The 288358-nt window shown below is 46.9% G+C and overlaps 1 protein-coding gene and 1 pseudogene across 3 annotated transcripts; one reads left to right on the forward strand and one right to left on the reverse strand.

Moving 5' to 3' along the window:
* Window positions 1-55306: 55306 nt before the first annotated feature.
* MTERF4 (mitochondrial transcription termination factor 4) lies at window positions 55307-233695 on the reverse strand. Of its 2 annotated transcripts, XM_085634138.1 has the most exons (5): window positions 233518-233695; window positions 150797-150880; window positions 85380-85893; window positions 56752-56936; window positions 55307-55863 (listed from the first exon to the last, which is right to left on the reverse strand). In XM_085634138.1, the coding sequence occupies exons 2-5, from the start codon at window positions 150797-150799 to the stop codon at window positions 55549-55551; spliced, it is 1017 nt and encodes a 338-aa protein (XP_085490264.1). In that variant the 5' UTR covers window positions 150800-150880; window positions 233518-233695; the 3' UTR covers window positions 55307-55548. The 2 variants fall into 2 exon arrangements, with proteins under 2 accessions (XP_085490264.1, XP_085490265.1); XM_085634139.1 differs by lacking the exon at window positions 150797-150880 and having other exon boundaries at window positions 233518-233637.
* A 51111-nt stretch (window positions 233696-284806) lies between these two features.
* On the forward strand, window positions 284807-285906 carry LOC146785224 (dnaJ homolog subfamily C member 8 pseudogene; annotated as a pseudogene). The gene has a single exon (XR_014970593.1). The product of XR_014970593.1 is annotated as a dnaJ homolog subfamily C member 8 pseudogene (transcript).
* The last annotated feature ends 2452 nt before the right edge of the window (window positions 285907-288358 follow it).

Consider the following 288358-nt stretch of genomic DNA (forward strand, 5'->3'; position numbering starts at 1 on the left):
CCCAAAAGTGATCGTCCATATACTAAAGTGAGAAATTGCTGAAAGATAGGCAATTGTGGACCTATTGTGTTGTTTTTATGACTCCATGAACTGAATAAACACTTTTTAAGGCTTCAGATCAACTAAATTGATCATTTCCAAAACAGGTTGACCTTTGACAGCAATATTTGACCCTAGACCTTTGGAAGTATTGTGTTGTTTTTATGACTTCCTGGAGAGAATAAACATATTTTTATGGCTTCAAATTGAGTAAATTAATAATTTCCAATCAGGTTGACCTTTGAACTTTGGAATTATTATGTGACCCTTCCCCTTTGGAAGTATTCATTTGTTTTAATGACTTCCTGAAGTCAATAAAACACTTTTTAAGGCTTCAGAGCCGCCAAATTGACAATTTCCTATAGTTTTTACCTGGAGTGAATAAACACTTTTATTGCTTTAAATCGAGTACATTTACAATTTCCAAGCAGGGTGACCTTTGAAAGCATTATTTGACCCTTGACCTTTGGAAGAATTGTTTTGATTTTTGACTTCGAGTGATTAAACACTTTTTATGGCTTCACATCCAGTAAATTGAGCATTTCCAAACATGTTGACCTTTAAAAGCATTATGTTGTTTTTATGACTTTCTAAAGTCAATAAACACTTTCTAGGGCTTCAGAGCCGCCAAATCGACCATCTCCCAAAGTTTTAACCCAAACTGCAAACTTTGTGTTTCCATCCCAGAAAATACGAAAAATCACTTTAAACATGCCAAAAAGTGATTGTCGACAGAGAGAGGAATAGCTGAAAGATAGGCCATTTTTGACCTTTGGAAGTATTGTGTTGTTTTTGTGACATCCTGGAGTGAATAAACAATTCTTAGGGCTTCAGATCGAGTAAATTAATAATTTCCAAACTGGTTGACCTTTGGAAGCATTATTTGACCCTTGACCTTTCGAAGTATTGTGTTGTTTTTATGACTTCCTGAAGAGAATAAACATATTTTTATGGTTTCAAATTGAGTAAATTGATAATTTCCAATCAGCTTGACCTTTGAACTTTGGAATTATTATGTGACCCTTGCCCTTTGGAAGTATTAATTTGTTTTAATGACTTCCTGAAGTCAATAAAACACTTTTTAAGGCTTCAGAGCCGCCAAATTGACAATTTCCTATAGTTTTTACCTATGCTGCAAACTTTGAATTTCAGCCCCAGAAAAACACAAAAATCACTTTGAACATGCCTAAAAGTGAACACTTTTTAAGCCTTCAGATTGAGTAAATTGACCATTTCCAAACAGGTTGACCCTTGACCTTTGAAGGTACTGTGTTGTTTTTACGACTTACTGGAGTAAACTCTTTTTATAGCTTCAGATCGAGCAAATAGATCATTTCTGTTAGACCTGGCACCATTGGCGTGGGTCTCCCTTCCATCTTTCGCTTTAGTCTACTCTGTGTTTGCTGGTGTTAGATGCTCTGGGCGCTGTGCCACTGCCATTCAGTGCCACAGCGCAAATGCTCCCTGTTGTAAATTGACTGTATGAATTGGTATTCCCAATAACCCTAGCTGACCCAAGGAACATCTTTGGAAAGTCAAATTCAGTATGTCTGAGCTCAGAATATTAGAGTACATCTTTCAGTGAGGATTATTTTGGTATTCGGTGTTTGAAAAGACCACTTCTAGAAAGTAGGTATTTTCTTGCCTAAGTCTTCCAGTGTGCTCTGCTGTTATGTGTATTGGCTGTCTGGTTTTGGAGGGACAGGGCAGGCCGAGCCCGACCTGGATTGAATAAAGTGATCTGCAGTTGGAGTATGGGTAGGGGTGAGCCTTTGATCTGAGCTGGGCTATGCCTGGCAAAGTGAATGATGGCTTCACCTCCCACTGTGCGTCTGATGGCAGACCCCCTCTTCCTAAAAGGCAGGATGCAGCCTTGTAAACAAAGTGCTCCAGGACCACACCAAAATGGTTCTGGCTGGGTTCAGTGACTTTTGAGAACAAAGACTTTTGGGGTATAAATATCTGTGCTAAAACACCTACACGGTGTGTTACTTCTGGATGTCAAGACGAACCTCTGTCCGTGTAACGAGAGGGAAAGGACTTTGAAACTTTCAACCATCTTGCTGAAGCAACTACCCAAGGGCCTGATTTGAGCTTGCCTTATGCTGAAGTCGCAGGGACATTAGACTTCACCCATCAGCCTTCTGAATTCCTATTGAGGGGATTCTACTCGCAGGTGAGGCTTCTGTCGAGAGTTCCAGAGCCTCTGGGTCTACTGCGGGAACGCGGGCTGAGAATCATCGCTATCACTATTGTGGGCCACTGCAGCTCAGGAGCTGTTGCCGCTGAGAGCCCACATTTGCCTGTTCTACGAGAATCATCACTATTGTGGGCCGCTGCAGCTGCGAAACTGTTGCCGCTGAGAGCCCGCATTTGTCCGTGCTACGAGAATCATCGCTATCACTATTGTGGGCCGCTGCAGCTGAGGAGCTGTTGCCGCCGAGAGCCCACATTTGTCCATGCTACAAGAATCATCGCTATCGCTATTGTGGGCCGCTGCAGCTGAGGAGATGTTGCCGCCGAGAGCCCGCATTTGTCAGTGCTACGAGAATCATCGCTATCGCTATTGTGGGCCGCTGCATCTGAGGAGCTGTTGCCGCTGCGAGCCCGCTTTGCCTGTGCTATGAGAATCATCGCTATCGCTATTGTGGGCCGCTGCAGCTGAGGAGCTGTGCCGCTGAGTGCCCGATTTGAATCACCATCTCAGGATCATCGTGCGGGCACGTCGCAGACCGCGGCAGCTGGGAGCTGTGGCAGCTGCGAGTCCGCCTGTCATCATCTCGGCTTCCTCACGAGGCTGCGTGCCGTGCCCCTTTAAACCTCAGGTACATTGTGCATCACCGGGTCGCGCAGACCCCAGCCTCAAACTAAGTTCATTTCACATGCTTTTGATAGCTTTTATTGCTTTTTAAGTGCATCTATATTCACGTACATTGTGGCTTCTTGATCGCTTGTGAGCCTTGTGTTAAGCCTATATAAAGATACTCATTTTTCTATAACTACTTGTGTGGTGTCCCTTTGTAGTGTTTTCACTGCGTTATTGTGTATGGTCATAAATGCTTCACACACTGCCTCTGAGATAGGCCTGTCTGCTCGTGCTATGTTACCACAGGGTTGAGCAGAGGTTATCAAAGGGTGTAGCCCCCTTACTCTGACTTAGGAAGAAGGGTCCCTATTTTGGACATTGGCGCCAGCCACTGCCAACTAGAGATCCTCATTTCTAACAATTTCCAAACATGTTGACCTTTGGACACATTATGTGTCCTTTGACCTTTGGAAGAATTGTGTTGTGTTTATGACATTCTGGAGTGAATAAACCACTTTAATGGCTTCAGATCAAGTACATTAATAATTTCCAAACATGTTGACCTTTGAAAGCATTTTTTGACCCTTGACCTTTGGAAGTATTGTGTTGTTTTTATGACTTCCTGGAGTGAATAAACCCTTGTTAAGGATTCAGATCAAGTAAACTGACCATTTTCAAACACCTTGACATTTGGAAGCATCATGTGACCCTTGAAAGCATTATGTTGGTTTTATGACTTCCTGAAGTCAATAAACACTTTATAGGGCTTCAGAGGTGCCAAATTTACAATTTCCCAAAGTTTTTACCCATTCTGCAATCTTTGTATTTCCACCCCAGAAAATACGAAAATCACTTCGAACATGCCCAAAAGTGAACACTTTTTAAGGCTTCAGAGCGAGTAAATTGACCATTTTCAAACATTTTGACCTTTGGAAGCATTATGTGTCCTTTAAAAGTATTGTGTTGTTTTTATGACTTCCTGGATTGAATAAGCAATTTTTATGGCTTCACATCGAGTAAATTGATCGTTTCCAAAGTCTTGTGTTGTTTTTATGACTTCCTGGAGTGAATAAGCAATTTTTATGGCTTCACATTGAGTAAATTGATCATCTCAAATCATGTTGACATTTGACCTTTGGAAGCATTATGTTCTTTTTATGACTTCCTGAAGTCAAAAAAACACTTTTTAGGGCTACCAAGCCACCAAGCTGACAATTTCCAAAATTTTTACCCATACTGCAAACTTTGGGTTTCCGCCATAGAAAACATGAAAATCAGTTTGAACATGCCCAAAAGTGATTGTCCACATACTAAAGTGAGAAATAGCTGAAAGATAGGCAGTTGTGGACCTTTGGAAGTATTTTGTTGTTATTATGACTCCCTGAACTGAGTAAACACTTTTTATGGCTTTAGATTGAGTAAATTGATCATTTCCAAACATGTTGACCTTTGGAACCATCATGTGACTTTTGAAAGCATTGTTGTTTAAGGGCTTCAGAGCCTGCAAATTGAAAATTCCCAATGTTTTGACCCATACTAGAAACTCTCTGTTTCTGCCCAGGAAAACACAAAAATCACTTTGAATATGCCCAAAAGTGAACACTTTTTAGGGCTTCAGAGCCACCAAATTGACCATTTCCCAAGGTTTTTACCCAAACTGCAAACTTTGTGTTTCCGCCCCAGAAAACACAAAAACCACTTTGAACATGCCCAAAAGTGAACACCTTTTAAGGCTTTAGATCAAGTAAATTGGCCATTTCCGAACAGGTTGACATTTGGAAGCATTATTTGACCTTTGGAAGTATTATGTTGTTTTTAGTAACTTCCTGGAGTGAATAAACACTTTCTATGGCTTCAGATCAAGTAAATTGATAATTTCCAAAATGTTGACCTTTGGAAGCAATATGTGACCTTTGATCTTTGGAAGTATTAAGTTTTTATGACTTCCTGAAGCCAAGAAACACTTTTAGGGCTACCAAGCCACCAAATTGACAATTTCCCAAAGTTCTTACCCATACTGCAAACTTTGTGTTTCCACCATAGAAAACATTAAAATCAGTTTGAATATGCCCAAAAGTGATCGTCCACATACTAAATTGAGAAATAACTGAAACATAGGCAATTGGGGACCTTTGGAAGTATTGTATTGTTTCTACGTCTCCCTGAACGGAATAAACACTTTAATGGCTTCAAATCGAGTACATTGATCATTTCCAAACAGGGTGACCTTTGAAAGCTTTATTTGACCCTTGACCTTTGGAAGTATTGTTTTTTTTTTTACTTCCTCAAGTGATTAAACACTTTTAAGGCTTCACTTCCAGTAAATTGAGCATTTACAAACATGTTGACCCTTGGAAGCAGTACGTTGTTTGTATGACTTCCTAAAAGCAATAAACACTTTTCAGGGGTTCAGAGCCGCCAAATTGACCATTTCCCAACATTTTGACCCATACTGGAACCTTTCTGTTTCTGCCCAAGAAAACAAGAAAATCACTTGCCCATAAATGAACACTTTTATAGGCTTCAAATAGAGTATATTGACCATTTTCAAACAGGCTGACCTTTGACCTTTGCAAGCATTATGTGACCCTTGACCGTTGGAATTCTTTAGTTGTTTTTATGACTTCATGGAGTGAATAAACACTTTTTATGGCTTCACATTGAGTAAATTGATAATTTCCAAACATGTTGACCGTTGACCTTCAGAAGCATTATGTGACACTTGCCCTTTGGCAGTATTATGTTGTTTTCATAACTTCCTGAAGTTAATAAACTTGAAGTTAATAAACATTTTTAGGGATTCTGAGCCGCCAAACTGACCATTTCCTAAAGTTTTTACGCATACTGGAAACTTTGTGTTTCCGCCCCAGAAAACACAAAAATCACTTTGAACATGACCAAAAGTGAACACTTTTTAAGGCTGCAGATAAAATAAACTGATATTTTCCAAATAGGTTGACCATGGAACTTTGGAAGTATTATTTGACCTTTGGAAGTATTGCGTTGTTTTTATGACTTCCTGGAGTAAATAAACACTTTTTATGGCTTCACTTCAAGTAAATTGATCATTTCCAAACACGTTGACCTTTAGAAGCATTATGTGACCTTTTAGTTTTGGAAGCATTATGTTGTTTTTAAGAATTCCTCAAGTCAATAAACACTTTTTAGGGCTTCAGAGCCTCCAAATTGACCATTTCCTAAAGTTTTTACTCATACTGCAAACTTTGTGTTTTAATCCCAGAAAACACGAAATCACTTTGAACATGACCAAAAGTGAACACTTTTTAAGGCTTTAGAGCAAATAAATTGATCATCTCTAAATCGGTTGACCTTGGAACTTTGGAAGCATTATTTGACCTTTGGAAGCATTGTGTTGTCTTTATGACTTCCTTGACCCATACTGGAAACTTTCTGTTCCCGCCCAAGAAAATCCCTTTGAACATGCCAAAAAGTGATTGTCGACATCCTAAGGTGAGGAATAGGTGAAAGATAGGCAATTTTTGACCTTTGGTAGTATTGTGTTGTTTTTGTGACCTCCTGGAGTGAATAAACTCTTTTTAAGGCTTCAGATTGAGTAAATTGACCTTTCTAAGCGTTATTTGACCCTTGACCTTTGGAAGTATTGTGTTGTTTTTCTGAGGTCCTGGAGTGAATAAACACTTTTTATTGCTTTAGATCGAATTATTCGATCATTTCCAAATATGTAGACTTTTGACAGCATTATTTGACCCATTGACCTTGGAAGTATTGTGTTGTTTTTATGACTTCCTGGAGTGAGTAAACATGTTTTATTGCTTCAGATCAAGTACATTCATTATTTCCAAACATGTTGACCTTTGGAAGCATTATGTGACCCTTGACCTTTGGAAGTATTATGTTGTTTTTATGGCTTCCTGAAGTCAACAAACACTTTTTAGGGCTTCAGAGCGGCCATTTCCTAAAGTTTTTACCCATACTGCAAACTTTGTGTTTCTGCCCCAGAAAACACGAAAATCACTTTCCTCTGTTACCCAAATTGAGTGCCAAAGTTTTGAAGGGCAAAGACGGTGCTGGTAATAATGTAATCTAAGCTTAGTTCTTCATGGACAATTTCATAAGGAACACTATGTGGATCTCCCAGAAGGCCCCTTAACAGTTTGTTTTCGGCTAATTGAATTGGGGCAACTAGGCCATTTCCCCATATTCCACTACCATAGATCACTAGTGGGATGCAATTAGCCCTGTAAATTTCCAGGACCAATTTTATATGAATGCGCCCGAGCCGGCGGGAAAAATCTCCTATACTGAACATAGATCCGTATGAATGGATCATGTATACTGACGGATCTGAATGCTCAGCAGCTTGCGAAATTGTGAAGGGCGCTGCATGACAGAAAGTTCTGACCTGATAAAAGGCACACGCAATCTCTAAGGGACTGTACCGCACAGCAGAACTAAAAGCCCTGATACTGGCATTACAAAATACGGATCGGGAATTCCCCACATTCATTGTGTGCGATTTGTTTTATTGTGTTCAGTCATACAATGAATATCTTTACTATTGGGTCCAGAATGAGTTAAGAGATTCCAAAGGTTGCGCAATAAAGCACAAGCTGCTTTGGGAGCAGGAGGTAAAGCTGAAAGAATGCTTGCCACAGGCTCATGTAATTCACACATTGAATTATCAGTGTAATGTTGTGCACATTTAAGGGAATTCATTAGCTGATGAAGCCGCCAAGGTGACAGTGCAAACTGCTGTTTTTGCTGCAATAACTCAAATAAATACTGATAGCTGTAAGCACCACATGCAACAGATCAGCTTTGCCAAAAAGGTTTAACACTCAAGTACTCCTACAAGTTAGATGCGTTAAACATTCTGTATGCTCAAATTCCAGGAGTGGGGGATAGAGTAATACCAAACATGGATCACATATTAGGATTAATTCTAGCTGCACATGAGATTCTGTGTTCAGCACACGCAGGTATCACTGCAACTGTTTCACTACTGAAGCAGCGTTATTGGTGTCTAGGTCTTGCTAAACAGACCAAGGGTTTTTGTCCTCAAGTGCGACATCTGTCAGCAGATGAAAGGTTCCACCATAGCACACCCACCTTAAACACCACTACTGATATCACAGACCCCTCACATGTGTCTATTTGGACCACTGCGGCCCCTTACTATCTGACAGGGCTTACAAGTACTTCTTGGTGGCAGTGGATTCATGCTCTAGATTCCTGTGGGTTTGGCCTCAGCGCTCGTCTGACGCCCGAACTGTTATAAAGGATTTGCGAGTCTTCACAGGGACATACAAAACTGGCACATTACTTTCAGACCGTGGCCCTGCGTTTAGCTCACGGGCTGACAAAGAAGCAATTGGAATTTTGGGTGTAGCATTGCGGTAATTCTACCCTGTTATGTTCCATATAGGTACCCTATATAGGCGCAGGTAACACTGCAACCTTTCACCCATATCCTTCCCTACGTTACATACATAACGGTTCATAGGGACTGACCTTTTACCTAGATATGACACTGCATTCAGAACACTGGTTTTTCCCTGGTTCAATATTCATACATTATGCATGAGGCCTCTTGGAAGCACAGCAGGATGAACATCTCCTGTATAATATCTAAGTTAAAGTTCAAGCCCGATGTCATCCTTTAGGCCGACACAGTAACACAGCAAGGTAGGACCCCTGAGGAGATCGTGATTTCCTGGCTGACACACTGACCAGAGACGCTGAGGTTCCTGCATGCAGATGCTCCACCTAGCGGTATTCTAACATCCCTCGCGGGGTGTCCAACTCGAGACCAGGACAGGTCCCACATTCTCTAACTCTCAGGTAATGGGGGTTGACAACACCTTAGAGGGATTCTTGGCATAACACCTACACAGATGCTAGGTACATTTAGGTACATCTACTTAGGGAAGCATCGTAGGAGTACGCACTTTCTTACCATGTGCTTTAAGTACCTGTATATATTCATGATTACTGAAAAATGGAAGAACTGTACCATCCATTTACTTTCGTAGTACTTCTAGCCATATATCTATGCTACTGTCTGATGGTTGTTACAGCACATCTATTTTACACTAGAATAACAACTGTTCAATAAATCCTTACTGAAACACCCAGACTGTTTATTCTGTGTATCTCTGAGACAAACTAAGTGAGCACGAGTAACTGAGCGAAAAGTAGTATATTGTTTCCACGATCCTGGGGGATTAGGGTTGTCATGTTCTGATGTTGCCAGAAACGATTCCCTCCCCGATAAGAGGAGATTCTAGTGGCACTGTGAGCTAGATAATGCAAACAGGCTAACGTATTCAGTGGGGCTGCACGGAACCAGTCTGCCACCCAACCCACAGTTTATGTTATCCGAAAGCACAGATCCTGTATTGGGTATATAGGAACTACACGACACCCCCTATCATCCAGAGGGAAATTCGATCATGGAGATTAAAAACTGGGACTTAAAGTAATCCTTAAAAACTATAGTATTAGGCTTGGGTGCCAGTCGGGTCAATCACCTATATGGGGTCCAGAGGGCACTTAACACCATGTCAAGAAAATCCCTGGGGGGGCCGCATTCCATATGAAGTCCTGTTCGGGATGAGAATGTGGTACCAGACCTCGATTGTGGCAGCACAGTGGTGAATGAAAAACAATTTGACATCAATGATCATTTGCCTGTTTGAAAGGAACTCAATGAATTCCAGGCATTACAAAGCAATGCCCGAGTAAAATGCACTGCCATTGGAGAAGTGAGAGCTGTTCCAAAGATTGGGGACCTGGTCAAAGAAAAGATAGTGGACACAGGAGAATTTGGCCCATCCTACGCCCGTCCTGGCTGTCGAAGGAACAAAAACAAGACTTCTTCTGCCCCCTGCCGGCTGCAAATACAAGAGATTCGTCTCAATTGATCTGATCAAACCACACTATGTGGCCCGATACTCAAAAGTAACCCGCTTGGGCTCCTGGGTAGCCACTGATCTCCTCTTGCTACGATACAGGCAGTTCAGATGGAAAGATTAATAACTTTTGAAGACTCCACTCCGCGAAGTGAAGGAGTTACCAACAATGGAATGCAAATTCTACATGTTGAAACTGAGTAATATCAAACTACAAATGACACACAGATCTCAATTCGGCCTAATACCGACATCTATGTAAATATGCCTCGAAAGGAGACATCTGCCAGTTCCACAAACCCTGCTGAGCTACCAAAGATAGATCGGACTGCGCCTGGATACTTCATTGATTTTGGCGATTTCTCATAGGATCCAATTGAACCCGAGTTACAGCCACCGTCTGTAACCCATAAAAAACAATTTCATGATTTCTACCTTTGGCTGAAAAAGACTTACTTTTCCCCCCTGGCTACAGCTCTGTATAGCAATTGATCTACTGTTCCTAGTCCTTTGGATTGGTATAGTGACGGTCTTTTTTTTGCTCCTGAATGGACATTATCTCCCAGAACGGTCTGCAGTAACACTTGTGAACTTAGCCCTGAAACCGCATGCATCATCACACCGGGAACAGAGGCACCTACCCTTAGGGAACATTACAGCAGTTCCAGTTCCTGAAGGAATAGTTTGAGACAGAGTTTCCTATGATGTGTATGGTCCTACTGGAGTTTTAAGAATACCTAATTTGTTCAACATTTCTCTTAGTGATATCATCGCCACTAGTACTATCACGGATGATTGGGATATCGAAACTATGCATACTATGCTGTATGATTTAGAACAATCTGTTGCATTTTCAAATGATGAATTGTATGATGGTACATCTAATTTTGGTGACATGTTCTGTTACCAAAACTATGGTCACCATTTTTTGCACAAAGCAAGTATCCCACATAATGTTTTCACTTATCATCCAAAGGAACATTGCCCAACACCGCCGAAAGGTAGTTCAACAACATTTACAAAAACGTTTGCTTATTTTTCTGGGTTTAACACTTCAGGTGACATCTTACAGTGAAGGGAAATTATGCCTAGAGTGGCTAAAGACCTTGACACTGTCCCAAGTGAAACAACACTCCTTCTCTCAAATAACATGGATCTTAAGGATTTTTTGTCAGCTCCCCAGGAAGCCACGCCATAAGCACTTCTTGTATGCTATTTACAACAAGCTTTGGTAAATATCCCAACACGAGGCTGCTGAGAGACTATGTGAAATAGATGGGGTTAACCTAAAAAAAAGGCCTTGGCTGTGGTCGACAATGGTATGACCACACTATCATCCAGAATTTACTTACTGGGCAACATTGCGTCTTCTGCAATAGATATAATGGAACAAGATTTGTCTACTTTACAACATGGACAATTGCAATTGTTGTCCGTTCTATTATTGAGCTGGACGCTACAATCATTGCGTTCTAGCCACGTATCTCGGTGTTACATCAACAGCACGACTCTGTTCTCTGTATACATACTAAAGGAAAGACAGATGGTTATGGCACACAGAGATGCAAAATATACCATGTTGCACACTGAAAAATTAGACCAATTACCTTTCACCGTGGCTGAGTCACCTTTCACAGGATGGTTAATCAATTGCTGTATTACACTGCCAGTCACGACATTCCAATTTTGATAATGGACCACATAACATCAAGTAGGCAGATATGAAGTGTGAGGAGAAGGGTACATACACAAGTACTGGAAATTACAGTACAGATTCAGATGTAGAAATGGGGGGACACTGAATTTTCCTCAGCAGTTCAAACTGTGAAAGTGCTTCAGGGGGGTCCTTAGTTTGCAAGGACATTTCACTTTACAGGGCCAGTAATGCTGTGGTTGCAAACTTGTCCTGTTACTTGAAGGGTTCCCCAGCTGCCATGATTCATCCGGTGTTCGAGCTGCTCTCGAACGGGAGCTATTTGAACCTGATCAAGGCTGTTGTGGGTTGGTACCGGGCATTGCATATCTGGTCACAGTAACTTCCAGGATTACTTGTATGCAAATTTTGTTTCCACCAGTTAGGTAGGAAATGCTATGGCCTTCATTTAATGTTTTCTTTGTACAGTTTTATTCTCTGAGCAGACTGAAAGCCATGCTTTTTCAGAAAGATGTGGCCTTAACCTCAGCCCGACAGATGTTTGATCTCCAGGATGCTGTGAGAAGGTGGCCTGATATATGCTGTCCACTAGTTCTAGTGGACACCTTGTATCAGTCCAAACAACCCATTATGGTGATACGTTAAAGACAACCTTTATTGAAAGCTACCCTAGTGGTAGCTATGGAGAGTAGCCTTCAGGCTAAGTCTTGAAGGAATGTAAAGCTGCTTGTTTTACCAGTCTATAATCTCTTGAATGATCAAATGAAAGGACAACCACACCAGGTATATATTTAAAATATATGTATTTAGGTTAACACACACCCCTCGAGTCTCTTTATGAGACTGGAGTTCGAAGTACTTAAGTTACAAGTGAGCAATCATCAGTAATAGCACAAATACACGTTTGGGCCCTAGGGGCGTACCAAACCATATACCAAAAAAATGGTATAAGAACCACGACTGAACTAGACACAAGGCCTAGAGCCTGTAGAATCGCTGGGACCCCAAGGAACCACCCAAAGTAGTGACACAGGGGACCCACGGGGACCGTATGCAGTGTGAGAACACAACCGCGGGTTCCAGTTATCTTCTATGGGCATTGTCGCGGTTGGAAATTTAAAGATTAGGGACACTTAGAATCGAGTCAGGACCAAACCCTTTCGGACTTAAGAAGTTCTAGGGCTAGCACCCACGGGAGCACCGGAGTACTAGAGTTACCTCACCCAGGGAAGCCGGGTGCCTAGGTGTCTTTTGGTGTCGGGTCGCGTAGTCTATTGCAATGGAAGCCTGCAAAGAACTGCTGCTGCCGTGAAGAGGAGAAGTGTCCGAAGAGATCCAAGCCTGGATCTGGGATGGAAGGAACCTGAAAGCAGAGGGGACAGAGTCTGGGTCACTAGCCAGTGACCGAGGGCAGGATGGACCAATGCCCACAGATGTGGGTGCTTCAGGTGAGTTGATGGGTGTCTTGACTCCTCAGCCACGAGGTCCAGGAGGCGTCGATGAAGTCCACAAGCTGGATTCGAGCTGTCCCACGAAGTCTGTCGAGTGCTGCAGTGTCGGCGACCAGAATGGACCCAACAAGCCTTAGCAACGGCAAGTCACTGGAATTCAGAGAAAGGACTGCGGTGCAGACCAGCAAGGTCTGAGGGATTCACACAGTGAGGGTAAGTCAGGGCACATCTGGAGCAACCAGGAAAGCCCAAGTAGAAGAGGAGTTGCCTTCGTGGGGACCTGCTAGGCAACGGGCTAGCGATCGCGAAGGAGCCTCAAGCGGTCGCACATGAAACTGGCCCACGGGTCACTCGTGGAGTGGAGGCCAGCAATCTTCGGTGCAGGAGGTGCTCAAGGCTGGGGCTACTCGGATCCCAAAGCACAACTTCGAGGAAGCCCAGGAAGATGCTGTTGCTGCAAAAGATCACTGTGTCCAGGGGTCACGGTTTCCCGTCACCCACGATAGCCATGGGCTTCAGCTTTGCTGTGGACTCAGGGTAGCCCCGTGGAAGTCAGGAAATGCACCTCTGGTGATGCAAAGACTTTGGCTTCCGGCTGGAGCTTCAGCAATGCAAACCGGTCAGTTGCTTCTTTGGTGCCTGCCAAGCAGGGGAGTCACTCCTTGACCCCAAGGGAGATTTCTTCAGTCTTCTAGTTAAAGTAGAACGTCGAAGGTCCAGGATATATGTTGCAGAGTTTCGTTCAGGGTAATCTAAAGTCCTAGGGACTGGATTCCTATACTTATACTAAGTTTAGGGGATGGACTAACTCTAAGGCCCCACCTATGGGTGGGTTTGGAAAGAGGGGTGGTTACACCCATTTCCTTTGTCCAGTTTCACGCCAGAGCAGGGGCAGGAAGCCCCTGCAACCGGTTTGAACTGGACTATGGACAGGGACACCAAGTGTGCCCCCAGTGCAGGACTTCAAAGCGCAAGAGAGTGCTCCCGCCCAGCCCCAATACACATCTGCCTGTCTGGGGAGGTGTTACACCTCCCTTCAACAGGAAACCTATTGTCCACCCTCTCACACAAAACCAAGCACTCTGCCTTCAGGATTGTCAAGGCATGCCATAGGAGTGACTTATAGGTTTATATGTGTCTGTATATATATGTGGATATAGGTAGCCTATACCACTGTAAGGGGTGTAAGCACACCCTTACCCGGGCTGCAGTAGCAGACCTGTGGTGCCATTTTGGAGTGCTTCCCATGGGTGGCATAATACATGCTTCAGCCCCTGGTAGGCCTCTGAGGTACATAGTATACCATATACTAGGGGCTTATAAGGCACTCCAGAATCCAATTAGATATGTACCTAATGTACATGGAAGCCATTTTAGAGAGGAAGCAGCTAGGCTGTGGTCCTGATTAGCAGGGCCACAGCCAGACTAAGGTCGAAAAACAGTGAAACACCAGCAAAAAGTGGGGGTACCCATGTGAAGCAGATCCTACTCTCCTACAGATGCAAGGTCTTCATCTGAGATACAGGCCCTAGTCTGTACGAAAATCTCGCTCCAAATGTGACATTATTAGAGTTCCACAATAACCAGTGTTCATTACTCTGAGCACCGTATATAAGAGTTGGTGGTAAATAATGAAACAAACAATATTAACAGGAACAACTGTAATCTGACCTACATCTAGTCAGACTACATGGTCAAGCACTCCTAAAAAATCTTCAGTGCTTTTTTAACCGGAGTGGGGTGATCACAGCCGGAGCATGAGGTCAGTACCAGGCTGTTCCTGCATAGGCCGTGGCACGTTGCAAGAGCCCATTCGCTGGCTAGGTCCATATTAGGCCACCCCTGTGCAGCTCATCTGCTAGTGTCACGTTATCAGCTTATTTTGTGTTTCTCAGTTCAGAGTTCAGTTAGTGGTAAATTACCTTCTGGAGCATGGTATCTAAGGGGGTCATTCATCTGTTTTAGCCTGTACCACTGATGGCAGTTGTCCCCATCGTTCAAGCCATGTAGTATCTCGTCTACCACCTTTTGTCCTCTTCAGGACCTCGATCTTGCTCTTATCCGTTTCTCCACAACGGTTAACGACTTTCCAACATCTAAAGATTGCAGGGCCTTCCACGCCATGGTTATGGCACATTCAGCTAGGACAAGCCCTAGGTCAGTGACCCTGCTTGTATATTAGTGTCTCATTGTGTGTGGTAGTAAGCCCAATAGGCAGGTCCTGGCGTCAAGAGCCTCCGACTACAAATGTGCTTAATAATATCTCAGTCTTTGACTATATCAAAAATATTGCGAGTAGCCTCATAAATAACTCAGCACTCTAGCCTCAGACTACAAATATGCTTTATAATAATCCCACACTCTAGCCTCTGACTACATAGAAACTTTGCGAGAAATTTCTAGGAGTCTCTCTATTTCAAAATAGAATTGTGATAACCACACCAAAAGAAAGAGGGTATTTTTTCATAACCACACCACTGTCTAACTCGGACAAATCGGTGTGCATAGCATTTTTTACTTAAATTCTAAAACCCAGCAATATTCCTCTTGGAAATGTAATAGGCGATTTCACATTTCTGATAACCATGAGCAAGTCCTGAACTGCTAATCAGGACCCCAGTCTCTGTGCTTTCTTCCCTAAATTGGTTTGGTGAGTACTTGGGTACATTTCAGATTGGACACTGGTGAACACTTATCAGTCCCTAGTATATGGTACTAAGGTACCCAAGGCATAGGTACACCAGGGGTCCCCCATGGGCTGAAGCATACATTATGCCACCCATGGGGGACCACTCAATTTGCAACTACAGGCCTGCCATTGTCGCCTGTGTAAACTGGTGCTAGCACCACTTACGAAAGATATAAGTTTACCTATATCTAGCGTCACTACACTTAAAACCTAAAAGTCACTCCGAAGGCAGGGCGTACAACCCTGAAAACAGGGTGCTTGGGTCTAAGTAGGAGGGTGCCCCTGCATGAGCAGGACACCCCTACAGCCCATGGAGTCCATTCTCCTGAGTTGTAAGTGAGACAGCCATTTGACATATGGGGGGCACCGCGTCATTACGCGATGACCATCTCAAAACTGGCTGTAATGAACCTGATCATGTTTGGTATCAAACATGTTGGAATCATACCCCCACACCATAAACGGTGTGGGGGGTATGATTTCATGCAGCCTAAAGCTCCTTTGGGAGGCCCTCGGTGCTCCCGGTACATGTCTTCCAGACCTGGACAGCAAGCTAGGGCTGCTGCCGGCTAGAGACATGTTTCTGCCCTCCTGCTGCTGAGTAGAGCTCGGGCAGAGGAAGGCAGAACAATAGGTATCCTATAACAGGGAGGTGTAACAACCTCCCAGACAGGATTTAGTGTATTGGGGCAGTGTGGGAGCGCGTGCCAGCGCCACATGGTCTGCAGGCAGGGCACACTTGGTGCCCTCAATGCATAATGCAGTTGAAACCAGTTCAGGGAGCCGTTAGCTCCAGCGAACCTGGACAAAGGACAGGGGAGTATCCCCCCCCTTGTTCAGCTCCTCCTTAGGGAGAGACCCCTGTATCATCCCAACCCTTTCCTTAGGGTACTAAAGGGCTTACATGAGGGTGGGTCCCTAGATTCGTCGTGGGACAAGATACAATTCTGACTCCACCTCTTCTTCAACCGTCTGGGCACTCTGGACTTTGCTCTGGGCATCAAGGCTGCAACCGGAGGACACCTGCTGCTCCTGATCTCATCACCCTGCTCCTCTGCTGCAACGTCCGTGCCTGTGCACCATACAGGAACTGTCCAAGGCCTGTGGGCATCCAAGACACCTGAAAGAATCTCCCTTGAAGTGAAGGAGTTACTTCCCTGCATCTGCAGGTACCGCAATTAAGCTGACCGGTCTGCTGATCCTGAGGTCCCACAGAGTCCAAAAGGCTCAGCAACACAGGTGGTGGTTCTTCACATCCCTCGAGGTCTGCCCTGTCCTCTCACCAAGTTTCAGGCCAGTCTCCCTTGTCGGAGCAGCAGGAACTGAACCCCTGTGCAATGCATTGACTTGCAGTTGCAAAGGCTTGTTGGTTTCCTTCCACCAAGACCTTCGGGCTCCAAGTATCTCCAACCACAAGCATCTCCAGTGACCAAGATCTTCCTCCTACCCACATCTTCCTGCATTGTGGGCTTGCATCTTTGGTGAGCTGCTTTGGTCCTCTTGCGACTCCAGTGCCTCCTGCCTGTGGGTCCTCTTGAGAGACATCTTTGTATTCTTTGGGCTCACCTGATTGCTCAGGGCTTGGCCTGACTCCCCTGCTTCTGGTGAGTCTCCTTGACCTTGCTTGTCCAGACATTGCACCTTCTTCAACTTCCATGCTTATTGCTGATGCCAAGGCTTGTTGGTGCTCCCGCTGGACACCGACCCCTCAATTCTCGACATCCGACCTGAAACAGCTTGTATCCGGCTCCTGGTCATCCTCCGTATCTATAACACAAAAAAAAAAAAAAATCCTGAGGTCTAATGGTAGAGAGAGAAAGGTGGTATGTATGGTGAGGAGGAGAAACCTAATGTACGTAGTGAGAAGGAGAAAGCTCCAAAACCAAGGTCATACAATCACCGTGGGTAACTAACCCCATCACATGGGATTTTCATCCCAAAGAAAAATCTCAAAATCTCAAGGGGCAATAGCGCCCTTATGTGAGACGTGAGAGCTTTGTGCTGTTGGTATTATGCACCAAGAAAGGGAATGAATCCACAAATGAGCCTGAAGTGAGTGGGGGTTGCAGTGCTAGTGTACAGATAGTGACAAAAAGGGAAGTGTATTAAAACTAGTGACGGGACGGCCAGAGGACTTCTGTTGAACAAAGCCGTACCGATGCTAGATTAAAAAGGAGTGGGGGCAACACTAATCCGGTTTGATCAATGAAGCAACAAAAGAGATTGTGGTCGACATGTTTCAGCCTAAGCGCCTAACTAGGCTCGGCTTTCATCAGGACCTTAAACTACTGCAAAAAAGAAGAAACAACGTAACAAAGGATATGATGGGTACCCTCAACTTGCTTGTAGGGTACGCCTCTCCTCAAAGATACATACATCACCTAGATAGCAAAAAAAGGGGAGACAGTGTAAAAACATGTGTGGAACTTATTTGCTCAGTCGTGACTAATATGGAAGTTGTAAACTTAAAGCAAGATCCACTCACCCGTACAAACTGGGTGGTAAAAGGACCTCCACCTGGCAACCGCTCAGGAAGGAACACCGCTCTGAAAGGAAAATGTAAGGCTGCTGATGGTGGCTTACATATCATGAGCAAGTGTAGAAACAGTGGGAAAGTCAACCAAAAACGAGGGAAGACTGCCGAAGGCAGAGTCTGCACACAAAGCTGAGCTCAGTGAGGTCATCGTGGGGAAAGAAACGTGGCCAAATACTGAGCGGATAGTCAGAGCAATAAGAAAATAAGAAGATGCACTTGTCCGTCAGGGCGAACCAAAGTGCAAGAAAACATTTAGAAGACACCGCTCGAGGGTAGGCGCCACCAAGATAATGTAAACGAGTGTTACCCAAAGAGCGAAAAGCCTACCTGTCCGTCGGGGAACCAGGCTGGAATGAGCCTGCAGCCGGAGGTCCCGTATGGTAGGACGGAGGCGAAAGAAATAAGAAACAGCCAGCGGCCGGGGAGCCAATCGCGCGACAGGTGATGCATGCGCGCGTGAGCAAGGGCCAATGAGGGACGCTGAATCAACCAACTGGCTGTAACCTAGGAGATGGGAATGCAAATGACAGGGCGAGGATGACGCTGTCAAAAGTTCACAGGCTAAGGCGTCATGATTAGTTAGGGAGATGACGCGGGAGCGCCAAGAATGCGGAAGCAGCCGTCAAGTGAGAAGGTTGGCTGTCGGGGCATGTGTTGCTCAGGGGAGCTCGAAACATTATGGAGAGTACGGGCAGATGTGAGAACACGTGCAGGAAGCCCCGGGAATCAATCCTGCGCGGTCTCTAAACTTGCTCCCTCTGACCCTCCGGTGTTCAACCGTTTTGTATTAGGTTTCATGTACAGCTTTTTGGCTGCGGGTCTATACGTGGCACATTTTTAGTGCCTCTAACTGTTTTGCAGAAAATAATACATTTTTGCTGGTTTATTGATTTTTTCTCCCGGTGTGCACAGTTTGCACACTCTTCTCCTTAACTTGCTGTGGGTTCTTTCTTCTGACTCCCTGGTTAAGACTTCCTTGACTTTGTCTGCACCTAATTTAGTCATTTGCACAATCATGGCAGAACGCCTTGGTTTAACGTTCGACGACACAATAGCTCAAGCCATTCTCGATACACCTAGTATCATGGATACCTTCCAAAGTCCCCCAATCAGTGCGGAGGTTGATTGGACTAAGGTTCTGACCCTAAAGAAATCACACTCTCGCATATATATTCATGGGGCCATCATGACCGAATATTTGAGAGCCAATTGTGCCCCTACGGGACTAATTGTGACAAATGCTCCCAGATTGTTTTTGGACGATAAAACCTTTCTCAATGATTGGTCCCTCATAGCGTGGAAATGCACCAGAGACTGGCTTATTCTTATTATAAATACTGCCAAACGTGTTGCTGATGCTGTGCTAATTGAGATCCAGGCTTTGGAATCACAAATAAAAGTGACACTAACTGGTGCGCTATTCAAAAAACAACAAGAGGAATCCAGTAAACATAATAAAGAATTCAAGGATTCAGTATTGATGACCAAGATTACAAAATTCAAAAAAGATCTGGCACGTTTTTCACTGGAGAAAGTGTACCCATACACGAGTGCTGACTACGCGCCTCCTCAATTCAATCGACAGGGCCGTAGGTATGGGTCCAACTACTCCACATCGGGCAGTGATGACTGGTCCAGTGGGTCAGACACGGCTTCTGGCGACGAGTCCTCACAAAGAGGGAATAAAAGGAGAGGTGGTGCCAACAGGAGAAACCAGAGAGGTACACCCAACCATATGTATCCTTCTCAATGGTGGCCACCTGCTACTTACAACTACCCCCCGTTTCCACCATTTGGACAACCTCCTCCCTTCGGACAACCCTGTCCCTATCCCCCGCCTCCACAGATGTACTCTAACCAGCCTTTTTTAGGGTTTGGCCGAGGACGATCAAGGGGAAGGAGACGCAACCAAGTCCAGTGGCTAGACCAACAACAAGGGACTCCATCATCGAGCTCGAGGAACATTCCAGTCGCTCCGAGCACGAGCACAACCTAGTTATTAACTTATCCAGCAGAATCCTCACAGCGGACGAAAACTCCCTTCTGAATAAAGGTCTAGGTTTTGTTCCTTCCTTCAAAGGAGACATGTTCTCCATCAATCATGAACTCGCCCAATTCTTTAGGAAAATTCGTTTGAATTTTTTCTTCCGTGCAGAATCTAACACATCTCCTGGCGACCATGACTTGAACACGGGCTTACGTGTTAAATCTTCCTTCAATCCCTTGCCCAGCCAAGTTCCACCTCAGGTTCTCACTTTCGAGAAAGCAGTGACCTCCCAGGTATCTTCCTTCAGTGGCTCAGCTAACCGCCAATATCAGAACCTCACCAGATCAGAGCGCCTGGCTTTGCACTCCCTTACCTCTGATGACTCCATAATGATCAAGCCAGCTGATAAGGGCGGCGCCACTGTCTTGATGGACACCACTGCTTATCGCTCTGAATGCTTGAGACAGTTGGGTAACACCAATTTCTATCAACCCCTTGCCGAAGATCCCACCACTCGTTTACTTCAGACCATCCGGATCTTAGTAAATGAAGCCATTTCTAACGGCTGGGTTACTTCCAATGAAGCACAATATTTGGTCAACTCCACTGCTACTATACCTTACTTCTACATTCTACCCAAGGTACACAAGAATATGCACCCTCCACCTGGCCGCCCCATAATTTCAGGCCTGGGGTCCTTATTGGAACCTTTGTCGGCATTCACTGACCATTTCCTCCGTCCCTTTGTGTCGAAGATGCCTACCTACCTCAAGGACACCAAGGATATCCTCATCCTCCTTGAGGATTTGTCTTTCGATTGTACCACTGATTTCCTTGTATCATTTGATGTGGAGTCGTTGTACACATGTATTCCGCAGGATGAAACCTTAGCTGTCATTGAAACTCTCCTGCTTGCAGATCCACCCGACTCCATTACTCCTGTCTCATTCATCATGTCATGTGCCAGGCTTGCAATGAAAGAGAACTTCTTTCAATTTGAGGACCAGTTATTCTTGCAAGTGTCAGGCACTTCAATGGGGAGCATTTTTGCTCCCAGTCTGGCGAACCTGTACGTTCATGTTTTTGAAGAACAACATGTCCTCAGCACCAATAATCCATATAGAGATCACATCATAATATGGAAGAGGTATATAGATGACGTGTTTGTACTATGGCAGGGATATCTGTCCTCTTTTTTTGCTTTCAAAGACTGGCTCAACAACTGCGATCCCTTTTTGAAATTTACCTGCGAGTACTCCAAAACTCATCTACCATTTCTTGACATTCTCATTACCCCCTCGGAAGGACGTTTGGGCACTGAGCTATACAAAAAACCCATGGCGGTGAACGCTCTTTTAAAATATGATAGCTTTCACCCACGAGCTCTGCGTGATAACCTGCCATTTGGCCAATTCCTGCGCCTAAAACGGAACTGTTCCTCTATTGATAAATACAAGGAACACGCCAACAATCTCTCCAGACAATTGAAGGCCAGAGACTATCCTAAACATCTCATTCGCAGAGCTTCCAAACGAGCGGCTAACAACAACCGAGAGGCTCTTCTAGAACCTAAGATTCCCAAGGCACCTGAAAACAGACTCACGTGTGTACACACCTATTGCCAATTTTCCAATAAATTCAAGAAAATCATTCTTACCAATTGGAAGATTCTCAATATAGGTGAGGGTGAACTGCCCAAACCCCTGTTTGCGTTTAAACGCAGCAGCAACATTAGGGACCAGCTGGTACATACCCGCCCACGCACCTACCAAAGATGCACCCAACCCACCCTGTGGGGTCTCCCTCCAGTTGTGGGCCACTACCCATGCGGTGCTTGCACAGCATGTAGTCTTACTTCTGTGACCAAGGAAATTGACATTGGCACTGGCCGACCATGGACTCTGAGGAGCCATACGAATTGCAATAGCTCTCATCTGATCTATTTGATCACCTGCCCTTGCGAGCTGAGGTACATTGGTATGACCACCCGCCGCATCAAAACTCGCATCTTGGAACACAAGAGCACGATACGGTGTGCCCGCTCCTCCACCAAACTTACCAACCACTTTCTGGAGGTGAATCATACTCCCAATGACCTACGTTGGACTGTCATTGATAAACCCTACATACCACCACATCTTACAGACAGCTCCGCCTTCCTTTTCAAACGTGAGCAGAGGTGGGTGTACAAACTACAAACACATGTTCGGGGTCTTAACGACGATATTCCTTGGCTATCTTTATAAACACTCTGGGCACGCTCTTTTGACCCATGCGTCACATTTATTAGACGGGCACTATTGTTCCAGCCTTTACTATATCCATTATCATGACTACCCGCTGTACACACCGGCTCACACAACTCCGGCCGCTGTATTTTTCCCAGCTTTTCGCCCTGCGGCGAACCCGGGGCTTCCTGCACGTGTTCTCACATCTGCCCGTACTCTCCATAACGTTTCGAGCTCCCCTGAGCAACACATGCCCCGACAGCCAACCTTCTCACTTGACGGCTGCTTCCGCATTCTTGGCGCTCCCGCGTCATCTCCCTAACTAATCATGACGCCTTAGCCTGTGAACTTTTGACAGCGTCATCCTCGCCCTGTCATTTGCATTCCCATCTCCTAGGTTACAGCCAGTTGGTTGATTCAGCGTCCCTCATTGGCCCTTGCTCACGCGCGCATGCATCACCTGTCGCGCGATTGGCTCCCCGGCCGCTGGCTGTTTCTTATTTCTTTCGCCTCCGTCCTACCATACGGGACCTCCGGCTGCAGGCTCATTCCAGCCTGGTTCCCCGACGGACAGGTAGGCTTTTCGCTCTTTGGGTAACACTCGTTTACATTATCTTGGTGGCGCCTACCCTCGAGCGGTGTCTTCTAAATGTTTTCTTGCACTTTGGTTCGCCCTGACGGACAAGTGCATCTTCTTATTTTCTTATTGCTCTGACTATCCGCTCAGTATTTGGCCACGTTTCTTTCCCCACGATGACCTCACTGAGCTCAGCTTTGTGTGCAGACTCTGCCTTCGGCAGTCTTCCCTCGTTTTTGGTTGACTTTCCCACTGTTTCTACACTTGCTCATGATATGTAAGCCACCATCAGCAGCCTTACATTTTCCTTTCAGAGCGGTGTTCCTTCCTGAGCGGTTGCCAGGTGGAGGTCCTTTTACCACCCAGTTTGTACGGGTGAGTGGATCTTGCTTTAAGTTTACAACTTCCATATTAGTCACGACTGAGCAAATAAGTTCCACACATGTTTTTACACTGTCTCCCCTTTTTTTGCTATCTAGGTGATGTATGTATCTTTGAGGAGAGGCGTACCCTACAAGCAAGTTGAGGGTACCCATCATATCCTTTGTTACGTTGTTTCTTCTTTTTTGCAGTAGTTTTAAGGTCCTGATGAAAGCCGAGCCTAGTTAGGCGCTTAGGCTGAAACATGTCGACCACAATCTCTTTTGTTGCTTCATTGATCAAACCGGATTAGTGTTGCCCCCACTCCTTTTTAATCTAGCATCGGTACGGCTTTGTTCAACAGAAGTCCTCTGGCCGTCCCGTCACTAGTTTTAATACACTTCCCTTTTTGTCACTATCTGTACACTAGCACTGCAACCCCCACTCACTTCAGGCTCATTTGTGGATTCATTCCCTTTCTTGGTGCATAATACCAACAGCACAAAGCTCTCACGTCTCACATAAGGGCGCTATTGCCCCTTGAGATTTTGAGATTTTTCTTTGGGATGAAAATCCCATGTGATGGGGTTAGTTACCCACGGTGATTGTATGACCTTGGTTTTGGAGCTTTCTCCTTCTCACTACGTACATTAGGTTTCTCCTCCTCACCATACATACCACCTTTCTCTCTCTACCATTAGACCTCAGGATTTTTTTTTGTGTTATATGTACTTCGATGGGGGAATCAATCCTGCGCGGTCTCTAAACTTGCTCCCTCTGACCCTCCGGTGTTCAACCGTTTTGTATTAGACATCCTCCGTATCGCCTGGTCTGCACAGCTGCAGTTTGAAGGGCACCGTCAGCTTCGCTGCAACGCATCGGTGGGCATTTGCCTTCCGTGCCTCCTGGTTACTTCTGAGTGGCATAGACTCTAGCCCCTCTGCTTGCAGGTTCTTCACATCTTGAATTCACCTTTGGGTTCCACCGGACACTTCTCCCTTCTCCAGCAGCGGCATCTTTCTGAAGTCCTCCATTGGGTTCAACAGCGGTTTCTGACGCCACTTCACACCTATGCACCTGGCTTCCCTGGGGCAGATATCCTAGTTTCTAACATATCCAGAAGTGGGGTGGCTCTCCAACTTTCTGTCTTCCACAGGGTTTCTTCAGCGTCCGCTGGAAAGGGTCCTTCTTTAAAATTGCAACCGCAACTTACCCATGGACTTGTATTGATCACACGGTCGTGTTCCCACTTAGTACATGACTTCAATGGGGCTCCTAGTTACTTACCTTGGGTTGTGACTCAAGTGGTGGTTTGCATTCCACTTATTTAGTATATGGTTTGGTCCCCCTCCTGGTGACCACTGTGTAATAAGTGATACTTACCTGTTTCCATCGTAAAGTATTGTGTGCATTGAGTATATTTCCCGGTAGGAGATATATCTGTATATGTTAGTGAGTTTCTTATAATAAATACATATTTTTATAAATACACTGTGTGGTTCTTTTTCACCTGATTAATACTTACAAGATTATGTTCTGGTAAAACAAGCTGCTTTACACTCCTTCTGGACTAAGCCTGAAGGCTGCTCTCCACAGCTACCACTTAGATTGCTTTCTAAGGTTGTCTAAGACCACTAAAATCACCATAAGGGTTGTCTGGATTGGTGCAAGATGCCCACTTACATAAGTATACACCACATACCAAGCCAGCTTCTCACAGTGTCTTCCATCACGGACACGCAGTATCCAAGGATTCTGCTTGGTGTGCAACGTAATGTGTGATACGCACCCGGGAGTACTGCACCGCTCTGCCTTCTATTATTGGGGGCAAGAAACAGACAGCACTCCAGAGGACCAAAGTGGCGATCACCCATGGCGAAGTAAGTGGGGGGTGTAGACAATCAGGCTACAATTTTAAAACTCTGTGAGACTGGGGAATGCCATAATTATTCTTATTATCCCAACAGTGTGTGACTACAGGGCCCCCCCCCCCTTGGAGCCTCCATGTTGTGAGGAAACAACAAGTATGTTTTTTAATCCTTAAAAAACGTATAAACGTGCGATAATCATCACGTTTTCTTCACATCACTTTTTGTAATAATGTGTGTATCGTCACTTTAAACCGATCACTATAAACCTGATTATGTTACGTGATGCATGTTTCGCATACATCATCGCACTATCAGTATATCACATAAATGCTGCGCATGCAAATTACATTGCGCTGCCAATACAACACGTATATTGACACTATGCAGGAAGACACCTGCATTCTGTACTAGTCAGCCATGGTAACCTTCTCCCGGCATGAATACCAATGTTAGCAGTATTTATTGTGAGTTCCTTTAGGTCTAATGGAGGTTCCATCATGCTTGGAACTCAATGCATGGCATAATCGCGTTGGGATCTATGCCTACGCTCCCTTGCCTGATCTGCTACCATATATCCAAGATCTCTTTCTCGTTTTATATTCAAAACAAACTCAAGAGGAGTAACACAATTTGGAAATCACGAGCTGTGAAATCTATATTGCATGCCTTAGCGAGCAAAGACACTGGTCCTGAAGAAAGCCATATTGACCTAAGGGGCACTGCAATATTATGGCTGAAACATGTCAGTCGATGATGTGAAAGGTCATTACTTTCTCGTACCACATCCACCACTGTTTTTAAACTTTCCCAAGTTCACCATTATTGAATACACCTTTATTGGTTGGTAACCCGGAAGTAATTTTGAATCACCCTTTACTCATTTGAGAATCACAAAAAAAGTTCCACCGTAATCAGGTGTCGCAGCACACTCATGCACTAAGTGTCTCAGGTGGGAACCCAATGATGAAGCATGCCACTAACTAGGTTGGTGGGTGAGGGTTCTTTTAAAAATATAAGGGTTTTTTCATGCGGACGTGTGAAGGACATCTCAAGTAGGTATCAGCTTGTTTGTCATCGTTTAGTGCGTCATGAGTTATCTGTCTGCCTGTGAGTTCCTGTACTGTTGTCGTGATTTGTACCCAGTATTGTGTTATTGCATCTGATGTTCATACCATGTGCATGAAATCTGCACTTGGCCACTGGCATTGCGAGCAAGCATCAGAGGAGCCGCCGTCCATTTTCAGCTCCTGTCGCGGAGTCAAGTAGTTTTGGTACAAGTAATTGAATTGGGTTTACTTACAGCGTGGGTTTCGTGTCGAGGTTTTAGTGTTTTGTAAAATCTTCTTCCAGTCACTATCACTAATCTCGCTATCAAGTGACTCTTCCCACTTTCTCTTGATTGGGTCAAGGCTCTAGTATAACGATGCTGAAATCGTCCCTTGGAGGATTATGACAGCTCGCCCTTCTATCGCGTGTGTAAGGATGTGTGCAGAGTGGTATCAGTTGGGGGCTTAATCTCACCTTCCGCTCACGTCATTGATCACTCCCAACAGTGCACTGTGTGTGAGAAACTGCCTCGGACCTTGTTTCCAGCTATCTGCTAGCGTTTCTGAAGGGTGGAGAGTGCCATCAGAGAAAAGAACCCCACAGTGAGCAGCCCCGACTCCATAATGTAGGTTTGCAATGCATTGCTTACTCTAATGATGCTGGAAATACAAACTACAAGGTGTCCATAAAGTTGAATGGAGTCCTGGGATTACTCCCCTCCCGCTCTCCATGCTTTTTCAAATCTTGCTACATAAGAGGGCTATATATTGGTTTTCTATTGGAATATCAACTACCAGGGCTTCTTTTTCTTTCTCAGTACTACTTTTACTGGTTTTATTCATCTCTTTTTCACAATCACTACCACTTCTAGCGCCTTCTTCCATCTGCTCGGGGAGTCTTCTCTTCAACAGACTTAGGCTTGGGGAGTAGGCCTCCTCGTTTGACTTGACCCTAAAGTAAGACCCGAGAGATGTAGTTATTTTGATAGTCTAAGCCCGTAATTTTGCAGACTTTCCTGACAGCGACTGCCCCACTGGTTGCCCCTTTACTATCTGTTCTTTTATGGTGGAGCTTTTAGAACACCTTGTTGCTAGGCCCTTGTCTCCTCGCTTTACTGTTTTTATGGCTGTTTTTGCTTGTAGGTTGTTTCCTAGGATGTTAGCTGATCTAAATGAGTATCTCTTCCCAGTCCACTCCCTTCTTTCCTTTACTGTCTCCACGTCTCCTTTACTAATGGCGTTTGTCAGGCCCACTGCCTTATGTTGACTTTTCACTGGCCATACAATGCTTAGCTATTTCTATGTGTTTCCATTTGTTTCCATTAATTACCCCAGTCCCGAAGCCCCTACTTTCCTTCTTTGTGTCCCAATCCACCTCTCTGTAACAATTTTCCTCAGCACACTGACCTCTCTGTGATGAGGTTGTGCTGTATGCTCCTTTTACTGCCGGCGTTCTCCCCTTGTTGCTGGAGGATCCTGAACTATGTTAGCTGGCAGTACAGAGCCTATGCGGAGCCTGCCTATCCGGCTCCAAAGGGTCGCGAGGCATCGTCAACTCAAGCCTTCAGCTGCGTGAGCCCAGCACAGCTGAAAGCGCAGATCCGCCTTATTGTTCGGGCTATGAAGTGTTTGAAGAGGCTTTTCCTGACCCTCATCCAGCAGCCCCCAGGATCTTGCCGGAAGATTTCCTTCGTGCATTTTGCAGGTGAATCTGATTGCGACCTCCTGGGCTCAGGAGCTCGGAGCCAGTTATTTCCGACTGGCCACTATGCTCAATATGCAGTTTGTATTCCTCAGTTCCCAATGCAGTTTTTATTCCCCTCTTGAAGGTTTAGAAAATAATTCTTGCAAAGACATTTATAACAAATAGAACGGAAAACCAGCAGACAGATTAGGAGATGGTAGTCACACTATTGACAGAGATTAAGGAATACTTGTCCATCTCAGAAATCAACCAGAGGGAAACTCAAGTAGCCTTAAAGTTGGAAGGGACAATTGATGGTTTAGCGAAATGTACAGTGGTATTGGGGAAGGCAGTACTCGAACACAGTATAGAAGAAAGCGCCAACACAAGATAGATCCAGGAACAGAAAGGGAAAGACCTCACTTACGATCTAGAGAGGTTAGGAAATGGTGCGAGTAAGAATAATATCAGAATTCTGAATATTGCAGAAGCGGCAGAGGAGAGTGACTTGAAGGCATTTGTGCTAAATCTTTTGAAAGAGGCGCTCCCATCGGCAACCGAAGCAGTTGACTTAAGGTTGGAATGCAGAGGGTACATACAGAACCTTTCAGACTAAACATGGGGAGGAGGAAACCTTGCAAAATCCTTGTCAATTTTTTTTCATCATTTGTGGTAAGAGAGGATTCTAATATCAGCTTTGAGCGTGAATAACCTTAATATTCAAGGTACCCCATTTACCATTGGATCAGATCTTTCTCGTTCTACCTTTGATAGGCATTGGGAGCTTGGTAAGTGGATGAAGGAAGTTAAGAAACTTGAAGCAAGAGTCCAACTTACATTACCAGCACTGCTGAAGGTCATGAGGGGAAACAAAACGTAGAGCTTAACTGATCCAGAAGTATTGGATGAATTCTTGCAGGGCATAAAAGCAGGTGGGGGTCGTGGCCAACCAAGAAGGCGAGGTGTATGTAATCCACGGGGGCTTCGTTGCAACATTTACCGAGAATCGAAAATCAGCAAGCAGTTTTGGAAACAAGATGATTTAAAAGCAGCAAAATACACATGAAGAGTTTGCAGAACCAAAGAGAGTGTCGTGGGGTCCGGCGGGATGCCAATATGCAGTGGGATTGCTGAGGCCTCCGGACCTGACGGCAGCAAGGAGCGGGCTCTCAGAGGGCAGCCTGGGTCTGAAAGATTGAAGGAGCAGCCGGGCCGTGATCAATGAGGTAACTTGGGATACTGGGGCCCCTGTAGTGCCTGGATGAGAGCCGGGGGCAGCGAGGCTAGTCGTGCATGCTGACTGCAGCAAAATCTCTCAGACAGGGATGATAGCCCCCACAATGGCACCTGGCCGCATCTTGAACTCCGCCCAAGTGACGGTGCCTTGTGGATGGTGGCCTGAAGACCTGCAACTATCAGGCAAGCGGGGGTCGAGAGCTTGATGAGGAGCTGGCAGCTGGTCGGGGAGAATGGAGCGCAGAAGCCCTAAAGCCATGCCATGCCTGACCTCAAGATGGCGGTGGAGAGAGGACTTCAGCGGCTGGGGGCTCGGCACCTGCAGCAGGAAGAGATCAATAAAGGAGCAGTTCTGGGGCCTGTGGTGTGGGGCTTTCATCAGGTGAAAAGACTGCCTGATTGATGGTCCATCTGGTGAGAGAGACTGCTAGTCCCCACCTTTCACATGTTGGTTATTTCTGGAGGGGACGAACCCTCCAGGCACTAAGATTATGCATCAAGAGCTGCAGCAACCTTGGAAGGCCCATTGACAAGACCCTGGTGATTGCACGGTCTTCATGGACCTTGCAACTAAACTTCAAGAGCTGGAGCAACGAACAGGCAGGGTTGAGGAATCGGAGACCCTTCTCAACACGCAACTGCAGGCGTAAATCCTGAAGTGCGAAGACCTGAAAAACAGGTCATGGAGGAACAATATAAAAATTCTAAATCTGGCAGAAGGAGCTGACGGGAGGCTCTGGAGGCCTTTGATGTAGGGTTATTCTCTGAACTACTGGGGGCATGCAAATGAAAATCAAGATCTATGTAGTCCATAGAGTGGGCCTTATGTTGACCAGAGTGAAGAGACGACCCAGAGACGTGCTTGTCAAGACAGACACGTGCTTGATAAGCTCCACTCCTTAAAGGTCAATGATGCAATCCTATAGGCGGCCCGCAAATCTGAAGAGGTCTCCTTTAAGGGGGCATCTTGATCCATATTTTAGGATATTGCCCTGGCAACCTTAGTGAGGCGCCAGCAATTCCGATAGGTGACTGATAAACTACAACACCCGCGGTGTGAAGAGCCCAAAGACAGTGGCTCCCCCAGAGTCACCCTAAAGCCCAGAAGAAACTCTGATATGGGAGAGGCCACCGTTGTTTGTTTTATGCTAGGGGCCAGGGGAGCTGCCTGACATGGGTTGAGGTGGCCCTCAACAAAGAATGGGGTGCTCCTGGCAGCGGTACAGATCTCATTGGGGCTCCCTTTAAGCGCCTATCAGAGGGTTGGCAAGTACATGGCACTGGAGAGTGGGCAGGGCTAGACATCGGCGAGCGAGGCATACTCGATGCTTTCTGGGTATGTCATGTTGATCCTTAATTAACTTCTGTTAGTTCTGTTTAGGTTTCCTTAGCAGATAATGACCATTATGCTGGTGATGAGGTAATACCTTGTTGGAATGTTATACTCGAGACAGTATATTAGTTGTGGATTTTGAATTATTTTCTATTGTGGTACATTGGACTCTTGTCTCTCAAATGGGAGTTACAGGGGGGGAAGGATGGGAGCGATGCAAAGGCGATACGGGGTGAGCACGGTATGGTGGGCAGGGAGAGAGGGAGTCCAAAGCAGAACTCACTGAGGGGGAGCGTCTCTGGTCGTGATCACTATCCTTACCTGGAATGTGAGGGGCTTGAATTACCCTATTAAAAGACAGAGCATGTGGAAATATACATTGGATCATAGGCACGATGTGGTTGTCCTACAAGAAATCCATATCAAACGCTCCGAGGAGCATAGATTGCGTCATAAGAATCATCCCCTAATGCATAAGTCCTCTGTGACTTCCTAACGGAATGGGGTAGCGCTCTTCTTTCATTCCACATTCATTGTGATTTAAACCTGGGGGCTGTAAAACAGATAGAGAGGGGAGAATAGTCTTAGTGAAGGGTATCCTACATGGACGCATGTGCACATTTTCTTTAGTGTATGCACATTCTTACCTATGCTGGGTTCATTTGCGGTAAGTGACGTTATTATCATGAGGGACTTTAACCTGACATGGGATTCGGGTATGGACTGCACACAACGTCACAGGTCCAGCACAGAGACGTTCCTAAAGACATCGAAACAGGCATTTGGGGAGTTACAGCTACAGAATGCATGGCCAAAGTTACACCCGACTGACCAGGATTACACTTTCTTTTCACACTCACACAGAAGTTATTCCTGATTGGACTACGTCTTTGTCCATAGTCTCCTGATTTAAGCCTTGCGGTCGGTTACTTTTCACCCCATAGAACTATCAGACCACGCCTCAGTGGTCTTGATACTTGACTGGGAGGACCCCCACCCAAATACCGTAGGTGGTTCTTTCCTAGCTCCCTTGTTCGGAATCGACTCTCAAGAGATGACATAAGGAAAGTAATTAGGGAATACTTCCAGACAAATGCCCCACAGGATACATCCCGCTCTAATAACTGGGACGCCTTTAAAGCAGTCCTTATTGACTAGCTTTGAACTCATCCATGAATAAACTAAGAGCGAAGGAGAGACAGGCACTAGAAGCAGAGGCTCGGTCCGCGGAGCTATCACAGAAGGAGAGTCCAACTCTCACGCTCCAGAGATGGGTGACAGCACTGAGAGGGAAACTTGACGCTATTTATAGCAATAGGGCAGAACTTATTATGGTAAGACTTCAATGTACAACATATGAACAAGGTAACAAAGTGGGCTCTCACTTAGCAAAGCAGCAGAGTATTAAGAGGGAGAAGGAATACATAGGAAGTAATTGTGAGGAGGGAGGGGTGCCGACTTCTGACGCTGAGAAGGCCCAGGCTTTTGGTCACTTTTAAAAAACCCTCTACTCCGAGCAGGAGTCGAGTAAGCAGGCTCAACTAAACTACCTGGAGGCGGTGACATTACCTCTGATAACAGTCACACAGAATGAAGTCTTGGGCTATCCCATTACGGCGGAGGAGGTACGGGCAGCAATTAAAAGCCTGAAACCTAATAATTTACTGGGGTCTGACGGCCCAGTTTTATAAGACTTTCTGTGCGGAACTTATTTCTCACCAGGTGATGCTTTTTAACTCTGTGGCGGTTGCCGGGGCAGTCACACCATCAATGGGTGAGGCTCTCATTTCCCTTACACCAAAACAGGGCACAGAGCCTATAGTCTGTGGCTCAAAATTAGATGCAAAATTATACCCAAAGATACTGGCTCTCAGGTTAGATGACCGGCTCCCTGACTTGATTCACCAAGATCAATCTGGATTCATCAAAGGCAGGCAAACACATGATAAAATCCAGAAAGTCATCCATCTGATCGAGAAAGCCACTAAGAAATCGATCCTGGCAGTTCTATTAGTGTTGAATGCTGAGAAGGCTTTCGACTTGGTGGATTGGTCCTTCCTGTTCCACACTCTCCGTAAATGTGGTTTCTGTGAACAATTTATCACCATGGTCAAGGCAAATTGTGCACTGACGAGCGCCAGAGTGTTGGTGAATGGAGTGAGCTTGGAACCTTTCAGATTGGCAAGGGGGATGAGACAAGGGTGTCCTTTGTCACCCTTGTTATTTGCTTTAAGCATCAAACCATTAGTGTCCATGATTCAGGCGACCCCAGAGATCAAAGGCATAAACTTTGACTCAATAGGGCATAAGGTCTCACTCTTTGCAGATGATGTCCTCTTATCTCGGACATCGCCCCAACAATCACTGGTGGCGCTCCTGGGGGAGCTGGATCGCTTTGAAGGGTTGGCAGGGTTTCGTGTTAATTTAACCAAATCCTTTTTACTTAACTTGACTTTGCCCTTATCCGAAGTGGATGTGATAAGGACAAACATGCTATTCCAATGGGCTAAGAGGGACATTACATATTATGGTATTATGATTACCCTTAGCATTCCAGAACTCTTATGACCTAACTATCCCCCATTATTATAACTGAAGACTGATCTTCACAGATGGGTCACTTTGTACCTGTCATGTCTGGGGAGAATCCATGCAGTTAAAATTATGGTATTACCTAAGTTACTCTATTTTTTCCCAAGGTCTTCCTATTGAGCGATAACATAGTTATCTCCCGGCACTGCGCTCTTTAATGATTCGGTTTGAGTGGCAAATTTGCAGGGCACGACTGCCTTACAAACTGCTGCGCTTGCCCAGGTCCGCCGGTGGTACGGCCCTGCCCTACTTCAGTCTTTACTATAAGGCAGCCCAGCTGAGGGTGATCCCTCAGTAGACTGCCTGGATGTCAGACAAACACTTGCTTCATATGGACAAGGCAGTTGTGGGGAAATACATCTGCAACCTACTATAGAAACCTAGGGCAGACAGGCCTCGGAATGCATATCTAAGCACTCCTACTAAGACTACACCTCAGGTATGGGACGAGGTGCTTAGACAGACTTCCTGGACTACCTTTCCCCCGCCTCTTACACCTATTCAATTCATCCCCGCCCTTGCTCCGGTGCTGTGTTTGGGCCCCTTTGATGCGTGGAGGGCGGGGTGGTTGTCTTACAATATCTGATTTATTCCATAACTGGGACATTTTGACCCTTGAAAATTGGTGGCAGGAATTCCACCTCCCACCTACGGAACACTTTCATTATACTCAACTAGCCCACTGGGTTCTTCTGCCAGGTGTGAGGGAGGGGTCAACTAGGAGCCTGACCACTATTGAAAACTTCACTCTGCAGGGGAGTGGCACCAAGGAATGTATCTCTTTCTGTACATTCATATATTAGATTCCCTGCTTACACCACGCCCGTGGCATATGAAACTACGGGACCAGACACTGGGAGGCACCATCTCGGAGGCTTGTTGGTCTAAGCTGTGGCAGGATATTGATCAATTTAATCACTCCATGGGCATGAGGGAGGCACATTATAAACTTTTGTTTGATTGGTACCTCTACCCTACTAAACTAAAAAAGATCTTTCCACATGTCTGACCTTTGCTGGAGAAGATGTGGCATGCTAGCTGATTTTTAAGCATATATTGTGGGACTGTCTGAGTATTTAACCCTTTTCATCTGAGATTCTTGCCCAGCTCAAGGACATTCTAGGGTACCCGGTCCCTTCAGATCCTGGATTTGTACTATTGGGGTTGAAAAGTGATCTATTGAATTATCGAACCATTGGGGATAAAACAGTAATGTGGCTCTGTCTGGGTGCTGCGAAAATTGCAGAAGTGGCTGCATGGAAATGTAAGGAGGCGCCCTCCATGATCCAATGGCATTGCAAGTTATAGAGCGAAGTTACTTTTGAGCGCATGACAGATCTATTATCAGATACTTATAAAAAAACTTCTAGTATATCTGGGGTCCTCTTGTTCATTATCTCTCTGTGGGTCTACTACTATGTGCCTGCCCTACCCGGATGAGAGCCTGCATCTTTTTCAGTTCTTATGTGGGTTGTGGCATGTTCGAGTGGAGATGGGGGCGCAGGATTATGCCGCCCTGGTGCTTGCTAGCTCTATCCCAGTTTGGAGACAATGGTTCCACTTGTATAATTACAAGAGATCTTGTATACCATAGTTAGTTTGAGGTTCGGTCTGGCGGGAGGGAGAGAGTGTTGGAGATTGAAGAATTGTTGTATTTTTGTGCTGGCTGATGCAGGCAATTTGGATACTACCTGAAATTAGCTAGTTCCCTATGTTATGAAACCCTGAATCTGCCATTAGTTGTGTACTCTAGCGAAGGAACTGTACTATATGATTTGTCCTGCAATTAATACTTGAAAAGATAATAAAGAAAGTTTTGACAACAACAACAAAAAATGCAGCTAGGGGAGAATCTTTAGAATCGAAGAGCGAAACAATGGTGCAGGGGCTCAAATAGACTGATTTGCATATGGCCATGTCTGAACTGGGATGGCAGAGTGGGCTAAAGAACGGTGATGGATCAAACCCAGATCTGTTGACTGGGTGTGAGTGTTTGATTGGTTCTGATGCTCCGTCCATCACCACCCCCTTTTGTACCGCCTTGTTCGCCATAAGTTGGCAGGGTATGCGCGACGTGAGTCCCTTGCTCACTTTGCCACTGGATTCAAGCAAGCCTGGCTGATGACGGCTGAAATGCCAGGAACCGGTCCTAGGAAGCTTGTTTCCGGTCCAGGGAAGGCATGGCTTGGCACTTTGGGCTGGACTGTTCCCATGAGGCAGAGGGTCAGACTGATTTGCATATGGCCATGTCTGAACTGGGGTGGCAGAGTGGGCTAAAGAACGGTGATGGATCAAACCCAGATCTGTTGACTGGGTGTGAGTGTTTGATTGGTTATGATGCTCTGTCCATCACCACACCCTTTTGTACCGCCTGGGCTCAAATAGAGGCATTCCTTATGCCAATAAATTTAGAGGGGAGGGTTCCCATGGGATGGGGGAGGGGAAGAGAGTGAGGTGCACAAGGTGGAGAGCCCAGGGGCAGAAATTCAACAACATTAAATCATTATTTAAGGCTCAAATGGAGAGTGAGATACCCAAGATTAGTTTTAAGTCTAGGCGGTCTAGATGGGAACAGGTGAAGGAATAGGAGGGCAACAGTTACAGATGGTGAGTTGGAATGTGAATGGTCTCTGGATCAAAAGGAAACAAAGACAGATCTTGAGCTACTTAAGGGACAAAGGTGCACATATGTTGCTGCAAGAAGCCCATCTACTAAGAGTAGAATGTAGAGACTTGATGCTGAGGCAGAGCTGGGTTGAGCAGGTGAATGCAACAGACCAGACACATTGTGTTAAGGGGAGTAGCAATTATAATTAAGGGTAACACAGATATTGAAGTGGTGAAAAGCAAGGCTGATGACGGGGGGCGTTGGATGAATGCAGAGATTATAGCAAAGTAGACCGATTTACTATAACCAACTACTATGGGCCCAATATTGATGATGAAATGCCAGTAACACAACTGCTTTCGGCCTGGTTAGATCTTCTATATTCATAGGGGGTGATTGTAATATAGTTTTAAGACAAGCAATGATCTAGATAGGTCATCAGCAGAATCTCAGGTTTACTTCCGTGGGAATACGGGGGTGAAAGATTTGATCCTATGTGACGATTGGCGAAAAAGGGAGGAAAAATGAAGGCAGTATACTTTTTAAATTAAGAAGTATGGTCACTACTCACAGCTGGACTATTGCCTTGTAAAGAGCGGTGAGATGAGTAAAATTCTGAAGTTAGAGCATCTCCCTATTCATCTCTCTGACCATCCCACTATACTTATGCACTTTGCTCTGTCAAGTCAGAAGGCACCAGCAAGATGGACATCGGACAGGAAGCTCCTCCTTCATTCGGATAAGGTATGGGAGATTCAGATGAGAACAGGCAAATTATTTGAATGAAATAAGGGAATGGCAAAGATTGAAGTAGTGTGGGACGCACATAAAGCCTATCGAATGGGGAAACTGAAGTTTAGTGGTGTCTAAAAATAAATAAAAAAAGAGAGAAATGAGATTACCCATTTAGAAAAAGGGGGCATCTAAGTTGGAAGGGAGGTTGAAATCACTGGTAATGGAGTAGAAGGATAGAAATAAAGTGGAACTAGAGTTATATAAGCATCAAGCAGAAATTAGGACAAGAATAGGAAGCAAGTAAAAACAGCAATGAGAAGTTAGTAGGGCGAGAAGCTTTTTATCAACAATGATGGCATTTCAGATGTGATTAGGGATGCTATAAATGTAGTCAGTGAATAAGTCATGAGCGGTTTAATATGCAAGGTGAGGGTGCAAGTTATAGTTACCTTTAAGGTACAAGTTACAGTTACTTGAAGTAACTATGACTGGTGAATTTCAGTGGTTTTGATAGTATCAAATGGTTCGTTTTAAGTGACATTTTCACCTAACTGTAACATCTCTTTACCTTTTGTTTTTCTGTGAATTTCAAAGCTTTTTTTAATGCAAAGTTAGATATTCTTACAATTCCGATCTATAACGTTACTTTAACCTTTATTTTTTCATTGAATTTCTGTTTTATTTTCATGAAAAGTAAGATGTGCATCATAATGTATGGTGGAGGGCTGGACGCAAGGTCTGTAGTGAAGCCCATGCCCTGTTCCCCTGCGCTTTCTTGTCAGTGACCAGCCCCTACCTCTCCCCGGTGTCCTTTGTGCATGGCCCTTCCCCTCCCTCTTGCCCACCATGGCTACTGTGCTGCCACTAACCTTCCCGCTTGCCATGCATGGTATTTTGTGCTGCTACTGCCCCTCCCATCTTCTCTGTGATCCGTTTGCTGCCTCTTACACCCTCCCACCTTTCCTCCAAGGTCTGTATGCAATTATAGTCTCCCAGCTGCCCTCCATGTTGTGTTGTGCTTCCAGTGTTCATCCCGCCTGCCCTGTATGGTTAGCTTGCTGCTCCTGCCCTCCGTTTTCCATGTGCAGGGTTCTATCCCCTCCCTACTGCTTTCCATGGTCCAGTGTGCTGCAACTGCCCCTCCTGTCTGTCCGATATGGTCAACTTGTTGTCCTTGCCTCTTCCCATCTGTTGTTCATGTGCATGGCCCTGTCCCCTCCCTATTGCTTCCCATGGTCCGTTGTGCTGCACTAACCTCTCGCTTGCCCTGTGTGGTGTACTGTGCTGCTGCATTCCTGGTGCCTGCCATTTAAGGTTAATTTGGTGCCCCTGGCCACCTCCCTCCATCCTTTTTTGCCCGAGTCCATGTCCCTACCCACTCCTCATTGGTCCAATGTACCACACAGGCCATCCTTTTTAACTTATTAGGAGGGAGATTTTGAAAAATGAAATCTGGGGAATAGATTTTCCTCATCGACTTACATTCAAAAAGAGGCAATTTTAGGCAGGAGATGGCTAAAATAAAGGCTATTTGGGCTTGACAACATCTGGAATCTCCTGTCTGTAGTAGGTCTGTTGGCATGAACATTGTACTGCCACTGCCTTCTACCTTCTGCCCTCAATGGTCTGTTGTATTGACAAAGCCTCTCTTGCCTGTCCTGTATGGTTGGTTTGTTTCCCCTAACCCCCTTTCCCCTGCCCTCCATGGTCCATTGTATTGCCAATGCCCACCCTCCCGCCTGCTCAGTGTGGTGAACTTGCTGTCTATGCCCCCTACTCCCTGCCCTCAATTGCGGTGTCAGTACCCCTGACCTCTGCGAACAGTATTCTAATGAACAGCTAGATTGCTTACATTCTATATTGATTACAAAAGATTGGTACGCCTGATGTCATCTTGATGTAATAAAAAATGTAACAACTAAAGCATTTCCTTTAGAAATCATAAAAATGAGGGGGACTTTGTCCCACAGAAATTATAGTTTGTGCTCTAAAAATAGGACACATGTTCTGAATTCTCAAATAGGGACAAACCAGTTCTAAATTATTCTCTATATTTATGTTTTTTATCCAGTTGATCACTTGATTATTTTCTGCACTTAGGAGAGAGGATGTGGCATTATTGCCAGAGCTGCCAACTTTGCAACTGGGGAACGGGGGAACAAAGCATATCACTTAATCTCCCCCATGCCTAAAACCAAAATGAGTGTGCCCTTGTGTAATGTAACTGATAATCATGTAAAGCACTCCAATAATTTCAGGTCAAGTCTGCACTATATAAAACTGCAAACAATAAATAAAATTAAGCGTTTTGCACATTTGCCATTGGACTATGTTTTTATGAAGCTCCCTAATTTCCTCTTTTACTACAGTATCCTCGGTAGAAAATGTTTCCAGTTTTCCACCTCAATACCATCAAGATGGCGGTCAGATGTGCCACACTTTTGTCATAAATTCAGAATTTTAGCACTCTAGTTGCACGTTACAACACTATGGTACAACTGCTGATCACCAGGGAGTTATCTGGCAGTCTGCTGCTGGTGTTGGAATTGCATGTTTCAGTCTGCATGTCAGGATGTTTTAATGAAACAGAAGAGAAAGATAATTGAACTCATTTAAAATGTGTTCTTATTTTGCTTTCTAGCGCACTAACCATAATTTATATGACAAAATGAATCCACTCATTTTGTTCCTTTCTAAATGAAACGTATTATGTTTTACCAGTTTGGTTCAAGCAAGGTGTGCCACCATTTTGTCATAAGTGAGACTGTTAGTGCTCTAGTTGTTCTTTAGAACACTCTGGGAGGCTGCAGTAGAACACAGGGGAACCAACTGACAGGCTGCTCTTGTTGGAAGTACATTATTTACTGAGAATGTCAGACTTCATTTTCATATGGCTGAGAAAGCTAGTGTGAATTTACAGATAATATACTCTCATTTTAGCTTCTGGAGCACCTTCCATAACCTCTATGAGAAAGTCATAAGAAAATAATTTTCTCTAAAACATGATTCATGAAATCCCAGCAGAAGGGCAGCATTTTTCACAGGGTAATATCACCTTGGAACATAAACCATTAGTATGGTACCACAAACAAATGATTTATATTGTAACTAAAGTCTTATTACCCTTTTCACGTGCTCCTTTTTGTGACTCTCAAAACCTGCCATTCCCTATCAATCAATCGGGTTGCTATAGAGCAACTACTCCCCTTTAAAATCAGTGCATACCTAAACACCAACCTTCCAGATATTTATATTATTTTCTCAAAAATACAAAATGGATGTACACCAAATTACAAAACGTACAATCTGCGTACCAAGAACTAGCTTCCTGCAAAATTTGATGTCATTCCGTCCAGCCGTTTTTGCTGTAGCCTTGCCTAAAGAACTCTAGGGAAAATCCATGAGAATGTTGTGTTTTAGGACCACCCTTTTTTCTCTGCCCTCACTTGAAGGATCCCTCTGAAACTTTCCATGCGCAAACTAGTCACAAAGTAGCACAATTTTGTAGAGTTTCGTGGAGATTTGCCAAATGGGGACAAAGTTATTAGCGACACAAATCACTTTTTTCCTATGGAACAGATGACCTAACTAGAACTACCCAGTGACGATGGGCAGTGGGTATGTGTATATTATATATATATATATATATTTTTTTTTTTTTTTTTTTTTTTACAGCAAATGACACTCGCACTCAGGAACCTTGCAAATGTTTATTCTATTAACAGAGTTCCCTTCTGTTACACCGACGCGTTTCAGCCATGTCGGCCTTGTTCACGGTAGGTGACACCATTTCCTGTTACAATTTAAAGCATTTCCTATGCAACGTATTACACCCCATAGAATTCTGGGAACTGAAGTTTTTTTCATTTTTAAGAAAAATAGTAATTTTGGGTAATCACCTCGTAACAGTAATAAGCAAATTAATTCAATTTCCCAAAACAACAATAAGGCATTTGGACAGTTGTCCACTATTACAACTGTGTTGAATAAATGAGGGTAGATTCCACGATGTATATTTTAAGTAAATGATACTACTCAAAGGATGGTATTTACACTGTATGCATGCTAAATGTTCCAATTCTATAGTAGCCTTGTTGTAGAACATTTACAATGGCAACATTTTAGCAATTTGACCATGGGTGTTTCAATAAGCCGGCATTAGTGGCCAGTTTAAGTTTCCAGAGTGTATCTAAGATTTTTAAGTCATCCAGAAATCTACTAACTTAATGGAAAAGTGTTTTCACAAAAATAGGGAAGGGAGTTTGCAAAGATGGGTACGTAAGCAACAAACCCTTATTTGATACAGTCCAACTAGAGGTGTACATAAAGTTCCTCGTCCAAGTTCATCCCTCTCGGATGTTTGGTCCGAAGTCGGATTATGTATTTCGATTCAAGTTGTCTCAGTTTTTTCTGGCGGTCGCCCAGCCTCTCATTGGTTTCAATAGAATCGATTGCAAAGAATGACATGTTCATCCAGTTACCCTCCTGGCATGCTAGCATGTGTTTTGCGGTAGCATAGGAGAGATCTTTGTTTTAGAGAGGCTGGGCGACCGCCAGAAAAAACTGAGACAACTTGAATCGAAATACATAATCCGACTTCGGACCAAACACCCGAGAGGGATGAACTTGGACGAGGAACTTTATGTACACCTCTAGTTGGACTGTATCAAATAAGGGTTTGTTGCTTACGTACCCATCTTTGCAAACTCCCTTCCCTATTTTTGTGAAAACACTTATCCATTAAGTTAGTAGATTTCTGGATGACTTAAAAATCTTAGATACACTCTGGAAACTTAAACTGACCACTAATGCCGGCTTATTGAAACACCCATGGTCAAATTGCTAAAATGTTGCCATTGTAAATGTTCTACAACAAGGCTACTATAGAATTGGAACATTTAGCATGCATACAGTGTAAATACCATCCTTTGAGTAGTATCATTTACTTAAAATATACATCGTGGAATCTACCCTCATTTATTCAACACAGTTGTAATAGTGGACAACTGTCCAAATGCCTTATTGTTGTTTTGGGAAATTGAATTAATTTGCTTATTACTGTTACGAGGTGATTACCCAAAATTACTATTTTTCTTAAAAATGAAAAAAACTTCAGTTCCCAGAATTCTATGGGGTGTAATACGTTGCATAGGAAATGCTTTAAATTGTAACAGGAAATGGTGTCACCTACCGTGAACAAGGCCGACATGGCTGAAACGCGTCGGTGTAACAGAAGGGAACTCTGTTAATAGAATAAACATTTGCAAGGTTCCTGAGTGCGAGTGTCATTTGCTGTAAAATTGATTCTTGGCCGCTGGCTTGGCCCAACACTCGCACCCGCTGCTGAGCGATCCGTACCTAAGCCGCATTGCAGTGCATATATATATATATATATATATAGATATATATATATATATATATATCTCCAGCTCCTTACTTTTTACAGTAAATTAGGGCCAGCACTCACGTTAGGTGTAATCCGTTGTAGATTTATTCACGAGATATAATCAATAACAAACGCGTTTTGGCGTTAGCCTTCGTCGGTGTCGACGGGCGCCGTTGTCGTAGCAACTTAAATTACAAATCAATTACATGCAACAAACAAAGGACTCATGCTCAACTTTGAGCGCCATCTTAGAGAATGTTACCATTCACATATCGTGCCTTGCAAAAGTAATTCAACAACTTATAATATAATGCATTCTTCTGGTCATGTATATATATCCAGTATGTTGATCATTGCCACAATTAATTAATGGGCTATTTCACAAACCTAATAGTGCTAGCGCATAACTGAAATTGCACTTGTAAAATGCGTTCTTGAGTAGCGTGATGTCGCCCTGGATGGGCTTTCGCTATATGGTTCTAAACTCCCACCATATCTTAGTGCTGCTCAGAATCCCCGTTCCAAAATAACTTGAATGATTCAATGTAATAAACAAGGGACTATTGTTCCAATAGAGCGCCATCTTTGAACATGTTTACATACATATTTCAATATTTGATAAATCTAACACGCAGCACATGGTATCAATCATGTTTCCTATTCCACTAATGTCTACATATCGCGCTGTATGGGCTTTCTATATTAGTGTATTCAGATATGTCCAAGGACTATTAGTTGACATTGAAAATCACTATATGGTGTGACCAAATCGTTTCCAGTTTGTTTACCGCATGCATAAAATATATCGAATGAGGGTTACCAATTGCTATTACTATTGTTCATCATAAATGGACTGCAAGTTCCTCCCCACTGTTCAGACCACCTGGATATTTTGTTTGGAGGTCAATAATGTAACGAGATTCCAATCTCCTCAGACTCCTCTCTCTATCACCTCCCCTGGTACTCTTCGGGACATGATCTAAACAGAAGAATTGTAACAGAGATCTATTACTGTTATGCTTACTCGCAAAGTGGCGTGCAACCGGATAATTCGTGTCTCTACTGGTTATTGCCCTTTGGTGTTCCAAAATTCGCATCTTCACAGGATTTATAGTACTCCCGATATATCGTAAACTGCATGGACATTCCAGGCAGTAAACCACATATGGGGTACTACATGTCATAAATTTGTTGATATGTCGCTGTCTCAATTCATTCCAAATTTTATATGTCGTGACTAGTTTGCTCGTGGCACATGCTCTACACTTGCCGAAACGCGTTTGTTATTGATTATATCTCGTGAATAAATCTACAATGGATTACACCTAACGTGAGTGCTGGCCCTAATTTACTGTAAAAAGTAAGGAGCTGGAAATATAGCGGTCTGCCACCGCTGGACCGGGCACCCGCTCATGAGTGCGGTAACAGGCAAGACAAACGGAGCAGCAATATATATATATATATATATATATATATTATCTACTGGCGGTCGCGAAATTTTCAAAATAGGTGCCATACTCATTTTAGGAATTGTGGTATGTTCTAAGGTGATTTCACCATGTGAAAAAGCCTTCTGCTGGGATATCATGATTGAGAGAAAAATATTTTCTCATGCTTTTCCCACAGAGGTTTGGAAGGTGATCTATAAGCTAAACTGAGAGCTTATTTTCTGTAAATTCACATTATCTTTCTCAGTCATGTGAGAATGAAGTCTGACATTCTCAGTAAAACATGTACATCCAACAAGGGCAGAGACTGTCAGTTGATTCCTTTGTGTTCTACTGCAGCTTCCCAGAGTGTTCCAAAGAACAACTAGAGCGCTAACAGTCCTACTTATGATAAACGTATGGCACACCTGAAGCCATCTTGCTTGGATTAAAGTGGTAACTCTTAAAACATTTAATTTAAAAAGGAACAAAATGAGGGGGTTCATTTTTCCATAAAAAGTATGATTAGTGCTGCAGAAAGAAAAATTAGGGCACATTTTGAGTGATTTATCAAATCCTCTTCTATTTCATTAAAAAATTCTGACATGCAGACTGAAACATGCACTTTCAATACCAGCAGCAGTTTTCCCTGGTGAGCAGTAGCTTTACTACAGTGATCTAATGAGCAAAAAGAGTGATAACATTCTGAATTTATGGCAAATGTGTGACACATCTGAATGCCTTTGGAATCAAAGTAAAAAACTGAAAGTATTTCCTACTGAGGAGACTGCAGTACATGAGGAAATTAGGAAACTTCATAACAAATAAATCTCCCAAGATGGCCACCGGAGACAAAAGAGCCCAAATGTAGCCCAAAATCACCCAGATGTAGCCCAAATATAGCCCAATGGCAGAAGTGTGCAAAACACTTATTATTTTGTGTTTTTGCAGTGTTATATAGTGCAGACTTGTCAGGTATTGGAGTGCTTTACATGAGCATTGGTTACATCACACAAGAACAAATTCATTTTGGTTGTAGACATGGGGAGACTAAGTGATTTGACCAGAATCACAGAATGTCGAGCTGAAGCAGAAACTCCAACCTGGTTCCCCAGTTGCAAAGTCTGCAGTTCTGGAAGTAACACCACATCCTCTCCCCTAAGTGCAACATTTAATCAAGTGGTCAACTGGATAAAAAAACATAAAGGTAACAAATAATTTAAAAGTGCTTTCTCGCTATTTGAAAACTCAGAAAATATGTCCTTATTTTAGTCTTTTAGAGCACTAACCATAATTTTGATGCAAATAAGACCCTTTCATATATGTAATTTCTAAAGGAAATGCTCTAGGTATTACAGGTTTGATTACATCAAGATGACGTCAGGCGTTCCACACTTTTTTAATAAATATAGAATGTTAGCAATCTAGTTGTTCATTAGGATACTGTTGAGAGGCAGAGGCCAGGGGCACGGACTCTGAAAATTGAAGGCAGGTAGGAGGGTGCAAAGGCAACAATTTAACCACACTGAGCAGGCAGGAAGGGCCGTGGCAGCACAACAGACTATGGAGGGCAGTGGAAAGGGGGGCAGGGGCAACAAACCAACAATACAGGACTTGCAAGAGAGGCTGTGGCAATGTAATAGACCATTGTGGGCAGAAGGAAGAGGCAATGGTAGTACAGCCATACATGCCAACAGACCCGATTCAGCCAGGAAACGTCCAATGTTTTTAAGCTCAAATGGGCTTTATTTTATCTGTCTCCTGTCTACAATCTCCTCTTTTTCAATGTAACTCAAAGGGGAAAATCAATACCCCAGTTTTTTTTTCAAAATCTCCCTCTTACCAAGTTCAAAATGTTCGCAAGTATGGTACATTGGATCATGGAAGGAAATGGGGTAGGGACATGGACTTGTATAACAGAGGACAGGAGGGACATGGAGAGGTGCACCAAACTGACCCTGCAGGGCAGGCATCAGGGTTTGCAGCAGCACAATACACCACACAGGGCATGCGGGACGGGAGTGCAGCACAACAATCCATAGAAAGCAAGAGGGAGGGGACAGGACCATGCACATGGACAACAGAGAACAGAGGGGCAAGAGGCAGGACCATAATGGACAGACAGGAGAGAAAGCTGCAGCATAACAGACCATAAAGGGCAGGAGGGATGGATCAGGTCATTACAATGGATCAGACAAGCCAGGAGGGAGGGAGTAGGGGTCTGCACATGTAAACAGAGGGCTGGGGGCAAGGGGGCAGGGCAGGAGCAGCAAGATAGCTATGGAGGTCAGGCAGGATGGGCACTAGAAGCAAGACACACCATGAATAGAAGCAAAGACACGCCATGAAGAGCAACAGTGAGACTGTGATGGCATACACACAGACCATGGAGGGAAGGTGGGAGGGGTTCAGGGGCAGCTAACTGACCACACAGGGAAGGTGGGAGGGGCCATGGCAGCACAGAAGACCATGCATGACAAGTGGGAGGGTTAGTGGTAGCACAATGGCTATGATGGGCATGAAAGAGGGTGCAGGGGCATGCACAAAGGACGATGGAGGATAGAAGGTAGGGTCAGGACCTGTGCACAGACAAGAAAGTTCAGGGGAAGGGGCCTCACAACAGACCGCACGGGGCAGGCAGGAGGAGCAGATAGGAGTGGCAGGTCCATGGAACATGGTGGGCAAAAAGGATGGAGCAGGGGCATGCACAAAGACATCGGAGGGCAGGGGGAAGGAGAATAGGGGCAGCAAGCTAAGCACAGAGTTTAAGCAGGAGGTCAATGATGGGGCATAGAATTGGGCAATGGACGGAAGGAGGAGTAAATGTAAATGTAAATTGATAAAATGTAAATTGATACTTGTATAGCGCACTACTCACCCGCAAGGGTCTCAAGGCGCTTGTACGAATACCGCTGTGGAACCCATCCTGGCTTTCCCTGTGAGGCGTCCACTCCTGGGCACCCCCAAGGTGGAGGCCAGGCATCCTTAGCGTTGTGGGGGCCGTTGTGGAGATTAAGCAAGCTATTGCCCAGAGTTGCAGAGTGGGACTCCATGATTGGAATGGCACTGAGGCGAGAACTGGTACATCATACTAAATTGAGGGCAGTGGCAGCACATCAGACCATGCATGGCAGGAGGGAGGAGGCTAGTCCATGGATTCAGACAACAGAGGATAGGGAGGAGGGGGATGGGGCAGCAAGCTAACTGTTCAGAGAAAGGCGGGTGTTAGGAACTTTATTGTTTTTAAAACGTGTGTCTGTGCGAACTACTTAAAATATGAACAAGTATGCAGCATAATCTCACTTTTATTCAGGAAGAAGAGGACGTTTGTGACTGTGACTCCGGGCTCACTTGGCAGAAACACCCCCGGACCCTCCACCCCCTATCGCAAAATGTAATGCCCGTGAAAAGGGTAGGTGAACACAGTGTTATATAGAACATAGTCCTGAGAGCACGATTGAAAATGAAAACTAGATATAGTGTATGGTATAAACTATGCACCAAAAAGTGTGATATAAGATGAACCGGGCGTGAAATATAATATGCAATACATTGTGCGCAATGACAGATTCATTGGAGAGCGCGAGATAGCACAGGCACTAGCGCGTGCCATGCGATATGCGCCTTGGAGTGTAATATGCACAGGGCAGTGTTGTGTAACCTAACTAGTCTCTAAAGTTGTAATATAAAATATGTGCTGGGGAGTGTAACGTTGCCTATGCACTGTGACAAAGATATGGATCCCAGATTGTAATATGTATGGCATAGCACTGTGCGTTATAACATAGGCATCGAGGAAGGCACGTTAGATGGGGCAATGACATATTCACGGGGTGGTGTTACAGTGCAAATGGGCTAGAGAGTGTCATCGCATATGCACTAGCTAGTGGAATACAACACAGAGGTGTGTGGCACTCAGCAGGCAATGGTGGGTGGAACACAGCATTGGGCTCTGCCAGGAGCGCGCTGTGACTCTCAAGTGATGTTCGTCCCCTTTCCAGAGAGTAAAAAAGTATTACACATCCGGCAGTGGATGTGTGTTTTATTAACCGTGAGGGGGATTTCTTGCATAGTTTTGGTCGAATTTTTGTCGAATCCCCTTTGAATGGCTTGGTGTGCATGTGTATTAAATGTGCCCGTCAATAGCTACCCCTGTTTGTATAAATAACCGACAAGGGTGTCTACCGGGATTAGGCACGGTAGGGCATCAGACATGTCAGAGCTTCACTAGTGGTGTAAATACATTCCACGTGGATTCATTGTATGCATAGTTACCTTTTAATGAATATCACGCAAATCGTCATGGTGATAGGTACATACGGTTTGTCCAGCATGTCATAGGTGTGTCTATAAATATATATTTTTTTAAAATAATAAAAAACAGTGGCCGGCCCTGGGGATTGGGGTCAAAAAAATATAATTAGGAGACAGGCTCTGGGGGATGGGGTCATCAGGGCCAATAAATTAGAATAAGAAGGGGAACCACACAGCCCCCCTTCTTAAAAAATTAAAATAAATAAAAGACTGGCATCGTGCCGGAGGCCACGCCCCCTCCTTGCAGCACTCTGCAAACGCGCCCCCTGGCGAGTTGTAAGTTGGGGAATTAATTCCTCTTCAATACTGAGGGTCCCTGAGGGCCAACTAGCCCAACAGGCATCTCCAGTATGCACCAGGGAGCTGCGCTGCAGACAGGTGTTCTGAGGCCAAGCCCCTTTTTACACCTCCCTGCAACGCAGCTCTGTGGCGCTTACTGGAGGTACCTAGTGGTCTAGTTTGACCCTAGGGACCCTTAGGATTCAAGGGGACTTAATCTCTCAACTTAGAACAGCCACAGGGCGCGTTTACACAGTGGGGAGGGGACGGGGCCTGAGGTGACGTGTGCAAACACGCACTATGGCACGTTTTAAATTGGGGATATAATTTTCCTTCAATACTGAGGGCCCCTGGGGGCTAACTAGCCCACCAAGTGCTTCCAGTAAGCGCCACTGAGCTGCATTGCAGAGAGGTGGTCCAGGCCGTGCCACTTTTTACACCTCTCTGCAACGCAGCTCTGTGGCACTTACTGGAGGTACCTAGTGGGCTAGTTGGACCCTAGGGACCCTCAGGATTCAAATGAACTTAATCTCCCAACTAAAAACGGACACAGGGCGTGTTTACACAGTGGTGAAGGGAGGGGACGGGGCCTGAGTTAACATGTGCAAAAACGCCCTGTGGCCTGTTTTAAGAGGTAGTTTTAATCCCCCTGCCCTATTATATACTAGGGGCTTACAGAGGAGGTCATGCTAATCACAGGGGGACCCCAACGCATAATGTTCCCTAGTGTATGTAGGTGTTTTCACTGTATTCCAAGTGTCTTTTAACATAGCACTGGCTCTAGGACTGGTTAGTCAGACTCAGTTACCACCAGTATCCGTCTGAAAAAGTTGAGGGTACAGGATGATTTTGCAACAAGGCTTCTTTCTGCTCTTCTTTTTGTTCTTTCTGCACGTTATCCTTATTCCTGCACTTTTCTTCGTCTTTGAGGACTTCTGTTGCTTCTTTCTGCACTTCTTTTTTTTCTTTCTGTGCATTTTTTCTTCTTTCTTCACATGTCCTATCTCTGTAGGCATAGTTAGAAATTAGCATTTAAAAACCTTTGAAATTCACAGAAAAAACCATAGGTTTCAGGCACGTTATAGTTAGGAATTAGCATTTAAAAAACCTCAGAAATTCACTGAAAAAACCATAGGTTTCAGGGGTGTTATAGTTCGCTGGACTTTTCACTTGTACAAAACCATTGAAATTCCCCCGTTATAGTTAGTTCAGCTAACTATAACTTGCGCGCTCGCAATGCACTGCTGATGACGTCACATATTACATCACTCATGACATGGTCAGTGACATCACTCATGACATCACTGATGACATCTCAAATGACATCACTGATGACATCATCCTTGTGATGGAGTGGCAGACCTCCTCTCACCCTAATATAACCTTTGATACACACATTCAAAAATAGAGACTAAACTTTCAAAACAATGGACACACCAATACCAGTTACAACAACCTCTTCAGTAATTCTAAGATCCACATACACATCCACTCATTCACCAACAGTCCTATACAGTCACTCATACATGTATTCACTCATCATATGTACTCATACACCTATACATCCTGTTACACAATGCCACTCATCCATAGTTACTCACACACATAGTCACTCATGCTAATAAAGAATCAAACATACATTTATTTGCATATACAGTTATACACACACCACCACACTTACTTCTACGGAAACTTACACATACTTAGTCTTTTAAACAATCACTTACAGAAACACATACTTATTCATACAGGAACTCTTTCAATCTCTCACTCTCACATATACTCACTTATATACACCAATAGTCACATATACTAGTTTAAAACATATGTAGTTACTCATAAAGACACTATTGAGACAGTCATTCACTCACTAACACACCTATACACACACTCATCCACCCATACAGTCCTGCACACATGCTGTCTTCAACACATACAAAGAGTGAGTCACTCATTCATGCACCTATGCACTACGTAATACCCCCCAACGAACCATGCAGACACTCAGACTGATACTCAAAAAACCAACTAATAACCTATATAGACACCCATGTAGCTACTCACCAACCCATGCAGCCACTTATACACAAAGTGAGAGACTGATACAGATATTTCAGGGGTGTGGAATTGTTTAAAAAATGTACTTGTCCAGTGGACAAAATTGTACAGATAACTACTTGTCCTGCAAAGAAATCTACTTGTCTTACCTATTCCCTAAATCAGTTAAACTGACCACCAAAAGTGTGCGTTTGGTCTTAGAGAGTGCATTTTAGACATCCTAGTGCTGAAACATTGGGAGAGCAATGTAAACAGAGAGGGAGTATACAGGAATCAGAAATTACACGTTACCCGGTGTATGCTATAATGGTAAATCAATATTACTTATTTACATGACTTATGTTTTTGCACAAGATATTTACAATGAATATAAAAGATTGTCACACATCAGCTAAAACCGGTATCTACAAAATATCTGAGACCAAGGCAGGAGTCAAAGGTGGATATTAATATGATCTGTGACAATATCTATATGTGAGTGCCCTGTACAGTAAACCATGACTTTTCTAGCTCTCCAGGGAAGGGCAGCAGACAACTTCCTTTTTTAGGGGTGGTTCTGCGGATTTCAGCCCACATAGATCAAAGAATCATCTGTCAAAACATATGCGCTTTTAACTTGTTTGAATTGGACACTGACTTTGTTACATAATGGCAAGATTGAAAACTCCTGCAGCCAATTTAGGGTGGAGGTACATTTAGGCCTGTGCTGTAGAAATGATCTCAACATTCCCAAAGGGAACACAGACATTTCTTGAAGTGTTATTGAGGTGTGCATAAGAGTCAATTGCGATACTGGTTGGCTGGTCAGTAATATCTTCAACAAGCTCAAGACCCAATTTATGTGAAAGAGGATTTTTAAAGAGTATCAAGCACTCTTGAAAGAGATTGCAGACTGACAATCCAAGAGGTCTTAAGTAGAGGCCAGGGGCAAACTGTCCTGCATCTGCTAGTTATATGGAACTGGCACAAGGAAAGTTCATGTTCTGAATTGCCCATCTAAAATAACTTATGTCAGTGGGTGATATTGAGACCAAGGACGTACAATTGCTTCTCTTATGGATAATGTTAGTTTCGACACCCTAAGGTATAAGCTGCAGAAATGTGTGCCTGTGAAAGTAAGTTGGTACATGTATACTGTGAAAGTGATTTACCTCATTGATTGAAAACGTAATGTTCCCTTTGGATGGTGGCATGCTTTGCAACAGACTTAGGACAGAGATGTAACCATGAGTAAAGCTGTGGTGGTAGGCTTTATGGACAACACAGAGCTGCTTTCAGTAGCCCAGGAACAGAAGTGGTTAGTACTTGCTGAAACAGTAATTTTCCAGTCAGGACAGTCTGTCCTGAAATAATGATTGTATGACAGAGTATTGTTGACAAAGATATAGAGTTCTAAAGATATTTTACAAAAATACTGCTCCATTGATTCCATAATATGCAGATCACTCTGTGTGGGGGCAGAGAGTAGAAGGTTGCTTACTTTTTTGCTTCTTTGAGGCAAGTCTTGGAATTCCTATTTCAGAGAAATGCCAGTTACGTTTGTCCATCGATAGTGGATTCTGGCTTGATCTACTAGTAAAGATCATGTATGCATTGTTATCAGACCCCAAGCATGTTGTTAATCTGGAACCCCAAAGACTTGCATTTTTTAATAATGTATACTGTGGTATAAGCAGACATCCAGGGAGAAACATGAATAAGGTGACTGGCAGGACAAATCTAGCAAAAAAGAACTCAGGGGCCTGATGACAAAAGCCAGAAAAATTAACTTGTTTAGTTTTCAAAACGTTCACCATCTTTTCAGATGGAGGCTTGAGATTACTCTCGCAAATTGTGGAGGCATTTTGTAAGGGCTTGGGTGCAGACACAGAGGATTTTGATCAGAAACAACAACTAATGAATAGTTTTTACTTTGTGCTATCCGGATGTGCTCAACCATAATTTTGTCCCAGAAAGCCATCTCACAAGTCTGCCGATAGACAGAAAGGAATGATAGGTTATAGAATAGGGTCAAAAATCAATGGCAACTTAAAGAAAGGGTGACATAGTTGGGTGTTTGAAAGACAACATAAAAAGTCAGAGAGAGATGAGAAGAGTGGAGATTTAAGGACATTTGCAAAAGAAGAAAGAGGGATGGAAAAATAGGATGAAAAGAATGAACTTACAGTAAACGTGACAGTCACCTTGGTCATGTAGTTAATTTGGAGGTGGCTGCGCCAGTATTCCGCCTCCAAAAATTGTTAACGTTCCCAGTATGTGATTAATACTTCACAAATCCGTAGGTGTCTCCCTCAGGACAGCAGCCAGAGAACAAGTCAATAGAGACCACTGAGGCAAGAGTTGCACCTACTGTACACAATAAGTTTAAAATGAAGCACCTGTCAGTGTCCTCCAGGTGTAACATGCTCTAGGCATGCCCTAGGCATGCCCTGACACCAGAACATGGGAAACCCTCCATCACATGTATGACAGAGGTAATAACATTTACAAACATTCACATCAGCATTACTTGGGCTTGCTCTAGAGATGAAAAATGTGTTACAGTGGGAGTCAGTGATGTATCGGGGGGGGGGTGCAGGGTGAGTTACAGAGCAATGCAGTGATGTCCTGAGGGAGGAGTTACACAGGGTGGCAGTGATGTAACGGGGTGGGCAGGAGGAAGGAGGAGTTGCAGAGGAATGCTGTGATGCCCTTAGGCGGGGGTTAAAGTGGGAGCCACTGATGGACCATTAGTTCACAGCTAAAGATGGGAGAGGTCTTAAAGAAGGAACCACTTATGGCTTCAGGGGAGGGAATACAATATTATGCTGATTTTTAAAGAAGAGAGATGGTTTGGCGTTTAACAGAAAAGGGAGACGAGAAACACAGGGAACTAGATGGTTGTTCGAGGGCAGAAAGCAGGAAGGACAGCAGGGCAGGGAAATGGAGGAATAGTGGTTTTACCCTGGTAGTTTGAAAGCAAAGGAAGGGAGCAAAACGTGGCTAGAGATGTACAAGGATTTATATAAAAAGCAAGAAAAGAAAGGGGACTTTGATTGAGTAAGAAATACAGCATGGGGGTTAGACTGGGTCACAATGGAAAACTGTACCAATAGCAGTGACTTTAGACACAGCAAGAGACAGGAGAGGAGTTGAGCAGGGAATTAGAAAATGACAGAGTTCTGAGACTGCAAACAGGAGAAGGAAAGGGTGGTAGACTTAGCTTGAGGTGGTTAGGGAGTTACGTAGCAATTAGAGGATGTTCTATAGTTGGTACTTTTGTAATTTATGCCGGCTGGCACACAGCATAAGTACACATCCAATTGCTTCTACTGCCTCTCCTGAGAGGTTTGCAAAGTTAGCTGTTTCTGCTTTATGCAGCTTTTAACTGGAACTTTTCCATGTAGTGTATTTACTTGTTTTGCATATGATTACTTTCCAGCAGAAAAAAACGTCCTTCCTGACTGCCTGGGAGTAAAAGCCTTGGATATGTGGTGGCATTTCATGTTCAGCTTGATTGCAAGATGTAGCTGTGAAAGAGAATCCCAGGCTCTAGAGGCAGATTTCTTTGGAAACACTTACATTACCTTCTCAACCCAGTTTACTTTCCTATCTATTTTTAAGAAGCACGTTTCTGTACACTGCATAAACACTGTCCTGCCCTACATACTGCTTTAACTATTTCCCCCTCCCAGTACATTTGAAGTACATTTCAGCCTTATGTAGGCACACAATACATCAGGCTCTCATGGAAATGTGGCTTTATTATCAGCTGCCATACGAGGGCGCGTAGCCTCCAATCACAACCACATTGTGTGATCCAAAATTGAAGAGATCACCCTTAGTTTAGCGCCCCAGTGCATCCCTAAAGTCCTGCTTACTGCTGCACAGAGAAAGCATGTAAAGTCCCTGACAATTTGAAGTGCAAGGTTTTGGTAACTTTATTTAATTGAAATTAAGGCTCAAAGGGCCAGATAAGCCACGAGGAGAGATAAAGGCATAGTGCAGGCACCGTGTGAAATGTGAAAGGCTCATGGAAAGGGAAGTACCGGCCGGAGCTTTAATGTACACCCTGGATGAAATATGAGAGGTCCAGGGGTGGGGAGCAGGGGCTGCAGGTGAGGCCAGTGGGGAGCACAGGCACCAGATTAGTGCAGAGGGAAAGCAATGTGCGAAGGGAGGGGCCCGTGAATTACTTCACTGCAGGACTCAAATACGAGTGAGTGGAGAGCGACTCGAGGGCTGTATCTGAAAAGGCCAAAGGGCAGCGCATCAGAGGGGTGAACAGAGAGCCCAGGTGAGAGCAGAGTCCACCAGGCTCTTACCCGCCAACGCTGTGGCTGTTCTCTGACTGCAGAAACTGCATCATGTTTCCCTCTTGCTCTAAGGAATGAATGGGCCAGAAGAGGAGCCTGGAAGAAAGCTTCGTAGAGAAAGACAAAAACCTCTTAGCTGACAGTGCTGTGCAATTTCTGTTTGAACCTGCCAATTTGAACTTAAATCATGCGCATATTCAATGGAGATGATGCGGCCTAACAGCCGGAGCGGCCGACTTTGGAGCTGGGGAACCAGGTTCGGTTATCAGGGTCTGTTCAACATTCTGCGAGTCTGGGCAAATCTTTTAATTTCCCCGTGCCTACAGCAATAAAATATGAATCCTCGTGCAATGTAACTGCCTCTCATATAAAGCACTTTGATTCCGTCAAGTGTCTCGATTTACTATAGTGCACAGTCTTCTTGTCCTTCGGACAAAACAGACATTAGAACTTCTTGTCCTTGCAAGAAATCTAGATGTCTCGGAAGTCGGGTGATACGAATTCCCCTCCCCTGGATATTTACATATTTAAACATTACTCACTAAGCCATGTATTCACTATGATACACTTAATCAGTCAGTTACACAATCAATTTTTCAAAAACAAATCATCCATTTAGACACTTATATACCCATTTATTCTTCCATCGACCTTGAGATATACATATATAAAACATATGTAATTTTCAGAAAAACACACATTCACTGGATGATGTCATAAGTGATGTTATTTGAGATGTCATCAGTGATGTCATGAGTGATGTCACTGACCATGTCATGAGTGATGTAATATGTGACGTCATCAGCAGTGCATTGCGGGCGCGCGAGTTATAGTTAGCTGAACTAACTATAACGGGGGAATTTCAATGGTTTTGTACAAGTGAAAAGTCCAGCTAACTATAACACCCCTGAAACCTATGTTTTTTTCAGTGAATTTCTGAGGTTTTTTAAATGCTAATTCCTAACTATAACGTGCCTGAAACCTATGTTTTTTTCTGTGAATATATATATATATATATGTAATCACATCAACACATTTTTATAATTGAAATATACAGGTATTAATCTGTTAGAATACATTACATATTTATAGTCATAAATTCCCTCCTTACTTCCTGAGTTCCCCTCCCCCTTTTCATATATATGCATCTTTAGTAAGATATAACACAATAATTGATGATTCTGTTGAAGCATAATAGTTTACTCTTAACAAATGTATGATCTTTTTCTGCTTACTTAATAGTTTATTTATTTTTTATTTTTATGCTTTGCAGACTAATTACCTTTATGTTAACTGTGTTTTTACTATTGTTCAATGAAGCTTTCAAACTTAAAAAAGCAAGATTCAAATAATATTAAGACTATCTAATCCGATCACAGCAATTTCCAAAAACTTTACTTTCCAGCTGACTGGACTCACCAGGAGTCTAGTTAAAACCCTAACCACCAGAGTCTGTTTTGCCCTTCAGTCCAGTCTTCCATTTTCTTCATCTTCCTCTTCCTGCATCTTCTCTTCTTCACGGTTCAGCAGCTTCTTGAAGACATGAAACTCTTCTGGAGTGGATAATGCAACCTTGGACAAAAACAGATCTTCTGATACACTGATCACCTCCTTTAACTTTGGGTTGCAAATCTGTGTTTGCCCCTTTTTGTCTGGGGTTTGATATCGTCCAAGGCGCTCCAAGAAAGCGTGCCGATATTTTAGCTCAGACAGACTGAAGTTGAAAAGTCTACACTTCACTACCTCTTGTTGCTGGACACCAAGCCGAAAGTGAGCATACTGAGAATGGAGATGAAAGAAGGAGACAGAAAAAAAAAAGCATGAATTGGTTGGTCAACAGTCAGTTGGATCCTTAGCATAACAGAATGGACCAGAAGACTCTAAACAGGAACAGGTTTTTAAAAAAAAATTTGATTAACAAAATAGCCCACATACTTGCCAATCTTCTCAGGGCCAAGGGCCTAAATATTTAAGAGAAAGGAACCCTTATATTTCTGATATGAACTTTTGTCACTGATGAATTACAGACATTTTCAATGCACATAGCACCTACCACAAACAAAATTCCTAGTGACAACGTCAAATACAGCAGTGACCCATCAAACTGTGGTGCAGAGAGGAAACATTAAGGTATCTAATGACAAGGGACGCAATATTGTTTTTAGGGGAAAAAGTATGCATGGACATTTAATCCCTCTCATCAAAGTGCTGGCATCACATGCTGGTCTTGGGTAGGAGACAAAAGGGAATGTTAAGCAGGATGGTTGTCTCAATATGAACAATAACAGCCTACTTAAATTAGCATCAACAGAGGATAAGGGCTAAGACTTTATAAATAGTTTCGTTACTAGATTTAAGATTAGTAAATTGCTCTAAAACTGTATTTTTCGTGGGGGGAAGAGTACAGCTGCGTCTACATGCAGGTACTTTAGACCATTTTCAATACAACATTTTAATGTTAAGTTGATTTTAAGTATGTATGTTTTACATTCTACATTGCGCTATTATTAGTGTTGACTGCCAACCTCATAAATGCATATCTATTAGCAATACAGCCATTGCATCAGAGGAAGCACACAGAACAACAGATCTATGGCCTCATGTCATGCTCTTTTTCATGTGCTTGGGACATGTGTATGATTATTTCAGAGCCAGTCTCCTCCTCACCTGAAACTTGTACTCCAGCTCGTCTGGCTGCTCTTTCAGGATCCCAGGACAGGTCTGCACAATCTCTGCTAACTGCTGTGTCGAAAAAAGGCAACGCTCTTTCAGGCAGCGCACCACAGCATCTGCATGCTTTCGAGAGACCATAAGAAGACTCGGGAAATGAGCGATAACTTGCTGAAGACTTCCTAGTAGGAGAACAGTGAAAAAGAATAGTACTAGGGTAATATCAAATAAGGAAGAATTGCCACCAACAGTACAGTCATGTAACACCAAAATGCAGACCTATCAGACAAGATAATCACCACAGTGAAATTAGCTCTCAAAATTATATACCTTACAGTGACGTTTACGTTAAAAAAAAAAAAATGTATAGTTCAGAGTTTCCACTGAAAATTTATATTTTGTTTTAATATTTTTGTTTTCTTCTTAGCGTGTTTCAATGAATTTACACAAAACTTTAAAAACAAGGTTCATCCACTGTGTTCACTATGTCAAGTTTTGCGCAGATCTGTCAAGTAGTGGTAAAAAAACAAGCACTGCTAAATGCAATAGGTTGCGCCTATGTGATTAACAATAATCTGGTTTTTGTTCCAGCAACAGAACTAAGCGTTTAGACTCTGGCCCTCCCATTGACAATCGCATACCTGCTCACCCTCTTAAGTTAATAGTGCAGCGCTACACAGAACAATACAACATGTGATCAGGGAGGCTGCCAACATAGAGACGCTGGAAGAGCAAGGTAAACAACTTCGTTTTCTGTCCCTCTTTAACTCATTCTCCACTGATCAGCACCTCGTAGACAATTGTCATGATGGCATGGCTGGTATTTAACCACTGCGTTACCCTTGCTAACTACTGTAACTACACAATGAGCAGTGTGCTAAATATTAACACTGCAAGCTTTCCTGGTATATCTACTGCTAACCACAACAAGGAGCTATAGAGGGTAATTCGTCAGGTCGCTCTCCACTCGCTAATCACAAAAACAACAAAAGGCCTGACAGACACCAGGGCTCACACCATCTTATTTCCTTTAGTACATTAACTCTATGTCCTTCAATCCTCTGTTAAATATACAGATAATGTTCATCCAGTATCTGTATATACACTGTATATAGTTGATACTGGATGAACATTATCTGTATATTTAACAGAGGATTGAAGGACATAGAGTTAATGTACTTCTCCTGTTTAGTATCACAAAAAAAGGAAATAAGATGGTGTGAGCCCCGGTGTCTGTCAGGCCTTTTATTGTTTTTGTGATATCTACTGCTAACACTGCCGACAATGAGCAGTGTGCAAAATATTAATACTGCATGTCTGGTGGGGTATATCTACTATTAGGCTTCCCAACAATGAGCAGTGTGCATATACTAATACTGCAAGTCTGGGGTATAGCTACTGCTAGCACTGCTGACAATAAGCAGTGTGCAAAGTATTAATACTGCAAACCCTCGAAGTATATCCACTGTTAGCACTGCAGACAATGCGCAGTGTGCTAAATGAAAGCACTGCAGGTTTTGAGCAGTATACCCACTGCTAACAATGAACAATATGCCTATTGTAAACACTGCAAGTCCTGAGCAGTACACCGAATGCTTATACTGTTACCCACTGTTGCTACTGCTAGCAAGAGTACTATAGCCGCTGCATACACCGTAATGCCTTGAAAACACCTGCCGACCATCACCCTGCACCTTAATGAAATATGTAGACACCCTCCTTCACAGAGTTTGAAAGCCTCCGTCTAACCATCCTCATATGCCCCAAATCACCTTCTTTTGTTAAGGAGTGATTCACGTTTGAAGATTTGTCTCACTGCAAGGGAGCGCTGGAGGCAGAGGGCGGAATTAATAAACAATGTCCTCAGTGTTTCCATGGCGATTTTAATGTTTGCTGGAACCAAAGCAATTATGCAAGTATCAACAGGACCCAACTGTGGTTGATAATGAACCAGCTCAGACCTCGCGGCTCAGCATTGTGCAGAAGCTTCCAGTAAGGCAAGTCTGCGGGCTCTGCAGAGCCTGCAACAGCTGCAAAAAAAAAACCAGCCTTCTGAGAAGAAAATGATGCGCATACCCTGAAGTGCGACACGTCGAATGGAAGGATGGATGGATTAACGCTTTTTATCAGAGCTAGTATATTTTCTCTTAAATTAATAAGTACTCCTTGTTGACTGGTGGATCTTGCCCACTGACTGAGAGGATAAAGTTTCCGCCCAGCGCTAGATGCAACAACTGGGCTTGAAGAGTGGAGAAAGAAAAGGTACCTCAATTGTGTCGGAGCAGCCATTCATTAGAAACCATTAGTGACAGAAAAAGAAAGGGGTGGAAGCATAAGAGGAGCCAGCGAAATTAAAACTCAGATTAGTAGTGACACCAGTGAGCCTATACTATAAATCAGAGCGGGGGTGGCCCAGCGAGCATGATGACATCACTCACAATGAAATGCAAATCACATCACCCTGGTTTGTTTTGGGATTTTCATCAACTCACACAAGCATTACATGAACTTTTTCAGTATGAACAAAATGCATTCAAAATGCAAACACATCAATATGACGCACTGGCAAGGGCTTCTTTCTGGAAATTTAAGGAATGTTGTTTCCTTAAATGATGATTAAAGAAACTGAAATGATTAAAGAAACACAGCGATATTCAGACTAAACTTGAGGTATCTGGAATGTGTGTGTGCTTGTATTCCGGAGGAAGCCTGGAGAAGGTAATGAACGTAATGAAAATAGAGAGAAGGGGCAGGATAGAGGATGTGGCGTAATAGCCAGAACTCGGAGCCGCACAGACGCTGTAACTATATTAGGGGCCATCAGTGCATCCCTCCAATCCGCATCATCGAATGGACCAATCCAACCCTCCCATTTATCCCGGAGAGAGGAAAGGGAATTGGGGGTGTTATTTTTGAGGGAACTGTAAATGCGGGCCCAGTAAGGCCTGCGCAAATTCCAGAAGCAGTGTCAGTGAAATTGCTCTCCCTCCCTCGCAGCTCCACCATTAAGTGAGGCCTTCCCCCAAGCCCCTGCACTCTCGAGTGTTGGTGTTCGAGGCCCTCCTCCACCCGCAGGTTTCACCTGTGCCTCATCCCTGGTGGTCCAGTGGACCTCTGTCTCCATTCTCTTGCTCCGCTTTTTCCCTCACTTTTATCTTCCCCTTCACTCTCCTTCTGGGTCTTTCCTCCATTTTCTGTAGTTTTCCCCTCATTTCAAGCTCCCCCCTTCACTCTCCTTCTGTGTCTTTCTTCCATTTTTCACTTGTTTCTTACCCTCATCTCAATCTCCCCCTTTCACTCTCCTGTGTCCTCTGCGTCATTCCTCCACTCTTTCTAGCACTTTTGCTGCCTTATTTGCACTTTTCTCTCTCTTTTTGCCTTTTTCAGCCTGTTTTTCCCCGCCACTGCTGCCTCCGCGGCCCCTACCCCCCAGCACGACCAGTGCGACCGGCCCAATCCAGCTCCCCTCCCCGCTCCCGCCTCCCAGCTGTCCAGCCCTCCCCGACCCCTACTTAATGGTGGCCACTGTGCGGCCGCGCCGCCGGGGCGCCAAAGGCAAACTCGTCTGCGCACGTTTGCGACCAGACTGCGACCAGCACCAGGAACCCTGGATCTCTGCACCGCCAATGCTACGACCCAGCGGCACTCCACACTCTCAACCCAGGCCGCAACAACAACTGCAAGCTAGCATCACCAGCCGATACCCACGGACCCTTCAGCTGTCACTGCTGCCGGCACACCTGCAGCACCGCCAAGACCACTGACCCAGCACAATCCGCCCGCACACAACCGAACCGAGGACCCTGCAATGCATCCTCCTCAACGTCCGATCCCTCCACAAACACACCACGGAAATATGGGACCTCCTCGACAGCAATAGCCAGGACGTAGCATTCTTTACCGAAACCTGGACCAACACCACCTCGGGACCGGACATCGCCATTGCCATTCCCCAATGATACAAGATCTCCAGGAAGGACCACCCCACCCGCCCGGGAGGAGGAATCGCCATCGTCCACAAATCCACCCTCCGCCTGAGCACACTCCCTGACGAGCCCACAGACATGATGGAACACCTTCACATCAAGATACTGGCTAGCTCTAACTCCACCCTCCGAGGAACCCTCATCTACCGAACCCCTGGAGCCGGTGGACTTTTTGCCAACTCCATCACGGACATCATCTCCTCGCATGCCATCGCGTCCACCAACTACACCCTACTGGGGGACCTCAACTTCCACCTCGACAACGTCATTGAGAAAGCCATCAACGGCCAACTCGCCACATTCATCGAAGAGCACAACATCCTCGACTCCTTCCAACCCGGCTTCAGAAAAAACCATAGTACGGAAACCACCCTCCTTGCCGCAACAGATGACATCCGTACCTTACTGGACAAAGGAGAAACAGCAGCCCTCATCCTCCTCGACCTCTCAGCGGCGTTCTCTCACTGCACCCTAATACACAGACTCCATGACGCAGGGATCCAAGACGGCCCTCGACTGGATCCGCTCCTCCCTCTCCGGCAGAACGCAGCAGGTCAGACTCCCCCTTTTCCTCTCGGACCCTACACCTACCACCTGCTGAGTCCCCCAGGGGTCCTCCCTCAGCCCTACGCTCTTCAACGTCTACATGGCTCCGCTCGCCCCCATCGTCAGAACCTACGGACTCAACATTGTGTCATATGCAGACGACACCCAACTGATCCTCTCCCTATCAAATGAACCCAACACCACCAGACACAACTTTCGAGAAGGCATGGAAGCCGTCGCCAAATGGATGAAAAACAACTGCCTACAACTAAACACCAACAAAACGGAAGTACTCATGGGCCCAAACCCAGACGCCTGGAACGACACCTGGTGGCCCCCTGCCCTCAGAAGCCCACCCACCCCCACAGACCATGCACACAACCTGGGAATCATCCTCGACTCAGAGCTCAAAATGGACCGCCAGATCAACTCTGTCTCGTCCTCCTGCTTCCAAACCCTCCGCCTCCTACGCAAGACCTTCAAATGGATCCCCCTCGAACACAGAAAGACCGTCACTCATGCCCTGGTCACCAGCAGGCTTGACTACGGCAACGCACTCTATGCCGGTATAAACAAAAATCTCACCCGCAACCCCAAGACACTGCCACATCTCCCATCACCTGCGCACACTCCACTGGCTCCGCATCGAAGCTAGAGTCACCTTCAAGATGGTAACCCACGCTCACAAGGCCCTCCACGACACCGGACCAGCATACCCGAATAGCTCAAATTCCACGCACCTCAAAGGACCCGACGATCAGCCCAGCTCTCCTACGCCGTGGTCCCCTGCACCAGAAAGACCAGATAGGGAAGCCGCTCCTTCTCCTTCCGCGTGGCCAGAGCCTGGAACGACCTTTCGCTCCACCTCAGACAGATAACATCGCTCCCCATCTTCACAAGAAACCTCAAAACCTGGCTCTTCGACAGCCCCCTCCTTGATGGACTGGAACCTGCGAACCCCCAACCCGCACACACCCCAGCGCCTTGAGACCCTTATGGGTGGGTAGTCGTGCTTAACAAACACCTGATTTGATTTTTGTCTCCTAACCTGACGTTCTATCAAACTGAGGACGGGGACGCAGAGAGTACAGCAGCCTTGCTGGGAAGGCAGGTGAAGAGGTCCTTGGGCCATCTTCACCCTTGAAGCCTCCTCTCTCCTGTGACTGGCCCAGCAGCATTGTCCATTGCTTCATTCCTCCCCTACTAGGCCATTGCACTTCAGGCTGTGATAGGCGGGAGAGGGGGCAAGTCTGAGAATGGTCTTAACTGCAGGCCAGGTGTTGCTCTGGCCCTTGGCCCATTCTCACCTCACCCCCTTGCTAGGCTGGCCTGGCCCAGAAGGAGTTTATTTCCATGTTCACCTGAGACCCCTTCCCCCTGTAGAGTCTTCCCCAGCCTGGGAGCATGCTAATGAACACTCCATACACAGAGCTCTATAACAGATGTCTTTAATCCTCAACATACGATCACACACTGCAAACATTGCTTAATAACTTTTATAACCAAATCTTAACACCTCCCAGCAGATTACTTAATTCTTGTTTAGAGGCTGCCGCAGGGTCCTAGGGCTCATAGTGTTAAGACACTACATCCCCCCTTTGTTAAATAAATAAAAAGTACAGACAGCATTAGCATCACAGTTTCTCAATGAGCCATCAAGGTGCTCTCACTGATCGGGTGGGATGAGGTAGTTGAGGTGCACCTTGCTTGTGCACCGATGACATGGGCTCCAGTGCTTTATCGAGACATTTAGACGGGGGTCACCTCATTCATGACATCAGGAGCTGACGAACATTAAGGTGGGTGTTTGAAGTGTGATAAGTCCCATGTGACAGATGATGCGCAGTCACCATGTGTCCTTTGCACGTTACAACCCTCACATGGTCAACAGCAAACAGAGTGTCTGTTTTCTGCCTCCTTTTCTGTTTGACCAGTACCCAGTCTCCATTGTTGAAGATGGTTTCCTGGGCGTGTCCGCGCTGATTGGCATATGTTTTCATCTTGCACTTTCGAGAAGTGTCTGTGATAAGAACCTATTTGGCATTCATTGAAAAGTCTGATGTCCATTGCAGTAGCTTGGTTCTGATGGCTCTCCCAAATAGCAATGTGGCAGGCCTCTCATCAGTTGTGGAGAGAGGAGTTGATCAATAGGCACGAAGAGCTTGACACAAAGCTTGGCGCAGATCGATTCCTTCCATCAATACTCATTGTATTGCCTTCATGAGAGTGCCCATGATTCATTCAACAACACCATTGGCTTGGGGCCAAAGAGGTGTACTCTTTTAATGCTGGACATGGAGTCGAACAAGAAACTCCATGAATTCTTTGCTATTGAAAGGCGGGACAGTGTCAGGTGCGAGAATAGTGGGGATGCCCAACGCTGCAAGGATGTCATCAAACGACCCGATGACTTTGTCCTGAGTTGTTGATGATAGATGTTCCACCAATGGAAAAGAGGCCCAAAGAAGTTAATAGCAACTCTCTCCCAGGCATGCACAACAAGGTCAGACATCGTCAATAGTGGTGTGTCACCTTGTGGATAAACAGTTACAAAAGAGGCACGCTTTCAGCTCTTTCTCAACTCGCTCATCTAGTCGAGGGAACCACACTTGGTCTCTTAGAGCTCTTTTGGTGGCTACAATGCCACGATGTCCTTCAAGGGCCAGCTCAATGACTTTCTGTCTCAAGCTCTCATGTATGATGATTCTCAAACCTCTCAATATGATACCTTCTTGGTGATGGATAGTTCATCCTGTAATTCTTTGAATTTTTTTTTATTTAACATGATCGTCAAAGGGTTAAATACTTTTCTTCCACGACTGCGTTCTAATGAGGTCTTTAAGGATGATTATGTTCTGATCTGGGTTAATAATCTGTTCAATTGATAGAGCTGGTGGCATACTGGACTTCAAATTTAAGCTGAGATACTCTTCAGCCCCTTTTGATGTCGAACTGAATTGATGTAGCCGCACTCGTGAAAAGTAATTTGCGCATTTTTGATCTTTACCCAGCTTGTGTACAATAGCATACTCATACTTTTGCAGTCGCAAACCCCACCTCTCGATGAAAAGGTGCATCTTAGCATTTGGGTTTCCAAAGATAGTGAACAACACCTGGTGGTTTGTGATGACAGTGAAACATTTTCCATATAGAAACACGTGAAAATGTTTGTAGGCCCACACTACAGCCAGACTCTCCTTTTCCAGCTGAGAATAGGCACATTCTGTTTCAGACAGACTTCTGCTGGCACAAGGCACAATGTGTATCTGAGTATTTGGATGGCCTTTGTGTTGAGCAAGAATTGCCCCGGCCCCACCATGCTCGCATCTACTATGATCTCAGAAAGTAACGTAGGGTTAAAATAGGCCATTTCAATTGCATTCTCAATCGCATGCTTCATTTCTTTGAAACTTTGGTTGCATTCAGGAGAACACTGGAATGGGACCATCTGCTTTGTTAAGTCTCTCATTGGGGCACTCACTGTAGGAAAGTCACAAATGTATCTTGAGCAATAACTGGCCATGTCTAACAAGGATTGTGGCATGGTTACATCTTGCAGATGACAATGCTTACACTTTATCTGGGTCAGTAGTCATTCCCCCATCAGAGAATATGTGCCTAAAGAATTTAAGTTTGGTTTTGTGAAACTAACACTTTGCTGCATTCAGAGTGAGACCTACATCAACAAGCAACTGGCACACTTGTGTAAGAGCCATGCCATGCTCCTTTTGTGTTGTCCCAAATACCAGTATTTCATCACTGTAATTGAAAGCATATGTAACAGGTTGAATTACTTGGCGAATAACATCTTGAAATATTTCTGCAGCCAAAGATATTCCAAAACTCAGTCTTTTGTATCTGAACAACTCAACATGAGCTGAAAAAGTAGAAATGTACATACAGTTATTTTCCAGCTCAAGTTGAAGGTATCCTTTGTTCATGGCAAGACAAAAAAAGTATTTCGCTCCATTCAGCTGCATGATCATGTCTGTTATATGGGAACCAGGAGGTCTTTCTCTCTTGATTGCTTTGCTGGCATGGCGCATATCAGCACAAATGTACACTGTACCTCCATTGTTCTGTTTCAGCACAACAACTATGGAAGAAACCCACGGGGTAGACCGGTGGCGCATTCAACGATGTCATGCTTCAACAGTTGCTTTAGTTCTTTCTTTATGGCTTCCTGCAAGTGAAAAGCGACTCTGAGGTGCCGCTGGGCAATCAGGCGAATGTTCACATTAATTTGAAATCGCAATTTCATTTTCTTGAGTCTTACTACGCCATGAAACAACGACGGGAACTGACTCACGATTTCAGACTGAGCACAGATGTTGTAGTTGAGAGATATCAGTCTCATGTCAACAGCAGTGGCAGAGCTATGTCGGCATGCACTCAATGAAATTCCCTGAAGAACACGAATTGGAGCATGCACGGATGTCATTTTGTGTATCATGGTTGCTGTAAATGACCATTGACTCTATAGTGGTTTGGAAACAGCAGCCCAAGCGTATACTTTTATGTTTGACATGGTAAGGCGTGGCACAGGAGATAAGCTTTTAAACTTTTCTACTGGTATTATATTAATCGATGCACCGTTGTTTATAATGAAGGATATTGGGCAACCGTTCACCTTTTATGTACTTTTGGGACAATGTCCAAATGAATTTTGTTGCTCCATTCGGTGATTCTTCTTTGACTTTGGATCTTTTCTAGAAGCAGCTAATCCTACATGTGCATGTCGTCCCTTAGTTGATATCATCAATGCACATCCGTCTTCTTTACTAGCTCTTGATGAACTGGACGACGATCAACTTTGCTTGGTTTCTATTTGTCATAACTGGTGTTGCCTTTTGGTCTTGTGGGCATGGCGAGAATTCTTCTGGAACCTTCTGACATCTACTTTCTCTTTTCACTGCGATGTATTCCGTTTCTTTTTCGTCGGCAGACCGTTATGAAGTGGTTTTATTTCCCGCAGCCTTTGCAGATCTGTCCTATGGCTGTACAAATAAAAACCCACATCAGAAGCATTCCTTTTTTTGCTTCGGAGACGTCAACTTGTGTGCATCTATTTTGTGCTTCTGCTTACTTTTCATGGTCAACGCTGATCACTGTGGACTGCTCCTGCTTCCATATCAGCAGCTTGTCGATCTGCTTGTTCTTCTAATATTGCAGCCATTAGCATCGTCTCTAAACTGAGTGTCTCTCTCAACATGCGTCCCCGAAAGGAATCTGAAAGACAACCATCAATGACTCTGAGGCGCTTGCCTTCTTCATCATTGAAGTCACAGTACTTGCAGTGTTTGAGAAGTGTCTCAAGTCTCTCAACAAACTCATTCATGGTTTCTCCAGCCTGTTGTCGTGCTATGTTGAAAATGTATCTTTCATAGTCGACATTCGACATCGGATTAAACTTGGCTTCCAATGCTTCTTTTAACTTTTGGTATGATATTGCGTAGGTTTGTGAGACTTTCTTTAGCACTTTTTTCACTCCATCACTGGCAAGGTTTTTCAAATATTTAATTATTTTCTAATTGTCTTCTCCTTCTAGCGCATCTATGAAGTCGAACGTTTTGATCTATGCAGTCCACATGGCACCGATGTTCTGTTTCTTCGCAGTGTCAAACGGAGGTGGTGGCTTCAGGAAAGTAGCCACATCCTTACTTTGTGCTTCCTTCTTTTGCCATTGAGAGCACGTGTTGTTCACACAGCGGTCCTCCCAAAAGCGGATTGCATGGCGAGCACGCGCACAACCACGTGCATCGTGCCGCCATGCAATCCGCTTTTGGCATTGTACTCGTACTTCAAAGGGTCCGCTCACCCTCCTCGAATGCGCTCCCCCGCCCCCGTCAAGTTCGCGCGCGCCACGCTTTGCCGGACTTGTTATTTTTCCTATCAACATGTGGCAGACATCTTCCTAATCAAATCTGTTGCCCTTTCCACAATGGTGCTAAATTCCAGATTGAAATGAAACACACACAGCCACACAAAGCTGCATTCCACTGAAGCACGCATGCACACACAAAGCAGCACTTGAGGACAAGAATTGTTAAAAAAAAAAAAAAAAAAAACCTTTCCAGTAAATGTCTGTAAACAAGAAGTTCCATTTGTATTTGATGATGGTTGCTTCAGGGAGGCAAACAAAAACACCCCCATGAGTCTTTCCTGTCTTAAAAAATGTAAGAATTTCTTAAGGATGGAAATTGTAAAAAAGAAGAATTACAAAACGATGCTCAATTTACAAACGCATCTGCTTCTCTGGGGCTGTAAAGAAAATATTGTGGTTTGAGCAACATCCCTTCATGCTTTCAGAAAATGCAGCGCACAATTAATGAATTGTAAATGGGGCCTGTTGTTTACTCAAATGGGGCGGGCGAGTATCTGATTACTATTTCCAGAGGGATCCTGTTCTCTGCCTTTGCTGTCGGGTAGGTTTGCCATTATTATCCATTGAACGTGATCGTTGTAAAAAACAGAGTTGGTAAGTAAACACATATTTTAAAGTGATATAGAGAAACACATTTACCAACCTTTTCTGGCAAGGATGTGACGTACTACAAATCCAGTAAACTCGACATCTGGGCATTTAATTCCTAGAAACGGATTTTTATCTTGTGGAGTTTTATATAGCGCGAACTAGACCCGAAGGTATCAGAGCGCTTTACATGAGCACCAGTTACGTTACAGGCTGACACATTCATTTTTGTTAGGTACGGGGACATTAACTGATTTGCCCAGAACGACATAACGTTGAGCGTCCCTGCCAAAACTAGAACCTGGTTCCCCAGCTCCACGACCCACCGCCCTACCCCTTAGGCCACATTCTTTCCTTAACAGGCAGCAGTTCTTAAGAAGGGTAGGGGATGTGGCCTAAAGGCCCGACTTGCAAACTTTGGAGCAGGAGAGCCAGGTGCAGTTCCCGGCCTCTTCTCAACATCCTGTGATTCTGGGCAATTAGACGAATTAGGCACATCTCCCTGTGGCTAACCTAAAAAAAAAAAACACAAGCATTGGCGAAGCCAATAGCTCTCTCCTATGAAAGCTACTGCTTTTGGGAATGTTTTTATTAGCCATGCTGGACAGCAGTGTGGATGCAAAGTATTGTGGCTAAAACAAAATTCAACAAGCATTGGCATAGCCAATAGGTCTCGCTTTTGGGACCTTATAAGTGTTTAGTTATGCAGCACAATATCCTTGGTGCAACAACATCAACTGTTGCATGGCTAAACACTTATAAGGTCCCAAAAGTGAAACCTATTGGCTATGCCAATGCTTGTTTTAATTTTATTAATCAATTTTCATCATACGTAACATTTCAGAACAGACTTTGATAGTCATAGTTACAGACATATATATGAGTTTTGCACATTAATCGTTCTTGTCTCCGAATGGGAAGAAGTAAAAAATGTACTGGATAAGTCTTTGATGACACACCAACACAGCAAGGCCTGACACTTCTATTTTAGTACAGCAGAATGAAAATCGACACAGCAGTAGTGAGTCTTGACGTGCAAACAATAATATACTGCTCACATGCCATATAACTCGTATAACATGAGGAGGTGAACATCAGTGGCAAAATGAGGGCCCACAGAGCATGCAACAGTTCCATCAAATGACAGTTCGCGTATCGTTGATATTAAAAAGGGGTTGTGAAGGACAAGGGAACGGAGAGACACTGCCACCCTTTAAGCATCTGTTCCTGGGGGGTGGGGGAGGGGGGGCGGTTTGAGCGGAGTGTCTCTGACCCGTATCAAAAGATAACTTTGGAGAGGACCCCATATATCCTTGGGCCTGGAGGCATGTGGGAGCATCTCAGCGTATGTTGTTAGCTGTTCCTGGCAGTAGATTAGGTCATCTAGCCAATCCTTAAATTTCGGGCCATGCCCCCTGCCCCATCTGCAAGCCACTCTACGCTTGGCCAATAGTAACAATGTGGTAATAAACCTGCGATATAGTTTAGGGATTTGTTTGGTGTAGCCCAAAAGCGCAAGAAAGGGATCACCCTCCAGAGGGAGATTTGTCATCTTCTCCAGGGCTTCGAAGACCTGAACCCAGTACTCCTGTATCTTTGGACATTCCCATGCTAAATGTAGGAATCCGGCCCCTGGCCTGTTACATCTCTCACAACAGTCAGTATCTGTCAGTTTGAACCAAAACTTTTTGGCGGGCATGTAATAGAGACGCTGCAGGAATTTATAGTGTATTACACGTAATCTACAGCCTGCAGAGATTTGTGAAGTTTGGAGACAGCAATATGTCCACTGGTCGTCAGTTACCTCCCGCCCCAGATCTGCATTCCAGTGTGTACGGGCTGTGCTAGTAGTCCCTGTTTGTTGTGTGCGTATGTTGTGATAGAGCCTGGATACCAAGTGTTTTGATGTAAAGGGGCAAGGCTTGTGGGTTCCAGCGGGAAGTCTGAGACAATAGAACGGATACCCTGCCTGAGTCGGAAATATATCGAGGGACGAGGGTTGAAGCTCATGAAAGAGTTTGTCTGAGTAGCGGAATATACCGTCTTGAAATAGATCACCCCATTTAGTAACGTTGGTACGTTCACATAGTTTGTGAGAACCACGTTCCTGAAGTAGGGGCATGCAGGGATGATAGGATAAGGGAAGCCGCGGTGAGTATAGTAGGGGGAACCAAGAAGATCTGTAATACGATGCCATGCGTCCACCGTGCCCGTGACCGTAGTGGGTGGTGTGCTGCGAGCACAAATAGGTGCGTGTATTATTCCATCTAAAGGGATGGGTTCAGCCAGCCAGTGCTCCACCGCCATCTGTGGCATGTATCTGGGGGGGGGATTAATCCAGTAATAAGCATAATGAGCTTGCACACACAAAAAATACACTTCAAAGTCTGGGATATCAAAACCTCCCTGCGTATAAGGTCTTGTGAGTGTCGACCATTTTATCCGCGGTTGTTTACCTCCCCAGAACAGTCTAATCAGTTTAGTGCAGAGAGTTTTAAAAAAGTAATGGCCAGGGTTATAAGGTATATTCATGAATAAATATTGGAACTGCGGAAGCACCACCATTTTTATCAAGGAAGCCCGGCCTGCAAGCGAGAGAGGAAGGGAGATCCAGCAAATAACATTACTGGTAAGGCGATCTATAGCTGTACCATAGTTGAGGCGTAGCAATTCTTCCCTGTCACTGGAAAGTTGTATCCCTAGATAGCGGAGGTCGGTATCACACCATTCCAGCGGGAAGTCTGGAGAGAATTTGGTAACTGCAGGCGTTAAGAGGAAATATTTGTGACTTCCCCCAGTTTATATGCATCCCGGAGAGCCTTCCAAAGACAATGAATCCTCTGCTGCGGGAATTCATTGTCTTTGGAAGGCTCATCAGTTCTGATGGGGATCGTTTACATACAAGGTAACATCATCTGCATAGAGAGAGATCAGGATTTGGCGTATAGAACATCGTAGTGCCTTGTCCTGGTGGCGCTGACGCAGCTTGGACGCCAATGGTTCTATCGCAATGGCAAATAACAGGGCTGCCTCTTGATATGGGAACTGCAGATGATAAATGACCATTTATTAATACCTTAGCCGTGGGACTTTGATATAATAATCCTATCCAGGATGTGAACGGGGTGGGGGGGGGGTGGAGCCCATTCGCTGCAGCACTCCGAGGAGATAGTCCCATTCCACTGAATCGTAGAGCCTTAAATTTTAGCAATCCAGTGGGGTGCTATTGGCTAACACATTTTACAAGGAGCTTTATACATGGTTCCTCAAGGAAAGAATCTACCCTCCCACCTTGGATTCCTTTTTTTCCTCCCCTCCGTCCTATATTTATTTTATTTTTCCTATACATCTATATCCTTAGGCCATCAAAATGACCAATGGGCAGTGAACCGATGTTGAATATAGCATGGCAGTCTCAGGCTCCTTAGAGAAACAGAAAGTCAAAGGCAAGAGAAAACAGAAAGTGATGAACAGGAAACACAGCGACCAAGATGGATTGCCATAGAGAAGTTTTCAATGCATTTGCTGGTTGTCATGCTGAATTGGGGAAAACTAAACCTTCCACGTCTTGTCACATGGTTAGTGAAAACATGACGAAGTTCTATTAAGTAAGGATGCAATTCAAACTCCTTGGCTCACGAAATTTGTACCTGAAATGTACGGGCAATAATTTAAGTCATAGCTGAGGGAACCACGAACACAACATCAGAGGTAGAGAAAAAGGATTCTGTTGGAACGTCCCGGTGACATGCTCAGTGTGCCAGCGAATCCTCAGCATTCTCCCTGCCAGGCTCGCAAGTCACCATCCAAGCCTCCCCTGTCTCACAAACACAGGGGTTCTTCTCTGCCAATCAGCTGGGAAGACAATAGAGGATGAATGCCTCATATATTAGAAGATGCTGGTAAGTCAGCTTGCACTACACCGAGGAATGCGGTCTCCTAAACAGCAACTAACACAGCTATCTGGCTATCTCTCCAGAGCACCAGGTTGACAGGGAAGGGGTGAAAAGTGTCACAAACTGGGGGGCGGAGCTTGCTCACGACCAAGATGACCGCTTGAGCGCGGAGCTCCAGCACATCGCCATAATATCCGATAGTTCCTTGAGGCACGAGCAGGGCGCCGCGACCACGGACCTGACAATCGGAGTGTGCGGTGACTCGAACGCAGCCGCTCTGACCTCTGTGTAACACGGGACTGCGGAGTACGTTGCAACTTACTGCGACGCTGCTGTCTGGGCTTCTATCCACGGGCTCCAGTGGCTGCTGCGTCCACACTATTGCACGCTCCACTGCGGCGGCCCTACGGCGGTCTGCAGCCGCTGTGGAAATGGGCCCCTCCCCCTCAGCCTATTTGGATTGGAGCCCCCGCCAGCCGTGTGCCGGTTGCGGATGCCGCTGTCGGCTGGAGACCCGCGCGGAGAGTGAACTAGTGGGCCCTGTGATCGCGGGGTGAATCTGATGGACCCGGATTGCTTCTACCGTACTGCCCCAAAACGCGTCTGAAGACGAACGTGGGCTGGGTGAAGCCCTGGTACTGGGACTGAGAGGACACGTGTCCGCCCTTCAGTGGGCCTATGCAGTACCTTGCCCACGCTGCTGCTTGTTTTGAGTGCTTAGTGCGCGAATCTGCCCCTGTGAGCTCCTTGCGCTGACATACGTGGAGTAGTGCAGAAGGAGCTCCCCCCTACTGTGGATGCTGGGCGGGTCGTCTGCTTCTACCCCGTGGGGCGTGCCGAGGACACGACCCGGTTTGAGCTGCACACCTGGCGGAAGCGTATCCGTGGCTCCGGTCCTGCATAGTGAAGCGGTACCCGCGCCACGCTGTGGAGAGTGAGAAGACGCTAACAATGGGCAGAGTTGACAAAACGCAGCCGAAGATAACTTTTGAACAGAAGAGAGCTAGGAGTCGTGAGGGGCTGTGGAGGATGATGCGACCATGCACGAATCGCTACAGGCGGAGTCGACGGGAGACATTCGCGCTATGCTTGCAGCTATGGAGAAGGGCCTGCAGAATAGCCTTTCGGCACTGGGCTCCATTATGGACTCTCTCTCCTATCATATGGATAAAATGTCCGAACGTCTGGACAAACATACGCAAAGATTAGATATGGTGGAGCGTCGCACCACAGAGGTTGAAGAAGCGCAAGGTGCACTCGATGTCAGCCACAAGCAGCTGGGGAAGGTCATGCAGGTCCTGCAGGACACGACGGAGGACTTGGAAGGGCGCTTGCGACGAAGCAACCTTAGAATCGTAGACCTTCCGGAGTCTACCCCTACTGGGAACATGGAGCTCTTCATTGAAAAGATGATGGTGTAGCTTCTTGGGCAGGAGACTTTTTCGTCCATGTTCGTTGTGGAGCGGGCGCACCGCTCGCTTGGCCCGCGCCCGGTGCGCCCCCAAGGCCCATCATCGCGAAACTCCTTAACTACCGTGACAGAGCCTCTGCACTGCGAGCGGCCAGAGACAAACAACCACTTCAGTTTGAGGGCTCTACCATCTCGCTATTCCCAGACTTCACCTTCAAAGTTCAAGAGGCCAATTCGCCCCCCTCAAGAAACAACTGCGGGACAACTACATCGACTACACTATGCTCTACCCCTCCAGGCTATGGGTCAACCGCCAGGGCCAGTCCCATATTTTCAAAGGCCCTACAGAAGGCTATGGCGGACTGGGCTAGGGACAAACGACAAAGCCCTCCTCGGCCAGATGAAGCATCGGGAGGAGTACAGGAGGAGTTGGACTGAAGAGATGGCTCTGTCCTGTGCAGATAAGATGATTTATTATTGGGCCTTAAGTGGGTAATGTTATGGCACCTGAACGGTTTAGGCACTGTTGTTTGAATGTGTCTTAAGTATATGGTGGGGTTCTGGCACAAGATAGAAGGGAGGGAGGGAGGGTGTGCGGGTACATAGGGAGCGCTCCAATTGAAGCAAAAACTTGTAGACATGATGGGCACTTGAGTTATTTGATGTGGGATGGGGAGGAGGGGGGTCCTATTATATAAGTCTTGCCTCAGAAGTCCAAAAAACCTAAGAGCGATGTGGGGGGCGGAGGCCAACTGAGCTTACTATCAGATTATGTTTGTGAAGCACGCTACCTCTGCCCACGAGTGTTATGCACTATGGGAACTCTTTTTTGGGTGGGGAGGTTGGGTCCTCCTTGTGTCCTATTGATGCTGAAGTATCTATTGTTATTCCTTAGAGTTACACGGGTGGAATGTTTGCTGGTTTATCGACTAGGCCGTGTTGGGGAAGGCCTGGCGTGGGAGGGGGTGGGGTGGGAAGGAGCCTACAACTAAGCTACACTACAAGAAGGCACACTATGCTCTGCACAGAGAAGATGCAAATATTGCGGTTATATGGCTGACACTAGCTATCTAGATACGGCGAATTCGAACAACACCACACACATGCCCCGCAGGGTTGTAACACATGGTTCCTTCCGTGCACTCACATGGAACGTGCGCGGTCTAAATGACCATAGTAAACTTCTAAATGTCTTAGCGTACCTGACCAGGCATGATATTGATATCGCACTCTTGCAGGAAACCCACCTTCCTCTCTCCAGTCTGCTCTATCGCAACAAAGGTTTGCAAGGGAACACACATGCTGCCGGTTTCACTACACACTCTAGGGGAGTATTCACATGGGTCCGTCCTGGGTCTTCCTTAACTCTGCTGCCCTTCCATACAGATGTGAATGGCCGGTTTACGATACCCAGTTGCAGGGGAAGGGGGCTGGATATGGTGGTTATTAATGTGTACGGACCCAACTATGACAATCCTGATTTTTATACAACCTTGTTTGGCAGAGTGCAGGAGCTAGAAAGCGAACTGCAACTATGGGGGAGAGACTTTAACCTGACGTTGAATCCGGAGCGTGACCGCTCGGGAGGACCGCCTAAACGTGCTTCAGCTTCGGCTCGTTCCCTCACTACAGCTATGATGCAGGCGGACTTGCATGATGTCTGGAGACAGCGCTTCACTGACAAAGGGAGGTTCACCCACTATTCGGCCTTCCACGGCCTGCACACACATATTGACTACTGGCTTGCTTCCAGGCAGTTGTACAATCAGATGCGTGCTTGCGAGGTACTCCCACGCACATATTCTGACCATTCCCCGGTTTTGGTTGTACTTGCCACTCTCACGAGAAGACCTCCCCCTCCCACCTGGAGGTTTCCCCCACTTTCGCTTCTAGACGAGGTATTCCGGGCTGAACTAGCAGACGCAATAGAGACATACTTTGACAAAAACGTGGGCTCCGTTTGAGAGTTTTCAAGTAGTGTGGGAGGCGTTCAAAGTAAACATTCGAGGGATTACGATATCCAAGCACTCGGGAGTTCTGAGCTCTGCGTAAAAGACTGACTGACTTGGAGGCCTCGCTGACTAACTTGGAGGCGCAACTGTAACTAGGCGCAGATGAAGAGATGAGGGCTGAATTTAAGGCCCAAATGGAAGAATTTCACGAGGCAGCCGATGCTGGAATTAAACATCTTGGCAAATACGCCACGGCCCGTATTTACGGGGAGGGCGAGCGACTGGGCACAGTGTTTGTGCAGTTTCTTTGCAGCCGTCGCAGCTACTCTGGGGTTACAGAGCTGAATTTGGTTGACGGCGAGGCGCTTACGGTTGAACATGCCATAGCAGAGGGGTTTTGGCAATTCTACTCAACATTGTATGCGTCGCGCGGCACTAGTACTGAGGTGGAAATATTTGATTATTTATCTTAAGCTTCCATGGCTGACGGACACACACCGTGAGTTTTTGATGCGGCCCATAGAACGCGATGAAATTCTACTAGCATTGTCAGCTATGAGAGCGGGTAATGACCCGGGAATGATGGTTTAACAGTGGCATTTTATAGGGCGTTCCTGGATCTCTTATTACCCCATCTGATTGCTCTATTTGACGACATGTGTGTGTCGGGTACGATGCCGCCCTCAATGAGAGAGGTGATAATGGTTGCTATATTAAAACTAGGAAAGCCCCCTGAGGAATGTTCGTCATTTCGCCCCCTGTCCCTGCTTAATGTGGACACAAAGATATTTGCAAAGATTTTGGCCAACCGCCTGGTGCCTCTGGTCCCTCTCATAGCGGCGCCGGAACAGGCGGGATTTGTCCCGGGCCGCAACATCACTTAGAACTTGCGTACGGTGTTTGGGGCCTTGCAGCAAACAATCCCGGAGTCACGCGCGGTAGCGGTGTTTCTTGACATGGAGAATGGCCCTTCATGCAGCAGGTGCTTGAGCGTATGAGCGTGGGGCAGGTCTTTCTGCAGTTGTTAGCAGTACTTTACAGCTCGCCTTCTGCTAGAAATAAAGTGGGTGACTTGGTAACGGAGCCGCAAAATATTTCCCGAGGCAGGGTTGCCCGCTCTCCCCAATTCTCTATGCACTGGTTGCGGAGCCTTTGGCTTGCGCGCTACGTGAATACCATGGATATAAAGGTATACGCATCCCGGGATATAATCTCATTATCTCAGCTTATGCTGATGATACGCTCCTCTATTTAAGGGACCCTGAAAGACATCTCTCCTCAGTGCTTCGTGAGGTAGTGCTTTTCGGGGGACTCTCGGAACTGCAGGTCAATTGGTCTAAATCACTAGTATTCCCCCTAACGCCGACTACGCCCCAATTTGACTTGGACTACCCACTGCAATGGACGACGGACTCAGTTAGATACCTAGGTATCCAAGTACATTCTGACTCGGTGACAGTTTTCAGAGACAACTACGGTGTGTTAGTGGGTAAACTGGAAGATGACGTAGATCGCTGGATTCGCCTACCATTGATGCTACTTGGCAGGATTTCAATAATGAACATGGTTATTCTCCCTCGTCTCATGAACCTCTTCACAAACATCCAGATGGTCCTCCCCGGCATATTTTTCAAGAAGCTTACCACCTTGATGATCAAGTTGGCTTGGGCGGGCAAACAGCCAAGAGTCCAGTGGAAGACCCTCACTTTGCCCTACCACATCGGGGGGTTGGGAGCGCCGGATTTTGACCTCTATTATAGGGCCGCGCAATGCACTCATGCACATCTCTGGATACATGGCTCCCCTGATATTCCCCACCTGCGTATAGAGCGAGAGGTGGCCGCCCGAGCCCATTGCCCACACTGCTCTTTGTGCCTGCTGACCACAGGACAGGCATATTGGACTTGATTAATGTTACTAATCATGCCTGACATCATCTCCTGAAGTTGCAAACTTGGGCTCTCCTATTAATCATGCCTGACATCATTTCCTGAAGTTGCAAACTGGGGCTCTCCTATACTCGCCTTTAGCGCCCATTGACTGGTGCCACTGGCTGCCACCCTGCCGTGATGGGGGTGTTATTCGTGCACTTAATTCCCTTGGGATACACACTGTGGGTGACTTGTTTGAGAATGGGCAATGATATGAAATACCACGCACTCCGTTTTGAATGAAGATAGATAAAATTTAAGAAATTGAAAGCGTGCTGAAGAGGAGTCGTCCTCTAAACCCAGGCGAAGAAATATAGACACTGGTTGCACCACTCAAAGGTGAGTGGTGTCCCTCTTATAGCACAGCTGAATTGATGCGACGAATCGCAGTTAATCAAAAAGTTCCACAAAGGTAATCTTGAAGTTTTATTATACTCAAATATCCATTGTCGTCATGGGTATTCAAACAATATTGTAGTTTAAGCAATTCCAATAGTTGTATTTAAGGAAACCAAAAGAATCCCCGATGCATTTCGGGTGCATATATTGGCAAAACGGAAAGGAAAATAAAAACACGTTTGAATGAACACAAAAGCAACATCAGGAACAAGAATTTGAAGTCCACAGTGGCTACACATTTTAATGAGCACAATCACAACATCAGCCAGTTACGTTTTCTCGTTTGTGAAATCGTTCCACACAAAGAAGGCAGAGACAACAGTACATTTTTGAATGGGGTCATGAAAGAGTGGTGCTCGGTTGCGGGGGGGAAGCTGAGCCCTCCCTCCTAACCAAGTTCCAATATTACAGAGTGCGCCAAACGCTGTTTCAGCAACTTGGTAATGACCTAGCTGAACTACCGGAGGTGCCGGAACTTACCCAGACTGGATGGTCTCTAAAATATATAAACAAGCTATGTCATACGGAGCAAATCACTACACTAAAGCCAGTCTAGCCTGGCAATCAGACTTGAACAAGGAAATTGATGATGACATGAAGATATGGTCTGTGTGTAAGCTCGCGCTGTGAGCGATGCAATGAGCCTGTTGCGGATTTTGCACATCTTACTTGGCTTTGCCCGGGAGTGGCTAAGTTTTGGAGACTAGTATTCTCGGAATTAACAGAGATAACTGGGAAGGTGCTTACGCCTGACCCTGCACTGGCGCTTTTGGGCTGCTCAAAACCTTTGCCTAAGGGACTGCGTAGGTTAGTAGACATGGGTTTACTCATGGCAAAGCGCAGGGTAGCTATCTGCTGGTCTAGAGGCCCTCTGCCTACATTGACCCAATAGGCTTCTGATATGTTATATTGCTCTACACAAACAGAGAACTTTAGTGCACTTATGCCCCCACGCAATAGGCCCAAGAACTTTTGAACACTATACAATACATACAAGACTACTAAAAGCAGGGAGAATGGGGACCCACCAAGTGATGTACAACAGTGATAATCTAGTCCAGATCTTTTTTATTACTAGCCGCAACCTGGAAGAGAGCAGTACGCGAACCACCCTGAGAGCGCACAAGGGGAAACTGAACTAAAAGTTGTTGTGTTGCTTATACTTTGTGGCCCTTGGACACGCAAACCTTCCTTTTGCCTAGGGTAATGTGATTATGTACCAACCGTGTTATGATTGCAGCCTAGTGTGTAATAATCCTGTTATACAACGCCTCTTCAGAATTTTTTTAAGGTCTTCGCCTTATTCTACCTACAGCGACTACTGTGAAACTATGCCAAATGTGCTGAATATGCTGTCTGTTTGGTCTGCTTAGCTTGGGTGCTCCTTTGTATTTTGTATACATGTAAACTTTTCAAAATAAAATAATAAATAAATAAATAAATAAAAAGTGTCACAAACTAACAGAAGAAGCTACCACCCAAGATAATTTTCCAGGGGGATACCCCTTCTATCTATTAGGAACTGAAGACATCCTCGAAAGAAATGGGGTTACACATTTCTTCTACCTCAAATCCCAGGTGATTTTGTACCATGATGGGTGGGGAAATATGAATTTCTCTATGAAATGACCAAGATCATAAGGTTTTAATTGGAAAAGGTTTTAATTGGAATACCAGAAAGACTGGGTAGATCTTCCACGTGCTAGGTAAAGGTACATAAAAATTCACTGGAATAATTGTCTGGAAATGCAAAAAGCATGGCAGGAGCAGGAAGCATAGGAATAAAATGTCACTGAAGGTATTCTTGACAGCAGCAGGTGGTAATGTAAATAATGGAGTATTGAAGAACAAGTTACTTACCTTCAGTAACAATATATCTGTAAGAGACATAGATTAGTTATAGATTCCTTACCTTAGAATTACCCCCAGGCGTCAGACTGGATCCGGAGAATTTTATGCCAGCAGTACCCCTGCGCGTCGAAATGTGGCATTGGTCGGCCAAGCGTTCGCCGTTGGCGTCGTGGTCGCCGGGATGCCCTCGCAGGCTGAAGTCAGTTCTTTTACACGACATGCCACACAAGAAACGCAGAGCCATGCAAGATACTGACCACTGTTGCACAAAACTAGGGCCCTGAAAGGGATTCCCTGACTTCAAAGTCAGTTTGCAGAACGGGGAGGATGGGTGGGACGGTAAGGAATCTATAACTAACCTATGTCTCTTCCAGATATATCGTTACCGAAGGTAAGTAACTTGTTCATCTGAAAAAGAGTCCTTACCTTAGTATAGATACCTCAGCAATACCAACCCCGGGGGTAGGTCTGCAAACCAAGTTCACACCAGAAAGTCCTGGAGAACAGAACGGCCAAAAAAGCCATCTCTCCGGACTTGGCTGTCCAGGTGAACATGTGCAGAGATGCCCAAGCAGCTGCCTGACAGATGTCATTAAGGGGGACTCCCCATCCCAAAGCAGAGATGCCCACGTAGCTGCCTAACAGATGTCATTAAGGGGGACTCCCCGTCCCAAAGCACTGGTATCTGTCGTCGCCCTGGTGGAATGGGCATGCAGTCCCACTGGAGGCTCCTTCTTTGCCAAAGAGCAGAAAGCTTTCATGCACAAAATGACCCACCAAGAGATGGTCCGTTTGTGCACAGCCCGACCTTTTTTGGCACCCACGTAGCCCACAAAGAGCTGGTCATCCACTCGGAATTGCTTAGTGCGATCCAAATAAAATGAAAGCGCACGTTTTGGATCCAGATGGCGGAGCCTCTCTTCCTACTTAGAAGGATGCGGAGGTGGAAAGAAGGTGGGCAAAGTGATGGTTTGACCAATGTGGAAAGAAGTAACCACCTTGCAAAGAAAGGAAGGCCTGGTTCTGAGGACGACCTTGTCTGGATGAACAGCTAGAAAAGGAGGTTTTCAAGAAGGGGCTTGTAGCTCACTCACCCAGCGAGCAGAGGTGATGGCAATCAGAAAAGCAGTCTTTAGAGTCAGAAGTCTGAGAGGACAGTTATGAAGCGGCTCAGAGGGAGCGCACATAAGGGAGGTAAGAACCAAGCTCATGTCCCGCTGAGGCATTACGAAGGGAACAGGAGGAAAAAGATGAGTAATGCCCTTAAGGAAGCGATTTACAAAAGGGGACTTGAAAAGAGAAGGCTGATCAGGAAGCCTAAGAAAGAGGGGCAGAAAAGAGATACACAGCCTTTGCGGTGCACCATGCCACAAATTTGTTCCATCTGCAGGCGTATACTGTCTTAGTGGAGGGATGCCTGGCTGCCAAGATAACATCACAGACTTCGGGAGGAAGGTCAAAAGCTGTCAACTGTTGCCGCTCAATCTCCACGTAAGGAGGTGCAGGCTGGACAGGTTCGGGTGAAGGACCGTTCCCTGCTGCTGCGACAGAAGATCCTCCCGAAGAGGAAGTCAGATTGGAGGATCGATGGCCATGTGGAATAGCTCGGGATACCAGACTCTTCTTGCCCAATCCAGAGACACATGGATGACTTGGGCCCAGTCGCGCTTATAGAAGACCGGAACTCCACCCGCGACAAAAAGCGTTGCCTAGCGAGTGCCGTCTTGGAAATTCCAACACGCAGAATTGCAGACACTGCGCGATCTCTTTGGTGGCGAATAGATCTAACCAAGGCTCTCCCCATTGCTGGAAGAGACCTTGCGCCACCTCCGAGTGAAGAAGCCATTCGTGATCTATCAAGCACCTGAGGCTGCGCTCATCCGCCCTGGCGTTCAGTGAACCTGCCAGGTGTTGAACCACCAGGGATATGCCTTGATGTTCCAGCCATGTCAGAGACAGAAGGCCTCCTGACATAGGGTCCACGACCCCACCCCGCCCTGTTTGTTGTAGTACCACATAGTGGTGGTGTTGTCCATGAACACCTGCACTACTCTTCACTAGACAGAGGGAAGGAATGCCTTGAGTGCAAGATGAATGGCCCGGAGCTCCAGCAGGTTGATATGCAGCACAGACTCCGCCGGAGACCAGAGGCCTCTCATATCCGCCTCTCCCATGTGGCCGTCCCACCCTAGGAGTGATGCATCCGTCACCACCGTGTACTCCAGTTGGGGAAGGGAGAGGATCTGCCGTTGACCCAGTCCTGGTTTGTTAGCCACCACTGCAGTTGACGTGCAGTGCCCTCCAAGATCTGAACGCAATCAGACAGATTCCCCTGATGCTATGCCCACTGGAACTTCAGGTCCCACTGCAGAGCCCGCATATGCCACCTGGCATGATCTACCAGCAGGATGCAGGAGGCCATGAGGCCAAGCAGCCTCAGGGTCATTTTGACTGAAAACTGAGATAACGGCAGAAAGATTGGCATCATAGCCTGAATATTCCGGATTTGCTGCATAGGAGGATAAACCCCAAACTGTGTTATGTCCGATGAAAAGGAGCTTCTGAGAGGGAATCAGGTCTGACTTTGGCACGTTGATGGTGAACCCCAGCGAATGCAGGTGGTCGGCCGGAGTCTGGAGGTGGGAGACGACTGCCTGGGGTGAGCCCACCTTCAACAGCCAATCGTCGAGATTGGGGAAGACTGGAACCCCTGATCTGCGCAGATGAGTTGTAACCACCGCCATCACATTCGTGAACACCTGAGGGGCGCTGGTTAGACCACAGGGGAGCACTTTAAACTGAAAGTGCTCGTGGCCTACCGTGAACAACAGGTAACACCGGTCGGCCGGCAGGATGGGGATGTGAAAATAAGCATCCTGCAAGTCCAACGCTACCATCCAGTCTCCAGGGTCAAGGGCAGACAGGACCTGAGCTAGCATCAACATTTTGAACTTCTCCTTGCGGAGAAAGCAGTTGATGTTCCTGAGATCCAAGATAGGTCGCAGGCCTTTGTCCTTCTTCTTGGGCACCAGAAAGTAATGGGAATAACAACCACAACCTACTTTTGGGGCAGGAACTCACTCGATGGCTCCCTTGGCCAAGAGAACCGAAACGTCCTGATGGAGAAGGGCCAGATGATCCTCCGACTTGCGATGGTGCTGAGGTGGCATGGATGGAGGGGCAGTCTTGAAGGGGAGGGAGTAGCCCCTTCGGACTATTTGCAAAACCCTACTATCAGACGAGATGGTGCGCCAGTGGGGGAGATGATGGCGAACCCTGCTTCCCACTGGCGATTGGTGGCCCTGAAAGGTCGGACTAGAAGGGTGTAGAGGCTGCTGCAGAGGGGGTGTGGTGGACTGGCCCGCTCGCCGGCCACCAGACCCACGGTGGTGGGTCTCACGTCCCCGGCCGAGCAGGGGCTGAACAGCTTACGCCAGTCTGTGGCTTTGGGCAGAACGTGGTGGGGCACCCCGTCCGTAGCCACTTAAGGGGCGAAAAGCAGGCTGCGCACGGTGGTGGAGAGGCCCAAGGACTTGGCCGTAGCCAGAGAGTGTTTGAAGCACTCTAGCACGTTGTCTGCCTTGTCGCCAACCAGGCAATGCCGTCAAAGGGCATGTCCCTAAGGGTAGCTTGGACATCCCCTGCAAGAACAGTCTACCTCAGCCAGGCATAGTATCGAAGGGCTACCGACGTTGAAATCGTCCTGCCTAGTAAGTCGGTGGTGTCCAGCCCACAGCAAATGGTAAACTTGGCTGCGTCTCTCCCCTCGCAAACTGCATGGGAGAGTATGGCCTGGGCCTCCTCCGGGCACTGGAGCAGCACCTGCGCAACCGTATCTCACACTGAGTGGGTGTAACGGCCATACAGACATGTGGTGTTTACCGACCGCAGTCCCAAGCTGGAGGAAGAAAACATCTTCTTCCAAAGATAGTCCAGCTTTTTGGATTCCCTATCAGGTGGAGCGGTAGGGAATGCACCTGTGGACGTCGAGGCTTGGACCACAAAGCTCTCAGGAGAAGGGTGTTGGCAGAGGAAAGAGGGGTCGCACGGGGGCATCGGGCGATTATCCTATCCGCAGAGGCCGTGTTGGGCCTGGACCAGGTGCCCAAACGGATGTTAGTGAGGGCTTCATTAACGGCAGCAGCAGGGGCTGCGAAGAGCTAGCTGCCGGTTGGAGCACCTCTGTCAGAAGGTTAGTCCTGACCGCCACTGTAGGTAGCTAGAGGTTGAGGGCCTCGGCTGTCCTACCCAACACACCTGTGAAAGAAGCTCACTCTTCCGTAGAAACGGTAGGAGGAGACAACATGCCAAGGTCTGGAGAAGTATCGCCAGCCGGATCATATTCCAACTGTCAGTCAAAGGGTCTCCAGACCCCTCCCAGTCCTCCTCACCATTCTCTGATTGCCGATCTGGCCAAAAAGAACCAGGGTGGAACAGGGAACAGGGGCATAAAAATACCCGTCGGCACCGGATCCAGCATCGGTCGGGCTCCATGTCCACGTCAGGGTGGAGGCCAGGATCGACGCCGGCTGGGGACACAACAGGCGTCGACTGCGGACGTGGTGCCGGTGGAATCGGCACCGGGGGAGGTGTTATCCGGTCGACCGGCGCCGATCCGAATCCAGGCCTGGATCCAAGGGGACCCTGCGGTGCCAGGGCCGAAGCGACCAGCGTCGAAAGCCCAGTGCCCCCAGCCGAGTCCGCGGGGCCTGAAGGCGCGCCAGCAGAGTCGGGCTGCTCAAAGATGGCATGCATCGCTTCGTAAAAGCTTCGAAGCTAGGCAGGGGTCGCGGGAAGGGGGGAAACTCGTAGTCAACCCGTCGGGCTCCGCATGCAGAGGTGCGGGAGAGGCACTACCCGCATCCCTCGTCGTGTCGGCCGACAGACGTGGAGAAGCCGAAGAGCGTGGATGCTTCTTCGACTTCTTCTTGTGCCTTGACTTACCTGAGGAGTGCGAAGACTTCGAAGATGAACGGTGGTGGTGGCGGCGGCTCCGCGACCGGTCCCTCGACCTCCTGCTCGACAGGGACCTCGAACGGTGTGGAGCCGACTGCCGGGGCTCGAGAAGCTTCCGGGACCGTTGCCGCAAAGACTTCTGATTCATGGTCCGGCAGTCGGAACACGACTTGTGGTTGTGGTCGTGTTCCGAACACCACAGGCACATGAGGGGCAGATCCGTCACCGACATCAGTTTTCGGCAGGAACCGCAAGCCTTGATACCGGGCATCTCTGACGTGCACCAGGAGTCGAGGACTCAAAAACGGCGTCGACAAAAATTAGCATAAGAGGCAATCACAAAAAGTGACTGGAGGTACCGCTCTCTCCGGAATTGCGCTGGCTGGCGAGGAAAAAGAAAGAACTGACGTCAGCGCACAAAGGCGGGGCCTAAGAAACTAACCACAACGTCATCCCAGCTACCCTGACACCAACGACGAACCCGGAGCTGACTGACGCCACCTTTCGACACGCAGTGGTACTGCTGACGAAAAATTAATGGATCCAGTCTGAAGCCTGGGGGTAATTCTAAGGTAAGGAATCTATAACTAATTGTCTCTTTCAAATTTACTTAGCTTTGAAAACTTTGTTTTCCCTCCCCAGAGCACCAGGTTGATAGGGAAGGTGTGCAAAGTGCCACAAATTAACAGAAGAAGCTACCACCAAGATAATTTGCCAGGGGGATACTCCTATCTATTAGGAATTGAAGACATCCTCGAAAGAAATGGGGGTCACACATTTCTTGTACCTCAAATTCCAGGTGACTTTGTACCATGATGAGTGGGGAAATATGAATTTCTCAATGAAATGACCGAGGTCATAAGGTTTTAATTAGAATACCAGAAAGACTGGGTGGATCTTCTACCTGCTAGGTAAAGTTAGAGGAAAATTCACTGGAATGATTGTCTGGAAATGCAAAAAGGATGGCAGGAGCAGGAAGCAAAGGAATAAAGTGTCACTGGAGGTATTCTTGACAGCAGCAGGTGGGAATGTAAATAATGGAGTATTGAATTACTTTGCTTTAATGCATGGCTGACAAAAGGATGTGCTTCCCCTGATAACAGCACGTTAGCTTGCCAGGAGTCGTTTCTGGGAAAACACCAACATTTGCCTTGCATGCTATTAATGTCAAAGATAAACATAAAATTAATATCCCACGTTTCACCACGCGCAAAATTTACAGTACCTTCCCCAAGTCCGAGCCTCCTTAGATACTCTGCCCGATCCTTCAGTTGCTTCCCAGTCACCCTCTGCACATTTGGGTAATTCTGCAGCAGTTTCAATACAGTACCAGGCTTCAGTCCCAACAGGAGTAGCTCAGAGACAATAGTCAGACTCTTCTCAAATCCAATACCACCAGCTTGATTCAGAACGAACAGCTGTGTGACCTGAGAATTACTAAATCCCAAGTCAAGGAATGATGCTGCTGCTTTGTCCAAAACGAGGTTCTGTGCACTTCTTGACAGGGAGTGACTGGCACATTCCTGGATAGTTTTTCTTTGCTTTTGATATGGTTTGCCTTCAGGAGAATCTACAGAGAATACAGAGTTAATACTGGACTGGTAGCCAGTGCACAGCGTTCGCCATTCATCCTGTTGAGAGCACATGTGTATGATCAGACTTGTGCGTGGAGCACATGGCTTTAAATACCCATTAGTAGCAAGACACACAGCCAAGAGAGGTCGTCTCCAATGATGAACCTGTGGAAATAAATACACACAAATAAACTTTATATTATTAAGTTGCTGCAGTTATTGTGTGCTTTAACTATACCGGATTCTAATTGTTGAAAACCCACCTAAATAATATCTTGTCATTAGCCCCATGTAGTGTGGGTGTCGAACCCCAATATTCAATCACACCCCATTATTCTGACCACCCAAAAATTTACCTAAGACAGTTGAACTCCTGCACAGACTTCATGTTGTGATAAGAGACACCACCCGCCTCAACATCAGGCCCAACAACTCTAGCAGAGTAAATAATAACTTGGTCCACTAGATTCTAGATTAGGGAAAGTTAAAGCATTGTATTACAAAATCTCAAAATAAGCAGTACAGAATAATTGTTAAATACCATGAAAACATAGTTACAGAAATACATAATCATTAATCATAATATTGAACGCACCAAGTAAACAGTAAAATTATATAGGACTGGACAAAATGATCGCTAATTTAAGACCCTAACAGTTAGGAAAATCTCCATCAAATCAGACAGAGTCCAAGGAGTTACAGGAAGAAAATCTTCTGGCTCTCACCCAAAACCAGGGTTTTTTAATACACATTTTCAACATAATTAATTAGCAAAAGCTGCAAACTCACAGTGGTCTGACTAATGATAACACATTCCAAACAAATCAGAAATTGCCACGTAAAAATAATGTTCATAGAACAGCGTCTACACTGTTGTTGTCCGGAGATGCACAATACATTATATTCCATTAATAAAACAATAACCCATTAACAATTTTTTCAACTAGGTCCATCAGTAAGTTACAGCAGAAGGACCTTCAAAAATGATACATGCGAGCACAAAGGAAAATAACCAGTTATGTCACAGTGTTCTGTGAAGACCACAGTGACTATAGGGAGAGAAGTCATGCATGGGGACATCGATTGGGGGGGGGATGAGCAGGAGCAGTTTGTACAATTCGCCAGAAAAACATCCATTTTAATTAAAATAGTGTCTTAATAGAATATGTGTCACAACTAAAACACATAACTAAATATACTTCTAAATGCTACAGCAACTATGTTTTAAATCTTCATCTTGCTATACTCTCCTTAAAACATTCCATTTCCAATTCCACAGAAACTTTTTTGGGTCTTCATCCCATTACCTTAACCTTTTTTAACTGTACAGTTAATAAAATGAATCAAAAGAAATAGAATTATTGCACAAATCATTACTACTGGTGTTAATATTAATGTGCTACCTCCCGCATCACTCAACAATTCACTAACACTTACAAAACCCTTTCTTAGATTACTAAACAAAAAAGCCTATACTTCCCCATAACCCAGTTCTATCACTGAATTAGTTACGTGAGAAATAATAGTTTGGTATCGACATAAGATTCTATGCTTTTTCTATTGCCAGACACATACGTGCAGCAATTCTTTGCCTGTGTTACCTTGCAGACTACTTCCTTCACTAGAATGTCTAATGCTATCTGTTTTGCATAACCACTGCTCTAATGGCAAGCATTTCTCAATTAACTATTCTAAAAGCTCCGGCTGTATCTGCTGCCATTCTATCAACCAAAGTTGAAAGGTGCCTAATCTTCATGTCACTCATGGCAACATCTACTGAAGGAATATTCGCTCCTAAAATATCTAAAACTACTGAACCAAAGCTCCTTTTAGTTCTTCTAAATCCCATTGCATCATCGATCTCTTTCACATGATAAATTCTAGGTAACTCTTATGACAATACAGGCACCATTGCACTTTCAAGACAAATTAAAATAAGAATTATTTCCTTGACACACTTCCTCCCAACTCTTCTACCTTATCTCTACCTGTACTCCTTCTAACCAAGCATAATTCGCTCTATCTAGTTCCATTCACAATTTTAGATGTAAATTTGACCTCTAAATTCTTCTTCCTTCAATTGTTCATCTACAGTCTCCCCTTCTTCTGCATGCTTCACAATTTTAATACCTCTCTCATTATAGACAATAATGAACACTATTTAATATTTACTAAGACTACACACACTCCCATTAATATGATTAACCTCATGCTTAGATTGTACGATAGCACTCATATACTTACCCACAGCTGTCAAGGTTTCAGATTCCTATGTGTGACACTTTCCCAATTTCCGTGTAATTATGAGTGACATTTCAACAACTATGAGTAATTGGGGGCAAGAGTGTTCTGTGCTGTCGCTACCTCTGGAGGGGCTGAGATTGTTGTTGCTGCCACCGCTGTGTTCAAGGAAGGTCTTCGCACGGGACTCAATCACCCAGGAGTCCGTGCGTGCTCACAGCTGCACCGAGGTCCGCCCTCCTGCCTACAAACACTTAAAAGACCTCGCGGAACCCGCTTCGCTATTGGGGGCAAGAGTGTTCTGTGCTGTCGCTACCTCTGGAGGGGCTGAGATTGTTGTTGCTGCCACCGCTGTGTTCAAGGAAGGTCTTCGCACAGGACTCAATCACCCAGGAGTCCGTGCGTGCTCACAGCTGCACCGAGGTCCGCCCTCCTGCCTACAAACACTTAAAAGACCTCGCGGAACCCGCTGGCGCGGGTCCCGCTTCGCTATTGGGGGCAAGAGTGTTCTGTGCTGTCGCTACCTCTGGAGGGGCTGAGATTGTTGTTGCTGCCACCGCTGTGTTCAAGGAAGGTCTTCGCACGGGACTCAATCACCCAGGAGTCCGTGCGTGCTCACAGCTGCACCGAGGTCCGCCCTCCCGCCTACAAACACTTAAAAGACCTCGCGGAACCCACTGGCGCGGGTCCCGCTTCGCTATTGGGGGCAAGAGTGTTCTGTGCTGTCGCTACCTCTGGAGGGGCTGAGATTGTTGTTGCTGCCACCGCTGTGTTCAAGGAAGGTCTTCGCACGGGACTCAATCACCCAGGAGTCCGTGCGTGCTCACAGCTGCACCGAGGTCCGCCATTCCGCCTATTGGTTCCCGCCCCTACTAATATTTCCAATCACCGCTGCGCGGGACGCCCAGGACAAAGCCCGGACAAAGGGCGGACAGTCTGTGACAGTCCGGGACAGGAGGGGGCTGGAGGAGGTTGGGCCGGACCCAGTAGTGTGGGTATAGCTGTAAGACTGTTGTGCCTCCCATTGTTGTATCATTAACTGTGATCTGTAGCGGGTAGCCACTAGTTTATTGGATCTAAACGGCTGTCTGTTTGTGTTTAACATGTCTAAAGTGAAAAACGCCATTGTGACGACCACCATGGATAACTATTTGGTGAAAATGGTGGATAAAATCAACCAAGATCGCAGAAAGTCTTTGGGGCGCGTGGACCCACTTATTATTACTTCCCCTCCATCCTTATCTACTTCCCCGACTAACTCTCCCATGGTTATCAATAATTCTAACAATCAGGATAGCCACATCCTGGTGGTGCTCCCAGACCAGGTCTGCTCAGATGGTCTAAAACCTGGGGCTGCTACTGATTTAGAATCAAGTTCGGTTGGTCATCCAGATCCGCCGTTACCCTGTCCCACGGTAACGAGATCGCAGAGAGTTCCACGGGCGTGTAGGAATATTAACAAGAATGTTCAATCAAAAAGGGGGACGAATCGCCTAATTAAGAGAGTGAACTCGCCTACAACCAGTGCCACGGGTGACTCTAATTTAGTAGCGGCCTCTACCCCGGCTACTTTAGATGGTGAGTTTTTCGATCTCTTAATCAGCACCTTAGAAGCTAAGTTTGATTTGATTGTCAAACCCCTACTGATTAAGCTGGACACGGTTAATGCAGAAGTAGTTAGACTGGGAGGTCTGTTGGAATCGTTTACTAACCCCAGTACAGGTGACCCAGTTAAGGATAAGGAAGTTGGAGGCCTTACTCTTAAGAACGTAAGTGAGATTCCCCCGATGGTTATGGCCAATACCTCTATGCCCCCCTCCGGGGGTTTGTGTGAGATGGTACCCATTATGTCTAACCCCCCATTGAGTACAGATCGTAATCCCTTGTCTAATTTAGCCGTAGGGAACCAGGTGAGACATAGTACTGGGAAAGCCAAAATTAATGCCAATTCACAGCCCGATTTACCACCGGACTGTGCGCCTTATGTGGCAGTTCTGACAAATGTCCCCCCAGATAGAGAGAGTGCACTTAATAATACATATAGCCAATCCCATGCCTCCCTGAAAAATAAGACCGTGGACTGGCTTCATCGGGAGTGTGAGAACGCGTAAGAACTGTGATGGCGATTGTATAGTCGTTAATTTTAGAAATCCACATCTCGCCTCCACTGTTCTGAGAAGAGGTACTTCCCTCCCCTACCGAGGCCAAGGGATTTTTCTTCGTCCCCTTGGTTATTTTTACAGGCACTTATATAACCAGCCTAATACTGACTATGGTAGGGCGGGGGTAAGAGATTTAAACCTGCACACTACTTTTAGTGTTGCCACATCCAATAGATTCCAGTCACTGAGTGGACTGGATTCTAATGATTGACTGGGTACTGATCAGAAGAATTCAAGGGATGTAGCTGCTTCCTTAGGAGGTGCGGGAGTTGACGCTTCATTGGGGGTTTCCGACCCCGCGGGACCAGGTGCTAACTCTAGCCCTACTGTTGATACCATTAACGATAATAGACGCTGTGAAGTAGTCAGGTTGGTTTCTGACTTTCAGGGTGGAGACTTTCCCCTTATTAGTGCTCCGCACAGTCAAAGTGGACCCATTGCTTTGAGCTTTATGCCCATTTCAAACTCTAACCCCCGGTTATGTTCAATTGTTAGTTGGAATGTAGCAGGTCTCCTTTCTAAGGACGCCTGCTTGGGTTGGAAGGAGTTTATCAATGTTTTTAACATTATTTGTTTTCAAGAGACCTGGTGTACAGATCTAATCAATTATAATGGGTTCGTTTCATATCAACTACCAGCTGTGGCATCCCCCTTGGGTAGAGCAAAGGGTGGGCTTCTGGTTTTGATTTCAGTAGATGTTCCCATTATTGTTAAAAAACATGTATTGGTTGGGGTCCATTCCCAGATTCTATGGCTTTATCAGGAGCATGGGAGAAATATTCTTTTAATAATTTTTTATAACAATATTGATAATACCAGGCACCAGGTAGTGTTAGCTCTTGAGACCGCTTTGGCTGACATTATAATGGAGTTTGATATTGATTTTGATTATATCTGGGTAGGATATTTTAATACTGCTGTTTGCCCCCTTTCCTCCCAAAGGGTCTGTGGATTTAAAGATAATCTAGGAGTTGATGTTCCCCATTTCCCACATAACAACTACGGAGATGCTTTGAAGAAAATCCTGACCACTTATGATCTGGAAATTTTGGTCAATGCGAAAAATGCATCTGGAGATATAATCCCTACTTTTAGGAGAAGGAATGCAAATACTGTAATAGATTTTATTTGCATATCCTCTAGTCTTAGTTCATAGAGTTTGACTCCAGTGGTTGTGGATAATGCGCTCAGCGATCACAATTGTATCACCATTGAGACATTTCTCTGGAAGGAGAAGCATGGTCCTAACAATCGTACGATTGTCAATATTGAGCCGCATCGACCAAATGGAACTAGAATCAGATGGAAAGGGGATAAAGCAGAGCTCATATCAAATTCCATTGTCTCAAGTTGTTTGGTAGAAATTTCTACCATTTTAGAAAGTATGGAGGTTACCGACCAAGTTGTGCATAATTTTATAAGTATTAACCGTATTATAGATAACAAATTTACTAAACATGGAAAGGCCAAGTCATTTACACAAAAGGGGTGGTTTGACCATGCTAGTACAATTGCACTTAAGGGGCTTAAAGCCGCTTTGGTTGTTAAGCCAAGAGATTATAGCATGGTTAGAGATCTTAGAGCCACCTATCAGGCTGCAGTCAAACGCAGGACGTCCGAATTAAGGCAAGAGGCCTGGGACAAACTTGATCAGGCAGCAGCTACCTCAGATTCTTATTTATTTTGGGATACGGTTAATTGCCCGTTCCTAAAGGATGATAAGATGCCCGAACTGACGGCTAACGTCAGTGAGGGAAGCTGGGTTTTCCCACTTTTCTGTAATCTTCGATTCTGAAAGACAGAGGGGTGTGTATGAAGATGACTGGCCTCTCATCCCTCTGAATATCTCTATAGCCGAAGTACAAGGAAGTATCATCTTAAGTAATGGTGGGAAGGCCCAGGGCCCCGATGGGGTGCCAATAGATCTGTATAAATTAGTCCCTGAGCTGTGGGGTCCATTGTTAACAAATGTTTTTAATGCGGCAGTATGCAATGGAGTCCCACCTACTTGGGAGGAATCTATTATCATTCCTATTCATAAGAAGGGAGACAAGGGTGATGTAAAGAACTATAGCCCAATCTCCCTTCTTGATTCTTCCGTGAAAATCATGAGTAGGGTGCTCCTGGTCAGGTTGGAAGAGTGGGCCGATTCTAACAACATTCTGGCCAATTGCCAATATGGTTTTAGGAAGGGTCGAGGGACCGTTGAACAATGTCTCAACCTCGACCTCCTAATTGGGAAATATACGAGGGCTAAGAAAGGCTCTCTTTATCTCTGCTTTGCAGATTTGAGCAGTGCCTTCGATATGGTGGACCATAGTATCTTATGGGTAAAACTACTTGACTTGGGGGCACCCGAGGGTATCATTTATTTCCTGGCATGACTCTATTCTAATCTTAGTACCAGTGTTCGCTATGGACCGGGCGGGGAGTGTACCCCTAAGTTTAAGATCAGGCGTGGTATTAGACAAGGGTGTGTTCATGCTCCCCTACTCTTTACCCTTTTTATCAATGAAGTCGATTCTGCCTTAAAAACTGTGGCGGCAAATGCCCCGAAAATCAACGATTTTAATGTCCCGGTATTACTTTATGCGGACGATGCCGTGATTCTATCCAGGACTCCCATAGGCCTACAACGTTTGATGGACAGGTTTTCCATGTTCATCAAGGATAGAAATCTACTGATCAACAAATCCAAAACCCACATCATGGAATGTGGTTTGGGACGTAAAAAACCCCACTCCTATTTCATTGATGGGCATAAGGTGCAAACGGTGAACTCCTTTAACTATCTTGGCATTAATTTTACTAAGAATGGTTGCTGGTCCAGCGAGATTATCTACGTTCGGGCCAAGATGGCTAAATGTTCACATGGGGTGTTCAAGATTGCTAGTAAAATCGGGGATAAACGGATTAAAGACATGCTAACAATTTATCAAATGAGATGTCTTTCGATTGCACTTTACGGTGCAGGAGTTTGGGGCCACTACTCGGCCCGGGGTCTCCAAGTGGAAGAAAATCTCTTTCTTAAGAGACTTCTGTGTCTGCCCATATCTGCCTCTAATGATCTAGCGCATAAAGAGCTTGGGATTCAACATCTTTCAGACCAAATCACCTTAAGACCATTAATGTTATGGCGTGCCATCTGGTCTAAGGAAGAGACTTCCTTAAACAGAGCTATTATCAGAGACTGCTTTTTAATCGATGACCACATGAAGATTCCCTGGATTAAATTTGTTGTCAATAGTTTTTTAGAGATCTTTGGATTTGATATCAGTAAGGATATGAATGCTGCTTCCAGCCTGTCTAAGGGTGAGATTAAGTTTATTTTTATGAGCCATAATTCTGAGAGGCGGGAGAGGATTGGTGGCCATTCTTCCACAAGTATGTTCTATGGACGATATAGTGAGACTGTTGGCTACCAACCGTATTTGAGTTACGTCACTAGAGTTTCCCCACCAGTTTGTCTTAACCAGATTAAGGCTGGGGATCGTGCACAATTTGGTGGCATTCCCTCGTATTAAAAAATATCTGATTGGTCCATGTCCATGTGATCATTCATCTGCTCAAAGCACTATGCACTTTTTACTGTTTTGTAAATTTTATGGTAATTTTTTTTAATTTTTTTTTTAAAGTTTTATTGAGATTAAAAAAATCAAACAAGACAAAGGTGGCGGCTGTGCGTTCAACAGAAAGCAAGTAAGGAGCAACATTGTGACATTTCCGGTTCTTAGATAAACAATACCACATCATCAATGCATCAGACATCAAGACCCCATTTACCAATCCATCATCAACATCTGTCCGACCTGAAACAGGGGGATTTCTGACCGAGAGTCTATCCCTAGGGTCCCAAAGCCACCCCCCTCCCCTAAGCATATCTCGGTCATTGGAAAAAGCCATGTAGTCAACCTCACCCGACCCCAGGCACCGAATACCCCCGTGTCTTAACCATCACATGACCACTCCCTCTGCGTAACATTGGTGCAGCACCACCTACCCCACTCCCGTGGGAACTATTCCGGGATTCGAGGATGGCGGGGTTGAGCCAGGTAAGCCTGCAATATATGTTCTATAAGGGCCCCAGATGTCCCTAGGACGCGCCACTGTGGGGAGGAGACTAGAGTAGATCTCGCTATTCGTGCTACAGAAAGCCATGGCAGTAAGCCATGTCCTGGACGTGGGAGCCGTTTTACCCCCCCAGTGCCTGGCAATCTCCCTCTTGGCAAGTAGAAGCCCCAGAGAGGCCAGTTTACGGACATTCTTAGGGAAATTTACGGTATAACCCAACAATGCGACCTCAGGAGTGGGAACCAGTGTAAGCTCTAGCATCTCTTCTAGGATCTTGTAAACCTGTGTCCAGAATGACTGCAGTCTCGGACACGTCCAGGACATGTGTGCAAAATCAGCATGTGGTGCAGAGCATTTCCAGCATGTGTGTGGTCGCGCGGGATCAATGGAATGGAGTCTATCAGGGGTCATATACCAACGGCGCAGGAATTTATAGTGTAGGAGTTTGTGACGACTGTTCAGTGATACCGTGTCGGTGACTTTGCAGCATGCCGTCCATTGTTCGTCCGTGATAGGCCTACCCAAGTCTGTCCCCCACTCCTCCCGCGCCCGATCATCCGCACATGGGACCCGAGCTGCACACGCCCTGTACAGCTTAGAAACAATATGGGCCCCCGTATCGTTATCAAGCAGGGTGGTGAGGGGTTCCAAGGAAGCCGGCTCAAGGGGAAATCCCTTAATTTCCGCTCTCGCGGCGCAATAGAGCCGGCGAAGAACGAACCGGTCCATGAACGTAGCCTCACTGAATCGCGCGTCCTCCGACGCCGAGAAAATGTGCCCACCCGGGTATAAATCCCCAATCCTGGTGAGGTTAAATTTGGTTAACGTTCGCTGCACCAGTGCCTCATCCGTGCCCGGTAATAACCCAGGGTTGGGTATCGGGAGAGAAGAGGAATACAGCAGAGGGTGAGCTAAGTAGCGCGAGAGTCTGCTCCAAGCCCAGCTGGTAGTGGATACCGTTTGAATATCCACCGGGTCTCTGGGGACACCTTTGGGCAACACCGCCGACAAGCGACCCGGGAGGACAAAGTCCGCCTCTGGGCGAAGGAATGGGATCCGAGCGTCAGGGTGATACCAGGCATAGGCATGTGCACATTGAGCGACAAGGTAGTATAAATATAGATCAGGCACTCCAAGGCCTCCTCGATCCTGTGGGAGTGTGAGAGTCGTCCAGCGGATCCGGGGGTGCTTCCCGCCCCAGACCAGTCTAATCAGGAGGGACCGCAGGGTGGAAAAGAAGGCCCGGGTAAGAGGAACAGGGATGTTATTGAAAAGATACAAAAATTTGGGGAGCACTACCATTTTGAGAATGGCTATCCTAGCTGACATAGAGAGCGGGAGCCGCAGCCACCCATCCACCTGCGTCTCCAGCCGCGCAATCGCGTGGCCATAATTGAGGCGGATAATTTCGTCCGTGCTCAAATGTATTTGTATGCCCAAGTACCGTACCGAGTCCGAGCACCATTCCAACGGGAACGCACACGGCCATGGGGAGGTGCCGCTAGTCAACGGGAAGATGATGGACTTATGCCAGTTTATGCCCAGTTCTGAGTGGCTACTGAAGCGAAGGATCTCATGTATCAAGGGGGCAAGGTTGGCCTGCGGTTCTCTGACGTACAGGATTGTGTCATCTGCATAGAGAGAGGCAAGCAAGGGGCCCGTCCGAAACTGGAGACCCCTGTGAAGGTGCCGCTCCTGGAAATGCCGGATCAGGGGGTCCATAGCCAAAATGAACAAGAGCGGTGAAAGCGGACAACCCTGCCGTGTACCGCGCGTGAGCGAGAATGGGCGAGATAGCGTGCCGTTGATACGCAAACGGGCCGTAGGGCGACTATAGAGGAGTCTAGTAGTAGCTAGGAAGTTAGCCGGCATGCCCATGCGCTCCATGACGGAAAGAAAGAAAGGCCATTCTAAGGAGTCAAACGCTTTTTCGGTGTCGAGGAGGATCGCCGCAGCAGGTGTGGTCGGGTTAATTCTGTGCAGAACCGTGAAGAGCGTTCGCAAATTCAGTGACGTCGAGCGACGGGGGACAAATCCAGACTGTGTGGGCGATATAATGAATTCCATCAGTTGGGAAAGCCTGTTGGCCACTATTTTGGCCAAGATCTTATAGTCGGTGTTTAAGAGGGAGAGGGGCCTGTACGACCCACACAACGACGGGTCCTTATTCGGTTTCGGGAGCAGCACTATGACTGCCTCACCAAGAGTAGACGGGAGGGAGCCGCGCTCCAAAGCCTCCGCATAAACCTCTATTAGCTTGGGCGCCAGCAGATCAGAAAAGGCCTTGTGGAAATCACCGGAGAAGCCATCGAGGCCTGGGGCTGAAGAGCCCCGAAGCACTTTGATCGCCCCCCGCACTTCCGCCACCGTTATGGGTTCCGCCATGAACTCCTGCATGCCCCTATCCAGGAACACAAGAGCGATTTCCGATAGATAGGCCTCACGAGCGGCTGCGGAGTCCCCCAACCTGGAGGTATATAGATCAGTGTAGTAGGCCAGGAATTCGTCCCGGATCTCAGCGGGTGTCGTGCGGAGCGCTCCATCCGTGCCCCGGACCTCGGCGATCAGGGACTTGCTGTATGGTGGTCTCAGAGCCTGCGCTAGCGTGCGTCCCGGCCGATCCCCCTCTCCGTACCTACGAGCAACATGGTATTTCCCCAGATAGAGGATCTCCCTGTCCGCGGCTTCCCGGAAGTCGGACAGCAGGCGTAAGCGCCTGGTAAACACCTCGTCAGAGGGCGCCCGCTGTGCCTCAGTGTCTATCGCGTCTAGCTGTGTCTCCAGTTGTGCGATTGTTGTGCGCAATACCTTCAGGACCCCCGCATGTTTAGCTATGCAGACCCCTCTGATATAGGCCTTGGACCCTTCCCAGAGTACCGCCCACGAGTCCACCGAGCCAGTGTTAATGGTGAAGTAGTCCTCTATCGCCTCGGAGACCTCATGTACAAAGAGGTCGTCTAAAAGCGCCCTCCCGGGGAAATGCCACTGCCGCTCAAAACCCTCAGGCCAAGGAACGTCTAAGGCCAGTAAGTCCGGCGAATGGTCCGAGTACGTTCTCGGGAACGTCCTCGACACGCGGAACCAAGGGGACAGGCCCGGCGAGAGGAGCCAGTAGTCAATTCTGGTCCAAGTGTTGTGTTGCCCTGAGAAGTGTGTGTATTCAGTAGTGCTAGGATTGCGCCTGCGCCATATATCAGTCAGCGAGAACCGACGGCAGAGATCCAGGAACGCGCGCCTTGCTCTAGGCTTAGAATCTGCGGCCCCAGAAGTGCTATCCAGCCCCACATCCTGCAACATGTTCAAGTCGCCGCCAAGCAGGATACCAGCCGGCGCAAGGGTTACCAGTTGGGCCGCAAGCGCATGGAAAAAGTCCGGGGAATCAGTGTTAGGAGCATACACACAGACAAGAGTGACCACATGACCCATCAGCACCCCTTTCACAATGCAGTAGCGTCCCTCCCTGTCTCCCAGAAACGTCTGGCACTGAAACGGGACTCTCTTATGGATCAGCACCGCGGTGCCTCTAGCGTAATTACTGAAATTGGCAAAGTATCGGTGAGCGCCCCAGGAAGCTGCAAAGCGGGCGGTCATCGGGGCGTGCAGGTGAGTCTCTTGAAGAAAAGCGATGTCAACCCGGTGCCGATTTAAGTAGTGCAGTATCTGTTTGCATTTACTCCGGTTGTTTAGGCCCCGGACATTCCAAGTCATCAACGATAGATTGAGAGGAGCTTCATTCAAACCTATATGGGCCATTGATGCCAGTCTGCAGGTGATGGGAGCCAGAAAGACGGAATGCCTCCGTGTATCAATAAAGTTCGTTCACACACAGCCATATCAGAAGGATCAAAATTGCTTACCCCTACCCCCCTCCCCCCACCCAGCCAAACCACGCAATCGTGAGGCCGTCCCAAACCTAGAAGAAAAAAACATAGCTCTAAACAGTAATACCAAGTGTAACCAAACAGGAAGAGGCAGAGCATCGCAACCAAAAAAGATCCCAACGGTTTCAACCAAAGGGGGGTGACAACGATCCGCAATCAACCCAGCGCTGCAGTACAAGTATACCCCAAATGTTAATACGTCCCCGGATAGCCAGAGTCAAATAGAACAAAGTTAGGTTACGGGCGCCGTCTCAGCCGACACCGGAGGTCAAAAACAGGTCCTGGCTGCCCGCTGACCCACTTCCAGGGGGAGACCGTCCGCCCTCATCCCCCCCGACGGGCCTCTGCGCGGCTTGTAGTTACGGCAGAAGTCCTGTACCTCAGTGGGATTGTCAAAGAGCCGAGCTCGGCCATCTATCTCGACCCGCAGCCGGGCCGGGTAGAGCATGCCATATTTGAGGCCCAGGTTCCGGAGCGCCGCCTTCACCCCCGCATACTTACGCCTGGCCTCCTGGACCATGGCAGTGAAATCTGGGTAGAGTGAGAGTCTCGAGCCCTGCCAGGTAATCTCACCCTTCTCTCTGGCCAGCCGCAAGGCAGTGTCGCGGTCTCGGAAGTTCATAATACGGGCAATAAGCGGGCGAGGCGGAAGCCCCGGGTTAGGTCTCGGCCCCAGGGAGCGGCGAGCTCGTTCCACCACGAAGCCCGGAGTGAAGGATTCTCTCCCAAAGATGTCAGCCAACAGTTGTTCCACAAAAACGTCAAGCCTGCCCGTGGCCGTGGATTCCGGAACCCCAATAATTCGCACGTTGTTGCGCCGACTGCGCGATTCCAAGTCCTCGTTTTTGCTGGCCACTTCTTTCAATATGCGCTCCAGTCTTTCCACCCTTTTGGTCTCCTGCACCGATCTATCCTCCACTGCAGAGATCCGGGCCTCAGCCTCCCCTAAACGCTTGTCGTGAGCCTGGATTTTGGCCCCCATAGTCTCCAGAGTCTTATCCAGGGCATCAAAGCGACCATCCAGGGCCCTGAAGCCGGCACGCATCTCCTGTAGCCAGTCCGGGGATGGGGCACGGGCCGTCGAGCCACCGGTCGCGCCACCAGCAGGGTCCGGCATGTCAGGGCGGCTCTCCGCGGGCTGCTCAGATAGTTTCTCAAACTGCAACGTTTTCTGCTTTGGATCTTTGCGACCCATGCCCCCAACCGTCAGACGGCCACCAGCCAGTTGTGTGTAGAGCAAGGGTGGCACAGTTACAAAGGAGCGTCAGTCCAGCAGCGCAGGCCAATCCTCAGCCAAGCAGTTCTGGTCCACGGGCGTTGCTGTGCCCACCAGGTACCGGACAGGTCTCGACTTCGCTGTGTAGCAGGCAAGGGCCACCACTATATGTAGTCAGCAGGGTCCCGATGTAGCATCGGGGGCACCAGCGCGATGCCCTCAGCAGCCGCGACTCGGCGCTGCCGGAAGGGGCAAGGGAGGACCGCGCAAACCGGCCGCAGAACACATGGCACACCCAGAGAGGGCCCAAGGACCGATGCAGAGACAACCCGGGTGCCAGGCCCAGCGCCGAGCCCCAACCGCCCCCCCCACCGCTAGCAGGCCGTCCCGCCACCCCTCCCAGGTTCCCCGATCGAATTAGCCCGGGGCCCCAGGGAGGAGACGACGAGCGAGGCCGCACCCGGAGCGCAGGGCAAGAGCCGAGCGCCCGGTCGTCCTCTGGCCCGCAACGGCACAGGGAGAGAAGCAGGCCCCCGCCAGACAGCACCACGGTGCTCAATGCCCCCCCTCTGACCCCCCCGGGTACCTGTCTCTCGGCCGGCCGCCTTCCACGCACTCGCGTCCCCAATCCCCGGATCAGCCCGCCATCTTGGGCCTCAGGGCGATGCGGTCTTCGCCGGACGTCCCAGTGCCACGAGAGGTCCGGTCAGCATCCTGGCGCGCTCCGGGGCCGTAGGAGGATCAGCGGCGGTGTCGGGCGTCCCGCGCCCGCATCAGGAGGGCGAGGAAATCAGGGTTTGCGCCGGGTCGATGGCGGAGCTTCAACGCCGCGCGGCCATCTCAGCTCGCGGCTTGGCCACGCCCCAATTTTATGGTAACCTTCGTTCAGCTTTCTTAAAACCTATTTTTTTGAAGTATGGAACCCGAAATGTCCATGATTCTATGAAGCTGTTTTTTTAATCTTAACCCTGATGTCTGTTTTCATACTGCAACTTTTCTCCTGCAAGCTGTTAAAGTTAGGAACAGCATGATATTTTAATTGTTTTTTTAATCTTGTATTCTGTACTGTATATTTAACCTATGGTTATTATGATTCTGTTTTTGATGTTTGTATGCATGTGCTTTTATGGACTTTGTGTTTAAGCTCCGAATAAAGCCTTATGAAATGAAATGAAATGAGTAATGTTTTCTCTCAAGCAAAGTCAAGTAATGAAGACGAGTGAAACATATAAATATCAGAAATTACACCGATCTCAGCAACAAGAAACTCTTAAGAAGATCTTAAAACTACTGCTAATCAGTAGAAATGGAAGGGTACTAACCTAGTGCCCAGCAAGCCGGCAGAAAAACAATTGACAGACCCTGCCTTATCCAGCCTTTTGCCGAATGGGTCCCTTGGCTCCTCCCTGGCAGTAAATTATCAAGCGTCAGTCTGGACTCCAGGTCCGGCCACTCACTTTACCCCACGTGGGACCCTGCCAGAGTCTGAGGGTCCCAACACAAATCTTCTCAGCTGCCTAAATATCATGAATTAAAAGACACAGCAGTTAGCTGACTCACGAGCCGCCGCAGACAGCATGGGCATTGGCAAGCCTCAGGTGAGTGAGGTGACAACATTACAGCCAACCAGGACACTGTTTTTCAAAGACTTGACTACTAGTACAGCTCAATCCTAATAAAAATGATTACAGACTATTTGTAATTTTTATGTTAAATTGCTCGTCGTACTTGTTCACAGTTTAACTATTCTTCTAGGCTTCCGATAATATACCTCTTTATCGGATGAATGTGCGAGTTGCCAGTTGAAGGAATGCGCTTGAGCACCTCGTCGCTTAATAAACTGTTTGCTTGAAATTAAGGAAAGTGACATTCTTTACTACATGAGGCCTCTTGCAGGACAGTGTTCGTCAGCGCTGACAGTGAACCTTTTCTGGCCCCACGTGGAGGCAGCCTATTGGCAGCACCATCTCTTCCTGTGTTGCTTGCTGCAGGATGGGCATGTGTCAGTTTAGCTGAGGAAAAAAAAAATCTCATATTCTTAATAAAAACAATGAGGGTCTAACACTTAGCAAGAAAGATTGATAGAACAATTCTGTAAATTGTTTACACAAACTGTTGGCATTACGAGGTTCAGGGGTATGATATAGACCAAAAAATTTAATAAAATAAAAAAGTAACGTAAAGGGGCTCGTAGCACACGTTCACATTCCGAGCAGGTGAGCAGTGTCCGCCCCAGTCGGTGTGCCGCTTCCTGCTGAGCCCGGCAGCACCAGATGAGATCACACCAGCAGGCTGTCACAGAGCGCTACTACACCAGACTCTGCTTAAGTGACGCGTTTGACCGCACTGAAAGTTGGACCAGCAGGCGTCATTGGTCCTCGCATGCTAGTGCTATAAATTTAAAGCAAGTGTCTCAAGCAGAGTGACAGCTTAATTGATCTGAGGCAAGCAGCACTTCCTACGGGCTGGCTCATTGTGCCATAACAACTACAACTCCTGTGGCAAACGCAGGCCAGGCAAGATTCGGGGGGGGGGGGGCTTAGCAGCTGCTTGTGGACTGGTGTGCTCCATACTGCTGAACCACTCCAGCGGCAACTGCAGAGGTTTACTCAGCTGCCCGCATGCCCCCGGTGGGGTGGGTTGGCTTCCTCCAGATCACTGGATAGTTTTTAGATAATTTATTTACTGCAGTACAAGCAGCGCTGCCATGGCTTTGCCACTGCTCTAGCCTGCTTTAATCATGAACTGGCCGCTTGCACCGCTGCGGGTGGCAACAGGACATGACGCCAGCCTCCTATAAACTGTGTGATACGGGGCGTGGCCAAGATGACGGCGAGGTAGGATGTGTTCTCCGGAGCTCCTGCTCGCCGCCCGCCGAAATTAGCGTCTAAGAGCTTCTGCGGGACCCAAAGAAGGCTGCTGGCACTGGTGGGAGGCTGCCCCGGTGATTCTCTGTCCTCGACTGCCGCGGAGGTCGGCGGCGGTCAGCGAATGCCGGCGGCTCGATGCGGGCAGACGGGGAAGCGGCCCGGCCTCCATCTGCAGGCTCTCTGCTGAGGCTTCAACAAGGCGGAGGCCCTAGACGAGGACTGCCGATGCCAGCTACTCTTACACCGGCCTCTGCCTAGTGACCTGGACGATACGCGGGTCGCCTGCCGCTCCGCCCACAGGCCGACCCTAATTGCTCCGGAGGTCGTGGAGGCCTGGACTTTGGAGGTGGGGCGGACCCGGCCGGCTGCACGGCCCCTGGAGCCTGCCGAGCATCCCGGAGCGGCCTGAGTCCCGGGCCTGGTCGGTGCCGAGGCGCTGCCTATCCCTCTCCCGTGCTGGCGGCAGCTGATCCGATGCTGGAGGCTGCTCCCGCACCCAGGGAGTGACACGGCTGGATCCCCTGGCGTCAACCCTAGAGGAGGTGATTTGCGGCGATGTCGGAGCGGACCCTAGGACGGGCGACCGCGTGGAATGCCTCACTGTGAGGGCCCAGACCCGGCGACCTGCCCCCGCCTTTGTGCCCCCGCGGACAGTCCCGTGGAGCCGGGGCTGCTTCCCTCCTGCTCCCACGGTGGTCCGGTGTTTATCAGCGGGAACAGCAAGGCCCTCATCTCCTCCTCCGATCTGGGCAGTGAGGTGAGTGGGAGGCGCGACGCTGGCGCATTGTGACTCTGCCATTTTCTCCGGGGTCCAACATCACGCAGGGACGCGGCCTCGCCGGATCCCCGGCCTGGATTTGAGGGAGCGGCTTACCGCCTTGGCCGGCTGGGCCTGGAGAGGGCGGGACTACGGCACACCAGTGGCAAAACAGAGCGTGGAGACCGGGGACCCGGTGGAGGGCACTGACGCTTGCCGAGAGACTCGGAGGCCCTGGCCCTCCCGCGAACCAGCTGGGGGGGAACTGGATGGCCCCCTCTGGCCCCGCATAGCAGACGGTCACCTCCCTGGGGGGCGATTGGGCCTACACCTACCTGGACTGGACGGCGGGGGCTGAAGGTGGAGCCAGTGGGCGAGCCTGTGGGACAGAAGGTATGCCGCAGCGCGACATCGGCCCTTTGGTGCACATAGATCCCTCCGTTCTGTAGCCCGGACGAGTGGACCCCGGATTGAGAGCAAGACCACTTAATCTGCACCCCCACTTGGCATTAACCTCTGATCTGCCTGGCTGCAGTGGGTGATCGACTACGCACTGTTTACGAGCCCGACTCTGCACTAATAGAGTTAATATCCTGGCATCCCTCAATACCGGGTAGCGGAGCTGACACGCGCCTCCCGGTGCTGGTCATTTATCGGAGATCTCAAGAATATGCCCTCATCCAGGACGAGAAAACAGAAACCTCTGAAGGACATCTTTGGACGCGCTCACTCTATTCCCAACCTTGCAGTCGCGACCCCCAAAATGGCGGCTCTGCAGCAATCTCCCAGCACCGGGGATGAACCGATCACCAAAGCGTTCTTGGAATCCCTCTTCCACACTCTCAGAGCTGACCTGCAAACGGTGAAGGCAGATCTCACAGCTGAGATAAAGGAGATCCGTAGAGATGTTGACGAAGTGGGGGAACGCGTAGCGACTTTGGAAGACAAGAGCGACGCTACAGCGACGGACATGAATACGCTCCAACAGGAGATTCTCCGCTTGCAGGATCAGCACCTGGATGTCCAAACCCACCTGGAGCACTTGGAAAACAGGTCACGCAGGCATAACATTCATATCCGGGGAGTGAAGACATCGGACAACACCAAAGACCTCTTTGCATTCTCAACGGGCCTGTTCCGCCATATCCTAGCGGCTCCGGATGGCGCTGAGATCCTCTTGGACAGGGCGCACAGAGTTGGCCCGCCTCGGGCGCCAAACGCCCCTCCAGCAGACATTCTTGTGTGCGTCCAAGATTTCAAAACCAAAGAGGTGATCCTCACAAAAGCGAGAGCCCTCCATCCTATCTCTTACCAGGGGCACTCTCCGGTACTCTACCAAGACCTGGTCCTGATTACCCTGCCACGCCGCCAATTCTGCCAGTGACTGAACATCTCCGGCAGCAGGGTATACCGTATTCGTGGGGTCACCCATTCCACCTCATCTTTCGACTCAATGGTTAGCTCCATCAGTTACGCTCACTCTCTGACTCCTGTCGCTACTGGGCCTGGCGCTGCCGAGTGGGGAAGACGACTGCCAGGTCCAAGCCCTCTCCATCAGGGTGGCGGCGCCGAGGTGGGCGCCGACGTGTCTGGAAGCCCAAAAAAACAGAAATAGCAAAGAGCCAGCGGGACGCATTGGCCTCCGCGACAGACGCCTTGGCAGGGGCGAGCCCCGGTGCCAAGTTAGCAGCTGAAACCTGTATCCTTTCGCAACTGGTCCAAGGATTCCCGGTGGGCGGCGGGGGGGCCGAGACTACCCCCTTGGTCACACTATGGTCCCCACCCTGACATTCTCCTGGTTATGCCAGGGAGACGGACAATCTTTTTGGATATTGACTTTCTTATCTGTTTTTGCCAGTGTTTTTTTTGCTGGAACATTTGTTTTGAAGGGGGTTTTTGGGGTTTCTTTTGGGTATGGGTTCCTTCGTCCACTTCCTTCTGTTGCTCCCCGGAAGCTACCAGACACTAGATTTGATGGTCTGTGTTGTCACTCCCCTTTGTTTAATATAGTCAGCAGCCTACATCGCAACCTGCATTACCCCTGGACTTCTGATGCCACACACCTCTCAAAGTCCTCACGCTAAATGTGCGGGGGTTGAATAATCCCATCAAACGAATAGCAGTCCTTAACTACTTAGAACACTCGAAGGCAGACATATGCCTCCTACAAGAGACCCACCTTCTTGCTAAGGACCACCATAGATTGAAATCCCGGGCCTTCCCTACACAGATGTTCTCCTCTACCGCCTCCAAATCAGCTGGGCTAGCTATACTGGTCTCCCGATCCTTTACTGGCAGGGTCTTACAAAAAGGGGCAGAGATTACGGGCCGATTGCTCACCTATCAGTGCCTATTGGGAGGGGTGAGCTTTGTGGTTGGTTCCATATACGCACCTAATGAAGGGCAGTTTAAATTCCTCCTCCTGTTGCTAGGCGGTGACCTCAATATTGTCTTTGATAACACTTTAGATCGTTCCTGCCAGAGAACCAGTCAAGCGGGTGTTCTCACGGCTACAGGGCGGGCTCACCTCCGTGATTTGGGGTTGTCGGATCTTTGGCGCCACTTTCATCCAAACAGTCGCAGTTACACCTTCTATTCGGGGGAACACAAAACATACGCACGCTTGGATTATTTTCTTAGCCCCTCATCACTTCAGGCCCACGCATTGAGCACCGAAATTCTAACGGCCTCCCTCTCAGACCACTCCCCGGTCCTAGCCACCTTCCAGCTCCCACCATCTTTGCAGCCTCTCAGACACTGGCGCTTGCGTGACACACTGCTACATCACCCCTCTGTCATCGAATAGCTACAGAAAGCCATCACGAACTTCCTTACTCTCAATGCTAACCCGGACACGTCTCTAGCGACGCAGTGGATGGCACTGAAGGCAGTCATGAGGGGGGAATTTATAGCTATATCCTCTGCCCACAACCGAGAGCGAAGCCGCAAACGGGCGGAACTTTCCCAGCGAGTCTCGGAGCTCGAACAGCTGCATCAGAGAACCGGCGCTTCCCGTGCCTGGCGTCAGCTTTGCATAGAAAGAAAGCAACTCGCAGCCTTAGACCAGGACAGGGCCAAGTTTGCGGCCCTCAGGCTCCGTCACTCATACTATACGGGAGGGGACAGATGCGGCCGCCTTCTGGCGAACAAACTGCGAGAGACTAGACAGCAGGGGGTTCACACAATCCGGACCCCAGGGGGCGAGTCAGTCTCTGACGACGCAGCTATAGCGGAAGCATTCCGAGACTTCTATGCAGACCTCTACACGGGAACCCCTGGAAATCCAAAATAGTGCTGATTACATAGCTACAGCTCATATGCCTTCTTTAACCCAAGCGCAAGCGGACCATCTGGATAGGGCTATTCAGACAGAGGAAGTTATTTCTGCAATCTCACGCCTTAAGCTGGGTAAATCGCCTGGCCAAGACGGCTGCCTTTTATAAGACATTTTGCAACCAAGTGGCCCCACTCCTGACAGGTTTGTTCAATACCTTTGATCAAGTAGGAACTATCCCGGGGGAAATGCTGGAGGCCACGATAGTTGTTATCCCAAAACCCGGGAAGGACAAGACAGCCTGCAGTGCATACAGGCCCATATCCCTGTTGAACATAGACATTAAATTATACACTAGCATTATAGCGACTCGATTAGCGCTGTATATGGCCCAACTGGTTGAACCAAATCAAGCAGGCTTTATCCCACAGAGGCAAACAAGTGACAATACTAAGCGCATTTTACACCTGATTGAAAAGGCGTCCCGTACACAAGGGGAATACATACTCCTGGCCATTGACGCAGAGAAGGCCTTCGACAGAGTGCACTGGCCTTATCTTGAAATGGTCCTGGAGGGGCACTAGGCAGGGGTGCCCCCTGTCCCCCCTCCTACTTGTGCTCTACATGGAGCCTTTGGCTCTCCGAGTCCGACGACATCCCCTCATCACCGGGATTAAATTTGGGGGAGACGTTCACACCATTAGTGTCTACGCGGATGATATATTGCTCTCCCTATCTACGCGCTCTCTTCATCGAACTGTACGGCTTTGCGCAAGGGTCGGGCTTTAAAATCAATATGGACAAATCCATAGCGCTTAACATTTCACTCTCCCCGCACACACTTGCCCACATCCAGGAGGAGCACTCTGAGTTGGGCATCTGCCTCGATCCCCTACTTAGGAATTCACATAGCCCCAACTATCCAGGCCACTGCTGACATTAATTACTCTAATCTCTGCTCCCACATACGTAAAGAATTAAATAGATGGGAAAACTGCACAATCTCCTGGCTAGGTAGGATTGCGGCCACCAAAATGACTGTCCTCCCGCAGATCTTGTACCTCTTTCAGACCCTTCCCCTTCGTCCCCCGTCGGGTTGGATCCAACAGACTCAGACGGACCTAGCGCGCTTTATTTGGCACGGTCGCACACCCAGATTCCGACATGCGGTGGCAGTTCTCCCGCCAGAGAGGGGCGGGGTAGGGGTGCCTGACCTTCAACTTTACTTCCACGCTTCTCAGCTTAGATACTTAGTGGAATGGCATCAACTGGAATCGGAGAAACACTGGCTGTTTCAGGACCAAGCGGTGGCAGCCAGACCGCTACAAGGCATTCCCTTTCTCCGTAAACAGCATAGACCACCCACTCTTTATGCTTCATACATCACAAGCACTGTTATGGAATCCTGGGATCGCACTAACATTACCCACCGACTGACTACCTTCCCATTACCTCTCACACCAATATTTGATAACCCAGAGTTTCACCCCGGTGCGGACGCCCGGACCTTTCGCGTCTGGCGCTCCTCCTCCTGCAGGTCCTTGGGTCACCTTTTTGATTTAGATGGCATAATTACTTTTTCGCAGCTCAAGGAATACTATGGCCTTCCAGAATCAGAGCGCTTGCCTTATTTGCAAGTCAGACATTGGGCACTTCACCCGCATGTTAGACCTCAGGCACAGCGCCTTCTGACCCCTTATGAAAAATGGCTGTTAACGCGCACGTCTGATAAGAAAATTATCTCTGACCTCTACAAAATGCTTTTAGCTACTACTACACACACATACAACGCAGGCCGGCATCGCTGGGAAAGGGACTTAGGCAGATCTCTAAGCCACAAAGAATGGGAAGGCATTTACCATAGAGCGCGGCATTCGGCATAACACATGTGACTTACGGAGACCTTGACCAAGATTGCCACTTATTGGTACTACACGCCGGAGCGCTTGCATCGATTTGACTCTCGCCGGAGCGCGCTGTGCTGGAGGGAGTGCGGAGAGGTGGGCACTCTAGAACACGTTCTCTGGAGTTGTACTTTTATACAACCGTATTAGTCCCAAATCCTTGACGAAATAGACCTTCACTTTGAGACGCAACTCCCGCGATTTCCCACTAACGTCCTCCTGGGCTTACCCAACCCATTGACATATCCACTTAAATCTCGGAGGGGCCGGCTGATTGCTATTGCCTTAGGCGCAGCGACACAAAACATTCTGATACACTGGCGCTCTGCCCAGCTTCCAACACACTCCGGATGGCTTCAGAGACTCTGGCTGGTGCTAGGCATGGAGAAACTCACTCTCACATTAGCCGGTAGAGGGTCTGAATTCCCAGAGTTATGGAGGCCCTTCCTAACCTTGCTAGTGTCCGAATTCCGTGAGTTGACCTGCCCCCGTTATCTTCGACTACTTCGCCTTCCAGACACACAGATTCCAAATAGCATTCCCCAGAAGTGCCGCAAACGAAGGCGCTGACCCCTAGACGATATCTTCTTTTTCCGTTAAAGTGGACAAGGGGAAGGGGGGGGAGGAGGGAGGGGGTACTGTTGGGTGTTCGTATGTTTTTCTTATGAATTTCCTTTCCTTTTAACTTCGTGGGCCCGCTCCACGCTTATTGCCTTTGGTAATGATATGATTGGCAACCTAGTTGCCCCATTTGTACTGTTCTTAAGGAGCTGAGGGTCTTGTCTCCTATGTTTGTTTGAAATCAATTAACAGATTTAAACCATAAACTGTGTGACACAAAACCTCTCCAGCGGCAACCACGGGGGTTCACTCAGCTGCCCCCGGTGGGGTGGGACGTCTACCTCCAGATCACTAGATAGTTTTTAGATAATTTAATTACTGTAGTACAAGCAGCACTGCCATGGCATTGCCACTGCTATAGCCTACTTTAATCATGAACTGGCCGCTTGCACTGCTGCGGTTGGCAACAGGACATGATGCCAGCCTCCTATAAACTGTGTGATTCAAAACCTCACCCCAGGCACATGTCCCTCTGTAGTAGCCACGCAGTCCGGAATGTATCGAAATATGCCACAGCGGTGTCAGGGGCGTAAATCCTAGTATTGTTCCATTGTAACCAGAGCAGCAGCTAAAGCTGCAGACTCGAAGCCTGCCTGCCCCCCCTCCCCCCGGACGCAGCATGCACAACTAGCTGCGGAACAACTTGGCTGAGGTTTAGTTTCAGTGCTTATGGTGCATTACTTCACAGCCTTATGTAATTTTTCAATAGTACCATATAATTTAATAGTACCTAACAGGAAAACATGCAAAAACCACTTCATGTATACTGAATTCAATCAGAATATTTATTTTAACTAGATTTTTAGATTTCTCAGGCTGTCGACAATAAAACAGTGACGTGTGAAATATGTGCTCAGTGATTGTGATAAAGTGAATGCAATATATACAAGTGCAAGTAAAATATGTAAAAGTATTCACAATAGATAGTACAATTTGATCATAGAAGGGGTCAGTACAAGTCTTAATCAATGTCTCCAATAGCGGGCAAAAATACACTATGTTCAGAGCCAGGAGACTCGATAATACTGAGCCAGCAAGTTACGCCGACGTTTCGACCCTGAAAACAGCTTATTTCATAGGTGTCATGGCGGGTCTTCCTCAAGGCTATGGAATGGATGTGGACAGCCTAAAAGTAAGAGAATTGTGTCAGGGCATGTGTTCCAAATATGGTGTGAAATATTTTGTGTCACCATTCAGGTGAACCACTCACCAGAGTCTGAGGTCTGACTTTATCAGATGGACTCTTCTTCTTGAGTCTAAAATGAACAGCAAAGAATTAATCTACCCATTCATCAAGCGTCCTTTGGTAATTACTGTGGGATACACAAATAGGTCTTAGCTGATGAGAATCAGGGACCGGAATAATCCTTGTACGATTTATGATGGAAGACTGGGAACTCAATTATTCTGTTCTTTTCTTTGATTGTTTCAAAGGCGTGCTAATTCTGAAATTAAGCGAAGTGGACAGCCACTCATCTGTGTGAGCAAAGTGCGATGGAATGAATGTACACACTGGTGGTCTAAAATCTAATCAAGGCGCGTCCCTTTATAATGGCCGTCTTGAACACAAGACCATTCGCGCTTGATCGGTAACAGTAATTGCTGATACTAGTGATGCCTGCGTCTCGCATGAGGTTAATAGTGCCTAATTCATAAGCAAGATCAAGGATGACACTTGACTCAGAGAAACCGCAAGGTTTTCTGAAAGGTATCAATTACATGCAGTGCTCATTCTTATTAAACATCAAAAAGTCTTTCGATCCTTTTCCAGGACGTTTTAAACAGAAAGTCAAATATCCGATTCTATTTAGTGGTTCAATTACATTTAACCGGAGCGCTCATCCTAGTTGCAATTATCTCTGCATGAAAATCGAAAGGAGGTCTTTCGATTCTGTTTGCAAGGGCGATTAAAAAGTCAATCTTTCAATTGTGTTTACAAAGGCGCTAACCTAGGCCTGCCGTGTTGTATCATGCATGGCCAAACCGCACAATCATTGCATGTGAAACTTGAGCTGCAAAGGTTTTTCCGCAAAATCAGATTGAAATATTTTTTCTCCAAAAAGGAAAATACCACTAACTCAAGTGCTACCACATTCAAACCTCCCTCAACATTCACCCCTGCTGCTTACTTAATGAGCCAGAAAATTTTGGCATGCGAACAGATAGTGCTCCAAGAAACGATGGATCTTTTGAACAATCGTAGATTTATCAAGTATAATGTCAGTAAAGATTCTTGGGCACTAACCAGAGGATTGTAAGCAAGGCAGCTGATAAGGGTGGAGCAGTGGTTGTACAGAACACGCTAGACTACATTGAGGAGATAAAAAAACAACCAAGTGTCTGTGAAAGCTATGTCCCCATACCCAAAGATCCAACTCTAGATGTGTTGAAACTGATTAAGGAGCTCACCAAAGAGGGCTTAGCCCAAGGGTTCCTAAGCCAATCGGAACATGACTTTTTAAATAAAAAGGAACCCAGAATGCCAACAATATATACGCTCCCAAAGGTGCATAGGAGCATGGAAAAGCCACCAGGGAGACCCATTATTTCGGGTTGTGGGTCAATACTGGAACCTCTCAATCAATATCTAGACAGCTTCCTTCAACCATGGGTGATTGACACAAGGTCCTATGTCAGGGATACTATGCACATATTTCAACTATTGGAGGGAAAACCATTCAACACAGAGACACAACTTATGGTTACCCTGGACGTGTCATCCCTTTACACCAGCATCCCACAGGAACAGGCGGTGTTGGTTGTAAAAGATACGCTGGAGAAATGACCCAGGCCCCATTGGATACCTACTGATTTTCTGATTCCTCTATTGAACATCGCAATGAAGAGGAATTTTTTCATCTTTCTGAACCAACACTATTATCAGTGTAAAGGTGTTGCAATGGGGGCCGGATTCGCCCCGAGTCTAGCGAATTTGTTCATGGACTCTTATGAGGACCAACACCTGTACAGCCAAGAGAATCCTTACATAAATCAGATCACCATCTGGAAGCGTTATATAGATGAAGTGATTATGATTTGGACAGGATCAGAATCGACCCTCAGAGACTTCGAACAGTGGATCAATAATAGATCCACTGACATCCAATTCACGATGACTTATCACAATACGAAGATCAACTTCTTGGATGTAACCTTCAGGGTAGAAGATGGAATACTCTTTACGGAATTGTATAGCAAACCAACTGAGAGGAATACCTTGTTGAAATACGATTCAAACCATCCAAGAAGTTTGAGAGACAATCTGCCCTTCGGGCAATTTCTAAGGTTGTGGAGGAATTGTGCCAGGAGATCTGACTTCTTCAAGGAGACGAAGATTCTAACTGATCGCCTGAAGGAAAGAGGCTACCCATTGGGACGTCTCAAAAGGGCCAAAAAGCGGGCATGGTATTGCCCCCGTGAAACTTTGCTGCAAGTAAAACATAAGACCACAACACAGGAGAACATCGTGTGTGTCACCCCCTTTAATCCAAGAAGCAACGAAATCAAGAAGACAGTCAAAAGGTATTGGAATTTGGTCGCGAGCGAATCGGGCACCACAGATGCCCCAATTTTTGCCTTTAAGAGAGGAAAGAATATTAAAGCCTCTGTTGTTAAGGCATTTCTTGAACCACCGAAACCACTGGGCATCAGAGGTCAGCTCAACCTACCACCATTAATTGGCCATCACAGAAGGTGAAAGCTAGGGTGCTGCAGCATACGAGTAGAATCAGATGCATAGTACAGGGTGCTCCGCTAGTGGAGCATTGTAATGAAATGGGTCACCAACCAGACAGCCTCAGATGGTGGGTAATAGAAAAAATACAAGCACATCCAAGGGGGGGCTCAGTGGCCATGTCCTTAAATCTAAAAGAGTGTAGATAGACGCATGTTCTGAATACCATTGAAAATAGGCTCAATGACCAGGAAGAATACTTTAGACAAGTTGGACTGCTGCCAGTCTAAGACTCCTGTCACGGTGGTTTCCGATTGCACTCACACATGATATTTGTGATTTGATGCTCATTCTACATCATTTTGTACTCATTATAAATATGTATGCATTATATGTCACTGAATAATGGTTATAGTAAAGCAAGACAGTTCTTTGTTTGGAGATTCCAGATTAGTGTAAAAAAGTTTAAAGCTCTGACAGCACAATTCAATGAATGCACAATATGTTCATTAACTGGTTATGCTCCTCGTCACATTTGTAACACATGCAACTTGTAACTCTAAACCGTTTGTTATATGAAGAAGTATTACCTTTGTAATTCATTACCATAATTCAATGTCTGCACCATATGTTTATTCTGACAATGGATACGTGTACCACATTTGTAAAATATGTAACCGTTTGCTCTATGAAGCATTTTCACCTTTGCAACCAATCCCAATGACCCACTACGTAGCACCATGGCTTCCCACTGAAGCACAATAAGCTTTGCTACACCCAGTGGCGGCTCCGTCATACACGTGAGCAAGCCCTGTGTTTACCCACGTCATTCTGCTTTAAATAACCCGCGAACGACAGTCCGACTCAAGACTGTCTCCACGGAGGACGTGAAATTAGGTGAGTCGGTTTGGCCATGCATGATACACCACGGCAGGCCTAGGTTAGCGCCTTTGTAAATACAATTGAAAGGTTTTTAACCCCCCTGCAAACAGAATCGAAAGACCTCCTTTCGATTTTCATGCAGAGATAATTGCAACTAGGATGAGCGCTCCGGTTAAATGTAATTGAACCACTAAATAGAATCGGATATTTGACTTTCTGTTTAAAACGTCCTGGAAAAGGTTGGAAAGACTTTTTGATGTTTAATAAGAATGAGCGCTGCATGTAATTGATACCTTTCAGAAAACCTTGCGGTTTCTCTGAGTCAAGTGTCATCCTTGGCCTTGCTTATGAATTAGGCACTATTAACCTCACGCAAGATGCAGGCATCACTAGTATCGGCAATTACTGTTACCGATCAAGCACGAATGGTCTTGTGTTCAAGACGGCCATTGTAAAGGGACGCGCCGTGATTAGATTTTAGACCACCAGTGTGTACATTCATTCCATCGCACTTTGCTCACACAGATGAGTGACTGTCCACTTCGCTTAATTTCAGAATTAGCACGCCTTTGAAACAATCAAAGAAAAGAACAGAATAATTGAGTTCCCAGTCTGCCATCATAAATCGTACAAGGATTATTCCGGTCCCTGATTCTCATCAGCTAAGACCTAATTGTGTATCCCACAGTAATTACCAAAGGACGCTTGATGAATGGGTAGATTAATTCTTCGCTGTTCATTTTAGACTCGAGAAGAAGAGTCCATCTGATAAAGTCAGACCTCAGACTCTGGTGAGTGGTTCACCTTAATGGTGACACAAAATATTTCACACCATATTTGGAACACCTGCCCTGACACAATTCTCTTACTTTTAGGCTGTCCACATCCATTCCATAGCCTTGAGGAAGACCCGCCATGACACCTATGAAATAAGCTGTCTTCAGGGTCAAAAGGTCGGCGTAACTTGCTGGCTCAGTATTATCGAGTTTCCTGGCTCTGAACATAGTGTATTTTTGCCCGCTATTGGAGACATTGATTAAGACTTGTACTGACCCCTTCTATGATCAAATTGTACTATCTATTGTGAATACTTGTACATATTTTACTTGTACTTGTATATATTGCATTCACTTTATCACAGTCACTGAGCACATATTTCACATGTAACTGTTTTATTGTCGACAGCCTGAGAAATCTAAAAATCTAGTTAAAATAAATATTCTGATTGAATTCAGTTTACATGAAGTGGTTTTTGCATGTGTTCCTGTTAGGTATGATTAAATTATATGGTACTATTGAAAAATTACATAATGCTGTGAAGTAATTATTCTCATACCCGACAGAACCATTGTAGCTTGGTTGTTTGATACCCAGGTTCTGAGGGACACAGGGTTTCCCCATTGTTTTTGTGAAATATGGTGCATTACTAGACACTCCTGCTTGACAGCTCAGGAGGTGCTTTTTTGTGTGACTTTTCAGTGCGGTGATGTGGATTACTACACTGAAATGTGTTAGTCTAACGGGCTGATGCATGGTACTTGGCAGAGCTGCCTACCATACACTACATTAGGTCTACATAAATCAGTGGTCTTCAAAAGTTTTAAGGCTGTGCCCCCCTGTGGAAAAAGACAAATCACCAGGCCCACCCTCAAATGTATTCACAATTATTCTATTAAACTGCCAATGTTTAAATATGTCTAGACGTTTTAAAACATTGCGGGTAAGTTCTGTTACAGTTTTTAAATTGCAATCAAATACATGATTGTTAAACATAGTATTCCGGTTAGGTAGGCCTTACTAACGTGAAAAAGTATCCACAGTGTGATTATTACAAATGAGTGTGGGGGTTTTGAAGAATATTTGGAGTCCCTACCCTTTTGAATCTTCTCCCAGCCAGGATCTAAAAGATGTTGGTGATGGCCCATTACATCACAAATTACTGCCTTTCATTTTTTTCCCTCTGTAAACAAAGCACTATTATCAGCATAATGCTTCTTTTAGCTAGAGGCTGGTCCTCCAGCGATCACTTGAGGCCCACAAAGCCCCCCTATTTTGAAGACCCCTGACATAAGCTAATTGGGATAATATAGCAAATATAGCATGTACCAATTATAGTTATTGTTATAAACTCTTTTACCATGCTAATGTAACTGTTCTCAAGAAAACCACCTCTACTAAATTCTCTATGTTCACACCTATTCTTTAAAAGAATATTTGCTTCTTTTTTCTTTTCTTCTTATTTTGATAAAACAATAATTAACAAAATCAAAATATTCTAAACCGTTAATGTGTAATTTTCAATTTTTTTTTTTTTATAAATTCAACAGATCGGTCTCTACTTAATAATTTTCTTCAACTTGCTCAAAGTTGAAAAAAATTCTCAAAAATTCTTAAGTCTCTGTTTCATAGGTCTCTCAAGTTGTTCAAAGTGTTTTCTTTTGCCAAGTCTCCTACTCATCAATTTTCAGTATCCAGCTTCACACAACATCCTGGTCTTATTCAAGGTGGTTCTTCTGTTTCTATTTCACTCTCAGATTAAGTTTCATATTTGTACAGGCGATAATTCACAACTGGGTTAAAATCTTCTTTTAAGTCAGACACAGGAGATAGATACACCCATTTCTATTTGGTCTCTTCTTCTCGTTGATCTTTTGTCCACTGGCAATTCACTGGCACTAGTGTCAGTCTCTATCTCTTAAATTTTTCAACTGGATAACAGTGCTTTCTCTTGCCGGTTCTTTTTCTCAGAATATCTTCTTCAGCTTGTTTCTTTGGCAACAGTCTATGTCACAGTCTCTTTATTTTCACAGATACTCGAGTTCAAACTTAATTGCACTTGAAATTGAGCTTTGATCGACGTTGTCTTGGTCTGTTCTGTTCACATAAAAATTATTTCTACTGTTAGGGTTTTGTGACTCAATTTTTAAACTGTAACCTTTCATTTATCAAGCCTCTGACTTTTGCACTGCAACGGCTCTTCGCTCTGCTCTGAAACTAGATTTCTGAATTTTCAGATTCTTCATCAAAATATTTGCTCACCTGAAATTCAAACTTTCTCACTTCATTGTCTTAAATGCTTATATCTTCACCAGTTTCAAGATTTTCACCCCTCTCGGAATCCATGCTATGAGGATTTTGACCTGGTGCTTCTCCCTGTGCACTTGACTAATTCACATCATCTTAAACTGCTCTCACGTTCTTTGTGTGAGCAGTGTGGATCCACTGGGAATTTTGATACAGTTCACCTCAGTGTTCATTATCATCACTTGGTAGAGTCCATGCCACTTTTCTATCAGGAAGCTCTGCCTTGTGTGCTTGTGAATCATGACCCAATCACCAGGCTTCAAGCTGACAGACAATATCTCATGTCTTCTGTTCTACATTCACCTGAGACCGATTTCACCATGTCAGACCTTTGCAGTTATCTAGCATGATGCCATTACTTATTGAAACTAGTGCAATAGATGGAAAATATGCAAGCCTCTTTGCTCTTCCAACAATGATTTAATTGGGCAACAAAACATTCTTTTTTTTATCAGAAGTATTTCTCATGCACATCAAAACATCATCTTTTTGATATTATAGTGGGACGTGCGACGTGTATTGCTTTATTTTCCTCTCTCTTCTGATCGTCCTTCCCTCTGAGTTTTTTGATGAACCCTGAAAGGAACTAAAGGAACGCGTATCAGTATCCTGATACCTATCAGGTTTTTTTTATGTTCTCACGGTTTCTACGGTTATACCTCCTGTCTGAGGGCTGTTGAGGAGACCCACCCCGTGATTGTGATGTATTCTGTTTATTTTTTTGCTGTTTATTATCCCATTTCTTTTTAGAAAGATTGGGTGCTTGCTTGGTGTTATCCTTTTCAGGATTAACTACTACTTGTGGTTTCATAGGTTTAGCTCCCAAATAATCTTAGGAATGGAGGACTACCTATTTGGAGAATCGACTCCTGAATTGTGACATGTTCATGCTCATATCCTACGCTCTCTCTGACTAGCACTTTAATGCCCTTGAAGAAGTTACAAATGTAACCAAACACGTGTTGGCTGTCATGTCTCTATTTCACCGTGCTATTCTGTTTTTCCAGCAACAAGAACTGCACCTTGAAAAAATAACTGTATAAACATGAAATGTTTTTGAAAAAATCTTTTTCTTGTATGAATATATGTACAGTATGTATTGACTAAATGTCATACTGATTATTATTTTTGAGAGAACCCATTCCAAATACGGTCATATCTTGTGATTTGAGCGATCGATAGAATTGAATATGCTACTTACCAGTATGCATCTGTTCTTGGCATGTAGGGCTGCTGACATTCATATCTGTGCATAGATCGCCGCCTAGTGTTGGGTCCGGATGTTTGCACGTTGTTGTCCTGGAAGAGTCTTCGAAGTATCCTGAGATAGGTGACTCCTCCCCTGGACCACAGTGCGCATGGGCATCCTCTCCATCCTCAGATTGTTTTTCGCCATTGTGGCAGTGACGGAGTAGATACAGAAAGTGATGACCATGCTTACAGTAATTCTGAGAGCTGCAGCTGCTACAGGCGGCGGGGAGGAGGGTGGGCGATATGAATGTCAGCAGCCCTACATGCCAAGAACAGATGCATACTGGTAAGTAGCATATTCAGTTCGAGGCATGTGGGCTGCTGAATTCATATCTGTGCATAGAATATATAGCAGTACCCTCTATTAGCGGCGGCTACCAGTGCCAGCTGCAGCGGTCTGAAAAAGAGTTTTGAGAACAGCCTGTCCTACAGCTGCCTGCTGTTTTGATTGCACATCTACACAATAGTGTTTGGTAAATGTATGTGTAGTGGACCAGGTGGCTGCTCTACATATATCATGCAAAGGAATGTTTCCCAGGAAAGCCATGGAGGCCCCTAACTTGCGTGTTGAGTGGGCTCGTGGGGGAATCGTTAATGTGCGTTTAGCTTTTTGATAGCAAATTTGAATACATTTAACGATCCATCTGGCTATACCTGCTTTGGAGATGGCGTTACCTTTGTGGTGTGGGGCAAAGGCAACTAAAAGTTGTTTTGTTTTCCTAAAGACTTTAGTCCTGTCTATGTAGTACATGAGGGCTCTCTTTACATCCAGTGTATGGAGTGCTCTTTCTGCGACAGTTTGTGGGTTTTGAAAGAAAACAGGCAGTTCAATAGTTTGGTTCATGTGGAACTGCGATATCACTTTGCGCATGAATTTGGGGTTGGTACGTAGTACGACCCTGTTGGCGTGGACCTGTATGAATGGCTCTTGAACGGTTAGTGCCTGGAGTTCACTAACTGTCCTCAAAGAAGTGATCGCTACTAGGAAAGCTACTTTCCAGGTGAGGAATTGAATCTCGCATGAGTGTAGAGGTTCGAAGGGCGGACCCATCAGGCGTGTGAGGACCAAGTTGAGGTTCCACATTGGAGCTGGTGGGTGGCTTGGAGGAATTACTCGTTTGAGTCCTTCCAAGAATGCTTTGATGGCAGGCACTCTGAATAAATAAGAGGTGCTGCCTGTTCTGGAGATAGGCTGATATTGCAGTCAAATGGACACGTATTGAGGTGTATGCCAGGTTGCATCGGTATAGGTGTAAGAGGTAACAAATTATGTTTTGGATGGATGCGTCTAGCGGGTTAATGTCATTGTTATTGCAATAAATTACGAACCTTTTCCATTTGGCTGCATAGCAAGCTCTGGTAGTGGGTCTCCTAGCCTCCTTAATGATGTCCATACAGTCAGGTGGCAGGTTTAGGTAGCCAAACTCTAGGACTTCAGGAGCCAGATTGCCAGGTTCAGCTGTTGCGGATCTGGGTGCTGAATCTCTCCATGGTTCTGCGTCAAATGCGCGGGTTTGATCCGCAGCCTTTGATGCGGCACCACGGAAAGTTCGAGAAAGGTGGTGTACCATGGTTGGCGTGCCCATGTTGGAGCAACCAGGACGAGTGTTAGTGAGTGTTGTCTGAGTTTGCGTGCCACCAGCGGTATCAATGGTGCTGGGGGAAAAGCGTACGCAAATCTGCCGGACCAGTTCATCCATATCGCATTGCCCTGCGACTGCGGATGTGGGAACCTGGCGGCAAAGCTTTGGCATTTTGCGTTTTCGCTTGTGGCGAATAGGTCTATCTCTGGATGACCCCACTGCTGGAAGTACGGTTGGAGTACTGATGGGTGTAACTCCCACTCGTGCATCTGGTGGCTGTGTCTGCTGAGCAGATCCGCTATCTGGTTGTCCTTGCCGGGGAGGTGTTCCGCCATGAGGAACATGTTCCTCTGAATGGCCCACTTCCACATGCTCTGAGCCAGATGAGACAACTGTGGAGAGTGTGTTCCTCCCTGCTTCTGTATGTAGTACATGGCAGTCATGTTGTCCGTCCGAATCAACACGACTTTGTTGCACAAGTGTACTTTGAATGCTTTCATTGCCAGGAAGATTGCCATCAGTTCTAGAAGGTTGATGTGCATCTTCTTTTGTTGTATTGTCCATAGTCCCTGCACTGTGTAGTTGAGTACATGAGCTCCCCATCCCTGGAGAGATGCGTCCGCTGTCAGTATTATTTGTGGAACAGGCTCTTGGAACGGTCGGCCCTTGCAAAGGTTTTGTGGATTCCACCAATGCAGAGAGTTGTATGCCCGACCGCTCACCAACACTAGGTCTTTTAGTTGCCCGTGAGCCTGATTCCATTGACGTGCTAAGCACTCCTGAAGCGGGCGCATATGTAGTCTCGCGTGTGGGACTATGAAAATGCAGGAGGCCATCATGCCTATCAACTGCATGAACACTCGCGCAGGAAGGGAGTGTTGGGGTTTGAACTTGGAAATCAGCATTTGCATGCTGTTGATCCTCACTAAATTTGGCTGAGCTGTGGCTGCCAGAGTGTCTATGGTCGCACCTAGGTACTGTTGTACGTGTGCGGGTTGGAGATGTGATTTTGGGTAATTTAGTGAGAATCCCAGATTGTGAAGAAGGTGAATGGTGCGGGACATGTGGCTGGCACATTGCTGGGCTGACTTTGCCTGAACAAGCCAGTCGTCCAGGTAAGGGTAGACGTGAATGTGTTGCCTCCGTTGATGTGCAGCCACAGTAGCTAGGCACTTCGTGAAAACTCTGGGTGCTGTTGTCACGCCGAAGGGAAGAACCTTGAATTGGTAGTGCTGCCCTTGAATAGTGAACCTGAGATATTTTCTGTGTGAGGGGTGAATGGGTATGTGGAAATACGCATCTTTGAGGTCTAGCGTGGCCAGGAAGTCTCCCTGTTTGAGCAGCGGGAGGACTTGTTGTAGGGTGAGCATGTGGAAATGCTCTGAGAGAATGTAACGGTTGAGGGGTCTGAGGTCTAGTATAGGTCTGAGTGACCCGTCCTTTTTTGGTATTAAGAAGTACAGGGAGTACACCCCCGTACCTTGCTCGTGGACGGGTACGACCTCTATTGCGCCTTTTTCCAGCATACTTAGCCCTTCCTGCTGTAATAGCGCTAAGTGCTCTGAGGACATAGGACGGTGTTTTGGCGGTATTGTGGGTGGAGTGGAGGTTAATTCTAGGCAGTAACCGTGTTTGATAATATCTTTGACCCACCTTTCCGTGGTGATGGTGTTCCACGTGGACAGGAACCTTTGTAGCCTTCCCCCGGCAGGTGTTATGTGGTCGGGAGGAAGGGAGAGGGCGTCACTGTTTGTTCTTGGGGGAGGACCTGGTATTGCCGTATCCGCGTCCTCTGCCCTTTGTGCTGGAGCCACGATATCCACCCCTGGTGTTTTTATCGTAGGTACCTTGTGTGTTGCCCTTGTTGTAGGTTTGCTGTGACCCCTGTCCTCTACCTGCTCCTCTATTTCCGGGGCGACGAAAGGAGCCACTCCGAAAGGTCTGCGTTTGGAGAGCCCCCATGGACTTTGCAGTGTCTGTGTCCTTTTTTATTTTTTCTAGGGTGGTGTCAACCTCTGGTCCGAATAAGTAGTCGGGGTTGACCGGCTGATTGAGGATGTTATTTTGAACCTCAGGTTTGAATCCGGAGATTCGTAACCAGGCGTGTCGTTGTAGCATGACGCTGGTGTTTATTGCTCTGGCAGCTGTATCTGCGGCATCCAGTGCACACTTAATGGATGCGTTCGTGAGGAGTTGTCCCTCCCTGATGAGGATCTCTGCTCCCTCTTTGTATTGGTCAGGGAGATGTTGGAGTAGGGTTTCTAATGTGTCATAGTGTGCGCGATCGTAGCGAGCTAGGAGCGCCTGGGTATTGGCAATACGCCATATGTTAGCTGCCTGGGCTGCAACCCGTTTGCCGGAGGTCTCTAGCACCTTGGACTCTTTGTCCGGGGGAGGAGCATCTCCAGTTGTCAGCGAGTGCACCCGTTTGCGAGCATTAGCGACTACGATGGAATCTAGAGGCAACTGGCCTCTAATGTACGTAGGGTCCCCAGGCGCCGACCTATATTTCTTGTCGATCCTGGGGTTTATTACTCTTGCCCTGGTGGGTTCCTTGAAAATGTCCTTTGCTGGTTTGAGGACACCTTTCAACATGGGTAGAGTTTTGATATTCCTTTCTGAGGATGCGAAAGTATCCATTAGAAAATCGTCCTCGATTGTGTCGGAGTGGAGTTGCACACCATGATTGGCCGCAGCACGTTCAATGAGGGCGTTGAATGCGGCAGTGTCCTCTGTGGGAGACGTTTTCGCGCCATATAGCTGCGTGTCCTGTGGATCCATAGGTGCACCGGGGTCTACAGGGTCATCCCAAGCCTGGTCAGGGTCCTGTTGGCCTTCAGGGTCCATCTCCCTGGGGTAGGGGACGTCCTCACCCATGTAGTCCTCCAAAACGTCGGTTTCGGAGGGTGCGGAGAGAAGGGCTGTGGCTCTAGGTAAGAGGTATGGAGACGTTCGTAAAGAACTGGTTCCGAATCCGCTGGCAGCTTTTTCTTTAGCGGGATCCGGTAGGAGTCCAAAGCTTGCTCGGAAGATATTCTCCGCTTGTGGAGCATAAGTCTGCCGGTGTCGGCATCGATGATGTGGGATGGTGACGTCTCCGTAGGGGAGCGTTCGGCAGGTGTGATCCTAGTTTGGGTGACACGTGTTCTGATTTCAAACATTTTGGGCGCCGTGGATGGCGGCAGGCCAAAAGTGATGTTGGGTGTAGCTGGAGAAGCTTTTTGAGCTTTTTTCGGCTCGGAGCCCGACGTGTCCTGGAGGGCTGCCTTTTCTTTGATGCGTTGCAAGGACGCTGCAACTTGTCGCACCTGGAAGGCCGACGGTTCTTTGGCGCCGAGCGGTTCTGTAGAGGCAGGCGTGGACTTCTTTGGGGCCACGGGGTCATCGAGTCGAGGAGAGGTAGTAGCTGTCGACGGCGTCGATGATTGGGCCTTAGGTGCTGCTTTCGAAGTGGTGTGCGATGCAGCGGCCATTTTGACCTTTGTGGCCGGAGCCGATTGTTTCGGTGCCGGGTGCCGAGGCGGTTTGGCGGTACCGATGGCCTTTTTCCGTGTGTCGGCGCCGACGTCGGCTGCTGCGAGTTCGGCACCGAAGTCCCGTTTGGTGCGGTCGGTGCCGACGGGTTTGGCTGGCGTCGAAGGTGTAGTGGGCTTCGATCCGACCAGTGTCAGTTTCAGTTTCGGTTTCTGTGGAACCGATACGACTATTGGTTTCGGTTTCGAGGAAGGGAAACCAGTCGTTTTGGGCACTAATGGCTTTCGCTGAATGTCCGAGGCCGGGCCCGAGGGCGCGGCCGAAGAACTGCGGGATAGGTCTTGGGTAAGGCCCGAAGGCGATACCTCGACCGGAGCCATAGACTGACGTGCTGGGATATCCTCCGTCTGTACGGGTAGGCCTTGCTCGTCACCGGAGCTACTTTCTTCGGCTCCTAAGGCCTCATCGTAGTCTCCTACCTCGGTGTCGGCTTCTTCCCTGTGAAAGAGTTGTTCTTCGATGTCTTCCGATCCGGATTCGTGTTCGGAAGCGGGGCTGGAGGGTAGGTTCTCCACGCCTTCCACATCTTCGTCCTCGGCGCTGAGGATGTTGGTCGGGGCCGGTGCCGCTTGCTGCGCTTCAAGTCTCGCTGCTCGTCGATTCCGGAGAGTCTTTTTGGATCGGAACCGGGCACAGGCCATACATGTGGATTCGTTGTGATCCGGTGAAAGGCATTTGTTGCACACCGGGTGGACGTCGACATGGGGGTTTTTCGCATTGCAAACAGGACACCGCTTGAATGGTGTCCTCGATGAAAAAGTTGGTAAACTAACAAGTAACTGTCGCTACCGATCGGGAACAGTACCGACGCGAACTAAAGGCCTTTTGGCCTGTAAAAAAGTTTTCCTTAACTTGAGTCAAGATAAGCACATCCGAACCCAATGGCGGAAAAAAACAATCTGAGGATGGAGAGGATGCCCATGCGCACTGTGGTCCAGGGGAGGAGTCACCTATCTCAGGATACTTCGAAGACTCTTCCAGGACAACAACGTGCAAACATCCGGACCCAACACTAGGCGGCGATCTATGCACAGATATGAATTTAGCAGCCCACATGCCTCGAACACATAGATCTTGTGTTTTAATTTTAAAAAAATCAATGTTGTAGTAATATTGTTGAGTGCCAGGGTACATCTATCTGTCTAAACTACTGGACGCAATACTGCTGACAGGTAGGCCACTGGGCGCACGAGATTTCCATGCGTTTGAGTAAGAATTTAAATTGCACACGCACCTCTCATGACAAAATAAGAAGAATGCCAAATTGTAACTGGGCATCTAAATGCGAGTGCACAACACAAACTCTTTCATATGTTCAAATGCATTACTGCATTCTTTGCAAAGTCAGTCAATCAGTCAAAATAGTTTATTAGTTAATAAAAACCATAAACATGAAAACATACATAAAGGTACAAGAACAGTAAAAAGAATTTAAGAAGACCCCAATAGGGGCACAGGCTAAAACTGCAAGTCAGACTGTATCACAGTAAATAGGCAAGCCCATCTAAGTTGTGTCAACAGAGGGGAGGGGGGGCGGACTGATTTTTAAAGATGGTACTTTGCCCCAACTATTACAACAAATTACCAATTGTACACAATAATGCAAGCAGAATGTGAAGCAATGAAAAGTGCAGTTAACGTTCGACCATCAGGCCTTAGCTGCAAGTATTAGGCAGGCCCATTGTGGCTTATATCGAGATATTTAAAACCTAATTTTTAAAAAGAGAACCATACCACCGACTGATTTCAAAAAGCAACACTAACAGGATATTGAGTGATAAAGTGCACAGTGCAGTACATCAGCACTAGTACCCGCAAAAGGTACAGAGTACTGCCCGATCTCCAATCTAAACAGGAAACGCTTGCTCCTTTAGATTTCTTAATCGGACATAAAGGGCATAGAACATGTTAAAAGATTAGCAAAAAGGTGCAAAGTGCAGTAGAACAGAGTTAGAACCCACAGTACAAAAATCCCAGATCTTGAGACAGATTTTAAATAGTGTATCACAATACTAACAGAGTATTGAATGATAAAGTGCACAGTGCAGTACATCGTTATTAGTACCTGCAAAAAATACAAAGTACTACCCGGTCTCCAATCTGAACAGGAAATTATTGGTACTTTAGATTTCTTAATCAGACATAGTATCTAGCATACACGATGCCATATGTTCATTGGAGCACCATTTGGTTATTCTTTTAAACAGTGTGTAGCCAGAACACTTTGCATATTACTGCATTTAGATGACACAGTTAACGCATACTCGGGGTCTCATCTAGACCCTGTCTGTCACTCATCCTTGGACATGGGCTCCATTGAGTATTTATGTTATACCGATGTGTCTCGTGTGCCTGTTGATCCTCTTTTTATGTAACTGATGTACACACAATTGTGGTACACCGTGTGGCATCAAGTTGTTACTGATGCTCACTTCTGTGATTTATTATGTTTTCTCTTCCTAGGCATCGACCAGGAGTGGTATACATCATGCAGCTGCAGCCAGATTATAGGTACACAGGCTCACTGCCCGCCCTGACTGATCTAGAGGGTATTTTAATTGGATTTATTTCACGTGCACTTTAATTTTATAGTTTTGGTCCTGAGGAAGCGCCAACGACCATTAAGGCGACGCAGGCGCGAAACATGTCGACCTATGACCTTTCTGACACCCAGGCATAGTGTGCCGCAGGGGCAAGATTTCACACAGCAGTTTAGTCTGTGAAGGGTATACAATCTAAAACATTTGCTGCATGTTTACCCTTTATGAACTGATTCATCACTATGCATGCACTATTTTTGCCCTCATCGGACCCCCACCCCACACACCCGCATGCACCATCCGGTAGTCCAAAAAAGATCTCCGACAAAGAGACCCTTCGGGGGACCCGTGCGGAATTGCAGCACCGGCCCCACGAGGAGCAAACGCCCGATGATGAAACATGACACTCCTTGGGGTGTGTGAGGGCAACAGACGACTACATGTGTTCCTTCACTTCACTGGTGGGTCCCTATCCCCTAGGATCTTTCTTTTTTCTTCCTTTGTTTTTCCTTTCTAATAAATGGGTGACTTTTTGAACCTCTATGCAATGGTGACTGTTTGCACCATGCAATAGGAACAGTGTCCTTTTGTGGTTTTGATATTGGCATATGGAGCATGGATACTGGACCTTTATTAGCTCCTGGGTCCCCCCTCTTTGTTTGTGATAAACACGCCGCATACCACCTGATAGAATAGTTTCAGGGCATTCTGCTCCTGCCCACCAAGAAAGGAATTATGTCCTTCTTGGGGATAATGAACTACTGCCACCAATGGGTGCATGAATGCAGATGCTATGACTTATGAACTTGCAGACTGTTTCAAGAAATTGAAAGAGACATTGTGTACTGCGCCATCATGGGGACTGCCCGACTACAAACTGCCTTTCCATCTCTGTTTCAGAGCAAAATAACATTGCAAATGAAGTGGTGCTGCCAATGGTGTGCTGACACAGCTGGAAAAGAAAGGCCTGTGGGACACAACTATGTGACTTTGCTTTCTGAAGTGATTAGGGGTCAGCAGATGTGATGGTGGAGAGGATAACTCTCATTGTGTTGGACTATACTTGTATTGTTTAGGTGCCACATTTGGTGCAGATGTATTTGGTATGGTTGTTGTTATCTGGATCGACACAACATTTTCTGCTGGCAGGCACACAGGTTATAATGGCACCATGTTGTCTAATTGTAATGTCATAATAAGATGCCCACCTGTTAATTTGGCAAAAGTATTACCTGCAATATGTTATCCTGATGCGATCCATTCTCTTAGAAACAAATGAGACCCCTAAGTAAATTGGTGTTGAGATTGTAGAAATCAGCACCAGGTCAAGATTAGACACCATTAGAAAAGGCAGATTATAGGAGTGGTACAATGATGGTTCCTCCAGCAGACCGATAGACACTGATTACAGAGCAGGGTATGCTATAGCAATAGCTTAAGTGCAGCTCTGCCACTCGAAACATCTACCCAGTAAGATAAGCTGTATGCTGTAACAAAAGCATGAATACTAGTCAAGGGTAAAACTGTTAACATTTACACTAACTCACATTATGCTTTGCAGTTCTGATTTGTGGCCAGCTGTGGAAGTATCACAAATTCATAAAAGAAACAGGGCGCCTTATTAAAAATGGTCCTTCAGTAAGGATCTTGTTAAAAGCAATACTATTATACACCAGGATAGTGGTAATAAAATGTGAAGCCTACACAGGAGCTAATACTAAGTTAGCCAAAGGTGAAACCATCGCTGACACAGCATTAAACGAAAGCATGTTACAGCCAGTGCAGATGGGACTAATGAACAAAACATTCCAAAACTACAGCTCATTCAGAGACAATTGTTGCAAGCTAATGTAAAGGAAGCACAATGGTCTGCAACACCAGATGAACGTAGAGGGAGGACTGATGATGGATGTGAGCCGAATAATGAAGAGAGTATGGGCCTACCAGGATGAGATGCCTGTGTTCCCACGCAGTATGTTCCTTTCCCTTACAAGACAGGAGCAGGGACCCTCTGATATTGCACAAGGGAGGATGAATGCGCAGATGCATGTTGCTTCCCAGTGAATGGATTTAAATATTTACTGGTGTGGGTGGATAGGTCTTCAAAATGAATGGATGTGTGTCCAACAGGGAAGAATGATGCAGCAACTGGGGCGCAGTGCTTCAGGAAAGCCAGCTCTCCAAGGTTAGGGTCCACCAGGGCATAAATAGCGATAGAAGGAGATCACTTAGTGACTACATTTATGCTAAAGATGTTGTTTTGGGGAATAAAGGATAACATGCATACCCCATACCACCCTCCAGCTTGAGGCCAGGAGGAGTCAATAAACGCCAAAATAAAAAAAATAAAAAAATAGATTATTAGTAAAGGCAACTGATGGAACAGGCCTGAAATGGCCTGATGATCAGACTTTAGTACTGCCTGCAATGTGGCAAAGACTTCTAAAGCGATTATGGAGACATGGTCATAGTGAGAAAAATAAAAGCGGTTTCTTATAGTTCTAGGTGGACTGGACCACAGACCGTGAACCAACGCCATGAATGGATTGAGGGGAGAAGATGCAAGGCAGCGCCCAAACTCCTGAGCGGACGGTACCAGAAATTGATGACCATCTGTCACCAGAGGACCTGCGTAACACAGCAGTCAAGAAGAGGACAGACCAGACCATTTCTATGATCCATGAGGGCCCATCATAAAGTGTCAGAGGGACGCGTCATAAACTGTTGCTGTTGAGTGAAGTACACGACGAAGTCTCGAAGAAAGGTGATGGTCTGCACCTGCAGAAAAATAGACTGAAGAGGACAACGCAGGGCAGGTCCGTGAAACTGCCCCTGAACAAGATGACTGCGGACCAGGAGGATAAGCAGATGACCGCTTACTGCGTGCCTTTAAATTACTGACACTTGCAGAAAGTGCCCGGGAACTGAGTGACTAAGTGACAATGTAGCCTGATGCATTGCATAGATCAAACAATATTTGTTGGACACCTAATTAGGAGTATGCTGCCAGTATCACAACAGCCTGCTGATCTAATAACGATCTCATCAGGATGTATCAATGTGACAATATATGCATTTTATGCAAACACTGTGTAATGGCATCCAAAGATATGCAACTAATGTTTCCTTCATATATACATATATATATATTTTGGTTTTACACTAATGTTGGATAGGTCTATCCAAAAGGGTGGATTGTTGCAAAATATATATGTATATCCATTTAAATTCATATGTATGCACTCCCACTAACATGAGGCCCAGAGCGCCAAAGGACTTCCTATCTGACCGTGCCTGGACAAGCTTCCAGCAGCTATCCTGAATCAGCCTTAAAGGTCACTTTCCTTGTCCTGACGTCATCATAAGGTTCCTTATCTGGTTGTGCAAGTTGCTTACACAGTGCCGAACCAGCCTTTCTGGTATGCCCATATCTGGCTGTTTATAATTTACATGGTGCAGACCTTGCACATCCATGTTAGCCATATTTGGCTTGGTGTCTTATTCTAGTTCCGCTGACATGGCATTACTGAACTATTTAGCACCCAGAAACCAGCCACTCTGGGAAGAAGCAGTCTGAGAGCCCCTAAGCCCCTAAGGTGGCAGATCTGACTTCTTCCTTGCTAATTAGCAATGATGCATGCGTTTGGTACCAATAAATACATTTCCCTCTGGTGAGTTTCATTAATTTGCTCCTGGGAGGGTGCCAGTATTTCCCCATCACTGGGGGTAGACTCAGGGGTCCCCCAGGGTCAAGGATGCATTCTAGTTACACCCTCAGCGGCACTAGGGCAGCCGGGTGCAGAGTACTTAGGACAAATGTTATCCAATGGGGGATAGGGGGCATCCGGATGGTGGCTGCTGGCAAGCAGGCCACTTGGTTGTAGGAGCAAAGCTCCTGGACCTTAGCTCAGGGCAAATGGGGAAACAAAGTAGCACCAAAAGGTGCATCCTCAGCGGCACTAGGGTGGCCGAGTGCGGTTTTGACGTCGGGCGCTCTGTTTTCAACGAGGAACCTTCGGTTTACAAAGGCACTGCAGACTTGAGGACAAAGGTCTCCTGGGTGCGACCACCACTTTGAAAGGTGAGTTGGGAAGTTAAGGGCTGGTTAGGCACCGTCGGTTTGGGCACACGAGGCTGTGGAGCGTCAGGTGGATGGATGCCTTTTGGGGTCGGATCTTCTTCCCAGCTCCTGGTCGCGGTTGGGGGGACCTTCTGGATTTAGGCTGGAGGCTTGAGGCAGGTCAGGGGTAGCCGGATCTTGAGTCAGGATCGCCAGGGGTGACCTCCTCGTGGTGTTTGCCCACTCGAGCTTGGGCCTTGGACGGCGGGTGCAGAGTGGAGCGGATTCACAGTGTCTGGTCAGAGCCAGTGGTTGCAGATGAACAAATCGGGTGTTCAGTGGAGACAAAGTCTTTGTGCTTGAAGGCAGACAGGTCCTCTGGGGTTTTCGAGGTTACTGGCTGCAGGCCACACCTGGATTTAGCAGGAGCATGTTCAAGGAGGAGTTAGGCCGGTAGGGCTGGGGCCAAGTCAGTGGGCGTCTTCCTCTTGTTAAAAGAACTATTGATGGACAGAATGCAGAACAATGTCATACATTCACCCCAATGATGGATTTAACCCAGATCTCTTGACTGGGGGTGAATGTTTTGATTTGTTCTGCATTCCGTCCATCAATTGTGTGTCTTTTGCTTCCTCTTGTTAGCTGCTGTCCGGCTGTTTGGTCCTTCTTGTAGTTTCTTCTGGTCTGAGGAAGCAAGGTTCAGGGGTGCCCCTAAATACTAGATTTAGGGGCATTACAGGTAGGTAAAAGGCAGTGACCAATGGGTCCCTTCCCTGGGGTGGATACACCCCCTATTATGATACCCTCCAGTGGGAGGGGGGCATGAGCCTGTCCCTGGTTGGCTCAGTCCCCCCATCTTCAAGATGGGGTGGACTGAGAGTTGTGCTTCACCTTGCCTCCCCCACCTGAGGGGTGGAGTTGGCAGAGGTGGGCACACCTCTCTTCCTCACTTGTTTTTCCCGCCAGTTCTACCGCCCGAAGTGGGGTTCAGAACCAGTGGGGACGAGTTGTTGAGAGCATCAAGTGGCCTGAGGAAGCTCAAAAAAGCGGCAAGCCTTTGAAGCTTCCCTTACGTGAACCCTGCCCATCCTAGGGGAGGAGGCTTGGCACCGCGTCCCAGGATGTGCATTGTTTCAGGGCCCAGAGAGCAGCAGGCTCTCTACCCAGGGGACCAGAAACATGTCTGGTGGTGGCAGCTGAAAGCAGTCACTCAGCCTGGACACTAGTGGTGGGTTAGTTTTCAGGGGGGCATTTCAAAGATGCCCTCTGTGTGCATTTTTCATTAAATCCCACACTGGCATCAGTGTGGGTTTAATGTGCTGAGAAGTTTGATACCAACCTTCTCAGTTTTAAGTGTAGCCATTATGGGGCTGTGGAGTTTCATAATGACAAACTCCCAGCACCATATACTCTTAATGGCAGCACTGCACTTACAATGTCTAAGAGTGGACTTAGACACTGTAGGGGTACAGGGCTCATGCACCTGTACCCTCACCAATGGTATAGTGCACCCAGCTAGGGGGGTGACTAACCTATGCCAGGGCAGTGTGTTGCAGGCATGGCACATAGAGATGTGTGCCATGTCGACTTTTCACTTTGTTCTGCACCAAAACATGCAGCTTGCAAAAGCAGTGTGTGAGTGTAATGGTACAGGACCTCTATGGGTGGCACAATACGTGTTGCAGCCCTTAGAGTCCTTCTTTGGTCACAGTACCCTGGGTACCTGTGGTAACATTTACCAGGGGCTGACCTGTGGCCAGAGGTGCCAATTGGGTTTAGGCTTCAATACAGTTTTAGGGAAAGAACATAGGCCCTGGGTACCTGATTAGCAGGAGCCCAGGGCACACTCAGTCAAAGTACATCAGCAATTCAGCAAAAGGTGGGAGCAACCATGCAGAAAGAGGGCACTTTCTCGCAATAGTCCTCCGTCCTTCTTTGGAACCAGAGAGTAGAGTAACTGTCCATCCCAAATTTGATGCCAGCACCCTCTCTAAAGCTCTTCCCCAAGAGAGCGTAAAATTCTTGTCAGGGATTGGAGTAGTGGTCCTCTGGAAACCATTGTGGTGCAGGTGGCATGTCTGGAGGGGCTGAGAGGAAGGGCAGGGCATAACTGAATTGGACAATTTAGAGCACCCATCTGGTTCATGTGATGCTTTGCCACCTGTGGAGGTGAAAACGTTTCTGCCTCCAATCAGGTGACAGTGCACCACTGGGGGTAAGCTAAAGTGGTATGGAAGCGGCCGGATGACTATGTAGATTGTTTCAGACTTGAAGCGGCCGGAGGACTGTGTAGTTTGTTTCAGACTTGTGGCACGGACGCAGAAAGATGGCGGGTGCGTGAGCGAGAAGCTCTGCTCCGGCCCAAAATTAATCATGCATGATTTGCCTGTTGGTGTGACAAAGGTGGCTCAAAAATAACCCTCGTAGGAGCGGAGGGACAGAGAAGCGATTAAATGCAGGCGGAACGGCCAGAAGGAAGGAGGAGATGTAGACAGCGGTGAGCCTGAGAAAGTGCGGAGCTGCAACCGCCAGGCCAATCCTGACCTGGGTGGACCACGTCTACAGGAGCACACAGCGGCCTGAATGTGCACAACCTAGTGAATACAAGCGGCCAGAGTGGGATCCGGCAAAACTGGGCGGTGTCAGGCCTCCACCAGCAAGCGGAAAGGTGACGGAGAACGGAGCCCGCAAGGATGTCTGAAAGGCGGTGGCTCCTACATCTGAATGCAGCCTAGGCAAGGGTCTAGAAATCAGACCCAGAGAGGAGAGGCAAGAGCAAGCAGCACTGTGAGATACGGGGGAAGACTGTGGTGGGCTTTGTAAGTGGAGCAGCAGGCCCTGACCCCGCCCCGCATTGTGAGAAGTGGGAGCAGCCACAGGCCTTGACACAAGATACTTGTACCCGGGAGAGCCGGCAAGTACGGAGAGGCGGACGGGCTGAATACTGAGGACTGCTGACGGCGCAGGAACCGAAGCGCAGCTGCAGGAGATACCTGTGAACAGCTCTGTGAGTACACGCAGTTTAGAGGAAGGCAGTGAGGCGGTGCAGATAGCCCAGACCCCTGACCCACAACCAGAACCGAGTGAGAGGGTGCGGTGAACATCACGAGGCACGACGAGGGGGAGCCAGGCGGCCGCTGTGACTGTCCTGGTGCAGTACAGAACACAATTAAGGGCAAACTACGGCTGAAACAAGGAGGGGTGCCTCCAGAGGGGGGAGAAACCCCCTCAAATCTAGCGAAGCAGGAGCGGAAGGGCCTGAGCCAGCAGAACAATTGCTGCACATACACCTCGACAATGTATTGCCGCCACTGCAGATATGAAGACGACGCTCCAACAAGACTGTGGCTGTGAGCCTGGGCCTGCTGCAGTCAGAGCACCATAAACTGGTGGATAGAATGAAAACCGTTGAACATACGATAGAGGATTTGCATGGCTGCCATCGCCCGGGTGGAATGGGCACGCAACCCCACTGGAGGCTCCTTTTTCGCTAAGGAATAGCAGATTTCGATGCAAAGAACGACCTATCGAGAGATGGTCCGTTTCTGCACGGCCCAACCTTTCTTGGCGCCCACATAGCCAACAAAGAGTTGGTAGTCCAACCGGAATTGCTTTGTGCGATCCAGATAGAATGAAAGCGCAAGGGCGGAAGGAAGGTAGGCAAAGTGATGGGCTGTCCTATGTGGAAAGAGGTAACCACTTTGGAAGGAAAGAAGGCCTAGTTCAAAGAACAACTTTGTCTGGATGAACAGCCAGGAAAGGAGGTTTGGAAGAAAGAGCCTGAAGATCACTCACCCTGTGAACAGAGGTGATGGCAACCAAAACGGCAGTTTTAAGTGTCAGACGTCTGACAGGACAGTTATGTAGCACCTCGAAAGGAGCACACATAAGGTAGGTCAGAACCAGGTTCAAGTCCCACTGGGGCATTAGGAAAGGAATTGGAGGATACAAGTGAGTAATGCCCTTAAGAAGCGATTTACAATAGGGGACTTGAAAAGAGAAGGTCGAAAGATAGCCTTTTAGAGTGTTCAGAGCAGAGCCCTGCTGGGACAAAGTAAGAATGAGGAAGAGAGCCGCTGAAAGGGAGGCAGAAAGGGGATCCAAAGCTTTTGCTGTGCACTGTGCCACAAACTTGTTCCATCTACAGGCGTTTACCGTTTTGGGGGAGGGACGCCTGGCAGCCAAGATAACGTAAACACAAAGTCAGTTCCTAAAGAGAGAAAAAGTATGAGCTATGGCAGTCCAGGTGGGTACTGTGACTAGGGATAGGTATCTCCGAAGACAGGGTGTTGAGTGTGTGTAGAACGGGGGAGCGGTACTCCTGTGCGGGTGGTAGTTGTGCCCTCACACACCCTTGCGGGTACAAAGCATCTTCATTGGGCACTGCTCCTCGTGGGGTGGCGCTGCAGTCCCTCACGGGCCCTACTCGAGGGCACTCTGTTGGAGATCTTTTAGGAGTAGGCGCAGTTGTGCATGTGGGTGTGTGGGAAGTGGTGTCCTATACTTGGAACCTGATGGAGACAAGGAGGGGGGGGGGGGAGGGCGAGGGAGAAAAAAACATGGTATGAGTCATGTCAATGGGGGTAACATCATCAGCACTACATGTATCACTCCGTGTGTTAAGGATATGAACATGCAGTGGAGAGAGACTGGAGGTTGGGATCATGGTTAGAGTCACATTACCAGGTAGGTGAGCACGCAGATTCTCGTGTGATCGATCAGGAGTGCTTCACTGAATCCATAAAAACCAGGGAGAGAGGTAGGGCATTAAAACAAGTGCAGCTATAATGTCCCAGAGACGAACTGGATCACAGTGATTCTTACATTAGTAGCTGAAGAGTGCTGGTACAGTTCGTTGCTGTGTGGGGTGAGGTTGGAACATTAAAAAAGGGATGTAAGCTGGTGTAGCAGCGTATGTGATCCTCGCTAGAGATCTAAAAATGCCAAGCGATCGACGTAAGAGGTGGAGATACCTTAAGCTCATAAGAAAAGGGCTGTTTTCCGTGAAGGAAGAGCGGCAGAGAAATATATATCTGGCGTTTACATAGTAGCATCGTACATATTGCATACGGAGTAGTGTTATATCCAAAAGATAAGTTATAAGGAAAAACACAGGGAGATATAACCTAAAATGTAACAGAATTGTCAAACCATTTCAAAACAACTCCCCGTAATGCAGTTAAATATCGGGTGAAAATGCAATCTGTAATGAGTCAGGGAATGAGAAACAAAAAACAAAACACAAAGTCATACCCTCCCTGTTATGGAGAAGGGCTTCTCTGGCGGTAACCGTCTGGTGAGAAGGGCAAACTGCAAAAAGAAGCAGACGCGCACAACGAAGGGAAAAAAAAAGGAACAAACTGCAATTAGTGCAGGCGGAGTGAGAGCCAAGCGTATCGTGTGTTACCTTAAATCTGAGGAAGCTGGCAGCAGCAGGAAGAAGAACTTACATCTCGCACCTCTAGTACAACCTGGAAACCTGTTCTTCCTCCAGGGATGCCGGTGACTTGCAGGCGGGAGGATGGTGGCATATATTGTGTTTCGTCATTGGTAAGAGACACGATGAGGTGGACGTAGGGGGGCGAGGATCATGGTAGATGGTATGGTGGCTGCCCGTGCATAGTGGCGACCATCTTGAAATGGGTATGTGAAGGCAAAAAAAGACATGATGGAAGGAAAAGTCTGTGGTTGTGTACTACAGGATTACTGCAAATCCCAGACATATTAAGAATATCCACCTCCTCATGGGTACTGGGTGAAGTAGGGGTACTGTTGCCAAATTGGAAAGTGGTTATACTGGCCGCAAAATAACATGCGCGTGGATAGTGGCCATCTGTGGAGATACTGAGAGGTGGTGATGCGTTGAGGCCACTAACTGGGACGGTGGTATCGCAGAGTGTGCAGAGTAGAGGCACAATCTAACTTAGTAATGGCGAATAATAGTGAGGTAAGTTAGTCCATATTTGGATCTTAAACGCGTCTGTGTAAGATTGCTGAGTTAGAGCACCTAATGTGGGTGTATAGTGTAGTCCACATACGTGGATATCTTGGAGATATCACAGGTGTGCGTGCTCTGTACTATCACAGCGCATGGGTTATAGTGAAGGTGCATACGTGACTGCCCATGTGTAATGAAGTTTCGCTGTACAATATTAATACACAGGTCGGGATACGGTTGGCATCAAGAATACCTCAATCTAGGTTGTGCATGAACCATGAAGAACTAAAGGAGATGTCTAGAGTGTGGGTATACAGATAGATGTTGTTTTTGAGAATAAGTACACGTGGTGTCTCAGATGATAAGTCATTCCACGGTATATCATCATTCAGATCGTTAACGCTACTCTTTAGTCTAAACACCCAACGTTGTTCAGTCCTGAACAGGGCTGTTGGTGTCCATAGTGGATTCTGTTCTATGACAGTCCATTGAAGACTCTCTGGAGGGTGGTTGTTTTCCAGAAAGTGGTTTTGTAAGCGGGTTGCAGCTTTCTTTGCTACGGATTGTGCTTTTGTGCTCACCAATGCGGATTTTCACTGGTCTCGCTGTCATGCCTATATACTTATATCCACAGGGGCATGTGATTAAGTATACACAATTTTTTGAGTTACAGTTAGTGTGGCGTCTCTGCTGCCATGGTCTCATGAGTCCCAAATCTAGCTCCTTAGAGGTTTTAGTTTATGGACAGACTGTACAGGAGCCACATGGGAAATGACCCATTACTGGAGGTAGTGTCCATAATGTCGGTTGGGGTCGGATGGTCTTATTGGGGAGAGTGTGTACCAAAATATCCTTGAAATTCTGTTTGCGTTTAAATGCAAACAGTGGAGGAGGACCTGGGTCAAAAGAGCCCGTCTCCAGTATCTTCCAGTGGTTTTTTTTTTACAATTTTCTGAAGTTAGTTTGAATTGGGAGTGAAAGAAGTCACACATGTAAGAGTGTTGGTTGTGGTTTTTGTTTTGATTTCCAGAAGTGCATCTCTGTGATTGTTCCTAGCCCTTTCCGAGCGAGTTTCATGATCTTGTTGGGGTACAGCCTCGCAAAGGTTCTTTGTGAGGGCACCCGCTTGAATTTCGTATTCGCTGAGTGTGTTGCAGTTCCTACGCAAGCGTAAGAATTGTCCGACAGGAAGATTATCCCTCAGTGCTTTAGGATGGTGACTCTGATATAGGAGGAGACTGTTCCTATCCATTGGTTTTTTGTAGTTAGTTGTCATCAAGGAACCCTCTCTAAGGGAGATCAGGAGGTCCTTTTTCCAAACTGCTCCATGTCCCCCATCTTATATTGTGATTATAGCCAAGATAACGTTCCAGACTTCGGGAGGAAGGTCCAAAGCTGTCAACTGTCGTCGCTCAATTTCCATGCAAGGAGTTGGAGGCTGGACAGTTTTGGGTGGAGGACTGTCCCCTGTTGCTGAGACAGAAGATCTACCCGAAGGGGCAGTCTGATTGGAGGATCGATGGCCATGTGTAAGAAGTCAGGATACCAGACTCTGCGTGCCCAGTCCGGGGCCACAAGAATGACTTGGGCCCGGTCGCGCGTGATCTTCTTCAGTACTCTGGGTAGAAGTGGTATAGGCGGAAAGGTGTATAGAAGACCGCAACTCCACTGGCGTCGAAAAGATTCGTCTAGCGAGTGCCGCCTTGGAAATTCCAACGTGCAGAACTGCTAACATTGCGCGTTCTCTTCGGTGGCGACTAGATCTAACCTAGGCTCTCCCCACCACTGAAGGAAACCTTGCACCCCCTCCAAGTGAATATGCCATTCATGATCCATCATGCACCGGCGGCTGAGTTTGTCCGCACTGGCGTTCAGAGAACCTGAGGACATGCCCTGATGTTCCAACGACTTCCTGAGACGAAGTGCAGCCCTGTTTGTTGCAGTACCACATGGCGGTGGTGTTTTCCGTGAACACCTGCACTAATTTCCTATTGAGCCTGGACTCTGCCAGAGGCTTCTGATCTCCACTCCTCCCATGTGGCCGCCCAACCCCAGAAGTGATGCATCTGTCACCACTGTGAACTCTAGAAGGGAGAGGGACCTTCTGTTGACCCAATCCTGGTTCGTCAGCCACCACTGCAATTGATGTGCAGTGCCCTCCGAGATCTGGACGCAATCGGTAAGATTCCCCTGATGCTGTACCCACTGGAACTTCAGGTCCCACTGCAGAGCCCGCATATGCCACCTGGCATAGTCCACCAGCAGGATGCAGGAGTCCATGAGGCCCAGTAGCCTCAGGGTCATACTGACCGAAACTCGGGATAGAGGCTGAAAGATCGGAATCATAGCAAGAATATCCCAGACTTGCTGCTCGGGAGGATAAGCCTGAAACTGCACGGTGTCCAGAACCGCTCCGATGAAAAGGAGCTTCTGAGAGGGAATCTGGTGTGACTTCTGCACGTTGATGGTGAAACCCAGCGCATGCAGGAGGCTGGCCGTAGTCTTGAGGTGGGAGACGACCGCCTGTGGCGAGCCCGCCTTCAACAGCCAGTTGTCGAGAGGGGAAGACTGGAGCCCCTGATCTGCACAGATGAGCTGCGACCACGACCATCACTTTCGTGAACACCCGAGGGGCGCTGGTAAGGCCAAATTGGAGCAAGGTAAATTGAAAGTGTCCGTGGCCTACCGTGAACCGTAGGGAACGCACATGGACCGGCAGGACAGGAATGTGAAAATACGCGTCCTGCAAGTCCAGCGCTACCATCCAGTCTCCAGAGTCGAGGGCAGACAGGACCTGAGTCAGTATCAACATTTTGAACTTCTCCTTCCAGAGGAAGTGATAGGCATTCTTGAGATCCAAGATAGGACACAGGCTTTTGTCCTTCTTGGGCACTAGAAAGTAGTGGGAATAACAACCACAACCTACTTCTGGGGCAGGAGCTCACTCAATGGCTCCCTTGGCCAAGAGAGCCGTAAATTCCTGTTGGAATGGGCCAAGTGATCATCCGACCTGCGATGGAATTGAGGTGGCATGGATGGAGGGGTAGTCTCGAAGGGGAGGGAGTAGCCCCTTCGGACTATTTGGAAAACCCACCTGTCTGACATGATGGTGAGCCAGTGGGGGAGGTGATGGTGAATTCTGCCACCAACTGGTGAATGGTGGCTCTGAAAGGTTGGACTAGGAGGCTGCTGCAGAGGGGGCGCTGGTGGACTGGCCCGCCCGCTGGCCCCCAGACCCACAACTGTGGGTCCCATGACCCCAGCCGCGCAGAGGCACGAATGAATATGCTACTTACCAGTATGCATCTGTTCTTGGCATGTAGGGCTGCTGACATTCATATCTGTGCATAGATCGCCGCCTAGTGTTGGGTCCGGATGTTTGCACGTTGTTGTCCTGGAAGAGTCTTCGAAGTATCCTGAGATAGGTGACTCCTCCCCTGGACCACAGTGCGCATGGGCATCCTCTCCATCCTCAGATTGTTTTTCGCCATTGTGGCAGTGATGGAGTAGATACAGAAAGTGATGACCATGCTATACAGTAATTCTGAGAGCTGCAGCTGCTACAGGCGCCGGGGAGGAGGGTGGGCGATATGAATGTCAGCAGCCCTACATGCCAAGAACAGATGCATACTGGTAAGTAGCATATTCAGTTCGAGGCATGTGGGCTGCTGAATTCATATCTGTGCATAGAATATATAGCAGTACCTCCTATTAGCGGCGGCCACCAGTGCCAGCTGCAGCGGTCTGAAAAAGAGTTTTGAGAACAGCCTGTCCTACAGCTGCCTGCTGTTTTGAGTGTACATCTACACAATAGTGTTTTGTAAATGTATGTATAGTGGACCATGTGGCTGCTCTACATATATCCTGTAAAGGAATGTTGCCCAGGAAAGCCATGGATGCCCCTAACTTACGTGTTGAGTGGGCTCGTGGGGGAATCGTTAATGTGCGTTTAGCCTTTTGATAGCAAATTTGAATACATTTAACGATCCATCTGGCTATACCTGCTTTGGAGATGGCGTTGCCTTTGTGTTGTGGAGAAAAGGCAACGAAAAGTTGTTTTGTCTTCCTAAAGTCTTTAGTTCTGTCTATATAGTACATGAGGGCTCTTTTGACATCTAGTGTATGGAGCATTCTTTCAGCGACATTTTGTGGATTCTGAAAGAAAACAGGCAGTTCAATAGTTTGATTCATGTGGAACTGCGATATAACTTTAGGCATGAATTTGGGGTTGGTACGTAGTACGACCCTGTTTGCGTGAACCTGTATGAATGGCTCCAGAATGGTTAGTGCCTGGAGTTCACTAACTCTTCTTAACGAAGTGATTGCCACTAGGAAAGCTACTTTCCAGGTGAGGAATTGAATCGCACATGAGTGTAGAGGTTCGAAGGGTGGGCCCATCAGTCGGGTGAGGACCAAGTTGAGGTTCCACACCGGTGCTGGTAGGTGTCTTGGGGGAATTACTCGTTTAAGTCCCTCCAAGAAAGCTTTGATGGCAGGCACTCTGAATAAAGAGAGGTGCTGCCGTTCTGGAGATAGGCTGCTATTGCGGTCAAATGGATACGTATTGAGGTGTATGCCAGATTGCATCGGTAGAGGTGTAAGAGGTAACAGATTATATTTTGAATGGATGCGTCTAGCGGGTTAATGTCATTGTTGTTGCAGTAAATGACAAACCTCTTCCATTTAGCTGCATAGCAAGCTCTGGTAGTGGGTCTCCTGGCTTCCTTAATGATTTCCATACAGTCAGGTGGCAGGTTTAGGTAGCCAAACTCTAAGACTTCAGGAGCCAGATTGCCAGGTTCAGCTGTTGCGGATCTGGGTGCTGAATTTCGCCATGGCTCTGCGTTAAGAGTGCAGGTTTTTGGGGGAGGAGCCAAGATGGCGACCGGGACGGCAGCGTAGGCTCCCGGCTCCCTGAACCTCCACATCCCGCACAGATATCCTGCATTTGATCCTCAGCCTGCGCTACATGCCCGTGTTGGTGATTGAGAGCGGCAACCGATCGTGTGATCCTGAAGTTTCTGGCGGCGGTACCGCCTGAGAAATGTTCATTTGAAGTTTGCGGCCTGTGCAGCCCTGGGGCCGGGACCTCGGGTGGGCAACATGGCCGGGCGGCAGTTCAACAACAGCGGCCATTGGTGACCGGGTGGAGTCGGAATACCGAAGCGGAGCGAATATTGGCCTAAATCTCGCTGTGGTCGCTCCTACCATCGAGCGTGGCGTAGTGGGTGCATACCCGGGGTGACGATTCCAGGGTCTTTCGGCGATTGCCTGGGCCCTCGCCAGTGAACTGATCGGACGCGGCCTGTGGCTCGTCCCGATTTGCGCGGGCTGCTCCCGGTTTTCGCGGGCACCGGCCCAGAAGGAGAACGACTGTTACCTGTGACCACACACTGGATGCATATTTTGCCTGCCTCCGGAACCCTGTTTGCAGTGCCATGGAACTTGATGCGCTTGTGCCTGAGTCCCGGTTCCCATCTGGGGTGGCCCTGCCCTGCGGCCATCTTGATGGGATGGACTCTATCATCCTGTACATTGGGTCACAGCAAGATTGGGAGTGTGTGGCGCAGAGGAGCGTAGCGGAGCGAGCGCAGGGGGCTGTGCTGGGGTACGGTGACCTTCTCGACGCTCTCGGAGCCCTTCATTCCACCCTGGTTCACGGCGCCCGGGTATTGGGGAGGAAGCTGGATGGTATTGCGTCAGCGTCGGAACAGTTGCGGTCTGCCTGTCCCCAGGTACACAAGGATCTGCTCCACCCTACACAGGAGGAAAGTAACGTGACCGCCTCTGTGAATAAGGGACAGCTGGAAATTTCGGACACTGTGGCAGCGGGTGGTCGGCTGGCTGTGGGGTCGGCCTGTTCCGGAGATTTTGGACTTGAGCAGAAGGTGGTGACTTTGTCCCATGCGCGGCCTCCGGCGACCCGGGCGATCTTCCCGCAGCGGTCGCTTGCTCTGGCTGATTCCTCCTTCCTGGACCTTGTGTGCGGCGTAGGCCCTGGGGCAGTACTGGGAAAGGTGATCTTCCATGACGATGACTGTGTTGGTGTTCAGAGACATCCTCCCTACATGTGTGTGTCCCTTCCTGGTCTTCTTTGGACGCTCCTCTTCCTTGTAACTTTGGACATGATAATGGGTCGCTGGGTATGCATTGGTGGATTCGCAAAGCGTGGCCAAGGATAGGGCTGATCCTTCAGAGGTTGTCATTTAATAGGCGGTCGGGCTTGGGGGTTGTGTGCTCTCACGGCATAACTAATAGTGTAGTCTGTGAATAATGCTCCCCATTTCTCTTAGACATGGTCGAATTTTGGTTGTTTACTGTTTGTTTTGGGGAGGAATATATTGTGCGGGAGGGAGAAGCCAGGGGCATGATTGAAGGCCCTCCTCCAGTTTATTACTACTCTCTCCCCTTCTCTGTTAGGGGGGGTTTCCTCTCTTTCCCCTTTTTCTCTGTTTCTTCTATATTTCGGGTCTGGTTCTGGGGCGACAGGCACACTGCGGGGGGGGGGCCGTAGTCATCTGCAGAGGTGCAGGGTGGGGGGTTGGGGGAGGGGCTTCTTTAGTCCTTTACTTTGTTCCTATGGCCTCCTTTTTCTTCTCTTATTCTTCTTTGTCTTTCTTTTCTGGGGTCAGTACGGTAGGTTTCCTTCGTTGCCAATCATTGTTTTTTATTTGTGCATCAATTTCCGTGATGTCTTCTGGGTCCTAGGGCAGGGGACTGCAGGCGCAAACGGCTCGTGACATTCCTCCACATCCTGAACCTCCTGTTTCAGCGCCAGTGACTTGATAGATTGCTGTTCATTGTTGACGTTCACTACTCTGCCTGCCTTTTTTCGCTGCTGAGAACTTGATTGGCACCTGATCCTTCTATCCCTTATTGTAAAATGAAAACCTTTTATATCCTGGTTTCCCCTTTAGGCTGTTCACTGGACTAGAGTATACTAGCATGGAGAATCTGCTTCCCGAGGTGCTGCGTGTGATTAAGATTTGCTTGCTGTTACTTGAACTGCTTAGCGGCCGGCCCCGAGGGTTGTAGGCCCATACTTGTCTTTGGTTGCAATGTCAATAAAGGTTTTTCAAAAAAAAAAAAAAAGAGTGCAGGTTTGATCCGTAGCCTTTGATGCGGCACCACGGAAAGTTCTAGAAAGGTGGTGTACCATGGCTGGGGCGCCCATGTGGGAGCAACTAGGATGAGCGTCAGTGAGTGCTGTCGCAGTTTGCGTGCCACCAGCGGTATTAATGGCGCTGGGGGAAAAGCGTACGCAAATCTGCCGGACCAGTTCATCCATATCGCATTGCCCTGCGACTGTGGATGTGGGAACCTGGCGGCAAAGCTTTGGCATTTTGCGTTTTCGTTTGTGGCGAATAGGTCTATCTCTGGATGACCCCACTGTTGGAAGTACGGTTGGAGTACTGACGTAGCTCCCACTCGTGCATCTGGTGGCTGTGTCTGCTGAGCAGATCCGCCATCTGGTTGTCCTTGCCCGGGAGGTGTTCCGCCATGAGGAATATGTTCCTCTGAATGGCCCACTTCCACATGCTCTGAGCCAGATGAGACAACTGTGGAGAGTGTGTTCCTCCCTGCTTCTGTATGTAGTACATGGCCGTCATGTTGTCCGTCCGGATCAACACGACTTTGTTGCACAAGTGTACCTTGAATGCTTTCATTGCCAGGAAGATTACCATCAGTTCTAGAAGGTTGATGTGCATCTTCTTTTGCTGTATTGTCCATAGTCCCTGCACTATGTAATTGAGTACATGAGCTCCCCATCCCTGGAGAGACGCGTCCGCCGTCAGTATTATTTGTGGAACAGGCTCTTGGAACGGTCGGCTCTTGCAAAGGTTTTGTGGATTCCACCAATGCAGAGAGTTGTATGCCCGACCGCTCACCAACACTAGGTCTTTTAGTTGCCCGTGAGCCTGATTCCATTGACGTGCTAAGCACTCCTGAAGCGGGCGCATATGTAGTCTCGCGTGCGGGGCTATGAAAATGCAGGAGGCCATCATGCCTATCAACTGCATGAACACTCGCGCAGGAAGGGAGTGTTGAGGTTTGAACTTTGAGATCAGCAATTGCATGCTGTTGATCCTCACTAAATATGGCTGAGCTGTGGCTGCCAGAGTGTCTATGGTCGCACCTAGGTACTGTTGTAGGTGTGCGGGTTGGAGATGTGATTTTTGGAAATTTAGTGAGAATCCCAGACTGTGAAGAAGGTGGATGGTGAGGGACATGTGGCTGGCACATTGTTGGGCTGACTTTGCTTGAACAAGCCAGTCGTCCAGGTAAGGGTAGACGTGAATGTGTTGTCTCCGTAGATGTGCAGCTACTGTAGCTAGGCACTTGGTGAAAACTCTGGGTGCTGTTGTCACACCGAAGGGGAGGACTTTGAATTGGTAGTGCTGCCCCTGAATAGTGAACCTGAGATATTTTCGGTGTGACGGGTGTATGGGTATGTGGAAATACGCATCTTTGAGGTCTAGTGTGGCCAGGAAGTCTCCCTGTCTGAGCAGCGGGAGAACCTGTTGTAGGGTGAGCATATGGAAATGCTCTGAGAGAATGTAGTGGTTGAGGGGTCTCAGGTCTAGAATAGGTCTGAGTGACCCGTCCTTTTTTGGTATTAAGAAGTACAGAGAGTATACCCCTGTCCCTTGTTGGTGGACGGGCACGACCTCTATTGCGCCTTTTTGCAGCATACTTAGCACTTCCTGCTGCAATAATGCTAAGTGCTCTGAGGACATAGGACGGTGCTTTGGCGGTATCGTGGGTGGAGTGGAGGTTAATTCGAGGCAGTAACCGTGTTGGATAACATCTCTGACCCACCTGTCCGTGGTGATGGTATTCCACGTGGACAGGAACCGCTGGAGTCTTCCCCCGACAGGTGTTATGTGTTCGGGGGGAAGGGAGAGGGCGTCACTGTTTGTTCTTGGGCGAGGACCTGGTGTTGCCGTAACCGCGTCCTCTGCCTTTGGTGCTGGAGCCACGATATCCACCTCGGGTGTTTTTATCGTAGGTACCCTGTGTGCCCCCTTTATTGTTGGTTTGCTGTGACCCCTGTCCTCTAGCCGCTCCCCTATTTCCGGGGCGACGAAAGGAGCCACTACGAAATGTCTGCGTTTGCAGAGCCCCCATTGACTTTGCAGTGTCTGTGTCTTTTTTGATCTTTTCTAGGGTGGTGTCAACTTCTGGTCCGAATAAGTAGTCGGGGTTGACAGGCTGATTGAGGATGTTATTTTGAACCTCAGGTTTGAATTCGGAGATTCGTAACCAGGCGTGTCGTCGTAGCATGACGCTGGTGTTTATTGCCCTCGCAGCTGTATCGGCGGCATCCAGTGCACACTTAATGGATGCGTTTGTGAGAAGTTGTCCCTCCCTGATGAGGAGCTCCGCTGCCTCTTTGTACTCGTCTGGTAGATGTTGGAGTAGGGACTCTAACGTGTCATAGTGTGAGCGATCGTAGCGAGCTAGGAGCGCCTGTGTATTGGCAATGCGCCATATGTTTGCCGCCTGGGCTGCAATCCTTTTGCCGGAGGTCTCCAGCACCTTGGACTCCTTGTCCGGGGGAGGAGCATCACCAGTTGTTTGCGAGTGTGCTCGTTTGCGAGCGTTAGCAACTACGATGGAGTCCAGAGGTAACTGGCCTCTAATGTACATAGGGTCCCCGGGCGCAGGCTTGTATTTTTTCTCGATCCTGGGGTTTATCACCCGTGCCCTGGTTGTCTCTTTGAAAATGTCCTTTGCTGGCTTGAGGACACCTTTTAACATGGGCAGAGTCTTTACAGTCCTCTCCGAGGAGGCGAAAGTGTCCACTAAGAAATCGTCCTCGATTGTGTCCGAGTGGAGTTGCACTCCATGATTGGCTGCGGCACGTTCAATGAGGGCGTTGAATGCAGCAGTGTCCTCTGTGGGAGATGTTTTTGCGCCATAAAGCTGCGTGTCCTTGGTGTCTGTAGCGGCACCCGGGTCTACAGGGTCATCCCAAGCTTGATCTGGGTCCTGCTGCTCCTCATGATCCATATCCCTGGGGTAGGTGGTGTCATCACCCATGTAATCCTCCATTGCGTCCGTGTCGGAGTGCGTCGGAGAGAAGGACTGTGGATCTGGATAGGGGGAGTGGAGGCGTTCATAAAGAACCGGTTCCGATTCTGCTGGCAGTTTTTGCTTTAGTGGGATTCTGTAAGAGTCCAGGGCGTGCTCGGAAGTGACCTTCCGCTTTCGGAGCATGAGCCTGCCGGTATCGGCGTCGATGAATTGGGGCGGTGATGGCCCAGTAGGAGAGTGTCCAGTAGATGGGGACCTTGTCTGGGTGACACGTGTTCGGATCTCGAATAGTTTTGGCGCTGTGGACGGCGGCAAACCAAAAGTGATGTTGGTTGGTGCCGAAGGTGCCTTTGGAGCCTTTTTCGGCTCGGAGCTCGATGTGGGCTGGAGGGCTGCCTTTTCTCTGATACGTTGCAAGGACGCTGCAACTTGTCGCACCGAGAACGCCGAAGGTTCTTTGGTGCCGAGTGGTTCTGTAGAGGTAGGTGTGGACTTCTTCGGAGCCACAGGGTCATCGAGTCGAGGAGAGGTAGTAGCTGTCGACGGCGTCGATGACTGGACCGTAGTCGCTGCCTTCGAGGTGGATTCCGATGGAGCGGCCATTTTAACTTTGGTGGTCGGTGCCGATTGCTTCGGTGCCGGGGGCCGAGCGCTTTGGTGGTACCGATGGCCTTTCTCTTTGGATCGGTGCCGACATCCGCTGCAGCGAGTTCGGCGCCGAAATCCCTTTTGGTGCGTTCGGAGCCGATGGTTTTGGCTGGCGTCGAAGGAGTGGAGGTCTTCGAGCCGACCAATGCCAGTTTCACTTTCGGTTTCTGTTGAACCGGTGCGACGATTGGTTTCGGTTTCGTTGAAGGGAAACCAGTCTTTTTGGGTAACAATGGTTCTCGCTGGATGTTCGAGGCCGGGCCAGAGGGCGGGGCCGAAGAACTGCGGGATTGATCTCGGGTAAGGCCCGAAGGCGATCCCTCGACCGGAGCCGTAGACTGACGCACTTTGATAGCCTCCGTTTGGACGGGTAGGCCCTGCTCTTCACCAGAGCTATCTTCTTCGGCCCCGAAGGCCTCATCGTAGTCCCCTACCTCATCGTCGGCTTCTTCCCTGTGAAAAAGCTCTTCATCTGCGTCTTCCGATCGGGAATCGTGTTCGGAAGCGGGGCTGGAGTGTATGTTTTCCACGCTTTCAACATCTTCGTCCTCGGTGCTGAAGATGTTGGTCGGGGCCGGTGCCGATTGCTGCGCTTCTAGTCTCGCGGCTCGTCGATTCCGGAGGGTCTTCTTGGATCTGAATCGGGCACAGGCCATACATTTCGATTCGTCGTGATCCGGAGAGAGGCATTTGTTGCACACCGGGCGGACGTCGATATGTGGATATTTTGCGTGGCAAACAGGACACCGTTTGAATGGGGTCCTCGATTCCATCGTCGATTTAAGGTCGATGGTCGGGTGAAACGGATCCGGAAAAAGTTGGTAAGGTCGCTAAACTAGCAAGTAAGCTGTCGATACCGATCGGGAACAGTACCGACGAAAACTAAAGGCCTTTTGGCCTGAAACTAAATTTTCCTAACTTGAGTCAAGATAAGCACATCCGAACCCTATGGCGGAAAAAAACAATCTGAGGATGGAGAGGATGCCCATGCGCACTGTGGTCCAGGGGAGGAGTCACCTATCTCAGGATACTTCGAAGACTCTTCCAGGACAACAACGTGCAAACATCCGGACCCAACACTAGGCGGCGATCTATGCACAGATATGAATTCAGCAGCCCACATGCCTCGAACAGGGGCGAAAAGCAGACTGCACGGGCGAGAGGTGGAAGCGAGGCCCGAAAATCTGGCTGTAGCCCTGGAGTCCTTAAAGCACTCAAGCCAAACAAGCGACGGCCATCAAAGTTCATGTCCAAAAGTGTAGCTTGGACATCACCCGAAAAGCCAGTGGACCTCAGCCAGACGTAGCGTCTCAGTCCTACTGACATTGAAATCATCCTGCCTAGCAAGTCTGTGGTGTCCAGTCCACATCTTATGACGAACTTCGTTGCTTCTCTACCTTCGGCAACTGCAAGGGAGAGCACGACCCGGGCCTCCTCCGGGCACTGTGAAAGCACCTGTGCAACCGAGTCCCACACAGAGTGAGAGTAACAGCCTTAGAGACATGTGGTGTTCACCGACCTCAGTCCTAAGCTGGAGGAAGAAAACATCCAAGAATCCAAGAAGCTCCAGGAATCCAAGAAGCTGGACCAAGGTGGTTCGCCTACTTGGATTTCCTATCTGGTGGTGCGGTAGGGAATGCGCCCTTGGAGGTCGAGGCTTGGACCACCAAGCTCTATGGGGTGGGGTGTTGGGAGAGGAAAATTGGTTCGCCTGGGGTAGTGGCATCGGGCAATCATCCTATCCACAGGAGCCCCTGTGTTGGGCTTGGAACAAGCGCCCAAAAGGATGTCCGTGAGGGCCTCATCGAATGGCAGCAGGGGCTCCGAAGAGGCCGCTGCCGGTTGAAGTACCTGGGTCAGAAGGTTAGTCCTGACCGCCACCATAGGAAGCTCAAGGTTTAAGGCCTCAGCCGCCCTATGCAACACCACTGCATATGATGCACCCTCCTCCGAAGCCACGGTAGGGGAAATAGCATGCCACGGTCTGGAGATCTGTCCAGACCACTGGCCCCACCAAACTCCTCTCTCCGGTCCGGTTCCACTAACTAGTCTGCCAAGGGGTCCACAAACCCCTCCCAGCCCTCCTCACCCTCCTCTGGTAGCCACACAGGGCGACAGGGAACACCAGGGGAGAACAGTGGAAAGGGAGGCCGCAGTTGATGTCGGCTGGGGACACAACCGGCATTGGAGCAAGCGGAGGTGTCACCACTGGATTTGGCGTCGGAGGTGTCACGAGGTCGACCGGCGCCGAACCTGGATCCAGGCCTGGATCCCTGCGGGGCCGAAGCCGCAGGCATCGAAGGCCTAGACCCCCTTCCCTAGTCCACGGGGCCGGAAGGTGCGACGGTGGAGTCAGTCTGCTCAAAGGTCGAGTGGAGGGCTTCGTAAAAACTACGAAGTTTGACAGGGGTCGTCCCGGCCCCCGGCAAGGGAGGGAGGCTGAGGCTCGACCCAACACGCTTCTTCTTTTTTTTTTGCTTTGATTTACCCGATGCCGAAGACTTCAATGAGTGGAGCGTGGAATTGATGGCTCCGCGACCGGTCCCGCTAACTCCCTCTCAACCTGGACCTCGAACGGTGCCGAGCGGACTGCCGGGCCTCGAGTAGCTTTTGAGACGTTTACCACAAAGACTTCGGGTTCATGGCCCGGCAGTCGGAGCACAACTTCAGGTCGCAGTTGCGCTCCAAACACCAAAGGCACACGAGGTGCGGGTCCATAACTGACCAACTTGCGACAAGAGTCGCAAGCCTTGAAGCCGGTTTGAGGACAAGACATCCCTACGTGCAGCAGGAGTCGAACGACTCGAAAAGATGTCGACAAAAAGTCACAAAAAGAGAGTCAAAAAGTGACTTGAGGTACAGCTCTCTCCGGATCTGCGCTGGCTGGTGTGGAAAAAGAAAGAACTGACGTCTGCGCGCGAGGGCAGCGTCTAAGTAGATACCACAACGTCATTCCGGTGACCACGACGAACGCGAAGTCGGCCGACGTCAACAACCGACACACAGGGGTACCACTGAAGAAAAATTCTCCAGATCCAGTCTGATGCCTGGGGGTAATTCTAAGGTGAGGAATCCATAATTAATTGTCTCTTTCAGATGGACCTGAATATTAATCCACATCACCACTCACCATATCGAAAAATCAGACTAACCCTCCTTACTAGAGAAAGGGTTCATGTGATCCCTTTTTTCTGTTTTTAACTATACCGAACGGACCCCAGAATAAACTCTACCTAGGGTACCGTCACTGTATTTTTAACCCACTTGCACCTTCCCCACATACTCACACTCACCACTGCGGCATTCCTATAAAAAGATCGCAGTCAAAGAGCCCTCTCGCGGTGCCCATGGGGGATTACAGCGCCATCCCTGCGAGGAGAATAACGCCCAATGATGAAGCATGACACATTAACCGGTGTGTGAGGGCAAATCTGAGGATTTCCCCTGTATTCAACCGTCATCCAGTGATTGAGACAGGCTGATTCCAACCACTTCTGCACTCTATCTACACGTTACGCTGCCGACTTGGCTAGCATTCAATCATAGGTACAGTTACCCTCCAGTGATTCAGACGTATTACTTGGGACTACGGATACTGGACCGCTTTTTCTAAACTCCCCGTCCCTCTCTTTGTGTATTGAATTGAAGTACGGAAAACATTTAACAACATAAGTGAGTCTGCAGATGAGGCTGGTGTGACTATGTACTGGGCAAACAAAATGTTATTGCTGACTTCCTTTCTAGAGTACCTTTAGAAGCGAGTAATTGAACACATGGAGAGGAGGACATGAATCCTATACTTGAGGTGACAACAATGAATAAAAAAGACTGGGATTATTGCATGCTACATGAAGAAATTCTGACTTCACTCAAAAGTTACATGAGAGAGGGTTGGCCGAGGCATAAACATGAATTGCCTATTAACTTACACAACTTTAGGGAGGTAAGGTTGGAGTAGAGTCTTTTTGGTGAGTCAGTTTACAGGGGGGAGAAAATTGTACCTCCAGAAGAGATGAGACGCAAAATAGTGGAATTGGCACATGTTGGGCACGTAGGTCGCAGCCTCATGAAGAACTATGTGTGGGAGGAATATCGGTTGCCAGGTATGGATGCCAAGATGGATGGTATTGTCAAAGAGTGCAGGAAATGATTCAATAGTGATAAATGCATCAGGTTAGGAAAGCTCCTTTGTCTCCAGTTCAAGTAGCTTTTGTCCCATGTTCCAAACTGGCCCTTGACATTATTGGACCGCTCAACCTCAAAAGTTTAAGTTAACGTTTTGTGTTAGTTCTCATCGATTAGCACTCATGATGGGTTGTCATGAAGTGTGTACACCAAATAGACACTAAGAAAGGTTCTAACTTTTCTATAATTACCTAAGCAGTGCAAAAAACAAACATGTTGCCATAAATATCTCCTTTCTGCTTGTCACTATACAGCAAGAAAAACAATGCAGAAGAAAGAAAAGCAACATTTAGTTATGTTCCCTAAACAGTTGCTTAAATTATGCATGCTTCATGACCTGACCTGCCTTTCCCTTTGGTTACTGGAAGCAGGCATTGTCACGTCAGAACTCAACTTCAATACATTAATTACAGCTGAGTTATGAATGCATTTTTTTTTTTATAACAGACAGGGTGCATCATCTGTTGCCTATTATAAAGAAATTAGAGGCAGATTTTATACAAGGATTGCGGAATACCATGTATTACATAGAATTACAATAATACTGCATCAACAACACGGTCGTGCAACTACACTGAAAGGAAAGTATAGTAGGTGAAAACAATAGTTGGGTTAAGTAGATGATGTCATGGTAAAACAAGAGTAAAATACTTACCATGGCAATGTTGTGGCAGATGATGTACTGTATTCAGTAAAACTGTAGGTCAATATCACTGACCTCGAAAGAGTGTCATGCAACCTGTCACAGAAAAATAAAATGTAATGGTATAAAAGTGTGGAGGGAACATACCCTGACTCCACGCAAACAGAGAAACTCTAGAGGGATTGTTAAAGAAAAAAACAATCTGAAAATATACAGGTAGGATCTGCAGATACATACGGGGAAGGGGGCACTAAAGTGTTAAAAACGCACACATGCTGGACTTCAAATTCCATTCAATAAATCCAGATTAAAAAAAAAAAAAGGAAGACCAAACTGATAAAAAGGGTCAGAGGGCTAAATCCTAGACCCTTCACCCGGGAACACTGGGTTTGGTCAAATTCTATCGACCGTCACCTGTAGGCGTAAGGGGGTTAACCTAAGCCATGGCTAAAGGCTAGGCCCTGAGCGAACAATGGAGCTTGGGCAAAGTGTAGGGCCTGTTTGAAAACTGACTACCCCCAAATTTATCCAAGGTGCCACAGGTACACTCATTCATTCCTACAGTACAGAATAGCATATTGTACAGTGAGGGGTTTAATATAGTACTTGATTTGGGGTTAAAAAGTTGCGGGTAGGTCTCTGATATCCTCCCCCATTTGGCTAATACTTTTTTTAATGAAAATACTTTGTATTACTTTTTGCACCATTGAAGATATGAAACAGCATGATAAACAAAGGAACAGCGTCTGCATAAACATTGAGTCAATATTACAATCAAAGTCGAATAAGCATGGAGAGATCAGGAAAAGAGGAAAGAAGAGAAAATAAGAAGAGAAAGAAAATAAGTAGTAAGGAAAAGTAAAATGAAAACGTAGAGGCAGAATCGGCTTCAGCCAAATCATATACCCTTCATCTTTGAATGGGTACATCTGAATATAACAGAGTACAGCTAACTTCTCAAGTGAATGAACGTGAGTAAGCTAAACACCGGTCACCTTTAGGTTGTATTATTCAGCGAGTATTTAATCAATTAGGATGGAGTGAGCATCACAGTATTGTTGTAGTGTGAATACGTGGGAGAATTGCTACTCTAGGGTAGTTTAGTGTAGAGAAAAGTACTATCGAGAGAGCCCCACATAGGTCTATTGGGAGAACGCCAAGGTGCGAGTTGTAAGATGTCTGCTCCTCTAAGGAACGAAAGCCATTCTCGCCATATATGGAAGGATACAACACTAGTATTCTTCCAATTAGAGAGAATAACTGTGAGAAGTTGGCCTGATATATGATGTCACTAGTTCTAGTGTACACCTTGTATCAGTCCAAACAACCCTTATGGTAATTGGTTGTAAAGTCAACCTTATAGACCAGCTATCCTAGTGGTAGCATGGACAAGAGCAGTCTTAGGCTAAACTCTGTATGGCATGTGAAGCCAGCTGTTATACCATTTGCAACCCCTTGAAGACCAAATGAAAGGACACCACAACAGATATATTATAAAAATAGAATGTATTTATTCTAGTCAAAATACCCTCAGCACTCGTTATGAGATTCGAGGTAAGTACAACACAGTCTTATTTAAGCATACATAAGTCACACAGGTAAGTAATACAGTTAGGCCCTAGGGGCCACGCAAACCATATACTAAGTAAGTGGTATAAGAACCACTGTCACGAACACAGGATAGGCCTAGGCCTAGGGAATCGCTGGGGCTACACTATCCTATCAGGTGCTAGGCAGTGGGAGGCTCACGGGATTCAGGTGCAGAGTGGAAACACTCACGCGTAATGCGTTAAAGTCGATAGAAAAGTAGTATTTAGAAATTAAGAGTTTTAGGACACTTCGGAAGGAACTAGGAGTTAGAGACTTGGAAACTAGACACTTGGATAGTCAATACCCTTGTGAGCACCGGAGTACTCAAGTTACCTAGCCCACGGGCTGCGGATGCATAGGTGTGAACTTGCGTCGGGTTTCATCGTCGACTCCTATGGGTGCCTGAAGAAAAGATGCTGACAGGCAGTCAATGAAGAGTGTCCGGTGGATTCCAAGGATGGAATCAAGAAGGAGGATACCTGCAAGCAGAGGGGACAGAGTCTAGGTCACCAGCCAGGAGCCAGGAAGGAACCAGGTGATGTCGTGAAGATGCAGGTGAAGAGGTGAAGCTTGTCGCAGCAGCCACGGGTACCAGGAGACGTCGAGGACGACCAGAACCAGGAGGCGAGCTGTCCCACGAGGGCTCTTCCTGTCGGCGGCATCGATGTCGAGTTGGGACACAACAAGCCTTGGCAAGCGCAACCCACGCAGGATGAAGGATTCACTTCTGTTGCAGGCCAGGAAGGCCTGAGGTGCTTCTCTTTCACAGGGAAGCAAGGGCCAGTCTGGAGGAGCCAAACCAGCGGTGGAAAGTCAAGGGTTCGTCGTCACTGGGGTTACTAGCCAACGGGCAAGCAAACGGACAGACGCGTCGAGCAGGAAAATGCAGAAGGGCCCCACGCAGAACTCGTGGAGTGTGGAGGGCTGATCTTCGGTGCAGATGGTGCTCGGGGTTGGGGCTTCTCAATTCCCAGAGCACAACTTCGAGGATGCCTCAGCAAGTAGCCAATTTTCCCAGGTAGCCGGTCCCACGTCTCTCGTCGCCTCCACGGATCTCAGCTTTGCTGTGGATGTGGATCAGGGTCGGTGAAGTCTGGAAGTCAAGGCGCTGGTCCGGCTCTGCAGTCGGTTCCTCGTTGAACTTTGGGCAAAGCAAACGGCAGGTCGCTTGATGGTGCCTGTTTGCCACTCCTTGGCCACAAGGGAGATTCTTCAGTCTTCCTCCGTAGTCGAATGTCGAAGGTCCAGAGTTTCTGTTCAAGTTTCAGTTATCAGGATAATCCAAAGTCCTAGGGACTCAGCTCCCACTCTTATACTAATCTGGGGGGCTGGGTTACCTGCTAGGTCCCTCCTATGGGTGGGACCAGGGAGGGGGGTGGTTACACCCCCTTCCCTTTGTCCAGTTTCGCGCCAGGACTGGGGCTGGAGTGCCCCAGCACCGGCTTGAACTGGACTATGCATGGGACACCTTGTGTGCCCCAGGCAATGTCTTGTTTCATTCATCCCTCCCTGCCCCAATACACTAAGGCCTGTCTAGGGTGGTGCTAGCACCTCCCAAGGCAGGAAACCTATTGTCCAAGCCTCCCTCGCTGGAAGGACTCCCAGCAGCAGGAGGTCAGACTTGTGTCTGTGGCAGCAGCATCCATTTTGTGATGCTGGGGCTCTGGTTAACTTTAACCGGGTAGTAGGTCTTCAACATGTCTCCTCCCTCTAGAAGGGAGGAATACTATCCTCATCGCCAGAAATGGTGTGGGGGTAGTATTCCAAAGTGTTAGACACCTTACACAACATGTTTTGATAAAGCCAAACCATAGTTACCATAACCGCGAGGATTATAAGGCACTTTAAGAGTATATGGTAGGCGATATCATAGAACAGCTATAAGGACATGGATCCGAAAGCTGCAGACAGGCTCAGCTCATGCTAGAGCACCATCTCACATGTTACCAAGCACTCTGCCTTCAGGATTGTTAAGGCCTGCCATAGGAGTGGCTGATAGGTTACCCATGTGTCTATATATAAGGTAGGTATAGGAATACTACACCTAAGCAAGGGGTGGTTACACGACCTTGCCCCAGCTGAGTGATCAGCCAGTTGTGTCATAATGGAAGGCAAGCCAGGGGTGGCATAATACATACTGCAGCCCCTGGTAGGCCTAGGGTACACCTATGCCCTGGGTACCTAGGGTACACTGTACAGGGCCCTAGAAGGTGATCCTTACCAATTGGGTTATGTACCTAAAGTACATAGTATGAATTTAGAGAGAGAACAGCTGGGCTGTGGGTCTGATTAGCAGGCCCACAGCCACATCTAAGTCGAAAACCAGTGAAGCAAAAGCAAAAAGTGGGGGTGAACATAGAAAGCAGACTCTACTCTCCTACAATAACCTTACAGGCTAATGATGGCATTAGGTCTAAGAGGTTTTTATCTGTGTACCTAGATAGCCGTGGACCAGGCTGTCCAAGAATTGCATAAGAAATGTCAGGTGTGGGGGTAATACCCAGTGTATTTTTAATGAAGTCAAAGATATTCTTCCAGAACGTTTGTAGTGTAGCGCAATGGAAGAGCATGTGTGCTAGGTCTCCGTTATCTTCCTCGCAGTTCCAACACTTAGGGTCTTGTCTTAGTTTGAGTTTGTATAGTTTTTCAGGGATCCAAAAGGTTCTATGGATGAGCATGAATTTAGTCTGGGATAACATTGGTGTTATTTTATCCATAAATGTGGATTTGTAAATGTTATTCCATTCAAAACTAAAGTAACGTTTGTGTTTTTTTGTCACCCATTTGGTGTGCTTTGCTGTGGTCCTGGTCTGCTCTGGTCGCTGCTGTCGGGACTCTCTGTCCCAGAACCCATGACTGCTAAACTATACCACAGGATACCAACAGCCAGACGAGGAAAGACTCTGATGCGGTCTCAAATCTCATTGACACGGAGTTCATCTGTGTGGTTTGTATGGCCTGCCAGCTGGGGGATCCCCGTGCAGTAACCACTCAGAGGAGTTGGCGCGCCAGTAGCATAGCTGGTTTGGGCTTTTCAGACCTCAGAGGTCCCCATGCCAACAGGCGGAGCCGTGGCACGCCTCTGCTAGAAGTGCCATTGGGATGTGGATGTGATGGTCATAGCCATACAGATGACTTAGCGCGCGAACCCTGCTCTCCGGGTGATTAGGTCTCTCGAGCCCCCAGTTTGCCGTCTGGAGTGATGTGTTTCTAAGCTGCTGAGTGGTTGTTATGTAATGAGATTCGGAGACTTCTTTAAGCTGAGAACTTGACGTTTATTCCAATTTCTTCAAGCACCCACAACCAGACGCTCCCGCTGCGCACCAGGACTCCAGACTACTGACTTAACGTTGTCAGAACCCTGGAACGCATCGAGTAGCGTCCGATCACGGAACATCATTCAAACAATACATCAACCTCGTGACACATCCTCGCGCCAGAGTGCAGCGTGAGGATGAAGCACAACATACTATAACTTCTCCCTCTTCACAAGGAAGAAAAGCAACAACTTAAGGAGATAAGGACAAATAAAAATGTAACAAGAAATAATGCAGGAAGTAAAACAAGAAAAATGCAATAACATGAAATGACGTATCAAATCATGAGAACACGTAATCATTCAATTTGGCAGGTAATTTTCTATTGCGAATGCCTAATTCTGGTGGTAAAGAATAGGTGTCAGCATTAACCACATCAGTGTCAGAAGTGGATGGACCAGACAAGTTGGAACGTGTACCTAAAGTACATGATGTGGAATGTGTAATTGGGATGCAGGATGTGGAAGAACTTGCAAATTCAGATGTTGGGGTTTTTAACCAAAAAGACCAGTCACAATTTTCAAACTCCTTTTTGGTTAAATTAAGTAAGGAGCGAGCCTGTGAGACAGAAAGATGTACTAAAGATCTTTTGTTCCACCATCCTTTGAAACCAAGTAAGGCTGAACCTCTGCTGAAACCGATGACCTGTACTGGAGGGGAAAATTTCGACAAACCCTTGGTTACTTTTTTAGGATTTTTGATGAGAACCCAATCGCCAATTTTTAATTCAAGTAAATACATTTTTTTTTTTTAGAATCAAACACCGACTTCATCAGATCTTGTTTTTTTAAAACTTTGGAAGCCAATTCATGATTTCCAACACTCCTCTTGTTGTTCTTACTAAGTAACCAATTGGGACATAAACTGGTGTGAGCAGTCCTGTTCCTTAATAGTGAAAACGGAGAAACACCTGTGGTGCAATGTGGAGAAATGTTATAAGACCCCAATTTAGCCTCAAGAAAATCTTGTACATCTCGATGAGAAGAAATGGCCGCTTGAATGGCATCTTTAACTAATCTCTTTGCTCTTTCTACTAAACCATCCGAAGTCGGTGAATATAGAGCAACTTTAAAATGTTTAACATCTCGTTCAGCCAAAAATGAACAAAATTTCTCAGAAATGAAATGAGTGCCATTGTCTGTAACCATGACGGAAGGTGAACCTTCTACTAAAAATATTTTTAACAGCATTAGTGGAATTGGCTGAATCACAGAACATATGGTAAACCCACTTGGAATGATAGTCAATCAGCAAAATGAGATATCTTAGGTCATGGGGAAGAACATCATAAGGACCAGAGAAGTCTAGCCCGACTTTCTCCCAAGGTTTATCGGGAAAAGGAACAGGATGTAAGGGCGTGTTCATGACTTTCCACTTTTTGTCAGATAACAGACACTCAGGGCACAAGTCAATGTGAAACTTGACCTGAGATTCAAGAGATGGCCACCAATAGTGAGACTTAATAAGTTGTGAAGTCTTTGAAATTCCAAGATGACCATGGTGTGCAAATTGAATAATATCATTTCTGAGACTGGAGGGAGGTACAAAGGAATCATGTCTCATTACTAAACCATTAACCAAAGATAATTCTGATGCAACCATGGCAAATGCTCTCAACTCATTAGAAAGTTTCCTATTTGACGGCAAACCATTGACAATATATTCAGTTACTAATTTCAAATTTTCATCCTGATTATGAGCTTCAAACCACGACTGTTCAGAAATGCAGGGGCATAATTTGGTTGCATCAAGAGCAGCAACAACACATTCAATGTCCTCAATAGCCTCAACTTCAGAAGGATCCTGAAACGCCATGCGCGAAAGGCAATCCGCCCTGAAATGTGTTTAATAGAAAAATGAAATTCATGTAACTTGGACAGAAGTCTGACCAATCTGGCTGAGGCTTTTCCAAGCCCATCACCATTGAGCAATTGCGTGAGTGGTTTATGATCCGTGAATAGATCAAACTCTCGTCCCCAAATGCAATTTTTGAATTTATCGATAGCCCAAACGCATGCGAGTGACTCGCGTTCAATGGTGCTATAATGTGTTGAGCATTCTGGACGAAAAAGCTATGGTGTGCTCCTTTCCTGATACCCATTGACCCAAGACAGCCCCCAAACCTGTGAGACTGGCATCAACCATTATGAAACATCTAGAGGAGTCATGAAAGGGATGTAGAGCCGGCGCTTCAATTATGAGTTTTTTGACTTGATCAAATGGAGACGCAATTTCTTCAGACCAGTCAAACTTGGAGCCTTTTCGTAAAAGGGCACGTAATGGCTCAACTGTTTGAGCATATCCTTTGACAAAACGGGCATAGTATTCTGCTACGCCCAAGAAGGATCGAAGTGAATCTTTGTCTTTTGGAGGGGTAGCATGACTGATGGCTTTGATAAGAGATACTTTGGGTTTAATACCTTCCGGGGACAAGGTATGACCCAAATAATCCAACGATTGTGTGCCAAATTTACACTTGTCAGCTCTGATAGTCATACCCGCCTCATCTAATTTGGATAAGACTGAAGATAACTTTGACAAATGTGATTCCCATCTATCTGAAAAGACCAAAATGTCATCTTGGTAGGCCTGGACTCCGGGCATGTTCTGAAAACTGTTGTCCATGATCTTTTGAAAAACACTGGCCGCGGAGGCCAGGCCAAAAGGAAGTTTGAGGTACTTGAAAACCCCAAAATGTGTGATAAACGTGGTGAATTCTTGTGAATCCTTCGTTACTGGTACCTGATGGTAGGCTGAGCGCAAGTCAATGATTGAAAATTTTTTTGTTCCCCCAACTTGGCAAGAAGTTCATGAATTTTGGGGAGAGGGTGGCGGTCAATCAAAATGTTCTTATTTAATGTGCGCAAGTCCGCACATAACCTGACCTCTCCAGATTTTTTCCGGACGATAACAATGGGAGAAACCCACTCCGACGAGTCAGAAGGGGCAATAACGCCATCATTACAAAGGGAATTAAGAATTGACTTGAGTTCATCCTTCGCACTAAGGGGGACAGGACGCACCTTGTGAACGACAGGTTGAACTTGTGGCTTGAGTCTGATTTGGTGTTGAAAACCTTTAACAGTTCCCAACTTATCTGAAAATAGATTGGGAAATTTATCCAAAATTTTTCTAATGTCAGAAGTGTGGGTAGTGAGACTTAAACAGTCAGTTGTGGGATGTGGAGCATTTCTAAGACCAGCGGGCGAATAACTTTGTGGGGGTTCACCAAGGGCGATTGGGTTTTCGGAACCTGGAATTAAATAAAGACCCATTTTTGCGAGATCTTGCCACCCAATGAGGTTGCGTCCTTTGACTGCAATATATACTTTTGTGAAAATGGACCTTCCTAAACATTCTAACCTAGAATTAAAGTAGCCCAGCATGTCAATGTCAAACTCTCCAAATGCTTTTGGATTGACGTCCGTTTGAAATAAGGATACTGATCCTTGCCATTTTTCTAAAAATATAACATCTGACAATATAGTAATTGGGGACCCAGAATCAGCCATGATAGAAATCTCTATGTCACCAAAGAATGACGTACCTAAAGGACCTTTTACAAAATGTGGGGTAGAAATAGAGTTACACTCAATTGAAACATCCATATCCTGGAAATTATCTATACAATCATTAACAGTTCCTGAGTATTCAATGCTATTGATACCAGTAGGTCTTTTAGCAGATCTACATGAAGTCTGAAAATGACCTATTTTCTTACATAATACACATCTCTTTCCAATGGCGGGACACATGGGATTATTTCCCAGGTGTGATTTAGATCCACATCTATAACAAACAGTATTAGTTTTCCTAAACACTTGTTTAACCCGTTCCCTGCTCATGACGGAACCACTCCGTCATGAGCCACGGGCGCCGTGTGCTCATGACGGAGTGGTTCCGTCATGCTGCGGCCGTTGGTGGCCGCTCCGCCCACGTGGCACTGATTCCCCGCCTGTGCGGGCGATCAATGCAAGTAGGCGGAGTCATGACGGAACCACGCCGTCATGAGCACAGCTCGCCCGTGACTCATGACGGCGTGGTTCCGTCATGAGCATGGCGGCGCCGCGCTGACCCCAAACCCCCCCAGCGCCGTGGCGGAATTCGTGCCACGGCGAAGGGGTTAAAAGGTTTGTTAGCGCTAACAGCATTAATTGAATTGGTAACATCTTGAATTGGCGTTTTAAAAGAGCTGGAAGATTGATCATTTTGAAGAACTTTGGAAGTAGTAATAGACCTCTCAATACTCTTGGCGATGTCTATAGTTTCTTGAAGTGTAGGTTTCCTACAACTCAATAAGCGTTCTTGAATTTTCCTTGAGTGGCAAGCAAAGACAAATTGATCACGTATGTAAATGTCTGGATTTGCTTCAAATTCGCAAGTTGAAGCTAACACTCTCAATTGTGCAATATATTCTTCAACTGTCTCATCTTCACGTTGTTTTCTCCTAAAGAAATTGTGTCTTTCTAGCATTATGTTTGGCTGTTCATCATAATGATTTGCGAGACGAGATAATGCCTCATTATAAGAATTCCAATGATCTGCATCACCAGCCTCTCCAGACGGAGTTGGAAATTTGGGTAAATTCTCAAATACATGTTGTGCTGCAACACCTAGGCAACCATACAAAATTGCAACTTTGCGTACAGGAGAAAACTTGACAGCATCGACAGCAACAATATGGTTTTCAAATGCCTTTACCCACTGACGCCATGGAATGCCTGGTTTTCCAGGATTCTGTAAAATGGGAGGAGGTTGCGCAAACTGTTGTGAAGACGCCATGGAAGAAAGACAAAGTATTGTATATCTTTAACCTTAAAAAGTTAACACCGCATTAAAATTCGAAAATAACACTTTTTATGAATGCCAACGCAGTAAAATGTGAGACTAAACAAATAAATAAGTGTAAATTGTTGATGAATATTGATCCAGAAATATGAAAGGTGCAGGCTTAAAAATAAAATTAAGGTGAAAGGTGTGCCTGTCACCGTTAGATTGTACAAACTGAATAGTGTGTCCTGGTAAGAATTCCTTTAAAATCTAATGTTTAAGGTGTGCCTGTCACCGCAGAAGAATGCAGGCTAGATCCTACCTTCATAGAGGTGCGAAGGAACGAAGTCGCGCATAAATGCGTGTCTTCCTGCTCCGGTGGAAATGTGTACCCATGTTGCTAAGTGACTGGGAGTATTCAAAATGGCCGCTCGACGCTTGCGTGGTGATGTTCCCTCGACGCTCCAATCCGTGTAGCGATGTGTGGTCCCGTGGTTATGACAACCAGCAAAGGGCAGCTGACGTCATCGTGAGATCCGCGAAAGGCCAAATCAGCACAGATCGGCGAAGGGGAGGAGTCGAACCCAAATTCAAGTCGAGGGTAGGAACTCGAGGAAGCGGGATGAGGCCAGCAAGGCAGGAGCGAGAGTAAATCAGGAGGTGGCGAAGTGAGTACAGCTTGGCTGGTGGGTGCTAGGGTGGATTCTTCGTCCGCTCGTTTCCAATGTTATGTAATGAGATTCGGAGACTTCTTTAAGCTGAGAACTTGACGTTTATTCCAATTTCTTCAAGCTCCCACAACCAGACGCTCCCGCTGCGCACCTGGACTCCAGACAACTGACTTAACGTTGTCAGAACCCTGGAGCGCATCGAGTAGCGTCCGATCACGGAACATCATTCAAACAATACATCAACCTCGTGAGACATCCTCGCGCCAGAGTGCAACGCGAGGATGAAGCACAACACACTATAGTGGTCTTTACTGGTCTTAATTGTACGTCCGTGCCTTGGAGGGGCGCTCTGAGTGCCGCGTTTCTCTTTCAGGTTACAGATGTTTAGGCTTGTGGCTCCCTGGGCTGGGGGTCCACATCCTAGAGACTGCTCCTCTATTATACTCATTACACTAAGATTGCACCCAAAGCTTTTCCTTTTGCCTCTTCCAGCTTTTGCCCACAAGGGGGTCGTTGTAATCGGCAAATGCAAAGCAACGGACACCTTACCTGGGAAAAAGTATAAAATTCCAGGTATACCCCAACTGCTACTTCCACCAGGCCTCAAACCACAACACTTGAGTAAATAAACATACTAACTGAAGAAGTTGAATCACTCCTGGGAAGGGACAAAGCCAATGGTCCTACCTTAAGCAAAGCACCTGACAAAGTCGCCCCCATATTCTCCAGGAAAAAGAAGCTCCCCAGTTTTAAATCAAATTCAAACTACCCATTTCGCCCCAATTTCTGCTGCACTGTTGGTTGCCCCCACTATTCCTGATACTGCCATCTCTGGAAAGGCCCTGTGTCATTGTCTTCTTTGTTTTTGTGCTCCAAAAGATATTCGACTTTTGTGACATCTTTATCAAGCACCAACTTAGATAAGGGCCATGCGAAGAAGCGAGGTGCCCCTGATACAACTACCAAGTCTGCTGCAGCTCCAGAAGTGGCATCAATCGATGAGGAGGTGGACATTGTTAGTATTGTTACTCTGGTTAAGAGGCTACAAGCTGAGATTTTTTATGTGAGATCACGATTGGCTATAGTCCGAAAAAAGGGAATTGAAATCCCCTCCAAATCCATCCAGAAGCAAACTGTCCCGACGTACATTACATCCCACATACTCGGCATTAATTAGACGAGTGAATGATAGTGTCACACATTGCCCTGAGACATGGCCTACCTACCACCCCATACCCGACCCACACATTGCCAGATAAATGCTCAAGTTCTCTTCTTTTGTCCCAGACAAGCCACGGGTGGTCGTGGGTGATTCTAAATACCTAGCCATGACTGCGGGTGAGCCGATAAAAGATGGCTTTCGCTCACAGGGACACACTAATGTGGTAGTGGGGGGCTCAGGCTGGAAACCCTACATGACAAAGGTCCCCAAATTGGCTCCGGGGGGTGCAAGAGGATGAAGAGTCCTTAATTAATAAGTGCATATACCAAATTTGATCTGTGTCTAACTGTTACTTTACAATTCGACTAAACATCCTGCACACTCGGGGCGTGGCCGGCCAGCACCCAAGATGGCTGCCATGGAGTAGAGCTCCGATAGCCACCCGTCTACATTCCCCCACATCCATTTAAATATCCGATTTAGCCCGGAAAACTTATTGGTCCCTAACTCCCTGCTGACCACCAGTGCGACAAGGTTTGGATGGCCTGAGCCGAGATATCGCTGCCTGCACTGTGCTGCGCTGAGAGGTGGAGGAAGCCCCGGCGGCGACCGCGCTGGGCGTCACCTAGCTCCACCTCGATCAGTGGAAGGAAGGCCTGCTGCCTCGGAGCGCGCTCTCTTCGTGCGGCTCCGCTCATCTTCATCGGAATTACTGCTGTTCCTCCTGCTGGGTCACTGTGAGAGTCCTGAGGCGGTCCCAGGAGGATCCTTTCTGCCAGCCGGTAAGCCTATGCAACTGGTGCTCTCCTGATTACGCTGCAGGCCGCTGCAGACGCGACTGGGAAAAGCAGCATCTCCCTCCCCCCACCTTATCCTTCCTAGCAAAGCATCTGCTCTTTGGGACTCACAGCCCGTTTCTACCCTCCGAGGGCCTGAACCTGAATCACTGACTGGTTTCCCTCCCCCACAGTCAGCATCACGCATTGGGGCAGCCCGGTCGGCGCAGGAGCGCTGGCTTACAGTTCGAAAGTAATGTTCAACGCAAGGGCCCCTTTTGTCAAGATCTGGGGCATCAACAACGTTGGTTTTATCTGTGCGGCGCGAAAGGTTGATGATTGTCATGGGCACTGAGGTTTCTGCTGGCGGCCTATTATAAATAGACTTGCGGTCTACATTGCAAAGTGTTGGCACGATCTAAGGCGCAGTAAGGGACCCCACCAATAAGAATTGGCCTTGCTTCTGGTGTCATCAGCTGTGGTGTTCTACCGCAAGTGCAAGCAAGCGGGGCACTGGCTATTCATACTTTCTCCTGTTTTTTTTTTAACGCGCTTCCATGCCTGCAGCCTATATAGCCCAAGTGCCGTGAAAGCTGTTTGCAGGCGACGACTCTGCCACCATGTCCACCGCAAAAGGGTCCAAGCAGACAAACCTGCTAAAATTGGCAAATTTTGCTCACTCCAAGACTGACGCCACGGAGGAGAAAATTGAAGTGCATGAAACACAGCAACAGGTGGAAGACGGGGCCCCAACCCTTGTGGATGTCATGAAAGCCATACAGGGGGTCCGCTCAGCGTTGGAACACAAAATCAACACGGTGACAACCGAGGTCACCCTCATGCATGCCGACCTCCGCAATTTGTGAGAAAGGGTCAAAGCAACCGAAGACTCAGTGTCATCGCTCCAAAAATCCATGAAAACATTAGAGACGATGGTCAGACGGCACCAGGCGCAAACTTCGGACCTGGAGGCAAAATTTGAAGACTACGAGGGGCGCGCACGCAGAAATAATGTGCGCATTTTGGGGCTTCCCGAAAGAGCCTAAGGACAAACGACGGGCCTCTTTATCGAGGACTTGATACAGAACCATTTGAAACCTCAGACCCTGTCACAATATTTCTCAGTTGAACGCGCCTATAGAGTGCCTGGCGGTTCCCCGAAACCGGGTGCCCCCCAACGTCCCATCTTAGCAAGAATATTCAACTTCTGTGACAGAGAGATTATCCTTCAAACGGCGTGGGCTGCCCCCCCCTCTCAAGTTTTTGAATTTGACGATCATTTTCTTTCCAGACTTCACACTGAAGGTGCAAAGGCTTCGTAGATCCTTTCTGGAAGTGAAGCGGGCACTCCGTGATAAGAACTTGAAATATGCTATGCTTTTTCCAGACAAGCTACAAGTGCCAGCAGAGGGGCGGTCCTGATTTTTTCAGACCCCGGAGGATACCTGGGACTGGCTTGAGAGATGGAGATCCCCTGGCGCTCAGAAACATGACTCTCCTAGCCGTTTGCAGAGGCAAGATAGTCACCAAGAACGAACCGATCGTGACGATGACGTTTAACCACCTATAACAGCCGCGCTAAGTGGCTGACTTGCTGACCCTTAATGAACAGCGGAGTGGCATCATGTGCCGGAGGGGCGATGAGTGCCGACTGGCCCGTATGAAGTCTGGGTGAATACACCATATGAAAGTCTGAACTTATGTTTGCGTTACTAAAAATGTATAACTTGTGGTGACGGGCCAGAAGAGACTAGGTCACAGGGCCTAGTTTACGTTGCTGTGGTGAGAGCTGGGATTATTCATAGATACTTTATATATTATACAACAGAATTTTTTTATTGTTTGCAACGTGTTATATTACAGGCTCGTATAGTTGAGATTATGGGGGAAACCGGGCTCTCTAGTTGGGGGAGCTCCGGCTGTGTAGCGTTCCCCTTTACACAGTATACTAGTTCAGGGTACACAGGCGCTCTTCAGAATTTGGGGGGTGGGCAGTTCTACGTCCACGTTGCAGGGAGGCAGGGTGGGGGGCATTCGGGGTGTTTTAAGGGGTATAGTTGGAGATTCAGTTTGTTTTTCTGGTGCAGCCATGCATGCAGTGCTTTTCCTGACATATTGAGGACGGACAATGATGCAGTGGATAGTTCACCACAGATCCAGTTCAGAGTGTCTCAAATGTGGCTGTTGGGTGGGGATGGCGCCATGGTCACTCAACTTTGCTTCCCTAAGGCCCTCTGTGGAGGACGATCTACTATACACTGTTTAAATGGGTGAGGATATCGAAGAGACTCCTTCACTGAGCTGCTTTAAGCTACTATCTTGGAATGTGAATGGCTTAGTATATTGAGTTAACTGTGGGATAGTCTTGCAATATCTGAAAAGGCAGACCCCAGATATTGTATTGTACCAGGAAACTCATATACAAGGATCCTCTTACTGTGCACTCAATAGACGGGGGTATAAATTGGTGGCTCATTTGGGCTATGCGAGAGGGTCCAGAGGGGTAGGTATTCTCATGCGTAACTCCTTTCCCTTCCAGGTCCAGACGATCCCACATGATCCACTTGGAAGATTTGTCACGGTTTCGGAACCGTGGGAGGGTAGGCCCCTGAATGTAACATCCCTATATGTGCCCCCCAGACTTCACTCTATGACATTGACCGATCTCGGTTCCCATATATTAAATCTTCCTGGTGCCCTACTGTTGGGGGGTTATTGTAATGCAGCCCTTAACGGAGACCTAGACGACAGCCAACCCGCCAGGGGGGAAACACCCGGGAAGCTGCTGGCAGATTTCCTTGGGGCTTTTGGCCTGAAAGATGTCTGGAGACTACGCAACCCAGCGGCCAGACAATAAACCTTCCTCTCTGGAGTCCATGGTAGCATGTCCCGGATTGACTATATCTTCTGCAAAGCCACACAGCTTCCCAAGTTTGGAGAGATCTCCTTTCTTCCCAGGGGCATATTGGATGATTCCCCACTAGTACTGCTCTATGGCGGCACCCCTCACTCCACCACACACGCCATGAAATGGTTCTTAACCCTTGGTACCTCAAGGTGCCGGCCATCAGAGATAAACTTACCAACAATTATTTCACCAAGAATAATGGTTCGGTTGATTCGGATGTAGTACTATGGGAGGCATACAAAATGGTGGTTCGAGGTGGCGGGGTTGCAGCAATAGCGGGTCATAGGAAGGAAAAGCGGAAACAGTTAGCGGAGATAGAAGGTGAGATTGCCCGTCTCGAACATCGGACACTCCTGACACCACCCATAAACTGCTTATGAAACAAACCGAATATAGGAACATCGCTGAGTATGCAGCGAAGGCCCGATATCGGGCCACTCAGCACCGTGTATATGATATTGGCGATAACGCTAGCAAATTGTTAGCCTGGTTAGACAAACGGGAAATAACCAGGAGATGGGTGGCGGAGACTGTAGGCAATGACTGCATGAGAAGGCAGTACAGATCGGGGATCGCGGTGGCATTCGCGAACCACTTTCAGCAAGTCTATACTTCCACTCAGCCCTCCACCCATACAGAGGCGACAGAATTACTAGCTACCCTGGAACTACCCGTTTTAGAGCCCCAGGATGTGGAGGACCTAGACTCCGACTTGTAGTGCGAGGAGGTGTACAAGGCGATTGGCGCCTTGCAATCCGGAAAGGACTTGGGCCCTAGCAGCCTTCCAATTGAACTATACAAATCTAACGCTTCCACAATAGCCCCATACATCATACGGATGTACGAGGAGAGTGTCCACAACAGTGTTTTGCCCAAAACGCAGAGATTAGCCAATATTGTTGTTATACATAAAAAGGGTAAACCCCCAAAGCAGTGCGGCTCATATAGGCCTATCTCCCTCAAGACCCAGAAGTCAAAATACTAGCCAAAATCCTGGCACGACGTCTCTCGCCTTTGCTTCATTACCCGGACCAATCCGGCTTTATGCCCGCTAGAAATACTGCTCTGAACCTTCGACGCCTTTACGGAGTCCTGGGCAGAGCTGCCACTATTCAGGAAGAAGCGGTGATTATGTCTTTGGACACCAAAGATGGCATTTGAAATGATCAAACGCCCTTCTTATTTGCCGCATTTGGAAGGTACGGATTCAGGAAAAGGTTTCTATCCTGGGTGCAACTTCTTTACTCGAAGTCACTGTCCTGAATCACAGTTAATGGTGGGCGGTCAACAACATTTGCACTACGGAAGGGAACGAGGCAGGAATGTCCCCTCTCCCCCTTGCTTTTTGCCCCGGCTCTAGAGCCCCTTGCGACTTGTATCAGGGGGGACCCCCTCATTAGAGGCCTCAATTGGTCGGCAGATTGGATGGATAAAATCTCCCTTTATGCCGGTGATGTTTTGTTTTATCTAACCAGGCCCCGTTTTTCCATTCATCATGTCCTTCATATATTTTCCCTTATTCCAAAAATACTCTGGCTATACCATCAACTGGGATAAATCCCTGGTTTACATTCTGAGTGGGATACGCCCATCCCTGCCTAGGGGCTGCGAGGCCAAGATAGTTACGGACGGCTTTCTGTATTTGGGAATATTCGTTACAGTTAATCCTACTGTATTTTACGATCATAATCTTTCTCCTCCTCTGCGCCGCTTTGAGGCTGATGTCCAACATTGGAAGACTTTGCCCCTCACTTTATAGGGCAGGGCTGCCCTCTATAAGATGATGGCGCTTCCCCGATTCCTTTATGCCATACAAAACTCACCTTATTTGGTCCCACCACATTATTTTAATGCCACTGAATCAGAAGTACGAGCCCACCTATGGAATATCGTACCTCTCGAATAGCAATGGCTAAATTGACCAAAATCTGGTACGATGGCGCTATCGCCCTACCTGCTATTAGGAGCTATTATTGGGCCTCTCAACTAATGGTCCTTAATCGTTGGGTGCACCGACCAGGGACTGATCCTGCCTATTGAATGGATAGACACAATATGCTGCCCGGTAACTATCCCAGGGCAATCTAGGAGGGAAGAAACACGCACCACAGTATACTCCAACTTCCACCACAATTGCTTTATGGCACACTGCGACGGCCGCCTTGGGGTGGAAAGCTGAAATCACACAAGTCACCCCACTGCTCGAGTCACGCCAGTTGGGAGTGTTATCAAAACAACTAGGATTCGATAAGTGGGACTTGATAGGTCTCTCGAAAGTTGGCAACCTATGGACGGGAGGCAAGGTGGTCCCGTTTAGTTATCTTCAACAGGATTATCAACTACATAGTAGGTAAACCTTTAGATACCTTCAAGCTCGCAGTGCACTACAAAGAACGATACCTATGGGTACAGACCTGCCAGTCTCCTCGCCCCTAGAGGACAGACTGCTTGACGATTACCTCCACGAAAAAGCCATTTCATTGACACATCGCAAAATACTAAACAATACACCAGACACACTGGGGAGGATTCGGGCAAAATGGATTGATGATGTTGGGGAAATTAGCGATGAAGATTGGCTGGAGGCCCTGGCTTTCCCCCGCAGGTTGGCTATTCGATCCCGTTTTAAACCTACCCAACTTAAACTACTACACAGTGCCTACTATACTTGCTCGGTGCTTGTCAAAATGGGTGTTTAAGCTCCTTAGCCTGACCCAGAGGATGTCATCAGACCGGCACCTACCTATACCAGTGGTGGGAGTGTCAGATTCTGCAGACATACTGGTGAAGGGTCACATCAGCGTTGTCACTAATTTGTCACAAAGATTTTGATGTCACTCCCCGTTTGTGTCTTCTTAACATCTGGGAAGCCACCGACTTGTCGAGAACTGAGAGAACGTGGGTCTCCATGGGTTGCATGGTTGCGAAACGTAATCTAGCCAGGACATGGAAAGGGGTAGCTAAGCCACGATTTAGGGACTGGGAATCTGATATGGACTGGTGCATGCAGGCGGAGAGGGTCATCTATGAAGGCAGGGGATGCCCACATAAATGGACTAAAACCTGGGGTCCATGGAACATAAGCAGAGGGTCGATATGTACACCTTTTAATGACGCTTCCCCACTATCAGTTGATCAGGAAACTGATTGATGTTTCTAAAATGTCGTGATGTATAAGACAAGCAACTGCATTGTTCGTCCTGTGAATTACGATGATGATTTTTGTACTATTGTAATGAGATAGTGAAACGATGGAGATTGCACTTCACTTTCTTATTTTTTGTTTGTATTATTTTGTTTTTGTTTATGCAATAAAAAGATTAATTTAAAAAAAAATCTCCTGCACAATAAATGATTCCATGATCCAACAGACCAAGTAGGGTCCTTTGACTACATCAAGATGAATTTGAAGTCCACCATCTTGGAAGAAGGATTGGTGGGTCCAAAATTGGGAAAGGATCCCCCTTCCGGAACTATGATCCAGTTTAAATTCAATCCGCCCTTCATCAGCAACTTGTAATCCACCCATTGCCTGGCACACTCTATCCCATCTAAGGACCTGGACACATCCATGGTGAATTGACTGGAAAGTGTGGGTCATCCCGGATGCATCAGGAAAGGGGAGCTTCCTACTAATGCGTTACTTCAGCCTGAAATTGATGGACTGTGGCCAGCCCCAACGTGTGCTGATTAGCCCCCACTCCATTCAAATCTTAACCCCGATTACATAATCAATAACCATAACAAAATTGACAGTCTGTCTTGGAATGGGGAAGGTGTTGGATCAAAGCTTGGAACCTCGTTTGTGGAGCCTTCATAGACAAGTTTGAAATTTGCCTCTTCCAAGAGATCTGGAGCCTCAATCCTGTCCACAAGCCGGGTTATGTTTTATTCCCTCTTGTCACGTTGGGAAGGGTCATCCATCTGGTGGCTTCCTTGTTTGGGTACGACCTTCCCTTAACGTTAAATCCTGTCCATGTACCATGGCCTCTTACAACATTTTAGGCTTAACCATTACAGAGGAAGATTCTCGCACATTATACCTATAGAACATCTACAACCGTAGGGTTACAGGGAGGGGTGAGACAATGACACTACAACAACTTATCGCACACAGGGATCTCCTTGACACACACAAATACCTAATTATTGCAGGCGATTTTAACACCACGTACGAGCCTTTTGGCTTCAATAGCCTCTCTCCCTCTGACGTGGGAGACAAGAAATGGGGCATTCCCCCATCAACATCGCTCCAGTGAAGCGATGGACAGACGACACTTTCCAATTACTGGCCTTTACGCTATCCTATGGACTGAGGGCATACAATGGTCATATGCCATCTGATTTACAAGAATCTCATACCTTTAAATGACCCGGCCATTAAAGTAGGATCGATTGCATCCCGATTACCCTTCCCTCTGGAGTAGTGCTGTCAAAAAGACGGTACTTACCAGGTCCGATAGTGACCACAATGCCACCCACTGCTCACTAAATGGTATATTGAATCATTTGATAAATATCCCACTATCACTTACTACAAATTTGATCCCTTTTAATAATAGGCCCAGGGTTAAATGTTCCAGAATAGCCATCCAACCAGAGTGAAGGACCAAAATAAATTGAATGGTATAACTAACCTTGATAGCCTAACTCCTTCGCAAGAAAGAAATTCTGTAATTCTATCAACATATGGAAAGTTGTTTAACATCCTAGGTGAATGTTTTATGAGGCACCACGCTTCTAGTCGTAGGGTCGCTAAAGAACAAGTTACTTACCTTCGGTAACGATGTATCTGTAAGAAACATTAGTTAGTTAGATTCCTCACCTTAGAATATCCCCAGGCGTCAGGCTGGATCCGGAAAGATTTTTGTAGCAATACCCCTTGCGCATCGGTAGGCGTCGTCTGCGGCTCCGCGTCCGTCGTCGGCATCGTGCGCCGGAATGACGTCGGAGTACTTAGACGCCGCCCTCGCGAGCTTACGTCAGTTCTTGAACATAGCTTTCCGCGCCATGGACGCTGAGCCATGCAAGAGACCGACACTGGTGCCAAAAAATCTAGGGCCCTGAAAAGGAGAACCTTAACCCTAGATGTCGGTTCGCAGAACGGGGAGGCTAGGTGGGTCGGTGAGGAATCTAACTAACTAATGTTTCTTACAGATACATCGTTACCGAAGGTAAGTAACTTGTTCATCTGAAAGAAACACGTTAGTTAGATTCCTCACCTTAGAATAGATACCCCAGCAATAACAACCCCGGAGGTGGGTCTGCGAACCAAGATCACACCAGAAAGCCCTGGAGAACAGAACGGCCAAAGCGGCCATCTCTCCGGACTTGGCTGTCCAGGCAATAGTGATTGGCGAACGTGTGCAGTGAAGCCCACGTTGCCGCCTGACAGATGTCCTGCAAGGGGACTCCCCGTCCCAGGGCAGTTGTCGCCGCTGTGGCCCGGGTAGAATGGGCTCTCAGCCCAACAGGAGGGACCATTTTCGCCAAGGAATAGCAGAGTTTAATACACAACACGACCCATCGCGAGATGGTCCGCTTGTGCACAGCTTTACCCTTCTTAGCACCTACATATCCAACAAAAAGTTGGTCGTCCACCCGGAACTGTTTTGTGCGGTCCAAATAAAAGGACAGCGCACGTTTTGGGTCCAGACGGTGGAGCCTCTCTTCATCTTTTGAAGGATGCGGAGGCAGAAAGAAGGTGGGCAGCGTGACAGATTGCCCGATGTGAAAGGGAGTCACGACTTTAGGAAGAAGAGAAGGACGTGTCCGGAGGACAACCTTATCCGGATGAACCGAAATGAAGGGAGGCTTAGCTGACAGAGCCTGGAGCTCACTCACCCGCCTAGCGGAGGTGATAGCCACCAGGAAGGCAGTTTTCAGAGTTAGTAGACAAATGGGACAGTTGTGAAGGGGCTCAAAGGGAGTGCACATCAGAAAAGTGAGAACAAGGTTCAAGTCCCACTGAGGCATTACGAATGGAACAGGAGGGAACATATGAGTAATGCCCTTGAGAAAACGTGAAACAACAGGGGACTTGAAAAGAGAAGGCTGATCAGTAAGCCTTAAGAAAGCAGAGATTGCAGCAAGATAACCCTTCAAGGTGCCCAGAGCAGAGCCCTGCTGGGCCAAAGAAAGAAGAAAGAGGAGAACCTCAGAAAGAGGGGCAGAAAGGGGATCCACAGCCTTTGCTGTGCACCATGCCACAAATTTGTTCCACCGGCAGGCGTATACCGTCTTTGTGGAGGGACGCCTGTCTGCCAGAATGACATCACAGACTTCAGGAGGCAAGTCAAATGGCATCAACTGTCACCGCTCAATCTCCACGCATGGAGGTGGAGGCTGGACAGGTTCGGGTGGAGGACCGTCCCCTGTTGCTGCAACAGACGGTCCTCCTGAAGAGGCAGTCGTATCGGGGGATCGAGGGACATACTGAGTAGCTCGGGATACCAGTACCTTCGTGCCCAATCCGGAGCCACCAAGATGACTTGGGCCCGGTCGCGCCTGATCTTCTTCAGCACTCTGGGCAGAAGTGGTATAGGCGGAATGGCATACAACAGACCGCAACGCCACTCGCGACGAAAAGCGTCTCCGAGTGAGTGCTGCCTTGGAAATTCCAACGCGCAGAACTGCTGACATTGCGCGTTCTCTTCGGTGGCGAATAGATCTAACCAAGGCTCTCCCCACTGCAGAAAGAGACCTTGCGCCACGTCCGAGTTCAGACGCCATTCGTGATCCATCATGCACCGGCGGCTGAGTTCGTCTGCTCTGGCGATCAGAGAGTCCGCCAGATGTTGAACCACCAGGGTGATGCCCCGATGTTCCAGCCATGTCCAGAGGCGCAGAGCAAAGGGTCCACGACCCCACCCCGCCCTGTTTGTTGCAACACCACATGGCGGTGGTGTTGTCCGTGAACTCCCGCACGACACTTCCCCGGACAGAGGGAAGGAAGGCTTTACGTGCAAGTCGGATCGCCCTCAGCTCCAATAGGTTGATATGGAGCCGAGTCTCCGCCGGAGACCAGAGTCCTCTGATCTCCGCCTCTCCCATATGGCCCCCCCATCCCAGGAGGGACGCATCCGTCCCTACGACATGCTCCGGTTGGGGTAGGGAGAGGGATCTGCCGCTGACCCAATCGCGATTTGTGAGCCACCACTGCAGCTGGTTCGCAGTGCCCTCCGAGATCAAGACATGGTCGGACAGGTTGCCTCGATGCTGGGCCCACTGAAACTTCAGGTCCCACTGCAGAGCCCGCATCCGCCACCTGGCGTGAGGTACCAACAGGATGCAGGAGGCCATCAGCCCCAGAAGCCGCAGCACCAACCTGACCGAAACCCAGGACAGAGGCCGGAAGATGGAAATCAGGGCCTGAATGTCCCGGACCCGCTGTTCCGGCGGATAGACCCGGAACTGCACCGAATCGAGAACCGCCCCAATGAAAAGGAGCTTCTGGGAGGGACTCAGGTGCGACTTCGGCACATTGATGGAGAACCCCAGCGAGTGCAGGAGGTCGGCCGTAGTCTGGAGGTGGGAGACGACTTGCTGGGGCGAGCCCGCCTTCAACAGCCAGTCGTCGAGATAGGGGAAGACTGGAACCTCTGATCGGCGCAGATGAGCTGCGACCACCGCCATCACTTTCGTGAACACCCGAGGGGCACTGGTGAGGCCGAAGGGGAGCACGGTGAACTGAAAGTGCTCCTGACCCACTGTGAACCGCAGGTAACGCCGGTGGGCCGGCAGGACGGGGATGTGGAAATAAGCGTCCTGCAAGTCCAACGCTACCATCCAGTCTCCAGGGTCTAGGGCAGCCAGAACCTGAGCTAAAGTGAGCATCTTGAACCGGTCCTTCCGGAGGAAGGAGTTCACGCTCCGGAGGTCCAAGATCGGGCGTAAGCCCCTTTTGCCCTTCTTGGGAACCAGAAAGTAGTGAGAACAACAACCACGGCCTACTTCTGGACCAGGAACGCGCTCGACGGCCTCTTTGGCCAAGAGGGCCGAAACTTCCTCTCGTAGAAGATGCAAATGATCCCCGACATACGGTGGTTCAGCGGTGGCATGGCTGGAGGGGTCATCTCGAAGGGGAGGGAGTACCCCTTCGGACAATTTGCAGCACCCACCTGTCCGACGTGATGGAGCGCCAGTGAAGCAGGTGATGGCGAACTCTGCCGCCCACTGGCGTTGAATGGGCCTGAAAGCTCGGACTAGGAGGGCTTTGAGGCGGATGCTGCCGGGGTGGATGTGGACTGACTGGCACGTTGACCTCCAGTACCGCCTCGGTGGAATCCACGTCCGCGTGCAGGTTGGTTCTGCGGCCGGTGGCAGGGCGGACGTGAGGAGGCGCCCCTTCCTTGGCCACGAAAGGCGGAAGTTTGCGGCTGCCGGCCGAAAGACCCAAGGACTTGGCTGTGGCCCGGGAGTCCTTGAACCGAGCCAGCGCACTGTCCGCCTTCTCACCAAAAAGGCGAGTGCCATCAAAGGGCATGTCCATGAGGGAACTCTGGACATCCCCCGAAAATGACGTGGACCTCAGCCAGGCGTGACGCCGAAGCGCCACCGTGGTGGAAATCGCCCGACCCGGCGAGTCCGTGGTGTCAAGTCCACACTGTATGGCGTGCCGTTCTGCATCTCGACCATCAGCAAGTGCTTGAGCGAGTCGTGCCCGGGCCTCCACCGGGCACAAGGGCAGCACGTCCTCCGCCGTACCCCACAGAGAGTGGGAATAACGGTCCAAAAGGCAAGAGGTATTTAAAGACCGCAGCCCCAAACTCAGGGACGAGAACAGAACAGTTTCTTACCAAACAGGATTCGGAGGTTGAGGCCTGGATAACCAGACTCTCGGGGTTGGGGTGTTGGGAGAGGAAACTGGGGTGGCCCGGAGCAGGGCGGTGGCACCGGGCAACGTTCCGGTCCACAGGAGGAACTGTGGAGGGCTTGGACCAAGTGCCCTGCAGAACGTCTATGAGGGCCTCATTGAACTGCAGCAGAGGCTCAGTGGAGCTTGCTGTCGGTTGAAGGACCTCTGTGAGGACGTTAGTCCTCACGGCCACAGCAGGCAACACCAGCCCTAGGGCTTCGGCCGCCTTGCGCAGCACCACTGAAAAGGCTGCACCCTCCTCCGAGGCCACAGTCGGAGGAGAGATGAAACCAGCGTCCTGGGAGGTATCCAGACCGCTGGCATCCCCCAGTTCGTCTGCCCAGTCCTGTGAAAGTTGACCCTGGAGGGCCATAGGGTCCTCAGACCCCTCCCAGTCGCCCCCGTCATCCGATTCCTGATAAACAGGAGGAACGATCGGAGCCGGACGGTAGATGAAACGGTCATTCATCGGCGTCGGGTGTGGCGCCGGACGCTGTGTCGGTATCGGGTCCGGATAGGGGCTAAACCGGGGAACGGCGTCGTCCAGGCCTGGATCCCTCGGGGACCTGCGCGTCGGGGCCGGAGCCGTCGACGGCGCCGGACCCTCCGGCACGCGAGGTCGCCCAGTCGAACCTACGGGGCCCGAAGGCACGCCTACAGGTGTCGACGGTGGAGCCAGGCCCCTCATGGCCGAGAGGAAGGCACTGACCTCCGCCGGAGTCGCGTCAGTCCCAAGGACCAACGGGTATGGGGACGGACACGGCTCCTGCGGCTCCGACGGAGCCGCGGGGGTGGGACCACCCTGACCCTCAGCCGAGTCGCGCGACCGGCGAGGGGAGTCCGAAGAGTGATGTCGTCTCTTGGACTTCTTGGAGTGCTTCGACTTACCTGAAGACCCCGACGAGCGATGACGATGGCTGCGGCTCCGCGATCGGTCCTTGGACCTCCTCCTGGACCGGGACCGAGAGCGGCGCGGAGCCGAGTGCCGAAGCTCGAGAAGCTTACGGGACCGCTCCCGCCTAGCTTTCGACGTCAAGGCCTGGCAATCGAGGCACGACTCCGCGTCATGGTCGGCCCCCAGGCAATAAAGGCACCGGCGATGGTGATCCGTCACCGACATCAGGCGATGACAGGCGTCACAGGCCTTAAAACCAGGCATCCTACCGGCACCAGAGTCGAGTCGATAGACCAAAAGAAGTCAAAAAAGTTAGTCAAAAAATGACTAGGGGTAAGCTCTTCCCGGATTGGCGCGGAAAAAAGAAGAACTGACGTCAGCGCGCGAGGGCGGCGTCTAAGTACTCCGACGACGTCATTCCGGCGCACGACGCCGATGACGGACGCGGAGCAGCAGACGACGCCTACCAACGCGCAAAGGGTATTGCTACAAAAATCTTTCCGGATCCAGCCTGACGCCTGGGGATATTCTAAGGTGAGGAATCTAACTAACGTGTTTCTTTCAGATCCTGGTCGCACTGGATTTAATAAAGATTGCAGTCGTTCAAAAGCTGAACTACGCCAAGCCTTACAAAGGGGCGACATTGGTCCAGACAAAAGAACACCATGAATGGGACACACAGATCTGGGAAGACATTTATGATGCACCTATTTCCAAAGACACAAGGAAGTTCGGCGGTTGGTAGCCAACAGGGGGGACAAAGTGCCTCTAATCAACTAGCAGACTCTATTCAACCGTAGTCCTGGCGTAAACACGGTTCTAACCTCTTCGGCTCTCCCTTGACGCAGGTCGTGATGTCTCGGCCTCCCGAAGTCGTGTGAGACAAGTGCCTTTTCCTCCACTAATGATTTAGGTAAATAAGACTGTGTGGCCAATAAAAGCTATCACTGTAGGTAAAGCTGCCGGGTCTGATGGTGACACCGGGGATCTTTTTCTCTCAGACATAGAGAATGGGGCCCTATAAACAAGTTATTCAATGCTATACTTGGGTGGGGGTGGACATTACGTGCAGCTGGAAAGCATCCAAAATTGTCCCAGTGTACAAAAAAGATTCAAGGGACTCTCCACAAAACTACAGGCCAATATGTCTTATTAATGTAGCCCAAACGTTTGTTTGCGGGCAGACTCCGAACTAATTAGACCTCTGGATAGAGGAACACCAATTCTAGTCATACCTGCAAGTGGGGTTTAGGAGACAGGTAAGAACAATCGATCAGGTCTTCAGGTTTCTAACCATCTACTACAAGACTGTTGACCTCCATAAGACACACCTATATTTGGTGTTTGTGGACCTGAAGTCTGATTTTGAACTGGTACCCCACTGTGAACTATGCAAGGTCATGAGGAAAAATGACATCCCGCCTGACCTTGTGGATATTCTTGTGCGCCTGCTTCATGATACTTCTGCCCAAGTCCGATGGGGTACCAGTGGCGAACGAAAAAAGCGCAAAGGAGTGCACAAAGTTGTATGTCAGGGTTATGTGCTTGCCCAGTCATCGTTTTCTTTGTACATCAACAACGTGGTTTCCTATTTGGAGGACAGTGAGAGCGATGCCCCCAGGGTGGCGGGCAGGAAGAGCCCTCTGCTTCTTTTTGCAGACTCTGTTGGTGTCCAAAACCCCACTGGGCCTACAAACTCTGCGGGATAGATTTGTGGCATTCTGTGCCAAATGAGTGATGGTGATCAACCATTCTAAAATGAAGTTCATGACCATCAAACCCCAGAGATCATTCAGAGACTCGATAATGCTTGAAGGGAAGCCCGGAGTTTGATTACCTAGGAATCAAATTAACTAGGGGTATTGCTTGGTCTTTCCGGTCACCAAAAGTAGCCTCCACCAAACCCACCAAGCTTCAGCTATTTTAAGAATATACAAGTCCTCAAAAACTAGACTTATCTGCCCAGCCCTAAAAGTATACAGGATCAAGGAAGATGGAAGTGCGCTATACGAAGCTAAACTGTGGGGTTCTACAAGTCTAACCCCAATTGGTGTCACTGAAAATAAAAACAACTGGTCGACAAGGCCCAGCTGAGACCCTTACTATACTGGCATGGGCTAAATTACACCCCGGCCCTAGAAGACTATTATAAGCCCTTTAAAGAAATAATGGTACTCGATAAATCTTGCAAAATCAAGTTGGTAGGATATGCAAATAACTCTCTAACCGAGACTGGCATTGGGGAGTTTTGGTCTGATCATACCTGTGCGACACCACCGTCCAAGGAAGCTTTTAAGGGCATAGGTGGGACTTGAAAGCAGGGAATGAGCACCTACATTACTTAACCAACGACTGCCTTGACTTCAAGCAGCACACTGAGTTTGAACCCTTTTTAGATTACATTCTTTCACCAGTAGCCAGACAATTGTAACTTAAATTCCAGTATGGCGCGCTACCACTCTTACCTCTCTGCTCCAAATGGAAACCTAAAGTTGATCTGTGCACCGTGTGCCCAGTATGCCTACAAGCAGAAGAAACCATGTCCCACTTTGTATTCTTCTGCTCAGGATACAAACGGCCATGGAGAAGCTGGATTATCCCGATTTATAGACAGCTGGGGTGCAGGCAGTGTTCTGTAGCACTCAGGCTCCTGCACAATGAGACCCGACAACCAGTTGTTTGTGCAGCTACTAAGTATCTCCATTGAAGCTGGAGCATTTGAACCAAAATGCTGGGGTAATATGCCTGGTCACTGTGGTGATGTCCCTGAAAAATCCTTTTAAGTGGAACCTCACATTTCATTCATAGCTCATCGCACTCAAATACCCACATTCGCACTTATTGCCTACATCAATTAATTATCATACACTTAGGAAATTTTAAGTTAATTTCTGTAATTGGGATATGTGACGCTCATTTTCTGACAAGCACCCCAAACATTGATATCTACTTTGCAACTGGTTCGTAGGCCTTTTGTCACCAGGTGTACCCACATAGATTCTAGCACTCCACTTTGGCAACTATTACGTGAGCTATTATGGCTGCTTTTTTATCTATTGTGATTTTTAAACACTACCTTGACTGTTTTAGATGTTTTTATAATTTATTTTATTATGGCACAGCCATATATGATTATCTGATTATTTTCTAACCTGTGATTGATTATCTCAATGTATTTACATTTGCCTGTACCGTATGGTCTTATGGGTCATGTACTTTTACAGTTCTCAAAAAGCGAATAAAGTATTGAAAAGTAAAAGTAAAGAAGTCCAGGATATTTAATAAATATCGGTTTTGGAAGCTAGAGGAGGGGAGTGGGTTGGTGTCTATGTACAGATGTTTAACCACATTAATTCAATTTCTTGACCAGTCATCCCATTGAATTGTTTCTCTGTCAAGTTTAATTTTCAGATTGTGCCACATGGAGGCCAAACTGGCGTTCCGAATTCTTATTTTGCAATAGTAGTCCACACATGTAAGGCATTTTTTGTGTTTTTCATGATTTAATTAGAGAGAGGAGGAAACAAGTTTTTCATCATTAAATATGTATAATAGGTCTATCTTTCAGTAACGATTTATCCAAATCAATCCATACTGGCGTGTAATCTTCCCCAGTACTGAACCATTTGATGCTTTGTTTGAAAAGGAAATCCGTTTGGTAAAATGTAAAAATTAGGCAGGCCAATCACACCCATGTTTTTAGGTAGTCCAAGGTTTTTGGAGTACAATTCTTGAGTTTTTGTTCTGCCATAGCAATTGTTAAATATGATGTCAATTTTATGTAGGAAGTCTTCAGAAATTGTTAGTGGGAGCATACTAACTTGATTATTAATTGTTCGGACGATCATTTTCAGAGTTTTAGCCCTACCCCACCATGAAAGGAATTTGGGTGACCGATCTTCTAGTAAGGTAGTAATCTTCTTGAGGGCAATCAATTCATTGTGTTTAATGGTGTCAATGAGATTTTTTGTAAATTCTTCCCTAAATATCTGATATAATCAGAATGCCATGCAAGACCGGAGTATCCTACTATTCCTTTGGATCCATGGCTATTTAAAAGTTTTACTTCAGATTAATCTATATTGAGCAAATAGCCAGAAACCAAGGAAAATTGTCTGATTGATTACATTAATTCAGTAATAGAGGAGGGAGCGCCTTCAGTGACAATTAAAATGTCATCTGCGTAGGTAGCCTTTTTAATAGTGGTAATTCCCAATTTAACACCAGCTATCTCTGTGTTTATCATCAGATTACGGAGGAATGGTTCTCATGTGGAGAGAAAGAGGGAGGGTGAAAAATGGCCACCTAGCCCAGTCCCTTTGTTCTAGCAAGAACGGGTAGGAAAGTGCCCCCAGCTCTAACCGTAGCAATTAGATTATAGTAGGATGCCATTATCATTCTTATAAATTGTTCACCTAAATTGAATTTTTTGAGGACCGAGTTTAGATAATACCAACCAATTTACTTTATCAAACACATTTTCAGTGTCTAATGTAACAGCTACTATGGGAAGTGTAGAGAGTTTTGCCTTTATTAATGACGTGACAAAGTATTATTCTGTAATCATTGAATAGTCTATTTTTTGAGGAATTTGACTTGGGGCGAGTGTATATATCATTGCATAAAGTTTGCAATCTAGGGGCCACATATACAACGAAAATATTTTGCGTGTTCCTAATTGTGACTTTTTGCAACTCGCTCTTAGGATCAAGCAAAATGAGATGTACAATGCCTCAGACACTGTTTGCGATTCCCAATGGGGTCGCAATTGACTTGACCTATCAATATTCATGAGACAAGCCAAAATTTGCGACCCAATGGGAATGGCCTGAATCACAGGCATGGTGGCCTGCTGGGGTCAGCAGACAACCATGTCTGTGATTGCTTTTTAAACCAAGCAATTTTTTCTTTTTATTGAAATGCAGTATGTTTCCCTAGAAGGAAAACAGGATGTTTTTCAAAAATAAAAATGAAAAGCTACCTTTTCATTTTTTAAGAGTAAGCAGTGGCCCCCTGCTCTTTAACAAAGTTGCTGCCCATATTCACAAAGGGGAAGCGGTCCCCTGGGGACACCCTTCCTGTTTGCGAATGGGTTACCACCTCCTTCACTGAATCCGTGACATATGAATGTTTTGCAACGGCATTATGGTCGTAAAACATTCATACATGCCCCTGCGACTCACTATTAGGAAGGGATGCTCTTGAAACGCCCTTGCCTAATACCAACTTGTTAACCCTATTTTGCGAGTCGGTACTAGCAAAATAGGGTTAGTACATGCCAAACGACTGTTTAGCAGTTGCAAATGGCCCGATTCTCCGTTAGCGACGCTAAAACATGTTGTACATGTGGCCGTAGGTTTATTAATGAAATTGGTCTGTCATTTTTTGGCAACATTGTATCCTTCCCTTCTTTCAGAAGGAATAGTTTCTTACCTGTCAGTGTAGTTTAGCAGCTTGAAGAATATTCTGGATTCACTATGCTGTACATTATTCCGCCATCTAGTGGTTGGGTCCGTAATTGTAGTATTTTCCCTTCTTAGGTCTCGGCTAGCGTTGCTGCGCACATGCGCAGCTCGCTCCGTGAGATTTAATGATTTTGAGGAGTTTTAGTAAAGGGCTTTAAGCCCCGCCCCTCTTTTCAATTGGCTGGTGTCACCGTTTATGCTAAACGGTGGCCAGCCATTGGAAAAGAGCTTTGGATGTTGCCTCCCTTTGGCTTTTTCAGACAGCCCACTTGGACGGGCTCGCCTGCTTTCCGCGCGTCGCAAAAGGCTTCTTATCTTTATGGGGCCATGTGTTTAAACACATCGTCCCATAAAGACAAGCTCCGGCGCGATCCTCTTTTGTTTTCGGGACGCGCTTGTTTATTTTACTGGGAAGGCCCCCGTACCCCAGCTCCCCTTCCCACCTTGTCCCTGGCATTACGCCACCTTCAACTCAGGCGGTGGAATGTTGGTCGACAAGAATGAAGCGTAACAAAGTCCGCATGCCCATTTTTTTGGTTTGTATGAATTGTAATGTAAGTGTAAACGGTTCTCCGTTTTTATATGACAATTTACAAACAGAAGCTGGAAGCAAAACAAAAGGCCAGTGCTCTAACAAGAAAGGTTTGCTCCTGTTTTTCCTCATAAGCAATAATATATGTGGTAAAAGACCAGAGCAAACTGACATTATGCCACATGCTAAATGACAGCTAAAAACAGAAAGGGAATGTCAAATATACATTATAGTCGATCATGGTAACCTTGAGGCTGCCAACATCCCAGCACATGATTTTAATATATAAAGTGGGCTATTTCATGGCGCTGCTTACACAGTGCAGTCGGCTAAAGTGTCAGGACAGTTGACAGTGCTACTCTCTCTTAGCGTGGAGCTCCTTGGCAGCTTCGCGTACATAACTCAGTCTAATTCAGATCATAGTTCATGGATACTAATCAATAGAAGTATTTGACTGGGGATGGGTTTGCGAACCGGCTACTGATTGGCTCAAAGTAAAAACGGAAACCTCAAACTCTCCGCCTATCCCTTACAAAAAATACCTAATTTTATTGGCTCCGGGAGAGCTGACTCAGATCAATAAGCTCCGAGCACCTGACAACCAAAACAATTCAGAGTCCATTGAAATGAGAGTAGACAGCTGAAGCAGAGTGAGTAAGACGGACAACACACCTAGCCAATAGAAAAGCTTTGCGTGTGTGCCTGTATCCTATCGGCATTGTTGGGCGGGCGCGGCTTTGACATGAGCGAGGAAGGGGTTGAGAGCTTTACCAAGATGGCGGGGCCACGGCTCCTGCTGGTTCTTTTGGGATTATGTGCATCTGCTCGGGGCTTCCTGAACCTGGGAGAGCTGACCCACATGAAGTACGGCATCGAGATAGCTGCCGAGCCTGTGCTGAGAGGCCAGGTGAGCATTAGGGAGAGTGGGGTCTTGGAAGGAAGGTGTGTGAGAGGATGGACTTGAGACTGTGTGTGGGAAATGTAGGACCTCTTGTTAAATAAGGAACATAACTGCGTGCGGGTGGTTGGGGCATTCAAGGGAGGAAGAGACCGCCGTGGATAAGGGTTATAGGTCAACAGAGAGGACAGGTGAGTAGGCGTGAGGGAGCACGTGAGTTCAGAAGAGTTACCAGATGGTGAAAGAATGGGCTGATAAGAGGTCTGGGGAAGGTGGGGAGGGAGAGAGGGGCAAGTTGGCGGGTAAAGGTAAGGCGTCCACATATGGGAGCACGTTTCGCTTGGGTTTCATTTATCAAATCTGGCTTCCTGGGTTTGCAGATATATTAAGTTAAATGAGACCACATAAAGTCACACCGTGCATTCCGACGATTTGTAGAAGTTCCTGAGATGAAATAACGGTCTTATTGTGACATGAAGTTCTCTGGTCAATGTAAGGGAAGATTAAGGGACAAGACAGGTGACATCAAGAGAGGGCAACCTAGAGAATGAGGAATGTTATGGCGATGCTAGAAACATCATAACCTAAAAGGTTGAAATCACATTCGTCAACATTGGTAGAGTAATATAGCAACATCTGGATGATCTCTGCGTGATGGGTATGGACATGTTCCTGATTAACAACACCAAAACCCAAAACATGCAGTAAAGCCATAAAATAGTCTTACTCACAAAGCAGAAGTGATACAGTGGTAATCTGTGAGAGATAAATCTAAGCCCCTAGGAACCACAACTAAGGATAAACCGCTCATAGCCTAAGTCTTTAAAAATCTGAACATCATAATGAACCACAATAACTCTATATTGATATACCACCCACATTTGAGCTCAGTAACTGAGGAGCAAGTGACAAGCAGCAGCCAAAACTGGGGATGGCGAAGCCTGACCTTGAGCTGTAGCTAAGTGCTGGACGGGAGATATTGAATTATACCACCTGTAGCCACCGGTGGAAAGATTGATCCTGAATAGGAGGTAACTGAGCAAGCATCTATATATAACAACCTGAAACCGGTTTATGTGAACATCTTTTCATGGAACATCGCTGGGATTGGGGCAAAAATTAAAGATAGAGAATGGGTGCTGTTTGTTAGTAATTACACAATTTGAGTTCTCAAGAAACGTGGTCATTGACCAAAAATGAACTTGTGAGCTATCATTAGTATCACACCCTCGGCTGTTCGGCAAAAAAGGGGTTGGCAATTTATGTTGTATATATTCTGAATTGTGAGGTGGTTCATGCTCTACGATGACAGCTGGTTCAAATATATTGCATGTTAGGCTGGTAAAACCAAGTGAGTAAGTTGTTTCTATGGACATAATTAGCGTATATATTCCACCATCTGAGTGGAGGATGTACAGGTGATATGACGTAATACCTCGACATATCTACGTCAATAAAAAGTCAAAGTTTTATCAATTTGGGGGGGCCATGGGTGTGATGGGTAAACATCTGTATTTGTGGGGATTTTAACGTCCGCCCAGTGGACGAAATGGTTAACAGTGGGCCCACAGGTGCAGTAGGAATTTCTGTCAATAACTGGGATGAGCAGAAGATTAAAGTCACCTGCATGGATAATAATAATATTGTCATGGATTAGGCTCAGTTCAATGGATAAATCCCTTCAGATAGCAGAGTCATCAATTGTGGATTTGTAGACATTAACAACAAAGAAGTTGTCTGATTTAAAGGAGCTGCAGGACATGCCCATCTTCGGAGTCCCGAGGACGGGATAACATGGGGAGGTATGTGGCGAAGTTGAGGGATGGGAAGGGCCTCCGGTCTGCAACTGCATGCACCAAGGACCTTTGCAGATGATCCATCTCGTAAAATCCTTCAGGGCCCGACACGGGGGTGGGGGCGGTTGTGCTTCGTGTTCATTGGGTATGGCTGCAGGCCACTGATCCTTATCTCACAGAACGTTTATTAATTGTAACAATCACAGGTGATATCCTACGGCACTGTGCATATTCTACAGTAAATTGCCGATATGTTGCTGCCCAATTAATTCTGCTCGATTTTAATTAAAAACAAATCAGCATTGTGTCTGTTAAGCTTTGATATGATCTATCTGCTCTGGTTGTCAGTTAGATTGGAAACCAAATGTATACCCGATTGCCTCGATATTAAGAGTCAGAACACAATTCTACTTATCAACCGCTGGAGAGCAGGCTACAAAGCTAACTTGTTTGTTTCCAAGTAAAGATATAGGTTTGGTAGGAACTACAAAATTTGGGGCAATCCTTGGGGAATTTTAAAGTTATTTTAAAATTCAATTTGTGTTGTGGGTGGGGGCAGGGGCCGTTTTTAGGTCGTGCCTAGAGCAGCGCATGCACTTCTCTAGGAGATGACCTTTAGGAATCAGTCGGCTGTTTTCAAGCACTCGTGCTTGTGGTGGCATCCACCTTGCGGTAGCGAGCAGCGGCGCGCTGGGGCCATTTGTTTCCAATTAGCATGGCTGCGCGCGCTTGCTCTACTCTTGCTCCCCTGCCTGTCTCACCCTCGTCCTTCCTTGTTTTAGAGTTGTTCTCGGGTCTGTAAATGGTACTTGCGAGCAGTACGAGATCAACAGCGCTGCACAAGGCAGGAGCCGAATCCAGCTTTCAGCTTACTCTCAAACTCACCAGAGGCCAGAGGGGACTATGGATCGGCTGAAGCAGGGGGGCTGATCGGGGCAGGTCCCCGAGTCTGTGGAATCCGCACAGAGCGAGTCAAACGACGGGCTGCGAACTGGAGTGAAAATCCCCCGTGGAGAACCTCGGCATCATCAGGTATTGTAATAACGAAACCAACTGCAATGGTGTTAGTTATCACTCGTGCGTATGCCACCATGCTCCAGACGTCCCACAATGTCCAAATATCCATAAACCCCTTCCTCCACCGACTTCCAAGGGCACTCACACCCACTTCCTGAAGTAAAGTTGTTAGTTACCTCTGTGCAGCACGCCCAGCTCAGAGGCGGCAGCTAGGTGTTTTGTACCTGTAAAAAGCATGCGATTCGGGGCAAACGCGGCTCCAAGCCACTTCCTGAAAGAAGCTTTTTATAACTGCGCATGACACTTCACATAGTAGCCGGCAGCTGCCAAGTTATCATATCAAAACCCGCTAAAACCCATGCCACCTTCCCTTCTGTGAGGGCCGCTGCTTCTAGTTCAGAGTTAGGCTAATGATCAAGCAATCTTATTTTTCTCTCACTTGCGCCTCAAATGGTTAATATGAACGATGTTCAAAGAAAACCGCACCGTGCGCAATTACTGACCCAGGTACGTTTCCAACTTCTTCTCCATCACGTCCGGTTTTGTTTACTTTTATCTGGTTTAAAGCGTTCCCTTGCACGCAGGCTGTTTTACATTCACAAGCTCAGGACTGAGGGGCTCCACTGCTCGGTGGGGCTGGGTTCGAGGTGATAAATTAAATATCTGAATAATATGACTCGGAATTTAATACTTGAGGAGTGAAAATGAATACAATAGTAATGTATAAACTTATAGCAAGGGAATATTTAGAGTTCAAATGGCAAATACTGTGGAAAAAGAATAAACATTTTTGGGTCAAACTGGTGTAACGAAAGGCTTGCATGACCTAATAACTTCAACTGCACTGCAATTACTATTTGATCTGAACCCTCTACTTTCAGAGTAGCTTGAAGTTTACACTCATTATGTATGTGTTTGTACTGAAGAGGACACGTAGAAATAGTATTAAACGTATATGTATTGCCTCCCTGGTAAACACGCTTGGTCTCTTCAGCTGCTCCAGCTCTAATGACAAGTCACCCCTCTAGAACATGTATATGTGACATCATGGCTAGGCAAAAGGTAGAAATACTACCAAAGCTGCAGTGGTCAATAAGAGAGGGTCTCATGCATATTGGTATCCAAAGTGGATTCTGCAAAATTTAAAAAATCATGGCGACCTCCGTCTCTATCGTGGTGCATGTTATGTTAAGTGTATTTGTAGTATATTCCCACCAAATACATGGTCTTACGTGATTCGCAGTTCTGGGGTTTCTCACTGGCTGGTGTCAATGTTCTCTGTTGGCATTTATTGTTGCTTAGAGGTGAGGGATATTGGAAGTTTTGGCAAAGTTGGGGAAAACTAATGTATAGCTCATTGATGAACAAGGATAATAATAACAGCTGGCTAGATCCTGTAATGGACTTGTGTGCCTACGTACACTCCTGTCAGTTTCATTCTACTTGGGCTTCCAGCTGCCCTTGCTCAGCATCAGGATGTTAGGTTTCGAGACATCTGTGTCTAATATGTGGCTTTGATGTCATTTTATGCATAGGTGATGTGCATGTCTGCATTTCAATGTACCACAGATGGCAAACGCTTAGCCAACTATATAGGTTGGAGTTATGTTACATCCTGTGTGCATGATGGGGCCAGGAGTTCTTGGAAAAATATACATTTTTGTTCAGACACAGGTATTCTGTCCACGAAGATCTACGAGATGTAAGGCTGCCATGTCCTAGCGAAGCACAGGTAGCAAGAAATGTCATCTCTACAGTTACAAGATGCAGAGCCCTAGCTCTCATACTCCAGCACACAAGAAAACTAATGTACACAAGCAGACACTCATAGGTTTGAACTTTGAATGCAGCTGCTCTCCAACTGTCGGCAAACTTACCATGCGCCAAGACCGACTGCCGTACTTAATAGGGGCGTTAAAATCTTAATGTCCCTGAGGACTCTGCAAACAGAGCGGATGATTCTCCCATGAAAACACAGGCAGTATATATGCAATCTCCATAGTCAAAGGTCATTTGGTTCCCCGTAAAAAAAGGCCTTTACAAACCATGTTTTCCGACTTAGCAGGACTGCAACAGAATTTAAGTAAGGCTTCCTGCAGTTTGAAACGGTCCCAGCTTCCAAAGACACAATAGCAAGTAAAATGCTTAAAGTTCAGCCTTGTACGGTTATATATGGTAAGCAACGTGTGGGGATAGCAAATGTCTCAAAGCAGAAACTGCTTTTTGCATTCTTCCAGGTCACACGGGATAACAAGCATTGGCATAGCCAATAGGTCTCGCCTTTGGGACCTTATAAGTGTTTAGCCATGCAACAGTTGCATAACTAAATACTTATAAAGTCCCAAAAGCGACACCTATTGGCTATGCAGCGCGGCCGCGAAAGTGAAAATGATCACGATTAAACATCAAAGCGGCCCTGCAGCCGCGAAAGTGAAAGTAACGTGGTAAAGCGCGGCGTGCGGGCCCGCGCACATGCACTGTAGCTCTAGGCTGGCCTGGTAGCACTTTTTGGAGCCCTCTCAATAAGTCTCGCCAGACCAGCGCATGCGCTGGGTCAGGCGAGACCTAAAAAGTGGCCTGCACTGCACATTGCTGCCACAATTGCAATTGCCAGCTAAACCACTAGGGGTGCTATTTTGACTTGAACCCAGTAGAACAGTAGAACTGGTTTCTAGACCACTCATTCCCCTACTAAATCACCAGAGTCCATCAAATATGTTCAGGTGAAGGGCAGAGAACCTAAGGGTGTCATCCTGTTATGTCTTCCCTCTTTGAGTCTGAATCCTAGTTGTACCATAAGTGTGGTTATCCCCAGGATATTTGGTCACTATCTTGCTTCAAGGCAGACAATTTCCCTCTGCTAACCTCAGCCTCTTGTTGGGTCACACCTTCTTTTGCTCTTGGGGCCCTCTGAGGATTCCAGAGTGCACTGCATACATACACACACTGTACTCGAGGCCTTCATTTCTAAGGCGGTGCTTTTACCTGGTCACGTCAGAAGGTTTCTGCTTGTTGTACGTCCATTTTTTGGTGGTGAAAGCTTTGGATATTTGAATAATTCAACTGTGATTGTATAATAAACACCCTGGCAGTAGATGGAAACATTAACTGAGGGTGAGGATTATTAATATGGAGATAAAATATGTCATTGTGAGTAGTGAAATTGAGCACACTTGTATGCATGTGCCCATCGTTGTGTTTATTTGTTGCATAGCTCAAAAATTCCTGGTGGCACACCACCCAGGATAATATCCTGCATAGCCAAACACTTATAAGGTCCCAAAGGCGAGACCTATTGGCTATGCCAATGCTTGTTACTCTGTGTGTACTGTTGACTGTGTTCAGTGGCCGTGTCAAGAGCCACTTCCTACTTGCCACTATTTTGATTAGAGCCGCTATTTTGGAAGCTGCAGTCTAGTCGTTAGAGCTGTTCAGTCTGGACCCACTACTTAAGGCACTCTGAGGCACAGACGTGCAGCGGGCATGCCATCAACACGCGAAGGCAAGTCCGTCTGTGACCGACCGAGGCTAGAGACCCTGCCCGTTTTCCACCATTTACCGTGTACTCCACTGACAAGCGGAGACAATACAGTAAGGAACCTAGAAAAAACTGTAGGCATACCTTAGCAACACATATGCTCCCCTGTATCTGCAAAGAATGCAACATCAGTTTGAGATACCGCACGCCCCACTTCATAAACAAGGAATCCTTAAAAAGTTAACACACCATGCCCACAGGGCCCACATGTAGCTACTTAACTGCAGATCACTGTCCAAACATTGCTCAGAACTATTTATCTTCTTCCAAGATAAGAAACCTGATGCCTTTTCTTACCGAAACATGGCTCAGAGAGGAGTCAACACCTGACATAGCGATCTCCCTCCCACAAGGTTATTCCATAGTCAGATGTGATAGAAAGGATAGAAGGAGAGGTGGCATAGCCATTATCTTTAAAGAAGAACTGAAGGGAACTTCTGCACCGATCGAGATCAACGATAGTGAGAGCCTTCAATTATCGCTTGAGCTCTACCCTACACTTACTTTTTCAGGCACCCCAGTTATCATCCCCATGCTCTGCCACACAATTTGTCCTAGCACTTCTGGAAATAGCTGGGGAAGAAAGCTAATTTTACTCTGCTAGGAGATTTTAACCTACTTTTTTAGGAAAGCAGTGATGAAATGGCCACAATGCTAACAAAGGATCTGGCGGCACTACATTTAAAACAAATCATTAAGACACCTACTTACTGTTGGAGTCACCTCTTTGACCCTATTTTCACTAATATCGCAAGCATAACCACAGAAGAGGTCATCCTAATTCTGTGGTTGGACCTTTACAGAGTCCCTTTCTGGCTAGATATCCCTAGCACTGTTCACAAACAGACCCTTCCCCAGCGATCCAGACAGTCATGAGCTAGAGATAGGCAAATGCACAAGCATTCTTAATGACTCTGTCCCTGCCGTGAAAGGATACAGCAAGGAAATGTTCGGAAACTTTGAGAGCTTTCTAAAAGATTCTGTGAATCTTCTAGTTCCGTGTAAACTTCAAAAGTCTAAGTGGACTAATGGCGGGGCCCTGTGGTATTCACCCGAGTTGGTGGAGCTAAAAAACAAAACACACAACAACAAAAAAGCGACCAAAAAAAAAGGAACTTGAGGAAAACGTATGACAATTTTAATAAAGAAATCTACAGGAAAGCCACGAAAAAGTACCAACATACCATAAGGCAGGCTAAAATCTCCTACTTCAACGCAAAAATAGAAAATGCCAACAATTCTTTCAAGGAATTGTTTAAGGTGGCAAATAGCCTTATGAAGATATCCACCTGCACCTCAGGAACCCCACCTTCTGTGGACCACTGTAACATGATTCTAATCGCCTTTATTTATTTTTTTTTTAAACTTTATTGCGCAAAACAACATCATTACAAATATGGGCCTACAACCGCAAGGGCCGGCCGCTAGTATATGCAAATCAATTGTCTGTCGTCACAAAGCAGCGACCGATCCCCAGAGGCCCAACAGAATTACAGGATATATTCTCAGCAACTCAGAAGATAGGCAGGATACCAATATTTTACATTTTTAGAAAAAAGAACCAACAAAAAAAACAATAAAACAAAACTCAAGGCGAGAAACATTCTAAACGGTGTCGAGCTCCGATGGGGGGGGGACCTGCCATACCAGGTAGAGAATCAGGAGGACAATAGAGATGACCAGGGGGGCGAGGCAGTGGGGAAGTCAGGACAATCAGCAAAAGGAGTACAGTAGTCTAGGAACCTCAGGATCAGGGGGACAGAGAAATGTCCGGAGTGTCCTCAAAGGGGGGCGTACAGATGTTACCTCTGTAGGTGTTCCACTGGCCCCAAATTTTACTCCACGCCCCAGGCTTGCCCCTAGCCAGATATACCGTCTTCTCTCTAAACATGCACCAGTCCATGTTCTCCTTCCATACTGACACGGTGGGAGGCCGTCGGGAACCCCAAAGCTGCGCAATATCCCTCTTTGCAATCATGTTCCCAAGTGCCGCCCACCGGGCCCGGGCAACATCGTAATCATTCGGCTCCCACACATTCAACAAACATCTACGAGCCTCAGGCAACAGAGCGACCCACTCCATTACAGCATGCACACGGTGCCAATACGCCGCGACCTCACGGCACTCCCAAAGGATATGAAGGAAGGTGGCGCTCATTCCACATCCGCGCTTACACAACCCATCCGAAGAAAAACCCATAGCAACCAAACGAGGACCCGTCACATAAACACGGTGAAGAATTTTGAGCTGGACGAGACGGAGACGGGCAGGAATGGCGACCTCTTTCGGGGAAGACAGTGCGGACTGCCAGTCTTCGTCATCCAGCTCCAACCCGTCTCCAGTCCAGGCCTCCCTAAGACGCACAAGGAGATCCGCCTGAATATTGATTAATTTCTTATAAATCAAAGAAATCGTACTATCGGGCAGATGACCATCAAGTATACGGTCCTCGAGTGGGGAAGATACAGGGACAGTGGTACCGGCCGTGAAGACCGACAGCAAAGCGTGGCGAACCTGTGCATATCTGAAGAACTCCCTCTCACTCAACTCATACTCACTCTGAAGCACCGCAAAGGATTTGACCGCACCTTTTACCCAGAGATCACCCACTCTGCTGATGCCAATCGTATCCCAGTTTTCAAAACCTTTCGTTGTCCAGAGGCATCCCAACCGTTCCGAAGCAAACAAAGGGGTCGCTCGCGTCAATCGATCATTCCATCCCATGGCCACATTGGCATCCTTCCACACACGTACTGCAATCTTAGTGGGTCCCGTTAGATTCCTCCCCGCTGTCCGAGAGTAGAGCACTCTGTTGAAGTTGCCACCAGGCAACTGATATTTGTCCATCTCGAAAGCCGGATTTGGACCGGGTGCATACGTAGCATGGTTGATGGCGGACAACTAAGAGGCCCAATAATACCTCCTGATGTCCGGGAGCGCGATGCCCCCGTCATACCAGGGGAGGGTCAGTTTTGCGAGAGCGATGCGTGCGCGACCGTCCCAAACAAGTCACCTCTGTAAACCCTCCACCTCCCGAAAGTAGGCCACCGGAATGATATCAAAGGAGTTCTGGAGTGCGTAGAGAAATCGGGGCAGGGACATCATTTTAAAGAGTGCCGCTCGACTGAGGGGCGACAACGGCAATCTACGCCACCGGGCCACGTCCAACTTCAATCGCCGGAGAGGAGGAAGGAGATTATGCTCGTGGCGGACCGCCGGGTCCAACGATGCATAGACCCCCAGATATTTCAAACCGGATTGCGAAATTTGAAAGGGAAACCTATTCGGTAAGGGGGGAAGGCCACCGGAGATGACATACACACACGATTTAGACCAATTAATGATCAAACCGGAGTTTTTACCGAAAGAGGTGAGGACGTCAAATAGAACGTTAAGGGATTCACGAGGGGAGGTGAGGTACAAGAGAATATTGTCAGCGTACAACGAGACCCGGTCTTCAAAATCGGGGGCCCACTGAATGCCCCTTATCGACGGTTCCCATCGGAGCCAGGCTGCAAGCGGTTCTAGGGCAAGAGCAAAGAGCAGGGGGGACAACGGGCACCCCTGCCTAGTACCCCTCCCGAGAGCGAAGGACTGGGACACCCTACCATTGACAACAACCTGAGCCAGCGGATCCGTATATAAAAGTCTCACCCAACTGATAAATCCCGCACCGAAACCGAATTTTGCCAGAGTGGCCCAAAGGTATGGCCATTCTATCGTGTCAAAGGCCATCGTGGCGTCCAAGGAGGCCAAGATGGCCGGCTCGGACAGAAACTCCGCCCTGGCGAGAACGCCATGTAAGCGCCGCAAGTTGAGTGCAGTGTTCCGGTGCGGAATGAAACCAGATTGACATGACAGTGAGTAGGCGATTAGCGAGGACCTTGGCGAGAATCTTCGGTTCAGCATTCAGTAGGGAAATAGGCCTGTATGAGGCACAACGATCACGAGGCTTGCCCTCCTTAGGAATCACAACTATAGTAGCCAGACGCTGGTCACAAGGGAGGGAGCCAAGATCACGCGACTCCATAAACATATCACGGAGAAACGGTGCGACTTTATCCGGGCGCAATTTGTACAATTCAATCGGCAATCCATTTGGGCCCAACGCTTTGCCAGAACGGAGGGAACGGATCGCGGTCGCAATCTCGTCGACCGACAACGACGCCTCCATGCACCCTCGATCCTCTGCAGACAGGCAGGGCAGCGCAATGTCCCTCAACAATAAACGAGAGTCATCCTCATCCCTATCGGACACCGGGGAGTAGACCACACGAAAGTAGTCAGTAAAACACTCCACAATCTTGCCAGGGTCAGTCACATTCACGCCGTCAGAATTCTGAATCACAGGGACCACACGATTCGCTCTCTCCTTCTTATCAAGCCAGGCAATCAATTTACCCGCCTTGTCCCCAACATCATACAGTCTACCTTGCTGTTCCCTGTACATTGTCTTGGCAGCATCCGTAACAAGGGATTTATAGTCAAACTGTTTCAAGCGAAGGGCGTGGAGTCTATCCTGGGTGACGCCTAAGTCTAGATCACCCTCCAACTCCAGTATTTCGGCCTCCAGCCTCATGACCTCCCCATTCCTAGCTTTCTTGGTCTCGACTATGAAGGATAGGGCCTGTCCACGAATAACAGTTTTGAAGGCTTCCCACAGGGATATTGAGGACAAAACAGACCCCTCGTTCTCCAGGAAGTAGTGGTCGAGCGACTTTATGAGGTTGTTGCGGGTCTTGGGGTTGCGCAGATGCCACGGATTGATAGGGGCGATCCGCCCCGCTGCGTGCATCCCCTTGTCGAAAAAAAGCCACACAGGGGAGTGATCTGAAATGCCCCGGGCCAAGTGTCTGATCTCCCCAACGCAGAAGGACTGGGCAGCGGGCATGAGGAAGTAATCAAGCCTGGAGAGACTCCAATGAGCCCCGGAGTGGAAGGTGTAGTGACATTGCGTCGGATGCATTAACCTCCAGCAATCCACCAGACCAAAGGTTTCCAAGAACCCACCAAGCCATGATTGGGAAACGGGAAGGGCCCTGGGGGGGTGGCGGTCCAGGTCGCCTAATCGCCTTTATTAATAAAGTAAAAAACATCTTAAGCTCCCTGCCAACAAAGACGGCCCTAAGTCCCACCTATCATCTAGAGTCAGTAACCACAGCTAAATTAAACTAATTTCCTACCCTACAAAAGGAAGACACAGAAGGGATGCTAGCTTCCATAATGTCAGGCTCACTTTTAGCTCCAGCTCCCCAAGATATTTTGACACCAGCCTGTCAACTCTAATGGACATCCTTAATAACTTCTTGGTCTGTGGTAATGTACCTCCCACATGGAAACATGCCATAGTCAGTTCCAGTAGACCACCACCAGCCGCACCAGCATTGGGGACTTCAATCCCCAGGGGGCCCGGCGCCTACGCTAAAGACCGCGCCCGGAGCGCGCATAAAAGTGCACGGGGACTCCCGCAGCGCGGGTGTTCGTTCCAGTACACCGCTACCAGACGCACCAGCATCAGGGACTTCAATTCCAAGGGGGCACAGTGCTAGGAGGCGCCTACGCCAAAGACCGCGCCAGGAGGCTCATAAAAGTGCACGGGGGCTACCGCAGCGCGGAAGTCCCTTCCAGTATACCGCCACCAGCTGCACCAGCATCGGGGACTTCAATCCCCAGGGGGCACAGCACCAGGAGGCGCCTATGCTAAAGATCGAGCCCGGAAGTGCATAAAAGTGCACACGGGCTCCCGCAGCGCCAAGGCGGGCCCGTCTGCACCCGTCAGAGCCCAGAGGAGGTTGGGTCACCCCCCTGACTTCGCAATTACTGCTGCACACATTTGAACATCTCCTGGCTGCTCTTCTGAGGACTAAGGTACTGTTTCCCCCCTGTATTTTTTGTTATACCATCTGCCCGGGGCCTCTCACAAGAAATATACCCATGTGCCCTGTATTAGTTCCACAATAGGAAAACAATAGGCCCAGGAGGCGGGCTAGATAGCTATAAAACAAAAGTTGGCGAAGAAGAGTAAAACGGACACGATCACCATTGAGGGTCAGAAAGATGTGGGTGGGGGGGTACTCGACTGCATTTTAAAAGTCTTCTGTTTGATTGTGAGGGCCTGTTTGAATCTAGCACACCTTACACTCCAGCACATAGCACACAGCCTATATATAGTATTTTCAATGGCCGTAACTTACAATCTCTTAACAGTGGGAAAGATAGGAAACCTCACACTGTAGTTCCAAGTCCTAGACTGAGCGAGTCAGAAAATATAGCTATAGAGGGGGCAGTGCCTACAGATGACCTCTCTATTTTTAAGTGCAGTAATAGCTATGCACTCAAAGAAATCAAAGCACTCAAGGTAGCAGTGGGTCATCTCTCTGAATCCTTTATTAGGGTGCATAATGATGTCCAATTATTAGAAGATAAATTAGAATCCAAGCCTACTTCTTTGGAACACAACTCGGTGGGTTGGACAACCATCAACCACTGACAGGGGGTTCTTTAGGTCTCTACTAGAGGAGCTAGTGGCAGCATAAACCAAGGAAGGGCCAATGATGTCCAGTGTGTCTTAAACAGGACGTGGGGTGACAAACCAAACAGGGTGGTGCATTATAATCCTCCAGTTTTAAAACAGGCGATGGTCCCCCCAAAAAGCTTTCCATCCCCTCAGGTTAACAGGTACTCCTCACTTCATGGCAGTGGCACTATTCCAGCGCTAAAGCGGACAATATACCCGACTAATGTACCTAAGCCCGCACTTAGATAACTGTTAGAGTATGAGGGGTCCCTTATTAATAAATCTATTCATTGGATATGGAAAGTTCAGGGATACCAATCCATATTAAGGGACAATATTATCAGGGCTAGAAGGCACTCCACCCCGGGGGCTGACACAGACGCTATTGCTCTTATTCTAACACATCAAGACCTGGTTGAGAATCTGGTATGCTTATCACTTATGGACACAACATATTTTTTTAAACAACTATTCGCTTTAAATATAGTCCCCCTCATGGAACCAATGAACCTATCCCCAAAAGTCCTGCTGCTTTCCACCAAACTGCGTCCACACTCAGCGAGATAGATTGACGGCTCCCTTTGCCCTTTGGGCATAGTAGGCTGCCACTTTGATAGAATGTACCAGCAACAACCTCACTCCAATCTCCAAAGGGAATCCTTTAATTGAGATAGGATATCCCCGCAGTGTTAGGAGACAGTCTAACCATGAAGCACAAGTTACTACTTGTGTAATGATATATCTGTAAGAGACATTAGTTAGTGAGAGATTCCTTACCTTAGAATATCCCGAGGCGTCAGACTGGATCCAGTAAGTTTTTTGTAGCAGTACCCCTGCGCGTCAGTAGCTGGCGTTGTGCTGCTCCGCGTCCGTCACTGGTGTCGTAAGTGCCGAGATGACGTCACGGAGACTACTTAGGCGCCATCCATGCGCGCTGACGTCAGTTCTGTACACGACTTTCCGCGCCAGGAACGCAGAGCCATGCAAGAAACTGACCACTGGTGCCATGAAACTAGGGCCCTGAAAGGGGGATGACCTTAACCCTAGTAATCAGTTTGCAGAACGGGGAGGATGGGTGGGGCGGTAAGGAATCTATCACTAACTAATGTCGCTTACAGATATATCGTTACACATGTAGTAACTTGTGCATCTGAAAGAGACACATTAGTGATAGATTCCTTACCTTAGAATAGATACCCCAGCAATACCAGGCCCGGTGGTGGGTCAGCGAATAGATTACACCAGAAAGTCACGGAGAACAGAACGGACAAAGAAGCCGTCTCTCCGGACCTGACTGTCAAGGCAGTAATGCTTGGTAAATGTTTACAGCGAGGCCCACGTAGCTGCCTGACAAATGTCCTGCAAGGGGACGCCACGTCCCAAGGCAGTAGTGGCTGCAGTTGCCCTGGTAGAATGGGCATGCAGCCCCACAGGAGGCTGCTCCTTAGCCAAGGAGTAACATGCTTTGATGCACAGAACGACCCACCGAGAGATGGTCTGTTTGTGCACAGCCCGACCTTTTTTGGCGCCCACGTAGCCAACAAAGAACTGGTCATCCACCCGGAACTGCTGTGTACGCTTTAGATAGTCTGAGGCACAGGGTCAAGACTGATTTGCATATGGCCATGTCTAAACTGGGGTGGCATAGTGGGCAAAAGAACGATGGATTTAACCCAGATCTCTTGACTGGGGGAGAATGTCTGCATTGTCAGCATTCCGTCCATCATTTGTTTGTTGTAACGCTTTTCGCCCTAAGTGGGATGGGTATGCCCAGACGTGGGTCTCGTGCTCACTACGCCACTGGAGTCAAGCTATCCTGGCTGATGACGGCTGATAGCCAGAAACCGGTCCTAGGATGCTTGATTCCGGTCCAGGGAAGACATGGCTTGGCAGTTCGGGCTGGACTGTTCCCATGAGGCACAGGGTCAAGACTGATTTGCATATGGCCATGTCTAAACTGGGGTGGCATAGTGGGCAAAAGAACGATGGATTTAACCCAGATCTCTTGACTGGGGGAGAATGTCTGCATTGTCAGCATTCCGTCCATCATTTGTTTGTTGTAACGCTTTTCGCCCTAAGTGGGATGGGTATGCCCAGACGTGGGTCCCGTGCTCACTACGCCACTGGAGTCAAGCTATCCTGGCTGATGACGGCTGATAGCCAGAAACCGGTCCTAGGATGCTTGATTCCGGTCCAGGGAAGACATGGCTTGGCAGTTCGGGCTGGACTGTTCCCATGAGGCACAGGGTCAAGACTGATTTGCATATGGCCATGTCTAAACTGGGGTGGCATAGTGGGCAAAAGAACGATGGATTTAACCCAGATCTCTTGACTGGGGGAGAATGTCTGCATTGTCAGCATTCCGTCCATCATTTGTTTGTTGTAACGCTTTTCGCCCTAAGTGGGATGGGTATGCCCAGACGTGGGTCCCGTGCTCACTACGCCACTGGAGTCAAGCTATCCTGGCTGATGACGGCTGATAGCCAGAAACCGGTCCTAGGATGCTTGATTCCGGTCCAGGGAAGACATGGCTTGGCAGTTCGGGCTGGACTGTTCCCATGAGGCACAGGGTCAAGACTGATTTGCATATGGCCATGTCTAAACTGGGGTGGCATAGTGGGCAAAAGAACGATGGATTTAACCCAGATCTCTTGACTGGGGGAGAATGTCTGCATTGTCAGCATTCCGTCCATCATTTGTTTGTTGTAACGCTTTTCGCCCTAAGTGGGATGGGTATGCCCAGACGTGGGTCCCGTGCTCACTACGCCACTGGAGTCAAGCTATCCTGGCTGATGACGGCTGATAGCCAGAAACCGGTCCTAGGATGCTTGATTCCGGTCCAGGGAAGACATGGCTTGGCAGTTCGGGCTGGACTGTTCCCATGAGGCACAGGGTCAAGACTGATTTGCATATGGCCATGTCTAAACTGGGGTGGCATAGTGGGCAAAAGAACGATGGATTTAACCCAGATCTCTTGACTGGGGGAGAATGTCTGCATTGTCAGCATTCCGTCCATCATTTGTTTGTTGTAACGCTTTTCGCCCTAAGTGGGATGGGTATGCCCAGACGTGGGTCCCGTGCTCACTACGCCACTGGAGTCAAGCTATCCTGGCTGATGACGGCTGATAGCCAGAAACCGGTCCTAGGATGCTTGATTCCGGTCCAGGGAAGACATGGCTTGGCAGTTCGGGCTGGACTGTTCCCATGAGGCACAGGGTCAAGACTGATTTGCATATGGCCATGTCTAAACTGGGGTGGCATAGTGGGCAAAAGAACGATGGATTTAACCCAGATCTCTTGACTGGGGGAGAATGTCTGCATTGTCAGCATTCCGTCCATCATTTGTTTGTTGTAACGCTTTTCGCCCTAAGTGGGATGGGTATGCCCAGACGTGGGTCCCGTGCTCACTACGCCACTGGAGTCAAGCTATCCTGGCTGATGACGGCTGATAGCCAGAAACCGGTCCTAGGATGCTTGATTCCGGTCCAGGGAAGACATGGCTTGGCAGTTCGGGCTGGACTGTTCCCATGAGGCACAGGGTCAAGACTGATTTGCATATGGCCATGTCTAAACTGGGGTGGCATAGTGGGCAAAAGAACGATGGATTTAACCCAGATCTCTTGACTGGGGGAGAATGTCTGCATTGTCAGCATTCCGTCCATCATTTGTTTGTTGTAACGCTTTTCGCCCTAAGTGGGATGGGTATGCCCAGACGTGGGTCCCGTGCTCACTACGCCACTGGAGTCAAGCTATCCTGGCTGATGACGGCTGATAGCCAGAAACCGGTCCTAGGATGCTTGATTCCGGTCCAGGGAAGACATGGCTTGGCAGTTCGGGCTGGACTGTTCCCATGAGGCACAGGGTCAAGACTGATTTGCATATGGCCATGTCTAAACTGGGGTGGCATAGTGGGCAAAAGAACGATGGATTTAACCCAGATCTCTTGACTGGGGGAGAATGTCTGCATTGTCAGCATTCCGTCCATCATTTGTTTGTTGTAACGCTTTTCGCCCTAAGTGGGATGGGTATGCCCAGACGTGGGTCCCGTGCTCACTACGCCACTGGAGTCAAGCTATCCTGGCTGATGACGGCTGATAGCCAGAAACCGGTCCTAGGATGCTTGATTCCGGTCCAGGGAAGACATGGCTTGGCAGTTCGGGCTGGACTGTTCCCATGAGGCACAGGGTCAAGACTGATTTGCATATGGCCATGTCTAAACTGGGGTGGCATAGTGGGCAAAAGAACGATGGATTTAACCCAGATCTCTTGACTGGGGGAGAATGTCTGCATTGTCAGCATTCCGTCCATCATTTGTTTGTTGTAACGCTTTTCGCCCTAAGTGGGATGGGTATGCCCAGACGTGGGTCCCGTGCTCACTACGCCACTGGAGTCAAGCTATCCTGGCTGATGACGGCTGATAGCCAGAAACCGGTCCTAGGATGCTTGATTCCGGTCCAGGGAAGACATGGCTTGGCAGTTCGGGCTGGACTGTTCCCATGAGGCACAGGGTCAAGACTGATTTGCATATGGCCATGTCTAAACTGGGGTGGCATAGTGGGCAAAAGAACGATGGATTTAACCCAGATCTCTTGACTGGGGGAGAATGTCTGCATTGTCAGCATTCCGTCCATCATTTGTTTGTTGTAACGCTTTTCGCCCTAAGTGGGATGGGTATGCCCAGACGTGGGTCCCGTGCTCACTACGCCACTGGAGTCAAGCTATCCTGGCTGATGACGGCTGATAGCCAGAAACCGGTCCTAGGATGCTTGATTCCGGTCCAGGGAAGACATGGCTTGGCAGTTCGGGCTGGACTGTTCCCATGAGGCACAGGGTCAAGACTGATTTGCATATGGCCATGTCTAAACTGGGGTGGCATAGTGGGCAAAAGAACGATGGATTTAACCCAGATCTCTTGACTGGGGGAGAATGTCTGCATTGTCAGCATTCCGTCCATCATTTGTTTGTTGTAACGCTTTTCGCCCTAAGTGGGATGGGTATGCCCAGACGTGGGTCCCGTGCTCACTACGCCACTGGAGTCAAGCTATCCTGGCTGATGACGGCTGATAGCCAGAAACCGGTCCTAGGATGCTTGATTCCGGTCCAGGGAAGACATGGCTTGGCAGTTCGGGCTGGACTGTTCCCATGAGGCACAGGGTCAAGACTGATTTGCATATGGCCATGTCTAAACTGGGGTGGCATAGTGGGCAAAAGAACGATGGATTTAACCCAGATCTCTTGACTGGGGGAGAATGTCTGCATTGTCAGCATTCCGTCCATCATTTGTTTGTTGTAACGCTTTTCGCCCTAAGTGGGATGGGTATGCCCAGACGTGGGTCCCGTGCTCACTACGCCACTGGAGTCAAGCTATCCTGGCTGATGACGGCTGATAGCCAGAAACCGGTCCTAGGATGCTTGATTCCGGTCCAGGGAAGACATGGCTTGGCAGTTCGGGCTGGACTGTTCCCATGAGGCACAGGGTCAAGACTGATTTGCATATGGCCATGTCTAAACTGGGGTGGCATAGTGGGCAAAAGAACGATGGATTTAACCCAGATCTCTTGACTGGGGGAGAATGTCTGCATTGTCAGCATTCCGTCCATCATTTGTTTGTTGTAACGCTTTTCGCCCTAAGTGGGATGGGTATGCCCAGACGTGGGTCCCGTGCTCACTACGCCACTGGAGTCAAGCTATCCTGGCTGATGACGGCTGATAGCCAGAAACCGGTCCTAGGATGCTTGATTCCGGTCCAGGGAAGACATGGCTTGGCAGTTCGGGCTGGACTGTTCCCATGAGGCACAGGGTCAAGACTGATTTGCATATGGCCATGTCTAAACTGGGGTGGCATAGTGGGCAAAAGAACGATGGATTTAACCCAGATCTCTTGACTGGGGGAGAATGTCTGCATTGTCAGCATTCCGTCCATCATTTGTTTGTTGTAACGCTTAGATAGAAAGCAAGCGCACGTTTTGGGTCAAGAAGGTGGAGCCTCTCCTCTTCAATCGAAGGATGCGGAAAGAAGGTGGGCAAAGTGGTGGTCTGCCCGATGTGAAAGGGCGTGACAACCTTTGGCAAGAAAGAAGGACGGGTCCTTAAAACCACCTTGTCCAGATGAACAGAAAGGAAAGGAGGTTTGGAAGAAAGCGCCTGGAGCTCACTTACTCTTCTAGCAAAGGTGATAACTACCAGGAAAGGCGTCTTGAGAGTGAGAAGACGCAAAGGACAGGTATGAAGGGGCTCGAAGGGAGCGCACATCAGATATGTCAAGACAAGGTTTAAGTCCCATTGAGGCATAATGAACGGCACGGGAGGAAACGTGTCCGTAATACCTTTCAGGAAACGGGTAACAACCGGGAACTTAAAAAGAGAAGGCTGATCTGGAAGCCGTAAAAAGGCGGAGATGGACGAAAGAGAACCTTTGATAGTGCCCAGAGCAGAGCCCTGCTGGGCCAAAGAAAGAAGGAACAGAAGGACTTCAGAAAGGGGATCCACAGCCTTCGCTGTGCACCATGCCACAAACTTGTTCCACCTGCAGGCGTACATCGTTTTAGTGGAGGGACGCCTGGCTGCCAGAATGATATTACAGACTTCGGGAGGAAGATCAAAAGCGGTCAACTGTCGCCGCTCAATCTCCATGCATGGAGGCGGAGGCTGGGCAGGTTCGGGTGGAGGACCGTTCCCTGCTGCTGCGACAGAAGATCCTCCCGAAGAGGCAGACAAATCGGGGGATCGATCGCCATGATACCAGTATCTTCGTGCCCAATCCAGAGCCACAAGGATGACCTGGGCCCGGTCGCACCGAATTTTCTTCAGCACTCTGGGCAGAAGTGGCATAGGCAGAAAGGCGTACAACAGACCGCAACTCCACTCGCGATGAAAAGCGTCGCCGAGCGAGTGCCGTCTTGGAAATTCCAACGCGCAGAACTGATGACATTGCGCGTTCTCTTCGGTGGCGAATAGATCTAACCAAGGCTCTCCCCACTGCTGAAAGAGACCTTGCGCCACGTCCGAATACTGGAATGACTGGACAGATTGCCTTGATGCTGCGCCCATTGGAACTTCAGGTCCCATTGCAGAGCCCAAATATGCCATCTGGCATGCTGCACTAGCAGGAGGCCATCAGGCTCAGGAGCGGGAGGGTCATCCTGACTGAAACCCTGGACAGAGGCTGAAAGATGGGAATCAGAGACTGAATATCTCGGACTCGCTGCTCGGGTGGATAAACCCGAAACAGCGTCTAATCCAGAACCGCTCCAATGAAGGGGAGCTTCTGAGAGGGACTCAGGTGCGACTTCGGCACGTTGATGGAGAACCCCAGCAAATGCAGGTCGGCCGTATTCTGGAGGTGGCTGACAACCGCCTGGGGCGAGCCCGCCTTCAACAACCAGTCGTCGAGGTAGGGGAAGACTGACACCCCCGACCAGCATAGGTGAGCTGTGATCACCGCCATCACCTTCGTAAACACCAGAGGGGCATTGGTAAGGCCGAAGGGGAGAACGGCAAACTGAAAATGCTCCTGGCCACCACGAAACGCAGGTAACGCCGGCGGGCCGGCAGGACGGGGGTGTAAAAATATGCATCCTACAAGTCTAACGCTACCATCTAGTCTCCAGGGTAGAGGGCAGCCAGGACCGGAGCCAGAGTCAGCATTTTGAACTTCGGCTTCTGGAGGAAGCCATTCACGTTCCGGAGGTCCAAGATGGGGCGCAGGCCCCCTTTGTCCTTCTTGGGGACCAGAAAGTAGTGGGAATAACAACCACGTCCTACTTCTGGCCCAGGAACGCGCTCGATGGCCCCCTTGGCCATGAGGGCCGTAACTTCCTGCTGGAGAAGCAACAAGTGATCCTCCGACATGCGGTGGCACTGAGGTGGCGTGGCTGGAGGGGAAGACTGAAAGGGAAGAGAATAACCCTTGCGGATGATCTGCAACACCCACTCGTCCAATGTGATATTGCGCCAGTGGTGGAGGTGGTGGAGGACCCTGCCACCCACCGGCGTGGGGTGCTCCACAAAGCTCGGATTAGGAAGGTTTGGAGTTAGAAGCAGCAGGGCGGAGGTGTACTGCTCCCCACGCTGATTCCCAGAGCTGCCCCTGCGGAAGCCGCGTCCGCGCTGAGGCTGGTTCTGTACAGGCTTGTTGAAGGAACGTGCCTGGGGGCCCTTGCCTTGACCACGAAAGGAGCATAACCCAGGAGTGGCTGGGCTCTTTGTGGAAAGGCCCAAGGACTTGGCCGTGGCCCGCGAGTCCTTAAAGCGCTCCAGCGCACTGTCAGCCTTATCGCCAAACAGGCGAGTGCCATCAAAGGGCAAGTCCATGAGCGAGCTCTGGACGTCAGGCGAGAACCCAGTGGATCGCAACCAAGCGTGGCGACGCAGCGCCAGACGTAGAAATCGCCCTGCACAACGAGTCAGCTGTGTCCGAACCACACCGAATGGCAAACTTAGCCGCATCCTTACCCTCAGCAACTGCCTGGGAAAGCACAGCATGGACCTCCTCAGGACACTGAGGTAATACCTGAGCAACCGTGTCCCACACCGCGTGGGAATAGCGGCCCAACAAACAGGCGGTGTTCACCGACTGCAGCCCCAAGCTGACCGGCGAGAACAACCGCTTACCAAACTGCTCTAGCTTCTTGGAGTCCTTATCCGGTGGAACCGTGGGAAAGGCACTCTGCGACGTCGAGGCCTGGATGACCAGACTCTCAGGCGTGGGATGAGTGGTCAGAAATGCGGGGTCACCAGGCGCCGGGCAGTGACGCCTGGCGACACTTTTATCCACGGGGCCCCTGTGGCCGTCCGCGACCAAGTGCCCAACAGGACGTCGGTGAGGGCGTCGTTGAAGCGAAGCAGTGGCTCAGACGAAGTCTAAGCCATCTGGAGCACCTCAGTAAGGAGGTTAGTTTTGAGGGCTACCGTAGGAAGATCAAGATTGAGGACCTCAGCAGCCCGACGGAGCACCATCGTATAGGAAGCGCCCTTCTCCATCGTAGGCGGAGGAGAGGCAAACCCTGGGTCAGAAGAGACATCGAGGTCGCCGGTGTCCTCCAGATAGTCCACCCAGCCCTGCTCGGAGTTACATTGACGGGCAAGAGGGTGCTCGGTCCCCTCCCAGTCATCCTCCACCTCTGTTGCAGGAGAAACCGGTCACGGCGGCAGAGCCGGAGAGGGGACAATCAGCGTCAGAAACAGCGCCGTGGACAGTGCCAGCCGGGGTCGGGCCGGCTCCGTCTCCCAATGCGGACCACAGGCAGGAACGAAATGGTCCTGGAATCGGGGCAAGGGGGGAACAAAGGGCACCCACTGCGGCACCTGAGGTGGAGCCGAGGGCGGCGCTGGGGTCGGAGCCGGCAGCGCCGGACCTTGTGGTGCCGGGGCTGGAGCCAACGGCGTAGGATCCTGTGGCGCCGAGTCTGGATCCACCGGCGGTGGGCCAACAGGATCCCAACACGGGACCGTGGGGCCCGAAGGCGAGTCAGCGGGAGCACGAGGCCTAAAACGGCGGTCCATGGTGGCAAGAAACTCTTGCATGCACCTGTTCGGGAGTCGCCGACGGAGCCGGGTAAGGCGGGTAGGCCGCGGGACTCCCAGGCTCCAAAGGAGCCGCAGGGTCAGAGCCCCTGTCCCCCTCACCTGCATCTGAGGACCGACAGGGGGGGACGTCGGAGAGCGAACACGCTTCTTCGACTTCTTTTTATGTCGTCGCTTACCGGAATCCGAGGGCAAATACTTGGAGCCCGAGGAGCGACGACTGCGGCCCCGCGAGCTGTCCCGGGAACAGTCCCTGGACCTGGTGTGGCGTTGGGACGAATGCCGGACCTCCAGCAGCTTCCGGCGCCGCTCCCTCAAGGCCTTCGGGGCCATGGCTCAACAGTCCCGGCAAGACAGGGAGTCATGGTCGGTCTCCAGGCAGTAGAGGCAAACATCATGAGGGTCTGCCACTGACATGTTGCGACGGCTGGCCCCACAAGACTTAAAGCCAGGCATCCCTACGTGCACCAGTAGAAAAAAACGGGAGACAAAAAGTCTCAAATGTGTAGTCAAAAAGTAACTAAGGTATGTGCTCTATTCAGATCTGTGCTTGCTGGCGCGGAAAAAGAAAGAACTGACATCAGCGCGCATGGGTGGCACCTAAGTAGTGTCCATGACGTCATCTCGGAGCTTACGATGTCAGTGAGGGACGCGGAGCCGCACGACGCCACCTACTGACGCGCTGGGGTACTGCTACAAAAAAACTTTCCGGATCCAGTCCGACGCCTGGGGATATTCTAAGGTAAGGAATCTATCACTAACGTGTCTCTTTCAGATCCAGATCTCATATTCTCCAATGTTGCCCTGATTACTAACACGCGTCAAACACTGCACACCATTTCTTTATTGTCATGGAACATCGCTGGGTTGAGGAATAGGAGTGAAGTCCCAGGTTGGAACAATTTAATAGAAAAATATGATATATGTGTTCTCCAGGAAACCTGGTCCACAGAGCCGCTTTCACACCCTGGATACCTAAATTATTATATCTCAGCCATCCAGGGTGCCAGGGGCCGCCCATAGGGCGGCCTCACAATTTGGGTTAGACAAGTTATGGGACTCAAGATCCGGGTTTTACCCTTTTTATGTAATGACATTCTTGCAATCATGGTGGAGCTTGGGCCACATGAAACTTGTGCCATAATGAATGTTTTCATATTCCACCAGTGGGAGCATTGCCCTACACCACCAAAAGGTAGTTCAAAAATTTTTTCACAACAAGTCTAATATTTTTCAGGGTTTAACACTTCTGACCCAAACTCGTACTATTATAAGTATTGTGGGGATTCTGCACCTACACAGAACTATGCGCAGGAAGACAGGACCTCGGTGTATAGGGGTGTACCAACCTACCACCTTAGTGCCCAAAATCCCAAAACCGACTAACTATAGTGTCTCATTCGTTCTCCTCCTACAATCACAGAGCTACAAATGATTAGACAGCCCAGAACACAACACTGCCGACTCTCTCAGGAATTGCTGTAGCAAGACATACCCTTTCGCTCGCCCACTCGCACTTGTCCACAATAAGAATTCGGCAGAGTCACTGTAATAGTTCAAAATGTTCATTTTAACTATCGTGCTCTACAATACAGTATACGAGCCACTACCAGCAGCAAAATGCATAAGCTCAGAATGATTAGCATTGTTACAATTCCATAGAAAACAAAAGGGGAAATCATTTTATAAGACAGTGGAATGAGGACTTTAAGGCCTAACCACCCTCCCCTTGGCTGGAAGAAGTTTCTTTATATAAAGGAAGATCTCTGGGCTTTGACAGCAGACCCCATACCTTAAAGCCTGGATGTAAGGTTCACATAATAGGAACAGCGTAGCTCTTCTCCATGGAATGGCTTTCTCCAAGTGTGTGTTAAAACAAAATGCATCCCCGTAATATCAAAGCACGAGCCTCCAGCATTGCAGCTGTGTTTAGCATGTTATGTCTAAGTGCTAGGGACTGACCAGAACAGAATAACAAGGGGCATTGTTTATCGGCCTTGTACAATTTGTTCAGACTAAACACCAAGAACGCAGCAGAAAACATGAAAAGCAGACGGTTCTCATGTGAAAGGCATAAACAGAGTCTTACAAAAACAAAGTCATGTAGTAACGTGCGCAAAAGCAGCATCATGGCAGCAAAGTTCATGCTAACTTAGTAATGTCGACAATGCCCCTCTATGGCCATATAACACCCTCCACCTGTTAAGGACATAGAAAAAGGGCTAAAATAGAGTTCAAAAGGCAAGCAGAGTTCAGGGTGCTGTTAAAAAAAACAAATTGGGAAAAAGAAAATATATATTTTTTTTAAATGAAATGTTCGTTTAGACTATTAGTAAAACGTGGTCTCACGGATAGTCTAAATATAGAGGTGGTGGCTAATCCATCAAAGTAAGGTAACCCAAGAATGCAATTCCCTCCAAAAGATCATCCTTGTCGTTAGTAGAAAAAAGGGATGTCATCCAATCAAGGAGGTCGAAGATGCAAACGTGCTCCTCATAATCTGATGCTTCCAAAAGAATAACCGGACAACTTGCGTGATATTCGATGAAATTCCGATGCAGGAAGTTCTGTGCAGCTGCACAGATATCCTATTCAGTCAATACTCCAAGTGCAGCCGCACGCCCCATATGGCCATCCCCAAAACAAGCCTGGTCATGAGCCTCAATGAGACCCATCAACTGGTTAAAATCCGAGACTGGATATGACGTATTGGAGAGGCATAAATCCATAGCCCAATAGAAGGGGCATCGGCGACAGTAGAACACTGGTTCCACGCACGTAAAGTAGGCAAAGCAAAAAGTTAATCCATAACTCACGCTACGCGTTGCTAATGGCATGCATCCAAAAACTTGTTGCATTCGATTACGGTAGAGTTACAATTGGCCTGGTCTGTGCAGTACTACAAGATGAGCAGCCATTGCGCAGCAGGAACAGTAAAAGCAGGATTCAACCAGCCAAGGCCAGTATTAAAGTGAATCCGCCGAAGAAAGCTAGAAAAAATAGAATGACTAAAATCCGGTATTACTCCAAATATCGTCTGAAAGGAAGTCACAAGGCCGGATCCCACACATTAAAAAAAATGTGCAAGGCCTTTAGTATCAGACGCATTGCATATTTGCTGTATAAGCTCCCCAAAGTGAAGTGGTAAGTTAGTGTTCAAAAGGGACTGTATCTCGCTAGATGCCCTAGCCACCTGTAACTCGAAGGTCTTTCGAGCTGAAGTGTGAGCAACCTCTTGTTGGAATAGTAGCGCTTTGAGCCTGCTTAATTTGTTGAAATCTGTTTTCAAAGTCGAAATGGAAGGCAAAATAGAACTATCTACACATCCATGCGGGGTGGAAAAAGCACATTACTACAACAAGAAACTCGTCGTGAGACTGTGACTAAATAGGGAATTTCTGCCCGTAAACCACAGCAGTCTTGGTTGTTCAAAATAAGATAACTGCAGTTGGTAAGCAAAGTAAAAGCAGAAATTATTGACGGCACTGGCGTTCCTTTAAAAAAACAAGCCAGATTAGGTGCCGAAACGTTACACACGCCGTGCAACTTTACGTGTTTACAAACTAGGTAATGTCCTACTGTGGAATCGCAGTCCTCCCCTGTTAGGAAAACCTCCTTATTCTCATGTTGACATCTGTAAGCGAAAAGGTAGGGACCATAATTCATGTAGAAATGCACTACCCAGGAGTTCAAAGCGGCCAGTTGGAAAATGTTGCATACATGATTTAAATTGTAACAGTGAGAATGGGAGAGATCTAACACCACAAACTAACCAAACAGTAGAGCCCGTTTCCGCTACAGAGAACGGTAAAGGCTCCTGTTCAATATGCAACAGTGTATAAGTAGCATCTTTCATGGACATAAATCTCTGTTTATCAGTTACATAAAACAGTAGAAACAAAGCAGAAGCATTCAAATAATCCCTAGGGACTTTTCCCATCTTGAGAGTCTGCAACGTCCATGCAAACTGCATAACAGATCAGAATTGATTTTGCCCATGATACAACACAGATACATCACTCTGAACAATATCAATAACAGAAGAATCAATATTATGCAATATATAAATGCGTGATGAGTGTATTGATGCTATTGCCGATCACTGCAAGGACTTTTTCTAAATTGGCTTGATCAATTTGGCGCAGACGAAGAGCTGCTTCAATCTGCGAAAGTTTCAAAATTTCATTGTAAGCAGCATAAATAAATCTCTTAGATCTAGAAATCCTAGGTCCTAAGAGAAAATCAGCCAAATAGATGTCATTTGATAAGAGTGAGAGGTGTTGTTTCACTGATGCTAATGTATAATGTTCCAACCAGATATTGAAATGGTATTATCATTTTGAACAATGCATGCGACTAGCAAGAAACTGGTTAGGGTGTAAATCCTCGCAACTTATGAGGCAAGAAATGACGTAATGATCCTTGTTTAAAGATGACAGATATGTTTCAGTGCATGAAGACCGTTATGCCGTTACATAAGCCATGTAAATGCTGTTGAGCTTCAGGTGATCCAATTAATTTAGTGCATCCTGGTAAAAGTTAAGTGTGCCTTATGAGTAATGACACCCTTCAGACCATGCCACTTAGCACTGATATATCGACTTGGCGGTAAGGTGAAATATTCGAGCATTATTAAATTCAAATTTTGCTGTCTCTGCTTGTTGTCAGGCAATGATCGCAAGGTTGCCAGTGAAAGTATCTAGGGAGGCTTTCAACGAGCGAATATGAGGCAGAAAGCAACTGTGTTTAGTCCATCGTATACGCAATAATCTCCATACATTCACTGCAGAAAGTATTTACAATGATGATTGGGTGGATGTTAATTAAATAGATCGCATAAGTAAATAAGGAACAATAAAATAACTTTGGGAGCCCAAACTTTGATAAAGATGAGAATGCCCGTTAGATTGGGATCAGGGCAGTCAGTTCAAGTTTTGGCACCAATCTATTTCAGATTCGAGCGGCAATAAGGAACTCCTCATAATATTCAGAGCAATCAGCAGTTCAGATATGGATTCACAATCTGCATGGCGTATAAAGTAGCAGTAATATTTTTCTGGGTTTACTTGCATATTTAAAGATGTTGAATGTGAGCCGATTATTAGGCTGGCGTCTGAGTGATCTGCTGCTACAGTGGCTCCATTATGTCTCCGATCTGGGGCGGCAGGCATGCAGAGACCGCCATAGAGAACGCTGTAGGGATTTCTCAGCAATCGGTTGATTTGAAGCTGATTCTCACAGACCTTGATGTGCACTGCGTTATAACGCATCCATTGTTGTCACTTGCAGGATCAATTTGAGGCTGTATTACCGATAAGTTTCCTTCGGTATGGAGCTGCAGGCTCACGCCAACATCTTCCTCCTCGTCCAAACCACGCTCATTTGGCTTAGACTTTAAATTCAGTCTCTATATCGCTGAGCGGACATGTATATCTATATAAAACAGTATTATAGATTATTTTTTCTACACATCCACACACTATGGAATATTGTAAAGTAGGCAAACCTTATCCTCATTAACAAAGACTAATATGCAGTCAAGAAATGTCCTGAAAAAGTATATCTAGAGCCCTTTCAGAACATTCACCAATCGTCCGTTCAATGCAACTTTTCATTCAACTAAAGTCTATTAGACATTGGAGGTTTAAATTGAGTCATTTTGGAACCCTGAATTTTGAAGCTCAATCTGATTAGTTGCCGAAACTAAAGTCAGCTATGTTGGGAATACTGGTTTGTTCTGGGGGACAATCAAAGTTTATATGTGGGATATGCATTTTTTTTTTTAAACAGCAATCTGAAGAGCAATTGGGGCAATCTTTCATAGACATGATTACTCTTGCCAAGCTAGGAAAAAGTGTAACATTTTCTGGGTATTATACAATGCTGGCCAAGTTTAGATGAAAGGAAATTTATAACAATTTAATTGATAAAACTTTTTTTTAAATATTTTTATTTTTCCATATTAAAACCATAATAAAACGGCACATGAATAAATCCTACAGACAGTCAGGCATTCCTTCTTACATTTAGCGTGTTTGTTACATCCACCGGTTGGATTGTAAACTTCAGTCATCTGTGTATCGTCGCATATACATATGTAATACCTCACATGCAAATCACAATATTATATTACGGAGATCTCCTTCATAATATTTCTTCTGGGTCTTGTGGTATAAGTGGTTAGGTGCATATCTCCCCCCGTATCTGTTCCACCCTTTCCACAGTCGTATCCACTTTTTCGGGCACCCCCTGCATACATATACAGTCTTTTCAGCTCCCATAGCTATATCCATGTCTTTACACCATTCTGTGAGTGTGGGGGCAGCCGCTGCACCCCAGTGTCTATTAATATTCTTTTTTGCCAACATCATTCCTAAGGTTGCCCATGTCTGTCTTTTGGTGTTAAGGTCTGTGGGCCCCCATATGTTTAGAAGGCAGCGTTTGGGTTCAGGCTGGACTGGGCTGCCAAGGAATCGTGTGATTTTTCCATTACCAATTTCCAATATTTCACTATTGCAGGGCACTCCCAGATAGTGTGGATAAAAGTGCCGGGTGCCCCATACCCCCTCAAACAAAGTGGAGTGTCCATTCTCCCTATTTTGTGGAGTGTCGGTCGTGTATAGTACACTCTATGTAGGATCTTAAGTTGTATCAGACGAAGTCTAGACGGGATTGCCACTTCCCTGGGTGAGGCTAATGCGTCCTGCCAGTCCGAATCGTCAAGGTCTCCCAGTTCCGCGACCCATTTATCACAGAGCTTTTGCTTGGGGTCAGCTCCATTGTTAACGATTTTCCTATACGTCATGGAGATTGCCTTTTTGTCCATATGTTCCGTAAGTTAATTGATTCATTTTACTGTAAACTAAATGCTAGACAGTGGGAGGGGGTTGTACGAGACAGCAAAAGGTGATCACGATAGTGAAAAATGAAACTCTGGTGCGGTTCTAAATGCAGAAAAACAAGCACAATGATCTTTCTAGAGCACACAAACTCAATAAGTCAGACTATAAAATTAAATAGTTTCTCAACCAGTCTTGTGCTACCAATCAAGGCTGGCCAATATATCCATGGCACTGAGTTCTATAAAGAATATCCTCATCTTCCTCTCGCATTATTTGATCAGTTTAAATACTGTAAATTACGTAATTTACCTTTTCCAATTAGAGCATTATCCTTGCAATGCGTTGTCACCCCTGATGTTAAACACAAGCCACATACAGGGTCTCCCCCATCCATGTACAACAAATCAACCAACATGAAAACAGTATGATGAGCTCTTAAACCACCTAAGTACTATAGCTGGATAGATTTCTACCACTTTCAACACAATAATTTGGACTATGTGGTCACCCCCCCTCCCCCCCCAACCCAGATGTACAGAATAAGCTGCTTACGAAATATTAGTATAAAAACAGCCTTATGAATCTACTCACCACCTAAGTGATATCTTAGCACAGAACACCGCCTTATAACACATAATTATCCGAAACCTGGAGAAGGTCTTGCACCCATCTGAGAACAATCAAGATCCTATTGAGAATCGTGGTCCCTCTCATCACAAATGATGCACGCCTCATGACCACTGGCCCAGCAAGTTTTGAGATTCTTATGTCTACCTAGTAAGAGATGATGGACTACAGACCTTCCATTCATTCATCCTCCACTATTCATCTCACACCCCATCAGTGACACCTAGAGGATAAAAGCCACAGAACCTGCAGATTTTTAATTAGAACTTTGTGAAGTCAGAAGCTATTCAGATTAACTCCCCCTTATCTGAGATCGGACATTGTGCACACACACCAGCTAACACTAGCATTCGATTCCCATCCCAAAGCTCCCTTTGCCTTCATTCTGGCATTCACCAATTCAACTCTCTCACCTACACTCACTTCCCTTGAAGACTCATCACCACTGTGACCCACTAGTATGGGTGCCCTCATAAACACAAGATCTGCTGACAAAATGCCTACAACATTTATGCCCTCATCATTCAACATGGATTTCCCTTCCTGGCCATCAGAGACGTGGCTCAAATGCTCCACTATCGTAGATATAGCTAACCTCCTTCCACCAAACCATAAAATCCTGTTTAAAAATTATTGAAACCAGGGACTAGGTGGAGGGGTAGCATTGGCACATCATTCACTCCCATTCAAGACGACTGACTATCTACTATACACCTTATTTGAGGGCATTTTAACCAAGGCCATCACCACATCTACCTAATCTATGATCTGTGTGGTCATGTATCACCCACCCAAGATTTGCCAAATCACCTTCCAGTCAGACCTTTTAAATAATGACCAACATTCTCTGATGCCTTCTAACCATCTAATCATCTTAGGTGATAGGAATAACAGAGTAGAGGATCACTCAAAAACCTTCTGCCAAACCAAAACCAAGAGCATAAATACTCTTAGTTTCACACAGCTGATCAGTAAGCCAGGACAGACACTACAGCTTTGATCTCTTGTTTTCCATGTCTCCAGACCTCAAACTCCTCAGCACCAATGAGCTATCAGGGTCAGATAACTTCCTAATCAAATTCTCCACAGACCTCCTGCCTGACAAAGGCCCAATCAGTTAAAACATTAGTCCACCAACTTCACGGCGTAATCTGAACAATCTACAAGCAGCCGAAAGCCTTCATACAGATGCTAAATGATATTCCTGACACTCCACTTAATAATTCAGAAAACATTCTGAAAAATCTAAACTCTTTCATTTCAAATGCTCCCAATTTCCTGGCTCCATCCAAAGTCAGAAAGTGTGGCATTACAAAATTAAATATTTGGTATATAGTCAGTTTCCAACCAATGAAATCGCATTACAGAGAGCCTTAAAACACACTGGATTAAAACCAAGCTCCCCTCGGATTGCGGAGCCTGCTGTGTATTTCCAAGAGGGCATAAAACTGCATGTGCAAAGGCAAACAGAAAACAACCAGTCCTGCAGTGCTGTATTTTCCAACTCCACCAAGGATCTTTTCTAAATCTTCCAGAAGATGGTCTCAGTCCGTGTCCCCAATAATTCACTTACCTCTCTCCTGAGCTCCATGATAATATATTGTCAATCCTTACCAACATAATTGACTTCCTCATGGCACAAATTACTGTTTCCATTGAGAATCTTCAGTACCTGAACCTCACCACCCCCCACAACAAAGCAACCACCAGCACATGAATCTCCATCTTCCTCCCTATCTTGTGACATCACTCTGCAGGAGCTTGTGTCAAATCTGATCCGAAGGTAGTATAACACCCTCTTCCTTCAAGACGTCCTCTCCATAATGGTACATGACCAATACCAAAGTTATCAATTTGGGCCTCCCTGCACTCATACTGATGATCATCAACCATGCTCGAGAGCGTGATGGCGGCGAAATAGAGTAGCTCCCGGACCTTTGCCGCCACACCAACAATCCGGCTACTTCACCCGCACCCCGAGAAAGGACAGAGCTGCCAAAAGTCGGCGGAAAACAGCCGATCCCGAAACCAGGCTCACCTGAATTGAATTGGCGGAGTAGTGAGCTACATCACCTGCGACCTCCACAGAGCTAGAAGCCGGGACCTGTCGTGACGGCCAGAGCCGAAGAAGACGTGCAGACGGGCAGACGGCGCGCCACGCAAGACTGCGGCCTGAGTCTGCGTCCCACGTCGGGGGTGAAATATCGGCACCGGGACAGTGCCCACCCCACACCGGCAGCAATAACCGGAAAGAGGAGTCAAGCCCCCTGGGGACCCGGCAGCGGTGAGTCACTTAATTAGCTGGGATCGGAAGGAGGTAAGTGGGCGAGTCCCATCGGCAGTGTGTCCCGGACTCCAGAAACGAAGACCACGACTGGCGGAGTCGGACAGGGTGCTGATTAATGGAGGCATCCCAGTAACACCAAAGGACTTTACCTGTCCCCGTAAGTGTGCGCTTAACGGCAGAGAAGCCCCAACCACCACGGAGCGGTGTGAGGTCTCTACATAGCCCGAATCCCGTGAGGCCAAGACAGTGAAGGCGGGCCCAGAGCGTGGAGAACCCCGGGGACAGAGGTGTACCCCAGATGTGCGAGTACTAGGGTGAGGCGTAGCACAACACACGCCGGGTGTGTAAAATAGGGAGCATCCCCCGGGGAGCAAAATGAGGGCAGTTCGGCATCCAGCGACAGAAAGAGGTAGCATCCGTGCACGCAGTCTGCTCTTTGCGCGTCCTGGAGCAGCGTAGCAGGGGGGGTGGGGGGGGCGGGGGGGGGGGGGGGGGGGACACACCAGTATTATCTCCCGGGTCCTCCAGACGGGGTTCCAGCTGCGTGTCAGCGGGACACCACTCCCCGCCACATGCATCATAGCGGAAGAGACCAAGGACCACGCCAGCGTGAACAAAGAAGTGAGGGAAGAAGAGGAGCATACCCCAGGATGGAACACGATGTCGGGTGGGAGGGGCCCAAAGATCACGCAGCAGAATAAGCTGGACCGCTATCCCTGACCAGCACACCCGGGACAGGACTACTGGTGGGCAGAGGGAGACCTCCCGGAGCTCACCCTTAAAGATGTCATGTAAGCGATCGCTGAGGTTAGAATGCCAATGGAGCAGAGGACAGACGCGATCGCGGTGGAGATGACACTCGTTAGAGCAGACCTCACCAAAATGAGCGAAAAGGTCAAACAACTCGAGGTGACCACAGCTAGTCTAGTCAATGATACCTTCCAGAACAAAATCCACGAACTGAAAACCTTCAGGAAATTCGCTGAGGACAAACTGGATGACTATGAGGGGCGCACAAGATGAAACAACGTTCGTATTATTGGGGTGCCGGAGAAAGCGGAGGGGCAAGCAGCGGATCTCTTCGTAGAAGATCTCATACTCAACCACCTACAACCCAAGGGCCTGTCACAATTCTTTGTGGTTGAAAGAGCCCACAAGGTCCCGGGGGGAGGGTCCGAAACCTGGCACCCTTCCGCACCCTATACTGGCCAGACTGCTTAACTTCCGTGACGTGATATTACAGCAAGCCAGGGTGACCCCACCGATCAAATATGAAAATGTCGTTGTATCCTTCTTCCCCGATTTCACCTAGGCGGTTAAAAAACAAACGCGCTCCTTTCTTGTCGTCAAGAAGAAACTCAGAGACAAAGTCCTAAAGTATGGGATACTCTTCCCGGCTCGCCTCCGGGTGGAGACAGATGGAAAAACCTGTTTTTTTGACCATCCGGAAGCAGTGGCAGACTGGCTGGAGAGACGCAAAGGAACATAATGCTCGCTGATTTTTACGGAACTCAGACTGCTACATATTCCCAGCCCGAAGGGCCACAGATTTCGCTTCGCCCTTTAGCCAGACCTGATCCACCAAGTGGTTGGGGGTAACCAAGGCGCCCAAGCGGACTTGGGCTGGTTGGATTGGTACACGTCTCCTGTCACTATTGACACTGGTGCCTGCCCCATCCGGGTAAAAATTTTGATCCAAGAAATGTGTGGTCGGGCTGGAGGACGGAGCATCTTCCCCCATATTTAGCTACTGTTACTTTACAAGTTGGGCGACAGGCACTCTGCATTGTTGATTTCATGGGCAGTTCTATGCCCAGAGTGCCCTCTCCAGGGCAGTTATCCATTTGTGGATGTCATCCCCACTTTGGTAGGGAGGGACAATCTTGTTCAGGTTCCTATGGTCATGAGTATGTTCTCTCTAGCCCCAACTGTCTAGAAGCTTTCTGAAGCTCCAGGGATTCCCTGTCTAAGGCTAATTGCTCTTTCTTGATTCTGAGCTTAGCTCTCTCAAAGTCAAGCAGTTGGCACTTCATCTCATAAGAGGACTCCCTTTTTTTGAGAAACAGAAGTCCTATGAGAAACAGAGGTTCCTCCAGATGTACCAGAATGATTAGATTCCTGGGAAGGAGCTCTGGATCTTCTAGGTAAACTGGTAACCCTTCCAGGTGGGATAGAGAGAGGACCCCTTGGGTCTTCTCCCCCACCCTCAGGAAAGATTGGATTGTCCAGGTTAGAATCATCTTGATCCTCCTGGTCAGCATCCGATTCTACTTCCTGGCCTGTCCTCTTCTGCTGCCCCACCCAACTTGCCTGCCTCATCAGACCCTGGGGTCTTTCTGAGGTCATCTAAAAGCAAAGCCTCTATGAGACGTTGAGTTCTAGGGTTTTTCCCTGTCTTCAATTTTCTTGATGCACACATATTTCTCAATTACTGGAATGAGAGATGGTCATACTTATTCAGCAAGGAGCCACTGGCTTCTGTTCTTGAAGACATACTAGTGTTGTGAGGTGCTGCACCTACCTAACCTAGTGGGAACTACTAAACTCTCCTGAGTTGGAAAAAGGGTGTGCTAGGCCCTTGACACCCAACTCTAAGTTCAGTAGAACTTACTTTATTCTAGACTTGATTGTATGTACCTATAGTGGATTCGGTTAGTCACTAAATGAGATTATCAGTTAAAGCAATAGCAAGCTTGAATCCCAACTGCTGCACAATACTGAGAAGTTGGCCTGGTATATGCTGTCCACTAGATATAGTGGCCAACTTGCACCAGTCCAAACGACCCTTATTGATGATTAGGTTATAGACAATCTTTATTGAAAGCTATCCTAGTAGTAGCTATGGAGAGCAGCCTTCAGGCTAAGTCTCGAAGGAATGTAAAGCAGCTTGGTTTACAAGATTATAACCTCTTGAATGACCAAATGAAAGGAGAACCACACAAGGTATATATAAAAAATATATGTATGTATTACTAAACACTCTCTACTAACCTCTTTATGAGATTTGAAGACAAAGTACACAATATTAAAGCACTAGAACGACAGCAAATAGCACAATATACAATGGGCCCCAGGGGGAGACCAAACCATATATTAAGAAAGTGGTATAAGACCCACGACTTGACTAGACACAGTGCCTAGAGCACGTAGAATTGCTGGGACCCCAAGGTAGTGGCACAGGGGACCCACGGGGGACGCGTGCAGTGTAAGAACACAGCCGCAGGCTCCGTACAATCCTATGGGAAAGTCGCAGTTGGAATTTTAAAGATTAAGGACACTTAGGAGAGGACTTTGAGCAAACCCTTTCAAACTTAGAAGGTTCTAAGGCCAGCACCCATGTGGGCACCGGAGTGCTCATGTTACCTAACCCAGGGAAGCCGGGTGCATAGGTGTCATATGGTGTCGGGAATCTTCGTCGTTTTCTATGGCAAGATGCTGCAAAGTGCTGCTGCCGTGAAGAGAAGTGTCCAGTGTGATCCAAGCCTGGATCGGACATGTGGAGAACCTGAAAGCAGAGGGGACAGAGTCTGGGTCACTTCAGGGTGACCAGGGGCACGGTAGACCAATGCCCACCTATGTCAGATGTTTCAGGTGCGAAGAGGTGAAGCTTGACTCCACTTTTACGGGGACCAGGAGACATCGACGACAACCACAGTCTGCATGCGAGCTGTCCCACGAAGGATGTCACGTGCTGGGGGGTCGGTGTCCGGACTGGAGACCAACAAGCCTTGGCAACGGCAACCCACGCGGTGGGAGTAAAAAGGGTTCGGTGAGGACCAGCAAGGTCCTGTGGACTCCCCAAGCGATGGAGAGTCAGGGCACGTCTGGAGCAACCAGGAAAACCCACTGAAAGTTAAAGTACCCTTCTCAGGAACCCACAAGTCGACAGACAAGGGATCGCAAAGGGACTTCGAGAGGAATCACTAAATACCAGGCCACGGGACACTCGTGGAGTGTAGGCCAGCAATCTTCAGTGGAATCACTGCTCGGGGTCTGGACTACAAGTAGCCCAAAGCACAGCCTCAGGGATCGCCAAAAAGCATATGCTGCTACAAATGTGCACGGTGTCCAGCGGTTCGCATTGCAGAGTCCCCACGAGGGCTTTGGATTTCAGGGTTGCCAAGAGCACGGATCGGCCTTGGGGAAGCTTGGAAACTCACCTTCTGTGTTGCAAACTCTTCTGAGTCCTTCAGGAGCTGCGTGGTTGCAAACTGGACAGATACATCTTTGGTACCTGCCTTGCAGGGGAGTAATTCCTTTACTCCAAGGGAGATTTTTCTGTCCTCCAACGTCGTGTAGATAGTTAAAGTTCTGGGATTCTGTAGCAGAGTTTCGTCCAGGTAAATTTAAAGTCCTGTAGACAGGGTTTCCTACTTTATACCCAAGGATGGGTTGGGACAAACTCTGGGGACCCACCTATGGGAGGGTCAGGACATAGGGGTGGCTACACCCATGTCCTTTGTCCAGTTTTGCGCCAGAGATGGTGCTGGTAGGCTTGCAACCGGTTTGAGCTGGACTATGCACAGGGACACCAAATGTGACACCAGTGCAGACATCAAAGCACTCTCGGAGTGCACCCACCCAGCCCCAATACACTAAAATCTGTCTTGAAGGTGGTCACACCTCCCTGTGACAGGAAACCTATTGTCCAGCTTCCCCTGCCGGAGTTTCGTCCAGAAGCAGGAGGGCAGACGCGTGTCTGTGGCTGGTAGCATCCATTTTGTGATGCCAGGGTTTTGCAAAGCTGGTACCGGGTATAACGGTGCTGTCATATTTCTCCCTCTAGTAGGGTGGAATCATACCTACCACACCAGTTACTGGTGTGGCGGTATGATCCCAAGGTGTTTGACACCAAACACAACATGTTTCCCTGCAGCCATTCCAAAGTTAGCATTTACCACGAGAATATAATGCACTTAAGAGTATATGGTCTGGCTGCATCACAAACAACCCCGGAATAGAGGTTCCGAAGGGTGCAGAGGAGCTCTGCTCATGCATGGGCACTCTCTCACATAAAAACCAGCACCCTGCCTTCAGTATTGATAAGGCCTGTCATAGGGGTGACTGATAGGTTTACATGTGCAGTGATATGGATATATATAGGTAACCTATATCTAAGTAAGGGGTGCATACACCCACTTGCACAGGCTGCTGTAGCAGACCTGTTGTGTCATTTTGAATGGTCTCCCAGGGGTGGCATAAAACATGCTGCAGCCCCTGAGAGGCCTCTGGGGTACCTATGCCCTGGGTATATAGTATACCATATACTAAGGACTTATAAGGGTGTCCCAGAATCCAATCTGTGGTGTACCTAAAGTACATGCAATCAATTTAGAGAGAAAGCAGCTAGGCTGGGGTCCTGGATATCAGGATCCCAGCCAGACTAAGTTGAAAAACAGTGAAGCATCAGCAAAAAGTGGGGGTAACTATAAGAAGCAGATCCTACTCTTCTACACCGATAGGCTGGCTCCTGCCGATCTGAGAAGACCCACTAGTTGACCACTAACAATTGTGATGCCAGTAAGTAGTACGCCCTAATATTTGGTACCACCAGCCCACCATAGTACACTCCTCTACAATTTGCCCAGTGCAATGCGTGAGACATCACCATTCAATAGCAGCAAACAAAGCTCACGGCCTATTTTGAAGGAGAAATCCACTAGGATCAGAGAAGGTGTATTTTGAAGCATGTATATAAAACGTGGGAGTGCCATCACTTTGCAGAGCGCACCCCTGCCCATTAGGGACAACGGCAGGATGCACCAATGTGTCAGATCACTGTGTAGTCTCTCCAGCAGGGGGAACAATGTCCTTCGAAAGAAGGTGTGCGGGCCTCTGGTAACATACATCTAGGAATATCAGAAGCCCCCAGTCTCCACCCGGGCCGTGCAGTCCGCAGGGAGCTGTGGCATCGGTCCAGACAAGAGGAAGATGGTGGACTTGGACCAGACAGATAGATGGGGATTAATCACAGACGGCTACAGAAGTCTGCTCAGTGTGTGGCCATCTTGGTCGGCAGGAAGCCACGCCCCTTATAAAAAGTATTTTTAAACAAGTACTCTACTGCACGCCTAGCCCATCAACACTGCTTCTAATTAATGTTTGAACTACGGCAGATTAGAACAGATGCATTCTTGCTCTACTAAAAAAACATATATATTAACCATCAAATAAGTGATATAATATGTTTTCTTGTACTGTTCACAATGTGAATGATATCACATGCATGTGCTTGACAGGCTAGATTCAAGGGATTTAGGACTAAGCATTACAAGTGATCAGGTGAACTGGCTGAGTAATGGAAGGTAATGGGGGGTTGTGTTTTAGGAGGGAAGCAACTAGAACAAGAGATTGTAGAAGCTCTCACAACATTGAAGTTAGACTGTGGAAAGTGTTGTTACTTTTCAAACAATAATAATCTTAACATACAGATAGAAACATACAAGGCCAACCCAACTGAGCTTTGAGCCAACTGACCTAAACTTTAACAATTAGTCTAATTAATAATATAATAATAATACTAAAGAGCATTTATAAAGCACATGGCTACCTCGGGCAAGGAGTCCCGGCGCTAGCGCGGCAGACAGCAGAGAAGTAGAACCCAAGCAGCTATTCCCTTTGGTTAAAGAGCAAGGTTTTCAGTGCCTTTTTGAAATCCTATTCCGAGTTCAACATGCGTAAGTGAAGAAGCAAGTCATTCCACAGTTTGGCAATCCCCACCGAGAAAGACCTACCCCCCTGCCTGGCTTTGGAGAAGCAGGGGACAGTAAGATAGCATAGGAGGCTGGATCGTAGGGTCCGCACAGGTAGCCGGGGCCCCTGCCTTGGTAGGCACGGAACGCAATAGTTAGGGCCTTATATTCAATCCTTTTGGCTACTGGGAGCCAGTGAAGTTGTTTGAGGTGCAGGGAGATGTGCTGGCGCAGCGGGAACTTGGGGATTAACTTCACTGCTGCATTCTGCACAATATGCAGCCTTTTGATCAAGAATCTATGTAATCTCAGATATAGGCCGTTTGCATAGTCGAAATGAGAGGTCACCAGGGCATGAACAGTGGTCCTTCGGCTTTCTTCCGGCAGGAAGCCCAGTAATTTTCTGATGGTTCTCATCTTTCCGAAGCAGGCTGCCGAAACTTGCTGGACTTGTGCCGACAGGGCTAAGTCCTTGTCCCACCTTACTCCAAGGTCTTTGACCGAGTCCTTAGGTACTGGTGGGGAGCAGAGTTCTCTGGGCCACCAAAGGCCTGAAAGAGGGTGGGGGGGGCTTGATTAACAAATAAGACCTCAGTCTTATCGGCATACAGTTTTAAGCTGTTTCCGTTCATCCAGCATGCTATGTATTGTAGACAGTCTTTAAAAGAATCAATAGCTGCAGCAGAGAGATCTTTGAAGGAAAACACCAGCTGGGTGTCATCCGCGTAGGAGATCACCTTGACTCCTCTCCTAGCAATGAGAGCTGCAAGTGGAGTCATGTAGATGTTAAACAGCAGCGGGCATAAGGCTGAGCCCTGAGGCACTCCGCATCTGAGCGGTTTTACTGAGGAGCTGAACGGGCGGAGAGGAACTTGCTGGCCACAGCCATTGAGATAGGAGGCAATCCACTCAAGTGCCGTCCCCTGAACACCTATCCGCTTAAGTCTTTCCAGCAAGATCACGTGCAACACAGTATTTAACGCCGCTGAAAGGTCCAGTAGCACCAGCAAGGCCTATGAGCCGCCGTCCACCGACAGACGTATAGAGTCTGCTACTTCAAGCAGTGCAGTTTCCTTGCTGTACCCTGTGAGCAAGCCAGATTGCGAGTCATGTAACAACTCATTGGCTTCTACATAGTTGGCTAGTTGTAAATGGGCCAGCTTCTCTAGCACCTTGGCTGGTGCAGACAGTAAGGAAAAAGGCATGAAGTTGCTTGGAATTTCTGGGTAGGCGTTGGCCTTCTTCAGGATAGGTAATAGGTAAGCATGTTTCCACACAGCAGGGTAGATTCCAGACGTAAGTGATATATTGCAGATATGATTAAGGACTGGGTTAAGCCACTCGGCCAGCAGCTTTAACTGCCAAGTCGGGCAGGGATCCCCAGTCGACCCAGATTTGCATTTCCGCAGTTCAGCCAGAGGCACCTCAGTGGGAATCGGGAGAAATTATGTAAATACAGGCTGGTTATTGGGGGTGGGGTGTCTACTGTTGCTCTGGGTTCAGAAGCCGGGGGGGCAAGAGGAATAGAGCTGCATTATCTTTTCTTCGAAGTAATTCGAAAGGCTACTGGGATGGTCGGAGGCTGTGCTCTAATGCTGCTGGATTAGTGAAGGATTTCACTATCCTAAAAACTTCCCTGGAGAAGCTTTTAGCGCTGGCAATAAGGTCAGCTAGGAATTCCCTTCTCTTGAAGTTGAGTAATTTATGGTAATCTTTCAAGAAGTTTTTATAGATGTTTTTGGCGTCTCACGAGTAGTACTTTCGTCATTCGCGTTACAGCCTTTTACACTTGCTCTTTTCACGTCTGACTTCCTCTGAGAACCATGGGGCAGATCTGGAAAGGCTAACAAATTTCAGAGGGGCAAGTTTGTCAAGCGCAGCCGTCAGCCATGCGTTAAAATGCATGGCGTTGTGGTCGGGATTGTCCATGAGGTGAGGCCTTGAGCCATCCAGCACCGGACCTAGGATCTTAGCGATGATCCTACCCCAGTTCCTTTTGACTTCAATGGATTGAGTAGTGGCCGTTGGTCTGGTCTTCAGGTAAAGCTGGAAAGGGGCCAGACAGTGGCCCAACCAGATAATATGCAGCGGTTTATCGACCCTCAGCTCCTGCATGTTCGTGCAGATGAGGTCCAGTGGGTGGCCATCCTTATGGGTGGGGAATGAGACCAGCTGGACAAGATTGAAACCCGCAAGAGTTGTTATGAAATTTGCACTATGGGTGCATTGGGGGTTGTCGACATGCAGGTTGAGATCCCCTAGGACAGTAAAGTTCGCGTAGAGTGGATATCTTGGCAATGTAATCTGCCAGCATCAGCGTGACACTATGGCAGCAGTCTGGCAGCCAGTAAATAGAAGCACCAAGCCTAAGGTCTAATCCCAGGATGGCCCATCTACTGTAGTCAGAACATTAATGATATGCCCGTAAAGTATGTCTTCGTATTTTATTTCTCACCATGGCAGAGTGGTCTCCTGTGGCAGAATGGTGTCCTGTGTTTGATTATGATGTAGATGCTCATACTTACAGAGTATTTCAAAAGGAAATAAAGTTGGATATGGAAAATCATGTTTGCTTACTTCTGTGTCTGTGGCGACAGGCCTTTTTACACATCTATTTATTGATTACCCCTCTGTTAGACCTGGCACTATTGGCGTGGGTCTCCTTTCCATTCTGTTGCCTCCTGTGTGTTTGCTGGTCTAGATGCTTTGGGCACTTTGCCACTGCTGTTCAGTGCCAAAGTGCAAGTGCTCCCTTTTGTAAATTGTTGTTATGGATTAGTGATTCCATGATTGGCTATTTGATTTACTTGTCAGACCCTAGTACAGTGCACCATGTGTGTCCAGGGCCAGTAAATCAAGTGCTGCTGGTGGACTTGCAGCACTGATTGTGCCACCCACAAAAGCAGCTTGTAAAATGTGGCTCAGGCCTCCCATTGCAGAGCCTGTGTGCAGTCTGGGACTGCCATGTCGACTTGGCAGGTGCACCCACCTGCCAGTCCCAAAACCTTCCCTTTTCTACATGTTAGTCACCCCTATGGGTAAGGTGCATTGTATGTGAAAGGTAGGACATGCCCTGATGAGTGTGGCATGTCCTGATAGTGAAATACTGCCAATTTTGTTTTTCACTATTGCAAGGACATCTGTTCCCATAGGCCAGAATGGAGAGTTAGTTTATAACATCTTATAAACATAACTGACCCCAGAAACAAGATGAGAAAATAAAGTTTAGTATGCCTGAACTCAGAATGTTAAGAGGCATCTTTTAGTTAGGGTGATTTTTACATTCTGTGTTTGAAAATACCACTTTTAGAAAGTGGGTATATTCTTGCCTAACCATCCAGTGCGCCTCTGCTAGGTTTGTGTATTGCATGGCTGGCTTTTGGATGACAGGGGGCTGTGGCTTCAGAAGTCTGATGAATCAGGGCTGGGCTGAATAGACCTGGGTTGCATATGGAGTAGGGGGGAGGAGATTTCCTTTTCACCTGAATTGGTCTGGTCTGCCTTCAACAATGCTGTCTCCACCTCCTGCCAGGAAGCTGCACCACTGAAGACAGAACTGGTTTTGGCTGGGTACAGACACTCTCTGCCTTCAGAGAACAAAGGATTTTGTGGTATAAATATTGGGGCCTAGACACCAGAACTTTAGGTCACTTCTGGGAAATCAAGAGGAAACCTTTGCCAAGAAGAGCCGGATAAGCTGAGGAGGAATACTGCCCCTGTGCCTGTTTACTGCCTGGGGTTGGCCTGCAGTGGCTGCTTGCTGCCAAGGAAAGGATAGGAAGGACTTTGCCTTTTTGCTTTGTCACCAGCTTGAAGAAAATATCTCCAAGGGCTTGAAACAGAGCTTGCCTCCTGTTCTGAAGTCGCAGGAACACAAAGACTTCACCCCTTCTGTTTGCCTGCATCTAGAACTGATGTTTTAGCTGCTACAGAAGGAAATTGCAACACCAACGCGCAACGCCGTAATCTGCACCTAAGCCGTGAGCGCTGCTCAGACTTGCGAAGTAGACCCAACACCGGCCGCCGTGCTGCATTGACTCCGAAGCTGACTTCATCATCTCAAAGCCGATACAAGACGTGGGTGACCCCCCAAATATATCGACATAGCGACATCGTAAAGAACAGTGGTTTCGGCACCATCGTGACATCACCTACCCGACGCAGTAAGGAACCGTCGTCTCACCTCCCCTGCGCTGCAGTAAGAAACAGAGTCTACACCTCCGCTGGGGTCGTAAGGAATCGACGCAGCACCAACGAAGCCGCACTTCCCCGACGCAGTCTTTGTTTTTCATCGCTTTTCCAAGGTACTGTTCTTTGTGGGTCTGTTTGACTTTGGGGCTGACGCCACGCACCTCCTGGTCAGCGCCGTACTTCGGGATTTCTTCTGTCATGGCGTCGTAATAACTCCAAGTGGAATTATTTGTTACTAGAGACTGCACTTAAGTGAATAACTTATTTTTAAGGATATTTTGATTACTGTATTGTGGACTTTTGTCGTTTGGGCTTGTTTTAAGTTTAGATAAAGATTACAAATTTTTCTAAACTGGTGTGGTGTCCATTTGTAGTGTTTTCACTGTGTTACTGTGTGTGTTCACAAATGCTTTACACACTGCTTCCGAGATAAGTTGGTCTGCTCGTGCCAAGCTACCAAGGGAGTAAACAGGGGTTATTTTAGGAGTGTATCCACCTTACCCTGACTAGAAGCAAGGACCCTACTTGGACATAGACACCTACCTCTGCCAACTAGAGACCCCCATTTCTAACACCCTCTATTACAACATTTCTTTCCCACTGCTTGCAGCAATATGATATTGTCACCAGTCTTTAATGGGGCAGTTGATGCATCAGTTTCTATTCAGTCAAATATATGGACTATAACAGGAATTCTTTAAAATCAAACAACAATTGAGTTTCTGTTTTGCTAATTCCAGCTTTCCATTACATTTACTGCAGAATTTGGTTAAGAGTTAAGAACGGTTATGCTTATTCTCAGAAAACTACACAACAAACAAATGAATTACAGTGGTAATTATTGTGCATTATCAAACTTTACGTTCTGAGGTGACCAAGCCGTTATTTACATTTCAATTACATTTGTAATTAAAATCAATTGAAAAATCTTTCATGAGAAAAGCATCGCATTTGTCAGAGAAGCGTACATTACTAATAAGAGATGTTACAAAATGGTTAGAAACTTGCACCTGCCTAGTACAAAAGACAAAAATGTCCCCTGCCAGGTATATGGGTGTGTTCCTCTGCCTCGTGTACTCCACTGCGTATGTATCTGATGTTCTGACCTATTTTGGTCCTGGTGTCAAGTTAATCTAACCACAGAAGCCCAAGCCTGTCCCCGACTATGCAATGTTCTGGACCTCTCGTATATCCTGGAGCGGTGCACGAACCGTACCCTCATAATAGACTGAGAACTACTACACCTGTGCTGGGTGCCGCACATTAAGCAGTTGTGACACCATTGCACGTTTCTTACATTGCCAGTGTGACCAGAGATTTGTATCTATGTTACTAAGAGTACAGCCTACATGTTCCTCTTGTGTAAAGTTCCAATGTTATATGATTGCCCAGACCTTTGCACTGACATTCTGTGTGTATGTCAAGTTCATATGTAGAATGTGTGTAGCACATCAAACCCTGTGTGAGTGAGTCTAAGTAGTGAAGTCAGTGGGCTGCATTTTGAAAACCTCTGTTCTGGCACGGCACATGATAAAGGAAAATAAATACTACCCACCCCCTAGAAAGTAGAAGTGTACTGCTTGCATTCTTCCAGTAGCTGGAGAGTGGATATCAAGACACTTAAGTGAGGAAGATAGAGGCAGGGCTACATTTAAAAATTCCATGATGCCTTTTGTTTTTTCTTGAGTACTGCCATTTGGTTAATGGTACTGGTGTGTGCTGTGGGACAGCAGTTTCGGTTGTGCAAGGTGAAAATATTTGTAGGACAGGTCTGGCCTTTTGTCTGTCTCGAACTACTGCTTCAGGGAAGTTGATGACGGCCAGGTGAAGTAACTTCACACTTCATTATAACCATGGTTGGAGCGCTCCAGTTTGGAGACAGCCTCAGTACTACCAATTGTAAGAAACATCACTCCTTCTGCAGGTGGAGAGACTGTCCAAGAAGAAAAGCCTAGCATTTCCCTAGGCAGAATGACACCTAGAGAAAGATTACTGCCTAAGAACAAAGCCAGAAGCAACCCGGGCTGCATGGGGTCTGACAGTATCCTCAGAAGGTTCCTGGCGGGAACTGCAGAAAGCTAACATGTCCCCATTCAGGCTGCAACTGTCATGGAGATTGTGTCAGCCTGGTCCGGGCTGCAACTTCTGTGGTGACTGCATTGGCCTTTTCAGAGTTGTCACATGCAGTAGAAGCACTGGGGGTGCTGATCGACAGTGGACTGAACCTGTACACCCATGTGAGAAGAGATGCTTGCTGTACCTGCACTCCTAGGAGGAATCCAAGCACTGCCTCCAACCACTGTGGGCATCCTTCTCCTGTGGTGAGGGAGGGGGCTAATTTATGAGATCCATGCTAGTCAAGTGTAAGAGACTAACTTCTTACCCACTAAATCACCAGTAGTATGAACACGATAAAAATGAACTGGTTGCGAATTTTAGTTGTAGGACACCAGCGTCTGTTTTGAGACTGATTCAAGTTTCTTCCATAATTCATGAGGGTCAAGTTTATCAACGGTAACTGGGGTGGGAGATAGCACAAGGAGAAATCAGTAGCTGTAGCACCAAAATGGAGGAGTATGATCACTGACTAGATCGAATTGGGTAGTATTTAGTACTACTAAGATAAAAAAGTGCCTCCTTTTATAAACAAGCATTGGCATAGCCAATAGGTCTCGCCTTTGGGACCTTATAAGTGTTTAGCCATGCAACAGTTGCATAACTAAATACTTATAAGGTCCCAAAAGCGAGACCTATTGGCTATGCAAAGCGGCCCTGCGGCCGCGAAAATGAAAGTGATCGCGATCGCGATCAAACATCAAAGAGGCCGTGCGGCCGCGAAACCGTAAGTAATGGCGGTAAAGTACGGCGCGCGCGCCCACGCACATGCCCTGTGGCTCTAGGCTGGCCTGGTAGCACTTTTTGGAGCCCTCTCAATAAGTCTCGCCAGACCAGCGCATGCGCTGGGTCAGGCGAGACCTAAAAAGACTAACACTGGGCTAAACACTGGAGCTATTGTATCTGTGAACTGATTGCCAACTTCTGAGCATGAGCATCCCACCCTACCTCCCTAGAAGCCTCCACATGTGCGCCCACGCTACCCTGAGAGTCAAGTACTGAAAGGGTTGTTCTTGGCCCAATTTGCAGGATGGACCCCACACACAAATTACCTCAACCCCTCACAGTTGCGACCCTCTCTGCCTTGTGCACCCATGAACAACATTTGAAAACTACAAAACCAAATTAGCAGTCTGTAGTCAAAGACAAATTGTGTTCTCTTGGTGAGCCACTGCTTACGATTGTTTGGCTTTCTTGTCAATGTCATGTGCTTGCTACTCATTTGATGGCTTTGCTTCCACGTTTAGAAATTGCTCCTTCCCAGAAGCATAGCTTCTTTGCCGTCCTTTTAATTGGATGACTTGTATCTTTCCACTGCTTACCTTGAGGAAACTGCTGTTTTATAACAGCACTCAATGGGAGCGTATGTGTGGTCTTGCTGTATTTTCTATGTACTGCTTCTCCCATTCAAATCCTTACAGGTGCCTTTCAATAACACCTCAATCCTCACCTCCAATTCCTTTATTGCTTTGGTTTTTGTCTTTATTTTTCACTCTAGATCCCAGCGTTTGTACTCAGCCAGATGGGCTGCAAGATAGATCTAGCATTTGAAGTGCATTAAACAAAAAGTATGGGAAGTGTCATTTTGAGACCAATGGGGCAGGGTCAGTTAGCGTGGGGGCCGGATCAAAGGCGCAGCTAAAAAGAACAAAATATTCTGTAATTTTTTTGTTTGTCTTTCACCTTTAAGTGGCTGCATTTAAATAACTCACCTTAAATGAAAGATAAAGTGAGTTACACTAATCAGTGAGAAATGCACTTTTTTATATTGTGAAACCTCTATTGGTTAATGCGATCACTGCATATATACATGTCTGTAAATGGAGAGCAGGGCCGGCCCTAAATCGGATTGACCAGGACAGAGCCCTGGGCATAAATAAAATGTGGTGGTTGTTGTGGGGGTGGTTGCAGTGTGATGGCAGGTGAGAGAAAGATGGGGGGAGGGCAAGGGGTTGATGGGGTGCTAACAATTATACTGAGGTACATTAAGGGCTGATTACAAAGTCTATAACGGGACCCGACAGAGCCCAAGTGGGATGGACGAGCTGCTGTTTGCATGACGTTATGTCAGGAAGCTCCTTGCAGTCCCATTCCGAATATTTAGCACTTCGGGCCTGGGCCCAACTTGCCCATACCAAAGGCCTGCCCTACCAGAGAGCCACATAATTGGATTCTGGTTGGTGCAGTGGGGAATACTGACTTGTATATTTTTCCTGTAACAAGATCCCAATCTGTAACAGAAAGCACTGTGACTATGTACTGAATTACACACAGCATAAGACAGGCTACCACAAAGTGCACAAAAAGATTTAGGTTCAAGATTTTTTTTTAAAAAGCTTCCCGAATATAGATCTGAATAATATGCAGACTGCACCTAGTGCAAACATTTTGTATAACTGTCCATTAAAAGGTCACACTCCACATCACATCAGGCGGCCTTACAATACCACAAAACAACACTCTTTAATTAACTCCATCAATTAAAGCCAACACCTGCTTTCAAACAGCCTTTACATTTACAGATTAACCAAATGCGTAAATGTACGTCTTTAAGGCAGCAGACACCATAGCAAGAAGGCTTGTCAGCTGTCTGTCCCTCCCTAGAATGACGACAGCACAAGATATTCTTTCCCCTCCCACTTCAGCGGAGGCAACTCAAATGTCGGAATTAACCACCCCTGGACAGCTGCCTTGTAATATAAAGTAAGGGCAGGGCTTTAAGTGGGCCGGGTCTCACAGGTGCGGAGCACCGGCAGTTTTTTAGGTCTCGGCTCGAAGGCTGCGCTTGCGCAGTCTCGATCCGAGATTTAATGACTTGGAGAAGAGGGGCTTGAACCCGCCCCTCTTCTCCCCTGTTCTCCATTGGCTGGACTCTTGAATGCTGGCCAGCCATTGGAGAAGAGGTCCGTCATTCCGATTAGGCCCCGTCCTTTTCGGATCGGGGGCGTGTTTTTTTCAAGAAGTCTAATTATCTCCTCCAGCCAATGGCAAGAGGAGATAAAAGCAAAACACGCCCCCGAATCCGAAAACGCCACTGCGTTTCTCCGAGGCATTTCTGCTCTGCCTCGGAGAAAGGCAGTGGTGTGCTTGCCTTTTGCTCTGCCTTGTTCAACGGTGTCTCAACGGTGAACTCTTCAAAAGCTGTTTACGAGAATTACTTCTCTGAAACTCCCAGTATATTTCAAATACTCCTTTACCTATACGGAATATGTATACAATAAGAGTACATTCTTTTTAAAGGATAATTAGCCTGTGTGTGTTGTGAAAAGTCAAACATGATTTCAGTTTCATTTATCCCAGATTTGACAATGAACAAGCCGGGGTTCTCCATTTTCAAATACTACATGTTGAAAGCGTTTTTTCGTTCAATTCTTTATTCTCATTTTTGTAGGTATGATTGTTTTTGTTTTTTAAACTATGTCTCCAGATAATTTAAAGCCACTCGTGTTGTTTGTGCAATAAAAATAATATGTCCATGAGTTATTTTTTCAAACTTAAAAGGGTATCGTTATATGTGCCTGTTAAAAGCACACCTTTAAGCAATGAGCCACAGGTGTGTGTTTTTTGTTTGTCGCAGTTTTATGTTGCGCGAACTCGACTCGAAGTTCTTGGAGTACTTTACATGAGCACCAGTTACATTACATACATTTTTTAGACACTGGGAGATTTAAGTGATTTACTCAGAATCACAGGATCTTGAGGTGACGCCGAGACTCGAACTGAGTTGTTCCCCAGCTTCCAAGTCTGCAGCTCTGGCCCTAACGGAACAGCCCCCTATTAACCTTATAAACATAGATTATTTCTTTGTAACTTTGAATTTGTATTGTACGGTGAAGTGACTTTGTTATGTTTTATTTTTGTTTTCAATTTTTATTTTTTCAGCATATGCTTGCAATTCCCCCCCAAATGTAATAATAATAACCACCATCACCCCAGCAGCAGACCAAGACCATTGTCTTTGCCAATGTTTGTTTTGTTTGTAGATTTTCCGGAAGTCTCAGTGCAGCGAGTTCGCGTGGAATAAAGACTGTTTGTTATGTCTCCAGTGCGAGAGGGGTGTTTCGAAAATGATAGTCCTGGGTCTCCCGTGTACGAGGCTGTAACTAAACTTCAAGCCACAATAATATGCAATGCCTCCTGCTGGGTTTACACGTCACAGCAGCCCAGGGAAGGCCGCCTGGAATGTGTAAGGTGCTCCTCGTTGTGTTTTATTGGGTCGGGCGAACGTGACCCCGGGTGTGCCCCCCTTGGAAGCAGTGACACGGTGAATCGACGTGTCGGCGCGGGGGGGAGGGGGGGGTCTGGTTTGCAAGTGAAAAGAACATGCGCCTTTGCTGTTGTTGTCGTTACTGTAGGCGCTGTACAGTCACACACGTACACAAATGTATGTGCTTAATGAGCACAAGGTTCTCACCACTTTCGTGTCTGTAAGCATTGAGCAGTGTGTATCACGAAGAAGTGTGGAGTATAGACTGGAGTCCTGGTCTGTTTTATGAAGAAAAACAATTATATGTTTCTTTGAAAAAATCTTCCCCCAAGTTTAATTTTACACACTTTTCATTTCGGTAGCGAGGAGATGTATTTTGGAATAAACTGTTTACAGTTGACATTGTAAATAACAATGCCGTTTCTTTAAATGTTTTAAAAACAAAAACATAAACAAAAATAATGTCATGAGCAATGCCAATAGCTCTAACTTTAACAATGCCGAGACCATTGCATTGTAAATGCTTGTTTTAAGGGGTCCTCGAAACGGGTCGCTATCGGGCTCTATTTTGTGCCCTGGCTGCACTGTCCGGACTGCAGTGTCAGCAGGCACATCGATGTACACTGCTCACTAGTGGAGGTTACGGCAGGACGTCATGCCAGGTGAGCGTTGTAGGACAAGGGAAATCATTAAAAGAGTCATTTTCTCTCTGGATTTCCCTTCTCTTTTTGAAACTCAGGAGCAGCATAACGGTCGTGGGGTCACCAGGGCTTTAAGTGGAAGCATTTTCAATATTATAAGTAAGTCATAGTTACTGCTTATTTATCTTATGCAACTAACTCATCTATACCGACCAACGTCAACTAACCTAGACTTCTATATCCTAGCGGACTCCCCTCTCATTTGACCATCAAGGATAGGTGGTTACTTGAATGTGTTTTTCTCCCTCCCCTTCAATGTTTGTCTAATTATTATGTTTTACTTATATCTTTTTGCTTCCTTAGGTCCTACTATGTAATGCAACTCTTTTTCTCTCCAGTGTGTATGTAAAGCGCTCTGATACCCGCGGGTCAAGCTAGCGCTTTATAAAACTTTTAAAAAAAAATCTGGATGCAACGACGGAAACAGCAAAACACAGCACACTGCTAAGCAAATATTTTTAAGCCACGCCCTCACATAGACCACAACCCTTTGAAAGACCCTCCCACGTTTTTCATCCCATTTAAAGCCCGGAGTAAGGGGAACCGTTTTTGCAAATTTACAAAGTATGGGCACCTCGTGCCGCTCAGATCCCGCCCATTTCGACTTCTGGATAGACCCAACAAAAGGTAGCTGGGAGACAAACGTACGACGGAGATCGGAAGGTAAGGGGGACAAACGATTAGGACCCAAGTATCACCACACGAGTTTTCCGCAGTCCTTTTCCTTCGGTCGGCCACAGAATGGTTGCTGTGTACTTTAGCATTGTTCTTTTTGCAGTGCATTTATCATTATCTGACATTATTTCAGCAGTGCGTTGAGTTGCCATTAACTTTACCTTCTGCTAGATTAGTGAGGACTCCTCTGGAAAAGGCTCAACACACTTCCCTTTCTCCCCCACTGCAGCCATTCGTATTCCTGTTGTGCAATATTTGGTATACTCTCGGGATGGTGTGTCCCTGCTCTTCGGAGGTCTTTCCTATTGGACAGCTCCGACTACTGCACAATGGCCCCGCCCACTGAAGAAGAGAGGTGAACCTTGGCGTCAGCAGACAGAAGCAGCAGCGCTCCGAGCTGAGCCGCTACTCGAATATGCAGCATCCATTGGTCCGCTAACAGGGACATTCAGAAAGGCTCTCAATAAAGTGCTTAACTGTAACTTTTGTTTATCCTGCCGTGGTGTCTGACTATTGCATGGAACAGCCTCAAGATGTTAATTTAGTTACTAAATATAAATAGGGTGACCAGCTTTTGTGAAGCAAAATCCGGGGCAGTTCAGACATAAAAGTAGGACTAAATCCTTTGATTTTGTAACATGCTCACTTGTAATTTTTCTCCTTATGTATCATTACTGCTCCTATTGTGAAGCGCTCTGACACCTTCGGGTAAAGTCCGCGCTATATAAAAACGCATTAAATAAATAAATAAGGTCTCGCCTACGCAGTGCGCATGCCGTCCAGCTCTTTTTCAAAGCACATACTCGTACTTGTGGCGGCATACAGCTTGTGGGAGTGCGCAGCGGTGCGCCACAAGCACGAGTATGTGCTTTTGAAAAAGAGCTGAATGTGCGTCCACGCGCGATAGCTTTTACTTTCCCGGCTGTGTCGGCCAATGCTTGTTTGTCTTATCGTCATTCCAAACAGAAAAAAAACATGAACTGTGTATGCATCTACGTGTGTATAACTATAGCCGTGTGCTACCATCCTGTGTGCCGTCATCACTGTAGCATCGCATGCTGCTGCAGAACGTCGCGTCTCTAAAACGCTAGCATTGATTGATACCCACACTGGTTTACTGCTCTGGGCGGAAGACCTCAAGCTGCCTTCGCCCCCTTTATTTCTCTAGAGGGTGTTACATGCTGCAGGGCAGCTTCCGGACACCTCTGCTCGCGGTGCTGAGGTCGTTACAATCGGCATGGCCAAAACATGGTGGCCATTTGCATTAGGGAATTAAATGGAACGTGGGCTATTTTACAAGGAGGGCATGGCAATTATGGTTTCTAACGGCTAGGGCGGTGACCTCGAGTCTGGGGAACTGGGTTCGAGGTCGGCAATGATGCTGAACATCCTGTGATTCTGGGCAAATCATTTAATCTCCCCGTGCCTAACAAAAATGAATGCGTGTCCTCCTGTAACGTAACTGGTGCTATGTAAAGCGCTCTGATACCCGATTCGGGTAAAGTTCGCGCTATATAAAACTGCCACAAAAAAAATAATAATGGTAGCCAATAGGGGCTCAAGTTACCTTCCTTTCCGACGTCTGTCACGCTTGCTGCTTTGGCTCATGCGTCATGTTAGAGCGTGCTACTACTCCCGACAGAAGTGGTGGAGAGGCCTGCTGCCGTGAGCATTAATTCGACCTATCACTTACGAACAGTTACTTACACTTTGTTTAATCGGTATTGGAAAGGACCACTCTAAATATTTACACTGGAAAGTTGCAGAGACAATGCTGGAACATTCTGCCCCAATCCCAAGAGGGGTAAAATCTCTACCTTTCAGGGGGCCTCTTAATGTCATCGAGGCGGCCAATCTCCGCAACGTAATAGGAAGGATGTGGGGGAAAGAAGGCGCTCTGCAGGAGGGATTGCAGCGTAAAGTGCATAATGCAAATATAGTTTTACATTTTACGGACCACGCACCTTGAGAAAGACAGAGTGTCCCTACATTGTGATAGAGCAAAGCAGTGACATGGGTGATAGTGAAGTATTCATGCATTCTGATCATTTAAATGTCCCACTGTTAGAGAGACACAGATAAAGGCAAGTGTAAATACTAATGGATGTGATGCCTATAAATAAAAAAGTTAGTATCAAATAGGAGAGACTAGACAAATAAGATTTTATTGAAGACCTTGTCATTAACAATCAGTCCGAAATTGCTGAATTGCTAAGGTCCTACGGGCTCATACAAATCCTGCAGAAGTCATACAAGTCCACTCCATCCTCAATAATTACATGGCAGCTGGCAAACCCATTGGAAACGGCAACAATTACAGGGATGGTGGCCTGCTGATGTCAGCAGACCACCATGTCTGTGACTGCTTTTTAAATAAATCAATATTTCGCTTGTTTGTAATGCAGCCCGTTTTCCTTAAAGGAAAATGGGCTGCATTATAACAATACAAATTAAAATAATTCTTTTCATTATTTAGGATTGGGCTGTGGTCCCTTGGGGACCCCCTCCTGTTTGTGAATGGGTTACCAGCTCCACTATGATGAGTAAATACTTTTATTGATTTGATTTAAATCATAAAAGAGCGGCTTAACCGCTAAAACACTTAAAATTCATATGCAAGAAGCGGATTGTTCAACAGGTTCTCATTAAATATATAATAAAAACTTTTAATTTTTTTAAAACAAGGTGCATTAGTGCCTTCAATCTTGTGATTTTGAGTCCAGCTGTTAAGTGCATTATTTTATAGGTAGAATGCAAATTAGTTGGCTGCATATTGTCACTATACTTGCTTTGCCGGTGCAGATTCTCTATCGCGCATTTCAAGGTCAGTTGCAGCTGTACTCAAAAACTTTATTGCTTTGCATGCCAGTTGTGTTGTTGAACCTCCTAAGCATTGGAGTCGGTAAGTTATGAATGTATTGTGACCGCAAAACATTTATACATACCAGTGCTATTTGGTATTAGGAAGGGATGCCCTGAACACGCCCCTTCCTAATACCGAATCGCAAAAGGCCTTTCGGTAACAAGTTGAGTATCATTTTGCCAGCCCTAGATGGTCTAATAACGCCTGCTCCAAAGCCACAGGTCACTGAAGCTAATACTTGACAAATGCCCATGAGCAAAGCAGGTGTAGCCCTGGCTAGGAAGTCATACAAAGGAGAAATTACCTTAAGGAAAGTGGAACTAAGGGAGTAGGCTTGAGAAGATCTTAGGGCAGCAAGCATGGTGAAAACCTCCCAAGCTTTTTGGTAGTTTATTAACTCGTAAGTTTATTGGGAGATGAAATTCCTAGAATGGAGTCACTGATACCACCTAATGATTGGATGGTGCATTTTTCAACAAGCATTGGCATAGCCAATAGGTCTCGCCTTTGGGACCTTATAAGTGTTTAGCCATGCAACAGTTGATGTTGCAGGAAGGATATTGTGCTGCATAACTAAATACTTATAGGGCCCCAAAGGCGAGACCTATTGGCTATGCCAATGCTTGTTAGCCGTACTTTTATATCTGGCCTGTCTCATTTTTTACGTAGCCTTTTAAACAGTGTTTTAAATGGGTTGGCATTCACAATACTAAGTATGGCACTTCTGAATTTTCGGCGCTTTAGTATCGGAACTTCTCCTTGGTCAAAGAGAGTACTGGTACTCCTGGGGCAGCAAGGCAAGCTTCGTGAAATGGGTATGTACAAAAAGAAGCGCAACACTGCTGACAATGAGTGCAGCACTCTGATAGTCGAGTGTTAATCTACCCTTACAACCTGTTAATTTAGCAGCTGCCCTATGCATCAATTCAGAGCTGGCAGGCAGTTTGGGTCACATTGCGATTATTGACAGTGTCCACTCAGGCTCTGTGGCGTCAATAGCACAGTAGGTGTCTGAGCAGGGCCTGCTCACACATAACTCGTGACTTGCTGAAAAGCTAAGTAAAGGCTTCCAGCTGGTATAGCAGAGTACGCTAGAACTTGTTTGGAGCCAGATTGAGGAGGAAGGTGGAGATAGTGACGCTGAGGCAGAGCCAATGGGAATTAAGGTTTAGTAATTACAGATGTCAGCAAATGTAAGCATTTCTAAAACAAATGTACTGAATGTCCTGTGTGCGTGCATTAGTGCTTGTATGCCAGTGTGTGTGTTCTTGTATTGTATGCATATTGTCTGTAGTTTTCAGAATGGCAGATATATAGTTGCAAGCCAGACAAGTCCTGCATTACCACACCCTGCCCATGCAGCCACATCACCGAACACCTGAGAGAACTCCACTGGCTCCCAGTCAAAACAAGCATTGGCATAGCCAATAGGCGACGCCTTTGGGGCCTTATAGGTGTTTATACAGAGCTATTGGCTTTGTTAACGTCTTTAATCTGTGCCGTAGAGCAATGTGAATGTTGTGCAGCATGTTGAAAAGTTATAATAAAAAAAAGTGTTTTAATTATTTTTGTGACCCTATATGTAACTTAGAAAACATTATATACAACTGAACTACCCTAATAAAAACCAGAATTAACATAAAACATGTGTTCTAGTTTTTTTTGTCCATGCAATGCTGGCAACTCTTTCCTGCCTGTTCTAATGGTGTGTTAAAGACTGCGTGAAGGTTGTGCGTGCAGGTTGCGATGGTGGAGGGGCCGTCTGTAAAGGTTGTGACAGTGGAAGGGCCGTAGGGCGTTAAAGACTCTGTTATGATTGTGAAAGTGCAAGACTGCTTGCAGGTTGTGATGGTGGAAAGGCCTTCTGCTTAAATATTGTGACGGTTTAAGGGCTGGTGGCGCGTTAAAGACTGCGTGCAGGTTGTGATGGTGCAAGGGCCGTCTGCGTGAAGATTGTGACGGTACAAGGGCTAGTGGCACGTTCGAGACGGTATGCAGGTTGTAGGGTGGAAGGGCCTTTGTCGCGTTAAAGACCAAGTGAAGGTTGTAGCTGTGCAAGGGCCGGTGGAATGTTAAAAACTAAGTGAAGGTTGTGACAGTACAAGGGTCGGTGGCACAAAGGAGATCTGAGGTCTGGACAGAGCCTCCCGTTTATCTCCAAAGAGCAGCCCTGAGCCGGTGCAGTACCTTAGGCATGGAAGTTAACACTGCAGGTCACAGCATAAACAACCCGGTTGAAAAGCCTGTCACAAACCCGGTGCTCTCTATCTGCTGCCACACAAAGTGCAAATAAGAGCTGGCAGCTTACAGAGTGCACCTTTTGGAAACTGGTTTCGACGCTCAAGCTGCTCCAAACCGTTCTCATCATCATGTAGTCATGAGTCTGGAATGTGCTGTTCTGACAGTTTGTGTGTATGTTTGTACGCGGCCGCGGTTCAGTCGTTCTCTGTTGGGCACACCTGTTGTGCTGCTTGGTATCATCACTACAGCCCAAGGAGTTTCTGTCCTTCACAAGATGGACCAGAGGCATTGAAACAGAAACTTCAGGGTGACAATGAATTCAAAAACCTATAAGAGATGGCTGATAGCGATCGGGGAATAGAATAACATCAAATAAACCAATGGAAGATAGCGTGATAAATTAAAGGGTGTGAGAAAGAAATGAAGGAGTGAACATGAGGAAGAACCACAGACAAGTGTGGAAGAAAAAACGGGGGTGAGCATTAAAACGGATATCAGTTGAGAATAGTAAAAGAGAAATCTAGGGATAACAAGCGCGTCTGTGAAAGCGAAAGCAACGGTGCTGTGTTTAATTAGTAACATGGTCCACGACGAGGAAGGAATGCAGATTACACCCTGCGCGCCGCTGCTCGCTCCCGACAGCAAAATGCCGTGGGAGTGACCAGTAAACAAATAGGTGGCACATGCGCCCGCCTTTGGCCATTTGCGTGCTTTCATTATTGAAAGCCACACGCAAAGGCTAATCAAATGTGTGGGAGTTGCCTGACCCACATGGAGAAGTTTCGGGGAAGTTTTGGAGTGCTCACAAGAAGCCTCCAATGGTGCAGCACATGCGCGCGGCGCTAGGCTCGACCTAAAAAGCACGATATTAAATAAAAAAAAAATATATTCCCACTGCTGTCGTACGTCATTGGGATGGAATGACTTTGCTTGATAAAAGCTGCCAGTTTCATCAGTTGGATAATGTAGAAGTGTGGCATGGCCTCTATTAAAAAAAATACTGTATATATTCAAAATCTATATTTACCAAAAAATGTCATACCCAACTGCCGTGACATTGCCACCTGCAATGCCGTGACTCGGATTCGCACCGGGGTTGCTGCAGCCACAATGCAGAATACTAACCCCTATACGATCATGGCCAGCTACTTGGGTTCTGAGACCTGGCTCTCATAGGCTGGATCACATCAAGCCCGTGTTTTTTGAAATGGGGGTTCTATGTATATTAAAAGAACTTCATATCACCTTCTCGCGCCAGCGCTCCTAATAAGCCCACCAGAAAATCACTGAATAAGATGGAGTTTGATTCTACAATTAGGTACAAAATTTACCAGATGGGAATTCAAGAAGTGTATTCAGCGCTTTAGATGTGGCTTCCAGACATTGTTGCATTACTCCAGGTGAGGCCTCCAAAATTGGGCACAGACCCCAGGAAGGATCCACCAGAGATGTGCACATCAAAACGTGGCCCCTATAATTGAACACAATGCCCTAGTGAGGCCTAGAGACCTGGCTCAGTATGAAAGATATGGTATTCCAACATTCACAGAGTTGGATCATAACTCTAAGGAAGGCATCGAGAACTGGACATCATATCGCAGACAGGGTGTGAGGCACTTGACACAATACTACAACTGAGGCTCCATTGGTTGACACAATATTTAAAAAAGAGCCCTAGAACTAGATACAAAACTTCAGGTGAATCATCCATAACTGAACAGAAGCATCAAATACATGGCCTTCACAACCTGACACAGAGCTACAGGTGAACAATTTTAGCATGGCACAACTCACCATGTCATTATCCATATACACACAATACTACAGACGAAGCCTCTGGATGCCACATCCAGAAATGAGGACAGTCTCCAAGATTGCTCCAAAATGGAAAACAAATACTCCAAATGAATAGGCTGGAACTCAACACAACACTGTAAATGTGGGCTCCTAAAATTGTAAACAATCCAGCTGAGACATCTACAACTAGACAGTACTGCAGACAAAGGCTTCAGAACAGAACATCACACCCCATGTGCAGCATCCAGAAATAGGGATAGTCTCCAGGTTTAATAACCCTCTAAATGTATTGACCAGAAGAAAACACAACACTATAAATGTGGCCTCCTAAAGTAATTCAATGTACCAGGAGAGACATCTACAACTAGACACAATTTTCCTGCTTGGCTTTAGTAACAAGATGATATCTTCAGCTCTGGACACATTATTACAGTGGTGACCTCCAAACAAGAGAAACAAAACTTCAGATGTTGCCACTAGAACTTGATACAAAATATCAGATGCGACTGTGTTAACAGGCGCAGTACTCTAGATGAACCCTCCAGAACCAGACACCATACACTATAGGCGGCCACCAGATCTGGAGACAATGTGCCAGATGTAGATCCTTAAAAGTAGCATCAATGCTCCCGGTGAGGTCTGGAAACATTTTGTAGAACTCCAGATGGAACTTTGTGTACATGACACAATACCCTAAGTTGTCTCTGCTGATCTAGATACAACACTTTAGAGGGGCTCCAGGCGTGGGCCACAATAGGGTGAATTGGTCTCGAAAGTGGGTAGAAATTGTCCAGGCGAGACAGCACGGTCTAGACACATTACTCCAAAGGAGCTCTTTGGAAATGTACAAAGTACTGGACATAAGGCTTTACTTGTGATGTGCACAATGCCTGGTTATAAAAGTGCTTCGCCTGGTTTTATTACTGGTCCCTCGGAACCCCAACATTTCTTTTGGCCTACTCACCGTTTAATCATGTAAGTGAAGCTTGCAACTCTGCTGCCTGTGCTGTAACCATCTGTACTCCAAAGCTGTCTACACTGCTGCTGCCTGTGCTGTGCCTGTTCTAGAGGACCTGAAGTTTGAACCTCTTCTGCCTGTTCAGTAAAAGAGTCAGTAATGAAAGGTTACTCTGCTGCTGCCTGTGCTGTGCCTGTTCTTGAAGCATAAAGCTTGAACCTCGTCTGCCTGTTCTGTAACAGTGTTAGTTGTGGCATTTAACCATCAAATAAATGTTTAGATTCTCAACCGTATTCTCCTGTATCTGTGGATGATTCTAATAAAAGCAGCAGTGGGGGATTGCAGACAATTCACCTTTGTTAATTTTAAGACAGCACTTCTTTAGTCTGTTCGGGATATGTTTAAAAACCTGAGACACTGCTGAGATTCGAACTCAGGATCTCGTGTTTACAAGACAGGGCTTTAACCAACTAAGCCACAGCACCTTTGCTCCTACACTAAACCTACTGTGTGCCAACTGTCCAGGTGTCACTAGTACGCAGTACACATTTCTTGGTATAAAAACTTGATTTTTTTCCACCTACTCTCCACAAGAAGAACAAAACCTAATATAAGAATAGAAAAATTGCACATGGGGTGATTAAAAACATGTATCATTATATGTATTTGTTTGCATTTATGTTCTGTTTTAAAGTATGAGTACCACAGACTGGCGGAGGTGCTGGCTGTCAGAGAGGCCGATCGAGGAGACGTGAGGAGGACGCCGGCTGCTCTCGGCGGCGGGACTCCAGGCTCTTTTGGGAACAAATCAACCAATTAACCAATGGACGGAATCGACATCATAATTCAAACATATTAGAGGCCAAATGGAAAGCTCACATCGAACTCCTATATAATGAAACTACACCCCTATCAGCCCCAAATTGCGAATCATCAACCGGGAAGGAGGCTGGAGGTCAAGATAAAGTCAATGATACCATGAACCACAAATCCCCCGAGGATTTTGTGTCCTTTTCAGAAACTCAGGTTCTAAAAACTATAAAAAATGTAAAACCCGAGGGACCTGCAGGTCCAAACGGACTACCAAATGCCCTGTTTCGGCATGACCCCGCATTCTGGTCTCAAGTCCTGACTCCTCTTTTTTCCAAAGTTACAGCCGACAGTTTGATCCCCGAGTCCTGGAGAGGAAGCATTCTTAATCCAATCTACAAGTCTGGTTCCCGTTCGGATCCCTCCAACTACAGGTTGATTGCACTGATAGATGTGGAGGTGAAAATGTACGCATCTAATCTCCTGGTAGAGTTAGAGGCTTGGGTCAGTCAAACAAACCTAATACCTCCCACGCAAACTGGATTTCGGGCGGGGATGGGCAATCTAACAAACATCTCTGCCGTCACTCTCTAAGCCAAAGAAGCCTTTGCAAAATCAAGGCCTCTGTATGCCTGTTTCGTAGACCTCAAAGCGGCCTTCGATAAAGTTTCAAGAGCTTCTCTATGGGTTAAAATGCATGCCTGGGTGGTCCCGCCCAGACTCCTGGACGCCATCATCAATCTGTATTCTCATACGTGGGTGCAAATCAAGAAAGGAGACGGGTCCAGCGTAACCGGTAAGATTCCAACATTAAATGGGCTAAAACAAGGTTGCGTTATAGCGCCTTGTCTGTTCAACATTTACACGTCAGATCTCGACAAGTGCCTTCAGTCAATTCCAGCTGACCCCCCAAAACGGGGCAAAGTACAGACACCGTGCCTTCAATACACAGATGACATTGTGTTGCTAGCACAAACACCAGTTGGCCTGCAGAAACTGATCATGGGACTAGGAGCCTATACCACCTTAAATCAATTTACAATTAACAATCAAAAGACAAAAGTTATGCGTTTTTCTAAACATAATAAAACATGGAACAGGCACACCTTCTTCTGGAAACTGGGCGAACAATCACTGGCCCAAGTTGCTTCCTATAAATATCTAGGCTTCTCACTTGACTGCAAGCTCAACTTTCAGCAACACGTGGAACATGCATGCACAAAAGCAAAACAATTGTTATTTGCCTTCAAAATCCTGAAGAAAAAGCTTACAGGTTGCTCCACCGGTCATCTGCTAAAAGTGATCGCCGCAAAATTCCTACCTTCCAACTCGTATGGCTCAGAAATCCTGAATACTAAATATGCTACAACATTAAATACAGCACAATACACATTCTTCAAAAGACCGTTCTCAATACCATTACATATCTCACAGGAACAAATCCATTTAGAATTCGGACTAAAAAAATCAGATCATGGCCAGACAAGGTGCCTTAGTAAAGTATTACTGGAGGATGAGGGAGGCAGAAGATAATCCTCTAGCCCACCGCTGTTGGGTTGAGAGCGAAAATCAAGCAAGACAAGCTAACTCGACCACAACAATCCTGAAGGAATCTTTGTCAGCATTACAGCTAGAGGAGGTCTGGTCAATACCAGTAACGTATTCTGGACTCAAAAGCGTGGTGAACACCGCAATCAAGCGGATCTCCTTGTTAACTGACAAAATGATTTTTGCAAAAAAAATCATGCCTGGGCAGTGATACAGGCCTATCAGAGGCTAAAGCCGCAACAGTATTAGATTGAACACCTTTCCTACCACAAAAAGCACTACCTGATGTTGCTACGATTGGGATAATTCCCCTCAAAGGATTTAACCCCCAAATGGAAATTTACATGGCCATTGAGGGAATGCCGCCTCTGTTGTCAAGGGGAGGAGTCACTGCTACATTTACTATGTACATGCCCTTTTCTACTGAAAATACACAAATTAATTCTTCGGGAGATTTTAAGGAACGAACAGATAAGAACGTAGAGCTGCAGTCATCAAGTGTCTTGGAGGGCTTTCGATTCCTCTTGCACCATAAAATTCTGGAAAATAGCAGCAAAGGAACTGGAAAAAAATGATTTAAGCCAAGCAGCTAACAAATAACCTGCTGGCTGACTTTAAAAAAAAAATGTATCGTTCTATTTACCAGCTTTTTAACTGTGGTCACGACCCTACGGTCTTTTTTCTTCTCCCGTATGTTTTAAAAAAATGCTCATTTCATGTTTTGCGATTTATGATGGTTTGCCATCCTTTTACGATTTTTAAAGAATCAATAAAATTATTTTTTAATTGACTTGACTTGACTGGTGGACTAAGTGCTTTACATACGTTAAACCAAACGAGAGTGCAAAGATATGAAGGGCACCAGCATAGACAAGATAATTTAATGATGCCTACGTAACCCACATGCTATTTCCTTCACCTCTCGTGACCTCTGGACACCCCAATCGAGAAGCCAAGGATCCGTCACTCTCGGAGAGACAGGATCACCTTTAGTCGCGCGTCCCAGGTTCAAAAAAGGGGCCTTTGAGGGAGTTATGGAAACATGGAGGAGGCTGGTGTGGCAGAAAGGGGAGGGGACCCTGTTAACCTGCAGTGTCCCAACATGGCGAGCGGCACCGTGCTCCTGGTACATACACCAGACCCCAGTTATTCACTAGATTAAACAAACAACCGTATAAGGTGTTATTTGAAATTCCTTTTAATATATGCATGTATTTTTGTTTTTAACAAATATAAAGGGGTAAAAGGAGTTGGTCAGAACGGGGATCAAACCCACGACCTTGGCGTTACCAGCACCGCGGTCTAACCAACTGAGCTAACCGGCCACGATGATCTCTGCTTGTTGATGTAGCTCCTCCTGCCAGTGAGGCATGGCAGTTTCAAGTCCTACGGACTACAGTGTGTTTTTCAACCATTTTGTATTATTATCCACATTCTGTTCCAAGAAAGAAAACCCATAGTGGACTTTCCACTTTTCAAGCTCAGCCTTTCAACGAATTTACAGCCCACTCTTACCTCCCTGCTGTGACATCCATTGAGGGTACAATGTGACTCCAAGTCATGAGGAACGCAGTGCTCAAATACTGGAATTTCGGATGCTATCCAAATGCATTTTAGGAGTTGAAGTCCTGTTTTTTTCTTCACTTCAGTTATTGCAATTGAAATAACACACCTGAAGCAAAAATATATAAAGTAAAAACTTTGAACATCAGCAATGTGTCCGTCATGATGTGGAGTTATGCGGTAGTTTAACAGATGCGGCACACAAAGAACCATAATTGAATAGGTACACTATACGGTGCAGGTACATATGACACCATCTATCGGTGCTGCATGAACATTTCTGGACCTCTGATGACGAGTTCCTTCCGTGGGTAGTGGGAGAGTCCAGTGCATTCAATGATTTCTGGGCTGCTTTACTTGTCTCTAGGCATTAGGGTGTGCATGTCATTATTGGTGTGGGTTCTGGCTCCGGTTGTGGCCCAGGGATGTGGCTCGAGGAGGGTGAACCTGTAAAGTTTGGGTGCAAGTCACTTAGGCTGTATTTCCACTCTCTGCTCCGGGTGTGTATTTGTCTGTATCAATGCTTGTATTCTCGCTTCAGACCTATTTGCTCATGAGAAGTGCAGATACTCTTCCATTAAATGTATTGCAGCACAGCTGAAAAGTTCAGGTACTCTCCCTCCCAAATTAAATAACTACAGTTACTCAGTACCGGAGAGTAAAGCATTGGTCCATATGCTTTATACTGAGGACAGAAACAAAGCTCCCAGGTTTCCCACTTCTTTGTGTGTCCGCACCGCATACAGTGCAGGTTTTTTGTTTACTATTTAGTATCTGCCGTCCTGTCGACCCCAAATATACAACATATAAAACAAAATGAAAACTAAAAAGTGAAAGCTAAAGCTAATTAGACAAGTGCGGCCGCGAATGCAGCTGCAGCGTCCCGCGAGTCAAGTGGTCAAGTGACTCGCGCAACGCATAATGACTAATGCAGCTGTTTTCAAACACAATCGTGCTTGTGGCACTATCCGCCTTGCAGGAGCGAGCAACAGCCAATTAGCATGCGCGCCGCTGCTCGCTCCTGCAAGGTTGATACCGCCACAAGCACGAGTATGTGCTTGAAAATGAGCAGAGCGACGGCTAAAGAACCTCCTATGCAGTGCATACGCGCGGCATAGGCAAGACCTAAAAATGGTCACCTTCAAGCTCCTCACACAAGCCTACAAAACCCTCCTCGACGTGGAACCTGCATACCTCAATCACCGCCTCTCATTCCACGAACCCACCAGACACCTCCGCTCTGCCCATCAGGCCCTGGATACCATTTTATGGATCCGTAAGACCAGGGCCGGAGGAAGATCCTTCTCCTACCTCGCTGCGAAAACCTGGAACACGCTGCAGTGCGGATCTGTTTGTCCGCAGTGTTTCAACGCGATTTTATTTTGTTTTTTAGAGGCCGCTTTCTTATGGGTTAATGGAAGGGCTCTGAGAGGGGTAGAGGTGGGAGAACCAACAAATCAACAAGGAGAGCCCAGTGAGCGCTTAAAAAGGATGTCTGGCTAGGGCTTAAAAAGCCCATGCACAAGTTGGGCCTTAAAAAGATTAACATTGAAATAAGTGTATTCTTTAACAGGTGGAAGCATTTCACCTTGGTGCATCAGCTTATATCACAGCATTGAGAGGCGTTTATTAAAGGTGATAGTGAAGTTAGAAACATTTGTGCTTCCACTGTGACAACAACGCTCTTAGTGAACTAGGAAGCAAGTTACTTTTCATTTGTACATTATATATGGTCTATTTTCTTAACATGAATGAAGCAATATTATAGTGTATTAAATCTAACACAAGACGTGATTGTACATCACACATCCTAAAGTTGCGAATTTGAATATACTATCAAATGTGCTAATGAAGAAAAAGGAAGCTTGGTGAGATACAATATTTGCCCAGGATCACACAGTTTGGTCAAGTGGGGAAGTGCTTTCACACTGTGCAATTCAGCCTCTAGATGAATATCTTTCTTTCTCTCATGTATTACAAAAAAGGCCACTATTCTGGTTTTATTCTTTGCATGTGAGATTAGAGTTTGGTTGGCAGGCATATGCAACATCAAAGTTCAGTTCATTTTGGGCTTGAGGGTTCAAGAGGACCTGACATCCTGGCTCAAGCTTTCAGCTGCTTGCCCACCTCCAGAAAGACAGAAATCAGACTTAACAACAGGTAAGGAGCTTTAAGGCAAAGCTGTGCCATCTAGGAGCGGCTGGGGGATGTCTGCAAGGTGGCAATGAGACATACGAGTTAACCATAGTTAAATGTTTCCCAAAAATGCTAAGGAAAATAGCTTGTGCAAGTCATATCTGATTTAAGTGTTGTACCATGAGAAGCTCACTTTAATATTAAAAATACCCTTTTGTACATATAAGGACAAAAGGAATACTCAAAATATACCAGAAATGCTTTAGTACCATTATGCACATAGAAAATCTCAATCAAATTAAATGTTTGCCCCTGGCTGGGTCTCTTAGCACTGACTGTAGGCCTGCCCCAGTAGCTTTACCCCCAAACCCCACCCGCTACTCAAAATCTCAGTTTGGTGAGTGCCTGAACTTATGCTTTTTCCATTCAAAGCACTGCTTGTAAAGGTGTGTGTGTGTGTATATATGTATGGGAGAGGTGTGTCCTCATGACTGTGAGAAGTTGGCCTGATATATGATGTCACTAATTCTAGTGTACACCTTGTATCAGTCCAAACAACCCTTATGGTGATTGGTTGTAAAGTCAACCTTATAGACCAGCTATCCTAGTGGTAGCATGGACAAGAGCAGTCTTAGGCTAAACTCTGAATGGAATGTGAAGCCAGCTGTTATACCATATGTAATCTCTTGAATACCAAATGAAAGGACACCACAACAGATGTATATAAAAATAGAATGTATTTATTCTAGTCAAACCCTCAGCACTCTTTATGAGATTCGAGGTAAGTACAACACAGTCTTATTTAAGCATACATTAAGTCACACAGGTAAGTAATACAGTTAGGCCCTAGGGGCCACGCAAACCATATACTAAGTAAGTGGTATAAGGACCACTGTCACGAACACAGGATAGGCCTAGGCCTAGGGAATCGCTGGGGCTACACTATACTACCAACAGTTAGGAAGTGGGAGGCCCACGGGATTCAGGTGCAGAGTGGAAACACTCACGCGTAATGCGTAAAAGTCGATAGAATCACTAGCAGTTAGAAATAAGCAGTTTTAGGACACTTCTGGTATAGCTAGAAAGTCGAGACTCGGAAACTAGACCCTAGGATAGTCAATACCCTTGTGAGCACCGAAGTACCCAAGTTACCTAGCCCACAGGCTGCGGGTGCATAGGTGTGAACTTGCGTCGGGTTTCGTCGTGGACTTCTATGGATGCCTGAAGGAAAGTTGCTGACAGGCAGTCAGTGAAGAGTGTCCGGTGGATCCCAAGGTGGGGATCAAGAAGAAAGGAACCTGCAAGCAGAAGGGACAGAGTCTAGGTCACCAGCCAGGACCCAGGCGATGTCGTGAAGATGCAGGTGAAGAGGTGAAGCTTGTCGCAGCAGCCACGGGTACCAGGAGACGTCGAGGACGACCAGGACCAGGAGGTGAGCTGTCCCACGAAGGCTCTTGCTGTCGGCGGCGTCGAAGTCGAGTCAGGACCCAACAAGCCTTGGCAAGCGGAACCCACGCTGGATGGAGGACTTGCTTCTTGCAGACCAGGAAGGTCTGGGGTGCTTCTCTTTCACAGAGGAGCGGGTGCTAGTCTGGAGGAGCCGGACCAGCAAGTTGAAATTAAAGGTTCATCGTCGCAGAGGCTACTAGTCAACGGGCCAGCAACCGGACAACACGTCGAGCAACACAGGTGCAGAAGGGCCCCACGCAGAACACGTGAAGTGTGGGGAGCTGGTCTTCCTTGCAGATGGTGCTCGGGAGTGGGGCTTCTCAATTCCCCAAGCACAGCCTCGAGGGAGCCTCGGAAGTCGCGCTAGTCAGTTACTAGCCACTTTTCCCAAGTCGCCGGTCCCACGTCCCTCGTCGCCTCCACGGGTCTCAGCTTCGCTGGAGATGTGGATCTGGTTCAGAGGTGTCTGGAAGTCTTGGCGCTGGTCAGTCTCTGCAGTCGTCCCTCGTAGGATTCAGTCGCAAAGCAAGCAGCGGTCGCTGGATGGTGCCTGGTTGCCCAGGGTGATCACTCCTTGGCCACAAGGGAGATTTCTTCAGTCTTCTTCCTGAGGTCGAATGTCGAAGGTCCAGAGTTTCTGTTCAAGTTGCAGATTCAGGTTAATCTAATTTAGCAGGGCCCAACTAGCTACTAATATACTGGGCTAGTGGGCTGGGCTACCTGCAAGGTCCCTCCTATGGGTGGGACCAGGAAGGGGAGTGGCTACACCCCCTTTCCTTTGTCCAGTTTCGCGCCAGAGCTGGGGCTGGAGTGCCCCAGCACCGGTTTGAACTGGACTATGCATGGAGCACCTTGTGTGCCCCAGGCATGTCTCATTCCTTTCAGCCCTCCCTGCCCCAATACACTAAAGTCTGTCTGGGGAGGTGCTAGCACCTCCCCAAGCAGGAAACCTATTGTCCAGGCCTTCCTGGCTGGGAGGGCTCCCAGCAGCAGGAGGTCAGACTCGTGATCGTGGCAGCAGCATCCATTTTGTGATGCTGAGGCTTTGGTGAGAGTTAAACAGCAAAGTAGGATTTTAACATGTCTCTCCCTCTAGAAGGGAGGAATAATATCCTCATTACCAGAAATGGTATGGGGGTATTATTCCAAAGTGTTAGACACCTTACACGACATGTTTTGATAAAGCCAAACCATAGTTACCATAATCGTTTAAGATTATAAGGTACTTTAAGAGTATATGGTAGGCTATATCATAGAACAGCTATAAGGACATGGTTCCGAAAGCTGCAGACAGGCTCAGCTCATGCTAGAGCACCATCTCACATGTTACCAAGCACTATGCCTCTAGGATTGTTAAGGCCTGCCATAGGAGTGGCTGATAGGTACACATGTGTCTATATATAAGGGTAGATATAGGTATACTACATCTAAGCAAGGGGTGATTACACAACCTTGCCCCAGCTGAGTGATCAGCCAGTTGTGTCTGATTGGAAGGCCAGACCAGGGGTGGCATAATACATGCTGCAACCCCTGGGAGGCCTAGGGTACACCTATGCCCTGGGTACCTAGGGTACACTGTACAGGGTCCAATAAGGGGATCCTTACCAATTGGGTATGTACCTAGGGTACATGGAGTCCATTTTAAAGAGAGAGAAGACAGCCTGAGACCCTGAATGGCAGGATCTCAGGCCAACTAAGTCGAAAAACCAGCTAGACACTAGGCAAAAAGTTGGGGGTAACCATAGTCAGATATCCACCTTCCTACAATGACCACACACAGAGACTGGTACAAACACATCATACATTATTGGCGTTACATCGATGATGTTTGTCTACTTTGGAACGGTACTAAGGGGGCAGCAATGGAGTTAGATGAAACTATCAACTCTAACGAACTTAATTTGAAATTTACTGTGAAGATTGACAATGAAATTGTAGAGTTTCTTGATGTTTTAGTGTATATTAGTGAAGAAAAAATACACACTAAGCCTCACCGCAAATCCACTGCGGAAAACTCTATCTTACACGCTGATTGATAGTTTACATCCACGCCACCTGATCAAAAGCATACCTTACTGTGAATTTGTGCAGATTCGCCGAATCTGCAGTCTGGATACAGTCTCTAATGATTATCAGCAGGAAGCACTCTGTCGTTTTTTGGATCGAGGATACAAGAGATCTCACTTGATCCAAGCACTGACAAAAGCAAATAATCTATCTAGAGAATCACTCCTGTTGCCCAAACATAGTAGCACTACAAACGACAGTCTTGCTCCACAAGAAGAAAAACACACCATTAGACTGATTACCACCTTCAGTCAACAAGAACAAAAACTGCGCAGGATTATTTATTCTGAATGGCCTATAATACTCACTGACATCACTCTGGGTTCCATCCTGCCCACTCTGCTTTCTATCACATTTAGAAGGGCACCCTCTATGAGGGATGCCTTAGTGAAGCCTATGCCGGAAGTAATACAAAAAAGCACTTGGCTAAAAAAAATGGGTTTTTAGAAATGTAATTCATGTCGTGCCTGCACTTTTGCAAAAAATGCAACCCACTATAAGACTGCTTTTAGTGAGAAGGAAATAGAAATTAAGGAATATCTTACCTGTCGAACAGAATTTGCCATTTACAAACTTAGTTGCACCTGTGGCTTAGAGTGTGGGAATCGACAGAAATCGCTGTTAGCATGAGCTTAAGCCATTTTGGTTGTGGCAGCCATTTTAGTTAGCCATGTGCTGCTTGTCTCTTTACTGTTGCCTGCCTTTCTATTCTGCTTGAGTCATCAGATACAGTTAACTCCTTCAGCACTGAGCCAGAGCAATGTATGATCAGAAAGGCTTGTAGCTGCTAGAATACACCTGTTTAAAATAGAACTGTCAGGCTATTCCAACTGAAGTAAGGGTTTTTGTTACTCCTCCCACTCTGTTGACTAAGTAGTTTTTATTTGTCCATATATGTGAATAGCTATTCTTGTGTATACTTGTACCGCCTCTTTTTGAGTCTTCATGCTTACCCAGCTACAAACTGGCCATAAATGGCCCATGGTTTCTGTACTCCAGGTACTACCTCATAGATTGCCTGAGAGCTCTGTGTCGATGTAGTTCCACTCATGAGTGATAATAAACTATTTCTTTGATGTTATAGCTTCCGTGCCAATCTCTATTTTATTAGTCTAAGGACATAAGCATAATAAAGGGCGAACCCCTTGCACAGGTGGGCCCCCGAAATGGCTCACTCCCACAAATTGGCGCCGAACTTGCAGGGCTCATCGGATACGCAGCTATCCAAGGGAGTTGTCTTGACGGAAGACAGGAATCTACTGAGGAGGTACCCTGCACGAGGAGACCCTTTGTCTTTGCAGACCAACGTGTTTTCCGGTTTTCCCGATCTGATTCTCCAGGTGTTGGCCGGTCCCGGCTGAGATCTCCCTTGTTGTAAATTTTTTCCAGTGACTATTAGGTCAACCCAGAGCTTGGCAGGTGGAGGTTGGAGACTTTGGTTTGGTTAGGTCGCTTAAGCAACACTTTTGTTTTGGATTTGCTTGGCCAAGATTCTGGTTTGATTTTGTTTATATATTGCAATATACAAAGGCAGGTAATGAGGAGATGTTTTGTCTCTAATTTTTATATATTTGGGATAAGTACTATATTTGTGATAAGTGCTACTTTAGTTATAATATTATATTTACTATAATATTTTTGGCATGCCTGCTCCTAGCACACTTCGTAGAAAGTGTTGCTGTCTTGGAGGTACCAATATGGATTTAGAAAATAGTCAGCTGGCTCCACTGGAGGGGACACTTTATAGGTTTATGTATATTAAAAACGGTATTTCTTCCATAAAGTATAGTACACTGTGGAACGAATATACGAGAAAAAGGCCTTATGATATTGGTAACATGGAACAGTTTTTGGGATGTTTGCTTGTCTTGGTACAGTCTCTGGACTGCTTTTCAGAGCTCTTTTGTTTGTAAATATGATTTACAAATGGTTTGGTTTGAGTACAGTCTGTGGGCTGCCTCTTGTTTTTGTCCTAGTGTTGATTTGTGGGTTGATTGTGTGTTTGAATGTCTATGAGGTTTGTGGACTGACACTGGTGGTAATGCTTGTGAAGTACTTGTTTGAGTGAGTAGCGACTGTACTCTTTGTGTAATGATGGCTTGTCTTTGCAAACTGGGTTGCGTGTTTTGAGTGTGTGGCTTCTCCTTGAAAATGTCTGGAATTAGCTCAATTTGGTTTGTTGTCGTCATTCTGTTCTGCAGATGCCATTGGAAGAATTACACTTTAAAATTCAAAGAATGAATGATATAAAAACAGCTGCACGCTACTATTAAAAGTAAAGTAGTAACAAAGTATAAGATGTGTAAACGTTCAATTATTATGTTGCCACAATGGTAAAAAAATTATTAGAGTTAAAACTCAATAGGAATGTCCTGTTTTGCGGGACCCCGTCTCTTCCTAGAGACTGTCCAATACAAGTAGTGTCCGATGGTTTCCAATATTTGGGGACTTATGTCACAGCTGACACCCGGCTCTGGTATGACAGAAACCTGCTCCCACCCCTGCAGCGCCTGCGACGTGATGTTGCAGCCTGGAGGGCACTTCCACTCTTGCTGCTCGGGCGTGCCTCTCTCTTTAAGATGATGTCCCTCCCCCGTTTCCTTTATGCCCTTCCGAACTACCCAGTTCCAGTCTCAGCACGTTACATTAGAGAGATTGAAGGCCTACAGAGGCAGCTACTATGGGACAGGAGACCCAGAATTGTGCTCCATAAGTTAACCCTCAATTGGTATGATGGCGGTATTAGCCTTCCCGACATTAAAAAATACTACTGGCCAGCCCACCTCGCTGCCATCAACCATGGTATGTATCGGACCCTTGGAGGTCCGGGATATGCCATGGATAGATGGCTACTACCGGGCGGATCATACAACCGAGCCCTTTATTCTTATCCTAAGACCCTGCAACTGACTGGTCCAACGTCCCACTCGGTCCAGGTGTGGCATGCAGTTAACAAAAGTTTAGGATGGGAGCGTAGATTGACACTTGCAACCCCCCTGTGGGACACAGCTCAGCTGGGTGGTCTTCACTCCTCTAAAGGCTTCGATAAGTGGGACCTCATTGGCATTTCTCGGGTGGGTGACCTGTGGGTGAAGGGTCGAGTGCTCAGTTTTGACCAGCTGAAACAACACTATCTACTTGCAGATACAGAGTTTTTCCGCTATCTCCAGATCCGTCATGCCCTGACCACTGCCATTCGTGAGGGGTCCCCCATCCCTGATTGCTCCCCACTGGAAGATAGGTTACTGGACGGGCTTCGCCCTCAGAAAGCCATCTCCTTCACCTATAAGAAACTTGTCACCAACGCACCAGATCCCCTAGTTAAATTGCGTGAGTCATGGGAGGCAGACTGCCTCCTATTAGATGACGAAGACTGGATAGCAGCGGTGGCCTCCCCCAAAGAGGTATCGATCTCTGCACGTCTCCGCTTGATACAACTGAAAATTCTTTATAGGATTTATATTACAGGGCCTCAGTTGGCCCGTATGGGGCGTGGTGACAGTATAAAATGTAGGCGTCATTGTGGACCGGTGGCCATATTCATGCATATTCTTTGGGAATGTGAATACATCTAGGGATATTGGAAAGGAATCCATAGTGTCATGGGTGAAGTCCTGCACAAACCCGTTAGCCCTGAGGTCAAAAGATGTTTGCTTAATGTGTGGGAGCCCACGGACTTGGTAGGAGCGGAGCTGTGGGTCACGCTTGGTGCCACGGTGGCCAAGAGGGACATTGCTCAATCATGGGGAGGGTCGGCACCCCCGACTACCACAATGTGGAAGCGCAATATGGACTGGTGCATGTTCCGAGAGAAGTGGCACGGGGTTGCCCTCAGAAATGGTCTCGAGTTTGGGCCAAGTGGAATTCATATAGGGGAGATATCTGTGTTGCACCTACTGTTCCTCCTGATGATGACCCAATGTCTCTGTGAATATTTGATATATTGTAGTGCTGACTCCCATGTAAAATTCGGTAACCTTAATGAACTGCCATATTCAAATATTCAACCATGTCGGCTTTTTAAGTCAATGCAAATGCCGATTGTTTGTTTCTTTTTTGTTTCAAAAATGGATATAAAGATATTTTTAAAAAAAAATATAGGAAAAAAAATAGGCCTCACAGAAAGGGAAAAAAAACGAATTTGTGCGTTTTACACAACTAGGACTCAATACAAAATGTTACAGCATTATCCTTAGATACATTATATTAAATATGAAAAGGCATTCACATTCTTTGTAATTGGTTGCTGCTAAAATAAAAGCGTCCTTATTTTACCACACTGCCGATAGATTTTGACTGGCTTGGAATGCCTGGGTTTTAAATAGACTGAACTGTGCTCAATTCCCAGCACCATAAAGAGAGCTTTTAGCAGCTGTTCAAAGCTGTCTGTCCGAAGGAAGCTGTCTGTCAGAACAGACGGAGGTAATGAATAGTTTATCAACTTTTTAGGGTTTCTGTGAGGACATTGGAATACAGCAAGGCCTTTGTCTCCTGAAAAATTATAGAAGCTAACGCCTGCTGGTCGTAAAACACCGCTGAGTAAATAACACATGGCAATGCCCGGGCACAAGCTACAGATCAAGCTGTGGGGACTAGGTTTTAAGTTAGTACAACATGGTATGAAGGCACGTGCATTAAAGACTACTAATTTTGAAAGTTAGAAATACAGCTTCATTATTGTGGATAAAAGAGAAAGGATAAAAGTAAGGATTTTCTTTCTTGTTGCTTTTCTAAAAAGCACATCTGTGGATTTGATGGTAAATAATTACTGCCCTCTAAAAAGTGACACACACTTTTTATGTTTCAGTAAAGCTTCTGTGCTTAGTGTTATTAATAAATGCATTTAAAGGCAAAAGGAAAGGAATAAGGCTTGCTTTTCATATGTGGAAACAACAAAAGGGTTAGTGATCATTATTCAAGAAAAATTACTACATGACAAATATTGTTAAAAGTCATTATATTGGGGCGTGGGCAAGATGGCAGTGGGAGCGGACCTGTAGGATCGGGGCTCCCGCCGACGGCCTGCTGAAGCACCGGCCTCAAGGTCATCCGAGAGCCCGCTGACCCCCGCCGTGAAGCCAGTGGAGACCGGGAAGCTAGCGGGGAGCGGCGAAAGAGATCGGGAGCGCTCCCCGAGGAATTAGTGGCGACGAACTGGTGGCGGAGTGTGGCGAGGCCTAAGCTGGAGCGTCCGCTCATCGTGAAGCCTGTGTGACGGCCTGCGCGCCTGCCCGACTGCCGGAGGTGGCGGCCGCCTGCCGTGGCGTCGGTCTCCCGGGTGCGGTTGTGGGAGAAGGGAGCACAGCAGTGCACATTGAGGAGGGACGGCGGACGGCACAGTTCATGAGCTGCGGGGCTGGGCCTGGCCGGTGGCCTGGTTCAGAGGTGCCTCAGCGGTAGTAGAGTAGGCCCGGCCCTCGGGGGACCCTGCTGGAGGTGCAGCCGTCGAAACGGAAGAGCTGGCCTGGAGAGAAGCGGATGGTGAGCTGGAGGTCCGGTGGGGGTCTGGCAGAAGTCCGGATCCCCACGGGCTGGTAGGCCTGTGGGGGTTATCAGCGAGCGACACAGGAGAGGATCATCCTCGGGCGGAGGAGATCAGAGGCCTATACGGAGTCGGGCAGTAGAGAGCTTGGCGGACTGGTAGGAGCGGGAGTCCCTCGGGACTGTGAGGGGGACGCTGCCGGCAGATAGCTGGGATGCCACGGAGGAGGCGGCCGCCGTTGGCTGCCCTGTGTGGATCGCCATTTTGATGCACTGGAGGGAAATGGCGGCCTGAAGCCCCCCGTGGCCTGGTTGATGGGGGATTGAAGCGGCGCCGGAGTGGCCGGTAAGGAGATCGTGGTGTTGCTGGGAGAGCCCCCTCCTGGACTGTACATCGGTGGGGGGGACCCTTGGGACGCTTTGCCCGGCGCGATCCCCGGCTCTCCTGGGAAGGCAGCAGGCTGAGTGGGGTGGTGGTGTGCATGCCTCTCCTCTTCTGATTGCTAACGTGGCACCCCGGCGACTGCAGAGGGCCTACTGAGTGCTGCCCTGGTCCCAGAAGGGGGGGTCTATGGACGCGGCGGGCACGGGTGTGGAGGTCTGACACGGCTGGACTGAGGCATTTTATGGACAGCAGTGGTGACGCCGCCTGAGGAGGGGTAGGAATGCCTCGCCCTGAGCCGTGCCTGCTTCCTGAGGGCTTTGGAATTAGCGGTGCACGTACGCATAACGGGCCGGACGGGGAGGGCTGGTTCTCTTCTACCCCTCGCCATTTGCCCGTGACCCAGAGTGGGGTGGAGGGTGCGTCGCCCCGGAGGCGGGCGGCTCTCGGGCAAAGGTCTGCAAAGAGGAGCAACCCCTTGCATCAGCTGGAAGTCCGGTGGGTGAGCTGGAGGGACGGTACCTGTGGCACAGCGGCGGCGCATTGACGGCAGTGGGGTACGAGATCGCGCTGAAGAGGATAGAACAGAAGGAGTGCGGCGGACGCTCTGGTAGTGGCGGGGCGGGGGGCCTACGCCAGAAGCTCCGATATTGAACTTTTGTGCCAGCGGGGAGAGCAGAAGGGGGAGAGGTCCTGCCGTCTGGAGCACCTCTTGACCTGGAGTGCAACGCGCTATGGTCCCTCCTAAGGGGCGCAAAGATAAATCTCTGAAAGACCTGTTTGCGAAAGTGCAGGCGGCACAGCACGCGGACGACATGGCGACCGGCGGTGTGCGCCCCGCAGCAGCGACGTGTGAGGGCGTGGAACCGATTACCAAGGCCTTCCTGGAGTCCATGTTTGCAGGCCTGAGGGAAGATATCCATACCCTCAAACGGGAGTTCACGGCAGAACTCAGGGAGGTCCGTAGAGATGTGGATAGCATTGGGGAACGAGTGGCCGAGCTACAGGGCAAAAGTGACGGCCGGGATACAGAGCTGGCAGCGCTACAGCAGTTAATACTCCGGATCCACGACCAGCAGGTCGACCTCCAAACGCATGTGGAGGACCTAGAGAACCGGTCCCGGCAACACAATATTCGGATCCGTGGAGTAAGGCTGGACGACGACTCGAAGGACCTTTTCAGGTATACGAGAGAACTCTTTAATCATATCTTGGGCCGGCCACTCGAGACGGAGCTGCGGGTTGATCGAGCACACAGAGTGGGGCCACCGCCGCCGCCCTCCGCCCCCGGACATACTAGTGTGCGTTCAAGACTACCGCACCAAAGAAGATATAATGAGAAAGGCCCGCCAGATGCACTCGGTTCTGTTCCGCGATCAAAGGCCGGTTTTGTTTCAGGACCTCTCCGCTCTCACCCTGCACAAACGCAAGACTTTCAAGCCAATTACTGCGCATCTCCAGCAACGCAAGATTCCTTACAGCTGGGGTCATCCATTCCACTTGGTGTTCCGGATTGACAACACCCTTTACCAATTGCGCTCCTTGGCAGAGGCGGGCAGGCTGCTGGGAGTGGAAATACCAGCCGGTGACAGCGAGGATGATGGTCCCTCACGGGAGGCTGATGATTCACGGCCCAAGTGGCGCCAGCGGGCCGTCGATGGCGTCCCAGGAAACCCCCAGCGGCAGATATACTTAAAGGCCAGCAGGCAGCTCTGGAGTCCGCTTCCACGGAGCTGAACGGTTCTTAACCTGGCTGACCCTGGAAGCGGCGAGGGTCGGGCTAGTTTATAGTTTCATACACGGGCCGTTGGCGGGGGGCAGCCATCCTGCCGCAGGCTACTTACTCCACGATGTCATCCTTCCATTCACCAATAGGTGGAGGACAATGGGTTGCGACACAGTTTTCTTCTTGATTGAATTTTTTGCTTTTGGATTGGGGTTTGGGTTGGGGGAGGCTTTGGGGTTCCATGTCCTCTATTTGGGGGGGGGGGGCTACTGAAGCTCTGCCAGATGATTTCACGCATGCAGGCTCCTCACTCTACATCCCCATTAGGTAGTCATAGGGGCCTCGATGGGGCAAGTTGGGTCCTTAAGATTCCATAAATGCCGGCTAACACACTTACAATCCTAACTCTCAATGTCCGGGGCCTCAACAACCCTGTTAAGCGTCGGGCGGTCTTATCATGTCTTGAAAACTCCCAGGCCGATCTATGTCTCTTGCAGGAAACGCACCTATTAGCTAGGGACTGTCACCGTCTCCGATCACGGAAATTTCCGGTGCAATTCTTTTCCTCCGGCCCTACTAAGGCGGCGGGGGTGGCGATACTGGTGGCGCAGCGATTTAAGGGAGAGGTGCGGAAGGAGGCGGGAATCAAGGGTCGGTTACTGGCCTACAGAATTGCCCTGGGCACCATGACATTTACCGTAGGCTCCATATACGGTCCAAATGAGGGTCAGGAACAATTTCTCCACTCCGCCCTGACTGACATCACGGCAATGGCAGACCGCCATATTATCATTGGGGGGGATCTGAATCTTGTCTTTGATAATACATTGGACAGATCCTGTCAGCGGACGCACCAAGCCGGAGCGCTCTCAGCACCGGGGAAGGGACGATGGCGGGATCTGGGACTTTGTGATCTGTGGAGTAGCTTCCACCCGCAGGGTCGGGAGTACTCCTACTACTCACACGCCCACCAGACCTATGCCAGACTGGATTATTTTTTGGTGTCTACCTCAGTTCAAAAGATGGCGAAGGGCACTGAGATAGGGGCTGCCTCACTCTCCGATCACGCACCGGTGGTTGCTACTTTCACCCTTCCACCATTGTCACAGCCGGCGCGGAAATGGTGACTTAGAGACACCCTCCTACACAGAGCGGATGTGGTTACACACATACAAGGTTCCATTACTGATTTCCTGTCACATAACGCTAACACTGACACGACTCTGGCTATCCAGGGCGGCGCTAAAGGCGGTCCTCCGAGGAGAGTTTATTGCCATATCGGCGGCCGACAATGTAGAGCGCAGGCGTAAGCGAGACGATCTCATGTGCCGGACAAGAGAACTGGAGCAGATGCAACAGAGAACGGAGCTCCCCGTGTGTGGCGTCAGTTGAAAGCGATGCGCCAACAACTGGCAGCCCTAGATCAGGATAGGGCGGAGTTTGCGGCCCTGAGGTTGAAACACGCCTACTACACCGGGGGAGACAGGTGCGGGCGCCTTCTTGCTCACAAGCTCCATGAAGCCCGACAGAAACAGGGGGTTCGTGAGATCCATAGAGAAGATGGCACGCGAGTCTCAGAGGACGGTGCCATAGCGGAGGCATTCCGCGATTTATACCGCCTCCCCATTGGACGAGGCGGAAAGGGCGGACTTTTTGGACTCCGTCACTCTACCAGCCCTGACTCAGGTGCAGGCCGATCTCTTAGATAAGGACATACGGGTAGAGGAGGTAATTGCGGCCATAGCGCGGCTGAAGCTTGCAAAGGCCCCCGGGCCGGACGGCTTCCCAGCCATCTTCTATAAAAAGTTCTCTACCCGGTTCGCACCTCTCCTCACCCAACTCTTTAATTCCTTTTCCGAACCAGGTACAATTCCTCAGGATCTCTTAGACGCTTCAATAGCGGTCATCCCGAAGCCAGGGAAGGACAGGACTCAGTGTGGTGCGTATTGTCCCATTTCCCTTTTAAACGTCGATCTTAAATTGTACACAGGGATTTTGGCTCACCGTCTCGCACCTCACATGCCCGGCCTTATTGACCCGGACCAGGTGGGTTTTATTCCGGAGCGCCAAACCTCAGACAACACGAAACGTGCTCTCCACTTGATCGAGAAGGCCTTCCGTACAGAGGGAGAGTATCTACTCCTCACCATAGATGCGGAGAAGGCATCTGATCGCGTTCATTGGCCATATCTAGAGCGGGTCTTGCAACGGATGGGCCTGGGGGAGAAATTCTGCACCCATATATTTAATTGTTATAAGTTCCCGTCTGCTTCTGTCCGGGTGAATTGCTATACGTCCACTAGCTTCCCGATAGGGAAGGGTACCCGACAGGGGTGCCCTCTCTCACCCCTCATTTTTGCCTCTTGCATGGAACCGCTCGCCCAGCGGATTAGGCAAAATTCGTCGATCTCCGGAATCCGGTTTGGGGGATATGTCCACACCATCAGTCTGTATGCCGATGATGTGTTGATCTTGTTGTCCAGTCCGCGCACAGCTTTGCCAGCTTGCCTTGCGGAGTTAGATTCTTTTGCGCAGGTTGCAGGGTTTAGGGTCAATGCCGACAAATCGTTGGCCCTAGACCTCTCCCTGTTAAGCACCACCCGGGAATATCTTCAGGGTTTGCTGCCCATTCAGTGGGCTTCTGACGCGATTCCCTATCTGGGGATTCAGTTGGCACCCACTCTCCCGCAAGTTGTTGCTATTAATTATGCTTCCCTTCGTCGGAAGATTCGTCGGGAACTTGGTCAATGGAAATACAGCCCCCTCTCGTGGCTGGGGAAAATTGCGGCGGTAAAGATGACCATCTTGCCTCAAATTCTTTATCTCTTTCGTACTATTCCTTTACGCCCGCCCGCGGGCTGGATACAGCAGTCTCAGTCTGAACTTGCCCAGTTTATATGGCCTGGTCGGAAGCTGCGCATGAAGCGGTTGCTGTTTGGGAATTCCAGATCTGCAGCTGTACTACCAGGCGGCTCAGTTGAGTGGAGTCGGCGGGAATCGGAGAGGCATTGGTTGTTTCAAGACCAAGCAGTAGCTGCTCGGCCTCTGCAGGAGATCCCTTTCCTCCGCAAGCAACATCGACCCCCCCCCCAATCTGCACGCCTCATGTATAACCCGTGTTCCTCTCCAGGTGTGGGACCGCACCAATATTAAACATGACTTTACTACCTTTCCCTCCCCGCTTACCCCCTTGATGGGCAATCCGGATTTCGCACCGAGGATGGACCAGGTGGCCTTTGCGGCATGGAAATCAGCAGGTTGCCGCTTCCTATATCATCTATATGGGGCAGATGGCATTATCTCCTTTCAGCATTTTAAACAGGAATGTGCGCTGCCGGAAACTGAATGGCTCAGGTACTTGCAAGCTCGTCATTGGGCGCTTGATGAGCGAGTTCGCCCGACGGCTGCTAGACGCTTCTCCCCATATGAGCGATGGCTTCTTACACACACATCGGACAGACAACTAATCTCGGATTTATATAGAATGCTCCAGGACAGATTTGCACACATTCACAATCCTAGTAGGGCACGCTGGGAGAGGGAGTTAGGCAGGACACTTAGCCACAGGGAGTGGGAGGGGATCTACTATAGGGCCCGGCACTCGGCTTACCATATGGGGCTCACTGAGACTCTCACGAAAGTGGTAACATATTGGTATTGCACTCCAGAACGTCAACATTCCATAGACCACATGAGGGAGGCGCGGTGTTGGAGAGGGTGTGATCAGATAGGTACATTGACACACTTGCTGGGGGAGTGCGACCACATTCAGCCGTATTGGACGCAGGTGCTGGATAAGATAGATAAACATTTTCACACAGTGCTGCCTCGATTCCCAGCGTACATCTTGCTTGGTCTTCCCAACCCTTTAACGTACCCTCTTCGATCACGCAGAGGTCGGCAAATGGCATTCCCCCACCGTCCCGACCTTTACGGGGTGGCTATACCGTTTGTGGTACGTCCTGGGAATGGAGAAACTCACGTTGACCATGGCGGGTGAGGGCGCCAAGTACCTGGAGTTGTGGCAGCCGTTTCTGGCTCTTTTGGCTACTGAATTCCGAGAGGTCACCTGCCCATGTTACTTACGTTTACTACGCCTAGCGGACACCTCAGAGACAGTGGAGTGAGGGGGCCACATTAGGGGGTTCGGGGGAGCTGCAGAGTGGACATAGAACGGGGGGGATTGGCGGGGTAGGGTTTCTTTTCTTTCAGGAGTATATTAGCCTTTGTTTCGCATTGGGGTAGTTTCATAGCGGGGGTGTATGCCCGGGTGTGGCCAGGCCTTTTTACATTGATTTGTGTAGATGCACACCCTATGTACGTATAGTTGCGATAGCATACCCGATTAGAAATGCTTTGAGAGTTCTGTTTCTTTTGAAAATTCAAGAAAGACCTACACCGACACGGGGAGCGCATACCGGAACTTATAGATCTTAGTAGGGCACATCTGGGGGACAGGGATGCAGGGCACCCTGAGTGTCATGTTCATCTGCTCCTAAACCTATTTTGCTAGTCCATTCCCCTTTCCCCATTTTATTAGACGCGGCCGGCCCGGATGGGTTGTAGGCGGCATGCTGTGTTTAAAGTTGGGAATGTATGCTCTGCCTCCCATTTAGCTTTGCCTCTCTCTTTTTCTCACTCTCTCTTGAGCCTGTCTAAGCTGTCTAGGAGCAGCCATGAGACAATTGGTTGAGCTTGCTTTAGTCATTCATTTCACAAGATGCTGTGAATATGTTCTTGAATCAATAGAGACAAAGCACCTCACCAGTGTATGTCTAATAGGCAATTAAGTAATACTGTTTTTCTCTCAATATAACGTCACATAGTCCAGATTGTGAAAAGTAGAATGCACAAGGTTCACAATGTTAGAAAAGACGCCTGTGTGATCCTCAGCAAACATTTTGAAGGAAAATATTACTTTATAGGAGTTTGTTTGCCACAACAAGTTCTGCTGGAGAAATTCATGTACCCACTATGTTGAGGTTTTGTTAGTTATTTATGTAGTAAGGATCCCTGTTAAATTAGCAGTTTTTAGAATTTCCCGCTACACCTATAATATGAGAGCATGGTCCTAAAGCGCAAAACATGGTTTGTTCTTACGTAAGGAAAATAATTCTAGAAGTGTCCACAGTCCTGTACAGTAGTGAAAAAAAAATCACAAGTAGAAGAAGTGTTGTGAACTATATGATTTATGGAACACAAGCTCGCTAACACAAGAAACACCAAAGAATAGTTGCTTTGAAATTCCTTTTTTTTAGGTTCTTCAGATGAATAATATAGAAATACACAAATGTAAGGATTCAGAGTATGTCCGTATTGTTTTTCTTTTTCCCTCAGAATTTAGTAAATAAACAGACTTCCTTGCTAACACAAGAAACACCAAAGAATAGTTGCTTTGAAATTCCTTTTTTTTAGGTTCTTCAGATGAATAATATAGAAATACACAAATGTAAGGATTCAGAGTATGTCCGTATTGTTTTTCTTTTTCCCTCAGAATTTAGTAAATAAACAGACTTCCTTGGCTTCTTGGGATTGAGAGAAACAAATCAAATCATGTAACGTTTTACTCTTGTCATACTTGCTAATAGGTCCAGAGTGTTTTTTTAACTCTCAGATAGATGAAGTGGTCATGGGTGTCCTGCTAATGTATTAGACGCCCAGGACTAAAGAAGTTTTCTGAAATAGAGTATCCTCTCCGTTGATAGATTATTTGTATGCCTTGTCTAAAGATCTTTTGTTCTGTTCACCAATAGATATTTGCTGCCCTAAAACCATTGCCAGAGGGGCCTGGACATCAGATCCAGCCTGGGGAGTCAGCGCCAGTCCAGCTTGGAGCCGAGGTAAAGGGAACCAGCACAGGCATTGCTGGCAACTAGGACCGCAATGAAGGTAGAACGTCGGAAGCACTGGGTCCATGAAAACGACGTGAAGTGTGTACCCCTACCAATGTCGTGGCGAAAGACGGAGTCACAAAGAGGCTTTGCTTGAGGTGACCCTCTCTGAAACAAGGTTTGCTTCAGATACTCTAGCATCAGGCCTCTGAGTCCTGGTCCCCAAGTGAATGCAAGTCTGCACCTCTGTTTGTTGATCAAGAGGTGCCTGGGCATACTAGGTACAATCTGTGGCCCCGACGAAGGAGCAGTGCACCAGCGGAGCCACAGGAGCTAGGGAAGGACTTGAGTTTAGGGTACAGGTGCTGTGTCTCTGGTGGCTGTTAGATTAAAGTGAAGAAAACTGGTGCACTGCATGAGACACAGTACAGGATCGTTGAGGGTGTTTGTCCTGGAAGGTGATTGCCCTATCCAGAAAGAAGAAACTTTTCCCTTAAGCCTGGGCCGTGATTGTTTTTCCTGAGTTGCAAATTGTGCAGCTCCACCGTGGGAGAAGTGAACACTTGATGAGCGATAAAAGCCTGCCTGTGAGGCTGAGATGGACACAGGGAGAAGACTCCCCTCTGGCTGGTTGTACAGCGGCTTTAATTCTCCAAGTACCTTTTTTTTTTAGCAATGTACCCCTTTGGTCGTCCCATTTTTGAAGAGGAGCAGCCCTTTGCTGCTCCTCGTCCTAATTCCCATGGCGCCGTTTGGTCCTCCTGATCCCCCGAAGCGAAAATTGTTTTTGTGATAATCTGTGTATTCTCTTTATAATATTCAGATTTGGAATACTGTTTTTTCTGCAAGTGAAACGTTTTGTACATACTTTGATAAATACTACTCTGCCCTCCTCCTGAACATATCATTGGTACCCTAGCCCTCATATAGAAGAATACTGGAAGGTTCATTAAAAATGTTTTTATTTAGACATTTCATCAAACATGTGCTGTTGGCTATTTCCAATCGGCCTAAAACAACCACTGAAATTCATCCCGATACAGGAACTTGGACTTTAACTGGCTGGTTAGGGACGTTGTTTGTTACTTGGGGCTGGAAACTGTTGACAATTCTATGTATATTCTTTGCAATCCTACTGTCCTGCTGTCTATGCATACAATGTGGCCCGATGCTTTGTTCCCTTTGTGTCTCTACTTGTATACCCACTAAACGCAACGTTAAGAATGTGAACGCCCAATATGTATTAGACCAAGAAGTTAGCGATAAGATGAAGACTGATGTGCAAGATGTTTTCCTTGTTTCTTCTAAATCATAGAGATGTCTTCAGCTAATGCTAAAAGGGTCATCTGTGGGAATTGACAGATATCGCAGTTAGCATGAGCTGAAGCCATTTTGGTTGTGGCAGCCATTTTAGTTAGCCATGCGCTGCTTGTCTCTTTACTGTTGCCTGCCTTTCTATTCTGCTTGAGTCATCAGTTACAGTTAACTCCTTCAGCACTGAGCCAGAGCAATGTATAATCAGAAAGGCCTGTAGCTGCTAGAATACACCTGTTTTAGAATAGAACAGTCAGGCTATTCCAACTGATGTAAGGGTTTTTGTTACTCCTCCCCCTCTGTTGACTAAGTTGTTTTTAGTTGTCCATATATGTGAATAGCTATTCTTTTGTATACTTGTACCGCCTCTTTTTGAGCCTTCATGCTTACTCAGCTACAAACTGGCCATAAAAGGCCTATGGTTTCTGTACTCCAGGTACTACCTCATACATTGCCTGAGGGCTGTGTGTCGATGTAGTCCCACTCATGAGTGATAATAAACTATTTCTTTGATATTACAGCTTCCGTGCCAACCTCTATTTTATTAGTCTAAGGACTTGAGCATATAGAAGGGCGAACCCCTTGCACAGGTGGGCCCCTGAAAAGGCTCACTCCCACAAGAGTACATAACGTATTCTTCAGCGTGTGCGGGCAATAGTAAATTCTGACTCCAACTATCCAGTCGCTTTTAAATTAGTACATCACAACAAGCTAAAAGATCTGGAATATACAGTATTGGGAGCAATTCCCATACCCCGACGGAGTGGGAACCATAAGAAATTCCTTCGTCAACGTGAATCTCACTTCATCTTAGCTCTGGATACACGTATGCCTAATGGCCTGAATATGAGTGAGGATTTGCACAATTTCCTCTAGTTGGACAACTATCTTAACATCTATTCCGTATAAGCGTTCTGTAGATCCATTTCCTCCTCTCTGTGGCAGGTTGACAAACCTCTGAACTACGATTGGGTGCGTCAAAAATAAGCTATTCCCCACAGTCATATGTATTTTTAGTTATTTTTTGTGGGTTTTAATGCTCTCTCTTACTGCAACCTAGATTTATTAATATTTTTTATGGGTTTTCTGTGAACTATATAATATCTCTGGCACTTGCACCTTATAATCATTTAGGCTTAAATGATTTGTTTCATGCTGCTATCGAGATTGCAGGTTGCACAGCACTATTTTGCACTTTTTTGTCACATTTTTGCACTATTTCACTAGATTACAGACTGGATATTGCACTTTCATCCAATAGACATATGGATAGACGGCGTTAGTTGGGGAATACGTTATTTGTTTTCAGCAGCAACTGTTCTTATTTACTAGTTTTAGTATGCTATATAACCTTTGACACTTGCAGTGTATAGTCCTTTGCTACTGCACTGTGTTTTATTATATTGAGTGCCAGAATTTAGTTATATTCTTTCCTACCACTGATACAAGATGGACCCACTTGGATGGTGGTCGAGGCTCACTCTGTTTCCCGTCAGCCGTTCTATCTGAATACTCATAATTATTATGTCTATTAATTGCCTATTTGCACACTCAGAATGATATTTATTTATTTGTATAGAATGAGACTTTAGTATGATCGAGTGATTTTTTTTATTGCCATTGTTCTTATTTATATTTTGCACTTGCAAAATTTTAAATACGACCGAGCTCTATGTATTTATTAATATTTTTTTCATTACAGCACTCTCTGATATTTATATCTATGTAATATTTATATTTAGCTCATAGGTCTATGATTTGCTATCTTGAAGAATTATGTATTAAGTTCTATACTTATCTTTAATACTTTGGTGTTACCGAGTGGCTTCCCAGTCTGTTTTCTTTGCTTATCAACTTGGTATTATTGTTTCATTAGTCAATTGTGCACATCTTGGGTCTATAAATGTGTTTCCTAGGATTTGAAGCGTATCATGTGATCATGGCAGGCATTATGCCTGGGTAATCCTGTGGTTTATTCTTTATTAAACTACACTGCTTGCTCAACGAGACTTCCACTTTGATGCCTTTCTGCGAGTGTGGCTGAGGTCTGTTCCTGTTGGTTCTGCCGATATTTGGCAGAGAGGAACTTTTGACGCGATTTAAATTCATCCGGAGCCGGCTGATTCCGGATTCACGGACCCTCCCGTTTTACTGAGGCACAGCTGTTGATCAGCCGACTGCGCCGCAGTGCACTGGGTTTCACTCCGGGGGAGTTCTAATTATTGCTGTACCCCCCGTTGTCACTACCGACATTTGAATTGGATACTTTCTCTCGACGGCGTGGATCTGCAGAACCTTCCTGGTCCGAGGACCTTGAGAGCTGCAAGAGTAGCGCCGGTAAGGAGATCTTCCACTTGTCTGTGTAATACATCATATCAACGGGTTACGGGATTCACCTCAGTGAAAATAACTGTTTGGAGCAGCAGCTGTGTAGAGACTCTCTATCCACTATGTTTTCCAATGATGCGCTTCATGATAGGGAACTAGCAGCGGAGGCCCTGTCCCAGAATTTACAGACTGTCAGTAATGAGCACAGAGCTCCCGCTAAAGACAACAGTAACAATGACGTGAGATTTTTACTTAGAACAATAGAGAAACTATTAAACAATTAACTATCAAAATGGTGGGAGAAAAAATCTTTAGAAAAGTATTGAGATGCCAATCGTGTTCCAAGGGGCCTACGTGTGCTTATTGCACCTACATTTGACAACCCTACCCCATTAATGCTGCAGGAATGGGCAGAAAATAACCTGCAGGCGTCAATGAACATGATCCATATTCTTATAAAATATGTAACGCACTGCTGATTGAAATAGACCGTATTAATGGTCTGTTGGATGCCACAGGACAGACAGACTTGATTACTAAAGGGCGTGTAGATATTGATGTTTGCATTAAAAAGCACGAAGAATCCATTAACGAACATAAAATTTATAAATTTGCATGTGATCAGAACGATTACGCTACTGGAAGAATCTTTACGTTCGCACATAAATACAATTACAAAAAAGAGGCTTCAACTAGTAATGTTTCGAGCACTAAACAAAGTAATGACACAGGCGATATCAAAGCCAGCGATGTGGAATCTGATACGGTCTCTCTAACATCTAATAGTGATTCAGACGAAGGAAGAGCTGGTGCTTCTGGGGCCTCTGCAATGGGGCCTAGCAACTTCACTCCAGGAGAGGAACTGAATTTTATCAGCGAGGACCAGAGGTACACCTTGCGCCCCCGCAAACCTCAACAGAAGCAAGGGGAACAACTAAGCAACGCAGGAGGGAGAGGAGGGGCAAACTTCGCAAATCCTAGTATGAGAGAGAATCTACGAAGGAACTGGAAACGATAAGTAATGCAAACAACAACACTGACATCAATCTTACAGACGTTATGCTAACAAAGGCTGAAACTCAGCTTCTTGCACTTGGCCTGTCATATTGTCCAAGTAATCAATTTTCCTACAATTCCACTAGGATTGATGTCTTCAAATTTATTCGAAACATCAAACTTATCAAATATTTCCAGTTGAATAAATCCCCTACATCATTTGCTGGTGCACCCTCTAATACTGCTAATATCGATGAGACTCTTCAAGTTAAAGACCTACCCAATGAACAAGTTACTTACCTTCGGTAACGCATTTACTGGTGGATACAGTATCTGCCTTTGGATTCCTCACCTTGTGAATATCCCCTGCGCCAGCAACATTCGGAAACATTTGTAGCACTCCACGCCGATGAGGTCAAAGACGATGTCACAGAGGCACGGCTCCGCTCGTGACTCCGCTGACATCGCTGGATCCATAAGAAGACCTCGTCGGCGTGATGACGTCAGTTCCACCCTTTTTTCCGTGCCTTCGAGGCACACGGACGGACTGACAGCAATATGTATACACAGTACATATTATACAAAGCAACACACACAGTGTGGAGACAATATAGGAAGGCAAAAGAAATAACATATTGCCTTTGACAGTAACAAATACATTCTGAAACACCATCATTAGAATTGTAGGTATACAAGGGTGGGAAACGCAGAGGCGGGTGGGTCAGTGAGGAATCCACAGGCAGATACTGTATCCACCAGAATAAGCGTTACCGAAGGTAAGTAACATGTTCTTCTGATGGATACATCTGCCTGTGGATTCCTCACCTTGTGAAAAGATTCCCACAGCAGTCCCACTCCCGGAGCAAAGTGTCCGTCCCTTCTCACCTCGGAATCCAAGCAGTAATGCTTCGCGAAAGTGTGGAGGGAGGCCCAAGTTTGCCGCCCTACAAATGTCCTCCACAGGAACACCTCCAGACAAAGCAGATGTAGAAGACTTTGCCCTGGTAGAATGAGCCCTTATACCCTCTGGAGGTTCCTTACCAGCCAAAGAGTAAAAAATCTTGATGCACAAGATAATCCATCTGGAAAGGGTGTGCTTGTGCACTGCTCTGCCTTTCCTGCAGCCAACAAAGCCCCCAAAGAGCTGGCCGTCCACTCGAAAGTCTTTAGTTCTATCGAGGTGAAAGCTCGCCGCCCTCTTAGGGTCCAAGCGGTGAAGCCACTCCTCCTCCTTGGAAGGCTGAGGGGGAGGATAGAAGGTAGGAAGGGTAATGGACTGCCCCAGATGGAAAGGAGTTACCACATTTGGCAGAAAAGCAGCCCTGGTCCTGAGTACCATTCTTTCAGCATGAATGGTTAAGAACGGGGATTTAGAACTCAGAGCTTGAAGCTCACTTACCCTCCTTGCCGAGGTAATAGCAATGAGAAAGACTGTTCTGAAAGACAACAGCCTCAAGGGACACTTGTGCAAGTGCTCGAATGGAGAAACCATCAAGTAAGTTAAGACAAGATTTAAGTCCCATTGAGCAACAATAAAGGGAGTAGGCGGAAACTTGTTGGTAAGGCCCTTAAGGAATCGTAATACAATAGGAGACTTAAAAAGGGAAGGCTGATCCGGCAAGCAAAGAAATGCTGACAAATATCCTTTAACAGTAGCTACAGCAAAGCCCTGCTGAGCAAGAGAAAGAGCAAACTGAAGGATATTGGATAAACAAGTCCTCAAAGTGTCAATAGACTTCTCTCCGCACCAAAGAACACATTTGCACCACCTATAGGAATAGATAGATTTGGTGGAATGACGTCTAGCAGACAAAATTACATATAGCACATCTGGCGGGAGAGAAAAAGAATTCAGGTTGCCCCGTTCAATCTCCAGGCATGAAGGTGTAAGCTCTGGAGGTGGGGGTGTAGAACCTGCCCCTCCGACTGCGAGAGGAGGTCTGCCCTGAGAGGGAGACGGAGCGGAGGGCATGAGGAGAGGTGGAGAAGATCTGTATACCACACCCTTCTTGGCCAATCCGGGGCGATCAATATGACTTGGGCCTGGTCTTGAAGAATCTTCCTCAGAACTCGAGAAATCAAGGGTATGGGAGGAAATGCGTAAAGTAGGTGTGAGTCCCATCTCAACTGAAACGCGTCCTCCAAAGCTCCCTGCATCGCATACTGGAGACTGCAGAATGACGGGCAGTGAGTGTTCTCGTGAGTAGCAAACAGGTCCACCTGAGGAGTTCCCCACGTCCGAAAGACGTGACGAACCACCTCCGGATGGAGCCTCCACTCGTGGTCGGTGGAGAACTGCCGACTGAGACTGTCTGCATGCATGTTCAGAACTCCGTCCAGATGATTTGCCATCAGGCAAATCCGATGGTCCTGAGCCCAGGACCAGAGATGCAGAGCCTCTCTGCAGAGGCAATACGATCCCACTCCTCCCTGCTTGTTGACATACCACATCGCGGTAGTGTTGTCCGTCAGGACCTGAACCGACTGACCGCGAAGGGAAGGGAGGAAGGCCTTGAGCGCCAAACGTATCGCCCGTAATTCCAGAAGGTTGATGTGAAGCAACCTTTCCTCTGGAGACCAAAGTCCCTTGATCTCCAGATCTCCCAGATGCGCACCCCACCCTAAAGTGGATGCATCCGTTATCACTGTGGCCACCGATGGAGGTAGATGGAAGGGCTTTCCTTGAGACAGATTGCCCTCCACGCTCCACCAAGACAGATCCGCTGCGCCTTCTCTGGAGATCCTCACAGACTCCCTGAGATCTCCGTTGTGCTGATACCACTGCCTGCGGAGGCACCACTGGAGCGCCCTCATGTGCCAGCGTGCATGGTTGACCAACAGAATGCAGGGAGCAAACAGACCGAGCAGACGAAGGACCTTCAGGACTGGAACGACTGCTCCATTGTAAAACAAAGGAATCATTTCCTGTATGTCGAGAATCCTTTGAGGAGGTGGGAATGCTCGACACACAGTAGTGTCCAGTACCGCCCCTATGAACAGGTTGCACTGAGAGCGCACCAGGTGAGATTTGGGCACGGTTATTGAGAAACCCAATTTGTACAACAGCTGGGTTGTAATTTGCAGATGATGAAGCACCTTCTCTGGCGACTCCGCTTTGATCAGCCAGTCGTCCAGATAGGGGAAAACAGGAATCCCCGACCTTCTGAGATGGGCTGTCACCACTGCCATCACCTTTGTGAAGACTCGAGGTGCAGTAGTAAGACCAAACGGAAGGACCGCAAACTGATAATGTTGCGACCCTACCGTAAACCGGAGATACTTCCTGTGAGACTTCAGGATGGGGATGTGGAAATACGCATCCTGCAAGTCGATGGACACCATCCAGTCCTCCTGATGCAGCGCTTGAAGAACCTGCACAAGGGTGAGCATCTTTAAGTTCTCTTGCTTTAGAAAAAGATTCAAGATCCTGAGGTCCAGGATTGGACGCAGCCTGCCATCCTTCTTTGGAATCAGGAAATACTGGGAGTAGCATCCCTGACTCCTTTCCTGCTCCGGAACCACTTCTATCGCACCTTTTTTTTAGCAACGTTAGGACTTCCTCCTGGAGGAGAAGAAGATTGTCCTCCGAGCAAGCACCTTGGCAAGGAGGGTTAATTTGGAGGGAATTCCCGAAAAGGAAGGGCGTACCCATTTTCTACAAGATCTAGAACCCAAAGGTCCGTAGTAACCGATTCCCAATCTTGTAGAAAATGGGTAAGCCGGCCCTCCACAGGACCAGCATGATCCAGAATGGTGGATCTAGGGCTGCTTTGCAGTGGTGGGAGGGACGGAGGAAGTGGAAGAGGAGGAGGAGAGCCGCCGACCTCGAGCACGACCTCTGATTCTGCCCCTGTAGCTCTTATAAAGGGTGTTCTGTTGCTGTTGTTGCTGCTGGGGCTGCCTATAAGTACGAAAGGACGTTCTTCCGAAGCCCCTGTACCTCCTAAACAAACCCCTAGGCTGAGTCTGCAGACCCAGAAATTTGTCCGTGGCTTTGCTTTCCTTAAACCTTTCCAGTGCAGCATCAGCCTTTTTACCAAAAAGCCCGGAGCCGTCAAAAGGCAAGTCCAGAAGAGTTGCCTGCACATCAGGGGAAAACTCAGAGGACTTCAGCCACGCACTACTCCTTGTGGCAACCGAAGAGCCCATGATTCTGGCGACAGAGTCCGCAGTATCCAGGCCGCTTTGGATTACTTGACGTGCAGCCGCCTGAGTGTCTGGAAGCACCTCATTAAAGTCCAGTCTATCCTCCTCTGACAATTTAGGGGCCAGTTGTTTCGCTGAATCCATTAGAGCATGGATATATTGGCCCAAAAGACAGGTGGCATTTGTCGATTTTAAAGCCATACTGGCAGAAGAGAAGACCTTCTTGGCTGACTGGTCTAGTTTTATAGCATCCCTGTCACTAGGGACTTGGGGAAAGGCACCTGTAGATCTTTTAAAACAGGCAGCCTGAACCACCAGACTCTCCGGAGAAGGATGGGAAGTCAGAAAGTCTGGGTCCCCTGGAGCTGTCCTATATCTTCTTGCAACAACTTTAGAGACCGCAGGAGCAGAGAAAGGTTTACGCCATACTGCCATGACCGGTTCAATAATGGCGTCATTAAAAGGAAGCAAGGGTTCCGATACAGAGGAAGGAGAATGCAAAACCTCTGTGGATGTTCGGTTTAAACTCAGCAGATGGTAACTGCAGATCCAAAAGCTCAGCCGCTTTTTTAATAACTGAGTGGTAGGGAGCTACATCTTTTGAAGGAGTATCAGCCGGAGGAGTAATCTCCCACTCAGGTGACAAGTCCAGGCCACTAGCATCTTTCAACTCCTCAAACAGATCATCAGATTCCATAAGCTCACCTTCTTCCACCTCCTCTATCTGGTACCTTTGCTCTTCTAGAACCCTTTGAGCTTCCCTCCTGGATCTGATTCTCACAACAGGAGTCGGCGTCGTTGTAACTGAATCCGACGGCGCCGGCGTCGAACCCGGATCCAGAGGAGCAGCTGGAGTCGAACGAGGTCGAGCCGGCGCCGGTGAAGATGGAAGCGGCGTCAATGTCCTCGGCGCCGGTAAATGCCAAGACGGCGTCGCCGGGAAAAATGGCATGAAGGGAGCTTGAGGGTAAGCTTGAGGAACTCCAAAGTTGAAAGCCATTGGACCCATGGGACCCGAAGGCGCTCCAGAGGGGTACAAAGCTCTAGTAAAGACCCCATACATCGCATTTAAATAATGCGTCGGATCTTGACCCGGACCTGGAAAGGAAGGATATGGCTCAGGCTGAGGCATCACCGGACTCGGGCCGATCGGCACCGACGGTGGAACCAGCGGAGTCGAAGACTCGTCCGGAGCCGGAACTTCCTCAATTGGAACCAGAGATGGAGACGGCGTCAGAGATGGAGCCAGAGCCGGAGAATGCTCCGATGTGGCTGCAGGCGAGGTCAGGCCAACAGGAGAATCAGGAACAGAGACAGAAGAAGAGACACAAAGTCCTTACGACTTTGAAAAGGTGAGGTCGATCTCGGAACCGCATCCCTGTCTGAACGATGTCGAGAGCCATGCCTCTTCTTTTTCTTGGATTTTGAAGCATGGCCCGACGTCGACTTCGATGCCGACCTCGATCTCGACCTCTATCTTCTTCGACCTCTCTTCTCCTTTTTCATTCTAGCAATGAATAACTTGGCCTCCCTTTCCTTCAGAGCCTTTGTGCTTATCTTGCGGCAGCAAATACATCCCTCGACATCATGATCCGATGAGAGGCACCAGACACAGTCCTCGTGCGGATCCGTAATCGACATGTGCTTACCGCACTCCCTGCAAGGCTAAAACCCGGACTTCTTAGTCGACATTTTCCAACAAGAAGAAATAGAGATTCCAGCAGGAAAACAAAGTAACCAGCAAAAGATACAGAGAGAGTCCCCGAAAACCGTCAGCGTCAATGGTGCGGAAAAAAGGGAACTGACGTCATCACGCCGACGAGGCCTTCTTATGGATCCAGCAGAGTCACGAGCAGAGCCGTGCCTCTGTGACGTCGTCTTCGACCTTATCGGCGTGGAGTGCTACAAAAGTTTCCGAATGTTGCTGGCGCAGGGTATATTCACAAGGTGAGGAATCCACTGGCAGATGTATCCATCAGAATTACAGCTATTATATTCATTAGCTTCAGAGACTCCCACTGCAGGCTCACAACCTACATCAACTGCATTGGTTATCATCACCAACAAAGCTGCACCAAGTCCGTTTCGCCCTGCATCCAACTTCCTTCCTATGATGCCGAAGGATGCAGTTGATGTTTTCAGTGACAGAGTCATTGCAGAATTGAAAAGCTTGAATAGAACTGTGCTAGCGATTCATCAACGGAGAAATTACAGAAACATCCCAACATCATGCTCTGATTAAAAAACTCCAAAAGAATCATGACCTTATTATAAACAAATCTGATAAAGGAGGCAACACAGTGTTGTGGTCTAGAAGTCAATATATGGCGGAAGCTGACCGCCATTTATCTGAAGGAAGTTGTTATAAAAAATCAACTGAACTGGAAATGCGAACAGCTCATGATGTGTTGCGCAAACGACTTCCTCACTGGAAAAGAAATGGTTTATTGACTAAAGATGAATTTAATTTCTTAAATGTGGAACATCCTGTGACTCCTCTATGTTGTACTTCCTGTCAAAAGTTCTTAAAAATATCACACCAATACCGGGATGTCCAATCATTTCTGCCCAGGGAAGTATGAGTGAGAATTTATCGAAAAATGTGGATTTTTTCCTGCAGCCACAAGTAAAAACGTTGCCATCGTATATAAGGGACACCACAGACTTTTTATTAAAGATTAATGACGTGGTATGGCAAACAAACTACTTTCTTCTTTTTTTTTTTTCTTTTTTTTCCATGACAGTTCCTGTAAGATATTCAACACATACATATCTTAGCAATGAAAAGTGAAATTAGATTCAAACAAACAAAAGCAATTTGTAGAAAGAAGAAAAGAAAAATACATAAATCAATTACGAAAAATCTAATAATACTTCGATATTCTTCATCCTGCTTCAAGGAAATTTGTAAGCGCTCCCCAAATTAACAATCCAGTACGTTATTTCCGAACCCCCTTCAACGCTTACAAATTCGATTCAATTTCATAGATACGATACAACTTAGCTCTCCAAAATTCAAAAGTCGGAGCCTCAGGTGATAGCCATTCTGTAGCAATACAAAGCCGCGCGACAGTCATTGCAAGGAATAGGAAATACCTATGTTCTTTTAATACAGAATGACTATTTGTTTTTTGGCCTATTCCAAATAACATAAGTGTAGAGGAGATCTTAAAAGGACATAGGAATACCAGTGACATAAACGCTTCAATACTATTAAAAAAATGCGACAATTTTATACAATTGAAAAAAATATGCACCATATCAGCTTCCGGATCCCCACATCGAAAACATTTCCCGTCATATTTATCTCCCCAGGTTGCCATACGTTTAGGAGTATAATATAGCCTGAAGACCGTCTTGTAGACTTGAGCTTTTAAATTAGCAGCCAAACAAATCTCTTTTGCAAGAGATAGAGATTCCGAAATATCAATTTGGGGGTCTCCCAGTTGATTTATCCAGTACTGATTATATTTTTGGATATCATCATGTCTAAATTCCATCAAGATCGAATAGAGTGGGCCAATCCTTTTTTGAAGGCGGATCCCCTCTATTAAATTATTAGGGAGAGCCTCAATCTGATTTTTCAAACAAAAATCTCGAACTTGAAGATATTTAAAAAACGACGACTGTGGCAGTTGATATTTGTCTACCAATTCTGCATATGTCACCAGCATTGCTTTATTGTCATATAAATCACCAATTTTGGAAACCCCTTTTCTAAACCATAACTTTGCATTGTTATCCCCAAAAATGGAAGGAAGTACTTTATCAGCCTCAAAAGGGTTATAATATGAAATTTTACCCAATTTAATCAGTTTCTTAATGTTTCTCCATACTTTAAATGCTGAGGCCAATACCTTAAATCGGGTATGCTTGTAGTAATTACCTTCAAGTTCCTTTAGTAAACAGCCTTTTGCCTGTTCTCCCAATAATAGAAAAAAAATAGAAGGGGCATCCGCTTCATTTTTCGGAGGCTCACCTGTCAGTATATAACTCATTTTTTGTAAAAAACATACATAATAATAACTTAAAATCAGGCAGGCCACGACCTCCTCTTTCTTCAGGTAACGTCAACCATTTCATAGCTCTTCGAACTTTACCCGGAGCCCAGAAACATTTCCCACAAATATCTTGTAATTGCTGTATATATTTGGATGAGAATTCCAATGGAATACTTCGAAATAGATATCAAATCTTAGCAAGAACAATCATCTTAATGATATTCCCTCTTCCTATTATTGATAATTGGAGTCTGCTCCATCTATCTAGTGAATGCTTAATTTGATAAATAATCTCCTTCCAGTTACTGTCAACAATCTCTTGCATTTGAGTTTTGATTTTAATACTTAAATAAGTTACCTCCTCTATTACCCGAAAATCATTAAATTGTATGCTCTTTGTGCACAAGACTTGGGTTTTTGCAGAATTTAATTTATACCCAGACATATCTCCAAAGTCTCTAGCTAGTAATTCAATCTCCCCTATTGCCTCCCTAGGATCAATTGTCACTATGGCTATGTCATCCGCATATGCAAATACTGAATATGAGATACCTGTAACAAGAAAAGGTTTAATATGAGGAGAATTCTGTAAACTAAAAGGATGAATATATAATGCAAAAAGTAAAGGGGAGCAAGGACACCCTTGTCGTGTGCCTCTGGTTATTTTAATCTTTTCAGATTTTAGACCCATAGCAACAATTCTAGCGTTTGGTGCTTTATATAAAACCTGAATTGCCATTAAAAAAGCTTTCCCGAATCCCATCCTTCTCATCACCTCCCATAAATAAACCCACTCTACACGGTCGAAAGCTTTTTCTGCATCAAGCAGTATCAATGCTAAGTCCCTCTTTTCCGCTTCTGCAATATCAAATAAAGTAATAACTCTATTAATATGAGTGACCGTACCTCTTTTTGGTATAAAACCATGCTGACTTGTTGTTACTAATGACGATATAACCTTAGATAAGCGATTCGCAATCATTTTAGAGTATATCTTACTATCGCAATTAAGCAAGGAAATTGGCCGGTAAGAACCGGGTAACTCCGGAGGCTTCCCTTTTTTACTAAATACAACGATAGAGGAGGCATCATTCCATGTATTTGGAGCGGTTCCAATTTGTGCCATCCTAAACGTTTCTAACATCACATTCTTCAATGGCTCAAAGAAACATTTGTAAACTTCCCCAGGAATAAAGTCAGGACCTGCAGCTTTACCATTCGATATACTTCTGACAGCGCTCTCTAATTCTTCCGTAGTAAAAGGACTATCCAGAGCGTCTGCCTCAATATCAGTTAATTGGTTTAGTATGCCGACTTCCGGTATCTGAACTGAAGTAGAATTTAACTGCTGAGTGTAAAGTTCCGAGTAAAATTGCTGAAATATTTCTAATATTGCCGTCGGCGTTTCCCGAACCACCCCAGATTGAAACTGTAATTTCGGGATCAACCGAGAAGTCGCCTTCATTTTCAGTCTTAACGCCAGAGACCGGCCAATAGATTCTCCATATTCGTAAATATGTCTTCTATTTACTAGATATTTCCGAGCAATCTCTTCAGCCCACACCCCTGTTATAGTCGCCTTACAATGTGCAATTTTTGCTTCCATTACGGATATCTGCATTAAATTATCCTTTTTCGTTATTGCTTTAGCAAGTTCTACTTCCGCGACCCTTAATTGATCATAAAGCTCCCCCATTTGAGACCGTAATTTATTTTGATGATATAATCCAAATTTTATAGCTTCTCCTCGGAAGCAGGCCTTAAATTTGTCCCATACTATTACAATATTGGCAGTGCCTAAATTAATATTAAAAAACTCTGTCATCCACTCCGTCATGTAGATTCTATATTGTTCATCAAGACAGAGCTTCCTGTCAAATGAAAAACTTCTTAGACTGCTTATCTCCTTTAAAAATGAACATTCGATTTAGATAGGAGAATGATCCGATGTAACTCTGGGGGAAGTCTGTATCCTTGTTTGGCTGTGAATGGTTAAAGACGTAAAAAATAGTCTAACCGGACAAGTTTCTTGTGTGGTGCAGAATAATAAGTATATCCTGGAAGAGTAGGGTAGTTTTTACTCCAAATATCAACCAGACCATGATCAGTAACTAAATTGTATAGGGCCTTAAAAACTCGTGGTTTGCGTCCCTTATAATGTTCTAAACCTGCCATTAGCTCCATGGTGTTCAAATTAATATTAAAGTCTCCACATAAAATTAACGGAACTCTCCAATCAGCAAGCTCTATATTTAATGATTCCAGGACTTCGGCCTCATCTATGTTGGATCCATATATTGAGCAGATTGTAAAAGCCCCGCCTCGTACTATGATCTCTGATATAGCCCATCTACCCCATTTATCAGCTAATTTACGGCCCGCTATACAGTATCCAGGTCTAGAAAGAATCATAACACCTCTTGTATTGTTAGTTTGTTGAGAAGCAACAATCAGCGTGTAGCCCAGGTCTGTTACAAGTGTCCTTTTGTCCCAAGACAGATGAGTTTCCTGTAAACATAAAATGTCTGGTTGGATATAAAGAATTTCCGCATCTATTCTCCGCCTTTTATTACTACAATTAAGCCCAGATACGTTGAATGAACAAATTTTAATGCTGCGTGACATAGAAAATTATTCTCAAAGTCCTCAGATCAATATTAACACTGCCTAGTCGGTAATTCAACCAAATTAAATTCCTAATATGAGTAAACCAAACAGAAATATCTTTTTCATTACTATCACTTAGAACCACCATGGAATTTTTTCCTTTACTCCCACACCCGCCCCTAACCCTCCACCTTACCCAGCATCTCTTACCCCTCCCCGTCCCCTTGTCCCCTCCCCCACCCCCCGCAAACCCCATCACCCCTCCCTTAACCAAGGCTTTAGGACTCAGGTCCTATGGATGGAGATGAGCATCGACTCCCCTCGGTCAACCCCCACAGCTCTATCTCAAAAAAAAAAAAAATGGAACCCTCCCTGCCGTGCAAAACCTGAAATTGTCTTAATCATTAACCTGTACTCCTAAACAAAGGATGAGAAAAAAAAGATTAATGATACTATGATGCAAAAAAGCAGATAATACACATCAATAATCCTATCCCTAAGCTCAGCAGTTGCTGACTAATGTACAGATGTTTTATATGGAACTTTAAGAATCCTTCAAGAGTTGTAAATATTCCTTAGCTGACATGACATTAGTAAAAAATCTCCATTTTTCTTTATATATCACTTTAAGTTTTGCGGGATTCATAATATATGCCTGAGCGCCCTTTTTTTTAAATTGATCCACCAGCTGTCGCAACTGCCATCGAATGTCCATTGTATATTTAGAATAATCAGGTGTAGTAAAAAAAGTAAATCCTTCAGCCATGGATCGACTATTTGGTCGTGTTTGCAAATAAATATCTTCTCTGGCTCGAAAGCTATTGAAGGCTACAAGAATTGGTCTAGGTCTAATTAAATTCTGGGCAGAGCGAGGTTGAGTGTTAAACGGGAATCTATGAGCCCTTTCAATTTCCCGTTCCCAATCCCATTTACTCAAACTTGGAAACGCTTTCTGAAAAAGGTCCACTACAAATTTCCGTGGGTCTTGCCCTTCATTGCCTTCAGGAATTTGCATTATTCTTAAGTTGTTACGTCGAGTGCGATTTTCCATATCGGCCAGTCTCCAAAGCACATCCTCTTTATTACTACTTAAAGTCTCAGTGGCCATTTTTTGTTTGATCAATTCATCCTCAATATTGGAAATTCTGGTTTCAGCTTCCGTAAATCGTTCTCCAAAGTCCGACTGTGCTTTCACTAACCTTCTGATCGATCATTGTAATTTTCGACAGGAATTTTGAATTTTTTGACTTTCTAATGCCGTCTTATCCATGTGACTCAAGATAGTCTGATATATTGTAGCAAGAGTAATATCCCCCACTTGATCATCTTGAGCACCGATAACTCCCTCTACCATAGATGTATCACCTCGACCTCTTACAGTGGCCGGGGTATCCTCCTCGTCAAGCTCGGCGCTGACATTCACTTCATCTTCATCTGAATCGCACTCGCCCTCAATGGACATTTGTTTCGAATATTGTGCAGCCAGCTCTTCACATGACGAGGCAGAGTTCTTTGACACCGAGTAAAAATCCCCAGACTCGAACTCCGAAGATATAGCCATCACAGATTTTTCTGGGATCAGCTTTTCACTCAATATTTCTGCCTCAGAAGATGTAAACCGACTGCCTTCCTTTTCCTTTAATTCAATATATGTTTGAGTTTTTAACATATTGTCATCTCTTGCCCCCTTCTCATTCAGTAAATTAACTGCAGCCAAAGTATCAGCCCGCGGAGTTATTAAAACGCTATCTGATTGAAGCTCATTGGGCGTCATACCTTTACGTTTTTGCTCTGCAGTAGAGAACAGAGTCGCTATAGTCTGTTTAGCTTTCCCGGAGGAGGCCCCGACTTTAGGATTTGCAATATTATCCTTCTCACCTTCATTAGTAGAGACTGAATCTGAGTCGATGATGTGCCCCGTCTTTACTTCTTGGCCACAAATTTTCCGTATGTGCTTCGGGGCCATCGCTGCTCTCTTCAACCGGTCAGAGTCAGTACTGGCAGGGTGCTCACTGCGCAGCCGAGTCGCAGCACCTGTGAAAGTTACCACCCACCAGGCTCTCCGTAGTTTCAACAGCGCAGCCACTACCTCCAACCTCCAACATCAGTGTCGGCGTTGGCGTCGATATCAGCGTTTCAGATGTGGCTGGATTTCCTTGTAGCAACTTCGTATAATTTCTACGATGAATGAATAAGGGAGCTAATCTTCTCCAATGTCGATTCCAAAACGACACGCGTCCGTGCTCAAAATCAGATAGCACACAGCAGCATATCCTAGAGCTGTGGTATAGAGGAGGATCAGCTCATACAGCCGACACGACCGTTCGTGCAGGCGCCATCTTGCCTCTCGTCCGATACTGCTACTACGAGTCCTTCAATGTGAAAAACAAACTAACTACTTTCTAGTGGTTATGGACATGTCGTTATATACTAGTATCAACCATGTGGATGGTACAGCTGCTACCAAATATTTTTTAGAGAATAGAGACATTAACATGAAAGATCACAACTGTATGCTTTTGGAAATGATTGAACTGTGCTTGTTAAATATTTTTTTTGTATTTCATCAGGATATATACCAGCAGTTGAGGGGTGTGGCTATGGGGGCATGCTTCTCCCCCAGCTATGCATGTTTGCATGTTGGCTGGTGGGAGAGGTGTGTCCTCATGACCACACACAGAGACTGGTACAAGTACATCATACATTATTGGCGTTACATCTATGATGTTTGTCTAATTTTGAATGGTACTAAGGAGGCAGCAATGGAGTTTGTTGAAACTATCAACTCTAACGAACTTAATTTGAAATTTACTGTGAAAATTGACAATGAAAGTGTAGAGTTTCTTGATGTTTTAGTGTATATTAGTGAAGAAAAGATACACACTAAGCTTCACCGCAAATCCACTGCGGGAAACTCTATCTTACACGCTGATAGTTTACATCCACGCCACCTGATCAAAAGCATACCCTATGGTGAATTTGTGCGTATTCGGCGAATCTGCAGTCTGGATACAATCTCTAATGATTGTCAGCAGGAAGCACTCTGTTGTTTTTTGGAACGAGGATACAAGAGATCTCACTTGATCCAAGCACTGACAAAAGCAAATAATCTATCTAGAGAATCACTCCTGTTGCCTAAACATAGTAGCACTACAAACAAGTCTTGCTCCACAAGAAGAAAAACACACCATTAGACTGATTATCACCTTCAGTCAACAAGAACAAAAACTGCGCAGGATTATTTATTCAGAATGGCCTATAATACTCACTGACATCACTCTGGGTTCCATCCTGCCCACTCTGTCGTCTATCACATTTAGAAGGGAACCCTCCATGAGGGATTCCTTTGTGAAGCCTATGCCGGAAGTAATACAAAAAAGCACTTGGCTTAAAAAAATGTTTTTTTATAAATGTAATTCATGTCGTGCCTGCACTTTTGCTAAAAATGCAACCCACTATAAGACAGCTTTTAGTGAGAAGGAAATAGAAATTAAGGAATATTTTACCAGTTGAACAGAATTTGCCATTTACAAACTTAGTTGCACCTGTGGCTTAGAGTGTGGGAATCGACAGAAATTGCTGTTAGCATGAGCTGAAGCCATTTTGGTTGTGCCAGCCATTTTAGTTAGCCATGTGCTGCTTGTCTTTTTACTGTTGCCTTCCTTTCTATTCTGCTTGAGTCATCAGTTACAGTTAACTCCTTCAGCACTGAGCCAGAGCAATGTATGATCAGAAAGGCTTGTAGCTGCTAGAATACACCTGTTTTAGAAAGAATTGTCAGGCTATTCCAACTAAAGTAAGGGTTTTTGTTACTCCTCCTACTCTATTGACTAAGTAGTTTTTAGTTGTTCATACATGTGAATAGCTATTCTTGTGTATACTTGTACCGCCTCTTTTTGAGTCTTCATGCTTACTTAGCTACAAACTGGCCATAAAAGGCCCATGGTTTCTGTACTCCAGGTACTACCTCATACATTGCCTGAGGGCTCTGTGTAGATGTAGTCCCACTCATGAGTGATAATAAACTATTTCTTTGATATTACACCTTCCGTGCCAACCTCTATTTTATTAATCTAAGGACTTAAACATAATGAAGGGCGAACCAATTGCACAGGTGGGCCCCTTAAAAGGCTCACTCCCACTAATTGGCGCCAAACTTGCGGGGCTCATCGGATACATGGCTATCCAAGGGAGTTGTCTTGACGGAAGACAGGAATCTACTGAGGAGGTACCCTGCACGAGGAGACCCTTTGTCTTTTCAGACCAATGTATTTTCCGGTTTTCCCGATCTGACCCTCCAGGTGTTGGCCGGTCCCGACTGAGATCTCCCTTGTTGTAAATTTTTTACAGTGACCATTAGGTCAACCCAGAGCTTGGCAGGTGGAGGTTGGAGACTTTGGTTTGGTAAGGTCCCTTAAGCGACACTTTTGTTTTGGATTTGCTTGGCCAAGATTCTGGTTTGATTTTGTTTATATGTTGCAATATACAAAGGCAGGTAATGAGGAGATGTTTTGTCTCTAATTCTTATATATTTGGGATAAGTACTATATTTGGGATAAGTACTACTTTAGTTATAATATTATATTTACTATAATATTTTCGTAGAAAGTGTTGCTGTTTTGGAGATACCAATATGGATTTAGAAAATAGTCAGCTGGCTCCCCTAGAGGGGACACTTAATAGGTTTATGTATATTAAAAACGGTATTTCTTCCATAATGTATAGTACACTGTGGAACGAATTTATGAGAAAAAGGCCTTATGATAATGGTAACATGGAACAGTCTTTGGGCTGTTTGCTTGTCTTGGTGCAGTCTCTTGACTGCTTTTCAGAGCTCTTTTGTTTGTAAATATGATTTACAAATGGTTTGGTTTGAGTACAGCCTGTGGGCTGCCTCTTGTTTTTGTCCAGGTGTTGATTTGTGGGTCGATTGTGTGATTGAATGTCTACGAGCTTTGTGGACTGACACTGGTGGTAATGCTTGTTTGAGTGAGTAGCAACTGTACTCTTTGTGTAAGGATGGCTTGTCTTTGCAAACTGGGTTGTCTGGCCCCTCCTTGAAAATGTCTGGAATGAGCTCAATTTGGTTTGTTGTCGTCATTGTGTTCTGCAGACGCCATTGGAAGAATAAACACTTTAAAATTCAAAGAATGAATTATATAAAAAACATCTGCACGCTACTATTAAAAGTAAAGCAGTAGGTGGACGCAGTATCTGCGGCGAAGATGGCGGCTCTCGGAGCTGGAGGCTCTTCTGGCGCCTCGGAGGATGCGTTCCTAACTTATTATAATGAGGTTAAGCAGATAGAAAGGCGAGATTCAGTATTAACACCCAAACAACAGATTGAAAGGTTGATCCGACCTGGTTCTTCGTACTTCAACTTGAACCCATATGAGGTCCTCCAACTGGATCCAGAGGCTACTGATGAAGACATAAAGAAGAGGTTCAGACAGTTATCCATATTGGTGCATCCAGACAAAAATCAAGACGATCCTGGGAGAGCGCAAAAGGCTTTTGAAGCTGTGGACAAAGCGTATAAGATGTTACTGGACCCTGAGCAAAAGAAACGAGCTTTGGATGTCATACAAGCTGGTCAGGAATATATTGATCACATTGTGAAAGAAAAAAGGAAGGCACTGAAAAAGGAAGGCAAACCTACAGTTGTGCCGGAAGATGATCCAGACGTTTTCAAACAAGCAGTGTACAAACAAACAATGAAGTTATTTGCAGAGTTGGAAATCAAGCGGAAAGAGCGAGAAGCGAAGGAAATGCACGAAAGGAAGAGACAACGGGAAGAAGAAATTGAGACTGCAGAAAAAGCAAAACGTGATAGAGAGTGGCAGAAAATTTTTGAGGAAAGTCGAGATGGGCGTGTGGACAGCTGGCGGACCTTTCAACATACAAAAGGGAAAAAAGAGAAGAAAAACAGAACCTTTTTGAAACCACCCAAAGTAAAAATGGAGCAGCGCGAATGAGTGGAGTGCGATTCTCTGCAGTCTTGAATTGTTATTATATATTGCTTTTACAGACTTGATCTCAGAACATAGTGATGTCTGCCCTTTAGTGAGATGTTCTTCCATCCCATTAAGTATTGGATATCTTTTTTGTACCTTTGGAATCTGGCCAGAGGTGTGACGACCAAGAGAATGAAAATGGTGGTTATTCAAATAGGAGAAATGCGCTATTTTTTTGTTTTGGACATCTCTGTAATTTAATGTTTTGTACTTCACTGAAATCATTTCCCCCAACATATTGTATAGTTTGTGAAACCACCTTTTTAAAGTGTTTTAAAGAAAGAAAAAAAACAAAAAACCCACAAAATCCAACAAGAAAAAAAAAGTAAAGCAGTAAAAAAGTATAAGATGTGTAGACGTTCAATTATTATGTTGCCACAATGGTAAAAACATTATTAGAATTCAATAGGAAAAAAAATAGGCCTCACAGAAAGAAAAAAAACGAATGTGTGTTTTACACAACTAGGACTCAATACAAAATGTTACAGCATTATCCTTAGAAACATTATAATAAATATTAAAAGGTATTCACATTCTTTGTAATTGGTTGCTGCTAAAATAAAAGCGTCCTTATTTTACCACACTGCCGATAGAGTTTGACTGGCTTGGAATGCCTGGGTTTTAAATAGACTGAACTGTGCTCAATTCCCAGCACCAGAAAGAGAGCTTTTAGCAGCTGTTCAAAGCTGTCTGTCCAAAGGAAGCTGTCTGTCAGAACTGACGGAGGTAATGAATGGTTTATCAACTTTTTGGGGTTTCTGTGAGGACATTAGAATACAGCAAGGCCTTTTTCTCCTGAAAAATTATAGAAGCGAACGGCTGCTGGTCGTAAAACACAGCTGAGTAAATAACACATGGCTATGCCCGGGCACAAGCTACAGATCAAGCTGTGGGGACTAGGTTTTAAGTTAGTACAACATGGTATGAAGGCACGTGCATTAAAGACTACTAATTTTGAAAGTTAGAAATACAGCTTCATTATTGTGGATAAAAGAGAAAGGATAAAAGTAAGGATTTTCTTTCTTGTTGCTTTTCTAAAAAGCACATATGTGGATTTGATGGTAAATAATTACTGCCCTCTAAAAAGTGACACACACTTTTTATGTTTCAGTAAAGCTTCTCTGCTTAGTGTTATTAATAAATGCATTTAAAGGCAAAAGGAAAGGAATAAAGCTTGCTTTTCATATGTGGAAACAACAAAAGGGTTAGTGATCATTATTCAAGAAAAATGACTACATGAAAAATATTGTTAAAAGTCATTGTATTAAAATCGTTTTTGCACTATTATGATCTTTATAATGTCTAATACCACTATTGTGAAAATTCAATAATATTTCGCACTGTAGAAAATTATCCAGTGCAAAGTGTGCATTAAAATTTCAATGTCTAAATGGTTAAATATACTGTGCATCAAAATTAAAAAGGTGAATATTAGTTTCTCTAGCAATGACAATATTACTGAATCTTAGGGACAAACTTAAAATATGATCCCTAATATGGCCTATTGGCTGCAGTCTCAAATGCACTTACAAGTTATGCAAAGAGTAGCTGTACAAATACGTGAATTACATTGCAAGCCTTTATGCAAGCTTTTATGCACAAGAGTTCTGGGTGCATTATGGCATTATGAATACTCTAGTTCTTTAGGTGCTAGAACGCACAGTGCACAAGAAATAAATAAATAATAAAGAATACAAGTTACATCCTACCTTCAAATTATCAGCACACAGGCACGGAGCAGGAATGCCCTTCAGCCATGCTTCTCGAGAGTTACTTTGAATTGTAAAGGCTACGTGGGAATGACTTTGCTCAGACAAGGGACAGCAGGTTTAAGGGTCAGTGGTTGAATTTGGGTCAGAGGTTGAGCTCTTTATTCAGCAAACTAGCAGGACTAAAGGCAAGGCTTGCTCTGGCACTTCGACCTCGGAAAAGATTCCGAAGGAGGGGATGACAGCGCAGAGAGAGAAAGAGAAGCTTTGCTTATTATTTTTGGCAAAAGACCAGGCAGGGTCTGCGAAGTCATAAGAGAGAAGGAGAGGCAGTAGCGTCTGTTGGCCCTGTGCAGAGAATAGCTCTGTCATATATGCAGAAATAATGGTTTTAGTTTAAAGATTACTGTGCAAGGGCTAAAATAAGGAAGCAATGAAATTCAGTTTGCATTCATGCGCCCTCATGTTAAACAGTACAATTACTACAGGAATTGGTAGTTGGTTATTAATGTTTTCTAGTTAGCTCAATGTGCTTGTACACCAAAATTTACAAAGTGGTACAGTCCAATAGTATTGGATGTAGCCTCCTTCATATGGATTCCCCTAGCTATTTACCTCCTACAAGTCTGTTTGTGCCCAGCTGCCAAAAAGGGGGGTGAATATTGTCGACAGGAGGTCACCTGTTTAGGTGACCTACTGTCGAAGGGGGGTAGGAGACTAGCTCCTGGGCAAATTAAGCTTGTTGTTGTGTTCTCTCTCTTTCTCTCTCTCTCTTTTTTCTCTCTCTCTCTTGAGCCTGTCTAAACTGTCTAGGAGCAGCCATGAGACAATTGGTTGGGCTCGCTTTAGTCATTCATTTCACTAGATGCTGTGAATATATTCTTGAATCAATAGAGACAAAGCACCTCACTAGTGTATGTCTAATTGGCAATTAAGTAATACTGTTTTTCTCTGAATATAACGTCACATAGTCCAGATTGTGAAAAGCAGAATGCACAAGCTTCACAATGTTAGAAAAGACACCTTTGTGATCCT

The sequence above is a fragment of the Triturus cristatus genome, chromosome 11 (genome assembly GCF_964204655.1).
Source record: "Triturus cristatus chromosome 11, aTriCri1.1, whole genome shotgun sequence".
Lineage (NCBI taxonomy): Eukaryota > Metazoa > Chordata > Amphibia > Caudata > Salamandridae > Triturus > Triturus cristatus.

Coding starts and splice junctions, on each gene's coding strand:
- MTERF4 (XM_085634138.1), bottom strand. Junction 56,937..85,379: donor GAGGCTCGGACTTGGGGAAG/GTACTGTAAATT, acceptor TTCTCCTACTAG/GAAGTCTTCAGCAAGTTATC. Junction 55,864..56,751: donor AGCTGGAGTACAAGTTTCAG/GTGAGGAGGAGA, acceptor CTCCATTCTCAG/TATGCTCACTTTCGGCTTGG.